Source organism: Neolamprologus multifasciatus, chromosome 20, assembly GCF_963576455.1.
Source record: "Neolamprologus multifasciatus chromosome 20, fNeoMul1.2, whole genome shotgun sequence".
NCBI lineage: Eukaryota > Metazoa > Chordata > Actinopteri > Cichliformes > Cichlidae > Neolamprologus > Neolamprologus multifasciatus.
The window spans coordinates 13,495,763-13,768,262 of record NC_140458.1 but is presented as its reverse complement, the minus strand read 5'-3'; the positions used below and the strand labels follow the sequence as shown (position 1 = coordinate 13,768,262).

General features: G+C 40.7%; 12 protein-coding genes and 2 long non-coding RNA genes across 33 annotated transcripts in view; 7 read left to right on the top strand and 7 right to left on the bottom strand.

The window, feature by feature from the left end:
• Positions 1-78,703, top strand: part of LOC146494604 (membrane-associated guanylate kinase, WW and PDZ domain-containing protein 1-like) — a 100,570-nt gene extending 21,867 nt beyond the window's left edge. Inside the window, exons 2-25 of one of the 16 annotated variants that reach the window (XM_085144730.1) lie at positions 16,366-16,482; positions 41,613-41,732; positions 43,531-43,719; positions 44,833-45,100; positions 45,379-45,426; positions 45,692-45,774; positions 46,351-46,398; positions 48,861-48,918; positions 49,075-49,187; positions 50,486-50,608; positions 51,721-51,906; positions 52,123-52,734; positions 61,164-61,198; positions 63,519-63,774; positions 66,148-66,239; positions 66,964-67,159; positions 67,294-67,596; positions 70,208-70,411; positions 71,579-71,663; positions 72,834-72,894; positions 73,678-73,821; positions 73,957-74,095; positions 74,645-74,736; positions 75,573-75,774. In XM_085144730.1, coding sequence (XP_085000856.1) covers positions 16,366-16,482; positions 41,613-41,732; positions 43,531-43,719; positions 44,833-45,100; positions 45,379-45,426; positions 45,692-45,774; positions 46,351-46,398; positions 48,861-48,918; positions 49,075-49,187; positions 50,486-50,608; positions 51,721-51,906; positions 52,123-52,734; positions 61,164-61,198; positions 63,519-63,774; positions 66,148-66,239; positions 66,964-67,159; positions 67,294-67,596; positions 70,208-70,411; positions 71,579-71,663; positions 72,834-72,894; positions 73,678-73,821; positions 73,957-74,095; positions 74,645-74,736; positions 75,573-75,629 — 3,629 coding nt within the window. In that variant the 3' untranslated portion in view covers positions 75,630-75,774. Of the gene's footprint in view, positions 1-16,365; positions 16,483-21,260; positions 22,200-24,520; positions 25,593-41,612; positions 41,733-43,530; positions 43,720-44,832; positions 45,101-45,378; positions 45,427-45,691; positions 45,775-46,350; positions 46,399-48,860; positions 48,919-49,074; positions 49,188-50,485; positions 50,609-51,720; positions 51,907-52,122; positions 52,735-61,163; positions 61,199-63,518; positions 63,775-66,147; positions 66,240-66,963; positions 67,160-67,293; positions 67,597-70,207; positions 70,412-71,578; positions 71,664-72,833; positions 72,895-73,677; positions 73,822-73,956; positions 74,096-74,644; positions 74,737-75,572 lie in introns of those variants that run through there. The other 15 variants (XM_085144719.1, XM_085144717.1, XM_085144715.1 and 12 more) reach the window with 15 other exon arrangements.
• Positions 25,599-35,716, top strand: LOC146494605 (uncharacterized). Its single transcript, XR_014871399.1, has 2 exons — positions 25,599-33,461; positions 33,772-35,716. It is a non-coding gene; the product is annotated as an uncharacterized LOC146494605 (long non-coding RNA).
• Positions 78,704-81,311: 2,608 nt separating the features above from the next.
• LOC146494603 (rhodopsin) lies at positions 81,312-82,815 on the bottom strand. The gene has a single exon (XM_085144731.1). The coding sequence runs from the start codon at positions 82,718-82,720 to the stop codon at positions 81,656-81,658; it is 1,065 nt and encodes a 354-aa protein (XP_085000857.1). The 5' UTR covers positions 82,721-82,815; the 3' UTR covers positions 81,312-81,655.
• A 32,658-nt stretch (positions 82,816-115,473) lies between these two features.
• Positions 115,474-154,822, top strand: LOC146494602 (prickle-like protein 2). Of its 2 annotated transcripts, XM_085145499.1 has the most exons (10): positions 116,015-120,713; positions 120,807-127,303; positions 142,356-142,540; positions 147,611-147,724; positions 147,836-147,973; positions 148,260-148,463; positions 149,081-149,267; positions 149,861-150,015; positions 150,146-150,947; positions 151,044-154,822. In XM_085145499.1, exons 3-10 carry the CDS (start codon positions 142,409-142,411, stop codon positions 152,000-152,002), a joined length of 2,691 nt encoding a protein of 896 aa, XP_085001625.1. In that variant the 5' UTR covers positions 116,015-120,713; positions 120,807-127,303; positions 142,356-142,408; the 3' UTR covers positions 152,003-154,822. The 2 variants fall into 2 exon arrangements, with proteins under 2 accessions (XP_085001624.1, XP_085001625.1); XM_085145498.1 differs by lacking the exons at positions 116,015-120,713; positions 120,807-127,303 and adding an exon at positions 115,474-116,008.
• Positions 154,823-155,763: 941 nt separating this feature from the next.
• Positions 155,764-162,941, bottom strand: LOC146494601 (uncharacterized). 2 transcript variants are annotated; one of them, XM_085145504.1, is made up of 7 exons: positions 162,553-162,941; positions 161,706-161,789; positions 161,507-161,610; positions 161,191-161,408; positions 159,054-159,124; positions 157,267-157,410; positions 155,764-156,501 (listed from the first exon to the last, which is right to left on the bottom strand). In XM_085145504.1, the coding sequence occupies exons 1-7, from the start codon at positions 162,589-162,591 to the stop codon at positions 156,319-156,321; spliced, it is 843 nt and encodes a 280-aa protein (XP_085001630.1). In that variant the 5' UTR covers positions 162,592-162,941; the 3' UTR covers positions 155,764-156,318. The 2 variants fall into 2 exon arrangements, with proteins under 2 accessions (XP_085001630.1, XP_085001631.1); XM_085145505.1 differs by having other exon boundaries at positions 159,066-159,124; positions 162,553-162,938.
• A 1,135-nt stretch (positions 162,942-164,076) lies between these two features.
• On the top strand, positions 164,077-168,281 carry LOC146494600 (receptor-type tyrosine-protein phosphatase V-like). Of its 2 annotated transcripts, none has more exons than XM_085145502.1 (11): positions 164,077-164,369; positions 164,777-164,855; positions 165,192-165,291; positions 165,376-165,466; positions 165,557-165,633; positions 165,722-165,856; positions 166,445-166,567; positions 166,692-166,852; positions 166,971-167,106; positions 167,529-167,590; positions 167,665-168,281. In XM_085145502.1, the coding sequence occupies exons 2-11, from the start codon at positions 164,851-164,853 to the stop codon at positions 167,897-167,899; spliced, it is 1,125 nt and encodes a 374-aa protein (XP_085001628.1). In that variant the 5' UTR covers positions 164,077-164,369; positions 164,777-164,850; the 3' UTR covers positions 167,900-168,281. The 2 variants fall into 2 exon arrangements, with proteins under 2 accessions (XP_085001628.1, XP_085001629.1); XM_085145503.1 differs by having other exon boundaries at positions 164,077-164,691.
• A 590-nt stretch (positions 168,282-168,871) lies between these two features.
• LOC146494599 (transcriptional regulator QRICH1-like) lies at positions 168,872-177,536 on the bottom strand. The gene is given in 13 exon segments (XM_085145501.1): positions 168,872-169,612; positions 170,837-170,927; positions 171,024-171,172; positions 171,402-171,510; positions 173,406-173,520; positions 173,637-173,791; positions 173,912-174,089; positions 174,194-174,326; positions 174,328-174,959; positions 175,045-175,185; positions 175,273-175,368; positions 175,445-175,720; positions 177,285-177,536. Coding segments are annotated over 12 exon segments (2,241 nt in total). The 5' UTR covers positions 175,700-175,720; positions 177,285-177,536; the 3' UTR covers positions 168,872-169,425.
• Positions 177,537-183,870: 6,334 nt separating this feature from the next.
• qars1 (glutaminyl-tRNA synthetase 1) lies at positions 183,871-195,663 on the bottom strand. The gene is given in 25 exon segments (XM_085146431.1): positions 183,871-184,437; positions 184,607-184,732; positions 184,823-184,889; positions 184,986-185,113; positions 185,416-185,508; positions 185,615-185,716; positions 185,811-185,957; positions 186,047-186,134; positions 188,474-188,611; positions 188,719-188,811; positions 188,887-189,126; positions 189,197-189,275; positions 189,368-189,467; positions 189,562-189,648; positions 189,755-189,803; positions 189,805-189,838; positions 190,171-190,245; positions 190,323-190,386; positions 190,694-190,747; positions 190,860-190,924; positions 191,019-191,094; positions 191,174-191,283; positions 194,112-194,262; positions 194,610-194,814; positions 195,540-195,663. Coding segments are annotated over 24 exon segments (2,328 nt in total). The 5' UTR covers positions 194,721-194,814; positions 195,540-195,663; the 3' UTR covers positions 183,871-184,386.
• On the top strand, positions 194,943-201,690 carry ogg1 (8-oxoguanine DNA glycosylase). The gene is made up of 7 exons (XM_085146432.1): positions 194,943-195,460; positions 195,555-195,919; positions 196,048-196,227; positions 197,072-197,250; positions 197,343-197,490; positions 197,581-197,630; positions 197,708-201,690. Exons 1-7 carry the CDS (start codon positions 195,351-195,353, stop codon positions 197,921-197,923), a joined length of 1,248 nt encoding a protein of 415 aa, XP_085002558.1. The 5' UTR covers positions 194,943-195,350; the 3' UTR covers positions 197,924-201,690.
• A 5,348-nt stretch (positions 201,691-207,038) lies between these two features.
• On the top strand, positions 207,039-224,222 carry LOC146494596 (uncharacterized). 2 transcript variants are annotated; one of them, XM_085146936.1, is made up of 4 exons: positions 207,039-208,001; positions 215,183-216,104; positions 216,307-216,609; positions 219,962-224,222. In XM_085146936.1, exons 2-4 carry the CDS (start codon positions 215,261-215,263, stop codon positions 221,980-221,982), a joined length of 3,168 nt encoding a protein of 1,055 aa, XP_085003062.1. In that variant the 5' UTR covers positions 207,039-208,001; positions 215,183-215,260; the 3' UTR covers positions 221,983-224,222. The 2 variants fall into 2 exon arrangements, with proteins under 2 accessions (XP_085003062.1, XP_085003060.1); XM_085146934.1 differs by having other exon boundaries at positions 207,040-208,001; positions 215,186-216,104.
• Positions 224,217-248,760, bottom strand: LOC146494594 (cytosolic sulfotransferase 2-like). Its single transcript, XM_085146952.1, has 8 exons — positions 248,478-248,760; positions 231,500-231,638; positions 231,269-231,397; positions 225,172-225,272; positions 224,961-225,087; positions 224,772-224,869; positions 224,507-224,681; positions 224,217-224,423 (listed from the first exon to the last, which is right to left on the bottom strand). Exons 2-8 carry the CDS (start codon positions 231,588-231,590, stop codon positions 224,311-224,313), a joined length of 834 nt encoding a protein of 277 aa, XP_085003078.1. The 5' UTR covers positions 231,591-231,638; positions 248,478-248,760; the 3' UTR covers positions 224,217-224,310.
• Positions 231,380-241,278, top strand: LOC146494595 (uncharacterized). The gene is made up of 2 exons (XR_014871671.1): positions 231,380-233,808; positions 241,012-241,278. It is a non-coding gene; the product is annotated as an uncharacterized LOC146494595 (long non-coding RNA).
• A 12,947-nt stretch (positions 248,761-261,707) lies between the features above and the next one.
• On the bottom strand, positions 261,708-266,012 carry LOC146494593 (uncharacterized). The gene is made up of 2 exons (XM_085146009.1): positions 265,833-266,012; positions 261,708-262,729 (listed from the first exon to the last, which is right to left on the bottom strand). The coding sequence occupies exons 1-2, from the start codon at positions 266,010-266,012 to the stop codon at positions 261,773-261,775; spliced, it is 1,137 nt and encodes a 378-aa protein (XP_085002135.1). The 3' UTR covers positions 261,708-261,772.
• Positions 266,013-267,599: 1,587 nt separating this feature from the next.
• LOC146494591 (cytosolic sulfotransferase 2-like) overlaps positions 267,600-272,500 on the bottom strand; it is a 10,059-nt gene continuing 5,158 nt past the window's right edge. The window contains exons 2-8 of the mRNA XM_085146950.1: positions 270,966-271,104; positions 270,708-270,836; positions 270,225-270,325; positions 269,487-269,613; positions 269,288-269,385; positions 268,131-268,305; positions 267,600-268,035 (exon numbers count right to left, since the gene is read on the bottom strand). Coding sequence (XP_085003076.1) covers positions 267,923-268,035; positions 268,131-268,305; positions 269,288-269,385; positions 269,487-269,613; positions 270,225-270,325; positions 270,708-270,836; positions 270,966-271,104 — 882 coding nt within the window. The 3' untranslated portion in view covers positions 267,600-267,922. The remainder of the gene's footprint in view (positions 268,036-268,130; positions 268,306-269,287; positions 269,386-269,486; positions 269,614-270,224; positions 270,326-270,707; positions 270,837-270,965; positions 271,105-272,500) is intronic.

The window sequence follows — 272,500 nt, the reverse complement described above, 5'->3', positions numbered from 1 at the left end:
AGTGACAGAGAAATAATGAAAGAAAAAAATATGGCTGACTGCATTAGTTAGGCAAGTGCTTGCTTGGTGTTTTCTTGACATAGACATGCTTCAGAGTTGCTAATGGTCAGTCAATCCCAGGTATTACTGTTTGGTTTCGTTTTAACAAAATATTAACCAGACATTCTGCTTTGTGACACGTTTTATGTGCAATCATCGTGGTCAAAGTCAGCCTGCTTCTTATCTATCTTTATTTGTTTCTGTTTGCACAGTGTTTCATTGGTCCATGTTTTAGGTCATGATCACTACAATATTCTCCCTCAGTCCTCTGGCCTGAGAGGACTGAGGGAGAATATTGTACAAATTTACTACACTCTGACGCATGCGTCCACATATCAGACCACGTGCTGTTTTTCTTACAGCTGTTCTGAAGCACTGTATTGTAAATTTAGACTCCTTGTCAAAGTGAGTTAATTGATGGAAGCACTTTTACCGAGCTGTCATTGTCAGCTAAACTTACTTTGAACATCAGCTTGTGTAACTCACTCTGTGTCTCTTCTTTTGTTACACTGCCTTTATAAACCTGACCTGAAGCTGGCTCGAATCTTATTAAGTTTGCAGAAGAAAAATAATGTTGTACTCTTTTATGTTTACTTCTGTTCTCAATATAGAGCTTCTGTGTGAGGTTATATATGGTATCTTAGTCCGTTTAATCAGTTGAACATCACTGCAAATGCCACAGTCTGACCAAAATATCCTCAGATAACTGTTTTAAAAATGAGGAGCAGACACGGAGGGGGGATATTTTTAAAACTCTCGGCAGAAGACATTATACGATGATAAAAGCTAAATATCTGTTCCTGCTGTTCTTTTAAGATAAAACAGATCCATGACACCTTCTGGGACTGTTTGCATGCTTCTGCCTGTACAAGGGAGGGACTGACCTTGGGCTGCAGCTGTTCATCACAATTTGGCAGCATCTGGCTGTGCTCAGGGGTGAGGTGTGCCCATGGGGGAGCTGGGCATACAGAGAGTAGAAATACTTTGTTCTGAGCTGGTTACATAGAGGATAGGACTAATTAAAGCATAATCCATATAGCTTTCTAGATTAGAAAGATCTATTTCTGTCCTACAATTGTACATTTGATACACTGAACATTTAGTTCTTCAGTCCTGAAGTTAGCAATTCTAGTTTTCAGTGGGTGAAACATTTCGTCACTCATCCAAGTGACTTCTTCAGTCTCAGCTGACTGCAGGTTTCCCCAATCTTATAAACAGTACATTTGCACAATAAATGAAACTAGCACCACTGAATGAACAATGGGCTGGGAGGTCAGTTCCTTGATCATTAACATCGAAATTCTCATGACCATTGATCAAAGACCACTGATCAGTGGACACGAGTACCATTCACAGAGACTTGGGGAATGGCTGCAATTGTAGCATTGTAAGATGGCGAAAGATGTACTCTTAAGCCCCCTCCACGATTCAGACATGGTCTTTGCCTTTTCACGTAAATGGCCTCCCTGACTCGCTGCTCACACTGGTTGCTCTCTGTCCAGGATGTGTACATCCTCATTATCACTGGCCTGTAGATGTATGGTTTAATAAGTGTATAATACTGTGGCTCTCAGAAGTGTAAGGTGTAAGCAAAGGATTTTCTGTGCTGATTATTAAATCATAAAGTTTGCATGCATGACTAAATGAATGCAGGGTTTCAACCTTTCTATTTCTGCTATTACATATGTTTTTTTGCAACCCTTTTTAAAAAAAATTATCAAGTGTTTGTCGTACAGGTGGATTTAAAATGGATTTTTAAGTTACTTTTGTTTAAATCGAGCTATAACCCTACCTTTAACAATTGTTTTAATGCCATGTAACAGTTTTAGTGGAGAATAGCAAAGCTGGACTGAAGAGTTTATTTAATTCCTACGATAAAAATAGAAGCACTTGGCTGTGTCACAGTTATGATTTCGGTGATTAAAGCTCCTTCTCTGTCTGCAGTTATGACAAAAATGAAACCTGGACTTTGTCAGATAAAGCTGTCGCCTGACATTCAAACAGAAAATAACTTTGCTATCAAACTGAACACAAACAGACTTTCTTAGGTAAGTTGAAGATGTCTGACACGTTAATATATACATTTCTTATTTTAATTTGACAAACTCAAAGACTATGTCTCTAGCGTGACTTTGCGGCAGATGAAGTTTGCACAGCTGTCATGGTGAAATAAGAATACATATATAAAATGTAACAATTTACATAGAGGATTTCCACCAGATAAGTTGTTCAACTCTGAGGGATCTTTCTTTAATTCCCTTTTAAGGCTTTTTCATCTTTTGATTTAATTGGGAACATAGTTTCATAAGATACATTAGCAAAGTTAATAGTTGTAACTTTTGTCTATAAAAAGAAACCTCAAAGTCTTTGGAGAAGTATGGAAAAGAGGAAAGAGTTGCACAGTCAAAGATGCAACTGGAAACATTGCAAACGATGAAAGCAGCACTCAAAATGAAACGCTGAACAAACTGGTCAGCAATAACCGCACAGTGCAATCACACGCAAGACAAAATGACAGCTTCATTATCCATATGTAGCTTGTCGTGCATGTTTTCAACAGGAAAAGCTGTTAAAAAGCCACAAGGTCTTAACTATGTTTGGCAACAATTAAAACACATCCTTCCTTGTATTATATCTTGAACACACCACTGACTTGAATATGCCTGAGTAAGCACTGGAAATGGTCCAGTCTTATTGTCATGGCCCTTCTTGTCATATTAACGTAAAGTATGTGGGAAGGAAGGGATTACAAATTAGGTTTAAACATTCATGTGACAATAGCCTTGACTACAATACACCCACAATGGAAGGAATGACAAAAGACATCCAAGAATGTTCTTCACTATAATCTGAAAACATCTGAAAACCTATTTAAAAAAAAAAACAGATTCCTTCATGAATACTGCTCCTACTTTTGGTTGATATTATAAGTGTTGATATGCAGTCGCCCATTACCAGCAGCCTCATTAAAATAGAGCTCAATAGCACAAGTACTTGACACATTAAATCACATCAAACACTGTGTCGTATTAAAGCACTTAAAGCATTCGCAGTTAAACTTAACAGAAGCAGAAGTGATTGGGAAGCAGTGCTTAATCTCATTGTAGTAATCTCAACAAACTGATGTAATATGTGGTTAAATTTCTAAATGAAAAACTTTGTGATTTTATTGTGTTTTTTAATAGACATTTTGACCCCCCTTTCTTACTTTTAAGTCAACTTTAATCGCTTTCACATTTTGTTGTGACTATATGACTGAAAAAAGCAACAAATAGCTTCAAAAATAGCTGAAATATTAAGTTATAAAAAGAATTTCCATTGCAGAAGACTTCCCATCTTTAGGCTCACGGGTCCACATCGCCACTCGCTTGGTACAGCAGCATAATGAACCCTGCAAACGCTGCCTCTCCATTTCTTTAAAGGGCCTCTGATCTAGCCTTTTTTGTGCTGTCCAGCTGTGAATGAGAATCTGTGATTTCTTATAGTGTGAAGGTCGGGGAATTGATGGTTTGATGGTCAGTGATGTATGAAGGACTGCAGTCTACCATTATACACAGACATATATTAACTTTTAGTCTGAAGCAGTTCAGCACCAATGGTTTATGTGCTGAGCAGAAGGAGAAAACCTTACTTGACGTAGGTTCTTGTGTTGCTTAAAATGTCTTTTTTGATGGCACAGTGTGCATCGTGTGATAAATCTTCCAATCTTTTTGTCTTCATTATTTTGTCTCTTGTTTGTAAGAGTCTTTTTTATCTTTTTGGGTTGAAGTCTGTCCATTTTTGCATGTTTTCTACACTGCGCTTACAAAACGGGACAAGCTCTTCTGTTCTCTGGACCATCTGTTAAATTGTCACCCATGGGGATGCTTAGATTTAACCAACCAATAAATCACGTTGCATCACCAAAAGCCAGAAGCGGTGCATGAGTTTGGGAAGCAGCATCCTACAACAGATCATCTGATTTTTTTGTTTTTTTCTGTTTACGCTCTGCTGCACCGTTTGATTGACTGATTGTCTCTTCGAGTTCTTTTCTCTAAACATAATGTTTTCATGCTATCCCGTCTGTCTTCCCGTTGTTTTCTTGTGTCATCTTTTTAAGGAAAGAGAGCTTGTGTTGTGTGTTGAGGATGATTCTCTTTGAATAGCCAGGACTGAAATGCACCTGTGAAGGTTTTCAGCATCATAATAACCACACTGGCTGCTCAGATCTAAGGACTTTAGATCTGTCTAAGGCTTTAATCTTATCTCAGCTGCTGATCCCCAGGTATCAGTCTGATGTGTGTTATCTGTGCTTGTGTGTTCATCTGTAAGTGAAACATTCTTGCTTTTTTTTTTTGTCCCTCATCGGTCTGCAAGAAGGTTTATTGAACCCACTTTATATCCTGTAATTCCTGCTCACTTTCTGGTTGGGAGTACTGTTTTTGCAGTATATTAGCTAAATCCTCTGACAAACTTGCACAGCTGGCATTTCTGAGATACTGCCACCTCTCAGCACAAAATCCTGGTAGCCATTGCATTACAAAGTGAGGAAATTCACATGACGGTTATAATTTAATGCATCTCCCTGTGGGTCCTCATGTTTTTCAGCTATACAGAGCCCTGTATATTTGATGGATAACCCCTAAGTTAGGAAGGCTATCTTTGTAAAAGTAGGGCTTCATATATGGTAAATTCATTATTACTTAGTTTAACATAGCAGAGAGTTTTTTGGATGTCCCGTCTCCTCTTCTCCCCTTCGAGCGAACTTCACTGGTTTGTTTGTGTGCTGGATCAACAGCACAAGCAGTCCCTTCAATTACAGCCCTCAAGGTACAAATTAGTGGTTATTACACTGGGCGGAGAAGCTTCCCATTTTCCACTCCTTCATCTAAATACATATAAACCATAATTCAAGCCTAATGTGGTAATTTCTTGTCTTGTGTTTTATTGTGTTTCATCATATTAGCTGGCTGGTGATGAAATGTTCATCTCTCTGGTGTGATGTGCTCCAGACTGCTGCAGCAGTCGACAGGCGGGGGAATTAAAAGAGGAGGTGGGACACGTATCTCTTCTCTGTCTCATTGCCCGTGGTCATTGGCTCCTGTGAAAGAGGGGACATTAATGACGGAGGGGCCCTTTGTGTGTGTCATGACCAGGCAGGCAATGACATTTAATAGAAGCAGCCAGTTAGAACTGATGGCACGCTTGCATACCGACAACTGTAGCCTGATGCTCTCTATCAGCATCAGGGAGGATTCAACTGGCCCAAAGCATCTTTTTTTTAACATATGTTGCCCATGGGAGGAAAACAGATACAATGGTGTATTAAAATAGTTGCTTTGTGTGCATTTTTTTTTTTTTTTTAGAAACGTGGCACAAAGAAATGTTTTTCCTTCACATTACAAATGAACTCAAGGGATAAGAATAGAGATCCTGCCATCTGGAGTGTGTTGAGTTTGGTGTTCCAGTATTTGACAGGAAAATCTGTCCGTGTTTAGTCTGTGTTAAAATATTTTTGGCTGTTTATCTTGGATCGTGCCCACATCATTTAAGATTGACCCTTGTCTCAAACCTCAGGTTTCTAGTCTTGCTTTTAGTTTTCATAGTTGAATAAACCTTTGATTTGCCTTCTTGTGCATTTTTTTTTTCATTCTTTCTTAATCCTTTGTCCTGCTCAGCTAGTAACACAGAGCAAAGGGAAGAGTAGGCCTGGGTTCCTCTGGTTATATTTAGCAATGAACAGATGCAGCGCACTGGAGTGGAACATACCGCCTCTGCTCGCTTTGCTGTGTGCGCTTGTGTGTTTTTGCGTGTCTTTGACTGTGACTCTTCCTTCAAACCCATTCTCCTATCATGCTCTGCTGACTCTGACTCAGCAGCACAACGCAGGACAACTGGGTCAGGACTGGGTTCTGCATATTAAACTACCTTGACAAAAAACAAAGCTTATTATAAACTATGTGCTGCTAACTTTTAAAAAATGATTTTTTCATATAATACAAATACAAAATAATACTGCATAGAGGAGAAGTGTCAAACATTTAGCCCAGATGGGTCTGACTGGCTTCCTGAAATGCTACAATCTAGCATTTAGAAACTACAGAGAAGGACAGCATACAGTAGGCATCAAGTTGTGAAAATGAATCATGTAAAGAGTGGCTGACTAAACTGTGACGACCTACCATACCACACCAAAGTAAGGTGACCAAGTTATGCGAAAGTGTTTCTTTGGTTAAGGAGAGTTGAGTTTGCTTGCGATGACCGTCCTGATTGATTGTTCTTTGAATAAGAAGGGTTTTTTTTGTTGTTGTTTTTTTAAATTTTGCAGAGAAAGGAAAAGAAGTCATAAATACTTTTGGCTGCTTCTTTATTCACGAGGAGCTGCCACATGTTATGGCATATTTTCATGCTGGGTGCCCTCCTTGATGCAATCCTTGCGTGTCTCCTCCCAGAACTGAACAATGTGTAAACGCTACACTGTGGAGGCACCAAGTCCCCTCTGAGACGCTTGACATTTTTTAATGTTTGTCATTTTTCATGTTTGACAAAATAAATGTCAGATTAATCAATACAATGATTTCATTGCCATTCTGTTAATGTAAGCCGCTCTGTCCCCCCCCCCCCCTTTTTTTTTTTTTGCATTTACGATATGTGTTATTCAAAAAATATGCAGCAAAACACAAACACAGTTTTTGCTTATTGTTGTTAGCAAAGTCAGTGTAACTTTTAACTTTTGTGCAGTCGTTACTCTTGCTTTTTAATTTGCCAACAAAAAAATATATAGGAAAACAGATATAGGGAAGACAGACTGAGTTTTCTCACTTTAACATTGTGTCACTGCCCAGATGCTGTTATTTCCACAGAAAATAACATTTGCTGAATATGATGCTCACACTTGGGTTCTCCATGGTCCCATTGAAAGCGGGATGTTACAGTGGGAGTAACATAAAAGGAGTTCTGGGTGTGGCTGGTTATGGAGGTAATTATAGGAGGAGATGGCAGAGGACCAGTCCATAGCTGTATGGCAGACCTATCTGTGATTGTTGTTTTTTCCTCTCCATCCCTGGCACTCTGATTGCAGGGCTGCTAGTGGTGAACATGTGCAGATGACCCTAAAAGCACTTCCTTTCTGTCTCTGTATGGCTATAAGGGAGCGACAGAAATCGTGTGTATGCATTCAGTTCCCATGAGAACAAAAATGTGAGATCCATGTTTAATATCACTACTATCAAGTCTTCTGTATCAGCTGTCATTAACTGGGCAGGGTAATGGATGTGTAATAGCTGGAGATTGCAGCTACTTTATCACACCGAGAGAGTCAAGTGAAGCACATCACTGAGAGCAGGAGTATTTGATTAGTTTTGTCTCTTGCATCCCACCCGATGTTAACCTCTCTCAGACAGCCCCTCCTTGTATTACTGGATAATGTAGAGTTAAATGCTCTCATCTGTAACTGGAGAGTCTAATGTTGACTGACGGGATGTGCTGAGACCCACAGGAAGCTGCTGAAACAATGGAATTTACTATTTAAGAACCAACATTTCCAGTTCCTTCTCTGTGGCTATTATTTGGTATCAGCAGAGGAAATACAATATTATTTGTCACCTGGAGGAAATACCATTTCTTTGTTTAAGCTCAGGGTTATCAACCTAAGATGGCTTGAAATATTCACAGAAAGCATTTCGGTCCATGTGTGACTTTGTGCCACAGATAGAAGGACGCAGCCAGAGTTGAGCCTTCTCAGTTAAGCTGTGATCGAAAAAGCTATTGAGGCCTTCGCAGTTTTGCAGGACGTTTCTCTTTGTTCATCTTATCCTGATGTAGACGGTGTTATGATGGGGAACAGCTCTAGATGAACTGTCTGCTAGCTTCTGTAAGGTACTGTTTAAACAGTTGGTTAGTACTATAGCTGAGATGAGAAGGTTAGTACTACTCTGTGCTGTCACTGCTAACCTGCAGCAGCAGGCCATTAGCGCACCATTAGGACTAGAAACAGTTAGGCTGGCTTTGACTGAACACAACAGAAGTTTGCACTAGCAGTTCTGCAGCTCTCTGCGTTTCATACCAGCCTCCCTCTGTTTCCAATCACTATGCTCAGCAGCTCAGCCAGCCAGGGCCGTGCAGAGACGTTTAAAGGGGCGGGTGCTCAAAGTTAAAAAGGGGCACATTGAATCAGGCTGAATAACAACACACATTCATCAAGAATCTAATATGGGCAACAAGGCAAAGCAAACGTAGCCGATGTTTTACCTGATGGGTACAATGTTGCTGTAGAGGGGTTGCTGTGGATAGTGCTGGAGGGCAGGGCTGTGTTGATCTGAGGCTGTAGACATTAAAAAGTCCATAGGAGAGATGGTAGCTGATTAAACAAGTGTCATGAGATAATAACAAAATGCAAAGATTGGTGACAGCACTTGGAACCATAAGGCAACAAAAAACTGTGAGAAATAAACTCGGCTCTGCCTGTGAATCACTCTTTGCTTCTCTTCTTCCTTCCATCCCATCATTTCATATATCACTCTCCACTTGCTGTCTATGTGAGAACAAGGCACAACTTGCTATTGCAATAAACTATAATCTAATTATCCACACCTAACAACTCTTGCACTTAATCTCTAATAAAATGATGACAGAAAAATGTTATAGCACTGCCTTTAGTAGCCTCACACAGCTCCTACTGTTTCCTCATCATGTCCTTACCAGGCATGTCTGGACATTGTTATATCATGAGTAATATTTTTTTTTTAATCCATCTAAATTAAACACACACATGCACGCACACACAGTGACATTTTAGACCTTCTTCAGAATACTGTATATTCTATGGGCATCATGGTGCTGATCCAGAATCCTTACATTATTATTTATTACTAGAGCTACAATAATAAAGCAATGAGGAGGGAGAAGTAATAAATATGAAATAATGTATTTATGATGATTCCATTTGTTTCACAATCCACTCTGTGTAGGGGCAAAGCTTATTACATTTTTAAACTGTACAGATACAATAATTTTACTGCCGTAAAATACAAATTTTGTCTTATTTAAAATATAAATCTAATATAATCTGCTTCTTAATGTATGTTCTTTAAAATACAGCGTGTGTTTTTTAAAATATTATAATAATGCATAATTATGTGGACATGCATATTAGATCGTTTTTAGTGAAATATAATCCCTCCAGAAAGGCAGGAAAAGCTCTGTAACTTACTTTAAAACTAAATGTGTTCTAAATACTTTAAAACTAAATATGTTCTAAATACTTTAAAACTAAATATGTTCCCTAAAACGGTGACAGAGCTACAGACCCATGACAGCCTTACACAGGTAGCCAGCAGCTATGACCAGCACTACATGTGCAGTTAATAAAAGAACAGGTCATGTTTGTCGCGCTGTTGGACACACAGCACGCTCGTTTGTTTCAGTTCGTCAGTTGCAACAAGACAGCTGACCAACGTGTACGTAATAAGCTAACACTCCTGTGTGCTATATACTACAGTGTACGCTGTACACCTACTTACTGGTTTTGTCGCATCAGTATGTGTCTCTGAGTTAACTTGTGTTTCTCCTACAGCTCCGACCGCAAAAAATGCGCGTGCTCTTTGTGAGCTCGTTCCCGGCTCGTAACCAGCGCGTTCTGCCGTCAAGGGCGATCATTGGTTAAATGTGATCATGTGACTGATGCAAGCCAGATCCTTTTATTTAGCAAAACTGTGATTAATAGTTAAATATTATTGTTGAGGGGCACTGACAGGACTACGCACGCACACACACATTAAAAAAATAATAATATATATTTTTTTTAAAGTTGCCTCAACAAAAGGGCACTTTGGGCACCCATCAGGAAAGGGGCGGGTGCTCAAGCCCCTCTAGCCCCCCCCCCCCCCCCCCCCCCCCCCCTGCACGTGCCTGCAGCCAGCCAACAAAGCCATTCAACTATCAGCAAGAAAATTAACAGGAATTAAAACTTTCTTTAAAAGACAACATATTAGGTAATTTGAAAGAATGACTGGTGGCACCTGGAATTTTTATACCCAAATATCTTGACACGGTCACCTTTGCCTAACACCCTCTGGTTGGAAGTAAACCTTTTCTTAAGCAATACTCCTTCTGTCATCACCACAGGTGCCGTTTTATAATAGGCAGACGTGTGTGTGTGTGTGTGTGTGTGTGTGTGTGTGTGTGTGTGTGTGTGTGTGTGTGTGTGTGTGTCCGTCTGCATGATTGACTTTCCTGCTTTACACATAAGGGCAACTTTCCTACCGTTTAACATCTAATCGGTGCCAGCTGCAACTTCCTCTGAAGAAGGGAGGTTTCTCCAGAGGCTTGCTTGCTGGTGTTACAGAGTTATCTTTGGGGATGTTTATGTTTGTTTTGAGTCTACTTTCATGTAAATAAAGTGGAAAACAAGTGTTTAAAGTTTCCATTATTATCATACAATACACACTTTTCTTATCGTAATTACCACTTGCAGAGTATAAACTGTGCAGCATTCTCCCAGAGAGCAGCTGTAATTTAGGGATTCTTTCTGCTATGGCCAGCATGAAACTACGCCTGCTTGTGTGGTCTTTATCTTGGGATTAAACAGTTGTGTTGATTTTTTATTTTTTTTTCGTTACACATGATTTATCAGACCTTGGTTGCAGACAGTTTTTATGTGCTGTCCAACTCTTTTTGACTACTACAAACACCTTGGTTGCAGAGGTGCAAGCAAAACTAAGGTCACTAAGTAAAAGCAGCAGTAGCAGTATAGTATTTTTAAAGGATTTTTTTAAATTACATTTTCCTATGAAATGTGGTAAAGCAAAATTACAAAGTTACAAATGAAGTTAAAGTACTCTGGTCTAAAATCTCCACATCTTTTTGTTTCTGTTTGTTTATGTTTTCTTATTAGAACTCACATAATTGAGATCCACCACTGGAGGGCAGCATCCTCTAATGACCACACATGGCTCATGTCATTTGCCGGTTGGCTCTGTGTTGCCATGGTAACGGATCTGCTGGAATCAGGCTTGCAGGCTATGAGGATTGGAGACACAGAGGGCAGTGTTGAGCTTTAGGATGGGAGATGAATCCCAATCAGCAGCTGAGCAGAGCTTCACAGGCGCACAGCAAACGCACTGATATGGTGGATATTTCCTAAAAACTGATGGCAAAAGCTGCTGACTACTTTTACATTAAAAACAATCACAAACACCTCCACAACACCGCTGGTGTTTGGATGCCTAAGCCTGTGGTTTGAATGGCATGTTTATTTCCACAGGCTTGATTGACAGGCAGTAGCAGTGACTCGTAGTGACGACAGCTGCTCTGTGGTACTATAGACTGCAGCTGCTTTGCACAGTCTTCTGCTGATGTTTTAGCCAGTCACGGCCATATGTTTGTGTGCTCTTGTCATCTGGCCAGCATGTTTTAATGCATGAGATTTTCTTTTCATCCTCTTCAAATGTCTCTTCTAAAGACAAGCTCTTATGATAGCCTCTCCAATTAACATCACATGATCACAACGTGGATGCATTTTGCGTGTATTTATCTCTGCTTTCACAGTCACGTCAATAAATGTGAGAATGTGTAAATCTCTATCTCTTTAGATGTTTAAGTGCACATGCTGCGCCCCCCAACCCCCAGCCTCCACCTCCATTTCCAAAATGAGACGGGGATGCATAACTAGATTTAAGGTTATGTAATGCTGACTGGAGGCATGGAGGATGTGTATAATCCACTCTTATTTGGGTTAAATCCATCTCTCTCCGGCGCTCTCTGTCAATCTGTAAAAGGACAGGGGCCCTTACATATTCACACATCTCTTTTCTGCCTCATCAGACTTGAAAAGCACCAATCTCTGTCACACACAGTCTTTTACCAGCCAGCTTCACAAACATCCTAACTCCCAAGAACCATCTCTCAAAGCGCTAATGTCTCTGGTGTCTCAGATTTTTCCCTGATGGAGTGATTTGAATATTATGAAAATCAAGAATATCTTCTTCAACTTCTTAAAGGATCTATCTTATCATTTAGACACAGACTCTCTGTCATTTTCACTGACAAAATGGTATGCCATTTTTTGGGCTGCATGTGTTCGTGAAAGACATTTATACTTACTATATTGCCCGTGTTTACCAAAACTAAGGTCTGATATTCATTATTAAAGTAAGACAGGCATCATAATATGTAATTAATTTGATAATATGCCATAATAACTTTATATTACAGAAGATAAGATCAGTAAAAATTCATATTTTACATAATAAAACTGTGACTATTGTAAATATGATCTTTGAGGAAAAGAATTTAACCATTGTCTTTTAACTAATTCATTTTCTCGCCTCAAATTCTTAACTATCCAAGAGGTTTTGCTGTAAGGATAGCTTACAGGATAATGTTAGTCAGTCAGTCATTAACTACTACAAAGTAAATATGTCCTTTGGTACAAACATTTATTTTTCCCAGAGGATGAAGGCACTATTTCTTGTGATCCTCTATTTCTTTTTCCTGTAGCAACTGCAACAGATTCATGGATGGAGCCTGTGTCACTGCTCTGTGTGTGGCTTATTTATAGATTTAAAAAATGCATACCAGGCCTAGTAAAGAGTACAAGCATCACAGTTTTGCTACTGTTTATTAGCACTGCTGCCATCCTGGATCTGTGGACAAATCAGGGTTGGAAGGGTTTCTCCAACTTTCTGAGTGGGAAATTCCATTTGAAAATTCCAATTGCAACTCGAGATTTCTGACTTTCCACTTCCATAAGCCCTTGGTTCTTGTTTTTAGACTTCTTCTTTTACCAGAGCAGTTTTTACTTGCTTACATATCTTCTTTTCTTAACCTGATTAAGAGACACCCATTCCTTATGGCCCATTCATACCCACCACATTGGACGCATTATGCACAAACACCAACACAACCAGCTCTGTACCAGTTACATCAGTACTGACAGTGTGGGTACTTGCTGCAGTATTCTCCTGAACAATAGGTGTCACCACTCAGACAAAACCTCAATAACAGCACTATTACAGGAGGAGAAGAAACCAAACACAGATTCAAGAAAGCTGCACATTTTTTTTAATCACATAATTTTCTTCCAGAAAGTTCAATCTGCTGCAGGATCTCTCTCTGTATTATCTATGAATCATTGAGAGGTACACAACCAGCCAAAACAACACCAAAGTGTAACTTGTGCAAGTGGATATGACAGATTACTGTGCAGAATTCAATGACTCTGTAGACTTTACACTATAAATGTATTTTTCACATTAAATACATTTAATGAAATAAATACATTTACATATTAACATTTTCCCATGTTATAAGGTATCAAATCAAAAATGTTTATGTTCAGTGCAGTAGTATGTGCCTTTTTAAAAAGCAAAACAAAAAAAGAACAACAGCATTATAAAGACTGTGTTTAGGAGAGATTAGTTGTGGATTAGCAGTATAGCTGTATGAGAATGTCCAGTACATTCCCAGTAACAATACATCGCTCTTAGCGTACACAATACAGGGATCTCCATTCAGCTCATGGTGAATTGAACAATTCACCATGTCCATTGTTCAAAAAATCTGTGGAACACTGCAGCGCCGTCGTCGCTGAGATATTATCTCCACTTTTTACACCACATCTGGTTGTTTTTGTTGCATTTTAAAGCTTTGCCTTTGTTTGTGTCACATGCTGCTGGAAAACCACTTTAAATAGGTCAAGAAAAAAATGTGTTTTAGTTAAAGTCCTTGAACATGGTAAGAAATTGGAAAAAAAAATCCAAGGACCCTTTTTCTTGCTGTAATAAAAATATATCAGAAATTGTGACACAGCTAATATGTATCAAATCAAACCATGAATTTTCCATGAGAGGAGTGCTTATTTGTTCAACATCTTTAAATATTCTTTAATTTTACAGTTTAAGTTGCAGAAGGCTGCATCTTCACCACCAAACCATTTGCTCATTTGCTTTGCACAACAGCATTTGTAATTAAAAATCCAGGTAGAATATAAATAAACGGCATATAAAGTACATGCACACACACACACACACACACACACACATGCCACAGTGGTGCAGTGGTAATCTGTGATCCACATGCCTATAATCCTCATAAATATTGAATATTTGATGACTTTCTCATTGATGGAGCATGACACCTAGGCGGCCCACCCTCTGCTAACTGTAACACCCATGGGAGCGGGGGGTTGTTCCCGACAGCGGTCTTATCTCAGGGAAAGCATCTGAGCCAGCAAAACTGACAAGACAGTAAAGGCGCCCGCTAATGTATGTGTAACATATCTTATTTTAGATGAAGCATTGTTTGTTTAAATCAAATCGCTACAGACATGAAAACAGCAAAGGATGCAGTGATTCAAAAAGATGTGTGCATGTGTGTGTGTGTGTTTGCATGTCTGAGAGAGTATGCTGTTCTATCTGTTTTTCCTCTTACAATCTGACTTCTGCTTGCCTAGCAGGGACCGTAATGATGGTCGTCAGCACTGGCTGGTTGCTAGGTAACAATTACCTGACTGTGCTTTGCTTGCACTGAATTACACGGTGGGCTATGTGTGTGTGTGTGTGTGTATGTGTGTGTGTATGTGTGTGTACAGAAACTGAAATATACAACAACATAGAATCTTAGCCACTGTCTCCAGTTTTAGGGCAGAAAACACCCAGGAGCAGAATCACTGTGGTATTATTAGCCCAGGACTGTTTCTGAATCTTAGCTGTAAACTTATTCTCAACTTCTATTTTAATATTGTTTTCACAGAGCTTCAAATTTGTGTGTAAACAAACTGTTTTGCAACTGTAATCTCATTCTTTCTTCATGTTTGATTTAGATGTTTTTTGTTACTCTAGTGTAAGAAGCTTAATTCTCTGCACCTTGCATTATTGGTTTTACTTCAGTGTTCAAGTGTTTATGGTCGTGTCCAAGTAGAGGGTGGTGGGATGGATGTGACGAGGGGCAGATGATGATGTCACGTTACACGAAACCTCGGGATAGATGACCAGTAGTTTTGTTTTTTTTTTTTCCTTCTGATGATTCTGCTTTGTCTCTTTTTTTGTAATGTTTTTCCTACTTCTGAATATAATTTTTTCCAAAACTGGAAAACCTTCCTGCCTCCTTCCTGGCTTAGACTTCTCCACCCTGAAAAGCCTTTACTGAAACTAAAGGGTTTTAGTAAAAGTACTTTACTGAAACCCTACAGCTATGGCATTTCCAGATCTAACTGTTCTCTACCTTTATGAAAACCATGTTCTTATTGGAACTCAAACCATTAACCATTCTATTAACTTGAACAAACTTTTAAATTTTTCTCAATCGTTGTCAAACGAAGGTTAAAAATATGTGCTGTATGACCTGCTCCTTGGAGGTGTACTAATTCAGGAAACAATCATACTGATCTTATTCATAGATTAGAGATACCTTACTGACACTGATCGCTTAGGTCAGCAGTAGTTAGTCACTTCATGGATCAGCTGGATCCCAGTTGACAGAACCTTTATTTCACATTTCAAGAGAATGTAGCTGTGGTCTACCATATTCATTGCTCTTTTCTCTCACATTACAAGAGCCAAATAATTGTCCCTTTTTATGTTACTGTAATGTTAAATTCCCTCCAAGTCCCATCAGTTGTAAAGTAAACAATACATCCTCAGTAAGGACTGACCCTGGCATCAGGAAGCACAGATCAAGGAGAGACTCCTCTACTATGAACTGATCCCAACAGGAGGCCATGGCACCTCCCCCAAGAACTGCGTGCCAGCTCTCCCAGACATGGATGATATATTTGGAGATCATTAAATGGTCCTAAATGAGACCCTGGCGTGAGAGCGAGCTCTGACCATCTGGCCCCATTGTGAGCGCTGGAGCTCTGTTCAAACTCAGCCAGCAGCATCCTCACGCCTGATTGGATGGTTGTTGAGTGTGCATGAAAATTCCAGCCAATCAGACAGCCTTATAAACGATTACCCAAACCTCCCTCAGTCTCTACCTTTCCCATATAAACGGACCATCCTAGTACATAATGTGTGTGTTTCCCTGCTGTAGTCAAACTGTTCATAAGGCCCCAACTCTTTTTTTACATTAGCCCCATAGTAAGCACCACTAATTCTCTTGTGATAATATGTCACATTATCACATGTTTACTGTATTCTTCACTATGAATCAGATGTATGTGTAACAAGTTATTGTTTATTTACTGTCTGAGAAAGGTCTGGTCCTCTGTCACTATTTGAACAATGGAAATGTCGTGGCCTTTCATGACATTACTTGAGGGTGAATGAAAGCATGTTAGCAGTGAAAAGATGTCCTTTTTTTTAGGTTTATTTACTTGAGCTCTTTTTGTCTGGCCATGTTTTCCAGGTCACAAGCTCAACAAGGATCTGAAGCACTACCTGAGCTTGAGGTTTCAGAAGTCTTCCCCTGACCACGAACTGCAGAAGACAATCCGAGCCAACTTGTATCGTCATGCTGTGCCTTGTGAGTATTACTTTTTATTGTTTGGGTTTTGTTTTGTTTTTTTACATAATTTCTTCATCACTGGCTTATTTTATGGCTTGTTTACCATTCGGTCTGTTTTAATTTAATCCTTTCCTTTTTTAAATAAATTATTCTGTTAGTCTTTATGTTCCTGTCATCACTTAAAATTCGCACAAGCTTTGCTTCTAATCAGCGAAAGGGGAAACATGTATTTTTCAAACACACTCGCTGTCATTTTTCTTATTAGTGCCCATTAAAGCCACTTGTGTTGACCACGCCAGAGTACCATTTTTGCAGCTGTCTCACATCACTGTGAAAGATACAAAAAGCGTGGCTCAAGCCAAACACTCCGCGTTGTGCCAGACTCCACAGCTGGGCTCACTTACGTCACAAACAGTCGGATGTGCGGCTGGGTGACACAGCCCAGCTTTACTCAGTTCATTTTCCTACTGTACTCATGTCACGTTTGTGTTTCCAAAGCATTTTGCTTGAATTGTGTTGGCCACGAGGCTTGAGGCCTTAAGTGTTTCAGCAAAGCAGCACAGTAGATGTTTTCAGCTTGCAAGTGTATGTTAATGTTTCCCCCTGAGAACTTTATCTGATTATGATATGTACAGACATTAATTAAACAGGCACAACAGAGATCAGCATCACCATGACCACTCACTCCTGTTTCTCTGAAATGGGACTTGGTGTTAGTTTGCATGTGTTTGCATTGCAGTGCTTCCTAATAAAATGTGGCTTCTAGTCTAATGGATTTTTTTCTCTCCCTGGGTCACTCTCTTGTTCTTTGCCTTTTCGCTCTTTGCTCCCCATCTCTGGGTGTCTTTCGCTTACGCTCAGCCATGTGACTAGTAAATCTAACTCTCTGAGCCTCACCCGGTGCCCTGCCTGGGATTATGATGTTCTGATATATTGAAAATAGATTCCTGTCCGATTATGTGATGAGCATGTTGGACTCTTACGAAGTTCATTGTATGATGGAGGCCCTTGTGTGCTAGGACAGTGCTGACATGAACATCAAAACGAAAACTAAACAACAAGAGATTTTCAAAAGAATGCTACTGTAAGGTGATGTAAGAGAGACCCAAATGATTGCAAGGTTTTGTTTCTATTTTTTTTTTTTACTTTTTTCCCTAAGAAATTGTGGATACAATTAGAGATTCAAAAATCACTTCCTTTTTAGAGATAACTGTAAGCAGATTTAGTAAAACTGCAAGAAATTAATCTTTGGGTCATTGCACACTGGTTTTTAGTTTTACAAGAGTGCTTTTATTAAGAGGTTGCACTTTTATCATAGCTGACTGATAAAATCCACAAGAGAGAAAATGTACCATTATGAAGGTTGGTTTAAGTCTCTAAGGTCAGTGAGGAGTGAGATGTAGGCAGGACTGTGCCTTGTATGCTCTCTCTCAAAGACCCTCAATGTTTTTAGAGCTCTTATACTGTGCTGTTTGTGCATGACTTGTGATACAGTGTTTAACTGATCCGTCATTGACCTTAAAGACTCTCCTAACAAATGTGTACAGAACAAACCTCTACATAGCTAAACCTAGCTGTTAACAGGACTAAATATCAGTGCCAGGGACCAAACAGTAAGGCACATGGGGCAAATATGTAAGAAGTATTTTTTTAATCATTTTTAATTAAATTAAAAATTGTAACACTGTGCACAAAATCCCAAATGGTGTAAAGACATCCAAAAACTCAAAATAAATTCAACAAAAGAAAACCCAAACTGAGATTAGGTTAATAACTTCACCTAACAATTCAGGCACACGGATTTAATATAGACACAGGTTAGACAGAAAAGGGTGGGGCACTTAGACAAACAATAACAACGAACAAAATTAGAAAACTAGAAAAAAAATAACATCAGTCAACTAATATTTTTTACAAATCAAGATTAACTTATATCAGATATAGTCATATTTCTAATATATATCTATATAGATTTTTTTTCAAGTCTCCCTCCCAATTTCATATCCTCTGTTTTCAGTCCACTGTTGGACTCTTCCATTTCCTGCTCATATTGTATAAAAATCTCTCTAACCCAGCTGGTCAGTTTTTCGGAGCAGGGTGGAAACACTTAGGGTAGGTGTTACTAGCAAATAAATAAAAAAGCCTAAGACAGAACTGGTCACTATGTACTCAGATTAGAAAACAACTGCTTTAAATAAAAGTATTATCAAAGCAAGATTATGTACCAAATTTTTTATTTAATTATGTTTGTGTGAAAGATAAAAAAAAAAAAAAAAAAAGAACACTGAAGGGTGCCTGGTGGAGCCACTACAGCCAGTAACATGTTCACATTGGTAATGCTGATATGTAGCTGGTGCAATCTACCAGATTTGCAACAATAATTTAGCATGTGATTAGCACTAAACACACAGACTGATCAAGAGTATTGGTTTTGCTGGTTTGGCGTCAAGGTTGTTGAAACGACTGATAAAAATACGAGAAACGGTCATAATAGCAATCGAATATAATATATACTGACGTGGCACTTTGCTGAATATAATGTAATCAGCCAATTACATGGCAGCAAGCGAATGCATTTTGATGTGGTCAAGATGACCTGTTGTAGTTCAAAGCAAAGATCTGAATGAGGAAGGAAGGTGATTTTAAGTTCTGAAAGATTGTTGGTGCCAGATGTGCTTGACTGAATATTTCGCTCCACTGGAATTTTCCCACAGGACCATCCATAGAGCTTGCAGAGAAACACTGGAAAAACAGAAAAATATCCAGAAGGCGACAGTATTTTGTATTGTCCTCAGAAGAGAATGGCCAGACTGCTTTAAGCTGATGGAAAACAAACAGTAGCACAATCACTTGTTGCACTTGCTGTATGCAGAAGAAAATGTAAAATTGGAAAATGTTGCCTGGTATGAGTCTACTTCTAATTCTACTTCTGCATCTAGCTGGTAGGGTCAGAATTTAACCATGAAAGTATGGATCCAACCTGCCTTGTATTAAAAATTCAGGCTGATGATAGTGGTGTAATGGTTTTGGGATATTTTCTTGGCACATTTTGGGCCCCATAGTACCAGCTGAGCATTGTTTAAACACCACAGCCTGGATGACGATTGTCACTGACCCCGTCCAACCCTTTATGGCTACAGTGTGCCAATTTTCTAATGGTTGCTTCCAGCAGAAAATGTCACAAAGCTCAAGACAGATCAAACTGGTTTCTTCAACATGAAAATGATTTCACTGTACTCAAATGACCTCCACTGTCACCAGATATCTTGCACAGGAAATTTGCATCATGGGTGAGCAGCCAACATGTTTGCAGCAACTACTTGATGCTGTCATGTCAATATGGACTAAAATCTCTAAGGAATGTTTCTAGCAAATTGTTGAATATACATATATTCAACAAGTTATATACCACAAAGAAGGCACTTTGGAAAGCAAAGGGGGTTAAACCCAGAACTGGTAAAGTATATCTCATGAATTGTCTGGGTACATTGTTGAGGGGACATAAACATCTGTCATTTATCTGAATTTTTTGAGTATTAACGTACATGTTACAGACTAACTTTTTGACACATGACGTCAATATATTCACACATTTACTATAGATTAAAATCCCCTACTGCTCGTTCACTGGGCATATCATTAATTTGTCATTTTAAAACAATACTTTAATGTGACACACTCAAAAATATTTTCCACTACTAATCAGTCGCTGCTTATATTGAGTGTTCTTTCAATTCATTTATTTGGTTTGAAGAAAATATTGAAACTGTGTCCAGACCTGTTAGCCTTTGGCTGGTAGCTTTTGGCTGGTATCCTTAGATATGTATATAGTTTTGTATATATTATCCATCCAGGACCTTTTTCTCGTGACGTCTGCTCCTTTGTTAACCAGCTATTTTTTAATTTTATTTCCAACCACCTTCTCCACAGATGGGGATGGTGGCTTTCTCTACATGCATTGATTTTATACCCCAGTGTTTGTAGGACTACTGTGATAGTACTGTGTATGAGCTCATTGGTTTCAGTGATTCTAATAGTAGGGCTGGAGGTGGTTTCACATCTGAACGCATTCTTGTCTGTTGGGACTTTGTCAGTGAGCTCAGGGAGTCGTGTCCTTGGTTTTGTGGCTACCTTGGCCACATCGTTCATTCTCAGCTCAGCAGATGCTACTGCTACAGCAGTTGAGTGGGCATTATGTAGCTCAGCTAGACTACTCCAGTCTATCAGGGTCAGCTCATTATGTCCACACTGCTCACTACTGTTCATATTGTTCTGTACTTTGGATCTTCAGCTTCAATAGTAGTTTTCTTATACTGATGTTATAGCATTGAGCTACTAGGTCAATGTGGATGTTTGCCTTCCACTTATCCATAGTACATGCATTGCAACATGATATGGCTTGGCTCGGCTTGGATAGTAGCATTACATTAACTCCTTGTCCGTGACTTGTTCCACTAGCCCACCTCTTATCAGTATTTGATGGTTCTCCAACACCTTGCTAAGCTGGGTAACAACTGAACCAGTATGACTTTAGTTGCATCTCTTGATCCTCTTCCAAGGTAGGGTTGGGGTTCTAGCCTCGAGGTCCTTACTGGATGCGTGGTTTGACCAGGATTCGAACCCCAACCTATTGTTCCAAAGACTATCCCGCTGCTATATATTAAGCAGCTGGAAAGACACACAAAGACACACAGACATATTGTCTTGTGGCCCTTTTTGGGTCACAACACTGTGTGTGTGTGTGTGTGTGTGTGTGTGTGTGTGTGTGTGTGTGTGTGTGTGTGTGTGTGTGTGTGTGTAAACGTTTTTCTCCCTTTTCCTGTTCCGTCTGCTCACCCTTTAGTGACTTACTATCCATGCCACCTCCTTTATAGTGTCTCTACCACAAACAGACACACACATGCAAATATAGTCTTAGCATGACAAGGCAGAACAACAAAAGCAGTCAAATAAAGGACACACTTCTCAGCCCTGTGCTTCCTTTGTCTGTGTCTCTCGTGTCTCCTCCCCCTTTCCTGGGTACATGTGTTGCTCCCACTCCACTTGGTTGACTCGAACAGGTGCCTTTAGCGCTGACACTATCTGAGGTATTTCTTTTTGCTTTCGGGCTTGTGTGTGTGTGTGTGTGTGTGTGTGTGTGTTTATAGTAAGAGCACCTCTGCCTCAACCCACCCTCTTCTCCCGCATATCCCCGCTGATACAGATAGCCATTGTTATCATGTGCAGCAAATGTCACAATTGATAGACAAGTTGCTCTCTCGTGGGATTCATTTCTCTCTCACATCTACAGCTGCTGCTTGCAGATGAGGGTTATCTCAGCGTTTTGAGCAACAGAGTGAACCAATCTTCCCTCCCCCACCTGATCTCTCCCTCCCTCCGTCGCTCTCTCTCTGCTCCCTCACTCTGTCGTTCTCCTCTCTTCACATCAAATCCTCCTGTGAGTGTCAGCGTTCCTGTGGCTCGCGGTGGCTGCTGCCTTCCTCAGTCTCTCTCTGTCACACTCTAGCTGCTCCCACCGTGTCCCTGCCTCTACTGCTCTCACCCACCATCTCCTGCTCGCTCTCTCTCTTTCTCACTCCCCTCCTTGCTATCTTTCACTCCCTCGCTTTCTTGTTTTCCACTCCACTGCCGATCTTGGGGAAGTCATTGTGGGAGACAAATTTCTCTGTTTGCCGTTCACACAAAGAAAGGGATTACGGGTTGATTTGTTGGCTCCGGGCTCTCTCTGCATCCAGGCAAGTGGCAGCTCCTTATTCTATCCTTATTCGCTCCTTTTTTTTTTTTTCGCTCTCACCATCATCCACAATCCAAAGCCTGTGATGTATGCATGGTAGTGTGTGTGTGGTTGATGCTGTGTATATAGGCTAAGGGAATCAGGGAAGGTGGGGGTAGGGGTGGGAATTATGTGCGGGAAAGAGGGGGACAGGCACACTTGGAGCAGGCACGTCCAACCCAGAGGGACAGATGGCCAGTAGCCCTGGTGCTTTTTCCTCTTTGGTTTTCTAATTCACCCTGCAGGCTTTGTATAAGGCCCACTAATACACAGACCTTCTCTTCAAGAAGCAAGAGATGGCTGCTCTCTTTAGCTAGAAGAAGGAGGGGGGGCATCTGTATGTGATGAACGGACAAGGTATACGAGAGGAAGGAGGAGGGGGCTGCTCTAGAGGCAGAGCAGGTTTTTAAGAAGGGAATACTACAGGAGAGAAGAGAAGATATGAGGAGCTGAGGGGGAATGGAGAGGGGGGTCATCAGCCTTGAATACATGGAGGTCAGGTCCAGATGCTGCTCAAACAAAAGGGCTTCTCTGGGGGAACGGCAGGGGGAAGCGTGGCACTCGCCATTGTGTGTGTCGCTGCATTGCAGGGTGCTGCTGGGGAGCCTCATGCTAATGATGGCCATTCATTCTTGTAACGGATGAGTGGGCCCCAGCTTCTGTTTGCCTTCTTTTCGCATACACACGGTTCATATTTCTTTCGTGACCAAATATCAGCTGCATTAATACACAATCCTCTCTAGAAAAGGCAGAGGAAGGAAAAATGATGGCTTCTAAGCTCACCGAGGAAGCTGGGCAAATATGTGTTTTTGCATAGTAATGATGCATGAGGACAGGTGCAGCCTCTGTGTTCAAGGACTTTGTGAGGTTTATGTTTAATGCATGTGGTGTTTGTTTTTAGTACATTTTGCAGATACAGTCACAAATGACTATTATTTTCTACTATTAGAGTAAATAACAGAACCAATTTTCAAATCTACAAAAGAACTGCAGATCTTCTTCCTTGTTTGTCACTGTGATTGGCAAGTGGGTGAAAGTCAGCCCTGGAGGCTATGGTCCTATGTTGTTTTGTTATTGACAATTTCCTTCAGGCCCTTTTCTTATGGCACACTATTCAGAATTACCATTGTCAAAGCACAACCTCTGTTTCTCTTTCTATTTCTGCACTTGGAGGTAAGAACAAACTGTACTGTGAGCCTGGTCTTACATCAACTTAATCAATACTGCTGAAGAACCACTGTGATCATGAATATAAAGTGAGGCTCACAGTAATGTTATTGTTATTTAAAATCCTCATTCTGCTTTCCTCATCAAGCTCATCCATGTAAGACAGCCATGCTTTGATCTTGTGAATACTCAAGTAAGGATGTGAAAACCGTTGAGAGGCTAGTCTCAGTCACTCGGGTCAAGTTAAGGTGATCAGGCCCTGATTAATGAACCACTAGCTTGTTCTTTAACTGTAGAAGTATTTATGTACTGTAGTTCTCTCAGTTTAGCTCGGGGTGATTGCACTCCCTGCATGCTCAGACTAGACTCATACTTCAGCAAAAGTAGAGCCTTTTGCCTCGCATGAAGGAAAAAAAAAAAGCTTGTGTGTTTAGAGAATATTTTTGACTAGCTTGCAGTCAAGCTAGCTGGTTAGCTGTTAGTGTTGTGTGTGACAATGACACCTCTTTTTAACTCTTTGAGTTCAATGAACTATTGTGTAAATAAACTGGCTAAACAAGGATTCTTTGTTGTGATCATGAAGACTAGTCTGTGTGTCTGTCTGTCTGTCTCGTGATGATTTGGATCTGCTGTGGTGGCCAGCTAGTCTACATTCTAGCTAGCCAGTTCCTGCAAGCAGTGACCATGACTGTGGCTCAAAATCTGTACAATCAGATAAAGTCAATCTTCATATAGCTGCGGTATCAGAGTTTGGATCAACACTCCCTTACTCATGATAAAGCCATAGTTGTTGTCAAATTGCACCCAGATTATTGCCCGACTGGTGCATTAACTACATGACATATTAAGGATGGACTGAACCTCATAATGTCCTTGAGGGCTTTTCTTTTTTATATCGTAACTGGTTAATTGAGTAGTGCATTTGTCCATTTTGCAAAGTGTAAGTGATGAGCACATTTTTACATGGCAAATTGGTTGTGTTTTTAGAACTATTTTTAGAAACATTACATTTCAAGGTTGGCTTGAAATCCTTTAAATCACTGATTTTTGTACACATTAAACAAGTTATTTATATTATTTATGTGAACATATACATCATATATATATATTTTTATTATTCTAAGTATATGGTACTGTTAGACATAATCTCTGTTTAGGATGATCCTTCCTGCTCCTAGTCATTAAGCTAAGCTAGGCTAATCTGCTTGCTATAGTTTCATTTCAGTGTGCATATATCAGAGTGCTTTTGATCTTCTCTAACTCTCACTAATTTTTCACTGCAGTAGTGCCATTATAAGTTACTTTTTTACTTCTAGTTGTGGTACAATGAGGGCTTATGTTGAAGTTGGACCACGTGAATCCGAACAAAAAGCTGCAGTCCTCTTCCCTCAGGGATGCTCCGGGGTTTTGTGGTCAGGATGCCTGGGCAGCAGTCCATGTCTGCACAGGTACAGACCTGTGCTTACAAAGGTTTCCTTTGGTCAGCCATTAGGAGCTTAATCCCTGAAAGTTACTAATTAAGTCAAGCCTCTCCGGACTAGTCTGGTCAAAGGATAGTAAACGGATCCAACCAGCAAACGCCGTGCATAAGTATTTAGTAGACTATATGTGGCAATATATGTGGTATTGTTCTTCTACTGTATTCCCCTCTCATCTTTCTGTGCTGTATTCCCTTCTTTAACCCAGTGTTCAACCTTAGGGAGGTTTTCTCAGTCAAGGCACCTGCACAAAGCTGGCTGTATATCACGAGGGACCATGTGTTAGGTAATGCCAAGAGTCTATATTTATGACTAAGATAGCTGGAGAAGGGTAGAACAGAAAGGCAGATGAGAGAGAGAGAGAGAGAGAGGCAGTGGGCGGGAGTATGCAAGGGGCTGTGGGGCTGCAGCCATTGGCCTCAGACAGGAACTGGAGTGTGAATAGCTCACATTGGCTTAGCCTCTAAGCTGGGCTGGACCTCTAATTTGCTCTGCTTGTGGAGCTTTGAAGAAAAACGGCAGCTGCCTACTAGCTGCCTGCCTGAATGAGTTTGCAAGCTGGGAGCTAGCACTTGCTCACAGACAGCTGGATGATCCATGGATGGTTTGGATGGAGCAAGAAAAGCAGAATTCATCCTGCTTGGATTTATCTTTTTGAATATTTCTGTGGAATAACCAGAGAGAACGGGCACAGAAGCAGCGGCGTAGAGGTAATCTGTGACATTTACTACTTCTCCTGGGAATGATGCCGTGTCTTCCGGGATTACGTTGAAAGAGATGTGGGTGGGGAGAATAGATGGATACACAGAGGCAGAAATGCAGGCAGGTGGATTTTTAACAGACTGTGGGAACCGGTGCTTATGCAGATTTGTGGTGTGATATATTGATAAGCTGTGATGTGTTGTGCTGTGCGTCTTTGATGACGGCGGCTCTCTTAATCGCACACACATGCATTATTGTCAGTCTGAGCTGATGTTTGATTAGCGGCTCACTTTAAACACTGATCTGTTGACACACTACCGTAGGAGGACATTTTGCCCTGCCCCTGGCTCCTGCAGCTACATCTTTTTCTTTCTGTCATCCACCTTTCCATTTCTCCCCTTCTTTGAGTCACCCTTTCTTGTGCACTAGCTAATCTGTTCTCCTCTCAGCTTTGCCTTTTAAATGAAAGCTCCTTTCTTCCTTTCCCATTTTGGGTTTTATTTCTGCACCGGTTTCTAGTAGAAGGCGAAAAAACCAAACTGAAATCTTAATGTTATTTCATTAGATTTATAGCTAATAACGCTTCGGATTTTATGTGCTTGCCCACTATTCATTTTCAGTTACCCTCCCTTATTCTTCGTCCCCATATTGAAAAGGAGGGAGCTGTGGAAGCAGCAGGAGAGCAGTGGCTGGACTCGGCAGTGAGGACTGTTGTGGCGCGAGCTGAAAGAATGCCCTGTTGTGCTGGGCAGCAGCAGTATTGTGTGTCTGGCCTCCTTCTCTTTAATGGGCAACTCCGTCATTCCTTTATTGAAACAATCACAGCGAGAAACCTTTTCTATGTTTAATAATAATTAAATAAATAGGCTCTTTGATACACAACCTGGCCTCTTCATAAGTAAAGGGCCGGTATTGTTTGAAAACTTTCTATTGTAGCCCCAATAAAATAAAAGTGCTACACACAGTGCTGGCAAAATACTTTCTTGTGAGAGCATGATTTTTCTATATTTCATGAAAGCAGCATTAAGGTCTTTGACGTCTTAAATGTTCAACCTCATCCAAACATTAATAGTTGTAAAGAAAAACACATAGGTTGTGAAGATGGTTTCATATTTTATTTAAAATGTTACCATCTGATCAAAAATCAAATAAGCAAAGGTATAAATCGGAAACTGTTCAGGTTGAATAGCAGGGCTATCAAAGTTATTTTCATAATACCATTTTCATAATAAATATTAGCTTATAAAATATTAAAAACTACAGATGACAAATGTCATTTCCAAGTCCTCCAGGCCCTGTAGTAAGCATTCTGTCTGACAAACAGTCCAGAACACAAACATATTTAGTCGTGTAAAACAGAGAAAAGAGTGAAATATTCAGATTTGAGAAGCTGAGACTGAAGAATCTTTTGCATTATTACTGAGTTTTTTTTGGGTTGTGTTTTGAGGGAGGTTTTTTTGGCATTTCATAGACCCATTAGCTGACAGCCATCCATACACTCACACAGTTTTACTACTAAAATAGTACTGACATACATGGTGACACAGATACTCTACGCATTTGTTTTGATAGTTTTTCAAATCTGCCTTTTTTGCCTCTATTTTCTTGTGTAAGACAGGAGGAGGCATTGCAGCACCTTGCTGAACCATCCCCAGCACACTGGTAGTTAACCGAACCTGCTACAGCATGGCATGCTCCTAGCAGCTCCTCAGCCCCTGATAGGATCTGGAGTGGGATTGCTATTTGCTTAATCATTAATCTGAGGGCCTCCACTACATTGATTCTCTCCCTGTTCCCCTTCATCAATCATTATGGGCCAGCATTTCCTTTAATGGGGGATAGAAGTGCTGATTGAACGCAGCCATGGTACTGGGGACATAAAAATCATCTTGGTCCTGATCAGGGCTACAAAAGACAGGTCCAGAACCTGTCCAACTCGGCAACAGCAGCAGACTTCTAGCCTTCAAGCATCAGAATGAGGCTGGATCCTTTAATTAATTTTATGTTCAAATTATGTTCCTAAAACCTAAAATAGAATAGCTAAAGACTTGTCCAGCTCACACCATAATGGATGCAAATGGCCACCTAACTATAGTTTGCGGTTGAGAAGCTTCCATCATCTGACCAGTGTATTAAGGGACTACTTGTGTGGATGAGGCCTTAAAGTGCTCCCTCAATCAATGCAGCTCCAGTAATTGGCTTAGAGGCCCAAGACAGTTCCATGCTAACTCCCTGTGCGACTGTTTGCTTTCTCTGCCCCGCCTTTGCTCGGTCTGCTCTATGTTCATGTAATTTCTTCTAACGTCACCTCTCAGCCTCTGTTTTCATAACACACACCCTCCCCATCAACACAAAGATGTGTGTTTATTCTGGAAACAATGCCCCAAAATATGCTCTCGCTGTGGTTTAGATGCTGTACACAGGACTGTTACAAGCACGTGTGATAAGATTGGGTTTCTTAAGAATATAAAGTTTGTTCTTTTATTTTATTATGACTCTAATTAAATAAATAATCTGGCTGCTGTTTTCATTACTGAAACACTCAGAGCCTTGTCTGACATTAATTTGCTAAAATCCAGCCATCAGGTTAATCTCGCTCTCAGGTCAGTGCTTGTTCTTTTGTGTTCTCCCTCCTGCTATGCTCACGCTCACAACCAGCAGGGGTTAAAAACAGCAGATGTTTGGCTGAAACGGTGTGCGTGTCCCCCCGTGTGTGTCTACAAGTTTGCCTATGTCTGCTAGACAATGAGTGGAAGCACCTCAGACCATCAACAGCAGGAAGGCGATTGAGGGTATCAGATGTCACCAAAGTGCCGTTGGCCCACTGCCTATTGTTAATACTCAGGACGGTTTTCACCTGGATTTGTGTGTTTGTGTGCATTCGGATGCGATTGTTGTTGTGGTGGCAGTGGCGTGCGCACACAAGGAATGTTTTTTTGCGTCATTTTACAAACTCATTAAGATTTCGCTGTCACTGGCCATTTGTCTTTGATATCTGATATATACATTTTATATATGGGAGAAAAGATCTCAGCAAGTCAACAGAGTTTGAGGTCATGTAATTGCAGTCAGAGAGGTCATCTTGGCCCCAGGTAACTGAACCATACTGACCCAAAGGTCAGAAGAGGACAACGTGAGCACGGGACGTAGTCAGCTTCTCGCACTTTACTTGACATCCTCATTTCACCTTTCAATGTAAATAACAACATCAAAAGAGGAACGATTTTGCAGTGAGAAGCAGAATCTTATCAGATTGCTTCACATGAGCAGAAAACAGACTCTTCAAACTTCACTTTTTTGCTTGGCAGCCTCAGCCCATCCTAAACTGTTATAATAATAATAAACATGTTGTTGTTTTTCGGCTTTTGAAAAATTCTTCAAATGGCCCACAGGAGCCCTTTCAGTAATGTACCACGAACCAAGTCTCAGGTGAAACAGCTAAAATATTCTACAAATTCAGGGTTTGGGTGGGTCTTCTACTGATAGATTACTAGACTCAGTGCAGATTTACAGTAATCTATAAACTGTGCTGGTGTTTTCTTTTGTTTTTCTACGCATTTATGTTCATATATAAAATACAGGTGAAGTAAACCTCAAATATTATTTGCTATACCTACAAATTGCTGAAGCAACTAGATTATTCTCTTTATTGGGATCCCACATATACCTGACGAGGTTAGTTAGGCTCCACTTGTGAGCTACGACCATCCAGAACCATCTCGAGCTGATGTTGGCTGCTGTGATTATCTCCCCAGTGGCTTTCTTCAGTTGTTTGTTTGGGCTCCAGCTGGATGTTCTGAAAAAATAGCACAGTGATGATGCGATCCTTCGGCCTCATTGAGCAGATCTTAGTAACTGTCTTTCTTCAGTCCATGAGATGGATAGCCTTTCACAAACTTGCCCCTCCCAAGGCATATATATTCACCATGAGCAAGAGTTCATGCAAGTGGTTGTGTTTCTGTTTTTTGAGCTAAATGCTAATGTGCTAATCTGATAGCAAGATCGTGTTTACAGTGTTCATCATCATCAAGTCGTTTTTGTCACCTCTGAAAAAAAGATTTTGGTCCTAGGTTTAAATCTAATGGTTAGCATGTTCTCCCTGTGAGCACATGGATACTCTTGCTTCTTTCCAAAGACATGCTTGCTAGGTTAACTACTGATTTAAAACACTAGCCTTCCATGCTAATATTTGCTAATTAGTGAGTTGCCATAGAAATCCATTCAACAATTACTGAGGTGGGTTAATTAAAAACCTGAACATACTTTATTTCTTTATGCAGCAGACAGTGATGCTAATGGAAAAATCACAGATCATCACTTGGGAGTTTTTATCGTCAGAAATCCAATATTTGTAATATTTCAGGTTGGACAAAGGAAGATGATCAGGTCACAAGAACGTTACCATGCTGCTGACATAGTGTACCCATAAAACACTATAATTATAAAGTGTAATTTAAATCAAATATTTGAAAAATGTCCATTTTAGATATTCTCTACTTTCGTTCCCCCTCATTTTTAGCTTGTAAGTGCAACATTAGAACCAGATCTCACCTTTATTCCTTTTACTCATGTATAGTGCATTATGTTAAATGTGGATATCCCTGGTAGGCCTGAACCACTTTTATACAATACAAACATTCACTCAGCTACATGAATGAAATATTTAGTCAGCCTCCACAGACAACAGCTTCTCCCGCAGCACAAACTCTCATAGCTTTCATCAGGCCAGCAGAAAAGGCTGCTGTGCAACTTAACTGCATGCAAAAAAAATGTTTCTTCTTCTTTTTTTCCCCTTTTTTTTAACAGTGTAATGTAAAAAGACTGTTTACACTAGTCAAACCATTTTTATGTTTATCTGTGACCTTTGTGCAAACACTCACTGGTTTGGTGGTAGCTCAGTATTTGTGTTGATGATGTAGAGCAATATAAGATGAAAAATATGGATTTTTCACTGCCAAAACAGTGAAAGTTAAGCCTTGTGCATTGTAAAAGATTCAGAAGCCAGATGGCCTTAGAATCTGCTTTTCTCTGAAGCTAGATAAAATGGCCTCTAAATGTTTTGCCGCTCATCACTCGGGTGGGAGCTCATTTACAGCGTGCAGAAGCGTTCAAATAAATCTGGAGAATGTAAACTCTGAATTATATCCAAGTCAAACTTAAGATAAATCGAAGTGGAAGTTGTTGTGAAATGTAGAAATAAAGTTCTCTAAAGCAATTCTCTGTATGACTTCATGAGAAAGCTTAAATATAATAATCTTGGCCAATGTAATCCTTGAAGTCATGGAATATAAATAAATCAGTCATCATATTTGTGGCTAAGACATGTCAAGGAAGAGGCCTGGAGATGGTAAGACCAGCACAGTTACTCCAATAGTTGCTGATAATACGATTTCCTTCTATTTGTGGCACCTAGCTGAGAGAAGAGGTTTCTCTTTTGAACAATTTTGAGTCTTTCTGAGCTGTGAGCCTTCATCGCATACATCCTCTTAACCCCCATACGCTCCGAGACAAAGACAGTTGCTATACGTGTGAATGAATCACCACGAGGATGTCCATTTAACATAATTATTCCAGTACTCAAAGCATCTACTCTAAGGTGAGGACATTCCTCTAAGGTGTGCAACTTCAAGGTCTGTAATTAATTTCATAGCACAGCTCAGATGCTCCTGCAGTTTATGGTGCATGTTCAGTAGCAGTGAGTGAGTGGCCCAGTATTACGAGTGAGGATGTGGGTCACAGCATGCACTCAAACAGGCCACTTCAGGGACACATGTCCCTTGCTCCAGAGCTTTTTATGAACTGCCAGTGAGGACAGAAGCTGGCTTTGCTAGCTTGATATTTATAGTCCATACTCTGAATACACTATATATATATATGTATTTACATGCTACTTCTGCCCTCTATCTTTGTCTTATGTAGCTGAAAAAGGTTGGGACACTGGCCACATACAGCTCACAGCTGCTTATAGCAAGTGATAACTTGTTCAGCCAGGTTGTCACTACTGGATTCAGCATGCAGAAAATGGGCACCGGATGACAACTCTAGCTGTTATACATTGGAGTATTACCTGCTTTATTCTCACATCAGCACAGATCAGCACACTCAGACGTCACAAAGACTTTGTAGTAGGGAGCTAAAGACTGTTTAATGTCCTTACTGATTGCATTTCATACTGATTTGAGTTCTCCCAAGCTCCCCTCTTGGGTAATGTCAAGAAAAGTTCATAGCTGCAGCGCATGTGTGAAAACAGCTTCTTCTGTGCATATGTCAGTGTGCGTGCTCAAAACTGCATGTGCGTTCTTGTTCTTAATTTGGTGTCCTATACAGATCGGAGCTAAATTTAGATCAAAGTGCAGCAGTGATAAACGTAGGCAGACACGCAACACTCTTATGGTTGTATTTCACTTCCTATTCAGGAAGGTCATTAAAACACAAATGCATAACAATACCATCCAGTCTATTGCACAATAATTTAATCACTCTGCAAACTGGAAAAATCTGCTTTACAAATCCAGCATTACTGCATTAGATTGCTTCGAGTTAAGTGAGCAGTGGGTCTCTTTCCTAAATGCTCAAGTGCTGCAACTGACCACTTTTGTGTGACTGAACAGTTTGTTGTGCTTTATCTACAGAAGAAAAAAAAATAAAACTGAAGTCTACGATAATTTATTTAAATTACTTTTGAAATTATTTTTTAATGAAATACAAGAATGTTATTTAATCAAGTGAAAATGTCAAAACAATCTACTGGCTTAAGTCTCTCAAATGTGGGTTTGCAACTTTTCGTTTTGTATATTTGTAAATTAAATCTCTCAGTCGATTTATGAATGTTAATTAATTGTTTGGGATTTTACCAAATCACCTTTGGCTCTGGAAAACTGACAGCTGTGTTAATAAAAATACATCATATAACAGCATATTAAATATTATTTAGCAACATATAAATAAAGCATTTTTTTTCCTTCAAAAAGGCAGAAACGACTGAGCATTAAGTGATTTTGCTTGTTAAAGGACCTGTAACTGATTGACCGATTCATTTTTGCCAGTCATCTAATCAGTTCATTGATATTGCACAGAAAGGTTTTGCAGCACTACAGTGGCAGAGTCGCAGAGACGATGTTAATGATGTGGGAGAGGCGAGGACAGGCTTGCCTGCACTCTTTTATCCTTTTGGCAATGCTCTGTGTGTCACACACTCAAACATGCACATATCCAGAGTGAGATGCAATTCACTCAATATCACAACACCAAAACAACATGACGGTGGAGATGTGAGGAAAACCAGAGGCGTGGTTGTATGTTTGAGTGAGAAAGTGTGAGTTGTTTGTTCTGCAAGAAATGTCACGTGGCCATTAGGTGATTAGTGTGTGTGTGTGTGTGTGTGTGCGTGTGTGTGTTGCCTTCATCCTCCTTCACTCTCTCATTCTCTTCTGTGCTGTTCCACCATTTGGCAGATGCTCTCTGTCATAACAGCCTTGTACGTCCTCCCCTCTGGGAACAGACCGGAGCGGCTGATTGACATTAAGAGAGAGCTAGGTACTGATTGGATGTTATGTGTTTGGTTTGTAAACTCTGCAAAGAGCTAGCAAAGATACACTTTTTGTGGTGGACACCTCAGCTAGAAGTGATTTGCCGGGGCCTGCCCACTAAAACCCAGAAACGTTTTCAAAAGTATCAAGCGAAATAGACAAATTAACCTTACGTAAAGTGAAAAACCAAGATTACAGAGTGGAGGAATTGATCTTTAGGCACAGACCATTCACAGCAACAAAAAATGTTTAACAAATAAGGAATTAGAAAAATGTGTGAGATACTTAGATTCTTAAAAACAGTTCCAAATGGAGAGTGACATTTACAATTATTCATTTCAAACTAATGTAAAGTGCACTGAAGTGGATAGGTGAGTGACATGGGTGCAAATTTTTCTTGATTCTATTCCACATCACTAATGGATACGACGTAAAAAAGATGTAAAAAGATCCAAACCTCACTTTAAACAGTACAGGCAAACCTAATGCTTTAAATGTTCTGCTCTATACCTTATTTCAGTGTATACTAAAGTAAAATAACTAACACTGACTAACGGTGGAAAATAACAGATAGAAAAGTTCACAGTATCCTCAACAAGCCTCAGTATCACTATCATCAGACAGAAATTACCTTTACTGACTCATCCGCTTATATTAGAATCTTTTCAAAGTTTTACAGCCTCCTCCAGAGTAAATACATCAGGTAAATAGCAGACTGAAAGCCTACAGTTGCTGCAGATTAACAGCGGCCGCTTGCTTGTCCTACAGTGGCCACCATAGCTAAGATTATGCACTTGAACTGGGAGGGTTGGCGAAGCAGACTTCAGTTGACTGCAATCTGTAATCCACCCACATCTAGTGGTGGATTTTTTTATTTAATTGTATTTTTTTTAAAGATTTTGTTCTAGCAAGTCAGACAGTGATTTGTTAACCACAACACATTGCATCACATGACTCTTGGTGAACTGGCTGATCTTTCGTATTTTGTGCAGAATCTTCTTTAGAAAGCAGCAGTCAGGCCTGCATGTTTAGCATGGCATGGTCTACTACTTTGACAGTGATATGATAATGAAATGTCTGTTTTTAGTGAAATATTTCAACAACTGTTGCATTCATTTTTATGACAAATACAAGTCTCCATCAGCGTGAACTGGAATCTTGGTAATCTTGTCACTTCTTATCCAGCTTCAGCGTCAAATCAAATCTCCAGTTGGTTTAATTGTTTTGGTTTTTGACCAGATAGCGGCAACATTGATTTCTAATTCCCATTGGCTGTCTTTTGTGTGTTTATCTACTATAATGGTTAACATAAAAACCATCAGCTGCTTGCTTGGCAGTAGTCTCTTAGTGCTCTGTCCAAAATCACTTCCTACTGAATGTATAGTCTGCTTCATTTAATGTGCACTATTATATTTAGCAGCCTGAATTCTGAATGTGTAGATTTATCCACGAGTGCACAATAGAACCAAAAAAGGGTGCCCATAGCAAGTAAGTACGACTATTTTTGCTAGAGCCCCACAGTGCAATGGTGTTAAAATGACAATGACTCAACCGCAGACAATGATGATGCTGATGCAAAATTACAATGGTTTGAGTACATTGACCACCTCAATTTCCTGCTCACTGCAGAGCAAACATGCCAGCAAAGCAAATACTTATCTGGAAAGCATCCTTGAAAGCTTTTTAAAAATTTTTATCCACGATGAATTTCTACTTCTTTGTATCCCGCTCTTGGTTTATTTTCAAACACCTCAATATTCTCGCATCTACTACCATGCTGAGATTTGCATATTTAAACCCATATATGTGTTGATAGAAAAACTCTCCTCAAAGAAGTCATTAACAGTGGCTAGGAGGCTGCAGAAGTTGTGAACTAAAACTCAGATGAAATTACACAAAGCTGATCTGTGACGGAATACAATTGATGGATTTCCTGTTTGTTGTACATGGCATACCCAGCTTATTTGCACAGGATACGCCTCCAATAATTGTTATTTCAGCCCTCACTGTGCAGCTTTAGATAAAGGTTTGTTATTCCCGCTAAAATCTTGGGTTTGTCCCGTGAGCTGAACTGAAACTGAAGTACTTCAGTTCACTATTTTGTACCTTTGGGATTGCCAAAGACACCTTCAGCTAATATGTGACCAAGGTAGACATTTAAACCTTTTGGGAGGAGGGGGTAAAATTTTGTGAAGTAGTATTCACGATGAATAAAGAATCATAGAATGGTTAAGATTAACAACTGTTGCATTTCACCCATGTTAAATTCTTTTGTTTTTGAAAATGTCTCTGTTTTCATACATAAATGAATATTAAGTAACCCAGCAATAATTGGGGATAATAGAAAAGACATTTTGATACGTTTTAACCAATTATATCTCATTTATACATATGCGTTGCATATAAGCCCTATGAGGTGTATCATTTACTGTTACAGACACTGCAGCCTGCACCATGCTACTCAACTCGTCCCACGAGCATGTACTATAATTTAACGTTGTGCCTGCAGTAATATCATATGCATGGGATATACAGAAGTTATGAATAATTAAGTATGGTAAAGTAATATTTGTATTTGCTGTTGCATCACTCAAGATATGCACTGTTACAGACATTACAGTTCTGAAGTCGACAACGCCACACATAACATTGGAGATTTTCATACATGTATGCTCTAAATAACATATCAAAAATATTCTCATTAATTATAAGCTTTTTGTTTTATTTAAAAAAAATTCTAACATTGAATTGCTCTTAAAAAAAATCAAGGAATTGTGAAAAATTTCAAAGTGGGTAAAAATCCCTTGCTTATCACACTCCAGCCTGCAAAAGTAGAAATATCAAGGGTTTTTTTTTCTTTGTTAAATGTCGTAATTAAAAACTGACATTAGAGGAAATGCAAATATGTTATATATCATAATTCCAAAGGTATTTACAGTCTCATAACCCATAAAACCCTCAACATTAGCTCAAAATAATATTATATACAGGGAAATAATGTGTTTCAGCAGAAAACTCCCGTGTGTGTGTGTGTGTGTCTGACCTGAGCAAGGAAAAAAAATATTGTTGCATATCCTTACTTTGTTAGTCAGTTAATATTCGCTACTGAATAGCAGCCTGTGTTACACTAAGAGTGAGAACTGATTGATGGGGTTTCTTTCTATTATTGTAAGATCTTTACAATAGAAACCACCTTGACTTAAATGTTATTGTGAATTGGCTATGTAAAGAAAACTGAATTAACAATATTAGCAATTTACTAAACCAACCCTATGTCATCATATTTTTTTTTTTAACATTGAGTGGATTTAAGACAAATGTTCAAACAGTAGTGAACACACAGTCAGCTGCAAGTCCCTGTGGTAGCTTCAGTCTGGGTGAGATTAGTATGTTTGAGTTACTGTTGAAGGAGCTCCTGTGTACACTTGAAGCCTGACATGAAGCCTCTCTATCGGGAACAAGCTGTCTAAAAAGCAGTCTCAGCCCGTCACTGTTATATAATGCTACGACTGTGTTGTTTATGAGTTGCACAAAACGCATTGTGCTAGATTTAGGTTTTACATAAGCCATTTTTAATGCTTATTGCTGCAAATTACAATAATTATGTAGCACAAAAAGCAAAGCTTAGAAAATGTATATAAGCACTGCCAGTATGGTTTCACTATTAACAAATAATGATGTTTTAAAAATCAGGATGGGTGTATATCCAGCAAAGGTACACAAATTCAGAAACATTTCCTTAATCGTACAATGAAATGCTGAATTACTAATTTTTTGAATGTGCATGTAGGTTCTGGTCCGTAATATTCGAGTAAAACAGATTTTTAATCACGAGAATATCAACTGGATATACAGGGAAAGGAACGGGAAAAAGTAGTGAAGTCAAAAATTAAATCCGCTGTATAGCCTTGCAATAGTGCAATGAGTTTGTGAAGCTTATAATGTTTGTCAAGAGAGCTCATCCATCCATTTGTTTAGTTTTAAGCTTTGGATTGTGCTGCTGTACTGCCTTGATTTATTTATTTTTTATAAGGGGTTAGTGTTTATGTCCACTCACTGTACCAGACTTGGTGAAGACTGAGTATTTACATGCACTTTTTCATGTGTTCTCTGAGCGAATAGTGGCTCAACTTGTATATGTTAGTGTTAAAAGTGAAGGCGTTTCCAAATGTGCTTGTTTCTTATTTGCCATCCGTGCTTGTACAGGCTGTTTTCTCACAGTAAAACAATAAAGTCCATTGATGGCCGACAGAGTTAGTTAATCGGAGTTGGGGTCAGGACTCACCATGGCACTGTCATTGTTTAACTGGACAGAGAAAATAGACACTGACCACACTGATAATTCAGAGTTGAGTCTGACATCACTGCTACTGTCCTACTACAGTAAACGCATTGAAGCTGTCTGTGCTGCTGTTTATTCAACAGGGATTATTTCCTACACTTGATAAAATGCCTTTAGTTTTGTTTATGAATCTGGCCGAATAGACTTTTCTAGAAAGACATCAGTGATTCTTAAGAGCACAAATCTCCTCATCAAGTAGACTGTCAGACGCTGAGTTTTTAAATCTTAGCTTCGGAAAGTAATTTGTTCTGTGGAATAGCAAAGGGGAAACATGGCGATGTAAATGAACACACAATATTAATATGTCAACTGTCATGGATTTCACTATCATATTTAGATATCTCTGAATGTATCAAGGTATTAGGCACTGAAATTAATAAGTAAAGCTCCTTTATAGTGAAACAGGATTTACAGGAACAGAACATGTTTGGCATTTTTCCTTTAGGAATTAATAAAATGTTTCCTTTGTAATATGACTTTTACAGTAGACTACAGTACTGTAAGGTTTTTCATTGCTGGATTTTGACAAAACAAACATCACTGTATTCGTTAACAATGCGACCTTTGTTTATTTTATTAAAACATGCAAAGCACTGACTGCTTCTTGTTGATTATTTTTCACTGAGAGGGACACAGACTTTCACATGGCTGTGGAAATAATAAAAAATACTACATCATAAATTTCAGAGCAGAGGATTAAAGGACAATGGCACTGTAGCACTGAAGTGACTGTTTTTTTGGTAACTTAAGCCGGTGTAAGTTTGTAAGGCATAACCGTGGAGCTGTGTCATTAGATAATTGTTAACTTGACTCCCATTCCCTGGATTAATAATCCATCCATCCATTCGCTTCCGCTTATCCTTTCCAGGGTCGCAGGGCGTGCTGGAGCCTATCCCAGCTGTCATAGGGCGAGAGGCGGGGTACACCCTGGACAGGTCGCTAGTCTGTCGCAGGGCTAACACATAGAGACACAGACAACCATTCACTCACAGATTCAGATTCAATTTAGATTAATCAATTAACCTATCCCCCTTAACTTCATGTCTTTGGACGGTGGGAGGAAGCTTGAGTACCCGGGGAGAACCCACGCAAACACGGGGAAAACATGCGAACTCCACTCAGAAAGACCCCGGCCTGATGGTGGAATTGAACTCGGGACCTTCTTGCTGTGCGGCAACAGTGCTAACCACTGTGCTGCCCTCTGTAGTGCACTGTCCAGTATACAGTAGTGTAGAGAAATCAACTACAGCCACCAGAAGAGTATCAAGTTGGGCTCACTCTTGGGAACAAGAAGATACAGTAGTGTGAGACGTTTACTGCAAAAGAAAAAGATCGTGGCTTGGATTAAAATGGACCATCTTCACAATGTTAACCACGTGTTAAATCTGATTTAAAAAAGCTTTTTTTAACCATTTAAAGACAACCTTCTTCTCTGCAAAAAATTGGTTTATCTGCATACACATATTCCTTTACAGTGCACCTACTACATGATATAAATGATTGTGTTCTACATGACGCTTTTACATTATTTTTAAGGTAATAAGTACTTTATTTATCCCAAAATTTGGGATAGTACTCAACTACTTTAAGGATGAGGCTTTTCATCCGTACTGTAGTTTTTGACTAGTCTTTTTATCCTGAGCCATTATAAACAAGACATCACATCATTCCGATTCCTCAGTTGCAGTGATGGTCCTGGAGCAACATTGGTTGTGACACGGCTGTCTCAGATCGTTCCACCTGTTAATTCTGCTCATTTATAATGCTGATAACACTGACCAGTGATTCAGCTACTAAAAGATCCAAGCATGATGATGCTGGTCACAAAAGATCCTTTAAATGTTAGATGTTGTTTATTTCATTGATTTATTTCATTCCAGAATTAGTTTAGGTGTGAAAAATGTAAACTATAAATTTCCAGTAAAATTCTTCTTATAGTTTCTGCTTTAATTGACTACAGCGTAAGTAAGCAGTGAGCCCTCGGTGACTTTGTTTGGATTGAGATCCGGTGCATGGGGATTTCTGTTTGCGACTTTATTAAATGCACCCAAATATGATGGCATTTTGGGAATGGATTGCTCGCAAGCAATAAGAGTGGTCCTTACTTTAGTGATGCAGTTCCACTCATGGGGTTTAAAAGACAAAAATATTTTAAGAGAATGTTGTTTTATATATGATGGTGTGCTGATGTAACAAAAGCTTTAATATTTTATACTGCGGGCACATCAGAATTAGTCAGCCTATCAGAGCTCTCTACTGTGGGGAATAGCCCTGAATAACAGCTCCATTCCCAGCTCAGCAGACAGTGTCATTAGAGCACACCGAGCCTCAGAAACATCATCTTCCACCATGGGACCACCCAGTGGTATGACTCAAACTCCCAGAGATGGTTACTTTCATCTTATCGTGATCCACTAAGAGGAATAAAAAGCATCACTTTGCTCGTGTATTGCTGCTGTATACAGACAGTTTGATGATTTATCATGTTTTCTTCATGCGAGTATTTTTACTCATGGTTTAAATCTTAGACGGCCTTGTGTAATAAAATTTCCTCCTCCCTTATCTATTTATCGAGTATCATTTTCAAAATGGCAGAAAGGAAAGCAAAAAAGAATCGGCGTTTCCTTTGCGGGGCAGGTGTGGGACTGAACAGTGCTTGGTAAAGACTTGTTTATTACAGGGTATTTGTGGGCTGGATGTACCTTGAGGGATAGGCTGTGTGCTTGCATACTGCATGGGCTGAGGAAAATAAACATGAAAGAGTCTTTTTGTACTCCGCGCTCGACTAGAACAGTGACTTTAAACTATGTGAGAAGCACAATTACTGCACCCGTCAACTCAAAAGCAATTCAGTCATCCCCTGACGACAGAAATTAACATTTGTATTTTTGCCCATACACCTATATTATATGTCCAGTCTTGATTAAATGTAAGTAGTAATGTTAGTAGAGAGTGCATTATCAGATTGAATATTCAGTTTGTTTTTAGTGTTAATTAATCTGAAACTATTCAACCATCCAACAAGCAGTTCTGAAGGATTATACTGATAGCTTTAGTTGTGTTATAAGATAGCGATTTCTTTTCAGGTTTGAACTCCTGCTTAATTCAGTGAGGTTCAACTGAATGTGGCCTGCAGTGTTTCACACTGGTGCAAGGGTTGTGTGTTACATTCAAGTCTCTTGTGTAAGACGGGTTTTGCAGTACCTCCCGTGTGTATGTAAATGCTCCTGTACTGATCACAGATGGGTTGCAACTTCCATCAACCATCTGGCACGTCATCTCATCTCCCTTCAATAAAGTCAAAGACACAAAGACACACCAGGCATGCCTCCATTGTCTGGTGTCAGCTTCCTCCTATAAAGTGTTCTCAATACAAAGTAAAACACAGCAAACCGCTAATCATTAACTCCAACAGGAGATCAGGCTCAGGGCAGTTGGGCCAGCAAGAAAGACAATGATCAGACTTCTAATGAGCATTTCTTTCAGAATTATGTCAAATATACTGACTTTCAGGTATAAGCTCCAGCTTTATTTTGTCTCAAATTAAAAGGCATTTGTTGTATTACGGTTAAACCGAACGGCACCTCAAAATGCAGTGTAGCTTCCAAGCAGTGAGCATGCATGCTTTAACAATCGATAATAATTTAGTTAGGATCCCTTCGGCAAAACGACTCTAATAGTATTATGTCAGTCCATTTTACAATTTCAAACTCACCATGAAGAAATTGAGAGATTGATAACACTATCAGGACTGGTGTATTGCTAAAGGTGACCTTTTTTCATCTTAGCGAGCAGCACTTTCCCATGAGACGGAGCGATGGCTCAAGATGCAAAGCCTTGATTTAATTTCCTGACGTAATATTCACAGCCACTCAACAGACACTGCGCTGCCAGTGATGGCTCTGAATTACAATCACACCCTCTTCATTTCAGAAGACTTTGCTGTGGCTGGTCATCATCTCAAAAAGCTGAATGAATCTTGCAGCGCTGGCTGCATTTCTAACATTAATGACAGATTTTTCAGTTGAGAGAGAGAAGTATATTGAACATGTTGCGCAAGGAGGAAAAGTCTTATTGTACTGTCATTCTATCCTAAAGATAAGGGTTGACTTCAGCAGCTTATTATTAAACTATTTCGTTTTTTTTCCTACCCCTAGGTACAACCCGCCCCCCTAGAGACGGAGAGGTCCCAGGGGTGGATTACAATTTCCTGTCTGTGGAGGAGTTCCTAGAACTTGAGGAGAGTGGCACGCTACTGGAAATAGGAACATATGAAGGTGAGGAGGAGGAGGGTGATGATGATGATAATGATCATAACCGGCACTTCATGTGACTCATGATTGCGCAGGTGTCCTCATTCTCCACAGATACAATGAGCGTAGCAGCCATCACAGTGTTTCCTACATGTAGGCAGGCTACAAAAGCATGCATTCACTTGATTCTGATTATACAGTGCATGATGGGAGGAGATGCATCAGGAGACAGCAGGTCACTCCACATCTGGCCCTCTCACTCTGATTAGGACGGTGCTGTGCAGCGCTAAGTCTCATACTAACACAAACCTGTGTGTTTGTGTGCGTTGTTGCGGGCGCGTGCGTGCTTGTTCACAAGGCAGTGTGTTATGCACACAGATTTGTGTGTGTGTGTATGTGCATGGGCTTGGTTGGGAGGCAATGTTACGACATTAATCTGCTTGGCCCCGACTCTGCTGTGTGTTGGCACATTTCTTCCTTTCACGCAGACAATGTCAAATACCTATCCACAGGAGGCTGTGGCCAGCCACGCTAGTAGATGAAGATTGGATGATTGATTCTCAGCAAAATCTGTTTGAGATGTTCAAATATCTCTAAATATAACTATAGAAATAACTTTAGAAAATGCCACTTTTTTTTAAATTTGATTTTAGTGGAAGAGTTGAAATGAAGGAAGAGGATATAACCAAATTTAAATGATGGCTTGACCATCTGCCAGATGTTCTTATCTTCCTTTTAAGTTTAAAGATAGAAGAGTCATACGGGTCACATGCATGAAAATGTAAAGCTATAGAATCCACATGGGTAGCTTAGCATAAGGGGGGGGGGGGGGGGGGATTCAGAATTGCAGTTTGTTTCTGGATCGGGCAGGTTACCCTTTTCTCCCTGCTTCCAGACTTAAGTCAAAGCTCATCAAACTGGCTGTGGGGTGTAACATACTGTATTGATTTATTGAGTTTTGCAAGAAAGACAATGAGTATATTTTTATCAGGCAGGCAAGCAATAATTCACTGCTTCTGGTAATAGGTGGAAGTGGTTCTTGTTTATGGTCAGTTGCTTTTTTTTTCTTCTTTTACATCTCAGATGGGCTTGTAGGTGGGGGATTTTAAAAAAAAAAAAAAATTGTAACCCATGGACGGAGCTAGTTTAGTTGTTTTTCTTTTCTAATGCCAAGCTGCGCTAACTGGTTCCCCAGGCCAGTTTCAACTGCAGAGTAGTTAACTGATTGAATGTATGGCTATTGAGTTCACACTGGCATTATGTGGTGTACATAACACTATACAGCATATACATTATATACTAACTTAAAGAGTACTTTGAGGACTCAGTTTCCCACAAAACCCAGACCTTGTGATCAGACCAGCGTTATATTGAACAAGCTGTTTCTTTGTTTGTGTTAGATTTTGCTTAATCTTTGACAATTAAACACTAAGTAGCTTGTCACACAATACTAAAAACATACTCAAGGATGTAATATTGATTCCCGCTTCCCCAAAACAAGTTTTTGGAGCTAAAAAGTGACTAAAACAAGCTGTGTGCTGAGCTGGTCCACAGTTTTGATCGCTATGCTTTAAAGCCTCAAATCCAAACTAAAATCTTTTAGCTTTCCAACCAGATTCTTATTTCTGCAATTTCTAGTCACATTGTGGTCCAGGTTTATGTCTTTTCCTCCTAGCGTAAGATTAGGTTTCATAGATGCTCTTCCTGCTTATCTTCCTGTCCCCAACTCTTTCATTTTTATCCCCGTCTTCCTTTCTCTGTTTCTCGCTCTCCCTCCTTCTGCGTCTCTCTCAAGCATACTAATGTCCTCCTTGTTGCCTAGGTAACTATTATGGGACCCCCAAGCCGCCAAGGCAGCCCATCATTGGGACAGTGATTCTCAGTGATGCAGGCTCCCATCAGTCCACCCCAACACGCACCAAGTCCTACAATGACATGCAAAACGCCCGCGTAGTGCCTGCTGACGACGACGATGACGACCAGGCCACGGAAATGAACAACAGTTTTACAGGTGAGGGCAACGCTGCTGATCCCAAAGTTTGGAAATCCAGCTTTCTTGGTTTCCGTATGTGTAGCATTCCCCGCGTGTGCTTTGCTTCTTCTCCACTGGATGTTTGTTTAAGTGTGTCTCGGTAAACATGTATGTGCCCAAGATTAGGAACACAGAAGGAAAGAGATAATGTGTGTATGTTTATTATCCTCTCCTCTGCTGTACGGTGATGGGTGTCTGGCGGTTACATCATGTCTTTGTGATGCTGATTCCTTTTCTGTGAGCCTCCAAACACTGCCATCTGCCTGTGAGGAGGGGTGTAGTGGGGGAAGGTTTAGATTACAAACGGCACTCAGTGTTCAGAATTTTCTCCTTGGCACCACCTTGCTCTGGTTTCAATAACTACATTATTTTTTAAAGCTTTCTCACTAAATTGCCCCTAACATTTACTCACATACCAATTCTGAATATTTGTCCCTTGGCTGATTGAAATCATGTTTATGCCTGCTGATTCTCAGCATATGTCAAGAGATTAGCTGCCGTTATAAACTAATTCCTAAACAAAAAAAACTAAAGAATGAGCCAAAGTTTTTCACGATTTTCTTTCTTCTGAGGGGGTTTATCCTGTTTTGAGTGCAAGACATGGTGTCTTTTTTTTTTTTTTACTTGATCCTGTGAAACTATGCCCTCTCTGTGTCCCCCTGCTAGGCTGCCAAAGTGTTGAATTTGCATTTGATCAACCCTGAAAAGCCCACGGAAGTGGTGGAGGATATTTGGCCAAAATTGGGGAAGGAATGGGAATGGGGGTTGGGATTGACTAGCTTTAGGAGAAAAAGGCCTGTGGGCAGAGAGGTAAAACGGGTGGGGGTCAAAGTGAGTTTGAGAGACAGTTGCTGAGGAAATTAGCATATTCCTGTGACCCTTTTCAATACACTAGAAATGGGCGGGAACCAAGCAGAAGAAGGGAGAAGTGCTAGCACTTTAGTGTGGCTAGAGTTGCCTGATGTGGTCTAAAGAGAATAAAGACTGAGCATGTTGGCTTTTTTTAATCTCTTCCTTTCCTGCATGCATTAAATGTGATTATTATTTTGTTTGTTTTCTGTTGTTGTGCTGTGTTGTTGTTACGTCACCCAGGATCCTTAGTACGTAGTCTCTTTCCCTCTCCTTTGCTGTGCGCAGGTAACCCTAACGACCAGGATGAGAGCCGCAGCGGCATTCTCCGGCCGTACCCTGCACGTGACAATGCTCTATCCTGTGGTCTGAACAATGCGGCCACCTCTACCGCAGAAAGCGGGCAGCAAACCCTTGCAGAACCACAGGTCTCTCCAGAAGACCCGCTGGGACCACTGCCTGAAAACTGGGAGATGGCCTATACTGAGAACGGGGAACTTTACTTCATAGAGTATGTATCAACAGACTCTCGACGCCGCCTGTTTATACATTTTTTTTGGCCATGGCTCACGCTGTAGTCGGTGTTTTCTGCATTTTACCTGCACTATTATCCCTTTTGTTCGTCCAGTTGCTTGTCTTCCCACTTGATTTGGTTTTTAGGCCTTCCCAGCCAACCTGCCCAGCCCCCTGGGTGCTACTGCTTTCCTGTTAATCCCTGCATGTCCCGATCTCAAAAGGAGATCACATCCTGATCACCTGACTACCTCCACCTCTCTGTCCTCTCTGCAGCACGGCAAAGGCACAACACCAGGACATGGCTGTGTATTTTCAGAGCTTGTATGTTCATTTCTGCTATCACTGAATTACAGAATGTTCTTGTTTAACAATTGAGGGAAAAGTCAGGTCGCTTACTGTTTATTTCCTTGCTGTGCCTCTCTGTTCTTTTCATTTGTGTTTGCAGCACACCTTCTGTCCGCTGTAAACTTGCTGACGTGTTTTTCCTAATTCTCACTGATGCATTCGTGTCCCCCTGCTGTGCTTTTATATGTCAGTCTGACGGCCTGTGTTGAATTATTCGGTTCTCTTGTTTGCTTCCTCTCAGCCACAATACAAAGACCACATCATGGCTGGATCCTCGGTGTAGAGACAGAGCCTCCAGACCGCTGGAAGAGTGTGACGATGATGGTAAGCTTCTATTCCTCATTTATCAAATCAAAGCGTTCATCCACACTCCTGTGTAGTGGTTCAGGAACAGCAGGGGATGCTCGGAGTCTCAGAAGTGAGGCTCCTCTTGTTTATTTGGTGATGCTGTTGTTAATTTCTGGTGCTGTTTTTAGTACGTTCATTTGGTTTTGATTGAAAGATTTGTTAGAAATTGGAATGTGCTACGTTTGTCTTGTTGTTAGCTCTACTGTCATCAAAACCTGACATATAATTTTCAAATAAACAGAAAAAAACATTTTATTAATTCCAAATGACACTTTGTTTACAGCTCACTCCCAACACAAATTGCATAATTGCCCCATCAAGTGGTGAAATCTAGAATGGCACCCCAAGTCTCACTAGATTTCTCAGGGTATTTTGAGATGTTGTTATATCCCAAGACTGTCTTTTTCTAAGGGCTTTTCCTTTGTCTTTCTCTGACTGGTCACGTCATTCCTTATTTGCTTTGGATTCCTGCATCCTTGATCCACCTTCCATCTGCTATCATCCCCTTTTTTTTCTCTCTTCATTTTCTCTTCTTTGTTTCATCCTGCTTTGTCCTTGGAGAAGAAGGGATACATACAGAAGACCTGGAGAGTGATCTAGGTAAGGTTTTTGGAGGATTTATGGAGGATATTTTGCTATATTAAAATTATATTATTTCAAAGATGCCATTCAAAACTGATCATCTCAAAGAGGAAATTTAATTGGGCATCGGTTTGAAATCCAAGGCCCTGAATTCTGTAAGGAAGATATATTAATTTAGTTTAGAGCAAAGGTAGCTGCAAGGGTTTAAATGAGTTGTTTTTAAAAAACAAACAAACATGCATGACGCTCTAGTGCAGGGGTGTGCAACTCCAGTCCTCGAGAGCTACTGTCCTGCAGCTTTTAGATGCATCCCTGCTCCAACACAGCTAAATCACATGGTTGGATTACCTCTTCAGCATGCCATCAAGTTTGGCAACGGCCTGATAACAAGCTATTCATTTGATACAGGTGTGTCGGAACAAGGATGCATCTGGTGCAGGACAGTAGCTCTCGAGGACTGGAGTTGGACACCCCTGCTCTAATGCAAAGTTATATTTTCATCTCATGGGTGCCGAGGGATGATGACCATATTCTACTGGATTCTGTGGGGTTTTTTTTCTCGAATATCTCACAACATTATCAAGCAGAGCTATTAGTAAGAATACAAATGCCAGACTCATCAGAATGGATGTTCAATCTTTAATCTTCCCGCTCCAAACTACAAAGCCTGTGTAATGTCTGACTTCACCCACGTGAGAATAGTGCAGTGAAGATGGTGTCAGTTCAAGGATAGCAAATAAATCCGTCCAGTGAACCATCATAACTTGCATCTTAGTACATGTCGATTTTTGGCTGTTGGTTTTATATTTCTTGCTCTTCTATCTAGATATATCTCTCTAGGCTTTCGGCTTGTAATGAAACCACAGTATTTATCCATCACATGCATTACAGTGAAATATACTGTATGCTATTGTTGATCCTGAATTTTTTCCTAAGATTGTCGTTTGTTTTAGGAGATCTGAATCATGTAATCTGCATCGGATGCAATAAAACATGATATTTTACTGCATGAACAAGAAGAGTTATTAGCCCTAAGTGCACTAGTACCATTTGTAATACGTCATACTGAGGTTTCACTGGGGACACAGGTACATATATGCACTCAGAGTTTTCTCGCAAGCAGGCAAATTGCTCAGCTGCTGATTCTCATCCCATTTGCAAGTAACACAAACAGCCATGCAATGGAACGCAAGCTCAGTTTTAAACACGACTCTGAGTGTCTGGCTTCGAGCCTTTATTATTCCAGGCTGCTCAGATGCAGACGGTCTGTGATTATTGATTGTGAAATCTAGACTCTTATAAAAGTGTTTACTGGACTTCAGAGAAGCCCACAGGAACACAAGGAGGTAATGTCTTTGTCTGAAATCAAATACAGCGAGATAGGAGATCTGAGATGCCAACATCTTAATGGGAACATGTCAGTTTAATAGGCGCGTGGTCATGAAATGTGGTTAGGTCTGTGTACAATGTGTAGGGGTGTGTTCACAGAGGTAGTGATGTAATGTATGGTAATACTTAGCAAAATAACTGCATCATGCTTTTCAGTTATTTATTAAATGGTCAGACTGCATTTGTAGCCACATGCCTTTGCGGTCTTGTTTGAAGCTGTTTGGTGTTATTTTCTCAGTTATTGTGTTTTGGCCATATTGAGGATAGTAAAATTGGTTACAGGCAGCTGGAGAGATATCCAGCTTGTTATTTAATAATACTTTATTACTGGTACCCATGTATTGAAATCCTTACGATGTAAAGGGAAAAGAGAAGAGTTTGTGCTCCAAGCACAGTTTTACAAAAAGTAATAAACAGGGGCGCACATAAGTGGTCCGCAGGTGCGCATTCGCTGTCAAAATAAAAGACGCGCACCAGATAAGAAGTTGCAATGCGCGTTTGCGGATTTTCACAGCATATTCTGCACCACGTCTCTGTGCGTTCATCATTTGTTTGAAGCCAGCTCACCTCCTGCAACCACTTTTCCAAGAATACGCGCTTCTTTTGCAGTTCGGACTCCTTCTGACATTTCTTTGGAGGTGGAGGAACACCAAAGTAACTGCTTAAAGGAGCTTGCTTCTTCGACATCTTTAAGAGTTCGAAAACAAATGTCTGTCCTCCTCCAGAAAATCTTATGTACGCAAATGCGCGTTACAACTTCTTATCTGGTGCGCGTCTTTTATTTTGACAGCGAATTTGCACCTGCGACCACTTATGAGCACCCCTGGTAATAAAGCTGAAGTTTTAACATGGACGATGAAAAGTGTTTTTCAGTGCTCAGCAGGACAAAACCAAAACTACAATTTCATCCCCTTTTGGCATGTATGTTAAAATCCATCGTTGGGATAAAGGTAGCGTGTCCTTTCTAGGGAAATAGTTTTACTCCTATAACTGTGGGACTGAAAGACTGTGTTACTCAAACCAAACTATCCCACTGAGCTCTGCTAAAATGTAATTTTTGTCTTCAGTGCTGTGTACCTTCTCTATTTCAGAGCTGCCTCCAGGATGGGAGAGGATAGATGACCCGGTGTATGGGGTGTACTATGTAGAGTAAGTGAATCTCCTTATTGGCAGCTTGCAAAGACAAACGGGGTTTCTCCAGATGAAACACCCTTTTACAAATCTCTTCTCTGCCTAAGTGAATCTGAGACTAATCAGTCTCCAAGTTATTATCTTGTTCTCTCTCCCTCTCGCCCTCTGTCTCAGTCATATAAACAGGAAGACTCAATATGAGAACCCGGTGGTGGAGGCGCGGCGTCGAAAAATCCTTGAGCAGCAGCAACAGCCGCAGCCTCCAGAAGGTGAGCGGTATATTCGAGGTTCGTTTCCTGCCCTGGCACGGCACCATTTCTTTCTTTCTTCATGTCTGTCAGTGTCATGTCCTTATAGTTTGTCCACTACTATCCAGGGCTTTGGCCAGACTTCTTGTCTCTGAATTAATTTGACTTACTTAATGAAAATGGGGGGGGGGGGGGGGGGGGGGGCAATATAAATATATATTATTGTAACTGAAATCCAAAGGATTAAAAATGGATTCTCATAAGGACGTTTCACAAAAGTAGAACTGGCCCAAGCCAGGGGTTGTCTTTGATGTTTAGGTTTTAATTTATGTGATTTATAGTCATAAGTGCCATTTTGTATTTGATCATTTATCCTGCATTACCATGAAAAGGCAAGAATGATGTTTACTTTAGAGATTCAAAAACTTTGAGTTGGCAGTCGAGGGTGAAAAGACTGAAAGAGGTGAGGCAAAGATACATGCATGAGGATAAGGGCTCACGATGATGCACTAACAGTAATAAAATGCATTGAAACACAGTATATTAGCAGCAAATGAACTGGCCTGCTTGCTATACTAATGCAACAGTATTCTGCCTTTATAGCCATATGCTCTATTCTTATTTCTTAGCTGTGCCAATCCACAAGCAAATTCGATTGGTTCCAGTATCTCTTCTTTTTTTTTTCATCTCAGACGTTTCATTCAAACTCAGATATGATCAACTCAGTTTAAGTCACTGTTGTTCAAGGTACGCAAAAAATTCAATACAGTGGCAGACAGTCTAATGGCAACGCAACACAGACACAACTGCCGTGATTTAAAGTTGGCGTCACTGAAAGCTGCCTGTACGTCCATAAGAACATCGGAGAACAGAAGTGACTCACTCATAAGTAACTCAGCATATTTTTAAAAGTGCCGCTGACTGCATGAAAACATTACTCTTCACACGCTCCACAACCCACAAAATGTGTTAACTGCATTTCACAGTTTGCATGATGTAAGTCAAAGAATAATAGAGTAAAAACATCCATTTCTATTAATTGTTTTCATTTGTTTTAACAGTACTAACACTCAGACTGTGTAAAGTGTTTGTAATATGACGCTTTTGCAACAACGGATATAATTTTGCTGCATAACATTTGCTGAGATCAACAGTATGATATACACGACAAAAAAACACTAGTAGAAGTACAGATAAGTATGAATAGTACTTCCTTTCAGCTCCGTGTTTGTGTGTATTTTGCTGTTAAGTGTTTCTGTGTGCATGTGTGGCATGTAAATACACCTCTGTGTCGCGCGTGTGTGGATTAACGTTTGGATACAAATGTGTCTGTGCAGAGTGGATAGAGGAGCACTCCTCTGCAGCAGCTCCACTGGCAAACTACGCACCAAACCATCTGGAGACCTACAGGGACCCACAGGTCCCACCAGCTCTACCTCCTGTCCCTACAGGAGTCAAACGTAAATCATTATGTTTATAGACTTTATATATTATTACTATTTGTTTTTTCAAAGGAGTTGTTTCAGCTTGCTTTTTCTTTGTCTGTTTGTGGGTGGCGTTACTCAGGAGGTCATTTTTGGAGTCCATTTGGATCTTGATGTGAATCCACGAATCTTTGGAAGGATTCTATACAGTTTATAATAGAGCAAAATTGGACTTTTCACACAATCTTCAGAAAAACAAACTGAAAAAATATGATCATAAACCAATCCAGAAAGCCTTCTGGAACTGATTTCGTGTCTTTGTCGAGGGAATTTTTAGCTTTGGCTGAGAAATAGCCTTTTACTACTTTTTTTTTCATTATGCACTCTTAAGAGTCCCAAAACTACATTCTGTACAAAATACTGTGCAGTCCACCTAATAGCCTTAAATGGTACATTTCATAGAACAGTCAGTTTCTGAGAAAACAGCTCCTTTGTCGGGGATTAAGAAATCTTGCCAATTTCCCAACTTCTGTTATTATACAAAGCATTGAAGAAAAATGTGTACCTCGACCGTCAATGCATTATTGTGAGATGGGAAGTAGTACTACAAAAAGGCATACTGTATATTGCAAACAAATACAAACCAAAGAAAATAATAAAAAAGTAGGATTCAAAGGATGCCAGACGAACACAGTGTCCAGTTTTAAAACCCATCAAGTTGGTTTGGGATTAACTGAACAGAGCTGTGAGAGCAAAGCAACCTAATAAATGCAACACTTTTAGGAAAATTCTGCAGTAACATTAGGGGCATATTCATTCAGAATACATGTTTTAAAATGATTTTACACCGAGACATGATGAAAGATGCATCGTGTAAATTTCAATACCAACTGGAGAAGTGGGTGTGATTTGACCAGTAGTGTTGTTTGAGTGAAAACAGGAAAGTAATTTCAAAAACATTAATTTTTGTTTTAATTTCCACTAAAAATTACAACTGTGCCTTTTCATCACATATTTAACTGCAGTAAATTCATGTGACTTCTGAATCTGAAGGACAAAATTCCCAACATGCCACCTAAAAGTTATTCGTATTCTGTGATGTATGTTATGCGGATGGATACAAGAGTTGTTTCTGCCCCACTCTGCAGGGGGGAAACCTTTCTTTACAAGAAACCCAGCAGAGCTGAAAGGAACCTTTATCAACACAAAGCTGAAGAAAAGCTGCCGCGGCTTCGGTTTTACTGTGGTTGGAGGAGACGAGCCAGATGAGTTTCTACAGATCAAAAGTCTAGTGCTGGATGGGCCTGCAGCTTTGGATGGCAAGATGGAGACAGGTGCAGTACATGACCACCATCCACAGAGGGCACTGTTTTCTTTTTAAAGACGTTGTGTTGTCGTTTCCTGAATCCATCTCTTTATTCTTTGAGTCTAACCGCCACACAGCTGTGATTAATGCCAGATATCACTAACAGTGTAATGTGAATCTGGCCTGGTAGGGGTTTTAACTGTAAACAGCAACATTACCAATATTGTGATCTTTCTTTGTGCAGGTGATGTCATAGTCAGTGTGAATGACACCATTGTGCTGGGCTACACCCATGCTCAGGTTGTGAAGATCTTCCAATCCATCCCAATCGGCTCCATGGTCGATCTGTCTTTATGTCGTGGGTACCCGCTGCCCTTTGACCCTGATGACCCCAACACTAGCCTGGTGACCTCGGTCGCAATTTTGGACAAAGAGCCTATCATTGTCAATGGACAGGAAACGTTTGACCCACCTTCCAACCAGGCAGGACCCATTAACGGCTTGCGTGAGCCACGGCCGCACAGCCCGTCAGCCGAGGTGGCGTCTAACGGCTCACACGGCTACACCAGCGATGTGGTCACCTTGGCCTCGTCCATAGCCACCCAGCCCGAGCTCATCACTATCCACATGGAGAAGGGAGACAAAGGTTTTGGCTTCACCATTGCTGACAGCCTGACAGGGGGGGGTCAGCGGGTCAAGCAAATAGTGGACTATCCGCGGTGCCGTGGCCTAAAGGAGGGAGATATTCTGATGGAGGTCAACAAAAGAAATGTCCAAAATATGAGTCACAACCAGGTGGTGGACCTGCTGAGCAAATGTCCCAGAGGCAGCGAGGTCACTATGCTGGTGCAGAGAGGTATGTATTACATGTCTTATAAATGTATATCAACAGGGGCGGAGAAACAGATGCAGGTAGTTAAGTTTTGACATGAAAGGCTATGAGATCAAATACACAAAAGAATATAGTGCTGAACAGACAACAGCTTGAGCAGTTGGCACACTAAGAGTAATAAGGGGGGGGGGGGGGGGGGGGGGAAGGCAGCAGAGACAAGTGAGGAGGAGAGTGGGTGGCAGAATGAAAATTGGACAGACCAGAGCGGATGAAATGAGAAGAGGTAAAGAGACGATGGGATGAATTAGAATGACTGTGGACGAGCAGATGAGTGTGGGAAGGAGTGGGAGGACGGGTAAGAGCTGAGATGAATGAATGAGAGGGGAGGAGAGGAGGAGCACGTTAGGTCAGTGACTCGTATATCAGAGTTGGCCTTCACTTTTACTACCTGATGTTAGTTATTGGACATGTTGAGCGAATGGTGTGACTTCTCATCTTCCGTTTTGATGTGTTTTATTTCCAAATTACCCTGGAAATTACTTTGGTCCTGAAAGCATCCTGAAAAGTCATTGTTGAACAATTTCGCTTCTGGCTTCAGCTATAATGGTTGTTTTTTTTTTGAGGGGGGGGAGGTGTTGTGTTGACGTGATTGTGGCCATTTCATTTCTCAATCTGCTCCCTAGCCAATCTTGTTCTGAGATTTTGCACTTTTGACCTGAAACGACCCGGAGTTAAACGTTTCTCTCGCTGAAATGTCAACAAATCATTTTGCGTGACAGAGTTTAGAGTATTCACGTGGCTACTGAATGACATTCAAGGTCCCTCGTTTGTGTTGAGTCCTTATTGTTGTTAAATTGTCATTCATGTTGGCTGACCCAGATCTGTATTAGTGGCAGGTTGCACCCCACATCAATTATGTCCTCTAATGAGCTGACCTTGTGCACTGCAGCTGGAATAACACCACTGTATTGTGTTAAATGTCAGCATCATTATGGACCAGTGTGGGAGAGAGAATAATATGGATGCAGAGCAGTATTTCCCCCTGACAGAGCAGAGAGGGAGAGGTGCAAAAGTAAGGAGGAGGCCATAGGCAGTCACTGGCGACTGACAGCAACGTAGATCATCTCCATTATGTTTGATATCAACCTGCCATTACTGTTGGATCAGGTGAGTGACCAGGTGATGAAGGACAAAGTACACAACCACAGGCTGCTGCATAATACCTTTTATTAACAGCTGACAGCCAGTTCAAGGTCACGGGGTACCTGGAACCTATCCCAGCTGTCATAGGGTGAAAGGTTGAGTACACCCTGAATAGGCTGCCAGTCTAGCGCAGGGCTGCTGTCTGACAATAACACTGATAACTGTGAGATAAACCTCGTAAAAGCCTCTAAACAAAGACTGCCAGTTCAGAGCTTTGATGACAAAAGGTGACCTCGAGCAAAATTCAGAGAGAAGGACAAAACTGTTACAATGTGACTTACATCTGCAAGCATGCAGTGTGCGCTGACCAATGCAACATCTTTGAAGTATGTTTAATGCAAATTTCACTAAAGACCATCTTATGATGCTATCAGAGTAGCTGTTCAAGTGACTATTGAGCACACATTATATAAATCTGCCTTTGCATTTTTCTTTCAAGTAGTCTTCAGGAATAGTTCTCTAGGCTTCTTGAAGGACACTCAAAACTCTTCTTAGGAAGTTAGTTGGCTGCCTTTTGTTCCGTTCTCTATCAAGATGATCCCACAATCTTTAAATAATGAGGTCTGGGTTCTGAGGAGGCCAATCCATGACTGATAGTGTTCCATTATCAGTTTTTTCTTCTACCCAGATATGCTTTTCCTGCATTAGCAGTGTGTTTGGGATCATTATCGTGTTTGAAACTTAAGCTGTTGCCACTTAGATAGATAGCACTGATCTGATGATACTTGGCTGCATCCATCGATTCTGACACCACTGGCTGAAATCCAGTCCCTAACCATGGTTCGATCTGCCTTATGTTTTACAGATGGCTATAAAGGCTACACATGGTCACACATGGCTTCTGACCTTCCATTCCTTTTATTGTCAGACCTTCCACTGACAATGATTTGAACCAAAGTGGAAAAAAAAACTGCCATTAATACCTGTTGCCACTGATTTTTCAGTCCAGATATTTGTAGTTTGGCACTTCTCAGCCATTTTTTTCTGTTTCCCTTCCTAAAGAAGTCAAGCTTCTTGACAGCCCGAGACCATTTTTGATGAGTAAACAGTAGATGGATCAAGTGAGGGGCCATAAATCCAGCAAAGATGATGAGTCACATCTTTGCTGAAATTTTTTCCTGTTTTTAGAGACATACTTGATTGTGTTCATCTGCTGTAGATAGATGTTTGTTTGTTTTTTCAAATTGTATTTCATTCTTTTTTAAAGACGTGTGCCAAGCTTTGCATTAATATCTCTTTGGGAATAGCTCAATTTCTTGTGCAAAAAATCAGACCTGTTAACTTTTGGATTGTTTGTTGATTTTAGATTTAAAAAAAAATGGTAACAAATGATGTGTTTTTGCAAAAAGGTTTATGGTAATAACGCGCCTAAAGACACAATTTAACATTGGTTCTTTGCTAAGTTGTTTGACACAAATACTGGTTTATCCCAGTATCCTCAGTTAGGTGCCTTTTTATACTTTAATAGTTCATAGGTCAGTATTAAGTGGCTTACCCAAAAAAAAAAGGAAATTCCTCAGAAAATGGTCAGGTACAAGGATGGGAAATCCTGGAGAGCTATTGCTCAAGACCACTTTAAAAATTAGAAAGTCTAATACCTTTGGAAGCAAAATGCACGTGTTTAAGAGTGTAAAAAGCCACCTTTAGTTGATCAAAAGAAAATTAACTTTGAAGGCATTTATCAAAAAGCTGTCCGTTCGATAACTAGATCACGTTAGCTGTCGATTAGGTGATTTTAAAATGCCATTATGGTAAATTATGAGTAGGTGTACGTGACAGATTAACCAATAAATATGAAAAATAGTTTATGGTTGTAACTGTTGTTCTGATCGAGATTTGTGCTCTGTTTTCTAAGACTTATGCTGTGACCTTTCAAGGATCGCTCGTAGCCAGCGCATAATTGTTCCGAAACAACAGTTATAGGAGGTAAAAAGAGTGAGATAAGAGGAAAAGCAGAGGATGAGAAATATGAGAACTGGGGATCATGTTTTGAGAAACTGGAGGTGGCGGATTAGAGGAGAGAGTGTGAGATTTGCTGAACAGCACTGAAAGTTCAGCAAGGGGAGCATATATGAGGGGATTGGTTTTTGAGATGGAGAGGAGGAGGAGGAGGAACAAGGTGGACTTCAGCTAGAAGAGAAGTTTAATCGGTTCATCTGTGACTCATCAATCTGCGTCGTCTGACTCAGAGTCAGCAGAGTCCGGTCTTAGGAGAAGGCGCAAATCACAAGGTCAGAACATCACAGTGATTTATCACCAGGATTGTTTTCCATTCAAGTATGACAGCTATTTTTCTGTTTCCCACGCCGGCTGCAATTTTTAGCCTGCTTTTCTTTTAATACAAAATATTCTGTGGCAAAACTAGAAATAGATCTTCATAGGTTGAGAAAATGTGCAAAACAAAACCGAACATAGTTTAAGTTTTTTTCTTTTTGTTTGTTGTTTTCTAAGAGTCGGATTGAGTTGTCTCTATTATTGCATATGCACAACAAAGTGAGAAAACATCTTCTGGAGTCGTACACTCATTTGTCCCTGTCGCTCTGAGGCAGCATTGCTCTGAACTGTGTCAGGGCAGTTTGGTGGTGGTTAATGTGAGATAATGTGCACAGTGAGTTCAGAAGCTCTGTGACAGAACACATTGGATGTGCATTTGCAATAACTGTAATGCTCCCTGCAGTGACATAACAGTGAAATGAGCAGAGCCGCATTGGCAATCGCTGCTCCTCCAAATGTGTAGTTATTGAACATCTCGAGCAGAGGATTTCAAAGTTCTGGTGACTGATTTTTAGAGAGCCTTCATATTCTGAATGGCTTCACAGAATAAAAAGGCTTCATGTAAAACAAAAAAACTTTAGGTGGATGGTGGTTTATTTTGGACATTGTAGGTTTTAAGGTTGTTTTTTTTAACATTAGGGATGTGGTTGTTGCAGTGTTTTAACGTCTGCTGTATTTCTGAGATGGGAAGGTTCACTTTGCTGTGATGACTAAAGCAGATGTGAAGTAAAAACCCTCCTTTAGTCACCACCTGTGCTGCTAGATAGTAACATGACATGAACTATGGATGATTAAAATGTTCTTTCCTCACTACACTCTTGCTGCACTATTGGCCTTACGGGCTACACTTTGAGGAGTCTAGATCTAGAGGAAGGCAGAATGTGTGCGCAATAAAAATTAGACGTGCAAAAGTACCCTGTACAGGTGAAGGAAGTACATGTTAAACTCCTGCATAGCAGAAGATATTAAAAATCCAAAACATAGTTGTGGATAGTGTTCCCAAGCCAGGCGGGTATTTTCCTAAAATCGAGTCTAATTTCTACTTTTTTATCACTTTACCTGCCCTGATCTAAAACCACTGTACAAATAAATCCACTCTCATGTGACTAATGTGCAATGAGGAAGTGTGGATTGCAAGATATACCTTATAGCATTTTAATAGATTTAAAAAAAAAATTCTTAGAAAACTTTAAAGATAACATCTGGTGTTCTCAACTGCATGATTCTTCTATGTAAAGGAGGCCAGGCCAACTATGACTCCTCCATCTTGTCTTCCCATCGTTGTTGCCATGACAATCGTGCACAGAGCTCCTGTCCCCTGAGAGACAGAGAGAAAGACGAGAGAAAATGAAAACCCGGAAGAAAGGAGAAATAAAAATGGAGAGGAAATAAAGGCATTAGAAGGAAAATGCAATAAGAGATGAAGAGGAAGTGAAGGCAATATCATTTAGGGTAGATGAATGGAGAGAACCCCATTGGATAATGGGACAATTCTTATATGTAGTGAAGGGACAAATATTTACAGATTTGTCTCAGCTAAAGAGCATTACTCATGCTGTACACCCTCTGACCATGTTTATAGAAAACCTGGAGGAAGGACCATTCGCACTCTTCACTCTGTGTGGGCTCTGCATAGACCCACCAAGGCCACAGCATCAGTTGCACATTGAAATAGTGGGCCATTCACAGTGCTGCAGATTCAGTTTAAAAAAAGCCCTCAAGCTTTTTCACTGCTTGTCACTCCAAGATAAAAGAACGCTCCCCCTGCATGCATACTTACTACCTACATGACAATGGGGGGAGGGGGCGGGGGTAAACCTTATCTCAGGTCAAACCTACTCCATCATACAGAGGATTTTCTTTTACGTGCATACTTTCAGTAGCACGGTGGCACGGTGGTTAGCACTGTTGCTGCACAGCAAGAAGGTCCTGAGTTCAATTCCACCATCAGGCCGGGGTCTTTCTGTGTGGAGTTTGCATGTTCCCCCCGTGTTTGCGTGGGTTCCCTCCGGGTACTCCGGCTTCCTCCCACCGTCCAAAGACATGCAGCTTGTGGGGATAAGTTAATTGGATAATCCAAATTGCCACTAGGTGTAAATGTGCGAGTGAATGTGTGTGCGAATGGTTGTCTGTCCCTGTGTGTTGGCCCTGCGACAGACTGGCGACCTGTCCAGGGTGTACCCCGCCTCTCGCCCTATGATAGCTGGGATAGGCTCCAGCGCCCCCCGTGACCCTGAAAAGGATAAGCGGAAGTGGATGGATGGATGGACTTTCAGTCTACTGAACACAAATGTCAACTGGTTTGTTGTAATATTGCAGCTTTCTAATGTGAAAATAGACATAGACAATATAAAATTGAAAAATACAAAAGTACTATTGGACACTAAACAGTCTTTAACCTGCCGGCTTCCCAGTTCGACGTGCATGTGATGCCCAGATACGCCAGTGTGAGAATAGAGTAGGTAACTGTCTGGGAATCCAAAGCAAGTGAGTAAAAAAACACTTGTGTGCAGCTTGAGAGTCGTTCAGTAATTATGCCATTAATGTCTTTATCTCTAATGCTGTGCGATGTCACAAACATACTTCTCTACTGTAAAAGGAGAGGAATCTGCCTTCTAGACACTGATACTCAAAGCCACTTCTAAATTGTTTACATCCTTTCCCATATGAATGCTAATGGATGCTATTTTAGTCTTTCCGTCTAAAGGTCGTCTCAGTATTAATAAATGCTTACCTTTTAAGTTGGCCTTTTGTTCTTAATCATCATTTCAGAGTCTTTTAAAGAGAACTACGTTTATTTATGGAATATTGAGCATGGCTTTACCGGAATACAACAGGATTATGGAACAGGTGCCTAATGTAAATGTTGTGTGTGTGTTCTCTGCATAAATAACCGCTCACCTTCTTGAATGCGTGCCGTCATCACATATAGCGTGTATCGCTCTACGTATTTATTAATGCTTCTTGTGAGCTGCGTGTGTGCACAAACATGCAATTCGCATACTTATTTCGCTGAGCCTCGACTGCTCATAAATGTTACATTCGAACAGATCCAATCGACTTTGACTTCCATGTATACAACACATCAACATCACAATGCTAGATTAAGTTAAGCAGATTTAAAGACTGCATCACGCAGGAAGATGCAAAGCTACCGTTCTAGCTGGCACACGCTTCGGTGGATGAATTTAGAGCAGGGGTCAATATGAGTTTGTTCCTCTAATTTCTATTCCCCTTTAGTTGCGTGCTCAAATTTATCAACCGTATGGCCATAGTTGAGTTCAATTTCTATACCCTTAATGCTGATTATGGTGACGTTGTTGCCCGCTTGGAGATTTTCAGAGGTTGTTTAAAAGTTAAGGATCTTCACTAACCTTCCACACTGGCTCCACAGTGCTGTAAAAAGAAACCATTATTATTGACATCTGACCTTGTTGTGCATGTCCATCCTGGGCTAGACACACCCACACATTCACTCTGACGCTCTCTCTCGCGCAAGAAAAAACAAAAAAAAACAAGCATCCCTCTGCACGTCAGCAGTTGTGAGATGTTCTACTTGCTCCAGTAGCTGCCCCCCTATAATATGCGAGAGAGGGAGAGAGAAAATAGGGATAAATTATGAATCACGTAGAGAGAGGGGCTTTGCAGCAACAGAGTTTTAACATTTAATGATTTTTTTGCCAATGCAGCAGAAAGAGCCTAAGATGGATGCTTGCATGTTGTTGCGTGTTTTAATGTCACTGGAAGTTTCCATTAATAATCCCTGCATGTGCCGGTCCGTTAGCTGCTTTATATTTGTATTGGTCTTGACAGCATAGATGGAGGAGTTGTCTGCAACAGATCAAAGGTCTGCAATTAATATAGATATGTTGCACTGCTGCTCAATTCTTATGCTTAACAAAACGGACTGCCATCGTTGTATACAGAACTACTTGATTGCCGTGGCAACGGCAACTCCTTGTCCCGATCCTGCCTCACGTCGTTCATGCATTCATTTGTCTATTTTTGTCTCAGCGCGCTGTGCCGTAGTAAGAGACGGGCAAAGGTGATTTAAGACAGGAAAATAGCGTTCTTGGAAAGCGATTCACAAGCTGTGTGTAGGTCAAAGCAGTCCGGTGGAGTCTGAGCCGATAGGTTGGTCTTAGAGGTAAAGGAACATACCCACTGAATAACTGTTTGATTGTGATGGATGCGGGGAAAGGCTATTATGTGGGGAATGTATATTAGTCTGCTGTGAAACATCTCTCCTGACAGCTGGCTCCATGTATTAATATTTCATTCGCACAAATGAGATTGATCGTCTTGGTGATTCTTAACACAGTATTAACTAGCACATATATGAGAGAGAGAGAGGGAGAGAGAGGGATAGAGGCACAACAAGTCATGGTGCACATATGAAGAGACGGGGGAGGGAACAAGAAGAAGGGCAGAGAGGGAAACCTTCTCATTGTAAGCACTGAGTTAAACAGTGGAGTTGAGAAGAGAGAAAACAGCTCTGTAGTTACAAAGAGGATGTGCATAGTAAGGCAGAAACTCGGGCTTTCCTTTGACATGATTCGTAAACTGCTGAGCCCTTACTCTCGTGCCGGAGACGGCTGCTGTGGAGGCAGGACTGTGGCTGCTTATGAGGACCTGTAGCTTGTACCAGCAGTACAAGGCTGCGGCAGGCGGTCAGCCCATCTAATGCGGATAGATGAGTAGCTCTTCTTCTAGCAGCACGGGTGAGAGCGCGGAGTGGAGCGTAGGGGGGCGGAGATCACTTAGATTAGCGAGCAGCCTAGCGCAGTGTGTTGCTCAGAGAGAAAGCAACAGAGAGGAGGAGGAAGAGGAGACAGAACCGGGCCAGTTGCGCTCTGCTCTGCAGCAGGAATCAAGGGTTCATCCGTTTGTCCTGGGGAGTTTTTAATAAGAGGGGACAAGGCGAGAGCACCGCAGGTCATTAATGCTCTCTCTGTCTCTCTGCCGATGTTTTGCAGGAGTGGTGCCAGCCAAGAGGAGTCCAAAGCTGGTGGTGAGTACTATGAACTCTTTCGTGTTTGTACATTTCCTTGCGCTTTCCACTGAGTGAAAAGAGTGCTATTTAAAGAACAAAAGACAGACATATGATAGCTAACTCCCGCTTTTACAGTTTCAGAAATTCTTCCCATTGTTCCCACTACCATCATATCTCTTTACTTCGTTCCCAGTCTGACACTTTGGCTCTCCCTACATCCTTCTCTCAGGGTTTTTTTCTGCTTTTTTTTTTTTTTTTTTTTTGCCTCTTTTTTTGTCATCTGTTTTTTTGTCTCGCTTTCTCCTTACATCCCTCCGCTCCTGCCATGCTGCCATCCTGTGACTGATTAAGCATAGCCTAGGCAGAGCAGTGTAACATTGACCAGCTGTTGGGGAGGGCACACAGCCTCAGACGAGGGAGAATGGGAGAAAGAAGCATGAAGAAAAGATAGGGAAAAAGGAGGAGAACGAGAAAAAGGAGGAGAACAAGAAAAATGGATTGGCCCACAGCAGTGAATGCCTGTGATGGCCCACAGATAAAAAAAAAAAAAAAAAGGGAGCACTGAGGCTAACTTGGAGGGAAAACGGGGCAATGTCTCCAAAGTGCACTGGAATCAAACAATTAGGGAGCTGGAGAAGCTGGATGGGGGACTTTGATAGATTGTAATGTGTCTTGTAGATGTTATTGATAAGAGAAAAGAGACTAGAAAAACTGGATGGGCAATGTGAGGGGTCTTTTGTGGGCCAGTGCAGGTATTCAAGAGTCCAAAAAGCAAATGTTTCTTTGTTTTTACAACTCATCAGCCTGATAACAAATCAGTACATCTCAAATTACTGTCACCCTGTTTTACCCCCTGAGAGCCACCAAGATGAGTTGCAGGTTCAATTCCTCCCACTTGAGAAGCAGAAATCCTTGCAACCTTGCACCAGTTTCTCTTCATCAACATTAAAAGCCTCACCTCAGCTTGCTGGATATTGGGATTAGGATTAGTTTCAAAATGGCATTCGTCAGAGCTGTGGGTGTCACCTACTCAGATCACATGGTCTGGTGGATGGAGGAGGGGGTGGGCACTGTAAGCGGGTTGAGTGGGACCAATAGTGGCCTAGCCTGACTGTCACTTTGGATTAGCTTTCCACTGAGGAAAAGCCAGTTTTCCCTCCCTCTGTGTTATGTCAGTGAAATGTCACGCTGCATGCGACTTCATGTCAGCCCAGAACAACCACTTTGCCTCCAGTTCAGCATCTAAATAGATGCTCACAGTAAACTTCCATATGCAAGAGAGACCGTGCTGTCTCAACTCATTAAGCAAGTCTGCAGAGATCAAACAAGAAGTCAATTTCACATGGCTGTAATGCAGTGCATTACTGGAATTTGACCCTTCATCTCATATAGTGTGATAAGTGAGAGACTGGGAGACTTCTATATCTTTTCTTTTTTTGTTATTCATATCAGAAAAAGTGATTAAGTAGTCACATTTGTGCTTTTTCAGTAATAGAATTATTATTAGTAATTTTATCCGTAGGAACATTTTTAAAGTTATAACCTGTTAAAAAAGAACATCAGCAAATAATAACATGATAACATCTATGCACGTTTTCTGTTTACAGGAACAGAACAAAAGGTTGAGGTATAGAACTGCATTATTAGACCATAAAAACTTAGTTCTCTTTATCTCAAACCAAGCATTCAGTACTATGGGTGTTATTTTCATTGATGCTTAAACAGAGAATTAACTATGACTGTGTTTCATTTTATTTTGTCATGCGATTTTGACCGTGAAGTAAACAAAAAAAAAAAATTCAGTTAAAACGACCGACTCTGTACACCAATTTCAGTGGGTTATTTTCTCTACAGCTGAGACTTTAGTTTGCTTTCAAACCAGATGGCACACATTCCTGTTTCAAGTCAGACCAACGTTGATTCTGTTTTCATGCAGAGAACCTTCTGCAATGAACAAAGAATCACAGGGTTTATAAAAGGCAATATCTTTGTTCATTAAAATTCCCTCATATTTCTGTCTGTCTTTGTCTCGCAACCATGGAAACCAAGGCGAGATTTTTTTCTTTTTTTTGTCAAAGTGGGAGATGTTCTGCTGCATCTAAAAAAGATGACCTTGGATACTTTTCTCTCTTTTTGTCCTCCATCAACTCTTTTTCTAAGTAGTCTTGTTTGTCCTCTATGTCACCCTTAACATTGACTCACTTTCTACTCTTTCTTTCTTCTCGTCTCTCTGCCCTCTATCTCCATCTTCTGCATGTATGTTTATATCCGCCCCCATCGCTTATATACACACACCTCAATCTCTCTCTCTCTCCCTCTCTCTGTTCTGTCCACCCAGCACCAGCTAGAAAGAAAAGATAGCCAGAGCAGCTCCCAGCACAGTGTGTGCAGTCATCGCAGCACCCACACTGATTCTCCCAGCCACCCACCCTCTGTCATGCCCAGTGAGGCGGTGGTTCCCACTCCTGCTGCCCCCACCCAGCCCCTGCCAGGTCTGCCCCCTCAGGATCCCGCAGATGGCACCCTCACCCTCCAGAAGAAGCCAGACCCCTTTAAGATCTGGGCACAGTCCAGGAGCATGTATGAGAGTCGATGTGAGTATTTTTTTAAATCTTTTGAAGAATATGAAAATTTTGCAGACTTTAGAGTTTAAAAATTCAGGAGGACTTATTCTTTATTCTTTTTTTACCGTCTGTAAGAATGAGTACAGCCTGTCAGTATAGATGCGATGGCTTAGATTCAAGATGAAAACGAAAGGAAAAAATAATCTCCTTAAAGATCTGAGGCTTTTCGCCACATATTTTTTTTTAATGTTTTCCTTCCTTTGTGTGTGGGCTTCTATTCTATAAATTCTGTGCTATGATATTTAACATTATTTAATTGAAGGTAAGTAAGCAATGTCAGTTTAGTGGTATGTAAAAAGCCCTACTTTGTGATTAGTGGATTAGACATGTAGGTAGGAGAAAAGATTCCCACTACGCTGACCCATATGAAGCAAAAAATGCCCTGGAAAAGGTTCTGATTGTTTAAAGTAGATCAGCAAATGCATTTACCTGCGCATTTGTGTCCATTAATGCCTTTAGTTTGTTTGCTCAACAATTGTGTGCTTACCAGTCACAGCTGATCCTGTGACAAAAGGTGCCTCCAAGAGAGAAGCGTCCTTGAAAACGCACAAAAGCAGCTGACGAGTGCTGCTGTGGCGCTTGTGCATGTCAGTCGCACACACACGATATTATCCCCAGACTCTGGGATGTGAAATGCGAGTGCACTCGGTTTGGTTTTCCAAAGGATGATGTGCAACTACCATCGTTTTTCCCTAAAGTTTATAAAAGAAAGTATTTATGTATTTGGTAGGCAAACAGTTATGTGTTGTGCCATGTTTACTGAAGGGAAAACAGAAAATTCAAAACTGGAACACTAGAAAGTGGGCAGTCTCCACATAAAATTCCACAATATCATTTGCAGTCACGGCCCACTCTTGCATAATTCATTGGGTAACACTGTAAGGGTGTCAAACCACTTATGTGTTTCTAATGGAAGAGTCTGCAAGAAATAGAGGAGTGTGTGATATCCTCAAAAAGAAGCACTCCACTCGCCCGTTCTGGCTGAATTACATCGTTCACGCCTCCTGTACTTGGACCACTGGTGATACTTAAGAGGAAGATGGATTTGTATGGGCTGTGAAATAAACCTCAGTATTGCCAGCGATTGCATTGTAATAGAGAGAGTGATGTCTCTGGCAAGTCTGTTGCATTAGCTTGTCACACATTTGTGACTGTTCCCAGCCAGATGTGCAAGCTGCCCACATCCTGTGTATTGCAGTGCATTAACAATCATGGCTGCCTGTAGAATCTAGGACTGCTGCTGATTAAATATTAACTGGGCCTGGAGAGGTCTGCTTTAAGCTGTAGCTGATTGGTATATCTGTTTGATAACCCCTGAAGGAGCTCTAGCCTTTTTTCCATTGAGTGGGGGAGGAGAGGCGACACAATGAAACAGGAGAGGGAGACGCCGAATGAAAAAGAGGCCCAGATTCTGTCTCTTTCCATGTTTATTCATGTGCATGCTGCCACATAAGAGTGAACCCAACTTGAATTTTTGAGTAGGTGCATTCATGCATTCACCAGAAGAGCACAGTTTCAGTGGCAGAGCAATGTGGCTGAAAGGTGAGCTTCTGGGAATTCAGGTTACCTGTTGCATGATGAAGCGTCAGAAAGCAGCACTGTTAGTTACATCGAGCTTTGATCACTACTCTATAGTTGCGGGTCAGCAGAGGGTTAATTACAAGTCCAACAGCTGCAGTTTAATTCACACCAGGCAATTTATCGAGGGACCTAGAAAGCTGAAACTAATGGGTTCACTACTGGCCTTGGGTGGCAGCCGTGTAGGCAGCAGGCAGAGCAGGAAGAAATGGCCTGTGCCTTCTGTACATACTGGCCCTGTGGGTTGAACAGACTGACACCAAATTGCCTGTGTCCTCCTCCACAGTCTGCCATGTCCGTGCATGCAAATGTGAGGGGGAGGTGTGTGTGTGTGTACAGAAATAGTGCATGGGAGGCAGATGCTATAAATTAATGCATGCAAGAAAGACTTGACTGTAAATGAGAGCTAATAATAGGGCTCTGCATTGAGTTCTAGATTTCAGGTCTGCAAGTGTGATGAGGTGACAGCCCGAGACCTGGCAGCCTAGTTTGAGCTCTGAACATGAGCACGAGGCAGGAGCAAGCAGCTGTTGATCCAGCCTGCTCTCATTCTGACACTGTTAGAAATGCAAATGCATTATTGATCAGCAGATTTGCCATAATCAAGCGAACACAGGAGCCAGAACTATTTGATCAGAGAAAAAAGGATCCAGTGATCAGTCTAAATAGATTCTAGAAGAAAAAATTGAGCAGAACCTGCAAATCTTTGGTTTGGGTTTGGTTGTTGATGTCCATGGAGTCCTCACTGTTTCTCTTGCGTTTCAGTGCCAGATTGCCAGGAGCAGGACATTTTCCTTTGGCGGAAGGATACAGGCTTTGGCTTTCGCATATTGGGAGGAAATGAGCCTGGGGAGCCTGTAAGTCTTCCTTCACTTTAAGTCTCATCAGTTTATTATAATTGCTTGTGAATGAGAATACTATGTTTACATATACATCCATCCACAACAACCATTACTAAATGCTCTGTTCCCTAACAGTTTCTTTGCTTCATTAGTTTCCGCTGTGTTTTACATTTCCTGTGCCTCTTTCAGTCTGCCTTTAAACCAAATAGCAGAAAGATCTAATGCATCACTCTCTCTCTTTAACTGGAGCTGTTGCTCTCTGGAGATTTGTATAGATAGCTTGTTAAGAACAGCAAAGGCCTTATCCACCATTCCTTCTGGTTGTGTGCCATATATTTGTCTTAAAGAAGGTTTCGAGAAGACGAATGGATGGCAGATAGTGAAATAAAATCGCAGCAGGTTTCAGGTCTGCCCCACAGGAGTTAGTACTTGTTGTTTGTGCCAAACATGCTGCATGGTATTTGTGCACTTGTTTCTGGCAGACCTGTGTACTCTCCCACACAATGCCTAGAGCACACTTTCTCCACCGCCCCAATAGGCTGCACCGGCCTTTTTGGTTTTTCCTGTGTCAGCCACAAATACTTTGAAGTACTGAAACGGGAAACTTTGAAAAGCTGCTGTATAAATCACACAGATTCAGTGCGGTGTGTCTTGAATGATCTTTTGTTTTTTAAGCTAATGCAATTAATCTGTAGCAATACATTTACATCATGCATTTGATGTGCTTTCCCTTTGGCAGATCTACATAGGGCATATAGTAAAGTACGGGGCAGCAGATGAGGATGGTCGCCTGCGGTCGGGCGATGAGCTCATCTGTGTGGACGGCACAGCAGTAGTGGGCAAGTCTCACCAGCTGGTGGTGCAGCTGATGCAGCAGGCCGCCAAACAGGGTCATGTCAACCTCACTGTCAGACGCAAGAGCCCTGGATATGGAGGTGAGGAAAGTTTTAGATAAAACTTAAGCGTGTGCATTCATGCACGACTCGCGCACAGTCACATGTATTTTATGCAAATATATCACACGCTTCTTGCTTGAAATGTAGTCTGTTCTCACTCCCCTCATCCCAAGTTTCAAAAGGAGAAGGTGATGTCCCTCCATCACCAGCATCCTCCCACCACAGCAGCACCCAGGCACCGAGTCTAACAGAGGGCAAGCGAACCCCCCAGGGGAGCCAGAACTCACTCAACACTGTCAGTTCTGGAAGTGGATCTACCAGCGGCATCGGCAGTGGTGGCGGAGGAGGCAGCGGTAGCGCAGTAGTGCCGGCCTCCCTGCAACCGTACGATGTGGAGATCCAACGAGGAGAGAACGAAGGATTCGGTTTTGTCATCGTGTCATCAGTTTCCAGGCCCGATGCTGGAACCACCTTTGGTAAGCGAGGCAGACTGAGCTGCAGCTAGTTGAGATTGACAGCGACTTCAATTCAGTCTGACAAGAGAAATTATTTTGTTTACTATAGCCCGGCTCTGTCTTCAAAGCTACAGACAGTTCAATTTAGACATTAATCAGATTTAACAGTTTGATTGTTCGGGCATTTGTAATTTGAATTGGTGCAAGTGATGTTTTCATCTTCTTCTATCCTTATGTCTCTGTCATTAATTCACTTTCTGGCTGTGAGCAGGATGGGCAAAAAATTCAAAAATAAGCAAAATTCCAGTCATGATCATATACAAACGCACACGTGTGTATGCCAGTGACTATTAAGAATGTACTGAAATTATTATAATGAGTAAATGACGGAATAAATGGAAACTTCTGTAATTAAAAAAAGCACCGAACAGCATCTTGTGCTCAATTTAGTTTATAGATTATCCTCCGATCACCAGCTTCAGAGACAAAAACAGTGTATACCCAGAATTACTGCATTTTGAGGGCAAGAAAAAAATACATCAACCTTAGTACGTTCTAGTGTGTGTGTGTGTGTGTGTGTGTGTGTGTGTGTGTGTGTGTGTGTGTGTGTGTGTGTGTGTGTGTGTGTGTGTGTGTGTGTGTGTGTGTGTGTGTGTGTGTGTGTGTGTGTGTGTGTGTTTTCTTTATTACAACTAAAGCCAAAACAGTTCATGCCAAAGAAACTGACAGGTGGTACATGAAACTGCTTCCAGCAAAACACCTCCATACAAAGTATGAAAGCACTACAAAGTTAAATGATTGACGCTATCTCCTGGCAGAATTAACATATTTTTTTTATATTTACCACTGAGTTTTCCCTGCTTATACACAGCAGGGGGGAGGTGTTTAACAGGAGGGTGCTTAATGCCACAGACTGAGGTCACAGACTCTCATAAGCTTAAGGATAAAGGAACCCTTCGTGTGCGAGTGCACTCTCTCAGGATCGAACCGGCTGCAGCTTTATCACAAACGCCATATTGATGCCTCGGAGGTGCCCTCACCACTTCATTCAGCATGTAATTGAAATATACTCGGCACAGTCCATAGCTGTCCGTACCATTTATGTATCGCAGCAAAAAAGCAGAATCACACGTATTAACGTGAGGCAGGCACTGATGAGGAATTGTAGACGTCCTTGAACAAATTTGGTATTAACCTCTGAGTGATGAATTTCAAACATGAATGTCATAGCAAGGTCCCCTGTGTAGCAGCCATTATGATGATGTACTATGGTCTGTCATAGGCATAACACAAGAATGGATGACGCGTTACCCATGCTGAGTGCCTGGGGAATATTTCATTGATCCCACAGGCTGAGGGCGTCGCTCTGCAAAATGCGATGCAAGAATTAATGAGTTATTCATAATGACACCTGTGACGGTGCTAGTCAACAACCACGTCTAGACTACTTCTACTTTTGAGGTGCCTGTTTTTGCTGCTTCCTCGCTGTGCTCCCCCCTTCTCTGCTCTGTCACTATTCCTCTCGGGAAAATGAGATGAATTGACTTTGTGCTTTCACTCACTGATCTAGGATCACGCTGTAGCATCCTGCACTCACTGCTCTAATGGATTCTAACCATGTGGGACACGAGCTGAAATCTGAAAGAGGAATGTGTATTACTAAAAAAAAAAAGCCCAAACAAAAATAAAAACATGGCATGACATTGCTGCAAGGATTCTTCCAGGAGGCTAGATGGGTTTTTTTTTTAAAGCCCTAGTGGAGAAAATAGAGCAATTTCAGTTGATTCTGTCTCCCATACCTCAGTGATGCATAAATCACTTTGCACGAGTCCATTTGCGCCCCCCCCCCCCCCCCCCCCCCATTTCCTACCCCCATGATCTGGGGGTTAGTGTTGTGCTTAACAGATTGGGTATTAAATCCTTGACACACCCTGTCCAATATTTCATTTTTTAGATAGACTGACAGAATACAACTGCATTTTTTTTTTTAATCGAGACACAAGAAGGGTAAACTAAGGTGATGTAATAAATATGGATGCCGCAAAAAATACTGGAGGGAAAAGTGTCGTGAGCAGCGGAGATAAAGGGAAAAACATGGAGGGAGGGTGAGAAGAGCTGGAGATCCCCTGAGTCTGTTCAAAGCTTCTGTGTAAACGAGACGTGCAGTGTTGAAAACTGTCAATCTGCTGCTTCAAGTATTTCTTGCAGCATTTGCACCGACTAAACTCCAACTGCAGTATACTCTGAACATCTACATATCCAAATTCATCTGATTTCGGAGCTGGTCAAGCTCACTTAGTTGAATATCTAACAGGAGTGGTGCTCCACCTGCTTCACTGCTCATTGATTACCACATCGCCTGCATTGTCCCAAAGAGCCTGTAGATTATATTGTTCTCCTCATACTTTACAGTGCATATGTATTTTTTAACAGGTCTTCAGCTTTATTGGTTTTCTGTGGGTGAACTGCAATGATTTGCATAATTAACCTTTCTTCGTTCTTTCTCCCTGTTTTCTTTCCCTCTTCTTTTTTTTCCAAACTATAAATCGATACAACCAATCAACACAATCGAACAAATCATCATGACGTGCAAAATGTACACACAAAACAAACATGTTTATTAACACAAAAGCTGGAAATGCTTGTGTGGCCATGCCCCACAAAATAGGACGCATCATTGAGGGCAGCCCGGCGGACCGCTGCGGGAAGCTGAAAGTCGGGGACCGAATACTGGCCGTTAACGGCTGCTCCATCACCAACAAGTCGCACTCTGACATCGTCAACCTGATCAAGGAAGCCGGGAACACAGTCTCGCTCAGGATCATCCCCGGTGATGGTAAGGCGTGCGATGGCTTCCAGCCTCACGATGGCTGTTTCATAATGCAGTGACTTATTCATGGTTGTGGTGGGAAGCAAAGGGCACTGACTCTGTTCACAGGCGAGAGCACTTTTCACGAGGGTGTGAACCCTCGTCTCCTGAAAGTGAGTCACTGAGTAGGAGTAAGGTGAAGTTGCCCCCAGAAACTGAGTTTCGTTCCACCCCCCGAGTTTCTGGTTTATTTTATTTTCTGGATTTGATGTCACTTTTAACGGATTAAAAACACTGCTCACATTTAATCAAGTGCTTCCTGATGGTGTTAAGCTCTTCAGCTTAGCCTAGAAAAAGAAACGGAACTGCACAATATTGCAGCACAAGCAGTTTGTGACTCAAAGCTCTACGTTTTGGCAAAAATATGTCAAGCGCTGACACAAAGTGCATGTTAAAGACTGAGCCATTGGTCAGCTCATGCAGACATCGCAAAGAGCCACGCAGCTACATACTCCGTAGAGACATAAAATGAAGCTTAATGAAGATGGGAGGTGACAGAGGTGGGAACAAACTCCCACGCGCACATGTTCAGCAACTCACAGGCTTGTGCATGAAAAATCACAAGGCAAAGTTTGGTAGTGTGGCTTTAGAAAGCCCTGTGCCTCAGAGAAAGTGAGAGGTGGCTGCAAGGAAGTCGTATTTCTTTAAGTAATGAGGTAAGTAGGCATGAGTGAGTAAGGAGTCTAAGACAAATGAGTCAGGCTGATGTTCTTGCAGACAGAGCTGTACTCCTATTAGTGGCGCGGGTAACTTATACATGTGCTGCTTGTTTGTGATACAACAGAAAAGCAAGGAAAGACAGTCATTCTTGCTCTTATTATTTTTTTTTGCCCTCCTGGAACAACGGCTAAATCAAAATGATACATGTCATTTTTTTTTCTTTTCCTTTAATGCTATTTTTCTTTCGTGCAGTGGGGCCAGTGTTGCACATGAGTAAATGGCAAATGACAGCATCACAGGCAGTTAGCATCAGGTTGAATAGAACTGCCTGTGGGTGGTTCAGGGGACTCTTGTAGACTAACATTTTGTTTTCCAGAGTATCTTTTTAAAACGCAGCTACAGGCAAATGCATTTAACAAAAGTAGTCACTTTGTTTTATATTGTTTATCTCTTTATTGTATTTTCTCTTTTCAGAATCTTCCAATGCTTCTCTGCTGACAAACGCTGAGAAGATCGCCACTATCACCACCACACACACACCTCAGTCTGCAGACTCCCGGTAGGTGACGATGTGTGTTTTTTTGTTGTTGTTGTTGTTGTTGTTGTTGTTTTTTTAAATTTCCACGAATAAAAATCATCTTTAAAGAGTGCACACCAATCAGACTTGTCTTATGTCACCAAAACAGCATTATAATGTTACTGTTAAACTAAAGAAAAGCGGATGGAGATTGTGGCATGTCCAAAGTTTATGTAAACATGCGCAAAATGTGATCTTGCTTTGTTTGAAATGGTTGATTGAAAGACTGGGCCTGCAACTACTTGCTGTCTTCAGACTTGGGAGCATAAAGACAGCAATAATAAGACAAGTCAGTGTCTCACTCTGCTACTGGTTTGCAGTTAAAAGGAGTTAAGTTGGCAATTACAAGTAATCCTTTTGTGATAATACAGCAGTTAGCTGTGATAAATCATTGAAGATTTAAAATCTGTTGCCATCTGTTGCAGCTCTGATTACAGAGAAATTCACATTAACTACTTATATTCACAGTCAAGCCAGAGCCTTGTAGATTTGGGGCTAAAAAATAGAAGTTCTTCCACAAAGATTGACGTAGTTTCTGCACAGTGGCAATTAAACTGCAAAAATGACATCGTCACTAAGCGGACTTTTGCAAACAACTCATTACTGATTCAATTTTAATTTATTTATATAGCACCAAATCACAACAACAGTCGCCTTAAGGCAAAGACCCTAAAATATTAGAGAGAAACCCCAACAATCAAACAGCAAGCACTTGGTGACAGTGGGAAGGAAAAAACAAAACAACCTTTTAACCGGAAGAAACCTCTGACAGATTCAGACTCGGGCCCGGGTTGCCAGAGACATGGGACAAAAGGCAGACTGTGAACAAGAGCCAATCTCAGGGCAAATAGTTGTCCCAACTATTTGCACAGCCAAACAGCCAAATCATGAAATTCAAAGCAAACAAAGAAAAAAAAGAAGCAAAAATTAGACTTAAGAGGGCCTAGACGCTGAGTAAAGAGAAAGTTATCTACTGGGTCACGCGTGCAGTAACAGTATGTAGGTGGCAGAATATTGCACTGTAATGAGATAATGTTTCACTTCACCTGACAGTGGTTTCACTGTTGTGGCAAATGATGTAGCCATAAATACAGCATAATATCTATGCATTACATGTATTAACAGGTTGTTGTTGTTTTTTTATAACCCAAGGAATAACCCAAAGTCAAAAGGAGCTCCACCTCCTCCTCCCACACAATCTCTGACCACACAGGTAAGAATGGATTTTTCATCCATAGTTAATGGTCATCACCATTTTACTTCAATCTATCAGTAACATGCAGTAAGATATGCTACAGTTATTATCAAAGGGAAATAAAAGGATCGTTATGGCCACAATAGAATCTTCCACTCCTCTGTGGAATGTCACCTTAATGTATTTCCACTACTTGTCAGCTGAAAAGTAGGTCATACTGTAAAATTAGTGGATAGTGGTTTTAAGGAAAATGAGGAAGAAAATGAGAAGAGCCCCTACACATGTGTGATGCATTACAAAAAGCAGGCAGTGGCACCACGCTATTTTCTGATCAATAGATGGCAGTAACATGCCAGCATGTGCTGTAATATTCCATTTCAGGCCAGAAGAGGGAGGAAGACAAGCGCAAGTAAACATGGGGGGGGGATGATATGTACCACATGTGGATGGTATAAATATTTTTGTGTCAAATATTCAAATAATCCTTATTACATACAGATACCCCTCCCCATACACACACTACCATATTCTTCCATGTGCTGGAAGATTCCATAAAAGGTTTTGGGTCCAGCCCTTGCGGTGCCCTTCCCTCAGTGATCTGTACCCAGCTCACAGGCTCATGCATCATTAATTATTCATGCATTTGAAGGTATTGCACTGCCATTGACACTTTGAGTTTTTTCTGGGACAGGGCTTGATTAGCTCTTAAGTTTGAAATCACCTTTCGACTCTTTGAACTATGGATTAGTCACTCTGGTGTCTCTGTGACTTTCTCTTTGTCAACCCTTTTCTATCTTTTAGGATGCAGAGTTCTACTCTGTGGACCTCGAGCGAGACAGTAAAGGTTTTGGCTTTAGCTTGAGAGGCGGCCGGGAGTACAACATGGACCTATATGTGTTAAGACTAGCAGAGGACGGGGCTGCTGTAAGAAATGGCAAGATGAGGGTAAGAATCTGGGTTCTTTTATTTTGATTCTCTGTCAAAATACATTTTCATGTACTAAATTTCTTTTTTTGCACAGTGTCGATGAAGCCCTACCTTTAGCCAGTTGCCACAGTAACATGGCCTCTCTGTTTTCAGGTGGGAGATGAGATTTTGGAGATTAATGGTGAGAGCACAAAGAACATGAAGCACTCACGTGCCATCGAACTGATCAAGAATGGTGGTCGGAGGGCACGGCTCGTCCTCAAACGGGGAGATGGATCTGTACCTGAATATGGTAGGTAAATGCATTATGGTGTGGCGCTGAAACTCATCAATGTCACTGCTGAACCGCAGGCTAAAGTTTCTTATCTTTGTAGTGCACCAGAAAAACTTTATATTCCTTTAAAATGATCTTCAGCTGCATTGCTAACCTAACTGATAAATGTTTAACAGGAAGACATGGTCAAAGTGTGATTAATATGTAACAACCTGTCATTTATTGTTTATCCACAAAACTGATCTTTCAAATATATATTTGATCTTATATTGCACAGATTTCCTGTGTAGGATTATTTTTCTTATTGTCAATCTACTGTTATTTGCTGGGTCAACTGGGATTTTAATTTTCTGACACTTTCTTTTACCCTCAGATTGTTTTCTTTTGATGCTTTATAAAGAGTTTGTGTCAATATTCTTTTGTCTTTGACAAAAAATAACTTCCTCTCTCTTATAAGATGTACTGTAAAACAGCCTCTTGTCTGTTTTATTTGTTTTCTCCTCTCTGCTCCTCCTCCTTTCTCTCTCTGATTGTCTCTCGTTGCTGGGCTCTTCCTCCTCTCTCCAGCGATGATGGCTCCTCATCTCGCTGTTGGTACAATGAGAAATGACAAGATGGGAGAGCCCTGTTTCTACCTAATGGGCCAAAATCAGACAACGGTTTGTAGCCAAAAGTCTGTCCCACCCCACTTTCCCTGTCACCGTTTTCCTTTCAGTTATATTCACCCCTTCTTTCAGCCCATACCACCCTGCATCCCACTGTGTGTGCGTGTTGGCGTGAAGACCTGTTGACGTTGTATACAAGCTTTGTCAGCCTCATTTAACCCATGTTATTCAACTTCTGTATGCATATGATATCCCTCCCCATGTGCCAGCTTCAGACCAGACATTTATTAATGGGACTAATTTAATTCAACTCGTCATCACACGCTGCTGCCACCTGCAACCTGTCTGTTTTGGGGGGGTTGGCAGACTTTCAGCCAAACAGTTTTTTTTGTTTGTTTTTTTTGCTTTGTTCTTCCAATTAATGTACATTAAACTCATTGTTTTATTTTGAATGATTTCCTAGGTGCCTGCTGTGTTATCGATAACCCCCTGCCCTACACTTGCTGATGTGTTGCACCTGCTGTTGTTGCCGAAGTCACCTTGTGTTTTAACCTGCAGCCCTTATAGTGAAACCATATTGAAATCATGTATAACTTCAATGCATTTTTTGTGTGCAGATGTGTTAAAGTGTTACACATCAGCTTACATTAGCCGGATTTATTCTAAGAATAAATGCAGCAAATGGAAGTATACCAGTATGCATGATTTCCATCAGTATCTGCATTGATTTTTTTTGTTTGTTTGTATCATGTCAATGCAAGAGCTCAAATCAGCCAACAAGGAAAATCATGTCTGCTGATCGCAATTAATTTCACGTTTTTGATTTTTCTTTTTTTTTCTTTCCGATACTTGTTGAAAAGATATTTCCCGTTCTTTCTCCCCTCCTGCAGACGGCAGCAATGACGGGCACCCTTCCGCACCCGGGGCACAAAACACTCCGGAAGTGAGAACGCTGCCACCCAAAAGCCGATATCACACCTCATTGGAGTCCAGTTATCCACCAGACCTTCACAAACCATCACGCCAGGAGGAGGCTGTGCGTGGCCGAGACATGGACAGGAACAGGGACAGGGATGGGTCAAATCAGATGGACTACCAAGGCTGGCAATTTAAACCCCATCATCATCACACCTGGAATAACAATCACAGTCAAAGTTTCCCCAGACAGCAGTCTCCTGACAACAGCAACAGCAGTAGCAATGGCAACAAGAAGGGCCGGGGCCGCAAAGTCAAGAAGTCTGAGTCGGAGAGCGGCATCTCTAAACTCCTAAAGACTCTGAGGAAGGACAACTCGGGGAAAAAAGCTGCAGCTGCCGAGAAACTGAGGGAGCGAGAGCTCTCAAATAGCAGTTCTACTCTGGACGGGAGATTTCGTCCGCAGCGCCGTGGCTCCCTCGACCGCTCACCAACCCGAAAGCGCGCCTCGTCCCCTGATCACCGGCGGGCCAAATCGATGGACCGCAGGGCAGAGCGAGCACATCGCGACCGTACACCTGAGAGGTATTACGATGATGGAGGGTTCCTCGCAGTCACCCCCGATCGGAAGTACAATGAGCGGAGGCTCCTCAAGGACTCACAGATGACTGGGCAAGTCAGGGAGTTTACCACCCCCGAGCGCACCAACAACAAAGGGGATTCCTTTTCTCAAGCTAGGGGCCGCACATACGACAGAGCCACAAAGAACGGCAACCTTCTGCGAGACTCTTCATCGGAGAGGAGAGAGGAGAGACATCGGACAAACGGGAAAATTGAGAGACTGTACAGAGTTGAGCGGGACTCTTCCCCTGATAGCACCTACAGCCGGGATGAGTTGAACTATGCAGCCGCACCAGGACTAAAAGACTACTACAGCATGATGAAGAACAACGCTGCACACAATAACGCTGCCTTCAACAACACCGGCCACAACAATAACGCAGTAGGCCGCAGCCCGAACCAGCTCCCTGAGCCCAAGAGAAGGCTGTACAAAGAAAGCCCGAAAGACCTCAGCATCTAGAGCAGAGCAGAGATCCCCCTCACCACTCTCTCTATCTGTGCAAACTATGTACCATACACTGGAATTGGACTTCTAAGGATACTAACTCTCGTGCTTTATTTGGTCGAATGGTTTGATTTGATTAACTTTACTACTTGTGATCCCATCCAGAGATTCATAAAACAGCAGGAGTACAATCCTATCAGTTCACACTGTTTTTGTCATTGTTTTGGTTATTTTGAGCATAACAAAGGTTGTTGTACTATAGTAAAGGTATTGTATGTGCCTGCATATGAAATCAGTGATATTGCTTTTTTTGTAGGCATTGCTGACTCTAAATATTTGTTCCCTCAGAGGTATGAAACATGCTTCCAATTGTGGTAACTACTAAGCTTGTTTTCAACTTGTTTTTAGATGTCTTTATCCATTCCTGAATTGCTTAAAAAAAAAAAAAAAACTATAGCACAAGACACTGGTGGTTCACGAGAACTGTGAAAATGGACTTTGCAAAAATCTAAATGTTAAGATTTGATGGTGAAACTAGAATGATAATTAGATAATTAATATATGACATTTTTGCATTTGCTCACTATTTATTTTTGATTCGGCACATATCTCCAGTAAGAGTCATTCGATCTTTTATTAAGGACCAAGGTAAAAGTATACGATGGACTTGGAAATGCATGCTGAGGCAGTGTAACCTCTTTTGCCTAAATACACGCTTCCAAAACTCTAACGAATTATGTGAAAATTGGCAGTGCTATTATTAGATTCCCCCTGGAGAAGGATTGAGGAAAAAACTGTGTACTGATGCGATGGGAAAGGAGCTCGACTCGCTTTCAGCTACAGGCAACAATGTTCTCTGTTGTGGAAAAATGTAATTTCACCTTACACAAGTCTGCATTATGCCATAATACCAGCCGAAGCTGCCATGAAATATGATTTTTTAGATATGCCAAAAAAAGTAAATAAATATGTAAATTATCCCTGTGCAAGATGCATGTGTAAATTAAAATGTAGTGTGATCACTTTATTTGATGGGTCTCAGTGAGAATAATTGATAAAGGAACATGCACTGTAATCCCACAGTAACTTTAAGCCCTGTCCTCATGTTTATTACAAGCACGTTTGTGCACCGACCACCTCCTGGGTACAGAGGCGCAGAGCCGATGTGGTTACGTGTGTCGGTAACATGGAGATTCCCGGTACAGGGGACAACTGATCTGCCATGCTGAGCCATGCTGTCATGCCACTGGAATCTGACTGCTGCTTTTTACTGTTGTTTTGTGTGTATTCTCTGTTTTATGTTTCATTTACAAACTAAAAATATATTGGGAGGAGGGGGGAGAACCACAACAAATGCATTGTTTAATCACCATTGTCACCATGGTACTGTATTTAACAAAAAAGAAGCGCATCTGAGAAGTGTTGGCCATCACCTGTAAAGATTTTTTTTTTTCTCCAATGTAACTACAAGGAACCTGTGGAGGAATAAAATGTTGCCTTTTTCTTGTACAAAAGAGAAATTTATGAAAACCCTCAGCAGTGAGGAATGTGACATTGTGTTTATATCTCTGAAGTGGACCTGATGATTTGTGGGGAAATATGTTGATTTACTCTGGATCAGGTATGTAAAGACATTTTAAAATGAAAGACTGTATGTGGTCAATCAGAAACTGTTTAATGGTTTGAATCTCTCTCAATGGTTAGCCTGCCTTTGTATTATAAAGCACTTGTATGCAGTCTGTGTTCTTCAAGCATTATTTCTCGCAACGTGCTCCAGACATAATGCTGTCTCTGTGTTGATAAAAGCAGTACATGTATATGGGCCAATCTTTTTTATATAACTATGCATATATAAATACTACATTGTTCATAGCTTTATTTGACCCATGAAGCTATACATAACATTAGTCAAAGTACAAGTAGATGTGGACTTATCCAGCTTCTTTCCTTGAGATGGATTACAATGTATATGTAGCTATCAAAAGAAGTCTGTGAATGCTATTTTTATTATCAAATAAAGTTTTCCATACAAATTCAAAAGGATTTCTTTTTTATATGCCTGACTGCACATCTCAGGATAAGCTTTTGCGTTTGTTCAGGTTTTTTGATCACGTCGCTGGTCGTGGTTTTGATGTGCAAGTTTAGAGACTGGCAACTGGAAGAAAGAACAATGGTGATTGTACAGTCACTGGCCACTTCTTTAATAATAATAATGGATTGGATTTATATAGCGCTTTTCAAGGCACCCAAAACGCTTTACAATGCCACTATTCATTCACTCTCACATTCACACACTGGTGGAGGCAAGCTACAGTTGTAGCCACAGCTGCCCTGGGGCAGACTGACAGAAGCGAGGCTGCCATATCGCGCCATCGGCCCCTTGGGCCAACACCAGTAGGCGGTAGGGTAAAGTGTCTTGCCCCAAGGACACAACAACCAGGACGGAGAGGCCGGGAATCGAACTGGCAACCTTCCGGTTACAGATGCGCAGATGCTTTAGGTGCAGCTGCACAACTGCTCGCTTATGTGAACACACGAGAGCAACTCAATGGGTTTAGGAATGCACACATGGTCAAAACAACCTGCTGAAGTTCAAACTGCACGTCAGAATGGGAAATAAAGGTGACGTGGCATGGTTGTTTGTGCCAAATGGGTTGGTCGGAGTGTTTTAAAAACTGCTTATCTGTTGATCACACACATCTCTAAAAAAAATAAAAATACCTTCTTCAGAGGAGGAGAATGTGTCTACTGACTCCCACACAAAAAAAAACAAACATGTAAGATAGTAGTCATCGATGTGGGCCGTTAGTTATATTGCCTCATAGAGTTGCCTCATTCTTCTTTATCAACTACACTAGTAATTTCTGATCAGTTTTATCTGTGTAAAAAATACTGGGGGTACCCAGTGGTACCCATCAGCCTCCTAGTACAAACACCTATAGTATAAATTTGAAAAGTATAGGTGATTTCCTTCTCAACTTATCCCATTCACAAGACTTTCAGAAAACCTAACCTCTGGCGTTAAGATCAAGATCACTGTGATTCAAACGTAGAAGCGGAACAGATGGTATCAATCTGAATCTCAAACGTCACTTCGTTCTCAAGTTATTGCATTAACAAACTTGGGTGTCCACATTGTCTGCCTGTCTGCCTGGGAGGGTGACAACAACACCACATGAGCCTTTTATGGCTGAGGGGTAAAAAACTGAAGTTTACACAGATTGTCAGTGTCTGAAGGTTGTCTACTTATGTAAATGCTGAACACTGTGCAGAAAAGCAGGAAAAAGGCAAGTAGTTGTCCAACAGATCCACAGTCATAGGTTTCATGTCTTCGTTTTAATTTGTAACTCAAATGGGTAACTTGGAAAAAACAAAACAAAAACATAACATGCCAGCATGGATGCAAGGAGCTAACATGCTGTTATGGATGCTGTTTTAATACATTTGGACAATTTGGAACTGTGAAACAGATAAATACTCATTGTCATATAGGAATGAGTGTACCAGTTTAACAAATGTATTACACCACAAGGTAGTGTACGGTTTAGTTACCCTAAATTAACAGTACCAGTAAATAACCAAAATAACATTTTAAGTGTTTCTGTAAAAAACGAAATTTTATTTTTAATACTAAAATATCATTATTGCTGTTATCAATGAATTTACAATGTTTTTTTGTTTTTTTTTTAGTTATTTACTTGCAGTCCTGAACAGAAAAAATATTTTTAGTGATTGAATGTTGGTAATTGAATGCTTGAGTAATTTCTGATTTCTTAGAGAAGTCCAGTGTGCCAGCTCAAATTTGGCTTTAAATGTGTAAATTCAGTTTTATTATTATTATTAATAATAATAATAATGACTAATATTACTTTATTTTATGTTTCATTCTCCCCAAAGAGGAAGGAAATTTGCTCTGGACTCCAACTACAAGTTACCAAGAGCACAAGCATCACAATTAATTTTGTTCAGTAACGTATCTGTGATGCAAAAAGACCTGTGCTCATATTGTGCTCATGCAGTTCCACTGCACAAGCACCACGCTGTGTGTGTGTGTGTGTATAATACTATTGTTTATGTAATATACTATTATGCTATTAAAACATTAGAGTTTTATAAACCATTAAATATCAATACTCCTTATTAATACTAATTAGGTTTACGTGTAATAGAGTCTTGATTGATTCTTCCTTTCACACTACCTGTAATGTTTCCATTGAATTTGCATGAAGGTGTCACTTGGTTAGACTCATTTGGTCATCTAATAAATCTTTGTCAACCTTTACATAATGTGATTAATATCTATTATCAGATAAAGTTGTGTCTGGTGTCATGCATACTCACCGATAATAAGATCTTATAATGTTGTAATCTCTTTATTAGGCCAAGTTCTAAGCCTAAGGTGACCTGTGACTGAAATGAGATTATAGAGGCCACTTGTAAACACTAAGTACTAAGTTTTTGTGTACTGTTTCATCAAGTTTAACAGTAGATGAGCAGTAGTAACTGCAATAACAGCTCTAAAGTATAAACCGACTCAAGACATAAATGCATTCTGAATAGGTCATTCACATTTATTTATTTGATTAAATATACTACAATCATATGAACTTTGCCACCCAAACTGTAAGTAAAACATAAACAGGATGCGTCATTTGCAAAGTGCGTTTTATTTTACGTTGCCTTGATTACATGCCTCTACATTCAAAAATAAGCCAGTATCATATAGGATCCAACTGTGAAAGATTAGCATTTTTCCTTTTCCTCTCAGGAAAAAAAATCTTACCGATTGTTAAGTTGGATATTCTGTACATACAGGAACAACTCTGTAATGGGCTGACCTTTACTGCAACTGTCTTTAGGTTGAATCAATTCGTTTGTAAAAATACAAAAAGGAAATTATTTCTGTAGACATTAGCCTTCAGTAGTTTCCCTGGGGGAGCAGAAGTCTTCGTCTTGGATGGCGGATCACGGAGCCGTTGCTTGACACCCCTTTTATGCAGGAGACACAGAGCTGGAGGACACAGAGGAAGCCTCGGTCTTGGAGGCAGTAGTAGATGCTCCCTCCTCTTCTTCAAAGGGATTTTTCCCGCAGCACAAGGTGGTGATCATGCAGTGGCGGAACTGCTTGTTCATGCAGATGTAAATAATAGGGTTGTAGATGGCAGCGGCCTTGGCAAAGAAGGCTGGGAGGGTCATGAAGACTGGTCCAAATTCAGATCCCTGATGTGTGAAGATATACCAGGCCACTCCGGCATAGGGCAGCCAACATATCAGGAAGGAAATAACCATCATAATAACCATGCGGGTGACTTCCCTTTCAGCCCTCTGGGTGGTTTCAGACTCCTGCTGGGCAGCAGCAGCCTCCTTGACAGCACAGAGCAGGCGGCCGTAGCAGAAAAACACAATAGTGAGTGGAGTCATGAAGTGGCAGATGAACATGTAGATAACAAACGACTCGTTGTTGAAGCCTTCTGCACGTGTGTAGTAGTCGACTCCACATGAGCACTGCATGCCCTCAGGGATGTAACGAGACCAGCCGACAAGAGGGGGTACAGCGCAAGAACAGGCCGCTACCCAGGTGAAGGCCAAGCCCATAATAGCGTGGTTCTCCCCAAAGCGGAAGTTGCTAATGGGCTTGCAGACGACTAACCACCTTTCAATAGCAAGGACAACCAGTGACCAGAGACCAATCTCACCACCGAGGGTAGCAAAGAATCCTTCCAGATTGCAGCCAAGGCGACCTAGGACGAAGTAGCCATGCATAGAGGTGTAAATCGTTGTGGTGAATCCTCCAAACACCATGAAGAGGTCAGCCACCGCAAGGTTCAGAAGGATGTAGTTTAGTGGGGTTCGCAGCTTCTTGTGTTCAATGGTGACATAGAGAGTAAGGAAGTTGATGGGAAATCCAACAAGGATGAGAAAGAACATGTAGGCAGCCAGAGCAGCATAAGCTGCTGGGCTGACAAGGTAGTGCTGAGGGTATTCATAAGGATTCCGGACAATACCGGTGGTGTTTACCATAGGGACATAGAAAAAGGGTCCCTCTGTGCCATTCATGGTTGCGGCTTGTGGTCGCGATCAGCCCTTCAGAGGTGTTTCTTCTGGCTGTTTGGGAGAGTGATGGTACAAATGCTACAAATGGAACCAGGTGGCTACAGTCTGGCTTTTAAAGGCACACCTTGGATTATCACTTTCCCAATCTGTCAGCACAAACTGATTTAGGCCACAGTTAATAACTAATCCAGCCACCACTGCAAACATTAATGACCACTCATCAAGATATTAAGGTTACACCTGCTCACGTCTAACACAGCGCTATCCAGTGACTATATGTTTTGAAGCATGTTAACAACATTGTGTCTAGCAAGAAAATAAGCTTTTAGTGCACAGTCAGCTTTAAACCTACAACTGAGGGAAACTGATCAGTTCAGATGTCTCTTAATATCTCTGCAAGTCTCCTCCACATGGCTCAAAGTTATAAAGCTCTAAATTGGACTTTTTAGGGGATTTTCACTAATATGGACATCTTTTCCTGTGAGTTTTTAGCAGAAATCTATTTTAACTGTGTTAATTTAAGGTGCTTATGTTTAGCCAAAATATTAAACTTTCATTCAATATTAATTTGCATAGGGCTGCTAATGGATAGCATCTCTCTATATTAATCACATCCATTTACAAATTCAATTCCATCATCTAGTAAATTCCTGAATAATATTGACAAATATAGGCATTGCAGAATGCTTAATTTTAGACTCTTGATTAAATACTGGATGTTGATTTCATTTTATTCCATAGTTTTTTCTTTCTCCAACATAGTTTCCTGCAACAACTGCTAAACACTGGAGAGAGAAAATAATAAAGCATTACTATGATGCCAAAACTTACACTAAAGTAGTAATAGTAACTTCAAAGTTCATACAGTTTCATTACTCTCATGTGCTACCCAAAATCAAAGCAAACAAAAAAAAAAGACCAGGAAAGAAAAATAAAGTATCACATCTGAGTCCCACAGTATCCTACTGAGTGAGAGTGACCCTCGCAACATTAAATCCATTACAGGCTTGTGAGAGGAACACATCCATAAGCCCCAAATCTCTTTAATACAACACCCATTAGGAAAGTGCTGAGCTCTTTACCAACAGCTAAGATGGTCCACCACTCAGCAACATTACTGCCTCTGCTCTACATTCAGTATAGTACAGAAAAGCACAACTTAGAAAACAGTAATATATGAGATAAGAATACGTTATGAGAAAATTAAAAAGCCTTTTTCTTCATCTGCTGTCTTGGTCAGAAGATATAATCATTAATGCACATGAGGCAAAGACAAAGAGTGCTTTGTGTAAAAAAAATCCACTTGGTTACAACTAGAGTTAACATGTATGAACCCATAGATAATCCATAGATAATTAATCACTGGGCAAAAGTGTTGAGCAGTTCTTCAGGGCAATAGTTCTCAAGGCTTTCTGCAGCTCTTTCAAAGTTTTTCTTTGGACATTGGCTGCTTTCATACTCATTTTCTGTTTAATCTTGTATTCGACCATTTTCAGAGGAATCTTTTCTTTTTTAATTTTGTTTGCTTATTTCTAAAACACCGAGGATTCATTCAAACAATAAATAAGTAGGCTCAAACAAGAATATGTCCCATTTCCAATGTCTCAATCTCTAACAAGAGAGGCATAAAATAGTATTTTTGCACTGTGATGTGATTCCCAAAGAACTATTAGTTACTCTTAATCCAAAACTTGATGTCTTGACATGGTATGCAGCGCATCCTAAAAAAACACAACAGGAAACTGGGCAAGAGGAGGAAAAAACATGTTACAGGCTTAAAAAACTAGCTACAGCAGCATGCCCTTAAAAAAAAGGAAGAACTCCAGCAAAGACTTGACGCAGGACCTGGGAGATACAACTACACTCAAAAAATTAACTACTTGAATGGAAATTTAAAAAAAAGAAAGAAAAGGATTTCCATGTGATTAAATTGCTTTATTTTAGCTTTATGCAATTCTGGTACTGTATTCCAATTGGAGCCTATCCCAGCTGTCATAGTGAGAGAAGCAGCATACACCCTGGACAGGTTGCCAGTCTATGGCAGGGCTAACACAGAGAGACAGTCGACCATTTGCACTCACATTCACACTTCTAGGTAATTTAGAATCACCAATGAATCTAAGCTGCGTTGAATTTCATGCAGATCGTACATGATTTCATTACGTTTACCACAGAAACACGAAATTATTTTGTTCAACAAAAAAAATTCAAGAACAGAAAATACGTGTTATATAATATAAATTTGTGAGCTTGCCTATTAAGATTGCAGATCTTCTCATACTGAGCTGGTCTTTGGAATAAAATACTTATTTCTAGACTCTACTATCCTGTTCAGGGTTGCAGGACTGTGGATAATAGTCAGTTAAATGTGTAATCTTTCCAAAACACACACACACACACACACACACACACACACACACACACACACACACAAATAACAAGGGCATCTATCCAATTAAGGCAAGGCAAGGCAAGGCAAGTTTATTTGTATAGCACAATTCAACAACAAGGTGATTCAAAGTGCTTTACAGAGACATTAGAAACAAAAACAAATAAAAAGCATGATTTAAAATTGATTAAAACAAGCAAACAAACTAACTAACTAATTAACAAACAAACAAACAAACAAACAAACAAACAAAACAGTATATAAAATCAAAACAGATCAAATCAGAACAGTAGATAAAATCAGTAGTTAAAATGTAAGTTTTGAAATTTAAGCTTAAGTGCGGATTTGGTGCTTTTCAAATGCAGCTGAGAACAAGTGAGTCTTCAACCTGGATTTAAATAAACTGAGTGTTTCAGCTGATCTGAGGCTTTCTGGGAGTTTGTTCCAGATATAAGGAGCATAAAAGCTGAATGCAGCTTCTCCGTGTCTGGTTCTGACTCTGGGAACTGATAAAAGACCGGATCCAGATGACCTGAGGGATCTGGAAGGTTCATACTGGGTCAGGAGGTCACTGATGTATTTTGGTCCTAAACCATTCAGAGCTTTATAGACCAGCATCAGAACTTTAAAGTCTATCCTCTGACGGACAGGCAGCCAGTGTAAAGACCTCAGAACTGGACTGGCAAAGATTAATTAAGACTAATTAAGATTAGAATTAAGCAAAGATTCAAAACAAGTCTAGTATATTTATTCTGGTATGGTTTGAGGGAAAAAATGGTTTAAAAAAATGGCAACTGAATCTTCAAATCTTGAAGGATGGTCAGCAGAATTTTTGCTTCCTTAGCAAACTATGCTCTCTGGTGGATGATAACTGAAATTATTATGTGGATACAGAAGTGGATTCTGCATTCGATGATGACAAAAAGACACAGTGGAAACTGTATTTAGTGACTCAAGTACAATATCTGTTTAAGCAAAAATATTTTTGCAGTTTTGAGGTTCACAAACATGAGCTGAAATTCATCATCGTACAAGGCAAGCCAGATTAAATGAAAACTGATAGTATTTCTACTGAATGATGCATGTGTCTTAAAACAAATCCATCTTACACCACAAACACGGTGTTGTTCTGTCCCATATAAAATACATCATCCAAACATCCATAGTGTGAGTTAGTCATGGGAAATTACCTCCTAAGCTCAACAATTCAGATTTAAAGGATGGAAGCATGGTGTTCATGACCCAGTAACAGTACAAGAGCTGTGCAGTGGCTTAAACAAAGCAGGTTTATGAGGAATATTATTAAATAGAATCTCCAAAATTATGAGAAGGTTTAATATGAAGCCATTTTTAAGGCAATGATGCCAAATGAGTTTGACCAGCTGATCAACCCAATGGATCCACTCTCTTTTCCCCAGTACCGTGAATCCTTGTTCCATAACGGTGGTAATGATTGATTGTAAATGATTGCGCTTCATTAGCATTGGGGCGCATTATGTTATCAGCACTTGTGACTTAGATAAAAATCAGAGCACGTTTTCTAGAAATCTGGACCCAAAACTAAACGGTACCAATCAAAGAATAAACTGATAAAATAAACTGCAAAACCATAATAAACTCAAAACTGGGTCAAAGACCAGGGACCATTACACACTGTGTACAACAAACAATACATCTTCTGGTTTTGAATTGTTTGTTCAATAACAAGCCACACAAGCCATTGCCATGCACTGTAGCCCCTAATTTTTCACACTGTGCTGTGTGAATGAAATGCATGACACATTTGTACCGGACTAATCTTTAACCTGCCACCTCTTCGATGGCACAATTAGTGCCAATGTGATAATACCACAGGAAATGACTCAATGAAACAAACTTGAAACATGAATACTCGTGATCTAAAGATGATTGCGTAAAAAAGTGTAGTTGCAACACTAAAAAATAAATAAATAAAAATCACATATTGTTGTATAAACAGCTAAACTGAGCTAGTGAGTATCCTATGTCTACACACTCTACAGGGACAGCTCCATCACCTAAATCACATGGAGTATTTCCAGTAGTAACTTAAAGTAGTTATTGTAAAATGTTATATAGTGGCCTATTAGTGCCTAATAATCAAAAGACCCCTGATTTGATCTCTGGAGGAGGTGCGAATCACTTCGGACTTCGGCATCAGGAAGTGGAACTACCTACTGTGGTGATCCCTTGTGAACAAGGGAGCAACCAAAAGTAGCAATTCAAAAGCAATGTATACATTTACATTTTTCACTAGTCAAATCAGATTTCAAAGAAAAAGCTTCGAAATCTCCCAACTTTCTGTTAAATAAAAGTATTCAAATCTCTCCCCCCCCCCTCCCCGAGGAAGTAATGCTTCTATTTTCTCTTAACTCATGGTAACACTTTGTACTGTGTGCCATACATGAGAAATGTCATGACCTTTTCCCCAACATTTCACAGAATTCGTGTTTGAAGAGCTAAGAAGCTAGAGTTTATCGACAAGGCTCACAGATCCTGCAGGAGATCAAGACAGATCTGCAGAGCTGGTCTCTTGTTATAAACTATGCAGGTGTTTTGCTGCCCTCCTCAGGAAGTCAAAGAAAATGCAATTGCACACAAATGTATGGTCACCAAAATCAGGCTTCCTGTTTGACATGCCTTATGGTGTATTTATACATATATCCATGCAGACATTTTATGTAATAATGTAATGACTAACTCTCTGGACAACAGAAAGAACGGCTGCTAACTTCTTAGTGGCCGGTGGGGAACCAAATAAACAACCCAAACCCTCTCGTTCAACCTTCCAACTACACTTCTTTTCCCCAAGTTGCCTTTAACCATTCAGTTAATGTACTTATAATATTACTTTTACTCAGTATGAAACTTTTCACTTTTTAGTACATGTATATCTTTCTTTGTTTGCCTGGTGTATCTGGAAGCTAAAGACCTTAGTTACTATTCACACTCAAATTATACATGAAAAATATATTATTATTTTTCTATAACTTATATTTATTTTTATTATTCACATCAGAAATATTTTTTTCAAAAGAACCATTCACTTTAGGTATTTTAAACATTTAGCTAATAATATGTCTACAACACTGCTTGAGTGATACTTGAGTATGAGTATAATGAGTATTTACTTACTGCCTTAAACCTGTATTTATTTTGAATGACAAGCAGGGGATGACATTTTTGATAAAGCTTATAGTTAGGGCTGGATCACCTTGAGCCCTCCCGTAGTTGGGCTTTACTTGAGTAGTTTTTTATCTGACTTCTTTTTACTTACTCCCCATATTTTTAAACAAATATCTGTACTTTCTACTCCTTACATTTTAAAAACAGTCTTTTACTTTCTGTTTAACCCATTTAGGAACAGTTATTATTTCGTCATTGCGGGCCTCTAAATATCAAACCAATTTAAACCTAAACAGTAACACATGAAAGGAAAGTTTATTAATCACCAGAGAACTTGATGTGCCAAAATGTAGGGGTTAAAAGTGTGACAGTGTTGTTTTGTTTTGGGGGTTTTTCCTGCAGGTGTCCATAAGTTGCGGTTGTGGTGGTTGCTTTTTAAGTGTCAAGTAATTTCAAATGCAATGTTTCAATCAGCTCAGCAAACATAAGCAAACACACAAACTGTTTGTGTCTACAGTTTGTTGCTAGCTAAAGGTCCAGCTGCTGTATTTCACAGGGAGGAAAAGAAAGGGAGCTAGCTTCCTTCAGAGATGGAGAAAAATAAGAAAGACAGGAGAGGAGAGGGAGAAGAGAGGTTAGATTTAAAGGTTATGATGCTCAGTGGGATTTCATAAACTGGATATTTAAAGTTTACATGCAAGTCCTCATGTTTTTAAATTAGATAGTAGGCCTGTACATGTAACACTACGTTTTTTCATATTGTGAAATATGCTGTAAAACAAACTGCAGTAGACTAACTGCTATTTGAAGGTTACATGAAAATACTCTGTAGTTTAGCGGAGGTGTGTGGTTTAATGCTCAGAGTTAGGTTACATCAAGTGTAGCACAGATTCATATGCTTAGATTCACTGACTGAATTCCACCTTCATACCAACTTTATACCATTTAAAAAAAAAAAGACAGCATAAACAGTGCACTGTCAGTGTAGAGGAGGAAAATCAGACAGGACAACTCATGAAACATCTGCTTAGAGGAAAAGTCACCCTCCACAATGTAGGCAACAGAAAATAGAGCTTTTTTCAGAACCTTTAGATTCAAGCTGCGTATAATTAGTATAAAAAACAGTTAAACTAAAGTTTGTATTTCCATCTACTAATCTTATTTTATGATTGTGTTAAAATTGCATAAGGTTCAGTTAGCTTTGCACAAAAATAGAAACGTCCTCCAAAGAGCTACTTTAACTTTCTTACTTTGAATGCATTTCAGAGCTGGTACTAAGCTGAACTTTTACTGGAGTAGTTTTTAACAGTAGTACCTACTGTTAAAAAGTAGGTACTACTTTCTGTACTTCTACTTAAGTACAGAATGTCTGTACTTTTGCCAACTCTGGTTATTAATCTCTGGCTCGTATCCAGCCTGTCAAGAAGCCATATTTTATAGTCCAAAGTTTTCAGCTAGCTTCTTACAGAAAGGAAACAGGGAAAATGCCGAAGGTAAGTAAGAAGAACTGGCTTGAAAATCAAAATCATTAGCAAAAGGCCCAAATTTAAAATGTTTGGTTATTTTTGGCATTATTTGTTGTATTATTGTAGGGAGATTGGTACAAAAAAAGGGGAAAAGGACAATTTGTTCACTGAACTGCTAAACTGACAGGGGACAACTAGACAGCATTGGGTAATTCAAAAGCATCCAACTTGAATTTATGCAGCAGATGTCTTAGACAAGGGCCTCTCTAATGAATAATACACCAGATCAGCCTCCTTATAAATAGTGTATGACTTCCAGAAACAGAAGCATGCACTGTTACTGCCTTGTTGGGTTGGGTTGTGCTTATTTGTAAAGTGGAAATGGCTTGGATGAAGTCAAGGTCAGCATTGAAAAATAAAATCATCACAATTACTTAGTAAGCAAGTATTTACTAAATAATTTCTTACAACGCCAGTTCGTTCTCTTGCACATGTCCATTTATGAATTTCTCATGTATTTTTTTCTTTGAGAAAAAGATTGGCTAAAACTCAAGAAAGGAAGCATTTAGACGTGTTGAGCACCCTCAAGTGTCATTTATAGTCTCATTTGATAGTAGCATTTATCTGACATACTTTTTACAAATCTTTGACTATATGCCCCAAAGCATCACAGCCTTATTTGTTTCGCTTGTTTTTTGCCTATGAAGATGACTGTGGTTTTTGGAGGACAAATGTGTGGGCTGAGTGTGATGCTCTCTCACTCTGCCCACAGGAACTCTCTTGCTGAGTGACCGGTAGAGAGGAGGGAACACTGTGACCAGGACATGGTACATTCCACACCTCCAGCTCCCACAAACATTCACACTACAGGGTTACACATCATCAGGCCCGTAACAGCAAAAATAACATCAGCTGGTGTCAAGCATGTCAAGATTCATTTTGAGTTAGTGACTTAGTCATGATGAAATATCTTAAATACTAATTAATCTCTTGCAGAGCTGCAAGAATCAGTTAAAAAGTATTATTAAGTATTTTCTTTAAATAAAAATGGGAAAAGTCCTGTCACAAAAATGCATCATTTATTCCCATTTCTTCAGCTGAATTCAACAATTTAACCAACAATTTTATTCCCAAATATCCATTAGAATATTTAAAGCATTGTGTGCAGTGCATCCCTAAAAGATTTGAGTAAGCTATGGAGGACAAAAGACGTAAAACTACTTACAGCAGATGAACTGTGTCTGAAAATCATGCCCTTAAAATATTTTAGAAACATCCAGCAGAGACCTGACGCAGCACCCGAGAGACGCAGCCGGCCCTTCACGAAGGTCTCATGAGAAATGGTCTCAGTGGGTTTGAGGTATGCCAAATTACACGAGAACTGGACACAAAATCACAGACTTTCAAGCTTGTTGGAATTGTACTGTCTTTCCATATAAGTCTTTTTTTCCTAGCAAATGATACAAAATGAGGAGTGACTTTTGTTTTCTTGTATGCAATTCTGCTTTAGATCTATAAATCACCAGAAAACAAACAAAACATGCATAAAACATAATATTTCTCCTTTATTCGAGTAACAGTTTTGACAATAAACACATTTTATAAAACAGAGAAAAGCAGTAAATGCTGCCAAGACTGCTGCCTGATCAGTGTTTAATTTTTACATTTTCTTTTGGCATGGAGATCTATGTGGTAAACGATACACAAAACAGTGAAATAAACAAAGGGTTGTTGCATGAGATCATTTTTTTCAAGGTTGCTCCACAAATTGGTTATAAGACCATTTGCAACCAGTGATGTATGAGCGCTCTGCCGGGATAAAATAATGTTATTTATCTTCTGCAGGAGAAAAGAGAGCAGATAAACAACCTAAAGAGGTAATTATTTGTCAAAATCATGGCTGATTACTTTGTGTACCAGAAGTCTGAGCATCTTTTGCTTCTAGGCAATGAGCGGTTTAGTGACGGCATCTTGGTCAGTAAACCACTCATCGTGGCACATTTCCAACCCCACTGGAAAACAGACTCTGAAGCTCAAAGCGTTCCAAAAAGCAACCGAGTCTCTGTTGCAGCACAAGCCTCCAGCATCTTTACCAGCAGTGGGAGCTGTTAGCCTTCAGTATACTGCACGACATAAATTGTTCATGCACTGCATTATTATTGATTCTACAGGAATCAACTGAAGCCACATTTGCATCTTGTTGCTGAATTAGTAGCAGCATACCAGGCTGGCAGTATCTGAGGGCTGCCTCTTTTTAATATGCTATTCCCAGAATCCTAGTGTATTGCAGCTGACACATGTCTGTGTTCAATCGGTGTCTTTTATACCATCACTGCTATTATTGTGTGGCACTAATGTTTCTCAGATGAACCTCTCAGACCCTCCCTCTTGACAACAAAGACTGTTATTTGTCAGGAAGAGCATCCAGGCTCAATAAAACATCGAGAGGATGAGGTCAGAGGTGTTGTTGCAGCTTCATTCACTGGAGCCATGGAGGAAATCAAATCATACAGCATCAACACCATCTGCTCTCACCTGCAATTGTCAGGGGCTTGTATCTATATTTACATTCGTGTATAGCTATCAATCCTGCACGTGCCTATTGGTTAGTGAAAAGTATAAACAGTGAGCACCACCACAACTCATACTTCTATCACCATCCTCCGATTAGCCTCATTTTTTGCCACTCTTCCTTTCTGTTTCTTTCGATTGTTCTTCAAGTTTACACACACACACACACACACACACACACAACATTCTGTCTGCCGTGACGTTTCTGTGACTCTTTCTTACCACCCATTGTTCATGTTTGACAACTGCAAAGAAATTAGCAGTCTTTGGCATGATTCATCATCTTTCAATCGACCGGTTGCTAAGGTGATGAATCCACAGAGTATGTGCAGAGTGCTGAAATCCTGTGTGGAGTGTGCGGAGAGCAGCATCTTCACTTTGACACACATACATGTGGAGGATAAAGGACTAAACTACCAGGCTGAGCTTGGTTCTTACCTCTCCTGACTTGACGTTTTAGGGTTCAGAGTCCCAGATGCTTGTGGTTAAACCTCTCACTGTGAGCCCAAATGTCACCCTCATCAGCAAACACTTCCAGACACACACACACACATCCACACACACGACACCTCCCACGCGCTCATCTGCACACGATCACACAAGAACCGCTTCAAAACCACACATATTCATCAGCCCTCTCTAAACTCCTTTTATCATATCTCATCATTCATATGCTAAACAGCCGCACAAAATTTAGAGCTGTGAACTAAACCGTGGCAGCTATAGGTAAACGCCCTGGTCAGGATTGATTCCTGCTTGTGCTGTTTTTTGGGTTTTTTTGTTATTATTTTTTTCCCCTCCTTTGCCTTTGGTGCACCGTTAAAGGGCCACTTTGTTGATGGGTGAATCTTTCTAGTGTTCTAACTTCGCATGACGCCAGGTAGTCAAACAGGGACCTTAATCAAACACGCCTGATTGCTGGACTTATTCCAGACTACTCATGAACAATGCGCCAGAATCAGCCAGTATTGGCAATCACAGAACCAAACACAAATTAAAAACGTTCCTCTGTCCAAATTTTCCAAAGTACACGCCCCTAATGCGTAAGCCAAGCTGGCAACTGAATACAAATATCAAAATTGATATCCAGAATTGTGACACTTCCAACTCAATTGTGCCAGCATTTAAATGCAATTTCCCCTACCTTGTCTGGCAACAGTAGCCACATCAGAACTGGATTTTGAGGCCAATACAAATATCATTACCAGCAGCAACACAAACACTACTAATAAATGGAACTGAAAGAGTTATTAGATTAATTAATCAAGAGATCAGTGTTTCAGTGATAAAGTGATTATATAATTCATTTTTTAAACAAAATTGAACACAATTCAGTGTTATTATAATCACTTTTTGATCAAAAGCGAGTATTTTAGACACCCAGTCCAGTCCAGGTCAGACATGAAAGGAAGGCTTTACCTGAAAAGCATTCATACATATTTATTTTACCATTGTAATGCCGCAAAGGATGTCAGCAGAACCAGCTCTCATGAAACCTTTTGAAACCCAAATTATGAAAGCAAAATGTTAATTGTTGCTTTTTGTAGTGCTAGTAAGAGAGTAGTGAAATTACATGAATAAATAATACATACACTGTATAATACAAAAACATATGAGGATACTTGGCAACCATCCTAACATTTCACTCAGTTTTAAAAAAATGGTCTGCCACCACCGAGTCAGTGATTTTAAATGTTTAATAAAAGAGTTTACATAAAGTATCTGGGATATTCTGTTGAGTCATGTAATTCTTCTGTTCCTGTTAGCAAGAGCATCCAGTAATAGGTAGCAGAAATTCAGTAGTACTGACTGCTAAAAATCTGGTATTATACCAGCCATACATTCCACAGACACATAAGTCTCTGAAAAGACAGCAAGATCAATTAATGATGACAATAACAACTTGTAACAGAGCTTTACAACGGCTTTTTGAAAAAAAAAAAAAAATTTCTCAATGGTCTCTGTTGTTTCAGGATTGCTCTTGTTTGTTACACGCATACACCGTTATGCTCTCAATAACCTCTTGATGAACGTAAAAAGACAATATTACGTCCCCACTGTTTCAACACAGAATAACATTTCAGCAACATTTCACAATGTGGTCCCGTCTCCTTTGCTCACTGCATTATAAAAACATGTTTTTCATCAGTCTGTAGTTTCACCTGAGCATGTTTTTAAAAGAATATTGCTTCAAGTGATCACATTCGAGACTGATGAAACATCCCCAATCCTGACAGCAATACTAACCTTTAACTAGCCCCTTTGCGAGCCACATCTTTCTAAGTATATTTATTATTTCTGAGTGTTTCCTACATGAGGAAAGCAATGAGCCCCTATGCTGTACTAGTCATCAACATGATTATTCTTTGTTCAAAACAAAATTCTTTTTATGCGCCGCCGATTAATTTTGGTGAACCAGTATGCTTGTGAGTTTTGAAGGCATTAATCATTGAGCTCATAATGTGACGTGAACAGGGGAAAGTGGGCGAAGCTGAAAACATTTAAACCAGGATATGCATCAGTGGAGCTGCCTCCCCAAATTTGTCAAGTGTGTCTCCAATTTAGAGAAAGAGAAGGGGAGATCCAGTTTCAAACATGTCAGAGAATTAACACAATTTCCAATTAAGCCTTTTATTTCCCTAATGAGAGGGAGGGACTAATAGAGACTCAGAGGCAGATCAGCAGATGATGGATTGGACCCCTGTGGGGAAAGGCTAGAAAAGCACTTCATCTCTTTGGCAACTGAAGTTGACTCCTCTACAAAAAATGACTTGTAGCTAGTACCTTGATTTATGGATCTAATGTTTTGGGGATGTATTTTCCTTTAGGTAACTGTGAAATTTTTAAAGTATTTCACTGTTCTAAATACCAGAGGAAACACTATAAATGATCAAACTTGCATTTCTTGTCAAGAGGAGTTTGCGTTTTAACTCGCTGTTACTAAAGACTCCAGCAGATCTCTAAAGGCTGGAAATTCTGACAGCTATATTTGAGGAGCTCCGGCTACAGCCTGAGAGTTGATTGAAGTGCGCTAGTTAGACAGACTTCCCCGTAGAAGCAGCAGCACCAGAAGGCCTCAGGTCTGTTTATTGAATTACATGGGGGGGTCTGATAATTGGCATAGCATTTGGCCTGCAGGGAAAATGACTGTGAGAAAGCAAAAAAACCAAAAACAAAACATCAGGTGGCTTCGCCCACATGGTGATCTAATGGAGGTGAGGAAAAGCAACAGTGCTCCAAAACTCAAACACATGATCAAACTAATTCCTGCTCAGCCTTAAAAAACAGCCTCAGTATAGATATTTAAACTATGTTTTTAGGTTCCTCAATAACATATTATCCCCAGTGTTCAACTTAAGATAAATGCAGTTTTAGTTATAAAACAGACTCATTACTGAGATCATTTATCAAACTAAAGCTTCTTCAGTATTTCAGATAATTAATACTGAATGTCGTTGAGTCCTCAGCTGTGAGTCCTCACAAAATAAGGAATTAAGAAAGAACACTTTCAGCTCCGGGACTTTATGATTAATGAACTAACGCAAACATGATGATAATCATTATTGGTTGTCCAGTCATATAAATTGGGGGCTTACGTATGTTATCAGGAAGATTATCACACTGTGCTAGCTTTTTTTCTGTTGGCCGGGGTCTGGTTATGCAGTTTGCTTCTACCTGCTACACACAGCTGCTGCTGTTTACGCCTCCTCCTGCCCAACCTCCTGCCCCGTATTCTGGTTTCTTATTAATCATACATTCTCTGGTATTCTGTGCCTTCTGCATTATGTATATGCCATATCTCAGTGAATGTGTCTGCTGTTTTGTTACCCTGTGCATTTTCTACTGTCTGAATGCAGAGTGAAACATCCTTTTTGTTCAAATATATCAAATATAAAGCCATTTGTAACTACAAATGGCCCACTCTTCTTCGATGCAAGTGTTTCTAAATTATTGAATCCTTCTGCTTGTTGACAAAGGACATAGTGAAATGTAAAATCAAGGATAATGAAATGGAAGGAGAACAAATAATAGACATTTACATTTAGTTAACCAATCAGTATGTAGTTTGCATTGAATACTATAAGCGGAAAAGGGGCGTGTATTTCCTGGATTAGCCACATAATAATCATTTTCAAACATAAAAAGGAAGCAGCTGCATGGACACATACACACATGTGCTCAAAAATATCCTCCCTGCCTTTGAAGATCATTTCTAACAAGAATGGATGAAGTTTTCATTTCAAACTACGCTCTGACTGCCTTCTAAAGACAAATGTGCTTGCAGAATGCTTCACGTATTTACGTGTGCTGACTGACTACAAAGTGGGATCAGATTCATATTTAATGTTTTTCTGGACTTTATACAGTCATGTGAAAAACTAAGTACATCCTTACTGCTTCCACAGGAATCACGAAAATGTTTGTAACAAACTTATAAGGCACTAAAATCACCTCACTTAACTGAACACAGACATTTTAAAGAAGCTAACGACGGCAAAAAAAAGATAAAGATAAAGCTACCCAGAGCTCAGAGCCATCCAGTAGCCAGCAGCCTCGGTATGAGCAACCAAAGGAGTTACAAAGAAACATTATGGAGGTGAATAAAGAAAAAAGAAAAGGATTGATGTCTTTTCCTGGTTAAGTTATAAAAATGCTGGGAAATGATGTAAGTACCAGACATTTATTTTATTATATAAATCTATATTTGTATGCTAAGATAAAATGTGTTAGGTAAAGGTGGGTTTACAGCAGCTCATTTTCAGTATTTGTACCTCTTTCCAGTAGCAGATCACTTTTTTTTTTCCAAGAGAGAAAATCCTGTAACTTGCTTTAGTTTGGGGAAAATTGTAACATTTTTAAATCATCTTTTTTTTGTAAAAATACAATTCTGTATTTGTTTGTTTGTATTTGCTATATGTTATAGTTCTTAAACTGTAGGAAACTAAACAGAAGACAGAAGAAGAGAAATAACAAGTTAACATAAACCAGTGACACACACCAGGGCCTGATCAACCCTGGCAGGGCCTCCTTGGATGAGGGTGTCCAGTGATAATGGCCGACACACCCGATGAATCCAAGGTCCGCTACTGACGATGTGTCCCAAACTGGTAAAGTGTCTGGGCTACCTTTCCTCATAACAGCCATCCCTCAAGATTTTATCCATTTAAAGCAATGCACTATCAGGGACTGTAACATCTAGTCCTTTTTACTGAATTAGAAAGAAAATCAGAACCTGCCAAAAAAAAAGGGCAGTCAGTGCTATTTCAATCTGCAAGTGTGACCACCAGAGGTGGCAAAAGTACAAACTTTTTTTTCTTAAGTAGAAGTACAGATACCTGTGTTAACAAAATACTCAAGTAAAAGTTGAAGTACTGAAGCCATGTTTTTACTCGACTAAAATTTAAACAGTACAGTGAATTGGACTCTAAAAAAGAAAGTAAAAAGTATCTCCCTGAAGGACAATCCTACAAAGGTAACTAACTATATTGTACAAAGGTAACTATATTAATATAACAGTAAAATAATATTAGTACACGAGAATACAAATATTATTCAAATCTAAATTGTAATTTTAATGAATGTACTCAGCTTGAATCCATTATGTAGGTCACAAGCAGTGAAAAGAACTGTTTTCTGTTGCTTACATTGTAGATGCTGACGTTGCCTCCACACCTAAATGGTAAAATGAGTACAGTCAGGGGTGCAGCAGGTGGGGAACCCTAAGATCTGTGTAGTGGCTCCGCATTGGGAAAAGAATCACAGCTCACAATAATTTCTATTATGAGCTTCAGCAAGTTTTCTTTGTATAAGGGCAGTGATCAGATGACCTGATCAAGTGACAGAATTACACAAACGAATTCAACAAAATGTCAGCAGCAGTTTCACAGACATCTTGGCTTATTTCCATTTCCTACATCGACACTATATAGTTTATACTATCTTTATACAATTGATATAAAGTTGGGATCCAGTGAATTAATCTAAGCATCATCAGCTTAAATGCAAATTGATCTCTGCTACACTTAATGTGATCTAAATCTGACCATGAGCACCACATCCACTGTGCACCAGTCCAACACAGTGCTTTACTGTCAATTCACCACAACACTGAAAATTAAAATGTTATCTTGCACTAAACCACCCAGTATTTTCATTTGAATAACACAAAGTTATTATAGTTTAGTTTGTTTTTCAGGACATTCCTGAAAACATGAAAATACACAATTTATCAAAACACTTTACATACAGATCTAATATGTGATTAAAATTTCAGTTTGTCAAGCACCACTGAGTAGTTCTTGCCTTTAAATATATCCTCTCTTCCTCCTCTCCTGTACTTTCTGTCTTGCTATATCTTTCTCAGTCTCAGTGTGAAGTTATCTCTTTTCTCTCTCTGTGAAATACGACAGTTAGACCTTTAGCTAACAACACACAGTGTGACAAACTCCACACAAACAGTTTGTGTGTTTTGCTGATAATTATTTAAGCTGATAGAAATGTTACATTTGAGATTATCTGACACTTAAAAAAAAATCATTCCCTTCTTTCTTCTTCCTCTTTTTTAGCAATAGCTAGATGCTGAAGTACCGCAAACATAACTTAAGGGCACCTGAACTACTTTAACCGCCCTATAAAACATACCATTAAACATAAAGTAGAGCCAGTTTTGAACATGTAAGGAGTAGAAAGTACAGATATTTGTTTACAAATGTAAGGAGTAAAAGAAAATTCTACTTATGTACAGTAACAAAGTATTACTTTGTAACCTTACTTTGTTCCCACCTCTGGTGACCAACTTCACAGCAGATGTTCTTGCAGTTTGCAGGTCTGCAGCATTCAGTTGTGTGTTGATACAATCCCAAGGAGGAAAGACATTAAGAAGTATTGTAGAGAGAATTATTGTAGAGAAGCAATCCTATCAATCTGGGAAGGGTTTAAAGGCCGTTTCCAAACAGTTTGAAGTCCATCATTCTACAGTGAGAAAGATTATTCACAGGTGAAAAACGATAATATAGATAAGTGCCAGTCTTCCCCAGAGTGGACTAACCAGCAAATTCACCTCAAGGTCAGACAGTGCAAGGCTCAGAGAAGTCGCAAAAAACCCAATTTCACATCTCAGACTCCTCAGACCTCAGTTAGCTTTTTAAATATTAAAGTTCATGACAGTACAATTTAAAAAAAAAAAGGTTCCACAAGCTTCCACAAAAGGTTGCCAGGAGCAAAAAAAAAAAAAAGAAAGAAAAAAAAAAAGAGGAAGGGGCAACAATTTAGCTCACAAGCAGGTTACCATATGTCGTAAGGCTGAATGCAGTGGCTCAGGTTCAATTCTGATCTGATCTTTTGCTGCGCGTCTTCCCCCACACTCTCGCTCCGTGCTTTCCTTTCTCTCTTTACTCTGCCATCTAATGAGCTCCAGAAATGCATTAAAAAACATAGCAGTATAGCTTAGGTTTGCTAAGTTGATTAAAGCACAAGAACAAGTTCCTTTGGATACAAGATCAAAGTAGAAACATCTGGTAATAATTCACAGTGCCATATTTGACACAAACACCTCATGCCAAGTGTGAAGCACGGTGGTGGAGGGGTGACGTTTTGGGCTTGTGGATCCACACGTCTTTGTTGCACCTTGCAGATACTGAGTCCACCATGAACTAGGGTTGCACCAATCCAATATACATACGTACGATCCAGACCTTTTTGCAATATGTCTTTTGCATGATGGTGCCAGTGTTTTTTGTTGGGGTTTTTTTACATGTCCAGGCCTCCATGCTATGAAGAAAAGTGTACCATACCAACACATGCTTTCATAAAAAAAATCAGAAGCGTGAGAATCTCCCACTAGAAAGCAATAAAACAAAGCCAATTACGCAGAAAATTGTTGAATTTGTTGTGCTTGATTACCAACCCCTTTCTATTGTGGAAAATGTTGGTTTTCAACACTTAATGGAGCAGTTGGAACTTTGCTATGTGCTGCCAAACGGGCAATTCATCTCCAAGCAAGCTATCCCAGAGAAGTACAAGCATGTTCATTTCTGAATGCTTGTAAAGCATCACCACGTTAAGCTTAACATGCACGATGGGTAGACTCAAGTTTTTCTTTGCAAAAAGCCGTACTGCTGTCATGAGAAGCCATGTTTGCACTGCTTTCCACTATCCAGTCTACATTTTTTTAAGTTGTTGAATATAAACACCACTTCATGCTAATATTGCTCTTCCTTTGTTTTTCAGAACCAAAAATTTAAATAAAAAGACCAGTATTGCTGAACTGAGTTGGGAAAAAAAAACAGTTTTAGTGATCAAAAAATAGACAATATATCGGATTCATGTCGGTATCGTCAAATATCCAAATTTACAATATTGGTATCGGACATAAAAAAACTGGTATCGAGCCATATGAACTCTGTTTACCAAAGTATTTTGAAGTCGTAAATATTATCTTATAAAGAATGCTTCAGTGAAAGAAAGAAAGAAAAATATCTTTTTCACAACTCTATTGAGGTCTCCTGTGTGATGCAATGCACACATTGCCAAAGAGTTTTCTCCCAGTATTGGACGTGATAAAACCACCGGTTGCTAGGAAATATTGTGACTTTCCTGACAGGCTGGCAGTGGTTCCTGGAGGATGCTGACTGTAATGAAACTGGATGAAATCACTTCCAAAGAAGGTCCTGCACCAAAAACATCCTAGTGATTGATTTGTTTGCTAACAGAGTGGCCTGGTTGCCTGCAGTTTTTCATGTTTGTCTTCAAACACTTGCTAACTACTAGCCGAGCGGTAGTACAAGTTGAAAAAGTGCTGCACAAACCAAAATTGAAGAAGGTTCATCTTCAAAGTAAAAGAAGTATCTCAGCACTGCAGCCAACATATTTGCAAAGGTGCAACTCTCACTTTGTAGGAAAAAGGTCTCCATTTGTTTGTGTCAGACTTTTCACAGTTTTATTACAGCTCATAGATAAGCTGGACAGTGTTTGTAGGCAAGTCTGTCACTTCCGTTCAAACCACAGCAATATGTTAACGACCAAAGCAATCACAAGGAGGTTTCTGCCAATCAGCTGAGGGACAAACATTTGTCCCTAGTTCTCAGGGGTCACTGCACGTTCTGTAGGCCTACATGACGAGGGCTTAGCAATCATTTTCCCAGCAACCTCTATCAACAATTTTTATCCGGTCAGGGAGTATATATTTTTATCTTCACAGTGGTTTCCAACCTACACTGTAACCATGATTATCACACAAATGTCCAGGATGTCTAAAATCTTCCAAAATTGTTGACAGTTAACAAGATGCATGTAGGTAATGGCCACGTGCCTGCAGAGTCTCGATGTGGGTGTGTTTGTGAGTAAGATTAAAGAGGTCATGTATAAAACCTGCATAGCATCTTGTAGTGTCCGTCATGATTATGTTTAACTACTAGTGAAACCTTTAAGCCTGCTAATTTTTAGACAAGACATAAAGTAATATGCTGTGCACATCCACTCATCCTCATAGCTTCACATATAAACACATAATTGGGCTCCTTCTGTCTCTTCCTACTCGCACACTTAATGACAAAGCCCATATTAGATAATTCCTCTTAAATGATGTTGCCAAAAATATGATCACTAATCCGTGTGAGGCTTGGAACAGAACTAAATAACCAAAATGCTAACGTGATCATACAGTACACAGTTGCGTAAGTGCTGGAACTCTCTCACAAAGAGTGGTTAAGTAAAGCTGTCATTCACCCTCTGCTGCTATGCAGTTTAATCTCCGTACTTTCAGCTTTGTTTGTTGCTCGTCTTTGAACCGACTGGCACAACACCGCTCCAAAGCTCTATGTTCATCTAGGAGACAGAGCTCCTCACTGTCTGCTGAAGTCTCTAACAAATCATGGCCAAACAGTGTGCTCATGTCTGCTGAGCTCATGGTCTTACAGAGTACCAGGCAGCCCAGTTTAATATTCCAGACACCCACAGCAGGAGCTCTTGCCAGTAACACAGCCTGATTTTGTGGTTCATGGTTCATGTTCAATGAGTCCCTTTCAAAATACAAAATAAAGAGCAACTGATTATGTCTGGACCACGTGGGTTAAAAGTGTTTGGCAGAACATAGCAGAGGCACTGTGATAAATCAAACAATCCTCGTGTTCCTTCATCTGTTTATCTTTTCATTTAGATTATACAGCCCTCAATGTTTAACATATTGAATGGAATCGTACTCAACAGCAATTTTGGCAACTGTACAAGTAATGTAACCCCAAATGACAAATCCTCCTGTGTTAAATGTTTATGCTTCTTTATACTGTACACTTGAGGAAGTCTCTGGAGCAGGCATGTTTTACAAATTTATCTGAAAGCATTTATCTCCACTTAAACCATTCCCTGTGGTGGCAGCCTCCTGGGTGCCAGTAGTAGCATAGTCTTTTGATGTCAACCAGCACGAAATAAAACATTTACTCAGCTCCATTAAAAATTGTTTTTCAAGTTCTCTAAACTGATATTAAGAGAGTCTGATATGCATGAAAAGAAATGTTCAGTGAAAGCCACAATCATAGGAAAAAATATAGCTCTAGTTTTGAAATGAAATATACCTTAATTAATATGATATTCTACAAAGACTATCTATCAATTATTTTTCATCTTGATGACTGTGACAGGCATATTGGCAAATGAGACAATAATTTAATGTTGTGTCCAATAAATTCATTTGTACGATTATTACATCTAGTACTGGAAACAACAGTTACCAGTTTTTAAATGTTTTTTTTTTTTAAGGTATTTCAATAGAGATGAATTCATCAACTGACCAGGCTGATTTCTCTGTGCTTGGCCAGTCAGCCTGACGCATCTCAGGTTACAAGCTGATATGTTTCATGCACCCACAACGTGGGTACAGGGGTGCAGGAAAATAATTGCATGCACACTTACAGTAACATGTACAATTGACGTGTAACATTTTTAGCATGGATGCACCTCAGTGTGAGTGACTTAAAGTTCACTAGAGTCAACCAAGGGGGGGAGAAGCGCAAAAAACATTCAGCAACAAAATCACCTTAATCCAGCTGAACCTCTATATTTTTGTTTGTATATGTTGTCAGTTATCGTCCATAGAAAGAAAATCAAAGTTGGCATAAATCAGTATCAGCATGTCACACCCATGCAGGAAAAGAGAAAATGTGTAAGATCCACTCAGAAAGGTCCCAGATATGTATTCAGATTTATGCCATGAAGATTGACAGAGTACATACAAATGTATTCTGCCAACCCTGCTGCACTTTTCAATGTTGACCACATTGGTCTAATACAAGCATAATGGAGAAATCTTCTTCTGGAGATCAAGAATCCTAAGACGTTATGATCTACATATGACAAAACAAAAAACAAAAAAAACAAACACACTGCGCAGAAATGGATGCATTACGACAAGTTTTGCTCAGAATTCTGAGAAAAATGTTTGCTCATGTTTGTTGAGCTGACAGAAATGTTGTTGCAAAAAGTTTACTCCCTTTATGCTCATTCCTCTTCTGTAGCGCTAGCTAGATTTTGTTTGAGCTTTTACTTGAGAAAGAATCAAGCCAAAAACTATTTTAGATTTGAGAAAAGAATTCTTGATGCTCACAAAGCAGGAGAAGGATATAAAAAGTTATCAGAGCATTTCCAAGTGTCAAGAACTGGAGAAAAGAGCATCATCAGGATATTCAAAGAGGACCAAACAATGCAGAACAACCCTGGCAGAGGTACAATTCCAAAAGAATTCAAAGACTCGTGAAAGAAAACTAGTGGGCGAACTAGTCGAAAAGACCCCAGAACAACCGCCAAGACACTAGTGAATGACTTAGTCAAGTCGTTAATTGGAGTATGCTAAGGACAACCTGGAGAAAGATTATGCATGCTGGGAGCACATCCTTTGGTCAGCTGAGAAAAAAAAACATAGAGCTCTTTGGCCACAGAGATGATGCTTATGTTTGGAGAAAGGGAGGGCCATGCAACGTAAACTACAGCGTCTCCACTGTGAAGCACAGTGGAGGGAGAATTATCTTGTGGGGATGCTTAAGTGGGAAGTGGGAATCTTGACAAGGTCGAAGGAGTCAAGAAAGAAAACCTCAAGAGTTGTGGTCGTCCCTTTGTCTTTCAGCTTGACAAAGACCAAAAAAATATATTGCTCCCTGATGACCAAAGTCCATCCCATAAGATTATCAAATCTGGAGAAGCATGAGAAATTTACTAAAGAAGAATTACTCAGGAAACTTGTGTGCGACTTTTTGCAAACTACAACAAATGACTACAAGCAAAAATGATAAACACTTCACTGTTGGCAACTGGAGGGCCACCCTAACTCTTGGTTGAGAATTTTGACCCCATTTCCATGTGATACCGAGGCACTGACCAGGTTTGTGCCAAAGGAGATGCGCTTTTATTTTTCTCAAAAGAGTAGGCAGTAATCAAAGAGATATGATCAGAATACCTGGATTTGGCAGGGAGTAGCACTGGGCTTACCCCTGCCGTATGACTACTCTCAACCCTGGATCTAACAATGTTAAGATGACCTGGCCCACCTGCTTGTTAAAGTAACATCCTTCAGAAACTGAAAATCTATAACAGTCATGGAGACAAGCCCGAGAGCATACAGAAATAGAAATGCAGATGGTGACAGTTTCATAACTTCTCATATAGAAATCATTACCCTGATCTCTTTACTTTTATGTGCCGCAGCCTTTTGGCAGAGCAGTGTAGAGAATATATCCAAATAACTTTGTTTTCAACAATTGTGATAGGCACATTATTCATGGAGTACAAAATGTATAAAGATTTGTGGTTGCTATCCATCCATTTTCTTAACTGCTTATTCAATTTAGTGTTGTGGGGGGACCCAGAGCTAATCCCAGCTGTCACAGTGCAAGAGGCAGATTACACCCTGGACAGGTCATCAGTCTATCAGGTTGCCGATGCAGTTAGAGTGTCTTTAGTCTGGTGGAGGAAATACATGACCCAGAGGAGACTGGCACAAGGACAGCATGCAAACTCCTCACTGAAATCCAGAACCCTGTTGTTGCGAGGTGATAACCACAGCACAGTTAGCACTTCACAAGCTGCATATGAGACCAATCAGAGATGTTTTATTGCACTCACAGAACAGCAAATGGTACCAGAGTGAAAACTGAATACAGGTTTATAGTTATGCTTAGACAAATTTTTACAATTATTAGTTTAACGTTGAGCCTTTGCAGATGGGTCTTTGTTCAGTTTAAGACAACATTTATGGACACAGTTGAGAGAGGGAGGCTGATGAGCCTTTTTAATAGTCTCTTGTGCATTTTTTGTTATGGTGGCATCCTGTGAAAATGGTAACAGATACGTGGAATTACAGAACAGACTGCACACAGTGCCCATGTGGCTTCCATCTCATCCTTTCAACATGCTGTCATTAAGTGTTTTATGTAGTTACTTACTTACTCGAATGTGGCAAAATCAAACAACTGAGGTCATGCTGTTGTGTTAAATGGAAAGAGATTCATGGACACAAACCATATAATGTTTGGTTGTAAAAGTTATTACGTGCAAAGTAATTGTTTCTGATTTCTAAAACAAACATATAAACCAGTGCAACAGCAATGCACTTTAGTGTGTTTGTTTTGGTTTGCTTTTGTTGAATTTCATTGTACTTTATGGGAAAAATCAAATTACTGCAGTTAAACTGCCTCATTTGAAATAGGACAGAGGGAGAGTATAGTTCAGGATCAAACAAGGATAGCTTTTGAAAGAAAATCAGCATCAGCCTATCATTCCTCCATTTACTTCACTTCCAACATCCTTGAATAAGAGCCCTCTTCATAAGCTTTTTTTTTGCACCAGAGGATAAAGTCTCATAGAACTTACATTTTCAACTATGGATAATGAACTCACAGCAAGGTAGAGTATAGACTGCATGCTTGACGTATTATATGTTTTACTTCACGTCTGTACCTCATTCTGTTGTGTAGCGGTATTTGAATCCAGTTTGTGTGCCTGCAGAGCACTGTATCCATTTGTATGTTGAATAGCATGGGTGTGTCTGTGTTTCAGTAGAGTCTTTGTGCACAAGAACCCAGGGTGTTGTGATAAAGAACATTATCCCAGAAATATGTCTGCAGCTTGACATCTTCCACTCTATGATACTACAACACATAGTACCTCTGGGGGAGGGCTGTTTATCAGTCAGTGGCTTTAAAAGTAACAGGTGGACATGGGAATATGTGAAGGAGACAGATGTGAATAGAATAAAAAGATCAGGAATGGGAAGGTAGGGAGTTTTGATGTCAGGCTATGAGAAGGAAGCTTATTTCAGCAAGTTATTCCTTGTAGTGATGCAGTGTGAATGCTAGGTTACAGCACAAACAGCCATTCAATTCTACCTTAATCTTCTGTCTGAATTGTATCCTGTGATCCATAGGCTTTTTCTGGCCCATGAAAGTGGATTATCTTTGCTGTGTAACCCTCCTACTCCAGTATTGTGACAGTAAGTTGTGCATTGAGTCAGCAGAGAATCAATGGCTCTGCTGAAAACTCTCCTTGGTCATAAGCATGAGTAGTTATGACTGAATGTAAGTCCCTTATTGACTCAAATTCATGTTCTCAGTAGCCAGAAGTGAAACGTCAGATAGCTTTGATTCAATAGTTTTTACTTAATCTTGAAATGCACAGTATGATTTATAGAATGTCTCATTCCATGTATGCCACAGACCGAAATGCATGGTAAGATAATATGGACAATATTTACTAGACTGGATAAATAATCCCTTTTAGCCATGTTTTTAAAATAGAAAATAGTTATTGTTGTATGTTTTCAAATTCCATTGAAATAGTTTGATATTTCCGGAAAAATAAACAGTCCTTTGACGGCTAAAAAGAGGCTCGGTAATTGGAAAAGGGACACTGGGACACATTCACTCTTATCACAGTCCTCGTATGGCTCGTAGATATTCACACTTTTGAGGCATAAAACAGCGCTACCTGGAAATGGTGATGTTTTGTTTAGATAGACAAGGTCATCTGGAGTATAAAAAGCAGAGCCTAACACAAATGAAAACATCATGTGCTTTCACTCTACAGCTAAATGTGTCTTCACCCAGAGGACATGCATGTTTTTCATGCTAGTCTTTGTGTATCTTGTTTTTTTCCTGCCTTTTCCGGAAGGGGATGGCACGTTGTTCACCCTTTGAGCAGCAGTGTGAATTGTATCGGGTCTCAGCTGAGTAATGTCAGCTGAATAGTGTCAGCTTGTGTATTTGGACCCAATCTGATTATAAAAGTTACAGCTGGCTGTCATTCTTGACTTCCTATTTTTTGGCCCAGGTGCGAAATCTAGGTTGCTGATGGATTAGATGTCATCTAACTTTATTAATAACACACTGGTTAAATGAATTGGCATATATTTGAGAGAATATGGCATCTAAATTTGATACAAAATCTGAAGGGTAGGGTTGCACAGTGTCTGTCTACTTCTGTCTACATTGAAATGGTGGGGAGTATGGGGCTTGGTTGAACTTGGGTCTGTCGTGAGAGCGGGGAGTAGAGGAAGACAGAGCCAAATGAGAGCCAAAGATGGACATTTTTATTTAAATGTATTTTGTGGGAAAGTGATTGACAAATGGTTTGATAATTGGCCAAACTCTAATTTTAACTATAACTATAAATAAAAGAGCAAACACACCAAATGTATATGAAATAATGCAAAGGCTACACCGTGAACAATAAAGCCACCTACGTACAGTTAGGTCTACATGCCTCCACTGTATGTAATCAATTATCATTTGAAAAACTGGGTTGATGAAAGCGAACGGACTCACCCAAAAATATATCATTTTCCCAGCTGGGAAGAAATAATTTAGTTTTGTTGTAATTCAAGTAGAGCAACATGATTATTTTCTATTTAGCCGCCGTTTATTCTGTTTAGGCTTCCATGTTGGGGAGAGTTGGTGTGTTAGGACTTCTTTTGACAGTGACAGTGAGGGATGAGGGTCTAGCTTATCAGGCTCTGGAACTTTTTGTGTGATCAAATCAAAGGGCAAGCAGGATGACACGGGCTCTAATGGAGGCAACACATCACTGTCATTCTCATTATCTCCCTTCTCCATTGACCTCATTGCCTCAGTAACACTGCTCACCCAGCACAATGGGCCATTAGTCTATTAAAGTGTAAATAATTTTCTCACTGTGGAGCTGAATCACACCTACATCTAGCTGTACTGAGTACTGCGTATGTGCCACACATTTTGTGCTGGAAATAGGCACAGATATGGACACACAAGCTGTATGCGCTTTATCCTTCTGAACGCACATCTTAACACACACTCTCTTTCAAAAGAAAGGCTTAAGGGTTAGAGGCTGACAGCTTTGTCATCCCATGACACATGTTTCTTACTCACAGTCCCCCAGAGCTACTCAGACATTCCTCAGTATCTGACATGGAGTATGGCAGGATGGAGGTTCCCCCGACTTAGAGCTTTTAACATCAGTATGCTGGTATCAGATGTAGTGGTCCTCAAGGGAGCTGAGGGAGTCTCCTGTGGGTTAATGCATGAGAGAGACAGAAACATCTCACATGTAGTGTGAAGATCTTGACCAGCGAGTGCGGGTCAGAATATTCTCTTATCAATCTGATTTTATTGTTTTTTTGTGTGTGTTTCTTTGTTTACTTTGATTCACACCTTGCAGACAGAAGCATGATGAAAAATAACTGTGTTAGGGTCATAATACTGGTTTTAAAGGGCAACAGTAATTTGAAAAAATATCATGCCAGTGATTTTACTATTGTAGTTGCTTAATTGATACAAGAAACATGTAACTGTAAATAATGTTGTTAATGGAAAGATGCCAAGGCTCCCTTGTTTAAACTAGAATGGCACCATGATCTGCAAAAAAAAAAAAAATTGCATCTTTCTTGCATAATATTTTTTTGCTCATGAAGAAATTGAAATATCTGGTGTTACATGATGTCTTTCTAGCGCTTTTACTTAAAAAAAATTTCCGTGTCAAAGATCTGGGAAACATTACTCCATTAATAACAGGCAATCCAGCTAGATGAGTAATGTCTTCGCATCTCGGCTGATATTTTCAAGTCTCCAATGTAAATGTCAAGCACACTTTTATGTGGTTGTCATGCCATCTATCATTCTCAGTTGGATACAGCTGCTTTTACAAGGTCCTGTATTGTGTAAAGATAAGCACAGACCCCTTTCCTGCTTTGTATAAAGCCACGATGTGAACATTTTCTTTCTAATTCTTATGCACTCTCTGCAACTCTCTGATACATCGCTGGAATGAAAGGTAACAGACTTGTCCTCTCAGAGTTAAACTAGAAATGCCAAAGCCAAGGTACATTTAAATAAGTCTTATCTGAGAAAAACATTTTGTCCTTTCTTGTTTTATCAGATGTAAGATGCATTTTTACAGCTGCTGTCCTTTATACAACCCCTGTTACAGCAGTATGGGTGCGCAAGTGAGAATGTGGATATCCAGTGCAGTCAACTCTAGTGCAGCATGATGTCCCAGTGCAACACTTTGCACTGTATTCTGACAACCTGTATTCTGTCCAAACTCTGTAGCAGAAGAATGTTAACCAAAACCAAGTGAAGTATTTCTGGTAGCGAGAATGGGATTGATGTTCACTGTGTCCTGCTGTGTGATACACACGAGAAAGTAAAAACGTGCTCATGTGGCCGACTGTGACAACAATGTCCAGATTCATGTGTGAAAAGGTATTAAGACTGGTCAAGTGATCAGCTTGTATTTTGTCACACCAAAGACACATCAAGAACTTATTACTCTATAATCATCTAAATCTGACACACGGACAAAAATAACACGTAAAGGAACTGTTGCTAGTTAGTGGTATTTTCGTGATTAGCTCAATGACAGGCCAAAATTAAACCTCTTTCTCCTAACTGCAGAGGTCTTTTGTAAGTGTCAAAAGTCCTGCTGCTTTACAACTGCAAATGCTTTTATAACTCCTATAATACCAGAACACTGATGCCTGTTCTCATTTTTGTCATTTTAAAAGTCAAGTCTCAATTTCTGAATTAATTTTTTATTTTTACTGGTAATTTAGGTTATCGGCCTTATTGTTATGAACCAAGTATTTGGATCAAGTAACTCATAAAAGAAGACATCCATTTGACACACACTAAGTAGGATATTCTCTGCCACTGGTTAGACATCCATAGACACCAATGGGACAACTCAAATTGTACAAATCATCTGTTCCAATGTGATGAAAGAGAAAGCTGGTGTTGTAGAGCGAGTCACCTACCAGTCGGAACGTGGGGGAATTGTCAGTGGATTTACTGTCCATGTGTCTTGCCCCAATGCACTCATAGGAGTATGTACGTAAATGGTAGATAAAAATGATTAAGTGTAGTTAAAAGCAATGCATGAATGTGTGTGTGTGTGATTGAGTGAATGGAACTTAATGGAAACTGCTTTGAGTTCTCAAACTAAATAAGAAAGGTGCAATATATGTATCAGTCTATTTAAACCCATTATGGGCTTTGTTCAAACAAAAAGTAGCTGAGGCCACCAAGTTTGCACACATTTCAGGAGGGATTTTGTCCCACTCCTCTTTAAGAAACTATGTAATCATTAGGGTTTCTGGGCTGCCACTTGTCAACATAAGTCACTCCCTGGCCATAATGTGCTTCTTCGTTAGCCACTCCTTTGTTGCCTTCTTGGTATGTTTTGGGTCATTGTCATTTTAAGGTATGTGGCTCCGTCAACTGTCGCCTCAGTGTGATGAGGTCGTTCTGTAACCTTATCAGAAAAACTCTCCCAAAACATAATGTTTCAACCTTCATGCTTGACTGTGGGGATGGTCTTCTCTGTGCTCCAAACGTGGTGGGTTGATTGTGGTTGATGGGTTACTGCCAAAGAGCTTGATTTTGGTTTCAATTGACTACAGTTCATTCTACCAGCCCTTGTCTGAATTTCGATGATTACTGGCAAACTTAAGTTCTGTACGGTGGCTATCCAAGGGATTGATGGTCATGTTATATTTCTCCCATTTTCAAATAATTGCAGCAATAGTGGTCACCTACTCACCAAACTACCTGATGGTCTTGTAGCCCATTTCAGCCCTGTGCAAATATACAGTCTTGTCCTTTGTCAGCCTCTTTTTCTTGCCCATGGTGGTGGAGAGATTGGAAAGTGGAAGAAACTGGAAATTAAACCACCATAAAAATGAGAGACTGTTCATTTCTTTGTAAGTGACCAAAATTACAAGTTCAGCAGGGGATCAAGTAATCCCCCCCCCCCCCCCCCCCGACTAATGTCACTAATAAGGATAAATCATTTTAAAATCAAAGAATTATAATTATTGATTATTGATTCAGAGTTTTTGTGTTAAAGTCCAGTGAACCAACATATAAGAAAATGCGTCTCAATGCAGGTAGTGGATTTGGAGTTAGCATATGCAGACTTTTGATGTCACATTTTCTGAACAGATAAAATGGAGATGGGGAGTAGAAACAGGAATCCAAAAGGTAGAAAAACGTCACTGCACTGAATGGTCAACAGTGGGGAATGGATCAATTTCGCTGTGCATCAGTGGTTTTAGTGTAGATAATGGTAATTTGAGCAGAACAAAGCCAAAGGGTTTAGTTTCAGACAGAAATTTTGTGGAGCGGAAATGACTTGAACAGCTCCACCACGGTTTCCCTTTGAGTCATATGGAATAACCTCCATTTGATCTCCTCACATGCTTCTCATTTTCCTGTTGTTCTGCTCTTAGATGATCGGTTTTATGTCACTAACATTATCCTTTATTTATCCAGGTAAAGGTCTCATTGAGATTAAAATCTCTTTTCCAAGAGAGACCTGGCCAAGAGGATACCAGATGTTACAACAAATACATGGCTTAAATTATTTCTTCTTTCTAGACTGGAGATTACAGAAAGTGTTTTGGATGTGTGACCATGGCAATAGACCATTATAGTTGTGAATCTACAGTCTTATAAACAGATTTTGGTGACGGTTATTGAGTTACCTTCATTTGAACACATGCTCCAGGCCAATATGAGATTTTCTGCAAATTGAATCTTGTGTTCGCCATAAGTGCTGCTGTCATATGAGTTTCAGTGTAAACCTTAAAAAATGCATTCAGCAAGTAAGATGCTGATTGAAATTAATAATATATAGGGGGCCGATGAAAAGTTTATAGCTCACAAAACTGAATGTCAATGGCTTTTTAGTTAATAATTATATTCCTAGACACAACTGTGCAAAGGAGCAATAACAACAGGAAAAATATAATCAAACTTAGCCTAGCTTTTTATTTATTTATTTATTTAATTTTTATTTAACCTTTATTTATACATGTAGTCCCATTGAGACCTAATGTCTAATTTGCAAGAGAGACCTAAACATTGAATACTGACCTAAAAGCACAATAAAATATGCCTTACTCAAGGGATGGACCAGTGTTGTGTCACATAATAAACAAATTAGCAGAGAATCAATTTTAAATTGTGTTTTTATGCATTTTTACTAGAAGCCTGTTCCAAAGACACATTATTTGCTCCAATTTCTTTAGTTGAATCTATTTTTTTAAAAATGCCAAAGATACCAGTTTTATAAACAGACATAAAATATTATTTTTCCACCAACAAAGTGATTCCAAAAAGTGGTATTAATCAGAAACTTTAGCATATCTCAGCATGGTGTGCCTAAAGACTTGGAGTAAACTGGACAAGTGGAGAACAAAAGAGTGTCAGTCCATAACAAACTCTCTACAGTGGATGAACAATATCATAAATTCATGTCCTTAACAAATAGGAACACAAGACCTGACATATTACTTGAGAAATTAATTTAGCCCTTTATTTGATCCAGCTACTGCTGCAGCTCCAGCTACTTAAATTGTTAATCACTTTGTGCAGCATGGAGAGTTTGGAAATGTGCTATATAAATAAACTTGACCTTGAGCTTAACCTGCTGTTCACTGAGGCAAATAATGGTCTTACTAGAAGGATGGCTGTCAAGAAAAAAGTACGAGGTATAAAAATTTTGGTTCAAACTTTTACACATTAATATTCTGCACAATTTAAACAACATATATTGTTGTAGCATTGTATTATTAGGCTAACAGATTATTAAGCCAATAAAACTGGGGGTTGGGTTGGTGGGTGGGGTTTTCTAACCTTTAAAGTCAGATTTCTAAAAGAGTCTTTGAAATAAACCTTTCAATGTGAAATCGCTTCAGCTCCAGCAGCTCGGTGTTCGAGCTCTTTAAACTTCCTCTAAGGGTGACCCTTAGACAAAACTAATTTCACCCAATTTTTTTGTCACTTCCCAAAGTGGAGCCATAGGTTGGAACATGTCTGACAGGTAAATAAAAGCTTTTGCTCTGGCTCAGGTTTGCTTTATTGCTGATGACAGTCAACCTTTAATTCTCACGCTTTCTTTTTCTTTCACTTAGGAACAAAACTCCAACAACTTTCCCCCAATCCAAAGAGATCAAGCCACTATTTTTCAGCAGGAAGCCATTTTACAAACACTTTGAGGTACCGACCGAAGCAGGAACTGCTTGGGTTGTCATGGAGCGGCTAAAACTGCATTTCCTCCAGTGGTTTCTCACTTCCCTCATATTATTACATCAGCTGGTAGGTGTTTCCTTGGCCTCATCTGCATTAATTCCAGTCAGGGAACTTCATCTCTCCATCTTGATTGTGCTGCTGTGGAATTTATTTTAGTAGGATTGTATCACAAATAACATAGCTTGCTATGTGGTCCAGTTATTTGCACTTCAGTTTGTGTGAGTAAAGTTCTAGTAGGTGAATTTGAACTGTTACTGCACAGTAACTAACATGTGCCCTTATCTGTGCATGGCCTGCACAGTTTATGTAGGCTAGCAGTAATTACTAACTTAATACTCCACACTCCAAAGTGTTATCTTACTCTGAAGTCAGAATTTTGAGATAATAACTGTAAATTTCAACTTAGCTCTGCCCGGCAATTTATTTATTTTGACCGGTTTTGACCAATTAACCAATTAACCTAACCCCACTAACTGCGTGTCTTTAGGAAGCAAGAGAACCCGGAGAGAACCCACACAAACACGGGGAGAACATGCAAACTCCACGCAGAAAGGCATTTTCTGTGTGGATGGTGGCCAGATGGTGGAGTCAAACTCAGGACCTTCTTGGTGTGAGGCCACAGTGCTAATCGCCGCGCTGCACGATTTTAACAAATTAAAATTAAAATCCCCCTGATGCACCTTTAATCTTGAGTAGCAGCTCTAAAATAAAAAGGTTCAAAGGTGCATATTTTGTTGATGCCTGCTTTACTTCCGTGCTGCTTGCTTCTGTCACAATAGTGTCATAACTCACACAGGAAATAACTTCCATGTGAAAGTTTGGGTTTTTTAAAGGGCATAGTTGACATCTATCCTTGAGTTTGGTTTTTGTATGTGGCCTTCTAAACTGGTCTTTCATCTTCTCAGCTCTTTGTTGGGAATGATAATTCAACCGGAATAACTTCATATCAATCCAGGCCATTCTCCCACTGATAGTCACAAAACTTTGGCTATGCAGGAGCAGTAATTTAACTTCTGGAACCTTGAAAGCCCAAAATATCTCCTCCCACTGCTTACAAGGCTGCTGGATCAGTGCGCAGTTAGGAGGCTGTTCAAAGCAGTAGTAGAACGGCAATTTTGTGCTTGGTTTTAGTCATTTACCCTCACTTTACAAGGAAAGTTACCAGGGTCAGACCTTCTTTTACTCAGATGTGTCTGCAGCCTTGATTGAATGAATCATATTCCACAGTGACTCACAATCTCACAAGTGATGCAGTTATGATCATTGTACCCTTTTATTATATTTCAGATCATATATTATATTCATGCCGTATTTCTTTGTAAGCTACAAAAGGAGGTGATGGACTGCACATGTTTAGCGCATATATAACATGACAAGGACAAAATTCCCTATATTATTACAAAAATCAATAAATAAACTTGTAGCGATTTTCTGTCATCATCCCCACTGAGAGCAAAGTATGTCAGACAATTCTCCATGTCATTTCCATCTTCTTAAAGCAGGAGTGCATAAATACTCCTGTTATTCTTATCGGAGGCTGTGTGCCACTGTGTGATTGGCTGATAGCTGATGACTCATTTCAACAGGCTGGTGTGGGGCTGGCAAAGGAGCGGAGGGTAGGTGGTGGTGAAAAGGGGGAGCAGGAGGTGGGAGTAAAGCTTTCTCCCACTGCGTGTACGCTTATGTGCAGTGCTGTTGTACAGCGCGCCGTTTCGCACAAAAGCACACAACATAAATACTTGCAAACGGAGTCAACTTCATCTATGCACTTACTCGTTGTGTTTTCTGCTCATCTCTTCAGCCGTGGTTGCCTGTAGCCATACTTGAGGAGAGACATAGAGCCGGAAGGAGAGAGAGAGAGAGAGAGGAGGGAGAAAGAGAGAGTGAGAGAGAGAGGAGGGAGACTTGTGTTGATCAGAGAGTCTGCAGCCCCCCAGCCTTCCCTCTGTTGCTGCTACAGTACGTGTGAAAGGAAGAGGGAGAGGCAGCAGAAGCAGATCTGCTGTTTGTCTCTGAGACTCGGAGGGAAGAGCAGAGCGCTTTGAGCTGTGCAGTGCAGAGCAGAGCCAGTCAGTCTTCTGGTATGTGTCCAGTGTGAGCAACTCAGCCGAGTCCCTGCGCACTTCTGTCTGAGCTGCCTCGCACCCCAGGACTCTGAAACCAGCTACACAAACAGGTGAGTGTCAACAGCCTCATGACGAAATAATCGACTCACTAAATACTGCACTGGATGTATCCATGTGATTATCATTATTATTATTATGATTTCCACCAGTCTGCGTTTATTTTACTGTTGTGATTAAAATAATGTATGCATGTTACTATTTGAATATTGTAGTATATACAGGAATGATTTCACAAATGCCAAAAGTTCTTCTTAAGAATTGAGGTGTATCCACCTATGGTTTTGTGCGCGTCGATGTGACAGGTGGGGGTATTTTCACATATATGTTCGCGCAAACGTTAGTTTGTATGAAGGCTTATTTACCTTCTCACTGACAGGTGAGAAAGACCGCTGGGACTTGGGGAAAGCGTTGCCTCTGGAAGGAGTAAATGCATTTGATTTCATCCCTGTTTCCCCATGTGTATATCCATGTGTCCCTTCTAGAGAGAGTGGGTGGAGTGGAAACTGTTTCTGCCACTGCTCTCTCAGTGTAGTTTAGAAACAGGAGAGAAAAAACAAGATACCCCCCCACCCCCCCAAATAAAAAAAAACAACACAAGATGAAGACAGTTTCATCTCAGAAGCTGTGCTTTAGGCGGACTACAGTATTTGATGGAATGCAGATTGCGCCTCCGTTCCAGCCCGCAATTTGTCCGTGTGGACACAGTAGTTTATCAACAACTGTCGGGAATATCTGCAGGAGTTTACACTTCAGATTTATGCAGTTTTTCTTGAGCTTAGCGTGAGCCTTTCGTCTCAACTGCGCAAGAGAACGACTGCATCCATCCCTAATTATTGTAGCATTGGTAGAATGCGATCGCTGTAGTCTAAGACTATAGCAATATTCTCGCTTTAACATCTAATCTGTTACATAATAAGGTTCTCAGCATACTGGCTTGGTTTCAAAAATAGAGCTGACATCAAATCAAAGATCTCTCTAATGGGCCAGATCATGCATGCCTCTTTCCTGTGGCGTTATATGCAGCAAACAATCTGCTGTTAATTTGAAATAAGGGTTTTTTTTTTGGCTCACATGTCCACTTTTCTCCTGTGTGGAAAAAAAAGTGATGTCATAGTGTTAGTGTATCATATCAGTGCTGATTTCTTTATTTGTTTTGCCCTGATTGAGCCCAAACTTAATTATTTGTACTGTGTTGCAAAGCTGGATTCCTCTTTAGCACCTTCTCCTCCATATTGGTGTGTAACACTCGTCACTTGTACTGCATCCTGGGATGTAATTACGTGTAATGGCAGCTCATGAAGGTTTACCGCAGGGAATCAGCAGGTTGGTCTAGAATTATTTTCTCTGCTGCAGAACTTGTTGAATGGACTTTAGTTCTTTTGAAGTTTGTCTTTGAACTAAGCCTGAATCTGACCAACTTCAAGCCTGTATGATTTGCTTAAAGAGAGGACAGAGAAATACAATCCTTTGAATAAAAGCATATGGCTGAATGAGATTTCACAGAGACACATTGTCAGTGTTTAGCTGGTTTAAACCCCTGAGCCATGACCGTGATCTGGGCTGCCATTGACAGCGAAAATTCCCCTCGGTGTTTGCTGCTGTTGTTTGCCTCCAACTGTCAATCTGTCACTGCTGTGATGTTGAAAAAACAGCCCCAGTTCCCCATTGACTGTGCCACCTCCTTTTATCACCCAACCCCCAACATATATGTACCCACATCCATCCATCCATCCATGTTTCTCCCACCAGGTTTGATATTGTCTCTTCACTTTTACCGTGCGCCTCCCTCCACCCCTCTCCGCTCTGGTCGCCACAGAAACGGCTGATTCAGGAAGGGTGGGCGGGTGTCTCAGAGCTCTTGCTGCTCTGCCCCATGCGGCGCTTTCACAGTACATTTCTGCTTCTGTGCTGCTTTTATGGCCCTGATATGCTGACAGTTCAGGTGGCTCAGTCAGATGTTATACAATTGTATCAGCTACACAAAGCCTGTTTGTTCACTTCCCTCAAAGGACATGTTCAGAATTTAGACTTGCATTGCCATTCATGTTCAGTTTTTATTCTAACAATGGATCACAGGAAGCCTCTTGATTGCCTGCTGACAAATCACTAGTGGTGGCAGATTTCTTTTTTAATGGTTTGTTTGTTAAATTTGTGCAGACATTATTTGTGGTTATGAAGTGAGCGGCTGTCTTTTTATGGTCTTCTAATTAAGTGATCCATGGAGATTGCAGATCTGTTTTATGTGGCACCTGGGTCAGAATCAGAGTCACACTGTGTGTGTTTAGAGACTATACTGAGGTAATTAATAATGTAATATACCATGACTGAGGCGTTAAATAATAGATATGCTATGACCTTTCTCTTACATAAGGTTGATAAAATAGAATAAGAGTGATGGAGTGAAGGATTGCCATGAGTAGGTAGATCTGCAGACTTTTTATTTTTTGGTATGAATTACTTATTTATTTATTTAATTTACACATGTATTGCAGTTGACCTCCCACTCAAACACCAAATAAAAGATTAGCTCCTGTAATTACAGGCGTATTAAACAGAAGTGGGGTTTTTTTGTTTTGTGTTGTGGTTTTAACCATTTTTGTTGCATTTTTCCAGATAGCTCTGGTTGCCATGGTGATAATTTGTACAGTAGCTTAAAAACGCCACCCTTTGGAAAAGGCTTCCAAACAGGAAATGAAACTAGTGTTTTTACTGCAGTCAATTCCAAGCAGGACCCCATGAGTTCATCCTGCTGTGCCTGATTAAATTAAAATGGGAATTGTATTCACTTAGGAGATAATGGTGGAGAGAAGCTTCGTGAAAATCGAGCTTTTGATGCTTTTATGTTCGCTGTACAAGCATATTATTGATTACCGAGTCACAGCCTTTCTGTGGCATATCGCTGACGATGTAGCTACTGAGGGAAAAAAAAGTTATTTGCCGTTCATCTTATTTTGCTTTTCAAAATGCAAGAAGAGCACAGTGTAGCCATCAAATTTAGTCATTAATTTGTGATTTATAGCACTATTTGGTCGGGTTCTATTTTGTATTTTCTTCATTTAGAGCTACAAAATTCATGCAGGTTAAAGTGTTTTTTCCACCCTGCAGTGTTCAGCTATTACAGTCAGTGGTGACGCAGCCCGAGACTCATACAGCACACTGCAGAGCCGTCACGAGACACAGCCAGAACAAAGAGCGCACACTGTCATCTAAGAGAAGAACTCAACACAGAAGCAGCCTGTTGAGGCACCAAAGTGTGACATACAATACTGCAAGACACCATGTGCTGAGACCTAACTGACTCTTTCGGCTACCTTGTGGCACTAAAGGTCTCAGGTGGGACCTTGTTAGTTCACTGTTGAATATATTGCTCTTCCTTATTCTCATAAACATCAAAATAAATGGGCACACAGAAGTTCACAGATGAAACAGTGGTACCAGGCACTTTAATCATGTGTGTCTCCACCCTGGTTCCCCAAGCGCATAGCTACAGATTTACAAAAGCAAAAGCAAACAATCGTGGAAATATTTATTACCAAATAACTCAAATATCTTGAAAAGAAACACAAGTACAGTAAAATTGATTATTATGGGTTTTTTTGCTGTGTACAGACAAGTTTATGAATACAGTGAATTACCAAAAGAAATGTGGACCAACTTAGTCCAAGGACACCCACTACCACACATAACAGTGATGCTTCAAATGTTCCCTACAACATACAAAACCAGTGAGTGAACATGAGAAGGAAGTGAGTCCTGAATGCCTTCTGAAGGCAAAGTTTAAAAAGTTGGTTTTACTTCAAAGGTCACATGGCTTTTTAAAGTCACCACAGCCAAGACAACTTGCTTGAGTACAAACCAAACATCAGAATGGGGAAGAAAGGTGATTTAAGTGACAGAAGAACATCTGTGAACACATTTGAATGTGGCATGGTTGTAGGTGCCAGACAGGCTGGCTCAGGATTTCAAAAACTGCTGATCTGTTGAGATAATCTCTGAGTTTTAATGAGTTGCAATTCTCTGGGTGAAAATGTTTTGTTGATGCTAGACGTCAGAGGACATTGGCTAGACTGCTTCAATCTAATAGGAGGGCAACGGATTACCGCTATGGTATGCAGAAGTGCATCTATCAATGCATAATACTTCAAACATTGAACAAGATTGAGTCACAGAAGACCACACAGCATGCCACGCCTGTCAGCTAAGAACAAGAAACCCAGGCTACAGTTCACACGGGTTCACCAATGCTGGTGGACAGAAGACTAATAAAAAACACCTGAGTCTCAATTTTTGCAGCAACATTCAATGGTAGGACCAGAATCCATTTTACTTTGTATCAGTGGTTCAGGCTGGTGGTGTTGTAACGGTGTGGGAGATATTTTCTTGGCACATTGTGAGCCCCTTAGTACCAAATAAGGATTACTTAAATAGCACAGCTTACCAAAGTATTGATGCTGACTACATCTATCCTTTATGACTGCAGTGTGCCCATTTTCTGATGGCAGCTTCCAGCAGGATGAAAAAAAAACATGTTAGAAAGCATAGATCACCTCAAACTGTTTTTTCTTGATTTCAAATGACCTGCACAGTCACCAGATCTCGATCCAGGAACGCACTTTTGGGATGTTGTTGAACAGGAGATTCTCATCATGGATGTGCAACTGTATGATGCTATCATGTCATCATCACGTTAAATCTATGATGTGAAAAATTAACTCAGTTCTGAAGCCAAAAGAGGTTTCGACTTGTATGAGGAACGTTGACCAAATTCAATTCAATTCAATTCAATTCAATTCAATTCAATTCAATTTTATTTATATAGCGCCAAATCACAACAAATGTCGCCTCAAGGCGCTTCAAATGAAGTGTCTAGTAAGTCTATATGTCCGTGCAGGAAGATTATACTCCTTTGCATGAGTAGGTTGACTATTATTGGAGATTATGTATCGGAATTTCAGGAGCAGGACCACGCCTCCAAACAGGCTCCTTCCGGCTGTCATCTATATAAGTTCCCCCAGTTCTGCAAGCTGATCATTCTCGTTTACATGCCCCACCCTCCCTCCCTCCTTGTTCTCCATTCTTCAACTTCTTCACTTCTATTTAGTATATGGGGATCTGCCAGGCCCGGGAGCCGTCGCCAGTCCCCTTCGAGACCTTCCCCAAACCGCAGCTCACTTCATGTCAAAGCATTCACTTTTACCTACTAAAACGCTGTCAAACCTAAAATGAGTGTTGCTTTTTTAATTAGCTTTACTTTTACCAAGACTTATTTATTTTTTGATAGGTTTGCCACCACCTTTTTACCTGGTCTGTCTTTTTGAAAGACAGGCTGCCTGATGAGACAGGAGACTCAGTGGATGTTGATGTTCACAGAAAACATTGTGGTCTGCAGTGAGATTAGGGAATGGGTGGAACAGAGCTGGGGAAAGTGGAGGTATGCTCTGGAGAAAGGAGTAAGTCAGTAGAAGCAAGAGAGAATACATAGATGTGAAAGAGAGGCATAACACTGAAGATGCAGGAGTAGAGGAAGTGAAAATAGTTTAAACACTTGGGATCAACCATCCAAAGCATCAGACAGTGTGCAAAAGAGTTAAAGAAGCAAGTTCATGGACCAACTCCACCCTACCTGACCCACCTGATCTGTGACAGAAGGATAGCAGCAAGAGAGGAAGATGCTAAGATAGTCAAAGGAGCTTGCAAAGAAAAGCGTCTGGACTTCTTTAAGTTACTTGAAGACGTTTCACCTCTCATCCGAGAAGCTTCTTCAGTTTTAAGGTCAAATGGTGGAGAGTCCCAGATATAAACCTAGTGGGAGTATCCCCCCACAGAGGGACAAAAGGACCCCCTGATGATCCTCTAATCGCCTGAGCCAAGGTGTGAAACTGGGTGTGGGTCCCAATCAGCCAGAGTTTCGGGTGAGTTCATTGTGAAACCTGGCCCCACCTTATCATGCGAATTCCTGAGGTCAGATGGCCCAGGATGTGAGTGGGCATTAAGGCGTCTGGGAAGGGATCTCAAAACTGGATTATAGATGGCAGAGAGTTGGTGTATGCTGTACAGTGCAGCGAGGAATGCCCAGACCTCTACATTGGAGAGACCAAACAGCCACTTCACAAGCGCATGGCACAACACAGAAGAGCCACCTCCACAGGACAAGACTCAGCTGTCCATCTGCATCTTAAGGATAAAGGACACTCTTTCGAGGATGCCAATGTTCACATTTTGGACAGAGAGGACAGATGGTTTGAAAGAGGAGTGAAAGAAGCCATCTATGTCCACTGTGAGTGACCATCTTTGAACAGAGGCGGTGGTTTACGACACCAACTCTCTGCCATCTATAATCCAGTTTTGAGATCCCTTCCCAGATGCCTTAACGCCCACTCACATCCTGGGCCATCTGACCTCAGGAATTCGCATGATAAGGTGGGGCCAGGTTTCACAATGAACTCACCCGAAACTCTGGCTGATTGGGACCCACACCCAGTTTCACACCTTGGCTCAGGCGATTAGAGGATCATCAGGGGGTCCTTTTGTCCCTCTGTGGGGGATACTCCCACTAGGTTTATATCTGGGACTCTCCACCATTTGACCTTAGAACTGAAGAAGCTTCTCGGATGAGAGGTGAAACGTCTTCAAGTAACTTAAAGAAGTCCAGACGCTTTTCTTTGCAAACTCCTTTGACTACGATGACCTGGATGACTGAGAACCTTCACAGACAAGATGCTAAGATCTTCATTTGAAGTGAACAAAGGGAAACAGGGTTAGAAATTAGTATGTCAGAGGGACAGCTTAGGTTGAGCGGTTTGGAAACAAAGTTAGAGAGGCACGGCTGAGATGGTATGCGCATATGCAGAGGAGGCATAGTGAATATACCGAACAAAAGGGGAAGCTGGGAGACCACAGAGAAAGTGGGTGGGTGGGTGTAGAGAAAGAAGACGTACAGAGGGTTGGTGTGACAGAGGAGGATTCTAGGGATAGGGTGAGATTGAGATAGATGATTTGCTGTGGTGACCCATAAAGGGAGTAGCCAAATAAAGCCAAAGAAGAAGCTTAATAAAAATGTAGCAGAACCTCCAAAAGATGATCTTAGAAAAAGAAAATAGAAGCTTGGTTTCAATACCTGACTGCTAAAAGGAGAATACACAGTAAGGAAATCATGTGAATCATGTTCCTTATAATGTCTGACTTAGAGAAAAAAGTGATTTGATTTCCATGTGGAATGAAAGGTGAATATTTACCCTCAAACTAGTCGTTAATCAAGCTCCTCTTCAAGTGCACCTTCGATGATTCCCTGTGGCTGCCTGCTGTCTGATGACTAATGTTCTCCCAAGCTTCATATTACAGCACTTTAATTGGTTTGAATAAACCAATCATTAACTTGCTCATTAAAGCTTATTGTAGCGCTGAGACCGTTGTGAATTGATCAGACCAAACTTCTGTAATTGTTCCCAAAGCTTCATCGTGGTCCTGTTTGCCCTAGTTACTCAACACCAACATCCTGACTCACTGGTTCTTTAAAGATTCCTTAGCACTTAGTGTCAGTATGCTCCTGCACCAGCTTTGCTCATCTGGCCAAAGCTTCCCATCTGGACCCACTCTTCCTGCCATCTGCTCTTCTGTTTTGCTATTGGCCATTTGTGATGCTTCTAGTTCAAACAGCCCCCGCATACTTTTCCTGGACGAAAAGAAGTAAGTAGATGGAAGAAGTAAGGAACAGACAAGGAGGACAGAGAGGCAGAAAGATTTGTACAGCTTGGGGTTTAAGCTCGATTCACCACTGTGTGTTTCTTCAGTGCGGCGCCACTTTGCATCTCAGCAGTTTCCATCCAGTCAGTGTGTATCCTGCAAAATGCTGACTGGCATACAATAGGGATCACTAAGAGAACAACTCGCAGTTTGTGCTTAGTCAGAGAAAGGCTGTTTCCTTGAAATTAATAGTTACAGAGAGAATCAGGGACAAACAGAGGCTGCAGTTGTAGTGCAGGTGTATGGATTACTGCCCGGGGAGAGTGACAGCATGATGTAAATGCTGCCGCCGGTGTTACTGTTGTAGATGGTGGTGCAAGTTTGACCTGACTAACTGATGGATATGAGAAACGTTAACTCGAGGGGAATCATCTGTGGTTATGCTGTGGCCTGAGGTTTAATACTCACTCTATACTCATACTAATGGCATCATCATTGGTCTTCTGAAATAGCATTTTTATGCTTATGAAAATGCCTTTGAACACACACGGACCCATGGAGCACATTTTAACATCCAAAATATCTCAGATGGTCATAAAATGCCAGTGAAAGCATATTCAATCAGCCTGGGTGAGAAGTCTATGCACTCATGGCTCTATGATGGTAAACGACATGGATATTTAAAGTACTTCATGCTTAGCTTAAAGTTTCTTAAAGTTAATTAATTTTACAATATTTAAAAGTGAATATCGCAAATGCCACAAAATTACATCTTTATTTTAAGCACTATTTGAAGAACTAAACATGACTTATATACACAACAAATGACTTAAGTGTCTTAGAAATGTAATTTGATTGAGTTGAACAGTATAAAAATATATGTTGATATGATGTGATGAGCCAGGCCCCATATAACAGAGATATTTAGTCAAAGTCAAAGTAAACTTTATTGTCATCTCTGCTATATACAGTACAATATATAGAGAGATGAGATGATGAGGCTCCAGTTCCATTCAGTGCAAAAAACAACAATAAATATAAGAAAAGTAAGAAATAAATATATACTTGAAGACTAAGGTAAATATAAAAGGAATAAATATACACTTTAAAATTAAGGTAAAAATATCAATAACAGTCTAAATTTACAATTTACAGTTGAATGATTTACTGTGACCTTGAAGTGGTTTAAAATGATCAACGTTGCAGCTTTACAGTATGACACTGAAGTCATGTTTTAAAATATGCTGACGTTTGAACTGAGCATAAAAATTGGAAATAAAGGTGATTTAAGTGAATTTCAATGTAGACAAAAGAGAAATTATCCAATGAGCAGCAGATTTCTTGGAGAAAATATCTTTTTGATGTAAAAAGTCAGGGGAGAATGGTCAGACAGTAACTCAAATAACCACTTGTTACAACCAAGCTATGCAGAAGAGCATCTCTGAATGCACAACACATCAAACCTTAAAGCTAATTGGCTATTGCAGCAGAAGACCGTAGCCTATTTGCTATGGTCTTCTGCTGTAGTAAATTGGTTACAGCAATTTGCTGTATTTCTGACAGCTAATAACAGGAAAATGAGACTAGAGTTTGCACAGACTCACTAAAATCAGACAACAGAAGGCCACAAAGCCATTTCTTGGTCTGATGACTTTTGATTAATGATGTGAAATTCAGATGGTGGGTTCACAATTTAGCATAAACAACATAAAGGCATGGGCCCATCCTGCATTGTATTAGTGGTTTCAACTGCAACCACTACAGTGGTTCAAGTGGTGTAATAGTGGTAGGGATATTTTCTTGGCACACCTTATGTCAAATGAACGTTGTTTAAATGCCACGGCCTTCATGAGTATTCCTTTAAGATCTTCTACGGCTAATTCCAACAGAACAATGTGCCATGCCACAAAGCTCACATCATCTCAGTCTGGTTTCTTGAACATGAACAGTCACCTGATCACAGTCCAGTACAGCACCTTTCTAGGGATGTTGTGCATCAGGAGATTCATATCATGAATGTGCAGCCAACAAAACCGTGTAATCCTTTCATGTAATTATGGACCAAAATCTTTGAAGAATGTTTCCGGCACCTTGTTAAATTTGTGCCAATAAGAATTAAGGCAGTTCTGTCTAACTTGGTAATAGCAAGATGAAAGACAGATGTAAGTTAACTTTAAATATAATTTCTACATTCACAAATTGAACCTTTAAATAAATGTTAATATATAAACAGTGAATTATCTGAAATAAATAAAATTATATAAAATATTTTCATTAAATTTTTGGATCTTGATATTAATTCAGTCTCAGTTTTTTGGGGGTTTTTTTTTGCTTTTGCTTGACTTCATTTTAAATAATGCATACTAGATTTTTAAAAATGCATAGGATGCAGTTCTTGCTCCAAGGTCTTCTGGAAGGGTCTGTGCTCTTTGTCGGTACCCAAAGGCATTTTTTTTACTGATTGGCAGTTCTCACTTGATACCCAGATCGCAGAGAAAGGAGAAAAATGCATAAAAAGCAGACAGAAATCCCATCACCCAAACGCCCTCGATCTAAATCCAGAGACCTTTGCTATTCTGTGTCACCTCCCCATTCCATGAATTTCAGCTGTCGTCTTAAGAAAATATCTAAATTTAGATTTTTCCTCTTATTTTATCTTTTTCACTTTCCCATTTCTCTCCTCAAATCTCATCTCATGAACTCATATTATACCCCCTTCAACTCCAATACGATTCAGATTGTATAAAAACAGTGTGAACCATATTTCTTCTTATATTTGCATTTTCACTCTATGATTTGGGAAGTTTGGCCAATAAAGTGATCTCTTCTCTCTTCTGTTGGCTGAAGGAGGGTTTCTCAGGACGTTTAGGATACAGTTTCATTCAGACAATTTCAACCAGGAGAAGGTGATTATATTGTAGCTGAGTTTTGATTATAGTTGCCAGTTTAGGGTAGCTAAACTGTCCCAATAGTCACACCACAGCTCTGCAAGGCTGTACTTCTGGGGGTTTTTTTTAAAACAGAGATGCTATGAGATAAATCCTAATGTCAGGTAAAAGCATTTTTAGCATGTTCACAGTCCTATTCAAACACATGCATAATGCCAAGAAATTTTGACTTTCCCATGGTTGCTAGAAGTCAATAAAATTCATCCTGAGAGGAACAGGGCATGTCTGTATCAAATATCGTGGCAATCCATCCAATAGACATGTTTTATGCAGCCCAGGGGTTCATCAGAGGCATTGGGAAAGCCATTTTAGAGACTAAATGGATATCCACAAATCATGTTGTGCAGGTAAATGTAAAACTATACTGAAATCAAACACCTTTCATTTTTGTGAAGCTGCAGGATAATTACTTCACAGATCAAATCTTTGGTTTCCTACTATGAGCTCTGCATCAATGTAGACAGCTTTGACAACATGAGAACATAATGCGGGCAAAGTTGTTAGCTATTATGCCTCCCTTTGTAAAAACCACTCAAACTCAAATACTTCTGACCAACAAATCTGCTCCAAAGCTGCAGCACCTGCCTCGCATCAACCCCCTCATCAAGCAAAATAAGATCACTGTTAATCCACTTGTCTCAGCCCAACAGTGCTTTCTCTGCAGGCTCAACCATTCCCTCTGGGACTCCTGGAAGCCAAGAAGAGTATAGAAAGGTGCTCGCAGCCTACACGCTCACTTTCTTTTTCCATCTTTTTATTAACGCCTTCATTTCGGTTTTTAACTTAATGCAGTTAGTGGACAAGTGGTATTAACTTAAAATACTTAGAAGTACTTAAAAGTACTTAAAATATTACCTTATTTGAGTATTTATATTTTCTACTTGGCTATGATACATTTTTTAAGATTAAATTAAGGTTTTCTTTGCATTTTGCATATTTTTGCTTTTGCTAAAAATAATAATTACATTAAATTAAATGTTTTATTTGTTAGCAGGTGCAATAATGGTATACTAAAAATTTAAATAGAATTTCTGAAACTGTATTTCCATATTGGTAACAACAATGATTGCATCTCTGATTTGGCCATTATAATGAGAAATGAAGGATTTTGAATACTGATGACTTTTACAGAAGTAAATGTCAGAGTACCTGTAAAAAAAAAAAAACAAGCGCTTTCTATTTTTGAATCAAACTTGTGTTATTTGGTCAAAAACTAATCGTACCTCGTCATTTTGGACTTCATTCATATTTATTTACTTGCGGTCCCCCGCTAATGCCCCCAAATGCTTCTCTGACTCCTTCTGCTTGTGTTGATCCCTGATGGCAGCTGCTAATGCTGGCCCTCTCATCTGGCAGGGGAGATCACAAAGGTGGAGGAGTTACGGGAGTTATTTTGGCTGCAAAGTCCTCCAGAGCACCATCAGGGGAGATCCAGTAACGAGGAAGTAATTGAATTTGAGGTTTCGGCTAATGATTTTTCCAACAGCAGGACGCTCCCCCGTTCTCAGGGCTCGCAGCGTCATGCATGGTCTCCGCAGAGCGTTGCTCAGGCAAGCCCTAAATCATCCATTAACGACTTTAGAGAAGCTAAGTACCTCTTACTCTTTTAACAGACATGATTTAATGGCACTTGTTAATCCAACAACATACAGAGCTTTCCATTTTGCGTCGCTTTATAGGCTTCGCTGAACAGATGTTGTAGTAGATTTATTGCCTTTGGACAAGAGCAGTACTGTTAAAAGCCAATTAGACTGTAAAAATCTCAACCAGATCAGGATGTTTTATTATACCTTTGCGTTTCAATTTGTTTGTTTTCTGGCTTGGATCGCTGTGTCTGTAAGGGAGTTTGTTTAACAAGTCTGCTAATTTCTACCTTTTGCTCCACACCTATGGATTTCTAATAATCTTTTAGCAGAACAGTGAGTTTGGATAATACACTTTGTATTACTTTGCAGTTATCATTTTGACACCTCAGATTACAAGGTTACATTAATAGTCAGCTTTCACATCTGTAAGAGTATATCAGTGGCAAGATAAGTGTAGTCTTAATGTAGTCTAAGTACAAACTCTGTTAGACATCATTCTTTCACCAGACAGATTGACAGATTTAAAGCTCTTAAATCTGAAACTTGGCAACTTTGAGGCTGATTGGGCTCCATTTGTAGTTCAGTCAGGAACGGAGACTTCTCCCCTTGGACCCCTTGTCTCCTCACCTCTGTTGGTGTCATTTTTATCCTTTTTATCCTACCCTGCATAATCTCCATCTCACTTTCTGTCTTTTCTTACACCAAACCTTATTCAGTTATCTACCCTCTATTAAGGTGCGTGATATATTTATTTTTCTTTCCGTCTGGGAAGCAGCTCTTATCACAAAATGAGGTATCATAATTGTTCCTCTTTCACCCTTTGTAAGCCCAACGGTTGCTCTCTCTCACACACACGAACACGCACACTCACTATATTTGTCCCCGGTGCTATAACCGATTTAAGTCCAACGTTTTGTCACTGCCCTTCAGCTGCAGAATCCCGGCTAATGGCCACCAGGTTTTTCTCATTAGTTAATTATGTTTTGTGATAATGTCTACAGCTTTGAGCTGTTAGCTGAATGGCTTTTAGGCTAATGGTAACTGATCGCCTCGGTACACGGATCAAGATTGGCCTGCTTTTTTGTTATTCAAGCAATGTCACAGCCATCTTTTATGACAGTATTCTTCATTTAGCCACACAGACTAGCTGGTGTTTGTCTTATTGTGCTGCATCATATCGCTTGTGACTAAAGGTCATAAGTTAATAAAAAAAAAAAAAAAAGGCTCTATCAGAAATAATGGTAGCCACTGCTGGTCTATATGTAGTCATATTTTTTTTTCTCTCAGCAAGTTTTTCATTCATGCGAGGGTTTAACAGATTTGCATTTTCACTGGGAACACCTGTAGCACCGTTAGACCATCTCACCCCAGTTTTGTCTGACTCTACTGAGAGCTAATAGATTTGTCTCATCTTGTTGTGTGCTTCTTTTGTACTGTCACAGTCAACTTGCATTTTTTGTTTGCCGGCGTGAGTCATTACATGACGTCCATTGTTGAGTCGCTCCACAAAGCATGGGTTTTGGGAAAGTGCTGCAGCAATGACAGAGGGTGTCAAATGAATCATGCCTCTATTGGCTACTTTCTCCAATCTTTTGATTTGGGGTAATTTATATATTCAGTTCTGTGTTTCCTTTGTGTAAAACCAGGGTCCAGCGGGGAGCAAATGTTGCTAGTGCACATTGCTATCTGCACAGAGGCCTCTGCTGCTTGCTTGCATCTACTACTACCTCAGTGGCCCACCAACTATTTGCTAGAAAGCTGTGTGAAAAGATGTGATTTTTTCTCCGTTGTACCACTTATACGGCTGCACTGAGATGTTGTAAAGCACTCACACAACTCAGCCCTGGTCTGAACATGAAAAGACGACTCTTCGTATGGACAGCACTTTACACATGCACTGTGAGAAGTAAATCCTTCCCATATGGCAGCATCCACACATTCGTCAGCCCTTCTGCGTCGGTTTAAAAAAAAAAAACCCATTGCGGCTAGTTCGCTGCCAGTAAAAGGGAGATTATGGAAATATATTGAGATTTTTAACATTATTTCTGGAGGGAGCGATGAGATTGTGAAATTCATAGAGTGCCATAGCATCATAACCAACCAGTTTCAGAAAAAGAAAAGGGTTTTCTTTCTTGGCCTTAAACATATTTCATCTTATATAATTCATCCCTTTAGGGGGGCACATATACTGGTGTTTCATTGTGTGCCATTGTCAGCGCCGGTCGTAACCCAATGAGCATAGCTGTAGGTTGTATAATAACACTGGGGTAATTACACAGGAAAGAAGTAACACGATGAAATTGCATTTTTTAAGGGAACTACAATTAAATCAGTATACCCCTATGTCAAGTTCCTCTCTGAGTTGTGTTTAATTTGCAGTGTTGCACCGTTTTATCTGAACTTATTGTTAAAGCCAATAAAGCCGCTGTCCAAATGTGCTCCATTTCATTTAGCTCTGGCACATTTACTGCCCTCCCAACAAAATAAATGACAGCGTCAGTCATTTGAGGGAGAAAAACATTACCAAAAACCAAAACAGAAAAAAAAACTCTAGAAGGAATAGAGACAAGTGCAAAGGAGTGAAAATCTGCAAAGGGTAGGGGTTGAGGAGAGGAGATTGGCAGAGAAAAAATAAAAGTTTAACAAAGCTGACCAGCCCTAAATGCATTATCTTAATTGTAACCAAACCGATTTTCTGAACTCTAATTAAAAAAAAACAAAAAAAGGCAAGAAAACTTGCACATGCTTATTTGAGAAGCAACAACATTTGTTTTCTTCATGGAAACTTTGCACATTGCTTTGTTTACAGTCAGTGGGAGAAAGGACAATTGTTTCAGTCATACATGCACCTAGTTTGTAAATCGTTATGTAAATCAGAACTTACATAATAGCCAATATAACATTACTCACCACCTTAGGTTTAACCGCAAAATTACATACTGCCTTGACTCAACAATAAAACACAGCAGTGACTTCATCATTGCTCTAACCCTGGAATCTTTTGTAGTAATGGAGCAATCCGGCAAAACAACAAGCAATTTAAAGGGGTTCAAGCCCTATTCCCTCACAGCATCAAGACGGCTCTGGGATCTGGCCGACCTCTGACGCTCCGCTGAAGCTCTCCGTGCTTTTATGGCTAAAATGTTGTTGCATCACAGGAAAATGGCCCAGCTATGTGTGTTCATCTTCTCTCTGCCATGATTTTTCATGTGAAGAGACCAGTGGGAGGATGTGTAAAAGTGCATAGCAACAGACTCTTTCTCTCGTGTTCTCTCGCTCTCTCTCGTTCTCACATACTCGCACAGGCACATTAACACACACACACACACACATGCACAGACAAACAAATACAAGGCAGCACAGATATAGCGCACATGTACCCTCTACCCCACCAGCAACACAAGGCACTGTGGAACAATAACGGTCCCATATTAAAGAGTACACCCTCAGGCAAATGATGTAAATGGCATCACACACAGGAATTAGCCTCAGTTTATGAATCACCAGCAGCCTTTGAGGGAAAACATGTGCCGCTGCCCGCCCAGCTGCCCGCCCAGCTGCCCCGCTTGCACAGGTCACAGGCTCAGTCTGGAGACTGATTCACTTTGTGTGTTTATATATATATATATATATATCGCAACTTCAGATAGAGTCACTGCGCCTGTGGCAGCCCATCGCTCCTCAGAGCTCTGCTTGTCATCGTACCCGATCGCACCCGTCTGTCTGATCATTCGTTAAAATTCCAACAAATATGAGGATGCGGGCAGTATCCATTTCCATTCCCCGAGTTGCCGGTTGGTGCCTGTGCAGCGGTGTAGAGTGTGATTCGCCTGTTGAAACCCTGCAATTCTATTTCAGGCCATCCCACACACAGTGGGAGAGGAGCAGAAATGTGTCACCCTTTAATTACAGCTTTTCAGGTTCTTGTGAAATTTTGTGCATCTGTAGGTAAAAGAGTCCTACTTTGGATTTCAGAAACACACCTCCAGCAATTAGCACATCAAGGAAATGAACAGTGTGTGTGTGTGTGTGTGTGTGTGTGTGTGTGTGTGTGTGTGTGTGTGTGTGTGAGAGAGAGAGAGAGAGAGAGAGAGAGAGAGCGATAGAGTGCTTTATTTGCTTTAATTTTAAGCATTTTGGTCTAGTCGCCTGTACTTTTTAGGATCCAAAGCTTCGGCACATGAAAATCCTGTCCCTCCAGCTATTGATGACAACACTGCGTGAAAAATGCAAACAGCCAGTCTGAGTGTGTGTTATGTTCCCAATTATATCACCAGTATTGTCACTTACTCAGAGCTTTTCTCAGTCTGTTCTGCCAGCTGAACTGCAGAACGTTATTCCTATAGGGTCAGCCCCTTTCAATTAATTTCTTGTTAGTCCTCATCCAAATAAGCTGCAGTAAGAATTTAATCCTCATAACTGGATTATGAGCTGATTGGCACTACAAGAGCCGTTTGTTATTGAAATGAAGGGTTACATAATTGTGGATGGATGACAAATTGACAGCCACCAATCGTTCATGTGTAAAATCATAAACTTCTCTTCAAGATTCCTAGCTTCTATCCAAAGATGAGAATTAGCAGTGTGTTGGCTATTTTTTATGAGCGTCCTTGATAATGATTCTTCACGCAGGCCTCAGAGAGCCGTTGAACACACAAACACGCACACACACACACACACACACACACACCTCCCTGTCTGTGCATGTGTGGTTTAAGAAACAAGATGGAGGAATGAAGGATGCTGAAATAATTTGAAAGATTGCATTTTCAAGATTTTTTTTCAAACGGTTTATTCCCAGTAAAAGCTAATCTGAATTTTTTTTTATCTGCCTTCTTGTCATCCTATTCATCTGTGTATCTACGTTTAGAAAAACAAAAAACACATTTCCTGTGAAGCCTTTTGCCCAGTTGCCATGCTGTTGCAGAGGCTTTCCTTTTCATTGAGTGTATGCATCTAAGAGTTTCTGTATTTGCACAGCCACGCTTACCTCGTGACAACCTGTTGCCGTGCCATTATCCCCTATGGAAGGCTACTGTGCTCTGGCACACTTGCTTCCTGCTGCTTCAGATAATTCCCTCCGTCGTTAGGTGACAGGTTGGAAAGGCTGTGCGTTCAAGAATCTCGAATGTGTGCGAGCAGACTGTGCACGTGTCTATAACCCTTTATTATTAATCAGGGATAACAGTGAGGTCAGCAGGGGAGGGGAAAGAGGCCAAGGGTTGACATTTTGGGCTGTTGTTAGTCCAGCAGGGAGGCTCACACACACCAGCGTCAGTGGAGCAGTAGGTTACTATTTCAGTCCTGCCAAAAGTGCTTTGTTGTGTCACCATGAATCTGTCTGAGTGCAGTAAAGTGTTTGTGAAAGGACATCACGTCGTGGCTGATTTCAACACAAGTAAGAGTTCTTCTTGCGTCTTTGAGTGTAACCGAACATGCTCAGTCAGTGCCAAACCAAACTATACCTGCCGAGCCGCTGAAAAGCCATTTGCATGAGGAAGCCAGTCGAGGTGAGGAGGACGATACCAGATTTCATCCATCTGTGGTCCCGTGAAATTGATTATATCAGCTGATTACGCAAGCGAGGAGTGAGATGAGCAACCAAATTAGTTTCACAGTGCAGCACCGGGTGCAAGTTCGTAGGATCCGGATGTCAATGGATGAAACCAACAAACTGACAGCATAGTTTATTTAACTACTTTTTTACTTTTTAAATTTATAACTACATTCTACTGTCCAGTTCCTACACCTCCATGTTTTAAACCTAGACATGTAAGGGCCTTGGGCAGATAATTACCAAAGAACTCTGAGAATGAGGGGAACTCGAAAATTATTAGTGACACAAAGAGACGCCATCTTTGGATGTCCTCCTCATCGCGTATGTTGAAAGAGCTAAGACGAGATGTCTGAAATAGGAAAATAACAGCGAAGCTGTTTAAGAAAATTTGCACAACTACTTAACAAATATGGGCAAAGTAAGCCAGTGGTTCTTTATCAGTTTTGCATTTTGCATTTTGATCACTTGGTATCTGCATAGTTGTGCCACCCTAGCAGTATCCGTCTAATGAATGGGTAAATGAATGAGGCCTGGCTGAGATGTTTAATTGCTGGTCATCAAAACCAGCTACTTTGTATTTTTCCTTACAGCTCCACTGAAGCCAAAAAGCAAATGTGTTTCAGATTTTCCATAACTGGCCTCTACTGCGTATAGCATGCCAATTTGTGTATTTGTGTACCAAGACCCTCCCTGGGTATTGTCTTATGCATGTTGGCAGAAAGAGGCTAACTAAACCACTACCCATTCTTTAACATATGTATAGCTAGTATACACAGCAGAAAATGTGTGAGCAGCAAGCTTCAAACCTCCCACTGTACTCTGCCCTTTAATATTTAATCGGATGTGCTGAGTCTTTGAGAACGTGATGCTGTTGAAAGTGGTAAAGTGCTGCCATTACCAATAGAGAGGAGAGGATATGTTGCATCTGATTTTACTGATTGTTTCAAGCACATATTTAGGGGTTTAACAGTGTTCCTAAACCCTGAACAGTTTGCTGAAACACTGCAGCAGAAGCCACAACAGGCAAAAGTGATTAATTACTTTATGCTGGGATTATAATTCTGCACACTGTTTGTTTACAGTGACATAATTGTCTGCATACAGCACTGATGGTAGCTGACAATCAAGATGCTGTTGAGACAATTACAAGCCTCTTTTGTCCTGATTTTGTGTATTAAGGGAGTGATTGCATTCACTTTAAGACAGTTTTTTCAGATTGTAAGATCTAATATTCAGACTAATGTCTTGAATATGAAGAGCTCCATTAAAAGCTTGTTGTTTTAAAGAGAGGATTGTAAACGCAAAGAGGCAGGGAATTCGTTAGCTAATGTAACATTGTAATTACTCTTGGCATTCTGTACATCGGGAACAGATAAAGAGATTAAAAGTCAGCTTAGCATCTTTCTCGCCGACATGGAAGTAGTCCATTTTAATTGGCATTTCTCTGACCGCGAAGGGTTAACAGCACTTCGGTCAGGCTCTGTGCTTCAGCCGAGCACCTTCTCTCATGTCAGCTTTTACATAAATAAGAGCTTTTTCTCTCCATCACTCCCTCTCCTTCTCTTTCTCTCATGCACACCCACACAGAGCCTGTCAGAGGCACATGAGGATGGGAGGAGGAAGGAGGGAGGTGGGTGAAGCATGACACGTGAAAAAGGAAAAGCATTGCTCTTAACGCTGCATCTACAGCCCTTTATCTATTGTTTCTTTGTATCTTGCCTCTTTCCTTCGGTTTCCCGATAACGTATGCTTTCAAGAGTCGCTTCTCTCAATAATATTGGAGCTATTGTGCGTCGAGCCTCTTCTCTTTGTTCTCAAAATTACCCAATTTGTTGTGAAGATCTTCTGTCCTCTGGCAAAGAGATGTGGATTAATCTCGGTTAATTTATGTGTAAATGAAGGCTCCGCTAATTGGATTCGAGTGAAGAAGAGGCAAATTATAGAAAAACTAAATTCAGGTTCAGAGATGATTTAAGAGTGAAACACAGTGTGCCTTGTCCATTATTTAATAATGTCAACATAGTTAAGAGAAAATATAGTGAAGGGGGAGATTCTCCATCTTTGTACGTTATAATTAAATCAGTAAAATCATGGGCCTACATTTCTACAAGCCTACATCCATCCATTGGATGGATGTTGTTGAAGACTTTGCACACCAATTGGTTGCTATGGCAACTTGCAGAGTTTTTCCAAATGACCTACAGTTGGCTGACTGCAGCCTCTCTGTGGTACACTTCAGCTGAGTTGTCTCCTCTTCTGTATACTTGCCGCTGCACCTGGTTAAAATAACATTAGTCAGTATCTGATATTTATATTTCTATGTATCATTGCCAGTATACCCCCCCCCCCCCCACACACACACACACTTTTTTAAGTTTAACAACATTTAATAAATGTGGAATGAAGTTCCCTTTTTTTGATCACTGTGATAATATCTCTGCTTCATTATCCCAATTAATTACCAATAAGAAACACTTGTTTGCATTAGTGTTCCCGTATTTATTATGAAGCTCCAAATGATCACAGATGCGGCCACCAGATTTTAGATGCCATATAATTAGTTGTGGGTGCCAAGGTGTGTCAGTCTGATACAGTCCACATTAAATCTGACAAGCTCAAGTGAGGTCATGGATACAAGAACATTTCCAGCTCAGTGAACCTCCCTAAATAAATTATTTAGAAATGAAAGGACTACGCGCAGCTGTAGTTCTGCACAAGGCAGGCTGTCCTCACAAACTCAGTGACCTTTTAAGAAGAAGACCAGCGACGGAGGTCACCAAGAGACCTGAAATGACTCTGAACGGCTCTGTTTAGCCTGGGGCTACACCAATCACAGACTGAAATCATCAGAGAGTGAAGAGAAAGCTATTCTCACACTCACAACGACACTGAAGGGGTTTTAATCCACATCAAACCTTCTTCAGTAAAGCTCGAACTTTTTGTAGGACCATTATTTTTTTAAAGTATACTACAAATGTGAATCATTGTGGGATTGTGGAAGCATGACAATATAAGATATTTATATTCTAATTTAAGGAAAATGAGGTATTTGTTTTAGTCTCTGTTTTTTTCATATGTTTTACTCTAATCAGCTCCATATTGCATTATTTATGTTTATGTAGTGTTATAGTGAAAGTCAAGAAAGTCACATTGTAGGAATAATGTAATGATTATTCCTGCAACGTGACTAATTTCTAATTACCTTATTCTATTTCACTGAAAGTGTATTGATTAGATATGGAATCTCTTGATCTTGTATGGCTCGTCATTTCTGCCTCAGATCTTCACACACTGTTAATTACAAAAGCCCTTTAACACCTATATACTTAAAAACCCTCAAAGCTAAATAACACTAAACGTACATTAAGTAGGCTTTGTGGTATATTTGTAGACCTATTATGCTCATTTCCAGGTTGTTATTTTATGCCTTAGGCTCTATTAGAGCAACCACAACATTCTTTATTTATCCCAGAGGGGCTCCTTTCCCTTTAAGGCTGCCTGTCTTCTGATTGGCTCCCTCTCAAAACAGAAGGTTTGAACAGGAGAGGGGTGGGGCTTCTTCTGCTTTTACAGCCAGAGCTGTGTGACTGAGATGACAACATTAGGGTAACCTTCTCCTATTGTGATCTGAAACAGAGCTTTAGGAACTAAAAACTAAGAAAAGCAATTATAGGGGCAACTTAAATGGTTAATACACATCTATGAAAATGGTTTAGAAACATTTAAACTTTGTACTTTCTCTTGAAATAAACTGCAAATATATTTTTAGTGAAAAAAAGATTACCATCATGTTTTGAACTGGAAAAAATGATTGCAGTACATGATAATTTTCTACAATTTTCCATAAAATAGAGCAATCAATAAAATCAGCCTCTCTTAAGAAGCAGGAACATTTACAAAGGCATGTGAAATAAATGTTCAAAGCCTAGAAGGCAATTACATGTAAGTTAAAAAACCATAATAGAAAACTGTGTTAAAATGTTTGTTTCGTCTCTAAATACATTACCCATTTTTTCTGAAAATGCATTATGCCGAAGTTGCCTCCTTCAGGAAACAGAACTTCACAACTTGTCTCTCCCCTCTCTCTCTCTTTGTGTTGCTGGGGAAGAACAGAGGAGAGTGCTGTGACTAACCAGTCGGCCTGGCGAGTGTGTATTACGTCAAAAAGTCACACACTCATCAGCAGCCTTCTGTACCAGCTGAATGTGCATTCAGTCAAAAGTTAGAGTGTAAAGACGACACCCTGTGTTGTCAAACAGTTGGACACTGTGTCTTTGTTTAATAATGCACAGTAGAGACTTACAGTACATCTTAATAAGTGGGGTGTGAAGGGACCATTAATCGAAGCACTGGTGCGAACAGTGACGCTGTCGTCCTCTCAATCTAACAATTTGTGCTGCAAAATGAATCCCAAATGCTCCTCAGTAGCACAAATACTGGGCACAGGGAACAGGATCACTATTGCATGTTTGTTTGTTTTTAAATGCCTTATGTATGTTTTGTATTAAATTTTTAAAACATAAGCTGCTTTCTTTTACACACTGGAGTCATTATTTGTGTAATGACAGCATAACAAAGGAACAGAATGGACTTTTTCGTTTGCAAAATCTGAGTAAAACCCAGTTTATTCTTGTGTAATTATGGCTGCCTTGTTAGCTTAGAAGACACAACATGTAATTAAGGTAATATTGGAGCTGTGGGAAGTCATATTATTCCTCATTAGATTAAGACTAGCTATGTTTCCCCCTGCCTTCAGTCTTTATGACATACTTGGCTGCACCAAGCCAATCTCTCTTTAGATAACTCGGAGATCGGGGTCTCGGAGGTGTTCATTACGTGTCCAAACAAATCACTGACACCAGGCCCATGAGATCAACTGAAAGCGCTATCAGCAGCCATGTGTGCTGCTTTGGGATAAGAGGTTCACCTAAAAATGTCAAAACCAGAAATAATCAGCGCGTCATCACAGTGGCTTAGTGTTACTGACGTATATTTTATGCATAGAACATTAGAATGAGCTCTATAGTTGTTTTTAATTAACAAAAAATGTTGTCGCTAATCCCTAGCCAGGCACTGTGACTACTTGGAGTGCTTGCTACCTTTTTTTTTACAGTTATAACAGAGGTGTTGTTGCTTCTTTCCATGTAATAAACTTTCATTTGATATAAAAAAGACAGATCTGGCTTTTGTGACCTCAGTCATTGGTTAGTGAAGTCACCGTGTGAAACCTCCATTGGCATCATGCTGTTTAGAAGCTAGACAAGCAAGAAGGTAGATCTGGCATAGAAGTCTAATGGCACCATCTGTTCATAGGGAAACTTGTCAATGACAAAGCAGACCTGCCTTGTACTTTTTGACTCTAGTGAGGACTGTGATTTATCAATTTAAGATCATATTGTATTCAGTAAAGCTTAAAACTAGCAGATGAAATACTAAAATTATCAGGAAAGATTAAGAGAGCAATTAGTGCTGGCTGTTTGTAAGGTTACAAGTCCAGGACACCTCTGTGTTGCTTTTGCTTTTTATCTTTTATATACAGTCAATTATGTTTTTAGTTTTCTTGAACCTCTTTCTAACTTTGAACTATACCTCTTCCCCCCAGCTGCTGGCTATATGTACAAATCAGTCTACTTGCCTTTTGATAAAACTGCAGTCACACAAAGGAAGCAATTTTGCAGTGACGTGGTGACCAGAGACCACAGAAAGTCAGTGGGTAAAAAAACGCTGGCAGTGCAAAATGTGGGGGTCCTGAGATAGACTTTTGAACACACAGGATACCGATGATTGACATATGACAGGGTACTAAATACCAGAGCCCTTGAATGAGTCATTCCATTCAAAAGCTCTGTTAAACACATTAGAAGGTTACCTAGGCAACCAGAGCCTGGGCTATCCACCAATGACCAGCTGATCCTTAAAAGTAATGTGCAACAAGTGACGCCATATGTGACTGTGGGCGCCACTTAAATAAGAAAATAACCATAATAAAAAACAATGAAACAACACATGGCAGTCAATGTGATATATATCGACTGCCATATCAGACTGATCATAATCTCATACGACTCAGAGTACAAATGACGCTTTAATATTGACAATAGAAACAATGGTATCAAGAGAATTTGTCACCATATAAATAATAATGACAGAATCTTGTTAAAATTCAGCACTGAATCACTGATCTGATTTCACATTGCCAGTGGACATCACATTTGAAGTGATGCCTGTCTGGAGCAACAGGCTGCAGGTTACCCAGCAGGCCCACTCTCACTCAGCCTCTGTGCACTAATGACGAACAGCCTCGGGCCAGGCTAGAGGCTCAAGGTTACATACCTGCGATCTCTCTTCACAAAGAAATCAGCAGCGCCCATCTTAGAGAGATAAATAGTACTCAGCTCTGCTTGGATGGAAGCTGACTCACTGGCTCAGTCGGTAGAAATGTCTGCTGTTCCTTGGCCACTGCTTAAGCTGTGTTTTTATATGATTTCTAATCTGCAGGAAATGGTGTTGCTCTCTGAAATTGCCAGAGAAGACCTGTATCATAGTTTGGGAAAAATCATTTTGAATCACAAATGTCAGGGCTTATTCACGCTTTCGTGCAACCATCATCTAGTGTTGTCTTCCTCACTCAAGTGCTATGACCTTGACGCACGACCTACAGACACAGAACAAATGTGTCATTTGCTGTCTCATCTTTATGTACATGTCCACATTGGTCAGACAGCACTATTTAAATTGCAACACAATGGGTTTCTCATTTTTATATGAGACAGAGACAGCATTATAAAGAACAATTGTTTCTCCCAATTTGCATTAATTAATTGTAATATCTCTCCACTCATCAGCTTTTGAAATAACAATCCATGAGATGTAAACACACCTCCATCGGTGCTCATTGCCGGCTCACTAAATATCCTGTGAAATGAGTTGCATTTCATTTTCATACTTTGCTGGTGGAGGCGATTTTTACTGCTGTTAATTATTCATGTGCCAGTAATGTGTGCAGCTGTTCTCCTCTCAAACAGAGAGAAGGAGGAGAAGATTGAACCGATCTGTTGTCCATACCTCTGAGTAACACAGTAAATGCAGATGAAACACTGTCTGCTGATAATAAAGTGCTGAGACTGGCGAGAAACTTTGATATTTGTAAATTTCTTTTTGGAATAAATGATTCTGAATGTGTTTCACAGACTTGATTAAAATTTTAAGCTGTTGGTCAGTACACCACTTACAGACTGAAATATTTATATATTGGATGGATTGCCAGATTTGAAGACTCCCGCAGAGCCAGCCATGACCCCCAGCAGATCAATCCCACTGACTTTGGGGCTCTCCAAACTTTATCTCTAAAAGATCTGTACAAAGATCCCACTGATTTGCTATTAATTCTACTGACTTTGTGGGTTTTCTACCTTTATCCACTGTGAAGTTTACATTTATGTTTTTATTTTTGTAAAAAAGGGTAACTTGTTGGCTGGGGACCCGAGGAGCTTATGTAATAGCGAGGTGTCTGTCATCTGTCCACAGTTTGCAAGAATCGTTGCTCATCCAAGAACACTGGTCAGGATTTAGTCAAACTTTCACACAGTGGTCATCTGATGACTGTGCTCAAGGTCAAAGTCATATTGTTTTGTCTTGTTTTGTGGGCACTTTTCTATTTTCACAGCAGTTGCTGGACTAGTAGTAGTCTTTAAAATCAATCAGACAGTACTATAGGTCGTGGTGCACTGGTCAGATTTTGGTGAAGTGACATTCTTTTGGCCTGGATGTGACTGTCAGCCTCCTTGACTTCTTAGTGGATTTTAATTCGTTTGTGCAGTACAATCACCCAGTGACAATAAAACTTTAATCTGTGAAACCCATCAGGAGCTAGTAGTAGCTGCAGACTGATGTATTGATTTGTAAAAGAGATAGACAGACAGCAAATCATTTTTCACACAAACTGCACAAAATACTTATGGCTGCTTCTTTATTCAAAAAGTGTCACCATGCCGGGTAGCTCCACATGTTTGATTGGGCAGATTTTGTTACCCTTCAAGAAGGATGCCCCAAAGAGATTTGTGTCTTCTACCAGGAATAAAACTGGGAATTCTTAGGCAAACGTGCAAACCACTACATATTACCACTACCAGTTCCTTCAATGCTAAAGTTTCTATCCCTTGATTGATCTGTCTAGATCAGCGGTCCCCAACCCCCGGGCCTCGTACCGGTACCAGTCCGTGAGTCGTTTGGTACCGGGCCACGAGAGTTGAGGCTCAGGTGTGAAATGTATGGTTTTCAGGGTTTTTTCAGCGTTATCTTGTTATCGTTTTTATCGTTAACTCGGTTTTCCTGTGTCTTTTCATGTGTGTTATAAATAAATCTTCTTTTTTTTGGTACCGGTACTAGTTTTATTTTGTTGTATTTATCACCTTAAAACCTTTATTTATCACCTTAAACACCTTAAAGGCCGGTCCGTGAAAATATTGTCGGGCATAAACCGGTCTGTGGCGCAAAACAGGTTGGGGACCGCTGGTCTAGATCATCTGTCTTTTCCTTTCTTTTTTTTCTTTTTTTTTTTTTTTTTTTGTTATTGCAATCTCTTTTTGCCTCGCCCTCATTCTCCTGCCTGTTTCCTCCACAGGAATACCTGTGTCCACTCAAGCGGTTTGGGTAGTGGAGCATGTTGTGACAGCCATGTCTCTGGAGATGGAGAAGACCATCACCAAGCTGATGTACGATTTCCAGAGGAATTCCACCTCTGATGATGACTCTGGATGTGCACTGGAGGAATATGCTTGGGTTCCCCCTGGCCTCAGTCCTGAGCAGGTATATAGTTACAGATACAAACAAACTATGAATAAGTACTTCATTAGATATTCTCCGTTGTTGTTCAACAGCGCCAGACCGTATCAAATTGAACCAAGTCGGTCAAGAGAATTAAATTATTTGGATAATAAATTATCTATCGAAGTAATCCCGAGCTGGAAAATTCACTCATCTGAAAACACAACAACATATCATCATTGTTTGAAATCCCCTTCATGGTGCTGTAGTCTCTTACGGGTTAGAGTGGGGAGAAGGGCAGGGATGACTTACAGTAGACTAGGGCTATGCTGTCAAGCATTTCAGGGAGCAATAATTGTAAGGACATTTTACAGCTGTCAGTGTTAATCTGACTTTGTGTAGAAACCAAATTGAGAGTCAGACAGACTGACAACCATGACTGAAATCATGAAAAGCAACCACACACTGATTAGTTGATTGCATTGTCTGAAGAACAGATGCGAAGCAGCAAAAGATTTGATTAAATGTTGAAAAGTACAAGAATTTCAAATATATAGGAGGATTCCCTTTGAAAAGGCTGTTTCACTGATCAGTATCGAGTAAACATGATGACTATTGAGTGGTCTTCTAGGCACACTAAGCCTCAGTCTGCTCTGTTTTTTACTGTAACTTAGCAAATTTAAACCCAGAGGACTGGAAGTAATTTGAGTCAGTGAATGTTTGGATGAATCTAATTGGAAATGTGTGGCAGCATGTTTATGCGTACCAGTTTCGCAATTCTCTGTCTGGACTCATTTGCAGTTTAAATGCCTTTTAATTGCATGCATGACCAAGCTAATGCAATTGGATCTGTAAATCCAGAGGAGGATATTTCCTCCTCATTTTTTATTTTTGCCTGTTGTTTTTGTCAGCTCTGACATAAGATAAGCACGGTCGTGTTCAACTATATTCGGTATAAACACTTCTGTCTTTATTTAGTATGAGAAGGACTCCAATGCAACAGGCCTCCTAGTATTCTGTTAACAGATGACAGGATGGGCTGATAACAGTCATTTTCTCCAGTCAGCCATCTTGACAGGATGCTGAAAGAGGCTGCAGCCTCTGTCATCCAACAGGAGGTGCAGGCAATTTGAAGCTGCCCGTTTCTTTTTTTAATACACTTGAACGTAATGAATTTTAAGCCCATCACATCTGATTTCTCTCTGTACAATTAAAGAGACTTGCATTTTAAAAGATAATCACAATTTTGCAGCATAGTTCATCAAGCTGTCAGAACTCAAATTCCCCAGCTGAAAACATTTACTGTTTCAAAAATGTTTTGTTGTATCAGGATTGGATGGGAGGAATGAACTTTGTTAACAATAGATCTTTTCAATATTTGTTGTAACATGTTTTTGCTTTTTTTTTGTCTAAACAACTTACTTTAAGAGCTTCAAGGTAAAAAAAAAAGAAAGAAAAAAAGGATTTGGTGGGCTAGAGATTCCAGTAAATTCAGAGCTGAATAATTGCTAGTTTAATTAGTTAGTTTATCAATTTTGCATTTATTGTCAAGGTCACTTGTTCCTGTTTACCTGTGGATTTTGGACTAGACAAGATGAGCAATATGGAGACAATGCAATTTTTGGTCCAACATGGTAACCAGTAATGAAAATAAGCTGGAGTCCTATACAAATTTGCATGAAATGGATCACATGTAAAACCTAAGGCCCGAGGACCAAAATCAGCCCGCCAACGACTTCAATTTGGCCCACTGGGCGGCTTTGGAAAGACATAACTGAAGGCATAAATTTCAGCATTTCCTACTAAAAACAGCATCCTACTGGCTATTTATACACCAAAGTAAACAAGTAATAAACAATTAAAAACACCAAAAAATCAATTACATTTTATAATTACAGGACAGTCTGTAGCTTCATCTGTCATTTTTACACATTTATTTCTTACAACTTGAGCCAAAAGAGTCGTCATTCATTTCCTCCAGAAGCATTCCTACGTTTATCATGTAGAAAATGTCTTTACACTGAATGAATGTGAAGTTTTATCCCTGATTTAAAGTATTTTTGCTTCCCGATTAACAAAGACATTTCGAAGAAAGTGAAGAAAGTTCTTATTTGTCGATGTGCTTAATATTTGATAATATAATATAATATCCATCCACCTGTTGCACAGTTGAGAGACAGTTCTCAGAGAAAAGTAGTTCAAGGCAAATGATTTTGGCTCTCATAAGAGTCGGCGTCACCCTCCTCAGCACAGAGTAAAGCGTGACGGGCAACACAGAGAAGAACCGCCTTTCTCTCTCACTCTCCACCCTACTGATTAAGTAAATTGAATCAGCAGAAACTTCAGTAAAATAGATCTTTACACTGCACTGAACATTGAACCACTTTGCGTTGAAAGCCTGTTCTGTTGAAAATCCGAGACAAGTAACCAGATTGCTTTCTAACCTTTCAGTGTTTACTTCTCCAACACCGTTCAAGGCTTTTTCTCTGTTTCATCGGCTAGCATTTAATTACAAAAGAGGGTTCAGGGCATGGATGGCAAGTGCTACTGCATCGTGAATTATAATTGCAGTGCAAGTTTAAGATTTCCTTTAAGCAATGCGAATATTAGCTGCTGAAAATTTAAAGAACCTGGTGCTGTTCAAGGTTGTGCCTGCAGCAGCAGCACACATCTCAATGTGCTGAACACTTTCAATTCCAGACACCAACTTCCAAGGGCGAGACATAAATTTTTTTCCATGAATCAGTGAAATAATGTAGATTATTTAAAACATCCAACTTTTATCTTTGTATAAAGAACAAATTGTGGATATTTGGATGCTATTGTATAGGCCAGCTTTAAAATATACTTTAAATTTGACATAACTAAAGAAATTATAGTTATTTCTTCTGTCTATCATAATTTTATAATTGGAATTCACAGATCAATCACGGTTTAAAATTCATTGTTGTAATCTATAAAAGCCACAACCCCAGGCTTCAGACTAAACGATCAGTTTCTACTCTCACCTCTGTATGATGTGAAAAAGAGTAGATAATTTCGACATGGTCATCTCAGACACACAGTTCCAGCTGTGAGCACAGCAGCCCAAACTCATCGGCTGTTTAAACCATCTATTTGTGAGTGCCAGCCGAGCAGAAGAAAGTTGTCTTTGAGGAACTAGAAACAGAACTAAAAATGTTTGTTAGATGAAGAGTGAACTGAGAAGTTCCATCAAGGAAAAGTCCAAATTAAATAAAGATTATTTTTGAACTGACTCATGCAAAGTACTCTATGAAAGTTCAAGATCAGAAACAGGAGTTTAAAAATGAGTACAGTACTTTCCATTTAATATTTTTATATTTACAGTAGATCACATAAGTGTTTTATTCTTGCTCTTTTTCTGCCCACCTTTACTATTGTGGTTTACTCTTATTAGAGCTGCACTGAATATGAATTCCTGCTCTCTTCAGATTGTTCAGTGTCATGTGTTCATGTGGTTTAAAGCTAAAATACGGAAACAAAATAGCTTATAATTTATTCATCTTATCATAGTTACTTCTTTTAAATAACTGTTCAACCTCATCTGCTGTATTGTACAAAAGTCTTAAGGGACCTCATTTCTCTACTGTATTGTTTCTTTCGATAACAATGCGGTAAATTTTACAGTATATAATTTTACAGTACATAAATACAGTATCAACACCTTTTATTCTTCAACACAGTCTGAACGCACTTAGACAACCTTTCTTTAATCTGCAGGGGATGTTTAGCAGGCTTTTTGAAGGACATTCAAAGCTTGTTTTGAATATTGGCTGCCTTTTTGCTCCGTTCTCTGTCAAGATCATCCCGCACTGCTTGAATAATATTGAGGTGTGTGAGGCCAATCCATGACTGATAGGCTTTTCATTCTGTGTTGTTTTATTTATTTATTTTTTTTAATCCAGGTGTGCTTTTACTTGGCAGTGTGTTTGGGGTCATTGTCATGCTGAAAAATGAAGCTGCTGCCAACCAGATGCTTTCCAGATTTTTTTGCATGCTGGTTCAAAATTGGATGGTACTTTTCTGCATTCATCCATTAGTTTTGCCAAGATCCCCAACACCACTGGCTAAAATGCAGTCCCAAAGCAAGACAGAACCTCCACTGTGTTTTTAAAGATGGCTGTAGATGCCCACTGTGGTGCCTATCTTTTGGCTTTCTATGTAGATATTGATGACATTTTGAAGCAAAATTTTGAATTTAAATTCATCACTCCATAAGACCTGTTGCCACTGATTTTCAGTCCAGTTCTTGTTTAATCAGCTTCTTGGATAGTGTATTTTTTTTGTCCAGTTACCTCAAATTTTGTAAGGACACACTGCACACCATGCTGATCAAGTTTTTGGCTAATAACTGGTATTCATGTTGTTGGTGTAAAAATACAATTAATATGTGTCGAACAATGTTATCTTTGGCATGTTTTGTAGGCTTAACTAAAGATGTTTTTCGCAACAGGCTGCAAATGCCCGATGATACAATTTACTAACTTGCTTTTATGTGTAGACACAACACTGGTTCATACCTTGAATTGGGTGCCCTTTTTTAAGCTTGAATGATTTATAGGTCAGTGTTAAGTTGTTCTACAAACAAAAAAGACTTCTCCTAAAATGGTGAGGTACAAGACCTGGACTGGAAATGAGTGGAAAAAAAAAAAAGCAGTCAATGTCCAAAGACAAACTCTGAAACAACTCCTTATCCAACAAAACCTTATATTGTAGTACAAATTAAAATAAAAAAGAATTGTGTGCAATATGCAAATTTGTGTCATAAATCAAAACTTTCAACCTCCAAACAGATGTTTTTACTTCATCCATCATGCTTTTGTGTGTGATGTAAAGAACTTGGCAAATTATGTAGAAACATTTTCTCCGACTTTCCACCAAACAGCAGACAGATGAGGTTAGCAACTAACATAATCAAGGATTTTGTAACAAAACGCATAGAATATTTATATCGGGTTGAGTTGAGACTAAGCACACTGAAAAAGGGGTAGAAAATATTTACTTTACCTTTTGTCAAATGTGCTGAAACACATTTTGAAATTGAGAGGTCACTCAAGAGCAAAACCACATGTTTGATTTTCTTTGTTTCAGGTGCATCAGTATTATAACTGCTTACCAGAGGAGAAGGTCCCTTATATCAACAGTCCTGGAGAGAAATACCGCATCAAGCAATTGCTTCACCAGTTGCCACCACATGACAATGAGGTAAAACTACACAACAAAATTCTGAGTAATACATGAAGGCTTTTCTTTACTCTTATGATTTCCAGAAGTTAGGTGGCGTTTCAGCTCTAATGATGAGTCGTGTTGTTTCAGGTACGATATTGTAATGCACTGGATGAGGAGGAGAAACGAGAGCTTAAGCTGTTCAGCAACCAACGGAAGAAAGATAACCTGGGCCGAGGCAATGTCCGTCCTTTCCCCCTAACTATCAATGGGGCCGCCTGTGACAAGGTAAACCACGCAACCAACATCTTTTCATTCCTTACATAATGACCTACTTTTTCCAGACTTGGGGCATTGTCTGTGTAGCAAATATCTTTAATTCTCCTTCATAAAAGCATGTTAGTCTTGAAAATATTTCATACTGTCTCTTTTCACATCTTACAGCTTTCATTCTTTCTTTGTCTGCCTTTTCTTCCAACACTACCTGACTCTCTCACTTTCTTTCGTACCTTTCATTTGATTTTGTTTCTTTTCATTGAATTTTATTTATTTTCTTTTCCTTTCCTCTCTACAGTGTGGGGGTCAGATAAATGGAGGGGACATTGTAGTTTTTGCACCAAGGGCGGGTCATGGAAAATGCTGGCACCCTCAGTGCTTTGTCTGCGGCACATGCGAGGAAGTATTGGTGGACCTCATATACTTCCACCAGGATGGCAAGATCTACTGTGGCCGGCACCATGCCGAGAGGCTGAAACCCCGCTGCTGTGCCTGTGATGAGGTGCGCCTGTCTGGGCTTGGAGCCCTTTGGGGTTGGAAATGGCTGAATGGTTCATGCTCACAGACTTGGATGGGGTTGGAATCAGTCTGGAGGGAAAAGATGTCTCAGTGTCTTTGCCACGTCTCAGAAAGTCCGCTGTAATTTATAGTGAGCGGGCTTGAATAATAAGTCAGGCCACAGTGCTCTGCAAGTATTGGAAAGAGAATTTCTATTTGATTAAACTGTTTAATTATCTTTAACTGGAAGATATCAATCTGATGTCACGTACATATCTTTTAAGTTAGTTTCCTTATAAGGTAATTTTGTGAAATAATTACATGAATATTATAAAATGCAAGCACAAAGGATGCCTAGATCATCGCTTTTATTCAGCTGAAATATGCCTGACTTTTACACTTAAGAACACTCACGCTTTGGTGGAATTTCTAACAGCTTACTAACCTACCTGTCAGTTTATGTGGAGGTAGATGATCCTATTAAGGGGTAGTATGTCAAAAAGGATCCTATTCTAGGTCGCAACACAAATAAAATACAGAACCCTGAGATACAGGATAGCAACATAGGTAGATATTGTGTGTTATCTGCTTGCTGATAAATGTAATGTGTTAATCATATAGATCATCTTTGCTGATGAGTGCACTGAGGCGGAGGGCCGGCACTGGCACATGAAGCATTTCTGTTGCTATGAGTGTGAGACCACCCTTGGCGGGCAGCGCTACATCATGAAGGATGGACGACCACACTGCTGCAACTGCTTCGAGTCCCTTTATGCAGAGTACTGTGACGCATGTGGAGAACACATAGGTACTAAACATGCTTTCATTGTTGTTTCAAGTCCTCTGATATCTAAATGAATTGCTATCAAGAGTGACAGACATGCTATTCCTGTACTTGCTTTGTGGAAAAAAAAAACTCCAACAGCCCTTTATTGTAAGCGTGACTCTTATCAGCTCTGGAAGCCTTGTGTGCCGCAGCTGTGGAGAGGCGGGTTCAGTGCAGTGAAATGCGGATAGTTATTATCATCCCAAGCTTCAGTAACAGTGAAAGAGTGTGTTTCAGAGGGTGCTCCCATGTTGTATCCAGATGGAAGCTGTGAAAGATGATTACTTCCTCTTGCTGGGGAGTAGTGCTGGTGAAATTTATTCATGCTATCTTACAAACTGAGTGATCATCTGTGGGCATGAAATCATAAATATTTTACTTTAAGAGACAAAGGGCTCTGTTTGCTCATAATTTAAATAGTGCCTTGCAGCATATCGGATAAAAATTAGGTATCATGTCAACATATCTGACAAAAATTTGCTTAATAGCTAAAGGTTAACATCAGTTTGTGATGTTTTTTCGTCATGTGTCGATACTAAAAAGGGTCAAATGTTTTTGTTCCCATCTTTTTAAAGGCATTGACCAAGGTCAGATGACTTATGATGGACAGCACTGGCATGCAACTGAGGAATGTTTTTGCTGTGCCCGTTGCAAGCGCTCCCTTCTTGGACGCCCCTTCCTGCCAAAGCAGGGGCAGATTTTCTGTTCACGGTCCTGCAGTGCGGGACAGGTGAGGAAACTGAAAATACATCTGAAGCATCTCCTCATTTAGTTATGTATATACCTGCTGTTAATTAGTTTACATTTTAAAGAGTTTTCTAGTTATGCACATATATATATTTTTTATTTTAACAATTAAGGATCCCGAGGAATCTGACTCCTCAGACTCTGCCTTCCAAAGTGCTCGCTCACGTGAGTCCCGCCACAGCACCAAGATCGGAAAGAAGGAGCGCAGGAATGCTGAGCAGGATAGGCGAAGCACCGAACCCCGCCAGTCAGCTCCTCCATCGATGCCCGACCGTCTCTCTGCTGATATGGATCCCCTCTCTGGTCAGATGGATCGCTTAAGCCTCACTTCTAGTCAGACTCCAAGCAGGACACCTAACCGCACCCCTAGCCGCACTCCTAGTCGAGCCCCAAGCCTTAACCAGGTGTGGATGAGCCGAGATGACCCCTACATCCCTCCTTCCTATGAAGGCCCTCAGCGGGATCCCTCCCCTAGCCCTACACCCATTCATCTGCTGGGTCAGTGTAATGCTAGGCAAGGTTACAATCCTAATGCGAATGCTCATCCACCAGCCCAGAGTCCTGCCAACCCAGGAAAGAGGCCTGATTCCTGGGGAAAGGAGCAAGGGAATGCCAAGAGGACCCCTATGGCTGCCCTGAGAGGCTACTCCTTTAATGAAAACTGGATGCAGCACAGCCAGGATGAGTTCAGACCCAACAAGCTGCGCACCCAGATGAGCTTCAATGAGATGTCTAGCCAGAATCAGGGTTTCTCTGACAAGAGAAGTATCAGTCTGCATGGATTCCAGAGAAATGGAAGACCGCCACTGACCAGGAGGAACCCTATCAATGCCATGAGCTTTAACGAGCCCCTCACTCCTCTAGAACAGACCCCTCATGGATCCATGGACTCCCTAACTATGTCTAATGCTACAGGTATGGGGTTAAAAAGCCTAAAGTTAAGGTCATTTATATGAGATTATATTTTTAAAAAATGACATTTGATTTTTTTATTTTTTCTTGTTGTAACAGGTAACTCTCTAGATGGAGTCAGCAAGCGTCAGGAGCATCTGTCAAGGTTTTCCATGCCTGACCTGAGTAAGGATTCAGGTGTAAATGTGTCTGAAAAGAGCAACATGGGTACCCTCAGCTCCTCAGTCCAGTTCCACAGCACAGAATCGCTGTCCTCCTCCCGCCCATACAACAACAACAACAACATGTACACCCCTCTGAGAGTCGGCTACCCACTGCAGTACTGGGATGGCCCACAGCCGCTCGGCTTTGATGGTAAAGGTCGTGTCGGGGTGATGGGCAGCAGTGGGAATCTGCGGATGGCTCCCATGAGTGACAGAATGCCCCGCCGAAGCTTAAGTGGGCAGGAATCTGTGTCCCAGAACCAGCAGCCACAACCCAGACGCCGCAAACACCATCGTGGGAACAACGGCAATGGCCAGCACCGCAGTGGCCGCCACCACAAACGCTCTCGCCGCTCTCGCTCTGACAACGCCTTGCACCTGGTGGCAGACCGGCCTGCTCAAATGATGGAGCCGCCGTACCGTCGCGTTCAGGAGGATTATGATCGTTTCCCCTCTGGTCATGCTGCACGGGAGTTGTTCGGGCTGGACCCGGGCGGGTACAGGCAGCAGCTTCACCGGCCCTGTCCCCGCACCACTTCTGATCTTACCCTGCAGAATGCTGGCTGGCAACCCGTCGGCCTGGGCGGGCCGTGCTGGGGCGATGGGTACATGGAGGCTGCTGACCCCTGGTGCTCTAGCTGCTCCTCTTCCTCCGAGTCTGAGGAAGAAGAGGCTTATTTTATGGGAGAACCAATCCCTCGGCCCGTGCAGCTGTGCTACATCAATAACGAGGAGCGACGCCATCGCTACAGTCCCTCTGGGATAGGTGGCCATCACGGACCTCTTCACGGACCGATTCATGGCCAGCTGCACACCCGCCAGAGGAGGAAGAGCAAAAACTGCATCATTTCGTAGATATAGAGCAAGGAGTTGGGGAGGGATGAGCAGGAGAGTGAAAGATATAAGAGAGAAAGGTAAGGAGACGGTGTAAAGCAGCAGAGATGGTGGAACAGAGGGAGTGGGAAGGTGAGAGTGAGACAGCTGAAAGTGAGAGTGAATAGAGAGTTTCTGTGTGTGTGTGTGTGTGTGTGTGTGTGTGTGTGTGTGTGTGTGTGTGTGTGTGTGTGCGTGTGCTTTTGTGTGTGAGTGGTGGGGTTGAAGAGGGAAAAAAAGGCCTATTTTTTGTGCTTGTGAGCTTACACAACTCTACACCATGTAGTGTTTGTGTACACCTACACAGAATGATCTAATCCTAAGAGGAAGCTCAGCTGGCTTACACAACGGGAGTGTTTACGCTGATGGAGATCAAATGATGGTACCAGGAAGCACTGAAGAATTTGACAACTACATAGACTGTGGTCAAGGTAAAATAACATGGCATGTGTGCGTGTCTGTGCGTGAACCCCATGTTACAGAGAGATTGAACTATTCCAGCTGGAAAAGGCCAGTGGTCAAACTACAGTGACATGACTGTTCACGTCGCCGCTCAGTGATCCAAGCCCTGGGCAGTAAACTTATTCTGTGTGGACAAACGAGAAATTGTATTGGGATAGTGCAAGCTACGTGCTAGATTCCAAGCTGTGTCATTGTTTACCTCAGTGGAATCCAAATGCTGCTGGAATATAGTGTTGGCTCGCTAGCCCCGTTATCACCTTGTACAAATAGTCTTTTAAACCTTGTGCTCTGCATAGCCGGCTATCCATTGCTTCACCAAGGACAGAGCGCCAGACAGCCTCTGCTCCTTGACCATTCAGGCACAGTAACGTCAGGTATGGTCCCGTTTTCTCTTCTGCAACATGCTTTGTTTTGGTTTTTTTGAGAGTTACCTATAGTTGATTAATACTACCACTAATAACACTAACAATAATAATGATAACACAAATAATAACTATAAGAATATTAAAGAATAATATCTACTAGATGTATATATAGTAATAAACTTTAATAATGGATGTAGTAATGTAAATGTCCTGTACATATGGTCTTAAATATTTATATATTTTGTAACTAAAGAACCATTATTTGTATAACATGATGTAGAGATAGGGAGGCTTGCATGTTAATTTGTTGTTGTTGTCTCATACTGAAAATAAAGTGTATGTCAATGAACAACCAGGAATATTATTTTTTTTGGTTAAAGTGGTTTTGAGTTCGGAGGATGTTTCACTAAGCCATTCTACCATTCCTAAAGAAGTAACTTTCCTTGCAAGGAAAGCTCCGCTGAATAAACGTTCCATCAAGTGTCTTCCACAGCAGTGTTACTGTCAGTCAGATAATAACCACCACCAACCAGGACCTTCCCACAAGCCTTTCCACAGCAGGTCAAGTGTCCTGACCCGACAGTCCAGGAGGAGTCTGAGAAATGAGAAGTTCCCTGTCTTATTTCTCGCACATCCAACAGGTTAACTACGAGAACCGAGCATTCATTTACCTTCTAATTTATTCCAGACCTTCAAATGTGCCGTTATAACCAGTTAATGACTTGAGCTGAGTGGTCATAATGTTTTGGTTCAGTCTACAGTACTGTGCAGTTTGGGTCCTCCTTTCATTTCTCTATATTTTGCTTTCAAGGAGCCAGAATTTCTTTTCATTTTTAAAATGGTATTGAGCAAGAGTTCTCCAAGCTTTCTTAAGGTCTTTCATATTTTTTTTTAAATATTGGCTACTTTATTTTCAGTCCAGTTCTTGTACTTGACCATTTTTAAAGGAATTTCTTTCATTTATTTGTTTGTTAAGCCACTGATCCATGACTCATTCATGACTCGAGCACAAAAGTTTGACTTTCAGGCATCTTTGAACTTTACAAAATCTAAAAAAAATAAATTAAAAAAAAAAAAAAAAACGGGGAGAAGACTTTATATAGAGCTGGACATTTTACAGTTAATCCTGTTACACTAGCGCCTGAGCTGCTCCCAAAAAAAGTTCAAATGTATCTCTTGCATTATTGTGCTGCAGTTTCTTGTCACTGGTCACATTTAAATGAATATCAATACTTCAGTGATAATCCAGCCTGAGCCGTGTCAGTGTTCGAGTCACAGAGTAAATCAGAAATACTTTGACACTGGCCACTTCAACAATATAACAAGGACCAGTTAATAAACAAAAAAATTACATTTCTAACATAAAAAGATCTGAAATTTGGCCTATTAACTACATTAGTTTTTTACAATAGACCTATAAGATTCAGTATATGAATTTTAGTAGCTACAACTATAATTGAGTTGGAAATGGTTTGAATACTTTGATTACATCAAATATACAGTCACGATAAAAAGAAAATACATCTTCCTTCAACTCTTAATGTTTTACATAGGTAAATACAACCATATTGTGCTGAAACATTGTTTAAAACCAAAGTAGTGAAGAAGTAGTCTGTAAAATATAAATTATACCCTCACTGCTTCCAGTTTAAGCAAGAGCCAGTGCTGCTCATCAAATGCAGCTGATTAGCTGATCATCAGCCAGTGTGATAATCAGTGTGATCGCTTCTATAAAAGAAGATATTTTGGCAGCTTGCAAGTCTAGAGCATTCAGGTGTGTACACATGGAGAAGGAGTTTTAAAAGTGGAAACATTCAAGTGAGTTGCCAGTCTTCCCGCAAGTGAATCTCCCAACAAATTCACCCAAAGATCAGAAAGATGACAAGAAACCCAAGACCTACATCTCAGACCTCAGGTAGCTTGTTAAATATTAAAGTTCATAACAGTACAATTAAAAAAAAAAAAAAAAAAAAAAGACTGAACAAGCTTGGCTCATTCAGAAAGGTTACCAGTAGAAATAGACTTCTTTAAAAATAAAAAAGGAGAGGCAACAGTTTAGGTCAGAAGCAGGTGACCATATGAGTGCAGCAATGACTGAATGCAGTCCCTTGCTACATGTCTTCCCCCCACACTCTCTCTCGTCACTGTGCTATTTAATAAAGGTTAAAAAGTAATTTAAAGAAATCTAAGCTCTAGATTTGTAAAGTTGCATATGAACAAACCACAAGACCTGTGGAACAAATGGCCAAGACCAAAGTGAAGATGGTTAGCCAAAATGCACAGCACCATACTTGGTGAAAATCAAATGCAGCGTATCACCTTCGAGGCACAGAGATGGAGGGGTGATGATTTGAGCTTGTTTTGCAGCCACGTGATGTGGGAACCTGAGTCCACCATGAACTCATCCAATACCAAAGTACTCTAGTCAAATGTGAGACCATCTGTCTGACAGCAAAAGATTGCTCCAACTTTGGTGATGCAACAAGACAATGATCTAACCTGATTGAAATACTCTGGTGGGACATTAAGAGAGCTGCACAGAAACAACAGCCCTCGAACCTCAATCAACTGAAGCAACCCTATAACGAAGAGTGGGACAAAAAATGTTCATGACAACATAAGAGACTGAATAAACTCACAGAGAAAAGGATTCAGATTATTGTTAATAAAGTTGGTTGTACACAATACTGAATTACATGGTACACACAGGTTTTCACTCACCGCTTCTGGATTCTGGGTTAATTTTTGTTAAATAAATAATAACATGGTTTATTATGTCATGTGTTATTTTTCTGAGGTTAAATTTAAATAATTTTAGAAACTGGTAAAAACTAGGTGGTGCTTTTTTTTTTATTATGTCCTGATATGTAAAACCTTAGTGAATGAGGGTCTATTTTCTTTTTCACACATCCATAGCTCGAACCTCTTCACACAATTTAGTACACTAAACAATGATCGGCAGAGGGGGCGTGATTCAGGCTGTAAGACGAGCAACACTGGTCTATATCAAATATCACAGAATCTACAGGTGTTGAAACCATAAACAATAGTGTGTGTCCAAGTCACCTACTGACCTATTAATGTATTTCCTGCTGTGACCTGAATTGATCTATATAGCCATGAACACATCACTGAGCATATTTTTGGACCACATAATGTTTAAAACGCTGTAAACAAAGTTTATTGCAAGCAAAAATAAATTATGCCAAAATATATTTCAGTCTATATGAGACCTTTTAAAGCAATACAACCAGTGCATCGTCATCATCACCAGCACATTTTCAAAATAACAAGCATAATCAAAACGTTTTTACCAGTGTTCAGAATTACACTGTAGACAGAGGGGATTATCCAAGAAGCAGACAGCAATGCACAAGATTATTACAAATAAGAAAACAAAAGCAGCAATAAATCAAATCAAGTTCTCAGCACTTTAAAAGACTAAGAACACAGGCAGCATGGCATGTCTGATCAGTGTGACGGCTCCCTGGAGTCGTAGTCCTCGATAAATTTCTCCATTGCTTCTACGCAGCGTTTGCCGATGTCCCGGAGGTTCTGCTGTAAAGAGGACTGGATGGGACGCTCCAGAGATGGATCCTTTTTAATCAGCATCTTTACTACAAAGCCAAACATTTCACACTCCTGATAGTACACCTGAAAGACAAATGCAATCATGGTTTTAGGACAAAGAGGGGGACAAAGTGGGATTGTTGGAGGAAAGGAAGAGTGCATTTTCAATTACACTGAATGGATTATTCCACCAAAATGCTCGCACGCTGACTGCTCACAATTTATATGTGCGCACACGTGTGCGTACGGAGTTCTGTAGACATTTTTGCATCAGCTACCTGTTGCCAGACTGTTTTTTTTCTTGCAGTGCATCTATAATCCTGCAACCATGGAGATATGAAAAGCAAGAGGCCATCTTTTCCGTCAAGTGGGTGGAAGCACACGTACACTCTCTCACACAAACACAGATAAGCAGAACCTCAAGTGACGTCTGTCACATTGAAGGCGGCATTAAAGCACGTTGCCTGTGATACAGGTGAGCCGGCCTCACTTTACATTGAGGATCAATTAGAGAAATAAAAATAAGAATAACAAGAAAGAATAACACCATCTATCATGTAAAATAGTGAATAAAACCTTCTTTGTCAGGCCTGGCAAAGAGAAGCCAGTAATGAGACTTGTGTTGCCTCTGGCTCTGCATTTCAAATCTAATGTTTATACTACAACAAACAAATCTTTTTTCTTGTCTCACGTCTCCTGGCGCTTTCCTCAGATCTTCCCTCCGTCACTCTCGCTCTAATCCCGGCTTTTCTTATCTTTACTTTTCTGTTTATAGCTACCCCTTCTCCCAACACGTGTATGTGCGTGTGAATGTGCATGTGTGTGTGAGTGTAATGACACCCCATCCACCTCATCTATCTCTTTCCTCTTCTGTTGGATGGCTCTGTCTCGTGCCGCCGTCTGGCTCACAGTTGAAGGGAGTTCCCTCTCTCCGCTTCGTTCTTTGCTTTTTGTCCCCTTGTGATCTCTCTCCCTGCTTTGATTTCTGTCGCTCTGGCGAATCAGAAATTTAAAAAAAAAAAAAAAGGGAGAAAGAAAGAAAGCAAAGGGAAGAAAAACAAGAAAATTAGAGGCAGCAGTTGGGCTGTAGTATTCAGATAGTTAGCCAATGACATGGAAGCAAACACTGATGATGAATGAGCTGCTTATGACCGGCAGACAACTAAAGAGTAGCGCCACATGTTAACTTTTAACACAGAGGCAAGCAAATTCTTCATTTGTCAACTCTTCTGACTAAGTTCAGGGGCAGAAATACACAACAAAGAAGTGCAGTTCAGTAATGGCCACACTTGTACTCACAATTAAACAACCCGCAGAAAAAGACGCAGTGAAGAGCAAAACTTCAAGTGACTGTTGAGTAACTTTTTAAATGTCGCTTTCAAAGGTCTCTCCGGTGATGCCCAGCTCTTCTTCCCCACCCAACCCAAAAAAATAAATAAAAGACAATATAATGATAGAAACTCAATCATAACAAGTGTATATGGCTTTTCACTTAATTAGCTGTTAACATGAATTTAAAAAAGAATCTACAAAGAAACTTGCACTAGAGAGAGAACAGCAGTCTCTAACCGGAAGTCTTACAAAGTGGTGACCCCAAACTACAGGTCTATAAACACCACCTCTTCCCTTTTCACTTCAACTTCACTGCAGCAGCAACCAGCTGTGATTCATCATGTGCTGCTCTGCTCCATGCTGTGCTTAGGTCAGCCAAGAGATTTATGCGACTATTTGATTTCAGGCCTTTCTGCAGCACCTGGGCTTTCTGCATTTGAGTCTACGCCCTGAGCTCACGTTGGATGAGCAAACAAACACACCATCTACCTGGACAGCCACATGTTACTACTTTAACTGATCGATAAACAGGGGCAGGGGGGAATCTTGCTCTTTACTTCGAAAATGTGCATTTTTCAGCTCTTTCTGGCATTGTAGAGCGGAGATTAATGAGGAAAATGGTGTGCAGATGATATGACGATGAAAAGAGCTGCAAGTGGAAGCCCTTATTTACAACAAACACATGACAGAAAACCAAAGATTCACACTATGGCTTAATCTATTGATTCTTTTTTTAGATCATTATTATCAACTAAGCTGCCAGTTTTGACTGTAATAACTCAATCGACATACAAAACTTTAAAAAACTGAATAGCAAGCTCTTCACAATGTAAAACAACACAAGTAAACGCTTTTAAATACTAATTTTTGTCTCAAAAAAATACTCCCAAACTTATAACAAAGTTAAATGTATAAGTAATATTCTCACATTTGAGACCGTGGTAGCAACAGTTATTTCACATTATTGGTCCAGTTGCTAATTAATTGTCTTTAAAAAGACAAATTAAGTAAGTGCGGCAATATTTATTAATAAAACATTCATTTTCATGCCAGTCTCTGTGGTCATATATATATATATATATATATATATATATATATATATATATATATATATATGAATAAAAGAATAAAAGAAAAGCCCTCATAAACCACATTTCAATAACTCTGACTGTGCCACCCAACACTGCACTTTTTGCCAGTTATAATAGAAGAAAATTATGTGATTTTCAAGGAATGGATGAAACGATATTAGCGTATTTTTTGACACTTCATAATAAAATTGGGAAGCAGAGCACCATTCTTACAGGTGAACTTACGGTGAACTGCATGTCCTTGTCTCTGCTGGAGGAGGACCTTGAAGAGAAAGGTCTAGTAGCTGGAAAAACAGAGAAAACACGAGGTCAACACAGAACAGAAGGGGGAAAAAATGTTATGTCCACTATCTTATACCAAATCGGGCCCCCTTTTTTTCCTATTCCCAGAGTACCCTATCTTTTAGTCGTCATTTACGCTATTCTTATGCCTCCTTCTGCTTTGTTTTGGGTTTTTTGTTCTAAGTATCAGGATCTGGAATCAGAGAAAGTTTTGGCAGAATCTGCTGTCATTTATGTGATTTTGGACTGCATTGTTTGGCTGCAGCGTCCCTATGTGAGGCAATAGCTTTGTCATGGCTCATTATATACCGCTGGCTAGTTGCTCCCTCTCTTTTTCCTCTCTCTCGCACTCATATATACACACAAATCAACGATGAGTCACCATCATCGCACCATCACTCAGGCGCGCACACACACTAACAAAACAAAAAAAAAACCTGTTCAGCACTCACACATACACAAACACACACCTCCACAGTGCTGCAGTGTGCGCGCAGATACAGTGCCTGCGTGCAAAATAAAAACATACAGTAGCTCACCCGTTAAACAGAAACAAAGCATACCGCTTTATACTAACAACAAAACAGGAAACGTGGACTTCACAGTTAGTGTTAAAACTGAGCGGAACATGACCACAAGATATTTTAAACCTCTGCCATTTACTTCCTATGTTACAAAACGATGAAGTAAGTAATTAATCTGTTCTATCTGACTAACTAAATCACACAGTTACACTGTCAGCAGGCCATATGACATAATCCATCTATTGAGTCCAATAAAAGTTCCTTAGTTATCAGCATTATGTAACGTTGGTTTGTTGCTACCAGAGTGTGACTACCTACCAACCAGCAGATACACAATGAGCAAATGCCCTCCAAATATTTGTAATGCAAAGTGCTTCTGAATATGTGCGTCTGCCTCTGCTTGCCTATACTGCCACCCAGTGGTTATTTTATAGTGCAAAGAGGGACGTGTACAGCTTGTGCAGTACACTGTGGATTATGTGTGAACATGATAAGAAATCCAGGAGGTGAAGGCAATGACAGTGACATCTTTTTCATGTTTACAGCGCTTGATTTTTCGTTGTGTCAGAGGGTTATTTGTTTCATCGAGTGGTTTGTGGTGTTTTTCTAGCTCTGCCACGTGCCTGACCACTATTTACAAGTACAAATGAGCCTGTTCTCCCACCGACGGTGCTGAAAATAAATGGCGTGGCCATAAAGAATGCTGACATCTAAAGATATCTGATTGCTGAACGTCATATTCCTCGACTGCGATTTTCCACTTGACTACAAGAATTTTGTCCCAAATAGCCACAGTATCTCCAAATAAATCCATACAGCTTAACACCATGTGGTTTACAATTTGGGTGGCTGTAGCTCAGGTGGTAGAGCAGGTCATCTACTGATCGGAAGGTTGGTGGTTCGATTCCTGGCTTCCCCAGTCTGCATGCCAAATATCCTTGGGCAAGATACTAACCCCAAATTGCTCTCCGATGCATCCATCGGAGTATGAATGTGTGTGTGAATGTTACTTAGAAAGCACTTAGAAAAATGTGCTTGTGTGAATGGGTGAATGTACAAGTTGTGTACAGCGCTTTGAGTGCTCAGAAAGAGTAGAAAAGCGCTATATAAGAACCAGTCCATTTACCAATATTTCAAACATGACTGTTTGGACATTAAATAGTAATGACTTCAGACTTTCATAGCTTGCACTGTATTTTAACATCAGTGTTATTTAATGCGCACCTTCTGATAGTCACAAACTAAAGTTTAAAGTTTAAAGATGTAAAAAAAAATGCTTTTGTTTAAGATTTCCATCATATGGAAATCAAGCAAGAAGAATATTGGAAGCTGAATTATTAATAACAGTCGAATTTGTTCCACACCAAAGTCTTTAAGATATGTCTTTATGGGCCTCACGTATATTTTTTATGAACTTCACATGTAATAAACACCTTGCACAAGTCCTGACTTTATGTCTGTGTAAATGTTTAAATAAAGCAAAGGGAGTGTGTTTGTGTGCTATAACCGTCTGTATTATCGCAGACCTCTTCTGTAGAACTTACTGTTGTCTTGCTTTGGAGAGGAGCCTTCTTCAGTGCTCTCTCTCTGCTTGTACTTCTCCTTCTCCCACTCCTTCAGCCTGACCCTTTCCTTCAGTGGAATGTGGTGAAGTTTAGAATGGAAGTGATCTCTCCGGTGGACGTAAGCCCAGTGGCTCATGTGGTGGTGCCGCTGGGTGCCAAAGCCGGCTTTGTGGAATGCATGGTCATCCCTTGTAAAACTGCATCATTTAGGGAGTTAAAAAAAAGATGTCAGAGCAGACAAAATGATTCTCAGGCTAGGTATCAGTACTCCCAGTTCCCACCTAGGCATTCTTACCGAGGCTTGTGGAACCGTCCTGCAAACTTTGGTTTGTAAGAAGCGGACAACCATGCCCTCGGTCTGGATGGACTTCGCACTCTTCTGATCGCCCTCTTCTCATCCTGAATTGACAGGGGTTACCCAAGTCATCACAATCTGGTGTTTTACAAGAATAATCTATAAAGCTTTTTGGTTTTTGTTATTAAACACGATGTACCTTAGCCGGAGACACAGTGTTGTCGGTAGCCCTCTTGTCAGTGGAGTCATCACTGTGTTCCTTGTACCGCTGTGACACTGACCCCTGAAGACAGCATCACAGTTAATCACAGTTATAAGGGTGTTACATAAAAGTAGGACATGATTTTATAAGAGATGAATCAGTCTGGGAAATAATAAATTCCTAAATATTTGACATTTAAGCTTCTTATATTTGCAGCATTTTAACTAAAATTAAATCTATATACTAAAATGAGATTGACGTGACTAAATTTTCTAAGTGGACAAACAAGTTGATTATAATAATGATAATTATTATTATTAGTAACAAACTTACTTACGCCAAGCCCTAAGAAGAAGTAATAGTAATGGATTAAGTATCTCTACGCGGAGCTTTAAACACAGTGTCATCTATCCGGAACACTTTCGATTTCGTTTTTGGAGTTCTGGGATCAGGACATACCATATTCAATCAAAAGCATAACATTTCACACATTTAAGTTGGGAAAAGACTCCTGTAGGTGAAATAAAATATTGACGCTTATTTGTATCACTGACTTTCCGGAAAATAAACAAGATTTTAAATAGATAAAGCATTCTGCCCAGTAGTGCTCCCTGTGCTTACAAACGAGTCTTCCTTCCTGTTATATTTGGAGTTTTTCAGATATCGCAGCAACTGCTTGTGTCATTTCCTGACATTTTGATTCCTTTATTCTTATTGTAAATGATTGGAAATTTAAAAAAAAAAGGAAAGGTCAGTCGAAGCATGCGCACAAGAAGTGCATTTTGACAGCTTACAGTTTGTAACTCATAATTCCGAGGGGATTTTGCACGTTTGTTTCTTTTACCTTGCTTTCCTGTGTGGTTTGGGGTCGTGCTTGATCCATTTCTGCCCCTCTGCAGAGTCTGGCTTATCTTTATGAATGACACGCGGACTTTTATTTCTCTTTGCGTCCAACAAACCAGGAAGCGGCGTCTGAGCTCTCAAATGAATCTCGAGTGTCCATCTGTAAAGTCAACCTTTTGCATTTCCAGCTCTCGCACGCTGTAAGAGCTGCCTGCAGCTGGTAAAAAGGGTTTAGCGTGCAGTTACTTATTTCATATTGTCCACAAATATCCTGCGTGCCTATAGTTCATCGTGCTCGAAAAAGCGCAACATGTTTTCACTTCCTTTTTGTAAAATGACCCAATCAGGTTGAGCCTACGGTCGCACAGGCTTATCAAAAAAAGAAGAAAAAAAGAGAAAGAAAATCGGGCGTTTCTCTTGAAACCACGCAGGCGCAGTCCATGTATTATCTGCATGTGAACGACTCTGAACCCTTTAGATTATCCGGATTTACAAACTGATAAATGATAAGGTGTGGTGTGACACACACACAAATAGTTGTAATGGAAAAAAAAGTCAGTAACAGTAACCATTTCCTGCCTCACTGTTTTTAGGGGCTGTTAACATCTGTACTGACAACTTTTTCAAAGTAATGAAAATTACATTTGATGTGTGGAATGAAGAAGTATAAGTAAAAGCTGCAGCTTTTTTCCAACTTTGTGCAGTTCTACATGCACAAAGCTAAAAAAAAAAAAAAAAAAGGCTGCAAAAGATAAACTGGCTACAAATGAAGGAACTTCGGGAATGTTGCTGCTCTACCTTTGTGTGGATATTCTGCAAAGATCACACTAAGAAAAAAATAATCCTTGCAGTGCAGGTAGAGCCTATGCTGGAGGCAGTATACACCCTCAACAAGTCACGAGCCCATCTGAGCAAACTGCTGAACTCTTTGTTTAGTGGTCACCATAAAAAACACAAATAAAGGAACGCACCCAATTTAGCAAAAGACCATCTGGATGATCTGCAACCCTTCTGGGAAAGTGTGGACAGAACGATGAGACAAAAGTTTTTGGGTATATGCACAGCACTGTGTTTGGAGTAAAACAGAGACATGTTCACAGATCAGCACCTAACCCTTCTCCCAGCAGTGAAGCATGACTGAGTGAATATCATAGTTTGAGGCTGTTTTGCTACCTCAGAGCCCTTTGCATTCAGAGAGTGAACAAAGTACTCAAAATCAGCATAGCAGTTCATGACCTTAAGCTTAGCACAGACTGGGTAATGGGACAAGCATTTGAACTACCAAACACAAGTAGAATGTTTGAAATAAGCCACCCAAGATATCCCAGAAATAGTGATAAACTGAAATGTTCGTGTCAGGTAAAATCTGATTGAGATTATTGCTGACATTCTAAAAGTTAGCCAACTAAATTTTACACGTCATATGTCAAGATTGCACTGGAAACTCCCTATCTACCTACCTACCTCACTACCTACCTATCTATCTGCCTGTAGATTTGTACTAAGAAGATTACATTTAGAGGTTTACTAGAAGTGAGAACATTTTGTCTCTCAGGTACAAGGAATTTTATGATGTATTCAAAGAATCGCTGTGGTACTGACATCCTTCCTCCGAAATTTAGTGTTCCTCTCTCCACCCACTGTCCCCACCCATCCCACTTCTTCCTGTCTGAAGAGAAAGAGGGACAGAGACGGACAGAGGGAACATAATTAAAAGCAGACACCTTTAAGATGCCTTGGAGAATTGTAGTATTTTACTCTTTTTCTTCAGCGGACCGTGGCAGACTTAAAATATTTATCTGAGGCCCATTTACAAAGGTAAGCCTGAAAAAAAAAGCAAGACACTAAAGCTTCTGGGACTGTGTTTTGTGCTTCTGCTGTTGGGCGTTTGGGCTTGACAACTTGTTGGAGCAGGTTTTTCTTCTTGTCAGGTGAGTAATACTAATTGTTCAGGGAGAATGCTGGGCTGTGCTCGACACGCCAGCACGGCCTTTTGTCTTGTGGCAATAGGAAGAGAGGCTTTTTGTACAAAATTAATCATTTCTGAAAAACCAGAACTGTTTCCTGGTGTCAGCTGTCTATCTTGCAAAGGTACAATTAGTTTTAGTGGATGAGGTGGGAGGAGAGGGGAAAACAAAAGGTAAACACAGTGTTGACCGCTTTCAGTTTTTAGTTTTTAACATTCTGTTCTTAATTTATCTTGTTTGTTTTTCTTTCTTTTACAGGATCAAAACTAGAGTCGTCTTAGTGATATTGACGCTCAACTTTTTTTTAAAAGTGCGGGATTTCCTGAAAAGACATGAGGTAAGGATATAAAGAGTGCTTATAGGATCTTAGTAGTGCTTGACTATACTTGATGATGTTGTACATTTTTCTAATCCAATACAAGACAAAAAAGAAAAACACTACATTCCACTCCTGTCTGTGACATTTTAAAGAATGTGTAAGTTGTGAATTTAAGTAAAGTAAAGTATGTTTACTGGGAGCATTTTCCTCACATGTTAATATTTACAACAGCTGGCCAGCTGTTCTATCGTGAATACAGGGCAATGACAAAAAAAAGAAAGGTTAACTGTTAGTTACACAGTGATAACTTATTTTTAGTTTTTCCTTTTTTAAAAATTCTGTTGTTTTTTACAGGGTGCAAACTTTCCCAAGAGCGCAAATTTTGCAGGAGTTTAATTTGCAGTGCCAGGCATTGGCTGCTAATAGCTACAGAGGCTTTAAACAGGAGTTTGAGGTAACTCTTAAGTCTAAAGCTTGAAATGCAAACAGATTTATGATTGTGCTTTCATGCAATGTTAATGTCTGTGGGTCCATGCAGGAGCTCAATGAAGTTGGAAAAGATCTCCCCACCAGGGCTGGGGACTCTGAGGCCAACAGGGAAAAGAACAGATACCCATTCATTTTACCATGTAAGTGCAATGACTCTTATAATACAAAGAATAACAAGTATGCGTAGCAACATTTCAAACTTTTGTCTGTTTTTCCACATCTGGTTGTAGATGATCACTGTCGGGTCAGGCTCTCTGTTCAAAACTCCTATCCACACACTGACTACATCAATGCAAACTTTGTGCCTGTAAGATCTCATTTACTCCCTCAACTTCAATCACTTCTTCCTACCTACATCTGTCTGCACCTGTTGTTAAATGTGTGCCTGCATTCAGGGTGGAGGATCAGAAAGAGACTTCATTTGCACCCAGGGTCCTTTGCCCAACACCATAGCTGACTTCTGGAGGATGGTGTGGGAGCAAAACGTCAGGATTGTTGTCATGGTGACAGCTCTGAAACACAAGGACATAGTGAGAGATGCTTACTCATTTTGTGTGTTTGTGTGTGTGTGTGTGAAGCTTCTTTTATTGTTACATTAGAACTTCAAAAACAAAAACAAACAAACAAACCATTTATTTATTTATTTCTTGAATAAATAAATAAATGGTATATAAAGACTAAAAAGATAAATTAATATGTAGGCAATTTATTTATTTATGACATTCAGTGTTGTATGCAAAATTATTTAATTAAAACAAAGTGAAAATAAACCATGTATAACTTAAAAATTAAATCGATTGTTTATCTATATAATTTTTTAAATGTGCTCAGACTTTTACCCATGTTGCAAAGAAGAATGATCCAAACTTACATATAAATCTGTGCACAGTTTTAGCTAAAAGTACATTAAATATTCAGTAAATGGAAAAGTATGTGGACCACAGGATTAATGGCATTAGTGGCAGATAATATGACGTCTAGTCTATAATATAATTAGACTGATGGTTGGAGTTGATCAATTAATGCAGGTAACCTGGTTATTCTAGAGGATTCACATTCACTTACATAGATAAAGAGGACATTTGCTCTAAACTTATCAATTCATTCTTTGTGTGCAGGTTTTCTGTGACAAGTACTGGCCACTGGACCCAGGGACAGTTTACCATGGACTCATCCAAGTCACAACAGTGACTCGCAAACAAGGGCCAGATTATTTTATCACCACCATTAACCTCCGGCATGTAAGTGAAAGACGCATGCATTATGCTCTGTGCCCTCTTTAACCTGCTGCAGCGTACTCCTGTGTGCATTGACCATACCTGTAATCCATCAAAGAGATAAATGCTTATGGTGTTTGTGTTTCAGAGAGACTGTCCAACAGACAGGATAATCACACACTATTACTACCCCTCCTGGCCTGACAGGGGAGTCCCTAAGAGCCCATCCACTCTCTGCGTCTTCACTGAGCATGTGCGGCAGCATTTGGAAACCATTCCTCGTCTGGGACCGGCTGTGGTGCACTGCAGGTGTGACCTCTAACTTTAATCCCATCGCCTTGTCAGAAAAACAATGTCTTTGTCAGTATTGTTCCTGTCGTTTATAATGAATTATCAGTCGAATGGTGAATTGTTTTTGTGGTTTCAGTGCAGGTATTGGCCGGACAGGAACATTTGTAACACTGCTCTGGCTGCAACAACTGTGTGCAAGGGGTATCCGGCCTGATATCAAGGCTGCTGTGCAGGACCTTCGTCTGCATCGAATGGGGATGGTCCAGACTCTGGTCAGTCCTTCTTTTCATATTTTATAAACTGATCAGATATTCTGTCTTTTAGATCTTGATCTGAAAATGAAAGCTACGCCAGATTAAATTGATTAATGTCTGGCTTTGTATTACAATGTGGTTAAAATATAAAGTACAAGTAAAATGGAAATACCTAAGTACAAGTACAGCCAAACTGCAGCTAAACGAAGTACTTTCTGTATGCCCCACGTCTGCTCACCCGTACAAGGTCATCAAACGTAAGAAATCTAATGTCATAGATTATTAATATTAAATTAATCTTGATATGTAATGAGGCTTTGCAAGTATTAAAATACATACTTGTATTTATTACTAATCTGCACATTTTGCACACTTTTGAGTCATACCAAACATAAGGATGAGCATCCACATCATTTTCCCATTGTCCTGTGTCTATTCAGGAGCAGTACGTGTTTGTTCATCAGTGTCTGTTACACTGGCTCAGTGGAGGAACCTCAGCATGGTGAGCATGGTGGAAGCGTATCATTTGTCTCTGTATTATATTGCGACTTCTAACTGGGAACTTGCTGTTTATAGGAGCTCACAGATCCAGACAACCAGTTTAAATGCCAACAACGGCATCCCTGATCGGCCTAAGAGCTCATCAGCACGGAGAGCGCGATCGGGGAGGAGCCACCGTCACCAACCCCGACAGAAACCTGCAGCTGACCCACCACAGAACACAATGCAGCAGATTTTAAACCCGGGCAACCTACTGAGGCGATTACTTCCTTCCTCTTCACTGCTGAATCCAGCCACACACTTCAACTGAACAGACATGCTGGAAGATGTATATATGTAAAGAAAGACTACATAAAATTTTTTGCCATCATACATTAGCTCAGACAGAAGGACCTGTATACTGCTTGCGGTCGGGCCCTGCAGGCAGAAAACTGGCCTGACAACATGCAGATAAAAGAAAGAGCAGCTTGTATCGTCATTAGAAGAGAATGAATTCAAGGAAGAAGAAATCAGGTCAAACCTGTTACCCTACCTATCCTGGCAAAAAAATATTGAGGCTGGTACCTGTATATACTGGCACATACTTCATGTTACTGACAAAATATTTAATGTTAGCACAGCATGTCTTTCTATCTCATTTTTAAAGTTTTTATTTTTATTGTGACTACTGATAAAGTGCCACTGTAAGATGACTTTTATTCAGATCTTTGTTTTTCCTGAAAAATCATTGTGCATCATCTTATAATCACACAATGCCGGCTATCGGTACTTAAAGACGCATGTGCAGACTTCATACTGGACTGGCTAGAAAGGCAGACACATGGTATAGTGGCTGTACAAAAAAGGTCATGTTTCAAAAAACACACAGGCACTGCCATTCTCCTTAGATGAACCTATTACAGTACATGAAGGAGGCATGAGTTTTGTACATTATAGAACATTAAGGGCTAACCCACTTTTTTAGAGTCTTTCACCTCTCCTGTAATAGACATGTATAATACACCTGATGCCTCATCAGGTGAATTTTGGGGAGAAAAGAAGGTCCAGCAGCAGTCAGCATCCAAAGCCGCACCTCCAACGTGTAGCAAATGCGAGCCGAGCAGTGACGCATTGTTGCAATCAAAACCGGAGCAGATTAAAGTCCTCCTATTTGATGCTGCTGAGCGAGTCCGACAGGTGGTGCGGTTTAAGCAAACAATGTAAGTCACCTCCCAATTCAGAGTGTGTGCATTAAAACTCAGTTCCAGACAGGCAAGAGTAAAACACAAAGAACTCCCACAGCTTGAAAATGAGCTCTTAGCCTACATTTGGCTACTTAATGCAGTTTTAATACCACTGAGGTATTCACTGTGACACTTAACAGTGACCAAGGCAAAAGAGGAAAACTAAAGCAACAAAAAAGAGATGTCTAAGAAAAGCAGCATAGCGCAGGCCAACCCCAGTGAAAATATATATGAAATATATTACAGGTTAAAACAAAACAGGAAAGAAAATTATTATTAAGCTGTTCCAGACTGTTGGTAAAGAGAACCAACAGTTAAAAATAACACTTAAATTAGAGTTCAGGTCCAATAAAAAGATTAGATACTAAATCCTTTGGCCAAAACAAAAAAAGTGATTGCCTCAGTAAGACAAACAATCTATTGGTTGTACGTGTATTTACAGTCCGTATGTGTGAGATATGCTGACACATAATGAAAATAAACATATACAATACATGCCACCCTTAAAGACCACAGGAGGGTGTGAGAGTATAGAAAACTACTCATAATGAGCAATCAAAGGCTTGGTGAAGAAAGAAGAGCTGAGTTCGTTTTTCATTCTCCTTCCGTCCAACTAGTGCACGTTCTCGGACATGTTAATGGCTTCCTGGATTTCACGAACAACAAGGATGCGGGCGAGCATCTGCTCCAGCTGTTCTTTTGGGATTGGCTGAGTTGAGTACCAGATGGGGCTATTTGGAGCCACCACGGGCTCAGGTGTCAGGTAGAAGGTGTCATTGCGACCTTTAGCACTCTGTGGACTGAAAGAGATAAAGAGGACATTTTCAGGAAACGCTTCATATAACAAATCAAAGTTTAGTTTTATTCCCCCCATTACAAAAAAAACTGCATACGATTCTTTTCTGTGTGGGAACAGAGGCAAAAGGATTTTTACCTTTTAAAAGGACAGCAGGTAAGATTCGACTTGTCCAAAGTACCTTATATGCTCAAAACAGTACACAACAATGTCCACAATCTTAAATTTAGTAATATGTCAAATACTTCTTGGTCAAAAGATCTAAATTAACCAAGTGTAACACACTGTGTCACAATCAGATCAGTGGAGACTCTCGCTTCTCTGGTAAACCTTAAGAGGAACCAGAACGTCAGTAGCTCATCTGGCTCATGATCTGATCACAAATCTCATGAATATGTGAAGTACAGAAAGAAAAATGAGTTTTGTTGTCATTAGTCGGCTGTACTGCATAGACTAATAACGATTAAAAGCCCACAGTAGTTAAGGAGTCTAGCACAACAGTCATACCCAGTCACCTCTGGCAAATGTACATTAAAGACAAAAAAAATCCCTGGCGTTTATGCTCGGTGTGGGGTCAGTTTGAAATCCAGGCATTAATCTTGTGAATTACGGTACACATACTGATTACAGAGCACAGTCTGGGATCACACAACTGCAAATTTTGAAAGTCCATAAATACAAAAAAGACAATATCAATACAGCCCCTTGAATCCAAGGATTTTCACAATTTTCTCAAAGAAAAAGGCACCAAAGTCACATATTAATGTGATATTAATAACATAACATTTGTTAACAATGTAGTGCCACTACAATGTAATGCCAACGAAAGCCAAACATTTGTAGCTTTTATCACTGGTAATGCTCAAAAGTAGGAAACAAAAAATTGGTCACCTTTTGGAGAGAAGAGCAAGGGAAAAGTTATATATATATATATATATATATATATATATATATTTGTCAGTTGCCTAGCAACAGTGTTCTCACACCTTTAAGCACCTCAGCAGAAACTGCTCTATATACTCCGCTTCCCATATGATTAACAGAAATGCAGTTTTATTAAAGGAGCCAATCACGGCCAGAGTGAAAAAGCATGAAAAGCACCACATTGTTTAAAATGTATTTACTTTTTACTGGTTGCATAGATTATCTCTTTGAGATAACATTTTACACTTCTTAATATCTCATTCACCGATTCCCCTTAGTGTCCTTCATAGTGTTTTGTATTTACCATTTGAAGAGGTAGAAATCATAGAGTTTGATGGGGCACCGCAGTGGGTTCTCAGGGTCCTCAAGCTGCTCTGAGTACATATCATCTGTCACTGAAAAGAAAAAAAGTGTTCATACAGTCTCCATTAGTTTGTCCTTAGAATGAGAATGTGAAATGCAGCACAAATGCAATCCCAGCATGCTCTTACCTTTCTGCCCTATGAACCTTTCTGTCGACTTTAGGTATCTAATGCTGGTGCTCTTATCTTTAGGATTGTTGGGACTCTTCCGGGTGTGCCTGAGCACCTTTGAAAAGGCGACTTTTAGATGCTGATCCACTGTTTTCAGGTGGAAATACCTGTAGAAACAGGAAAAAAAGAAAGAATTGCAAGCAACCATGAAGCCAGTACAGGGGGTGCAGAATCTCGTTTAGTATTTTGTAGCTCTGTAGGTTAAGAGTTATTTGTGCTGTAGATGAAGAGTATCTCTTATTTAGAGGGGTTTATCATGCCCACTTAAGCATGAGACAACCACATAAAGTTACTCCAGTAAACATTACACTTGAGAGCACCTAACTTGGTACTCACTTGGTATTGAAGAACATTAAAGTTGTTAGCAGTGTCGAGGGAGAATGAGCTCCTAGTTGTTTACATTCCCACAACATCTCCTCTGTCACATGACTGGGAATAACATAACCTGTCAGGAGAGGGCAAAGAACACATTAGAGGACCTGTGTGGTCTCTTTACAAGAAAAAAAAAAGCTTAGAGTTAGAAAGGTTAGAAAGAAACCTAAACGTAGTATTTATTAACGCTAACCGCTCCAAAGTTGGAGGTCTGGAACTTAAAAAATAAACTGAATTGCCACCTTGCATTTACATGCTTTGCCAATCAGTGAAGTTACAAATTACACTGACATCTGATCAGAATTTAAATCTACCTTCAATTAAAAGTTCAAAAGGAACTGAATCGAGATCTTTCAGCAGACAAACATTTGATCAATAAAACTGATTCTGACAAAACACGAAGTTGAAGCCATGACACACGACAAAGCTTCAAATATGAATTTTCCAGAAAAGAAGTTATAAATACTTGAAATTGATGTAGCAAAAAAATCCACATACCTATCATCTTACTATGTGACCTAAGGTCACCATGTCACCTTTCTCTTATACATTTAAAAATTGTAATGTATAACATCATAATGGTTAACAATATGATGTTCCAGTGAAGCTGACTTGGATTTAAAATAGCATCACTTCATTTTATTCTATAAATAGTTTTCAATTGAATGACCAATTCACTACTCTGGTGGGCAAGCATGACTCCATTGTAACGGCCAATAGTGAACAGTTAGCAGTACTGCGGGGCAAAAGGTTTATTGGCTCTCTTGAATCTCAAGCCAAGACTACTTATGTAAATTTTATGGAATAAATATTCTGTTCTGGCAGCTTTATTCAAGTCCATAAAAGTGGCGACATCTCTCACACAGATCCAGTTTGTTGACATCTACGTTTAAGAATCTATCACCGGGATAAAAGCTTTCAAAGTGTGTACATCTACATGTATTTTCAATCTGGATGGGTAAATAATTCTGTCATGTGAGAGGTGAAGAACAAGAAATTTTTCAGAATTAACACAAAGGTAAGCGCTACATAGCTAGCTTCAGGTCAGAGCCTGTATGATATATCTGTTGATTTTTGCTAGGTTTTAATATATCACTATCAGCATTTATAACAACCAATAAATAAAAATGAAAAATGTAAAGAAGAGATATGAAGAAAATGCTGTGTTTATGTTGCATAGTTTATCCACCAGAGGGCACTCTGCCATTTGCCCTGTTAGAAAAATAGACTTGGAACACTGCAAACAACCAGCTGATCTTAATGTATTGATCAGAGCCTAAACGACTAGTCCCGTGACGAAGTTAAGCAAGTTTATTTTTAAACTGCACTGTGATCTTATCTTAGTAAAGACTCATAAGTAACTGCACATAACAAATATTTCGGAAATATGTTTATGTTTTGTGTATCTTAATGAGAAAAAAAATTGGCTGATAGATTATTAAATCACAAAATAGGGGTATCGGTTTTAAAAGATCCTGTATTAGTCAAGCTCTAGTTCAGGGTTTCTGCCAGTGTGCTGCAAGCCTGGCAGGTCCCTGAGCCTAAGTAAATACAGACACACTAGAACCATTTGCACTACACCGAGCTTTTCTAGACATTACCAAACAGAAAAAATGCAAATGTCAGATGAGACATTAAGCTGTCTTTACACCACCACCTCATTAGTGCAAAGTCTGTGTAACGTCCAATTGCACCCATGTGAGAAAAGCACAAGTAATTGTCTGGAAAATTTACACCAAGCCAAGGAGGCACTGTGCACTGACTCATGCACGTTCTATCCAGAAGGCTCTTTCACCTAATCCAAACAAAGGATTCCAATAGTGAGAATGTATCTGAAGCAGATTATCTTCTGCTGTGCTACCCGTGAGATATAGCAACTTTGTATATTATCCCAGGCTGATTCTCTGACACCATCCTGAGTTCATGTGTGAAAACAGCTGAGCTTTGGTAAACACGTGCTGCTCTCACCTAGTGGATGAACAGATGGCCTCCAAGGCTCCAGGATCTGGTGTAGACTCTGAGCAAAGCGGGTGTAGTACTGATCTGAGAAAATGTCATCCACACGACCATTATCAAACATATACTGTAAGAAGAAAAAAGAAAAAAGAAGGAGTCAATTGTATTAACACACCAGAGATCAACAAATATTTAACGGGTGAAGATATGAAGATAAGGGGCAAGCCTGCACAGTGAACTTACTTTTTGTATGCACAGAAAAACATAGTAAAGAACATCAGCCTCATAAGTCTCCCCTTCCAGTCCCCGGGCCTCAGTTGTCATCAAAGAGAGACCCATACAGAGCTCAGCAACTGCACATGACACCAAATCCTCCTGAAAACGCAGGGCCTGCCGTCCTAAAATACACAAAACAAAAAAGTGACTGGGAATAAAAAAAAAAAGAAAGAAAAGGAAATGGCAACACGTCTTATCTAAACATTTTAACTCATGTATAATCATTGGGTATGCACACTTACTGCCAATTGGTGCAAGTTTATTTTTGTCTGATTTGTCCAATTCTGCATTTTTACGCTGAGCCCAAAGCCGCCACACCTCCAGCCCCTCCTCTGGCTTCAAAGTAGCAGGCAGCAGCAGTTCCTGCACCTGCACCTGCTGCTGGCCTTGACCATCTACCTCTGCTACGACTGTCTGACCCTGCATAGGCATAAGCACATAAACAATGTTATCTCAATCACTGAGGACTACCATATCTACATTTCAAAGTGAAAATAAACATAGCTGAATACCTGTGTTATTACCTGTAGCTGCTGTGCGTCCTGTCCTGTCAGCCCCTGTGTATGCAGCACCTGCTGCTGTGGGTCCCAAATAAGGGACTGTGTAGCATTTGAGTAGCCCTGTACTGCCACGGGGATGTGGATGTTTCATTCATCACTGAGCAGGGAACAGTGTGTTTGCGGCCAGCGTGTGCACCACTTCTTCCTGGCTTCCCATTGCTCCAGAGCTTGTTATGCTGGAAACAGCCTGTGCTGTCTGGCTTTGGCTGGCAGGGATTTTCAGCTTGTCATTTTCAATAGTAACTTGTGTTGGCATTGTTGTAGTGTTTGTTCCCGCAACTTGCACTGTTCCATAAGCCTCCTGGGGGATGGCAATATGCGTTACCTGCTCACGGCCTCCAGATGCAGTAGGTGCAGAATACACAGGGATGGTCCAGGTCTCCCCTGTGGGACTGGTAATAGTACCTGTGGCACTGTAAAGGTGGGAGCTGTCCACAGTTAGGAGGTCTGGCCGCAGAGATACATAACTTTGCTGCTGACCTTGTGCCTGAGGGATAGCCAGGACTGTGGCTACCTGCTGGGCAGGTAGGGCATAGGAAACAGTGATGGGCATGTCCACTTTACGCTTCTTAGCTGGCTGGAGGACACCTGCCCCCTGAGATGTGGCAACTGTAGTTCCCATTACTCTCCTCTCTGCACTGTCTTGATGCTGGGTGGGAGAGAGGGCCCCTACTGTCTGAATTTGGATCTGCTGTCCCCCTGCAACAGCTGCCACCAACTGCGCTTGCAGCTAATACCAGTGTAAAGATGAAAAATATTAAATTCAAAGTGACTGACTAAATATTTGCAATCCTGAGAATTCGTTTTGTACTTACTTGTTGGTGCTGCTCTTCTGTAAGCTCCCCAGACTGAATCAGCTGTGCAGTAGTCACACCTTGTAGCTGTTGATGGGAGCCAGAGGGCACTTGAAGAACCTGGCCCAGCATCTGACCTTGCTGCTGACCCTGGATCTGCACCTGAAAATAAAAGCCAGCAGTTCGGGAAATTAATTATTAACAAGTTTAATGATATACACAGCACAAAGACCTAATAGAAGTACAGACCTGTACTATCTGTTGCTCTGTATTCTGTTGCACAGGCTGCTGCTGAGACGTGTTCTCCTGTATCTGTTGCTGCTGTGGCTGGACCTGCACCTGCACCTGCAGAAAGCAGTCCAAGCTTCATTTTTTAATCTTTTTAAAGACTGGGTTTTAATCATTTAGAGTAGTTATTTACCGGACATGCCAGCTCAAGCAATGACCCTGCCACCTCTGTGCTGTCTGTGTAGATGCAGTTAGTCTCTTGCTGGTACACCATAGTAGTGGTAGTGGTTGTAGTGTCTCCGCTTTGTTGGCTGAACTCTTGCAGGGCGTCTGGACCTTTGCTGGCCAGGGACTCCAGGAACTCCTTCATGCGATGCTGAGGAATGCTACGAGCTTTCTGCCTAACTAGCTCCTCATAGGAGCCTGTACCGTCCAGTGAGTTATTCATCGCTGCTGACAGTTTTCTCTCCTGTGAAGGAAAGTTAATTTAATTTAGCACAGTTTTAAATCAAAGCCCATTAACAGTAACATGAACAGAAATTTCAGTAACGCTTGACAACACAGATGTACTAAAGATCATCCTTTTTTTCAGCTGCTCCCTCTTGGGGTTGCCAAAGCAGAGTATCTTCCTCCATCTAACCATAGTCCTTGCATCCCCCTCCACCACACCAATGCCCTGCATGTTCTCCCTCACTTTAGCCATGAATCTTGTCTATGGTCCTCCCCTTTTCCTCCCATCTGGCAGCTCCATACTGAATATCCTTTATCCTGTCTACCAACTATTCCTCTGCACATGTCCAAATCACCTCTCCAACTTTGCCTCTTGAATCACTCATTTCTGATCCCGCCCTTCAGTGCCAGTGTCTCCAAACCATCCATCATAGCAGATGTCACTGCCATCTTGTAATTCTTGTCTTTCACTCTTCCTTCTATCATAAATCCTGTGCTCTCTTCTTCATTTCTCTTGTGCATTGTCCCTTGCTTTGGATGGTACACCACAGGTATATAAACCTATCCACCTTTACTGCATCTCCTCCTTGCAGCTTCATCTTTTCATCTGTCTCCCTCTTATTCACACATATGTAGTCCTTCTTCCTTGAACTGCCTTTCATTCCTCTTCTCTCCAGATCATATCTCCACCTGTTTCCTGCTCTCACTACAGATCAAAATGTCGTCTGCCATCACAGTGCACGGAGACTCTTGCCTGACCTCATCTGTCAGCCTGTCCATCACCATCTCTATTACGTCGTCATCAACACCTTCAAGGTAAACACCCTATAGTGCTCTTTCGTGGGATGAAGTCATAGAGCTGCTCGCCGATGGTCCCTCTCTTTAACAGAGCTTCAACAACTCTTTCACGTATCTTCAAAGTACGGCCTATCATGTTTATCCCTTTTATATTTCTACAGCTTTGCACATCACCCTTATTCTTAAAATCGGTACAATACACTTCTCCATTCATTTCTCAAATGCATTAAATACAGAAGATAATAATCGCTGCGCTGGCATCGGTTTCACTAGTGTTTACAAATTGACCTACGGCTCACTGTCCAGCTGCAGCACACAACGATAGTAATAGGAAAGGGTTAATTCTGACTGAGTGAAAACGAGCTGGGACAAAAGCGCGCTCACTTTCCAAATGTGATGCAGTATTCAAGCCACCGATGGAAAGCGCTGCATAAGGAAAAGATGCAAGCTGTAAACAGTAACTGTGTTATTATTAAACGTATGGGTCGATATTTTGAAAGCAGCCAATCTAACAGCTGATTACACAAGGCGCTAGGTTAGCCAGGTGCATTGCTAACTAGCCGCGTGTTGTTTGCAAGTCAGATGCAGTCACAGCTGTGTTTGGAAACGCGCATAAACGCCACCGTGCACACAAACAGGCACACGTCGGCATCCACGCAGGCGACATCTAAACAGGAAACAGCGGCAGCTCGGCTAGCTCTCTTGTATCGGTAACGTTACACCGACTACATTTTTTCTGTTTTCTCTGAAGCTAGCAGGCTAACGTTAGCGGGCGCGTTAGCTACCTCTCTTCCTCAACCGGGCCGAGGTCTGAGCCGCTTCTCTGCCCTCGAAACGCCACTCCTCTTACAACAAGCAGGAAATCGAAGTGATTTCGGTGTTTTCTGTGGCTGGGTTATTCTTTATTTCCCCTCGATTTTCGTTAGATGGTTAGCTGCAGTTTTTCTTTCTGTAGACCACTCATATTTCGTTGGGCGCCATCTTACAACAGTACCCTCAGACCAATAAGCAAACGAGTTGCAACTCGGTCGTGCTATCGCGGTATCTCCTCTTCAAGATATCGCGGTAACTGACACTTTTGGGGTTGTCTGTTAAAGGCGACACACACAGTGGAGGTAGCTGGTAAGATAAAGTAGATGTCAGTCCACCTTAAAACACAGTTATACCAGACAGACGCTCCTAGTGGTTCACTGGCTTCTCAATCTTTTAAGGTGGTCCCACGGAGATGTGCTGAATACCTGGGTGGTGTTCAGAGGGCTCTGGGCAACGGAGGGTTAATTCCCACGCACTGCTCTTCAGCTCCCACACTGATATTTGTTATGGACCACATCTTATTAATTGTATGCTTCAGTTTTCTCTTACTAGAAAAGTGGAGGAGAATGAAGGTTTGAGTCTGTACCAATACATAACATCCTTTTACTTTTTATACTACTTTGCTTGGTTAGTGTGTCTTATAATGAGACAGTGGTCAAAGGCTAGATGGGTTCAAGGTGGTGATGGGATTACATCAGGAGTTGGCTCTCTTTATTTGCAGTGATGATGGACAAGTTGACAAATTAGGTCAGGAGTCTCCGTGGACTATGTTTTCAGATGGAAGAAGAATATCCAGGAAGGCGAGAGCTGCAGGTGGCAGGATTGAAGATGCTAAGATTGGGAGTGACCAGGATGGACAAGATTAGAAATGAGCACATAAGAGGGACAACTCGGGTTAAGCAGTTTGGTGATAAAGAGGCAAGGCTGAGATGGTTTGGACATGTGAAGAGGAAGGACAATGGCAATACTGGACAATGGATGCTGAATATGAAGCTGCCCAGCAAGAGGAAAACCTCAGAAGTGGTTCATGGATGTAGTTGTGGTGAACATGCAGAGGGCTGATGTGAAAAGGACAGCTTGGGATAGTGGGAAATGGAGGCTGATGATTTGTTGTGCTGACCCCTTAAGCCTTAAGGGGTGTCAAACTCAAATACACAGTGGGCCAAAATTCAAAACTGGAACAAAGTCGCGGGCTAACATTAATATTTATTGAAAAATAAATCTTCCTCCAGATATAAGAATGAATCTTTTCTTATGGACTCAAATAAGTTTTGCTGGAAAACTGAATATGGAACAAGCAAAGCTTAATACTAAACAATATATATATTAGCTGTATAATATCAGTAGGCCAGCTCTAATAGTAATTTGGTATGGCTTCGCGGGCCAAATGTAATTAGGCTGCGGGCCAAATTTGGCCCGCGGGCCAGAGTTTGACACCTATGACTTATGGCAAAGTTACAGTCTCAATGTTATTCTTTATTTTTTCTCAGTGTCTTCTTGAGGGACAGTATGTGTATATGTGTACGTGATATTAAATGAATGTTTAAGTGCAGGTTATTGTGCAGACTCAGCACAGAGCATCAAAGAGTTGATTTGTAGTGTGTCACATCAGTGTGGTGGCAGCTGTCCTGGCAGCCATTTTTGGAATTCCATAAGATACTATGATTCATATCAGTATGTCACACATATACACATTGTATTGAATGACACAAAAACATAATTCTATGAGAATTATAAGATTCTGCTAACATTCTGTCCACATTTGATAACCTGCTTAGTGATGTGAAATCATCATCAATGTGTGTGGGCAAAACAGAAGCAACTTTGGATTTCTAACTACAAATCCATTCTGTCTTGTTTCTTTTTGTCTTTATCCCATTCTAAAAGTTGGATGTAACAGTGAGACCAAATTCACAACCCAATAGAAACAGATCTAGGTACATTTACTGCAATATTCAAACTGAATACAGGCTGCTGGCCATTGACATGTAGTATCCTTTTGACTTGAAGTCACCTGGAACTGTAGCTGTGCTGTAAACAAATAATGAAGCACAGTTTGACCAGAATAAGAACTAGAATCTTTAACACACTAAGATAATAAAATACACAAGCTATTTGGCTGGTAACTGGCAATAAGCCAGAGGACTAATGGCCCAGAAGGCCCAAATGAAACTAGTAATGTCCAGACATCTAGCCTAATATTACTTAATACTTCATTACTTATTTAAAAAGCCACTTTTGCTCTGTTTCAGGTAAAGTGTAAATCTGCACCTCTGATTTGTGTGATTACATTTTCTCTTTGTCTTTTTCTGCTGCAGCAGCCAAGTCTGATTTATTAATGACAAACCAGTGGTAGAAGCATCATAACATCAAGAAACTGGACAGTTAAAGGATTTTTTTCTTTTTACATAAAAAGAAAAAAAATTGTTTGATGATCTGGAAATGTTTAAGTGTGACAAACATACAAATAAATAGGAAAACGCTTTTTTCACACCACTGTCATATAAAAGACTTACTTCCTTCATTCTGTTCATTGACCCCATTGTGGACCACTAAAATTTTGTATACTATGTAGTATATACCTTATTTACTTTATTTATTAAATTTTGGGTTTGTTTTGTTTTTTTTGCACTACATTAGACAACATCAAAATAACGTTGTCAAAAATGACAATAGCGTTGGCATTTTTGTTATTTGTGTTTTGTAATCTTTATAAAAACCTAGAAAAAAACACCTCTTAATCTTTGGTATATGGCGAGGCGCTGTGGACATCCAAGTTTGTGATTGTGTAGAGTTTTCAAATCAATACCATGGTTGCATCTACTGAAAATCTCTGTGAAGCTTAAATCTCAGTGACCTTGACTTCAAGGTCAGAGGTCAACTTTTCTGAAAATCAGAGGAGTTTCACATTTATAACACAGGTATGTCTACTAGGAGGCTGAAGGGTAGCACTATATATTTATAAACAATCAAAAACAACAATTTATTTCCAATTTGTATGGAATTTATTTCTGTAAACATGGTGTTTTAGGTCGGATTAAAGGACTGATGTGATGGTAAGGTGTCCGCTGCTCTGCTTTGAATATTGGTAGGCTTTTTTTTTTTTTTAATTTTCACAGAATTGCTAGTTCCCCTAGAGTTTTGGCCACCCCAGCAATCAGAAGATTCCCTATGAGTAAGCATTTAGCGACAGTGGGAAGGAAAAACTCCCTTTAAAAAGGAAGAAACCTTCGACAGAACCAGACTCAGGAAGGGACAGTCATCTGCCACGACTGGTTGGGGTGGGGGGAGTGAAAATTTAAAAAAAAAAAAAGCCAAAGTGATAATTATTGGAGCAGCTTAATTAATATTTCCAGTGTAATTTGCTGTTAATATCCTTTTCCAACCCCCAGTTTGTGTTTTTATCACTTTTGTCCAGGGTGGAAGATGCCATGCTGGAGATTGACTCTGTATGGTTTTTCAATGTTGATACTTGGGAACCTGTTGGAGAGGCCAGGGTTGAAAAAGGGGATGCCGTAGAACCTGAGAGGGTGTTATCCGCTGGTGTGCATCCAAGGCCAACATCTCTTTAATTAGGCTGACAAATAAGCGTTGGCCATCTTCTGGTCCTCGTCTAAACATCATTATTTGTTCGAGGTCATCCAGACGTTTAAGTTTTATGTATCTTGTCTCCAAAGATTCATGTCCTGTCTCGTATTTAAATTGTTGGGCGGTCTTAAATGTCCAGCGTTGTTGGTTGTAGTTGTCTTTTGTGAAATAGTCTTCAGTGTACACGCCAGGATCGAGAACATGATCTGGTGGCTGACCCTGAGTCTCTATGATGAATTTCAAAACATCATAATATTTTTTTCCAGGGTAGAGTGGCACCCCTGTAACAAGCTCAACAGCCACCAGCCCCAGAGACCACATATCACATGCTTCGTTATAAGGAAGGCCAAGCATAACCTCAAGTGCACTATAACCAACTGTCCCCACACGGTCCACCCAGGCATCACTGCAGACGCAGGGACATGCGAGGCCAAAGTCTATAAGTCTGACTTTGACTGGAGACTCATAGCGATTTACAACCATGATGTTTCCAGGTTTGAGGTCAGTGTGCACTATTCCCAAAGAACGCAGGTGGGGACAGAGCATCTTGTGAGTTGACCTAAAATTGGCCCTGACTTCGCTTCATGGGGAGACGCCGGTTATTCGGGTCCCGTATGTAGTCCAACAGGCATTGGTCTAGGAGTTCAAATTTCAGGCAAACCCGCTCTCCTGTCAAGGAAAAAGCCGTTCCATTGAACAATGTTGGCGGCATCTGGATCCAACCTTCGCAAGCTGCTCCAGGATGAAAATTTCCTTTTTTGCCTGTTGCAGAATATCAGGGCGGCTCTTGTTCACCTTAATAGCCACAGCTTGCTTGGTTTTGGTATCACGGCATTTGGCTACAATACCAAAGCCCCCTTCTCCGAGGAAAGCCTCTACCTTGTAGTGGTTTCCCAAAATGCTCCCTTCAACTATTTCAAGCTCATCTGAGCTGAAGGATGGGCTGGCTGACGTTGTGGGCGAATACATGCTGAGAAAATTCAACCGAGTTTTGAAAACTGCAGTTGATTTTCTCTGATCTCTTGCATTTCAAGTTTGAAGGGTGCTGAAAGACCACAGGGTTTTGTGGTCTTTCAGCACTCATGTCAATGCAAGGGGAACTCTTAGGGTTGAAAAAAGGGATGCCGGAGAACCTCCGACGGTTTGTTATGCGCTGGTTTGCATCCAAGGCCAACATCTCTTTAATTAAGCTTACAAACAAACGTTGGCCATTTTCAGGTCCTCTTCTAAACATCATTACTTGTTCGAGGTCATCGAGACACGTCAGTTTTATGTATCTTGTCTCCAGGGACTCATATCCTGTCTCGTATTTAAATTGTTGGTCAGTCTTAATGTCCAGCGCTGTTGGTTGTCGTTGTTCTTCAATGGAAATAGTCTTCAGTGTACACGCCAGAGTCTAGAACTTGATCTGGTGGCTGACCCTGAGTCTCTATGATGAATTTTAAAACATCATAGTCTTCATTTCCAGGGTAGAGTGGCACCCCTGTACCAAGCTCCACAGCTACCAGCCCCAGAGACCACATGTCACTTGCTTCATTGTAAGGAAGGCCAAGCATAACTTCAGGTGCACTATAACCAACCGTCCCCACACGGTCACCAGGCATTACTGCAGATGCAGGACATGCGAGGCCAAAGTCTATAAGTTTGACTTTGATGGGAGACTCATGGCGGTTTACAACCATGATGTTTCCAGGTTTGAGGTCAGCGTGCACTATTCCCACAGAACCCAGGTGGGACAGAGCATTTGTGAGCTGACCTAAAATTGGCCTAACTTCGCTTATGGGGAGACCCTGGTTTTTCCGGTCCCCTATATAGTCCCACAGGCATTGATCAAGGAGTTCGAACTTTAAGCAAACCCGCTCCCCGTCGTGGAAAAAGCCGTTCCATTTAAACAATGTTGGCGGCATCTGGATCCAACCTTCTCAGCTGCTCCAGGATGAAATTTCCAGTTTTGCCTGTTGCAGAATATCAGGGTCGCTCTTGTTGACCTTAATAGCCACAGCTTGCTTGGTTTTGGTATCACGGCATTTGGCTACAATACCAAAGCCCCCTTCTCCAAGGAAAGCCTCTACCTTGTAGTGGTTTCCCAAAATGCTCCCTTTAACTATTTCAAGCTCATTTGAGCAGAAGGATGGGTTAGCTGACATGGTGAAATGTGTCGGCTTGGTCAGTGAATTGCTAAGTAACGCGAAATTCTCTCAAAAACTCTTCAAAAGGTTTGATTACTGTCAGGTCAAGGTCCGTTGAGCAGCAAAGTTTAACAGAGCAAAGCTCCTACTTAAGGGTTTCTTCTCTCAGCAAGATGATGACATCACAAGGGATCAAAGGCATTCTATTTTTTCAGTTGAAACACTGAAAAAAAATAGTGTTTCAACAGGGCAAGCTGGCGCCCTGTGGGAGGCAGAGGTGATAGGGTAAGGATGCAGAGGATAAGAAAAGATCTTATCTGTCAGCTCATCAGCGAGCAGCCGCAGAATCACAGGTGCAGCTTGGCAGGGGATGGAGAGTGAAGACAAAATCAACAATGACTTAAGGGAACAGCCAAAAGAAGTTTCTTAGCCATTATTGAGGTTATTGTGTTTACATTAAACTGTCTGCTATAACAGCTAGTGTAGAAAAACTGAAGACAACTGTTGTCTTAGTCTTGAGTTTTTGCTGCCATGTTACAAGATGACATCAACTGTAGAGCAGTTCATTCTTGCTCTGTTGCTCACAAGCAATATAAAAATGTTTCAAAGGTCCACCATGGGCTCACAGGTTGCACTGTAAGAACTACTAACATGCTTATTAGGTATCAATAGTGGTCCAGTATTAGATTTTTTCTCAATGGTTATTGTTATGTTCCTTCCTTCTTAATAAGCATTCCAGCTAAGAAAAATACTCAATATTAATACTGATAGAACCCCCGACGCGCACACACACACAAAACTAAGTATCCCGAACCAGCATGAATACACATGGATGCTGCAGTTTGTAGAATTATTTATTCTTTGCTCCAGTCAAAAGGACACATGTTCAATCTGCCTAGTCTTAAAAAACATGATGCTTTGGCAGCCTCTGAATCTATATATATATATAAAAAAAGTCACGTGTGGCATTTGAGAGCATCACATTTGTGTAACACCAGCTTAACATAATATACACAAACAGCCCTTGTTGAACAATGATGAAAGCTTCATCCATTCAACAAACAAGAGAAAACACTGTAAGTGAATATTATTGTGGCAAGTATAGAAAAAAAAGACTTAATGATTACTGAGCAAATGAGCTAGGTCAAAGGTCATGCTGCAGCGCTTTGTGATGAATAAGATCATAGCTGAGGAATATAATTTTGTTTCGTTTCTGAGTGATAAATCCCTGAAAAAAAATATTCCAGTATCTCATCTGACTCAGTCTGTGCCTTTGCTGATATTACACATTGATGTAATGCAAGCAAATCTGAACATGCATCTATGAAGCAGGAAGAGTGGCTTAATATCAAATCAATCAGATCTTCCCAGGGTCTTCTTTCAGGGTAACTGTTCTGTTGAAGATGAGCTGCAGTGAAAGAAGAAAAAAAGGTTTCAGCTCATATTGCATAAATGTTTTTAATCCACACCAAGACTAACAAAGAATTTCTAAAGTTTAATTGAAATAGAAGCTTCCATAAATTTGTACAAACCTGGTTTTAAATTTAAAATAAAAATAAAAATAAATCTTTCTGTACCTTATCTGCAGTGCTGTCTGAGTCCACAGAGAAGTAGCCGACTCTTTCAAACTGGAATTTATCAAAAACCTTTGCTCCCTTGACTGAGGTGTCCACTAAGGCACTACTGATCACTTGCAGGGAATTCTAAATTTAAAAAAATGAAGAAACAAATTAAGAAATCGATGTGACTGCTGACACTTCAAAAGCCTTCTGTTGTAGTTCAGAGATACTCACAGGGTTGATGTCACTCAGGAAGCCATTAGGCACTTCAGATGGATCTTCTGGATGTTTGTGCAAGAAGCTACGGATACAAAGAGATACTTGGTTAGGTGAATTCTCTAGTTGTTATATTATTTGTGAAATGTTTGTGAATGATGGGTAATTGTTTGTGACTTACAGTCTATCATAGAGGCGCACTTCACACACCAGTGGCTCACTGACCCAGTGGATGAAGGCCTTTGGTTTCTCTGCGGTCTCAGAACTGCAGCAGGTCACCTCCAGTTCCACCACTTTGCTCTGAGTGTCCTGAGAAATGGTTCAGAGCAACATGTGTGTCATAAACCAGATAATGAAGTAATAATGACATTTTACTGCCTCAATTGAATATTCTAGAATACAACCTCTAGTTTAATATAACTAGATCATATTTTTATAAAACTATAATGTCGTTTGACTGGACAGATATATGTAAAACCTTCACAAATATATTGTGATGTTTTGCATGAAGAAAAGTTTGAAGGGCCTGTTTATGTTTTTACAGGATTAGAGCATGGAAAACACATTTTAATTTTATTTTATATTGTCTACTTGGTGAAACCGAGTCTTACCTTGATGATTTTCTGGACAGAGATGACATACCCAGCATGCCTCAGGCCTACAGGTTGTTCTGGAGTCAGGCGCTTGTAGCCCTTTTCCATGACCTGCCAAAGAACAGAATAACCTCATAATTGTTGTCCACCTCAAAAACCAATAAGAGCACAAAGAATGGCTGCTTTTTAAAATCATTTATTTGGACCTCTCTCTGACCTCTCTGAAGTCACTTTGTTCAATGAAGACTGTGCGCGTGAAAGGAACCGTGTGGCTGCCCTTAGCTTCTTCGGCAGGGAAGTCCGGGACTCGTACATCTGTCTGAAAGAGAAGACAGAAGGATTATTTTCTCCTAAAATATAATGTGAAAGAATATACTAGGTCAAGCGATTTGTTTTATGAGCGATGTACAAACCTTGAAGTTGTCAGGAAGGTTCGTTATGGTGACTTTGAGTGGTTCTAGCACAGCCATGGTTCGAGGTGCTGTTTCATTCAGCACATCCCTCACAGACGCCTCCAGTAAGTGGGGCTCGGTCGTCGTTTGGGAAACAGTGACTCCCACCTGTGAGATGTGTACAGTGTTAGCACAGCACTTATGGATGGGACTTGCTGTGGCATCCAAAAGTTCATCATTGCATTCATTTTGCCTACTCGTGCACAGAAGTTGTTGATCGCTTCTGGGGGAAACCCTCTTCTCCTCAGTGCAGTCAGAGTGAAAAGTCTGGGATCATCCCAGTCTCTGTAATTAGAAACAAATATTTAAGAGTTACTTAACACAGGCTATGCACAATGAAGACATCACAACAATAACTGTGGTCAAAAGGCTGCATCAATTCCCTACAATGAAGTAATTAAGTAGTTTGTTTTAATAGCTTTTAACATGCTTGGGGAAAACTAAAGTCCTACTCAGATATGGAGTTTAAAACATTGGTGAATCCAGAGAGCTGCTGAAGTCAGCTTTTGTTGGATGTGCTGCTTTTGGATAAATGTCATGTACAGGTTTGTCCCAATATTTTGTCCTGTTATATCAGGGAAAAACTATGTCTGGAATTTTTTTTTTTGCATTGCAAGCCTTAGAAATGTTTCTATTTAGAGTGCTACACAATTAAATGATTTTAGAATTATACTAACTGAATACAGTGGGGCTGAATTCTTAATTTGAGTGGTCTATATCTGGTGGAAGCTCTGACGTAAGGGTTTTTACTCTTAAGCCTAAATTATGGTCCTGCAAACGTGTTTGTCTCCGTACATGTTTCTGTTCAGACAGCAAGCAGAAAGGGGTTTTAAACCAACACCAGACCTGCTCCTGTGCAGTCTTCCAAAATTCCCACTGCACATTACTGGACGCAAATGATGTGTCTGCCGAATGCTGATTAGTTTACAAAGCTAGATCAAAAATCAGTACAAAAAGCAGAGACAGCTGCTGCTCAGTTTCACTTCAGCTCTTTGTATGTTATAACTTCTCCATGGACCAACAACAGCACAAGTAGCCCACAGACTGGTTATACCACATACTTTGTACATCGCCTCCATAGAAAACAGAGCTCTGTACAGATGGACAGGCCATCCCCAGGCTACGAAACTGCTACCACTGCTGAACCACAAAGTCTGCTTTAGTTTGTCTAAACATTTTGTGCAATACAGCATCTCATGTGACATGTGAGGGGAAAAAACAAAACAAAAGCATACAGCTAACTTTTCTCTAAAAGTTTTGATTTCTACATCTTTTTCAGTTAATCTCAAAGTATCTAATTAAAAAGAAATAGTGCATAAAGCCTTTTATGTTATTCTTACAATGAAATCTGAAGTGACTTTAGAGTTTATCTCTATGACAATTAGGTAAAAGGGCTTTAGTTGAATGGTAACAAAAAACTGGAAATATAAAACACTTTACCAGGTAGGGATACACAGGTCCAACATTTAATATGTAGTTATATGCCAGTGTTGACTTTCAACACAAAGTTGCTATTATTCTCAAATCTAAAAGACAGACTTTCAGCTACATTTTATGTTAATGACATAAGGCCACTGATTTAAATAACTAAATTAACCTCCTAAGACCTGACGTCCACATGTGTGGACATCACATTTTGGGTTATTTAGACCAAAATACTCAATTTTGCTCTACAAGGGCCTGATATCCACTTACGAGGACATTATACTGCTACTGTTCTATCAAAATTTTAAACGAATATCCTCATACGTGGCTTTTATTTCTCTTAAAAACAAAAAATAAGGTAAAAAAATAAATAAATCTGGTAATTCTTTGTTTTTACATTCATTGGGCCCCAATATGCCCAAATATCAAAGAGAAATTAAAAATGCATGCCGTGGAAGAGTTCGGGTCTTAGGAGGTTAAATAAATAAAATTGGCTATATCTATGGATCTCCTTATCCAATTCAGGACTGTGGGGCTGAAGCCTCTCCCAGCTATTACCTGGCTAAGAGTTTGGGCAAATCCTGGGCAGGTAACGAGTCCTTCATAGTGATTAATAACCAGTATGTTAAGTTTTTTTTGCCATGGTTAACATAGCTAACCTTGTGTTTAGGATTCAGCTCTGTGCTTCTGATATAAGGTTATTTTAAATTAAATTATGAATAGAAAATGAAAACTGTTGAATCCTAAGCATAGTATGTGAATATATGTTACAGTCTAATGGTTTCCTAGTCTTTTTATTATGATCTATTACAAATTCACATTTATTTTTTATTTTTCCACACTGCTTTGTAAAATATGTTTTATATAATTTCTTTGACATGTGAGGGTCTCTGTTCTTTGATTACAATCCCCTCTAGGGGTCAAATACCTTGCTGCAGATTTTTTGTTACCCACGGCCTTTAATCCTGAATGAACTGTATGTTTATCAGACTCTGATTAACACTTAAGAGTTGATACACATTGGTCTATCTTTTCCTGCCTACACCTAAAATAAACTTGTTACATTATTTTACAAAGAGATGGAGTGCCTCAGCAGCCCCTTAAAAGCAGCATATTTCCTTGCCACTCCTATTAATTTGCATTACAAAGTAAAATAATTAAGTTTGAAAAAAATATGTCAAAAAGAAATCCTACTTTACCTGACAACGCCTGTCTCGACCAGTTTGATGATTTTCCTCTTGGACACAACAGTGTAGGTGAGGTTCAGCCGCCCATATTCCCACTGCACAGGGCAGTATAGATCCAGAGCGTTACACAGCCAGTAATATGATGAACGCCTGACAGAATCACAAAAGGTCAACAACAAAAACAGTAATGTCATTCTGTAAGAATCCAGTAAAAGCTAAAATGAACCTAATGAAGATGGGAATAAAGTCATGTATACCTGGCTTGAAACTCTTTGGTACACAGTGAGTGGGAAATATTTTCAATGGAGTCACACAGACAGTGAGTGTAGTCATAGGTAGGGTAGATGCACCTGCAAAGAAAGATAAAGCAAGTTCACTAGGTATACATTGTTGCGAGAAAAGATGTGGGTTTTTTTTATTTATACCATTCATCTCCTGTCCGATGATGCGGTGTGTATTTTATTCGGTATGCCACAGGATCCATCTTTCCATCCTCCATGACCATCTTCATCCTGAGGGTGGCCTCTCCCTCAGCAAACAGGCCCTTCTTCATCCTCTCAAACAGCACCAGCGACTCTTCGATGGGTCGATCTCTCCACGGTGATTGAGGAACGTTATGGCCTTTCAGCTCCTCGCCTTTCTGATGGCACACATACGCGTGACCCCTGAAGGCGGAGAAAAGAAATGAGTCAAACACCATCCGTGCACCAACATCTCCACATATCCTGCACTCACCTGCGAATAAGATCCACAGCAAGGTCATAGAGTTGCTGAAAATTGTCAGAAGCGTGTGTGACGGCATAAGGTTTGTAGCCTGTGTGAGCAAAACAGTGATATGACAATGGCTCCATGAATGTAGAGAATGTGCCCCAAGAACATCAAAACATTTATGCACAAAAAACTTACCCAGCCACTCCACCATATCCTTGATGGCAGTGAAGTATTTCTCCTCTTCCTTCTCAGGATTTGTGTCATCATACCTCAGGAAGCAAATTCCATTATTTGCCTATGGGGGAACACAATGTTTAGAGTAAACACATGCATAAGAGAGCATTCAAAAGCTTATATGGTGTTGAAGAAAAAAGAAGAAAATAACTTACCTTTGCATAGCCAAAATTAAAGTTGATAGCTTTGGCATGCCCAATGTGAAGGATACCGTTGGGCTCAGGAGGAAAACGGGTACGTATCTAAAGACATGCAGAGACAGGTAAATGGGATCAATGTTTGTTTTTTTGTTTTTTTTAAACTATGTAAGATTTGTAACAGTTCATACAAGTCGCGAAAATATTATACCTGTCCACCTGTGAACTCCAGGTGCTTTTTAGCAAGTTCATTGTATTCGTGTGACCACGTAGCCCTCAGTTGTATAATTTTCTCCTGCACGGTCAAGAACAAAGAAATAAACATAGTTCAAAGTCACAATAACCAAGTAGACACATTGACAAAAGTCCCCCTTTTCACATGAATGCTAAAAAAGCTGGTGGTGAGGAGTGCTCCATTCTTACATGGGCTCAATCTGACTTTTTAAACCAGGAAACCAGCAAGAGAAAGTCTGTCTAATGTTCGAGCACATCGATACACGACTAAGCATTCTCATACACATAGCTTTGTTGGTTAATTTTTTAAGAAACATTGAGGGCTGCAGTGTGAACAGATTAAGGAAACCTTTTTCAGTGCAACAAGATCATTTCATTTCTAATTGTCCTCACCTGGTTTATGGAACTTCAGTGCCTCTCCTCTGAGCTGCTCCATTAGTGACTTGCCCTCCCCAGAGACTGCATCACCTAAACAATCAATAAACAGTTTTAAAAAGCACTTCAAGACAAAAGCACCCCTGTCTGTTTTTGACTTTGCTGCTTACCGTTCATTGCCACCTCCTCTTTCTTCACCTTCACGTCATTCTCTGTGACTTTAGCTTTCTGTGCCTGAAAGATGATTATATATTAATTACAGACCAAATAAATACATGCTATGCATTTCTACCTCAGCCCTAAACAGAACTTACAAAATTAACTCATTCTGAAGCTTAAACACACTACATATCATTTAGTTGATTAGCTTTTTGTGTGTGTGTGTGTGTGTGTGTGTGTGTGTGTGTGTGTGTGTGTGTGTGTGTGTGTGTGTGTGTGAATTAACTATCTGCTGGACAATGTTTTACCCCAAGACAGCAAAGAATTTGTATAAAATGGCTCCAGAAATGTTTAACTTTTTAATAAGATACACCACTTTTACCTTGGGCTTCTTTTCTAGGTCAGCCTCTGTTTTGGGTCCTAAGAGGTGCAGAACCTTTAAGATGAAAGCCAGAGCTTTATTATTTGAAAGAATCCCAGCGACCTTAACTGCAAATACTTAACCACAATGACACTGCAATAACAGAAGGATCTTTTCCCAGACATACCTGCATGTCCACCTCATTCTTGATCACCTTGCCATCAGCCCATTTTAGAGCAGTGCGTGCTTCACCTGCACCAGACACAGAGGCTCAGTGAAAAATTATTTTTGGCTGTTTTGCTTCAGCAGCTGCAATAATATTTAACCAAAGGGTGTGAGCTCATACCCATTAGCAGTCCCATGTTGAAGTGGTACCTCTCCTTTAGCAGTTGATCCTTGTGCTTTTTAATCACAGCTTCTACCTACAGTACAACACACGGTTACAGTGCATACCACACCCAGTACAGCATGTAAAAAGACACTTTTGGCTAAAACACTCACTGCTTCCTCAATCTGCTCAGGTGTTATGACTACACCCACTCCACATGCTTCGTCAAACTCCTTCTGGTTGATGGGGTCTTGTGGATGACCCTTCACAAAGTCCAAAGCAGCTACAAAAAAATATTCAGAAAGTGGTTTATGTAATCTCAGTTTCATATACACGCGTGCACACACACACACACACAAGTAGTATCTGACAAGTCGAGGAACCCTAGGACTGAGTGTATCGGTGCAGCACGGAGAAAGAATGCCTTTGAAATCAAACACATAACTTGTTTTGTGACACTATGATCAGCTGACCTGTGCTGTTAATCTGGCATTCACTACTTCTGGTAAATTTGTTCCCAAGTTTCATAGGGTATATTGCTGATTTACCAACACCTAGATACTATAAAACTAGTACAAAACATAAAATTTGGGGAGTGAACCTAATCTATTCATCACCTTAAAATAATAATTTAAATAGGCGAAATCACAATGTTTGTGTGTTTGCTGATATTTGAGCAGCTTGAAGAGTTACATTTCAAATGACATGCCACTTAAAAAACAGACAAACAAATAAAAATGTTATGATGTTTATGCTTGCTCCTCCTCAGTTGCTTTCTAGATATTAAAATACTGCAACAGCAACTTTACATGTGCACCATGAACGCATCACAAAGACGAGAAGCAATAAGGATATAATGATGATGTAACTGAGCTGTGGGATGTCATTATTTTCTAATTAAGGATCTCCATGCTGTCACTGGAAGCAACACTAGGCTGCCCCACAAGAAAAATGAATTCATTCCACAGTTGTGTGTAGGAACCTACTTATCAGAATTACTGGTCCATCTAGACACACACACATAAACCTACAGGAGCTGTTTGGCCATGAAAAAGCATGGAAGGAAGGGTCCTGGTGCACAGTTTTTTTTGCACTGATGTTAATGATGTTTGAAGCTTTATGCACCTTAGTACCTGCTACCTCACTCTGTATCTCTGCGTGGCCTGCCACCCCATGGCTGTGTTGCTGTGGTTCCTAAACACTTTCACTTTACAATAATACCTCCTTCAGATGATCAGGGAACATCTAGGAAGGACGAAATGTGAAAACCTAAGTTGTTGTGAGATAAAATGCCGACAGTGACATCTCTTTACAGTACCATGCTTGAATTCAGTGAACTCTTTAAAACGACCCATTCTTTTACAAATGTTTGTAGAGTCAGACTGAATAGCTAGGTGCTTGATTTTGTACACCAGTGGTAATGGGACTCAAAATACCTGAATTCAAAGATTAAGAGGCATGGCCTACTTTTGTCCATATAGTCTATAAGGGTGCGCTTCTTTAGACACTTCATTGAGCCTTCTTCATAACAGACATTTTGACATGTTACAGTAAGGAAAGCTCACTTATTACATTATTACATTATACATTTATCTCCGGTCCTAACTCAAACCAAACAACAAATTTACAATCAGAATATACCACTCCACATAGTGGAGAAAAGATAAGTAAATAAGGAGAAAAGATAAGTAAATAAAATAAATGAGGCAAAAAAATAATGGATCCTTTTTCAATTAACTCCAATTTCATTCACATTCTTCATATTGAGTTATAGTTTTAGACATGTAACACTTTTTAAAACAATGTAAATTTATACAATTCTTTAAATTATAATGAAGAGAGTTCCACAGTTGTATACCCCTAACCGTTGGACTCATTAATCTTTATGTAGTCCTAGCTAGCTTTTATAAACCTTATATTTCATTTCCGCATTCTTAGTTCTCTGTTTTATATAATCCCTATATAAATTATTTTTCTTTTTACACGCATTTGCAAGACCCTTAGTTATCCAAGGTTTCAAATTCTTATTCTTTTTCTTATACTTAAATGATACCAATGGACAATGTTTATCATACAAGGCCAAGTAAGTATTTAAAAATGCTCCATATGCAACGTTGACCTCATTAACATAAACCTCCTTCCAATCCACTTCCATGAGATCTTGTCTAAACTTGTTAATTGCCTTGTTATTTCTTAACCTTCTATGACTCACAAAACCAACTTCTTCCTTTCTTTTCATATTTAAATCAAAAGTAAGAAAGACTGGTAAATGATCACTTATATCATTTATGATGAGGCCACTCATAATATTACTTTCCAAGCTATTAATGAAAATATGATCAATTAGTGTTTCTGATTTATCTGTTATTCTACTCGGCTTTATAATTAAAGGATAAAATCCTTTTCCAAATAATAATTCAAAAAAATCTTACGCAGCCTTATCATTTGCCTCTTTACAAAGATCAATATTGTAATCACTACACAAACATAAAGTCTTATTTCCCTTAGCCTTACTCAATAAGTCTTCTACTACCTCTGTAAATAACTCAATCTGTGACCCCGGTTTCCTATATATATATTACAATTATATTACTTCTTCTTTCTATGTCCAATTCCACTGTCACAGACTCCATTAAATCGTCTATAGCCACAGACATATATTCAACTTTTTTACATTTCAAATCACAATTAACAAAAAGTGCCACCCCTCCTGCCTTCTTCTTAGTTCTATTTACAAAGTATAAATCGTACCCTTCGATACAAAAATGACAACCCCTCTTCTCATCTAACCATGTTTCAGACAGAGCAATTATTTGGAACTTGCCTCTCAAACTATACAGAAAATCTTTAATTGAAGCAAAACTTCTATAAAGACTTCTGCAATTAATATGAATTAAGGAAAATGTATTAGCTATTTCAACCTTATCCCTGAATTGCTCCTCTGTATAATCTTCACATGTGACATTAATTGTATTAAGCACATTCCTTTCAGGGTCAATACCGGCTTCAAAATCATATGGTTTATGATCTGAGTCGTTGAGCAGGTCTCACTAGTATCTTGTAGACATTCCCTTTCACTTTTGCTTGACTTCCAAAACTTTGATAATTTACCTGCAAGCTGTAGTTCTGTGCAGATCTTACGCTGAGCTATACTTTCTGAAAGAAATGCCAGGCGTTTGGTGTCTTTAAGGCGAGATGCCATACTGTACAGCAATGTACCCATGGCTTTGTCCACTCCTGAGGCCCCATGGACACGTTGGGCCTATTGAAAACAGAGAGGAAATTTAAGAATTATTAAGAATTTGTTAAAGACAAATAAGGAAATTGCTAATAATCACTACTTTCCTTATCTTGACCCTGGGAGCCTAATAAAGATAAAATAATGGATGGTTTACTACCAACTAAAGAAATATGAAAGTAAAACTGTAACTATGGCGTAATGTACACAAAAGTTACAAGAAGGTCAGGGTAGGTCTATCTAAAACTATAACTAGCGTAGCATAAATAAATGAGAAGTTTGTATACAGCTGAGCTATACAGTCAAGTGTCAGTCGTTCTCACAGCTGTGCATTCAGGTAGTTGAGTTACCCCATAAGCGTTAGGACCAACCTGAGTAATTGCCTCCTTCAGGGAAGAACTCAGCGAGTCATTCTTCAGCGTTTCTTTCGCTTTCTGCTCGCTGAGTCCAATGGACGTAAAAAGTGTCAGCGAATCTGCCATTATCCCACCGAATTCACCGGTTAAAATCGGAACAGCACCACACCACCGCCACACACGACTTCGCTTCCTAAGAGAGGACCAGAGACCACTTCCTCTGGAAAGAAAAAGAACGTGAAGTACAAAGAATATTAGCCAATAGAACGCTGCGGGTTTGGATCTCACTGACCAATCGTGAAGGAGATTTACTAAGATTACCGCCTACTACGATCGTAAGAACCAATCAGGATTTGTGTTGACACCAGTGAGGGACGGGTTACCGGAATCTGGGTGATGTTGCATCAGATTTTAGTAATTCCTGACAATATGAATTTTTGAGGATCATTACTTGTTATCTATACTAGATAATATTTTAAACAATTATTACGGAAAATGTATACTTTTCACAACTTTTCATATAAAATAATTGCGCCTTTCCGACTCAGTGTAAGGTTTTTGTCGTCCATCATAATCTATGCCAAAACGTCTCCGCGAAAGTTATTTACTGGAATGCCGCGTAGCTTCCTGGAAAATACTTCTGTATTTATTATTGTAACCTACCATACACGCCGGATTACACTACTATGCGTTTAAAAAGACTTTACTGTAAAGTTTGTTATTAATCACTAAACAGAAACTGTAAACAGCAGAATTATGGCGAAACATGCGGTGCTGTCATCTGGATCAAAAATGTGGAGGTCTATGTCTTGTTCAAAGTCCGAATTGCGTCTCGATCTCACTCTTGCGTGTGGACAATCCTTCCGGTAAGATGGTCAAAATCATGTCCAGCCTTTAAACATCAAATGCCAGTTGAAGCGGTTTAGAGTCTTTGAATTAACTCACATCTCATTCCCACAGATGGAGGGAAACAACAGAAGGACACTGGACCGGTGTGATGGGAGGGCGTGTTTGGACTCTGACCCAAACAGATGAAACTCTTTGGTACCACGTGTACAACAACCAGGACAAGCAGAAGGAGGGAAGTGACAGAAAGAGAAGAGCTGGTGTTTCTGTCTTGGACAAAAATACAGCAGAGAAGAGATTCAAATGTGCTCCAGAGAATGAAGAAGATGAGCCTTTGGCTGTTTCTTCAGTACAGAATAGAGAGCTGGACGAAGAGATGCTGAGAGATTACTTCCAGCTGGATGTGAGGATGGGGGACCTGCACAAGGAGTGGGGAGCAGCAGATTGTCACTTCAAACACATTGCAGAGGTCTTCAAAGGTCAGTGTGTGAGTTTGTGTTTGCACAGCCTTGCTACTACATATCACTTATTACACAGTAAGGTGTTACTCAAATACTATGTTTTATCAAATTTCATAAATACTTTTTTGTGGGGGGTTTTCCTGCAGGTGTGCGAATGCTGCGCCAGGACCCCACAGAATGCCTGTTTTCCTTTATTTGCACTTCCAACAATCACATCTCTCGGATTCAGGGCATGGTGGACAGACTGTGTCAGGCTCTGGGTTCACCCCTGTGCCAGCTTGATCAGACATCATACCACGACTTTCCTTCCCTGTCTGCGCTTGCAGGTGCTTGAAAATTTTGCCACAGAACTTAAATCTATGTTTGTAATCTTATCAAAACCTTTACTGTCAGATGAAGACAATGCTGAGAGTCTGAAGATATTCATCCCACTATTTTTTTTTATTAACATTAACTGATTGTTGGCATTTGCCTTTAATGATAGTAGAAACAGATAGGAAAGTGGAGAGAGAAAGGAAGACATAAAGCAAAGGGCCTCAGGTCGGGCTGCTGACTTCTGGCCATATGACTTCTGGTCGCCTGCTCACTAAACCAGCACCCAGTGTACATCTTTAATGACTTTAAAAACAAGAATCAGTTGGACAAGTTTGAATTTAACTGTGTTCAAGTTTCGGGTGTTGATTTGAGATGAAGTTGAAGAATTTGGAGTTAGTCCTCCTCCATATTAGTCCATCCACTTTGTGCAATGTACCAGTATCATTTGCTGCAAAACAGACCCAGAGCATCATGCTGCCACCACCACGCCTGACAGCTGGTACAGTGTTTTTAGGTATGAAAATCTCACCTTTACTCATTCAAACATAGCTACTGTCATTGTGGCCAAAAAGCTCAATCCTTGTCTCAACTGACTATAAAACCTTTCCTGCAGATAGCAGTTGGTTTGTCCATGTGAGCTGCTGCAAATTTCTGAATGTCCTAGCCAATTTCTTCTCATCCGAGGGTGACAGTTTGGGTATTCTTCCAGACCTTGACAAAGTGTTTCCACATCTGTAAAAAGAACAGTTAAAAAAAAATCTTTAAAAGCCCCAAATTACCACGATATTCATGCCCATGATGAAAACTTCTGACCACAACTATGTTGTATGTTGTTTCATTTATTGTTCTTATCAGACAGCAGCATAGAGGCACGTCTTAGGGATCTTGGTTTTGGATACAGGGCTCGGTTTATCCAGCAGAGTGCAAAGCAGATTCTGGACAACCATGGGCCCCAGTGGCTTGAAGGTTTACGCAGCATCCCATATCTAGAGGCCCGTGATGCTCTTCGTACTCTTCCTGGCGTCGGTACAAAGGTACAGCAGATATTTTTGGGGGGTGAAAAAGCAAAAAAAAAAAAGTGATGTTAACTGCTAACATACAATCAAGGCTTTGTGTCATATTTTAGGTGGCAGACTGTGTATGTCTGATGTCCCTGGATAAGCCAGAGGCTGTACCTGTTGACACACATGTGTGGCAGATTGCTAAACGTGACTATAAATACGCTGCCAACAATGGACAGAAGAGTATCACAGAGAAACTAAACAGAGATATTGGTCAGTATTCACATGCCTGTTTAATGGTATGGTTCAAGCCCTGGTTTTAAACACTGGTAATAAAATGTTAAATCTAATATTTCTACACAGGAGATTTTTTTCGAAAGCTTTGGGGACCCTACGCTGGCTGGGCGCAGTCTGTGAGTGTCAATTTCTGCAAACTGTCTGTCTCTTATAGCAGGTCCACTGTAACCACAGAGTGTCTCTCTTGCTTCAGGTTTTGTTTTGTTCAGACCTCAAGAAGTTCCAAAGCCTCAAAGAGACGGCACATCTAAAGCAACCAGGGAAAGATGAAGATGGTGAAGAGGAAAAAATGCCATGCAAAAAGAGTAAAGTAAAAACTGAATGTACAGGAACTGTGGGGAACTTGAAAGCCAAGCCAGCATGTCACAAGAAAGCAAAGATTTCTGTTAAGAAAGAGCCGGTAATGTGAGGTAAACACATTACCAGCTTTGTAGCCTGAGATTCAAATCAGGCTACAAAACCACACATTTGCACACACTGTGCTTGTTCAGCATCATGTGACGTGAAATGAAATGTGGAGACAGAAATGGATCATTTTCTCTTTCTCAGGGTTTTTATATAATTGTGTTGTAGCATCACATCACTGTAAGAAACAGAGCATACTAATGATTTTTTTTACAATAAAAAATAAGTACCTCACACTCTTTTTGTTCTCTGTAAAATGTTGATACCAGCAGAATCACAACCATCATACATACAAGTGTGAATAAATTTCACAATACCATTTTATGCAATAATTTACCAAAAAACATTCTGGATATAGAAATATGATACAAATTAAAACTAATATATGCAAATTAATACTTAATTTATATATTTTTCAAAATTTCATCAGAAGTTTGAATTTGGCTTTTGCTTCATGGCTCAATTCTGAAAATACTAAAGTCATCATGAGCATATTGGCATTTAGTTTTGCTAAAACGTTGTCAGAAGAGGGCCCCTAGATGGCAGTACACAATGGAAGATAGTGCTCTCCAAGACATCATATGGTGGGGAATTCAGTTTTAGACAGTGTTTTAAAATCTGAGAACAAATTGCACTTTCTTCCTGGGTGAATACTTTCTCTCAGGCCGCCTAGCTCTTGTTACAATAAGTACTAATGCGTCACGGCAATTGCGTGCACGCTGGAAAAGGTCACAGCATGGCAAAGTGGTGCTGTGTTTCTTTAAAATGCATTCCTTACACCAAAATAATATTTCTGTCTGTTAGGTCATGAAATGCCATTAGACCGGGCTGCTGTGAAGTGCTGTAGGGTCTGTATGTTATGTATAGGCGCTGGCTGACTGTGTCAGCTGGTCTTTTTATAGCAGGGATTGCAGTTATCTGCTGTCAGTGCTTGGGGTGACTGTGACTGTGTCTAGTGACGGCATGTTAATGTCTCTTGGGCTGCCTGACTTCACTGTCCCTTTACAGCAATGACTAAGCATTATTCTTGTTTCTTGAGATTATACGCAGCTGCGTACTTTAGTGTGAAGCTCCAGGAATAATTTCTCATATGTACGCTTAAGCGTGTAGGTGCATCATATACAAGCATGTCCAGTTTTGGCATATGTGCACGCACGTGCATGTGTGCGCGTACATCCACAGAAGTGTTTTATTTGTGGACGAGAGTGCAGCCATGTGAGTTAATGAATATGTGAGTCAGCTTTCGTTCCCATTCCGGTTGAGCTGGGCAGAAGCTGGGCCCCAGCTTTAGGGCAGAGTCACACTGAAGAAGAAAGACAGAATAAAAATAGAGCCAAGAGAAGCAAAAATTAATAAAAGAGCACAAAGGGGAGATGGGTGAAAGTACGCTGGAGGTAGGGGCAGGATATTCAGTTGACACACAAAGGCTAGAACAACACAACAGTGGCCTGTGTATTATGTAAGAGATGGGTCTCAGCTTGTGTTCTGTCCTTGGGGTATTGTTCAGTTAAAAGGACATCTCCCTGTGCCTACTTTCTGTAATAAGAAGGTCATTACTTTTCAGAAGCACCAGAGGGCCCCACATTTAGAGCTCAAGTAAATGAGGAAGGCCTAACTCAATTTCCTGAAACAGATCATAAGCTGCATATAGTAGCTTGTTTTTATCGCACCTGGTCTACAGAGAAGTTTGGGAAACCCGTTGTCATATCAGATTCCCAGATTAATGCATGATACTGATAAATTATAATTATACTACTGAATTTTGTTTCATATAGGTACATTCATAGATTTTAATCCGATCCAGTACAGAAGCTTTGGCACACTTCCATAGTTAGTAGTTTATACCATAATTGTATACATAGACCTAATTCACCTGTTTTTATTTAATTTTGCAGGTTTTGTCCAGATGGTTATAAACCAAAACTAATCTTACAGCAGGAAATGATTAACCACAGTATAAAAAAATATGTCCTTTGAATATAGACATTTCAAGTACACATATACTATTAAGAATATTTTAAAAAATGTGCGTAGCAGTGCTGTGAAAAGTCTCAAGCCACCCCTCATTCCCTTATATTTTGTTAAGAAAATGAGTGGAGTGATTTACAGAAATGAGCAAATGTGGAAATTTAGTATATAAGACAAAAACAGGGTTAGTATAATTCTAACTGAACTCTCTGTCATTCCTTTAAGTAGTCTTCAGGACTAGTTCTGCAACATTTTGTGTACCATGCAGGTTTTTCCACTTTGGAAAAACAACTGCCTGGAGGGACAATATATCTTTTGTCCAGTGTAATGACCATTTTCCCGAAGCCTTTGTTACTCACTATGTTTAATGGACACACATTTTTGGCCAAAGGAACGTGACTGTGTTGAAGATTTCAGTGCATCTTTGTGAGGTGGATGGAAACATCGTCGTGCCGTACTGGCACACTTTCATGTTTGTCTGAGTTGATGCTGGACGATTCACGTTAGCAAACACTGCACTGTTTTACTTAGAGACAAGCTCTTCAGCTTCTGCTTTGCAGGACATTTGAGCTTTGGTGTATATTTGTGTTTTTTCCTAATTCTTAAGGAAATTTTCAGATATCATCAGCTATAAATGTGTTTGGAAATCTTTGGAAATTTTATGCCAGTGGCATTTTTTGCAGATTTGGTGAGAGAAAAAATTGTAACAAATTATGTGTTTTTGTAGCAGATTGTTAGTAACAAAGTGAAGAAACGTTTTCCCCTGTTTGCTAGGTTTTCTGTTATTTGTAGACACAACACTGGTTCATTCCAGTTGAGTTTTCTGTGCTTTAATGATTCACAGGTCACTGTTAAGTGGTTTAACAACTACAAAACAAGCGAAAACTGAAAAAAGGGAAAAATCAGCTAATGTCCAAAGAAAAACTTTGAAATACTCTGTCTGAAGAACTATTTTTATTTGAGCTCTGATTCTGTTTCTCCTCGGTGTGAGCTCAAAAGTGGTCTCTGTGTGCTTTACCTCCACATTTTCTGTCTCCCACTAAAAGTGATGGATGTTATTATTTCTGATTAGTAACAGGCAGTATTATATAACAGTATCTGACAGACTAGCTAAACTGGATCAAATTTAAAGAGAACTGTGTTGATTTACTAGATGTGGTGTAATCTAATGCTGCTGGATGCAGCTGTGATGGACAGGATAGCAGTCCCCACATGGAAGTCTGTTTTGGGGGCCCAGAGATGGGGAGATTATTCTTTAGAGTCTAGACAATCTTATGGGTGAAGGGAAGCCACAGAGAGACAGACTTTGAGCAGCAGTGTTTTAGATCTTAAGCTTTTCTAACTCATGAGTGTGTGGATGGACGTTAGCATATGAAGGTGTTGGCTGTTCTTAAAGAAAGAGGCTTATTTTGTGGAGAAAATTAATACTTTCTACCATCTGATGGGATCTCTGCTTGGCTTGCTGCGATTAAGGTCTAATCCCTTATAAATTGGGAGGAAGAAACAGGTTGTCTGCTTCAGGGTTATATTTCAGCACCCCTACCAGTATCAATTCAAATGACCAAGTGGAATGTATTCACCACATTCCTGTACAAAGGTGGTATAGAAATATGACCCACAGTATTTATGGGTGTGGGGTAGCAGGAGCTTTATGTGTGGTTTACTGTTTGCCATTAAAGGCAAGTTAATTTAGTGAGGTTTAAATACAACTCTCCTCTGATTGTATTTAATGCCCACTCAAAATCTCTCATATGATTTAATGGCTTCCAGCTCCATATACATGTAATCTACATGGTTTGCTTGTTTTAACCCTCTGGTCTCTAACCTGGCCAACGGTGGCCACTTCACTTTTCGGTTTTCAACCATTTTTGTTCTGTTAATGCAAATGGAATGAAACTTTCCAAAGGTGTGCATTTTATTAAAATTTTTTATTTTTCAACATCAGCTCCTTAATAATGTCAATAATATTCACTATACACCACATTGTTCCCGTTTTACTGATCGTGGCCATTTTTGGCCAATTGAAACCCATTATAACCACCTTTTTTGATTCCTTGTTACTGGCAGTACTATAGCATGCAATTTAGGTAAAATTGCTTTCATTCTAAACTCAACACATGAAAATTGTAGTTTTTCATTTTTTCTACCACATGAGATCCTTGGCCCATTTTCTGCCAAGCAAGCAATTTCATGTAATATTCTTGGTTTCCACTAGGTGGGGTTGATGGGTTACCACACTCCAATGGACCAATATAATGAAACAATTTTGACATAGGTTTGGTCTTAAGGATCTGATAGTTTGTGTTTGTGCATGACATTGCAGCACAAACATGTATTTGCAAGATAGACTGGAATAAATAATGACGCATCAAACATTACATAGGCTGCAGTGAATTCCTGTGGATGCAGGATATTGAGCTTTGAGGTTCCCAGTCAAACTTAGCTTTGAAGCACATGTGAAAAGCACTTTTACTCTTGTATTTTTCATAAAAAGAGACCATACCCAAAATATTAACTCTAGAAACAAAAACAAAAACAAAAAAACCCCAATCACAGGACATTTTGCACAGTTCAAACCTGCAGCTGCAGCGCAAACAACAACAAACACTGTTTGTAAACGTGTCCTGGAGTTTATGCAGGTGCAGACGTTGCTACTGCTGTAAGTCAACCTAACAGCTTCCAGACCATTTATTCTGGCAATATGGCAAGAAGGTGGGAGTGTCCCCCCCCCCCCCCCCCCCCCCAGAGGGGACAAAGGGACCCCCTGATGATCCTCTAATCGCCTGAGCCAAGGTGTGAAACTGGGTGTGAACTCTGGCTGATTGGGAATCACACCCAGTTCAAAGCGTATAATATCTAAATTTGAATTATATTTTGGTTTTCATGACTAGGACTGGTGCTAATTTAAAAAATCAAGTCAATGAAAGTAGAAAAATGTTTTAATATATATGAATTTTATAGTATTTTGAAAACGTAAACATGGGTGGCCATTTTTGGCCACGAACAAAATGAGAGGGTTTTTTTGTTTTTCTGTCACAGCACAAAAAACCAAAGATACATAAAACTCATTGATACTTTTAATTATTGCTATGCATCTAACCTCCATCATGGTTAGAAAATAAATCAGTTTGCATGTATTATTTAGAAAAAAAATGGGGATTTTATGCTTTTATCCCTTTATCTCTTTATCCCTTTGTAAATCATTAAAATTATGTAATTTAACTGGTATTTAAAGGGTTAAAAGTCTGGATTTGAATTAAATTTTGGTCTTGATGAACAGCGCTGATACTAATCTAAAACATCAAGTCAATGAAAGTAGAAAAATGTTTTAATATATATGAATTTTATAGTATTTTGAAAACGTAAACATGGGTGGCCATTTTTGGCCACGAACAAAATGAGAGGGTTTTTTTGTTTTTCTGTCACAGCACAAAAAACCAAAGATACATAAAACTCATTGATACTTTTAATTATTGCTATGCATCTAACCTCCATCATGGTTAGAAAATAAATCAGTTTGCATGTATTATTTAGAAAAAAAATGGGGATTTTATGCTTTTATCCCTTTATCCCTTTATCCCTTTGTAAATCATTAAAATTATGTAATTTAACTGGTATTTAAAGGGTTAAAAGTCTGGATTTGAATTAAATTTTGGTCTTGATGAACAGCGCTGATACTAATCTAAAACATCAAGTCAATGAAAGTAGAAAAATGTTTTAATATATATGAATTTTATAGTATTTTGAAAACGTAAACATGGGTGGCCATTTTTGGCCACGAACAAAATGAGAGGGTTTTTTTGTTTTTCTGTCACAGCACAAAAAACCAAAGATACATAAAACTCATTGATACTTTTAATTATTGCTATGCATCTAACCTCCATCATGGTTAGAAAATAAATCAGTTTGCATGTATTATTTAGAAAAAAAATGGGGATTTTATGCTTTTATCCCTTTGTAAATCATTTAAATTATGTAATTTAACTGTGATTTAAAGGGTTAAAAGTCTGGATTTGAATTAAATTTTGGTCTTGATGAACAGCGCTGATACTAATCTAAAAAAATCATGTCAAAAAAAGTGGAAATTTTTCTTAATATATATGAATTTTATAGCATTTTGTAAATGTAAACAGGGGGTGGCCATTTTTGGAAGTTTTTATGTTTTTCTGTCACTGCACAAAAAAACAAAGATGCATAAAACTCATTGATACTTTTAATTATTGTTATACATCTAACCTCCACCATGGTTAGAAAGTAAATCAGATGGCATGTTTTATTTGGAAAAAAATTGGGGTTTTGTGATTTTTTTCCATTTATGAGTTCCTAGGATTATTTGATTTAACTGGTATTTAAAGGGTTAAAATTATGAATTTGAATGAAATTTTGGTCTTGATGAACAGCACTGGTACTAATCTAAAGAATCATGTCAAAAAAAGTGGAAATTTTTCTTAATATATATGAATTTTATAGCATTTTGTAAATGTAAACAGGGGGTGGCCATTTTTGGCCACGAACAAGCTGAGAGGAAGTTTTTATGTTTTTCTGTCACTGCACAAAAAAACAAAGATGTATAAAAGTCATTGATACTGTTAATTATTGCTATGCATCTAACCTCCATCATGGTTAGAAAGTAAATCAGATGGCATGTTTTATTTGGAAAAAAATTGGGGTTTTGTGATTTTTTTCCATTTATGAGTTCCTAGGATTATGTGATCTAACTGGTATTTAAAGGGTTAAAATTATGAATTTGAATGAAATTTTGATTTTCATGAACAGCACTGGTGCTAATCTAAAAAATCATGTCAAAAAAAGTGGGAATTTTTCTTAATATATATGAATTTTATAGCATTTTGTAAACGTAAACAAGGGGTGGCCATTTTTGGCCACGAACAAGCTGAGAGGAAGTTTTTATGTTTTTGTTCTCCCTGCACAAAAATAACAATGCATTATAATCAATGTTGATGTGGATCAATTACATGCCCCAGACTCTACTATTAATAATACAAGAAATTTCAGTAGCAATGCAATTATATAAAATTGCGAGATTTGAGGTTGTCTTCCAGCTAGTGCAGTGGACAAACAAACTGGTGTTTAAAGGGTTAAAAATGTAAAAAGTAATAATAATTTTATATTTATGAAAAGAACTGAAGTTACTTAAAAGCTTTATGCAAAAAAAATGGCAAAAAAACATAAAAATAATAAAAATTACAGACCTAATCTGTAGGTGGCCACTTTTGGCCACGAACAAGCTGAAAGGGTAGTGATTTTGAACAGGGTCAGAGGGTTAATGGAACAGATGTTGTGGATGTAAGCATAGTCATGCAATTTGGGTCATTTCTTTCTCCGTCAAGGGAAATTATAATTATTTAACTGAAAATGAGAACATGTTTTTTCAGAGTGGTTCTCGTCTTTGTGAGGAAAATCAGTAATGTGATACTTGTATAAAAGCAAACGTAGAGGTATGTCTTAAGCTAATAAAATCTTCATGTTTAGACAGTTCAGCTGAAGATGACAACCAAGACCACACCTGGCAAGTCTTCTGTGTCAGCTGCTATTAATTGCTTGTGAATGCTGGGGGAAATGTCTAATGGGGAGAACCGTTGAAAAGACACTTCTTGTTGGGGCATGCCTTTAAAAAAGAAGAAGAAGAAACTTTCAGTTTAAACTCAACATAATTATGTGAGAAACCGACCTCCTATGAACACCCCTGAGGTCCCGCCCGTTCAAAGTTCAGACGAGAGAAAGCGAAAGCATCTAGGTATTTTATTTTTATTTGTTGACATACACAACATCACAATGATAGAAATACATCTTTGCTAACAGGAATACCACAGCCTCCATATGAGCCAGAAAAATACTGCATGAAAGTAGCAAGAAACATGAAAAACTGATATGTCATGTTGAAAGGAAAATATGAATACAAATGTATCTGAATTTCAATTTCAATTTCTTTTTAATTAATCAACAATGAGTAAACTCCTTATAATACCTGTAATGACACAAAATTGGTACGATAATATTTTTGAGAAAACTTTTTAAAAAAAAAATGTATCTTTTATGTGCCACCCCAGAATTTGATTGCACCCCTGCTGTGTAACCAAGGGTGGAAATTATAGCATGGCCAAAGAGGTTCATTATGTAAATATGTGATTATGTAATGATGAATAATTATTACATGCAGTTAAAGTGACAAACTGGCAAATTTTGCGGGGTGTACCCTGCCTGCCTTCCATGACAGCTGGAATAAGCTCCAGAGGTGGACTCCCACTCATATACTTTGCAGTGGTTTGGTCCACTATAATTCCCTAATTCCTTACTTTGAAAGCTGTAAACAAAGAATGTGTAAGACACTGTTATTTACTTTTACTTCTAGTAGTAAAATGACACACATTTACTCTTGTAACCACACTATATTTTATTAGCTCTATTACAGGGTAGCTGTGTCTCCTAATGCGTTTTTATGGAGGCAGGTGGTCTGTGCACATTAAAATCGTTATCCCTCATCAAATTTCCAGCCAGTTTCCAACTGCTTTTGTTTGCTTTATATGTGTGTGTATATATATATATATATATATATATATATATATATTTTTTTTTTTTTTTTTTTTTTTTTTTAAGTTTTATTTGTTATTTTTAATTTCCAACCTTTTTGTTTGGACTCCCTTGTGCCACCTGATTTCAAAAATTCTGGAAACACCCCTGGGTCCCCGTGTCTGGTAGGAAGGGAAGTAAATAATAGAGAATAAAAATATATTATATTGGCTACAAGTTATAATAAACGTGTGAATTGAATCCCTTACTTACATCGACAACACTCAATTCAGGCTATATAGTACTCGTGAGACGCAAAAAATACCTGCTGTACTTATATTCTAATCAGACTGACACCCATTGCCTAATCTTCTATATTTGGTTGGTGCTTTAAAGTATGCAGGGTTAGGTTACTCATTCCCTACCTGGATTAGATATAATCCAGGTAGTGTACAATAATGTGATAACAATGCAGAAATGTCTGTGCGCCACCTGTTCAAACCCTTACGTGTCTCCTGCTTGCTCAGTAATAATGTAATGGCATTAGGAACAATCCCCTGAGCTGCACAGGATATTTTAGGACTCAGATGTACTGTCCAGACAATATAGCGAAAGTGACAAATACACAGGTGATTGGGAATGAGACCTGCTCCTAAGGAGGATTAATATCTGCAGTAAACTTGTCAACTTATGTCTGTGTTTGGTCTCAGTCACCGCAAAGCTGCAGCCTCAACAGCATGTCCAAACTAGAAAATGTTTTGTTTGTGCAAGAGAGAGAGACAATCAGGCGAGGGGTGGGTGAAGGAAAGGCACTGAGCCAGGGTGCAGCACGAGGAAACTGTATCAGCTTGGCTCAGGCTGGCTTCCTCCCCTCTACAAAAGCCCGGTTGGAGGGCAGTGAAGAGGAGCTGGAGGCTAGAGTTTCAAGCACCGAACTGACAGTCCGTACTGCACAGAGAAATGTCAGGTGTATCCTCACCTGTCCACGCAAATATGAATTTGTTCCCACTCCTCTTCCCGGCCACTTTATCGGCTAGGTTTAACGCATAACAGGCAATTTTCAGCTATAATCCAAGGAAAAACCCCAGAACCTGGATACTACAGCAAGCTGTGTGATGATGTCAGTGGCAGTGTCGTCATATTTCCACTGGGCATCGCCTAAACACGCTGCTTTGTAAAGGTAGACGGGGTGACACGGAGCTCAGGTTCAGCTGCGCGTCCTATTGCTATTGCGTAACAGGCGTGCCAAGCGGAAGGTTGGCAGGTAGGCAGTCGCGTTTATCCGCTTTTGAGAGAGGAAAAAATGAGAGGGAGGGAGCGATCTGGAGAGAGATGGTTCAGTCGGAGGGGGCGTACATCTCCTCAGTCGCTCGTGGCTAGAAAGCTGGCAACGATACAACGCTGCTGAAAGGCAACCTCTCTTTGTGCCCATAGACGAGCGGTTTGAACCTCCACCTCCGGCGGTTGTTATCCTGCGTGCGAGGTAAACCCGGACGACACCTTTGCTTTCACTTCAGGATGTCCTAGTCCTGATAGCCCTGCCGCAGCGGACGCCATCGACTCGGAGCCTCGCAGACCCGCAGGTATGTTTGTTTGTTGCTTGTAACGGACAAACCCTCACGGTAACAGTTATTGGTTGACTGCTATGCGGCTAGACGTCTTTGCGCAGTGATATGCGTGACGCTGTCTCTACCTGTGCCGCGATGTCAGCCGTTGGCTCGGGTTTACAGGCGAGCATACGCTGCACGTTAATCTTTGCCCTTTACCTGTACCTGGTTTCCTCTGCGGTACTGAACTTTATGTGCGAAGTTAGAGGGAGTACTGCCTTATCACCCCCATCTCACATCGTGTAAGAAAAAGCGGCAGTTTGGGTGAATTTTGCCAATTAAAGCCATTCGCGACCGCGTGTCCCCGCAGTCAGAACGGTAACGTGACGTCGTTACTACTGCTCATCATAACTAACAGCATGAAATATATACAGCTGGTCTTAAATCACCCCTATAATAATACAAATAATAATAATAATAATAAGAATAATTGGGACATAATTCATTTAAAATCACTCAAACGTAAAAGGAAATTGTTTAGGCTCAATAGGCAGTAAGCATACAAAAAGGCTGTTTTCTTTGGTGACACAGCAACAAGTGGAGTGGGCCCTGTTATCTCTTTATTTATCCCTTGCTGCCAGGTGCTCGACATGTGTTTTTAAGTGTGTTTACACAGGATAGCAGGCTCGTCCAACAAAGCCATATGCGCAAAAGCGCTGCGGCCCTGGTTTAGATGGTCTGGATTCACACCCATGCCTCATCGGGATTTAAGTGGAAGGTGAGGAGGAAGAAGTGGAGTGCGTCTCTCAATGAGCTGCTCCAGAGTGCTGGTGAATGTAGTCAAGCAGAAAGAAATGCAACAGAACTAATTTTCAAAAAGGAACCAACACACTCTCGTCTGTTGACAAGGGGGGGAGGCCTATCCTTTTCCAAAGCAGCTCCATAAATACTTTTGCGTGGGACAATAAAGTCCATAAAAGGTGCGCTATAACTACAAGTAGTCACTCATATTCGACCAGAGAACTTTAAACAAGCAGGACAGTTAAAACATCCCATAATTATACAGCCCTGAACTGTCAGCCTTTTAGAAAATAAGGCATAGCTTAAGATATTAGTGAAGCATTCATCCCAGAAGATGATCTGCCCACATCTCTTATTTGGGTGCAGATCTTTATTATCTGTGGGAAGATAAAAGATGCAATAAATGTTTTGTAACTATAAATCAAAGATATCCATGCAGATGATAGCTGCTTACATTATTTTGCACACAACCTGCTTGCAAAACTCAGTAATTTGCCACACAACACAGTTTTATTGCATGCATGTAAGTAAAGCCGCGGTTCAGTAAAAGGCCAACAGTTTATGACTTGCGATGCCTGCAGTTAATTTTCCTAAAAGTGTTTTGCGGCTTGACATGGTTTGGCAGTGATCTTAGTCCGTCATCAGACTCGCTATCTTTCAGGCCGTGTTTAGTGTTTAACGTGTGAGTGCTAATTTGAAATTAAGGTTCCTCCCAAGTTGTGAATATTTGTCCAATCTGGTTGACTTTTTCTCCATTGTCATCTCTCAAATGTTAACATTGCCAATCTGTGTTTTATTTTTGTCTATCTAGATGTGTCTCTTTGTATGTGTGGAGTGCGGTTTGGGGCCTTAGCCTTTATGCCTGACCTTCTGTGGCTCGTGTGAAGGCGGAACATGACTCAAAGATGTTGTGGGGCTCAGCAATTTTAAGCGGGACATCCACTTCAACTGGGGATCAAAGGCATAGGCGATTGGTTCAGGACCCTCTCCTCCTCATATAGCATGTCTATGGAGTGTGGTTGGTTACTCTGCTGTAGTTTAGACCCCCCCCCTCTCCCCGAGAGAGGCATCTTTAACAGGCTGTGGTTTGCATCAAGAGATAAATGGATGGTGTTAGTCTATAATGTATGTAAAGAGTTTGGTCATGGCTTTAAATGTATCAAAATAGTTTAAAAAGATCAGTTTAGGGACTTTTTATTAAATAAATTTTATGTGGTGGCAAGTTGAGAGTTGTTTGTAATCCATATGTTGTTTCAAGGTGAGGAATTTTTTAACGGTCAAACCAGCGACCTCCCCCACTTGTTGCATACCAACGTAACCACACTTACTCCCTCTTTCATTTCCCCCCTCTCACTTTTTCTCTCTCTGTCTCACATACACACTAATTCACACACACTGCTTCACAGTCCTACTTCTCCACCCACCAATATGCAGTACAAACAAGTTATACATCTGTAGAGTATGCTGAAGTGTGAGCTGTTACACAGTGACACACCAGTCTTTGGTGGTTCATTCAGCCTCTTTCTTTCTTTCTTTCTTTCTACAAGTTACATTTTTTTAAAGTTTTCTTTCCATGAGATTTTCATTGGGAGTGGCCAGTTACCAAGCAAATCTGAGATGGTTTGGGTATATGCAAAGGAGGGATAGTGGATATATTGGATAATGGATGTTTAATACTTTGCTACCGGACAGGGGGAAAAGAGGAAGACCTCAGTGGAGATTCATGGAGGTAGTGAAGGAAGACATGCAGAGGACTGATGTGACAGCAGAGGATGCTGAGGATAGGGTAAGATGGAGGGAGATGATTCGACCCCTGAAGGGAGCAGCTGAAAGAAGAAGAGGGTTTTTCCAGAACGAACCATAACAAAAACGTTCATTCTTGGCTGAGTTCTTCTCTGAGGATGAATGCTTCACTGATAAGTAAGCCTTCTTCACAAGACGCTCACATCAACACTGAATGTTACAGGTCAACTAAGATATCAGAGATCTTTGTCTATAGTTGAGAGGCCTACCTATACCGACATAGATGTAGCACAAGTGATCGTATCTTCACATATAAACAGATTGAGACTATGTTTGATTTTAAGCCATACGAATGGCAGTGGCAGTAAGCTCATTACATTTTTTTTTCCACTAGCGCCACAGGGAGGTTGTATCTGAAATATCTTGCCAACTAATGGATGGCTTGTCATTAAATTTGACTTATTTTCCCTTTCAGACTTATTTGCGACAACTCTTGTAGACACCCCTAAGTTTCTCTGACACCAATAGGCAACCCTGTAGTTATTCCAATAGGCTGTTTTTTTTTTATTCAACCATTTATATACAAAACATCAGCTTTATAATTACACCAGCTTCAGCTTTTCAGCTTTACAAATACTAGCATTGTAGCTAGAACATTGTGAGCGTGTTTGTATGCTAACAATTGAATTCAGTAGGAAAAATTAAGCGACTGTTTAAGTTTAATTTTAAGGTACATTCTGTCTGAAGGTCATGCTGTGTTTCAAAATTAAGGATGATCTGTGGAATAAAACCAGGTACTCATTGGTTAAAAAGTTGTCAAGGAAAAGTGTTAGCCAGTAAGCGTATGTTTTTAGAGTCAGACTTGGCCGTCTCTGTCACATCCAAAATGATCATCTCGAGCCTTCTTTATAGTATCAATGAAAAAATATTTGAAAAAACAACAACTTTGTACAGAAAAAATACCTATTATAGTTTTTGTCCTTTAAGTTCTGTTTGCAAACCACATTAGAGCATTTTTAGATTTAGACAGTTCTGGTATGATAAGCACAAATAGAGCTTTTACTTTATGGGTTCAGAGATGACCCAACAAACAGCCTGGTTGCTTGAAGGTATCAGTTACTGAGAACAAAACATTTTTTTTTCTATGCAAATCTTTTCAGAAGAAGTACGAGCCAGCATGAAAGACTATCACCTAAAACAACCTACTCTAAATAAATTAAAAAATGTGATTTGATTTGGAAAAATTCAAGTAAACACAAGTGCAAATCAGACCTTGGTGTTTGAGTGCTCACTTTCAGCACTGGACAGTTATCTATACTCTGTCCCGATGAACACGTTACATTAAGAAGTATTGAAGTGTGATACCTGACAAGTGCACATTAGACTGAAAGACACAAATCCTTCTGTTCACAGTCTTACACTGAAATGTCCACTCAAATCAGTGGGAATGTTGCCCTGCCAGACTGTCTTCAATCTGGCAGCAAGTGAGAGAGAACATAAGCAAGAAAGAGGGGGATTCTCCAAAGACTTTAATGCTCAAAGCCCCCGCCCGGTTCCCTACACAAACTTTAAGCAGTAGCTTGCATTGTAATACATTACTGTAGACATGACATCACAATTGCAATGGTTAGCAACTGATTAGTAACAGCTGTACTGAATCATATGATTGTATAACCAGCAGGTCTATAGTGTGGGCAAGGAGTTTACAGTAATCTTCAGATTGTTGCATGCTGCTGTACTATTGGATATATAATCCATGGGCATTTCCTGCACTGGACAAAGCACACATTGTGCAGGAAGGCGTGACGACATCTACACACCATGCTCAACACAGTGCAGATGAAATACAGAGTGATGTGTTCTGTCTGTGGCCCCCGGGGGCTGAACACGATAAAAATACTCAGACCATGCACACGTCTGCCTTCCCTCCATGGACAGTCACAGAGAGATGCACTGTCTTATTTGTGTATGTGTGTGGACTGTGTGTTAAAGATGGGCTAAGAGGATGCAGATTTCACACTGATCTAGGCTTTGTGGAGTATGTGCTCGTTCGTAGGCTTCGAGGAGGTGTCTTTCTGCTTAAATTTACTCCACTCGTATTAGTTCAGTGGAAATTCCTAGTCACGCTGCTCAAATCCAGTGAAGGAGAACATTTTTGGAGAGCCGCTTCTGTGTGTGTTACTGTGTTCTTTTGGATGATGTGTGGAGATGAGATTAATGCTGACAGCGTTTCAAATACAGCAGCAGAATGTTACTCCCTCGCCACTAAAGCCAAATGCCATTTGAGACTCATTATTCTGTTCTGCTTCCCCTCATACACACAGACTGACACATTTTGGTTTGCTTTTAGATCCAGATAATGGTATGTTTACTAAACGATATGTGGTAATAGTCAGGTTGTTCATGTTCTTGTGCCAGAGATTGCACACCTGCCAGTTAACCTCAGAAGAAAGGTGAAGTAGGATCAGTTTCTCCACGTGGCTTCCTGGATAAATGGCCGTGTCAGCTCTCCATAACAAACCCGTTAATCCTGAAACATAGTTTCTGTGTGACTCTCTTTTTTCTCAGATATTTATATCCTTACTATCGGCATTCACTCAATCTTAGTCTAAATTTTACAGCTCTCACTGCTTTTCTCAGTCTTAATCTTGTCCCGGACCCCTTTAACTGAGGCATGTCCAAAGTCCGGTCCGGGGGCCAATCGCGGCCCCAGGTCAGATCTTTTATGGCCCCTCGATCCTGCCTTAAAATCTATTATTTATGGCCCACCACCACAAACAGAATTAACAAAGTGTAATTTCTCTTTTCAGACCATGTGTTTTGTCTAAGTCTCGTTTAAAATTGACCTGAAATACTGATATTCAGCGGCTTCACTGAAGTTACAGGTATTCCCGACAGCTTGATCTTTATGTTATTTTCTCTCCATATGTGAATGAAAAGTACATTTTTTTTGTTAAGGCTTAAACTCACCTGATCACCGTAATGACAGCTCTTGTGTTATTGAAAATAAATTGTAAAAGGCAAGAAGAATTGTTGGCCCCTGGGTGATTTTCCATTAATAAATATGGCACCCTTGGAAAAAATTTTTGGACACCCCTGCTTTAACTTATCACGCCAGGCTTCCATCTCCATCTCTCCTCCTGGCCAAACTCTTTTTGAACCACTTTCCTATCTCCACATTCTTACATCTATCATCTTTTTTCCCCTACTCATCGCTCTATTGTTAGGACTCTCTCAGTAACCCCTTTGCTAAACCAGCTCTAGTTAAATAAGGGATAAAAAGAGAGAAAAGAAAAAAAGGGGGGGGGGGGGATTAGAGTTGGCCAAAATCTGACAAGACAGCAGAAGAGGTGGGTGAGACTGGAAAGAAAATAAACAGAGACTACTGTGAGTGGGTGGAGATTGAGATCTATAAGCACTTATGTTACCATACTCATTGACAGTTTTTCCCTTCAGAAGCTCCTGTATGAGAAATTGTGTTTTGCAAAAGACCAGTATACATTTCCTCACATAACAACAGTGTGTTCTCTCACCCGTGGTGTGGACTCACACATACTTATACACATTTTCCATACACTCACACAGATTACTCACACACTGCATATGTTCATGAACACAAAATGAACGTCAGCCGTGGTATGGAGCTGCAGTAATTCCTCTGAGACCTAAACATTGTGCCTGTGAATGGACCCTAGGTGATTCATCAGCAGCAGAATGAATTCCCCCATAGGCACCGATGTCTATTTTCTGTACTTTCCCTCCTAACGTTCCAGCAGTAGTGTCCTGACTCTCATCCCTGAGGTTGTCTCCTGCTGTGAGTCATAGGTAGAAACTGGTGTAAAGGGAGATTTATATAAATAAGAGAGAAAGAAAAGGGGTGGTTTTTTTTTGGATAACAGCAGCTTGTTTAGGGGACGTGCCTGCCAGCTGTTTGGCAAGATGACTCGTAGGATTGTGTAATCCTCAAGGGCCTGGGGGTTTCTACGTGTCACTGGGCTCCCTGAGCTTCACCACACTCGGTGTTACAGCTGTCAGCTTCTGGCATCCACAGCTTAAACATAACAGCAAATAAAGAAAGCAGAGTCCTGAAGATTTTTAAGGAGAAAGGAACTGATACTCTCCCCAAAGAAGTATCAGTTTTATGGAACAGCTAGTGAGGACAAAAGTTAACAAGTCCATCTGCCACGCAGTAAAACCATCTGTGACTTGATTTTCTTTTCTGGCTCGATCGTTTTAATGGTGTGACTTGTTATATAACTTACAAGCTGAACTTATGCTTTTATGTGTCCCATGTCCTCTGTAACCATACACCTTACCACACCCTGTGTGTCTGCTGTTGTCATGCTCCTAAAACTCAGTGGGAGTTTCACTGACCTACCTTCTGAATCAGTACAACAAAGGCTACAGCACATAATCTTTAAATCAGATATGACCAAAAATTCTTGCTTCACAATTCCTGTTATGGCACGCTTCAGACCACTGTTGGTAAATCAGTAAGAATACTGGAATCGCCACTCAGAAGTTAAACCTTTTAGATTGATCTGATGCAATATAAGTAGGTTTTGAAACACCTTTCCCGCACCTGTGTGGTGTGTCTACATATTCGCAGTGCTTCGTATATCTGTGCTTGCGTAATGTGTTCACGAAATTAACACAATTCCTGTTTTTCTCAGCAGAAACCCAGTGAAAGGATGGTGTGACAAACAGACTTCCAGAGGAACCAGTCACTGCTCAGCGCTCAGAGGGAGACCATGGCTCCCATGTCCCTCATGCTCCTGGTCTTGCTCACCTCCATCATCGATTTTGCCGATGCTCAGACCGTCATCGGCTACTCCTCCTCCTTCTCTTCTCTGGACCTGCCTAGCGATTTTTCACCTCCACCAACCAAGCAGACTCCTCGTTTCTGGCCATCTTTGCCTCCCAGGGGACGCAGTGATGTGCCCATCAGAGTTACAGGACAGGACAGGTTAACAACTACAAATACAGTGGAGCAGAGGGAAAGACTTCATCCATCGGTGACACAGTTCAACCGCCCTCTTCAGTCTGCCCTTCCCACACAGAACCTTAGCAGTGGACTAATTGTAACCCAACCAACTGCCTCTAGGCCCAGAACTGACACAGCCAGTTTAGCATTCAGCAGGGCTTTCAGAAAGGGAGATGCCACTACAAAAAGCTCAACTCCACCTCCACTTGCGTTGGACTCTGCCGAAGTGGCTGAGCCTGCAGGTGATAAGACAGTGACAGGAGCGAATCCAAAGGAGGAAGCAATTAAAGAGAAGCAGGGTGTTGATTCACAAGGGTTGGGATCAGGTATTGCTCCAACAGTAATGTTTGTGAAGGAGGAATCACCTAATCCTCTGTCAACAATTGATGATGAAATGGCACAGTATCGACCGCAGGCACAGACCGCGGTCTCTAAAGTTTCTGATGTAAAAACTCCACCACTGGACAGTCAGACCGTGAAGCCTCACCTGTTTGTGTTGACAACCACCAGCACAACCAGCACCACTTCTACAACAGTAGCGAGTGAGAAAGTGATGACCCCACTGTCCTCTGTGGTAACACAGCAGACACTTAAGACTGTGCAATTAAAAGGTGAGAAATCAAAAATGCTAGATTGTTACATGAGAATCATAATCATGATAATGTAGTTAGTATTAAGATTGGGATCATTTACTGAATCAGTTTATCTCAGTTATCTTGTTTTTAACAATTGTTTGAAGCCTTAAATGTAACTGAATTTAAGTTCAGGTAAGGGGTTAATGCTCGATGTGTTTCCTTTCCTGAAAAATTCTAGGTGAACTGGGACCAAACACTCCTTCCACTGACAGAGTTACTCCAAAGCAGGACTCTGATGCTGCGATGTTACCCCAACCAACATCTACCGTGACTGGCTCTATTGCTAAACAGCTCCAGCCTGGAGCACAGCCAGTTACTACCCAAAGCAAGAAGAGTTCGCATTCAAACACCACAAAACTACAAGTGACAAATACTTCTACACCCAGTGTGCTTCTTTCTGCCAAATCAACAACTCAGCTCAGCAAAACAGTACAGCAAGGAAGACATGCTGCAAGCACAACAGTGCAGTCACTGAAGATAGGTAAGAAACAAGAGCCTTGTGTTCTCTGTTTCCTGTGTCCTCTGGTAATTCAAAATGGAATTATTTGTGCAGCTGGGACTTTTTTACTGGAAGAATTAAAAAAAAAGTCTTCAAAGGAGGGGAAAAGTAGACACACGTTTCCATGGAAAGTGGGGTTGTAATGTGTGGGTAGACACAGCAAGGGAGGTGAGAGAGCAAGCTTAAGAGGGGGTGGGCAGAATTGCAGCCAGGCAAAGAGATAAGAGAAAAAAAGGTGGTGGTGGTGGTGGTGGGGGGGGGGGGGGGGGCAAGGGCCTAAAAAAGAGACTATTGGGAATACCGAAGAGAGAGTAGACGGTGTGGGTGAAAGCAGAAGAAAGGTACTGGCATAGGAAATGCAGGGAGTGGAGATGGCAATGAAAACCAGATGCAGAGAGGAAAGGGGATGAAGGGAGAGGAGATGAGGGAAAGTACATGGAAAAGGAAAAGCTTGACACGTGGGACACATGACCCAGTCTCTTAGATACCGTAAGAATAACATCGTTATGACTTTTAAACAGCAGGACTCTCCTTCAGAGCACCTTTAAAGGAAGTGCACTCAGGTTTTTGTTCTGTAAGCATGAGCCAACTCTTTTTCTTTTCAACATTAGCTTACGTTGGTTCAGCCAAAGCCATTTGGCCGCTCCTTAACCGTGACATAATGGGCAAGGGTCCGAGGTCTGTTTTGCTCTTTCATACTCAGTCATGACAGCGGTAGCTGCTTCTGCGCTCATAATAAAAAGCAGAACACTGGCTAGTTCTATCATATGAACCTCAGTTCGTGCACGTACATTAGACCTGCAGAGATAACCTGATGAGCACAAACAACGATGCACTCAAACTCAAAACCCATCCGTATATCAAACAGTAACGTTAACTACCATGATGAACATGCTTACAGTTATGTACACACACACACTGGGAAGCTCCTCGAAGGAAAGTAGCTAGTTAGGCTACAGCACAAGTGTGTAAATGAAAACTTCACCATAACTGTGTTTCTAGTGATTATTGAAACTCCATCAAACTCCGTCTCTCAGGTGGAGAAAGGGAAGACTGAAGTGAGAATCCTTCTCCCATTTACTTGCAAAAAGGATTAAAAGTAAAATAGATTTTAAGACTTTTTTAGTTTACTGGAGAAAACTGATCTGAAATTATGATAAAAATGTTGTGTTCACTGTTTGCAGCCACTCCTTTTCCCATAGTTGTGTTTGGAAATATGCCTTTTTTTCACATGTGAGTCATGTGATGATAAATTTAGGCAGATTTGTCATACCAAAGCATTAATTTTAAGTACGCTGTATATATTATCAAGTAGTTCCTGAAGTGCTTACTGAAACAGGAACTACCACAAAGATGATTTGTGTTCTTTGTGTCTGCATACCTGACTGGGGACTGATTTTGTCGGCACAGTAGATTTTCAGTAGTGCAAGATTCAATCAAAAAAACTTCATAAGTGTGTGCTTGAAATTTAAAAAACAAAACAAAACTCCTCGCCATAGATTCTTTTTAATTTCTAACATATCTGTATCTTCCTTATACGAGGTATCTTTATCCGGTTTTCAAACATAAAATATTCCCAAAGGTGGGTGTGGTCCGAGAACTCACAGACTTCTTGGCCTGCGTTATCCAATCACATGGTGGTCTCCAGTTATTTTTCACCTAATTTCAACATGTGGACATATGAAGCCGTGTTGGCAGTGCATATGTGAAAGAGGAAAAAAAAACTCAAGGGCAGGGGTAGGTTTAAATGTATCCAGCTGTGTAATGTGATCACAACATCTGGAATGTGTCTGGATCTCGCTCCTGTTAGAAAGAAAAACTAGAGGCTAGAGGAAAGTAAAACATAGCTTTTGTATAAATAAAGAAGTGTGCCTGTGATCTGTATGCAATGCTCAAGTATGCGAAGCATTTTTGTGTGTGTGGTGTCTGCGTGCGTGATAAAATGAGGCAGCGAGGGAGAGGAGTGAGTCATTATTTAGTGTGGCAGTTTTATGGTTGTCTTCTACAGGGTGAGGGCGAGCTTAAAGTCTTCCAAGCAGTTGATGGTTTGAGTGTTTTACCGCTGATTGTATCGTTCCACCATCCATCAGATTTAAATGTGTGTGAAACAACTCCACATATTGTGTATGTTTGCTGTCTTTCTTAAATTATTTCTAAATTGTTACACATGGTAGTATTGTTACTGTGATATATGTACTCAAGTGGCTTCCAAAGACCTCGGCGATGAATGAACCTTTGGTTATAATGTTGTTGTGTGTTTCAGAGTCATTCCAGTAGGAAAAGGTGGAGTGCCTTGAACAAACAGAGTGTGTGTGAACATGACAATATTAAAGAGAGAAAGAGAAACACAGACAGAGATGTTATATTGCCAAGATGTCTTGTCTCATTAGGTCATTTTGCATTGTATAATACTTTAAATGTGAACAGCAGTTTCCCTGGATCATACATGTATTGTGACACGTCACTGAGTTGCATAACACAGATGTCCTTGTTAATTACATAATCTACTCCAATTAAGTCAGACAATTGCTTCCCGGTTATTCAGAGGAGCTCTTTTGTTAGTCAGATACATTTATAATATAAACAAGAGGATCGGCTTGCAGTGCTGTTCGCATAGAATATTAGGGTTTTTGGGTGATTGACATTTCATCTTTAAAACTGGTTTTAGAAGAGGTGCCTTGTCTTTGGATTCCATATTTATGTGAATTTTTAGGAAGCGATATGCAGTCTCTAGACTTCTGTTTTTATACATGAACACTTTGTTATTTCCATACTTAGAAACAGTTATACATCTGATGGTAGTGAAAAGAGAGATGAGAGTGACACGAAAACTGATGCTAATGCAATGGTGCACAGGCGATGTTGCTCCTCACCTTCTGGTGACCCTGAATTGGATAAGCGGCTGAGGAAGTGATTTCAGAGATTTTGAAGAGAGAAACGTGGCGCTCAAAAGATCCTGATTTTAGGAGATCTCCACAACAGCCAATATTTGAATAGAGGTAGAACATCCAGGACTTTTTTATTATATTGGATGGTGATTCTAAACAAGCAGTTTTTATGATCTGGAGCCTGGAAAATAAAGTTGATTTGATTTCACAGTTTGGCTTATTTGAGTAGATAGACCTTGGACAATGCACCTCTGCAGAGCTGATTAGGTTACTCTGCACATATGAAAGGTCTCAGCTGTCTAGCTCATGACTGTGATGGCAAACTAAACCCCTCTAGTGGTTGTCAAAGGTTCTGCATCTGTATTAATATCACTTCAGAACAATATAGCATATTTTGTGCATTTCAGCATTTGAAAATCAAAACTCTGTTCTTCTTTTTTTTCTAGGGGTCTCTTCCATTCTTACAGCGAGTGTTGTACCAGTCATCCAAACACGGTTTCGTCCCACATATCAGAATGGTATTATTCAGAAGAACCACTCTCATCAGCTATGGAGGAACCCTCACTCAGCTCCTTATTCCACTTCTGATCCAGCCCCCTCTCCCAGTGCCAATTCCTCACCTAATGCCACACTTATTTACTGGGGTGATCTAAGCCGGACACTTGCTTTCGCCTGGGAACTTCACGTCTACGGATCTGCAAGCCTCTTCCTCTTGCTGTTTGCTGGAGCTGCTCTTGGCCTCACACTGTCCCCTGGTGCAAACTGTCCTCATCGTGGTGCTCTTGCACTGGCCAATGCTCTGCTGTTTCTGGCTGGAGGCCTCAGAGCAGCTCTATTTCTCATTGATCCCTATGGCACACGAAAATTCCTCCCTCGCCCTGCAGTTACAGCCATCTACAACCTGCCTCTGCACCTCCTGGTATGGACACATGCTGCCCTGGCGCTACTGGCACTGAGGGTGGCAGGAATAAGTGTGTTACCGCCAACCATGGAGCGGCCTCCTCTGGTGGCTGTGCTGACTGTGTTGCAGTGTACCCTGCTGCTGGCAGCTGATCTGCTCTCCCCAGCCCTCTCTCCTGTGGTGCCTGTCACCCTACAAGTCCTGTCTCTGTGTTGGGGTCTGGGTCTCTGCCTGGGCTTTCTTTGCTATGTCTTCCCACGTATACGCTGCCCTGCTGTTCCTCAACCCGGAGTTTCCGAAGAGGTACGGAGAAAGGCCTGGACAGGGAGCAGGAGAATAGGAGTGATTCTGGGAAGAGTGCTGGCAGTGTGTGCAGTTCTTGGGGCTTTGTGTTTTGGGTTGCATGTCCATGCTATCTTGTGGCTTTATGGACTGTTAGGTGACTGGACACGCTTCAACTGGGGATGGTGGCTAGTGCATTTCTGGGCCCGACTCCTGGAACTAGCCTGGGGGTTCTCCCTGCTCCTCCTGAGCTCGTGGGTGTTCTGGAGGCCTCAGAGTTGCCGTGGAAGGGAAGAAGGTGGCCAGGATGGAAGAGCAGCAGGAGACCTGGCATCCCCTAGTGATTCTGCAGGCTCCCCTCAAACACACACCTGCTGGTCCAAGATAGTCCAGAGCCTGAAGGGTAAGCCCTGCAGGAAGTCTGACAGTAATGGCGTAGGAGGAGGAGGAGGTGGAGGAGTAGGAGAAGTGCCTAACAACTGGGCTGGCCAGGAGCGTCCTGGGGCTGATATCAGCAAGAGTCTGATTAGAAATCAGAACCACGAGCAGGCCGTTTCACAGCCACTTGTCAAAGACAGCAACCGGGGACGGAACCATAGGGGCCACTCTGCAGAGCGAGGCACATCTGACGGCTCTACTGGCTCCCTCCTAAGACTGCAGACGTTTGGCCAGCCTCCACAGCGCTCGGTGAGCGGCAGCCTGGATCAGGATAGGGATACTTCCCTGTCTTTCTATGAGTTTGACCTGCGGCCGCCCTCCCCCATCGACCTGACCCGCAGCATCGATGAGGCTCTGCACAGAGAACACCTGCTTGAAGGAGGGAGCCTGTTTCATCCTTTGAACCAGACCTTACAGTCCCCTTCGCCAGGTTCAGGGGTCAGTCAGGGGCCCTGGCTCCGCAGGAACAGTGATCCTCAGTTGCTCTCAGAGAGTAGCGAGGCTCCAACAGAGTCTTCCATGCCACTGGGGGGAAGCATTCTCAGTAGTGTACCCAGTAGGCAGGTGACTGCTCCCCCAACGCCATCCCACCAGGGTCACAGATGGGCTGGAAATGGGACAACAAGTGTCCCTTCATCAGTGTCCTGTCCTGTGTCACTCCGTCCCTCCAGAACCTCAATGGGGCATTTGGGAGACGATGGAGTGGACGACACGCGACCGTTTATCACCCCAGACTCTGAAAGTGTGCGAGGGAGAGCTGCGAGGCCAGTGGGGTCACGCAGTTACCTGGAAGTCAGTCGACATGACGATTCTGCCAGTGTCAGCAGCGAGATTATTGACCTATGAGCCTAACCTTGGACATGAGGACCAAATGACTGCACATCTAACGCATTCATTTAACTAATCCTAACCAGGGATGCTGCAAATATTGGGATAATAGTATTATTAAACTGTGTAATAATACTTTTTGTCAAAAGAGTTAAAATATGAAAACAAGGATCTGGGTGACAAACTTAAAAGGTGTCACCTAGCTGCCTTTTGTCTTTGTTGATCAGATTAGCTGTTGATTAGCATAATTTATAGACAAACAGCACGCTCACTTTCCCATCTGTCTATCTTTTTCTCGTCTGTTTAACACTGGTATGACTTCAAGTACACTGAGAGCAAACTTACATACAATTCCTGAGAATGGCTCTTTAGCAGGTCCGTGCTTGTGACTGGCTTCAGATTTGTGAAGCTGATAAATTTAATCTTCCAAGAAAGTAAGTAGATTTAGATATTCAAGTTCTTGCTTGGAAACATTACTTTAACACCGTTAAGTTTAAAGGGTAAAAGACAAATGATGCTCCAAGTGTCTTTGTGTCCTGTTCAAATGGTTTCTGCAAAAAGAAAAATACATGACTGCATATGATTGCTCATCAGTTTAATTCCTTTACTAGAGTTTATTTGCTGTCTTTCATATTTCAGTTTGCTTCGTGATGTAAAGTTGTGCCATACGTAATCAAAGTTGGTTTCTGTGCTATTATTAATGGTTTTATAAACCCATTATTTGGGTTAATGGTCTCTAGCATCTTAGCATTGTGACTCAGCTGCAGATTACTACATCTAAGCTCTTAACTTGCTGCTGCCATCATTGTACTTGTCCAGTTTGCCTTGTATTTTAAAACCGGTTACATAAAGAGGCAGGCGATAAACAACAGCCAGAGACACAGCTGCGGAGCAGACACCTGCTAACATGTGTTCCTGAGGTTTTTAGCTGTTGATGAAATTGACAGACTTTAAATACGGAACTCAACTATGATGCATTTTGTTGAAGGACAGAGCTTTGCAATCAATAACCATGCTTAACGTAAGCCTCTGAATAAAAAGCTGCATTCAGTTCAATATGTTTGGTATCTAATTACAAGCTTCATAGCTTTGCAGGGCTGCAGCACACAAGACCGGCTTAGCATGAACCTCAGAACTCCTATATTTAGGCCTGACTCAATAACGGAGCACTTAACCCCAAGCCTGAGCACTAGACTGAAGTATTTTATTACTAAAAAGGAAAATATCTTTGAAATCTATGATGTATAAGCAACAATGTAAATAGTTATTTTTGATGTTTCATGAATAAAGGTGTATTTGAAACAGTTATAGTTGTTACTGTGAAAGACAATCTAAGTGATATTGCTTATGCGTCTGAGCTGTGCAGACAGTTTTGCTATTTCGACGTCAGATTGTGGCCTGTTTAGTACACGCAGAGCTGTGACAGCTGATGCTTGACTGCAGATGTTATGTTAAGGACTTTTTGGGCTATGCTCAGAATTTAAAAAAGATGGAGGTTTAGCGAAGTGTACAGTTGACGGTCAGGATCGGTTTGATTTTTTTTATTTCAGCTTTTCCTGTCGTTAGCGGTGACAAAATTATTGGGGGAAAAACAAACAAACAAAACAAAAACAACATTTTGGTGAAACCATATTTCGTCCATTAATTCATTTGAACTGTTTCTGATCCCAAAAGATAGCCCAGTGGTCCACTCTGAAACTTGAACGGTTTTGCTCCAACTTGAGATATACTTTATTATAAATGAAACTTACAGATTTATCATTGTGATTCAGTCTTTGAATGTTGTTTTGAATATGTGAGGATAAAGTGACATTTTGTTTTGCATTATTTGGAAAGAAACATAGTTACTCATGCCTCTGTTCCTGATTAGAGCCAGTCCCTTACTTGTTTTCCGGTTACCTCAGGGTGACTTGCAGCACCTCCCAGTGATGTGAGACGCTTGACTTATATAGTATTTACAGTACAATGGCCTTTTGTTGCTGTCTACATTCCAGTGAACCTGTATAATTTTACCGTATCAGCTCTCGCCATTACCACCATTACCTATTTTACTTCATGGCAGCCGTGGTTCCTCCAGCAACTGTAGTGTTGTCCTACAGAGCAGTAAGTCCTGTAGAAAATGTGCCCCTTTTGGTCTTTAGCCATTTTGCAGAAGTGCAGTGTTAGCGTCATCTGTTTACTTTGCTCACTGAACTTTTGTTCTTGTATTTCTTGCTGCATTTTTTGTTTGAATTTAAATAAAAATGATAAAACTCAAACCCACCTTTGTTATCATGTTTTTCTTTATTTTTACTTGCATATCTAACACAATGGCAGATATACTGTTATACTGTTGTGTATAATCACCTACAGAACAGTACGAAATTGAAGATCAGTGTTTTTCATATTCTTCTTGTAGTCCTCATTAAACTGTTCATCCTGCTGTACAGTGAAATGATTCTTCCAGTCGCCAACCCTTCCTGAAAATAGAGAAATTAGGAGTAAAGTTAACATCTCCTCCTTCACCTTTCAGTAAACAAACTTACAGGCGAATGTACCCGACCTTTGCGCATGAAGGGGGAGATTTTTAAATCGAAGACTTCATCAGCGGAGCCATTCACCATCTTGCTGTTCTTCATGTTGTCAAATTGAACTTTTTCTGTGACTTGTTTCTTCAGCTCTGTGGTAGGAGACAGTCCCAGGAATGAGCAGATGCGGACGAGTTCTTGTTCAGTATCCTGCAAATAATAAAACAAAAAAAACAAACCCATAACCCCTTATTATGTGGTTATGTCCACAGCCTCACAGACAGTAACTTCAACACTCACCTCAATCAGGTCCTCATAGAACAAATACAGGATATTAGAACAGGTCTGTTTCTTCTCCCACCATCCTCTTACATGTTCGTACCAGGAGCCAAACACCACTGACAGATGCCAGAAGACAAATCATAAGTGATAAAATAACCTTTCGCATTTAACGTATTTAGTCATTCACGCTTATGGTTTGTCACTCACTTTTTCCCTCCATGAATCTCTGGAGGAAACTCTCCCAGCTGCCAGGCTCTGGCTGGACCTTGTTCATGCGATCAAAGTGGAAATGGGATACGGCACTGTCCTTGGCATTACGAGCCACGTAGATTATCTAAAACCGGAAAGAAATGAGGAACAAACACTGAGAAGATTGTCTCCGTGACTCGTACCAATAGCTTACTTGTGAGTCATTTACCTTGGAGTTCTGCTCCCAGAATGATTTGGGAAGGAACTGAACTGGTAGGTGTGTCTTGATAATGCGTGGAAAGGTGGTTAATTCATTCAGCACATCCACTCCTAGTAAAAGAGGGCATTATGTTAGCGGAACGCCACAATGACATTGATCTATATCACCAATATTACTGTGGCGGAGGGGTGGTCCCGGGCGCGGCTGCAGGGGAGGAGTGGTGCAGTGAGCTCAACGGGGCGGTGCTGGAGACCCAGGTGAGAACAGCTGATGGCGTTTGGACTGATGATGGTTTCCTTCCCTTTTATAGTGAGACGGGAGAGGAGCCGAGAGAAGGCTGGAAATCAGCTGAGACCGGAGCTGTCAGACTGTGGTCGGTCATAACAAATGTAAACTATAAATAAACGTGGCATCTGGCGACAAACAACTGTGCGTGTGTGTACGTGTGTGAAGTGCATTTCACAAGTGGTGCCGAAACCCAGCCAACATGGGGATGTCTGACCCACAGGCTGCGCCGCCCGCCCAGCCTTTGCAGAGATGGCGAAGAGGAGCCAAGACCAGGCGGCGGCCCAGTGAGCTCACCTGGCTAAGCTGCAGGAGCAGGCGGACTGACAGACCCAGGTTCTGGAGCGGCTGGTTGGAGCCGCTGCTCCGCCGAAGCCCCCTCCCCCCCGCTGTCGCTGGCGGTTCCGGGCCTGTCGGCTGGCCGCGGAGGATCGGCCGTTTGCTTGGAACCGGAAGCTGCATGACGCGGCGGTGCGCTGGCTGCAGCCGGGATCATCAGAGGGAGAGACGCTGCTGGTGGACAAGGTGGTGCTGGAGCAGTTCGTGGAGGGGCTGCCTGCGGCGACGGCGAGATGGGTCCGGTGCCACCGTCCCGCGAGTCTGGAGGTCGCGGTAACGTTGGCGGAGGACCACCTTGCCGCTAGAGCGGGGGAGCCCGGGGACGGCGGCCGGAGACCGAGTAAACAAGCCCCAGTGCCGGCACCGAGGCGCCGGGTACCTGCGCCAGGGCAGGCAGAGCAGGCGCCGGCGCTGAGCCCCACTAATCCTTTTGCTTCGTTTGTGCCTTCCCAGGGATCAGAAATGAGCAGTGCCGCCCCTGAGCCATGGAGAGCAGCACAGACGCCGGGGCAGGAGTGCTGGAAGTGCGGGCAACCGGGACACCTGAGGAGGGTGTTACGACCCGGCTTGAAATGACCGTAACAAGAGTGGGGTGTCCCGAAACAGACACAGCCACAGCATCGGACTTTTAACAACAGTTTATTGACAACAATGGCACTCACGGTAGTGGGAGTGTATAATTTCGGGGTGAGCTAAGGCCAACACAACAAACAAAACTCAACCTAGGCTTCGGTTCCCCTCTGACCTGTTTAAGGAAAAGAAAAGAAAGAAATAACACAGTCTGACCTCCCTGGTCTAAAAAACACAGGAGAAAAGAAGGCTTCCCAAAATAATCGGCAGCTCACCCCTACTTGCTCCGCACTTCACACACGCCCGACCTTTTAACCAAATAGCTATTGCTACGGCTGCTCCGTCTGGACCTGAGGCAAGTGCATGGGAAGTCTGCCACACCCCCCGCACTGCAGCTCTTCGGTCGCCCTTTTATAGTTCACGTCCACAGCAGGAACCAGTTACATCAGGCCGTTCCTTAGGTCCACCAATCACAGCCGGGCCCCTGCACAGGTGAATTTGCATACACACATTAAGAAACAGATAACCCACCAACACAGGCACGTAACAAGGGACTGTCCTCTGATGGAAGTGGGGCAGGTGTTCCGCGTCGCCGGTGCCCCAGCACCCTCTTCCGGTCCAGGAGGGACATACAGCATTCCGGTAAGGACTCGAGGGGGTATACGCCATGCTTTGGTGGACACGGGCTGTACGCAGACCCTCGTGCACCAAAGCTTGGTTCGCCCCGGGGCATTGCTGGAGGCAGAATGGGTGGAGGTGAAGTGTGTTCATGGTGATGTTCACAGGTATCCCATAGTGCGGCTGTTATTAAAGTATAAGGGCAAAACGCATAGAGTAACGGCTGCGGTTAGCCCGCGCCTGTCGCATCCCCTAATTCTGGGCACGAATTGGCTGGGGTTTCATCATCTGTTAGGGTAGTATGCGGGGATGCGACCACGACCATTAGTAGCATGTAGTGTCTGCGTGGCGCTCAGCGGTGATGCGGGGTCGTCCAACACTGACTCCGGGGAGGGGGAGACGGCGGGTCCTTCATGGGAGGCCCCGCCGGCTCCGGAAATTTCCCCCATGGGTGATTTCCCACTGGAGCAGTCTCGTGATGACACCCTACGCTCAGCCTTTGACCAAGTGATTGAGATTGATGGTCACGTGGTGCGCCCTGAAGCCGTGCGGACCTACCCGCGCTTCATTTTATTAAAAGATAGGTTATATCGAGTGAGTCGTGACACTCGCACGGAGGAGACACACACCCAGTTGTTGGTGCCGCAGGGCCACCGGGAAATGATTTTCCAGGTGGCTCATTATAACCCCATGGCAGGGCATATGGGATACGAAAAAACTCTGGAGCGAATAACGGCCCGATTTTATTGGCTGGGCATCCGAGTGGATGTGCGCCGCTGGTGCGCGTCCTGCCCGGACTGCCAACTTGTTAATCAGCCGGCCATACCAAAAGCGCCTTTGTGCCCGCTCCCACTCATAGAGGTCCCGTTTGAGCGCATTGGCATGGACCTCATCGGGCCGTTTCATCGGAGTGCATGCGGCTACCGCTTTGTATTAGTTCTGGTGGATTATGCAACGCGGTACCCGGAAGCAGTCCCGCTGCGCAACATCTCTGCAAAGAGTGTGGCGCAGGCACTGTTTCAGGTCATCTCCCGAGTCGGAATCCCGAAAGAGATACTGACTGACTAGGGCACGTCGTTCATGTCTCGCACACTGCGGGAACTGTACGAATTACTGGGCATTAAATCTATTCGGACCAGCGTCTACCACCCTCAGACGGATGGGCTGGTGGAGCGGCTGAATAAGACTTTAAAGTCCATGATTCGTAAGTTCATTACCGAACTGCGGGAGGTGCCCCAGGCCTCCACGGGATTTTGTCCCTTTGAACTGCTGTTCGGCAGGAAGCCGCGTGGGGTGCTCGACTTGATTAAAGAAAGCTGGGAGGAAGGTCCGAGCCCCGCCAAGAATGAGATTCAGTACGTGTTGGACCAGAGAGCGAAACTCCACACTTTGGGTTGTCACGGGAGAATTTGCTCCAGGCTCAGCAGCGTCAGCAACGCCTGTATGACAGAGGGGCTAGACTCAGGCAATTTTTACCAGGAGAAAAAGTGCTTGTATTACTCCCTTCTTCCAGCTCAAAGTTGCTCGCCAAGTGGCAAGGACCCTTTGTGGTCACACGGCGAGTTGGGGACGTTGACTATGAGGTCGCTCGGTCGGACAGGGGAGGGGCCACGCAGATTTATCTAGGGCTGGGTATCGTCACTGATTTCTAGAATCGATTCAATTCCGATTCACAAGGTCCCGAATCGATTCGATCCACGATTCGATTTAATTCGATTCGATTCGATTCACTTCGATTTGAATCTGGGAAATTTTGACAGTCAGAAATATTATAATTCAGATCAGTACATTTACATATTTTTGTATCTATAAAAAGGAAGCTGACACACGCAAGACTTTATCAAAGGTGTGAGCATCACAGCAGATGCCTTTGTGTCAAAGTAGCTGAGGATAAAACACAGAAAAACATGAAGGCGATTTTCCTGGCCTGGGATTTTATAAAAAATATTCTGCAGTACATCAAAAACGAAAGAAAACCATTAATCAACATATGAACATCACCTCTGAAGTTACAGCGGTAAGCGTTTTGCATTTTGCATAATTTTAAAAAAGTTTACATTTGTTCAGTATTGAACGGCAGAAATTAGGTTTTCTTTTCGGAAGTATATAAAACGGGAAAAAAAACGTCGGCCGACAGCGCTGTAAACAACGGTAGTCTTGTGCGTAACAAGCAACCAATAATGCAGAAAACAGTACAGAGAGAGAGAGAGAGAGAGAGAGCTGTGGTCGAAGCAAAACAGTAAAAGTAAGAGTGAATACGTGACGATGTTTATGTGAAGCGTAGTTTGGATCTTCTTTTGCTGCTGGTTCGGTCAATATTGTTTGGAGAGACATCAAACTAACAGCTTCAGAATCAGCGCATAAAGGGCGTGAACACAAAGCGCTGAACCGCCGACAGATCAGAATCAGCGCGCTGTCGGCTTTCAGCCCGACTGTGAGAAAGGCGACATCTAACTGATTCTGATCCGCGGGTCGCGCTGTGTGTTTAAGTCTTTGTGCAGAATCCGTGTTCCTGCTCTCATTTACTGTTTTAGCTGTTTGGTGGTTGTTGAAATTTTGTGAGATTTCACCAGAGATTCTGGCATTTCGGGCAAAATAAATTTATATTAAAAAATCGATTCAGGATTTTAATGAATCGATTTTACGTTATCCAAGCCAGAATCGATTTTAATCGATAAATCGATTATAAAAACCCACCCCTAGATTTATCACCTCAATCTCCTTAAAGAGTGGAGAGAGGCTGAGACCCCTTCTCTGGTCAGCCTGGTTAAGGAGAGAGATGAATTGGGGCCGGAGGTACCAAATTATACGGAGCACAATTACAATCACCAGTTACTTTGCCAGATACAGTTTACTATTATTAGGTTAGAGCCTAGTTTGCTGTCAACTGTCTAATTATTCATGATACAGATTCAACGAGGTACTAGAAAGATTCCTCAGAGATTTTGGTCCATATTAATACATCCCAAAGGTGCTCTATTAGACTGAGTACTGGTGACTGTGGAGGCCTAGTCCTAGGCCTTCATGGTCAAGAAACTAGTTTTATATGATCTGAGCTTCATGACAGTAGCCATCAGAAGATGGGTAAACTTTGGACATAGACAACAAAACAACAAAAAATACTCAGGTAAGCTTTGGTGTTAAATATGATTGGTAACCGTTCCAAAGTGTTTCAAGAAAATATCCCTCACACCATTGCAGAAGAAATCAAGCGTTATGAGACCAGGTAACATTTCTGCAGTCTTCTATTCTATCACCATTTTTGGTGAGCTGTTTGAACTGTAGCCTTAGTTTCCTAAATGGAGGGATACTGTTAGGATGCCTGGGTCGTTGACCCAGGGTTTTTGAGTTTATTATATTATTTATCATTTCTAGTCTTTGGTTTCTTTGTTAGAGTTCTGTCTTATGGTTTATGTCTCTGTGTTCTCTAGTTGCTCTGTCTCCCCTGTCAGCTGTATCCCCTTGTCAAGTTTGCGTCTCTGTGTTATGTTTCCTGTTTTACTTTGAAAGTCTGTCTCATGTAAATGTGTCTGGTTTTGCTTCCTTTGTCTCGTTAGGCCTGATTTGCCCCAGCTGTGTTTCCCTCCTGTTACCCATTCCCTGATTGCTCCTTCTGTGTATTTAAGCCCCGTGTTTCTCTGTTTTGTTACCCTTTTGAGTTCAGCATTAAAGCTGTGTTTTGAGTTACTTTCTGTCTCTGGAGTCTGCACTTTGGGTCCTTCTCCTGCCTGAACACAGCCCTCACATAACAGATACTTGGTGTGTTCTTGTGCTCCTGTAGCATATCTGCTCCAGGGTTGGATGTGTTGTGTTCAGATACTCTCATACTCTCAGCTTGCCTCTAATGAATGGTTGTTTGAGTTACTCTTTACCTTCCTATCTGCTCAAAGCAGAATAGTTACTCTCCCCTGACTTCTGGCAGCAACAAGGTATTTTCACCTAGAGAATTGCAGCTCACTGGATATTTTCTCTTTGTTGGCTCATTCCCTGTAAACCACAGAGACAGTTTTGTGGGGAAATCCCAGTAGATCAGTATTTTCTGAAATACTCAGACCAGTCCATCTGGCACCAACAACAAAATCACCCCCCCCCCCCCCCCTTCTGATGCTTGACCACGTCTACAAGCCTAAATGCATTGAGTAGCTGCGATTCAACTGACTAATTAAATATTTGAGTTAATAAACAGCTGAACAGCAGCAGCTGTACCTAATAAAGTGTCTTTATTAGAGTGTCTAGAGTTTATTAGAGTGTCTTTATTATGCCTGTCACACTGTGAGCCTTTGAAACAACTTGCCTGAGGGGTAACCAGACATTTGTATCTCCAGGAATGGCACTCGTTCATGGAGTGGGACTGAGCCTTGACGCTCAGGTGAAGTATGGCCAAAGTACAAAAGGTCCAGGATGTAAGACACCCATGTGTTTCCTCAGGAATAAAAAAAAAAATTGACAGAAAAAACATAAGTACTTCCTCAAAGATGCGAACAAAATGTGTGGGGTTTTTTTGTTTTTGTTTTTTAAAACCTACCTGCTTTAGGGTAAGAAGCTAAGACAATATCATCTGGTCTTGCTCTGAAATTCTGGACGTTTTCCCAGTTGTCAGTGAAGTAATTGGTCATGCAGACTCCATGGAAGTCAAATAGTGCAGGTCATGATAGTGACTCCATCTTTTTTTTAAAAGAAAAAAGAAAAGAAAAACAGCATTTGTTTACCATCTACAGACCAATTCCTGTGTGTGTTTCTCTGTGTTTGGGTCTATTTATTTTATTTTATTCCTTTTTTCCATTTCCATTCCTGTAAAGTATAAATAAATATGGGTTCTGATCAAGGGTGTAGATTTGGTTTTGGCATTGGTGGGGACGGATGATTCAACCACCGAACCCTGCCCTGTTTCTTATTTTTTCCTTTTTGTTTTTGCTTCTTGATAAAAGGAGAAATATACTTGCCCACATATGTTATTCTACATGCTTTTAAACCATTTAAAATTACAATTCATAGTTTTATATGTGAATTATATAATGTTAAATTACTATTAAACAAATGACTGACTAAGTATTTTAGGCTTTAGTTTACTTCAGCCATATTCCATATAAATCAGGTATCATACAAAAGTAAAAATAGCTTCAAATACAGTCATGACAATAAAAGAATATGACTTTAAGGACTTAACAACATTACTTCAGTTACAACAACATCTCTGATACATTAGCACTTAGGGAACACTGAATGACCTGCTGGGTTTTGTCCATAAAACTACTCGTCTAAGATTACCACAAAGTAACAGATCTCTCAGAAACATTATGCAACATTTTAGGCACTACTGCCCTCTATCAGATAGGGGCTGGGATGTTTCATTCTAAACATGAACTACTGTTACAGCAACAGACATGGACTACATGCCCCACACAACAAACACATGCCTGCTCCTCTCGTTAGCTGAAATGAACTGCTGGCATATTTGTTTTACATCTATACTGTTCAGTCTCTCCTGGTGGACATGGCATCACATTATTCATGGTTACATACAATTTTAGACTGATGTGGGCCAAGCCTAGCACCTACTTGCCAACCTTGAGACCTCAGAATTAGGGAGACATTCAAAGGGGGGGGGGGGGGGGGGTATACATGTACATATATACAGTGTTTATTTATTGGATAAAATAAGTTAAATGTCACCATTATTATTGTCCGGCCGGAAACAGGCCGGGGGTGTCCAAATTCAGAGGCTGCGTCCACCTGAGGACCCGGCCTTTGTGGTCTAAGTGGGCCGGGTCCTCCGAAAGCCGGGTAGACCGGAAATGAGCGACTATGAAATTGGACGGTCTAGCCCATTGACTGTAGAAAACATGGACGACGCGACAGCTCCCCAAAAATGAAGCCAAAACGTCTCTATCGCCCCCTGGTGTCTGGCTGCAGTATAGGTCATAAACCCCGCCTCCTCCATGTTAGCAGATGGGACTGGGGTCAGACTAAAATAAATTAATTCTCCTTAGATAATTTTTTTCCAAAGATTCTTTCTTTTGTTTTCAATAGTTCTCATCACGCTGATTGATGTTCAAGGGGTCTCCTTTCCCATAAGTTTGATTCTAATTCCTACCGCGGTGATGTTAAATTGGGGTAAAACGTCATCATAAGAACTTTGACTGACAGCTGTAGTCACGGAGAAACTTGCGTATCTCTGTTCGCGAATAGCAGATAGAGCGTAGGCTCTGAGAGGACGCCCAGCGTTTAAGCTACGAAAACACGACCGAGTGTTTTAACCTGACAGCCTGAGGTGTTCTTCAGTAAACTGGACTACCCGACAGAAGGACCCGAGGCCCCGCTGCACTTTTTCGGTAAGTTAAACGTGTTTGTAAGCTAATCCGTAACTACCGTCCTTAGCTAGCTCCTGAGACCTAGCTAGCTAAAATGAGCACTCGGCTGTCAGGGTTCGTTTAGCTGTGCAGGTGAATGAATTTACTAAAGAAATCAAGAGAAACGCCCCGGGCTGTTCAGTCACTAATTACTGTTACTGTACTTTTATTACAAGTATTATACTGTAAAAGCAACAGGCTGCACCCTGCTTCAGCTCTTGTGCAGAGCTGAATATTAAATATGTGCAAACAACAGCATGTTTTCAGTCTCTTGCCACATCTGTAAAGACAGTAACAATTTTTTTAAAAGCTTGTACTTCAGTAACTCCTCATTAATCAGGAACTATGGATTAAAGTACTGTAGTGTACTGTAATACTGAAAAAATGTAAGAGAAGAACTTCAGATCCTGAGTGTGTGAGAACAGAAGAATCAGCTTTATTTCAATATTGAGGGATAAAATTTATATCTGAGTTTGATGGTTCTGTTCTCTTTGTGATTACAGGAGCTGCCCTCAGATTCAGACCTCAGCCCCATCAAGTGACAGCAGACAGATCATCCAACATGTTCACATGTTAACTGCAAAATGAAAACAGTACAAACAGTACAAAGGTTAAAGTACCACACGTGCTGTAGTGAAAGCTGCAGCTGTTTTATTGATAAAGTTAAAGACAAAAAAACAAAAGGATTAATCACTCATGTAACTGTGTCACTATATATCAGCATTAACAGGACCTCAGTTTGGTGTTTCACAAAGCTTCTGATCTCAGACCTGCACAGCTTCCGTTTTAAACACTTGATGTACTCAGCTGCATGAAGAGCATATGAGATTTTCTCTAACACAATTAAATAAAACCTGATGAAGGTCAAAGGTCGTCACTTGTATGTTGAACCACAAACTTGTCATCTGGAATTTTTTCACAGTTTTTTTTTACACATAGTGTGTTATTTACCATAAAGTAATTCAGAGTTATTCATACCAGAGTAACCAGAGAGGATCACATATTTTTAAATATATAACTTTCTACAGGATTGAATATCATATCTTTATGTAAAAGTCCGGAGCCTCTGGGGAGTATCTGAGTATTTATAACATTGCACAAACCAAAGGTCTCATCACAGTGTTGATGAAATGCTGGGTTTATCCATCTCCTGGGGCGGGCCTACGGAGGAGTGCTGAAGATTTCCCTGTGAGGGAGCTGCTGGTGAAGATCATGAGTCCTGCTTGATCAATGCCATGAGCTTCAGTCTTCCTGGTGTTTCTTAAATTATGCCTCTTACAGCGGTCAACAGAACTTATGGCACAGGACAGCTGTGATGAAAGAAAGGCAAGAAGTTTCTCCAAACCTCTGGACCCAGGAAACCCAGCTTGGTCCTGATGGTCTCCCTCACTAGTTTCTCTCCAGGGTGAATGTAGCTGTTGATATAATATGGACTCTATTATTAAATGAAAAGAACAAATTAGACTACACTACTGAAACGTTCTGCTGATGTTTTTAAAGTCTCCATGTTACCAGGCTGTAGAGGGCTCTGAAGATTTAAACAGTTTTAGATCCATTACACTCACAGTCTTATGTTAAAATCTCAAAGGACAGCATTATATTTTTGATATTAACAGTAACTCTGGGCCTCTGTAGAGTGTGCAGCTGATCTCATCGCTGTCTAAAAATGGATAAAACAAAACCCATAAGTGTTGAAGACTATTAGCAGCAGGTGTGTAGCATTGCTAACTAGCTAGCAACAAGCCTCCAACACAGTGCGTATGCTAGCGGCTAATCTAACTAACAAATTAACAACAGTGATTTTAGAACTATAAGATAATAAGTTGTGTGTCTTTTTTATAACAGTGACATGGTTGTAGTTACCTTAATTAAACGAGTCGTCAGTCGCGGTAAACCAGCAAAAAAAACTCCAGCCGCCGGGCTACGTAAAAAGTGTAGAGGGGGCGTGTTTGCGGTCACGTCCAGCGGGTGTGTGGGCGGGAGTGTTACACAGTTGCTCCACCTCAAGTCACTACTGCCCAGACTCTGGCTCCAAATTTGCAAGATGGCAGCCTCCACAAGCGGGGTATTTTGGCGTAATTTTTTTTTATTTATTTATTTTTTATTAACAAATGGAACAATACAGTCACAAACAACATAACACAATATAGTGCAAATGAACTCTCGTGGAGGATAAATAAAAAAGAACAGTCAATACAACAAAACTAACAGCAAGGATATGGGGGGAGGGGGCTAGACAAAAATTCACAGTATTAACGGGGAAGAATTAAAAAAGAGAGCACAATAGAGGTAATGATCAAAACAGAAGCAAATGGGAAATGTCATCATAGATTGTGGCAAATCTGCTTGACTTCAGTTTTTTAAGTGACATGAAATAATGTTTGAAGTCATTGATGAACCATGTAAAGGATGGTTTTCTATTCCTCCATTTACAACAATGTATATGGTATTTACCTAACAGGATGACAATGTTAATCACAGTAGAGACAGTTGGATGTTGTTTAGCCATATAGAAAATAATATCAGAAATGTTAAACTGGCTCCTCCGTGAATCGCAACCTTATCGTGGTGGAGGGGTTTGTGTGTCCCAGGGATCCCAGGGGCTATGTTGTCTGGGGACTTTTGCCCCCTGGTAGGGCCTCCCATGGCAAATTGGTCCTGGGTGAGGGACCAGACAAAGAGCGATTCAGAAGGCCCTTATGAAAAAAACACCGAGGGAACAGTTTACCCTGCCCGGGATAGGGTTACCGGGGCCCCGCCCTGGAGCCAGGCCCGGGGAGGGTGCCCGAGGGCGAGCGTCTGGTGGCCGGGCCTTAGTCCATGAGGCCCGGCCGGGCACAGCCCGAAGAGGAGACATGGGCCCATCCTCCCGCAGGCCCACCACCCGCAGGAGGCGCCATAGGGGTCGGGTGCATTGTGTGCTGGGTGGCAGCCAGGAGCGGAGGCCCTGGCGGACTGACCCCCGGCTGCCAAGACTGGCAATAGGGACATGGAATGTCACCTCTCTGGTGGGGAAGGAGCCTGAGTTAGTGCGTGAGGTTGAGAGGTACCGGCTAGATATAGTCGGGCTCACCTCTACGCATGGCTTGGGCTCTGGAACCAGTCTCCTGGAGAGGGGCTGGACTCTGTCTCAGTCTGGAGTTGCCCCTGGTGAGAGGCGGCGGGCTGGGGTGGGTATTCTAATATCCCCTCGGCTTGCTGCCAGTACGTTGGGGTTTTTCCCGGTGGACGAGAGGGTTTGTTCCCTGCGCCTTAGGGTCGGGGAACGGGTCCTGACTGTCATCTGCACTTATGCGCCGAGTGGCAGTTCGGAGTACCCAGCCTTCTTAGAGTCCCCACCTGGAGACTCTGTTGTCCTGCTGGGAGACTTCAATGCTCACGTGGGTAACGACAGCGAGACCTGGAGGGGCGTGATTGGGAGGAACGGCCTCCCTGATCTGAACCCGAGCGGTGCTTTGTTATTGGACTTCTGTGCTAATCACAGTTTGGCCATAACGAACACCTTGTTCGAACATAAGAGTGTCCATAAGTGCACGTGGCACCAGGATGCTCTAGGCCGTAGGTCGATGATCGATTTTGTAATCGTATCACCAGACCTGCGACCATATGTTCTGCACACTCGGGTAAAGAGAGGGGCTGAGCTGTCAACTGATCACCACCTGGTGGTGAGTTGGATCAGGTGGCGGGGGAGGACGCTGGACAGATCTGGTGCACCTAAACGCGCAGTGAGGGTGTGCTGGGAACGACTAGCAGAGGCCCCAGTCCGCGAGATCTTCAACGCACACCTCCGGCAGAGCTGCAACAGCATTCCGAGGGAGGCGGGGGACATTGAGTCCGAATGGACCATGTTCAGCGCCTCCATTGCCGAAGCTGCTGCATTGAGCTGCGGCCGCAAGGTGGTTGGTGCCTGCCGTGGTGGTAATCCCCGAACCAAATGGTGGACACCAGAGGTGAAGGGAGCCACCAGGCTGAAGAAGGAGTCCTATCGGGCTTGGTTAGCCTGTGGGACTCCGGAGGCAGCCGACAGGTATCGACAGGCCAAGCGGAATGCGGCTCGGGCAGTGGCTGAAGCAAAAACTCGGGTGTGGGAGGAGTTCGGAGAGGCCATGGAAAAAGACTTTCGGACTGCCTCGAAGAGGTTCTGGCAAACCGTCAGGCGTCTCAGGAGGGTCAGGCGGTGGAAGGAATACTTCGAGGACCTCCTTAATCCCACTGACGCGTCTTCCGAGGAGGAAGCAGAGTCTGGGGATGAGGGGAATGACCCGCCAATTTCCGGGGGCGAGGTCACTGAGGCAGTTAAACAACTCCTTGGTGGGAGAGCCCCTGGTGTTGATGAGGTCCGCCCCGAGTTCCTGAAGGCTCTGGATGTTGTAGGGCTGTCCTGGTTGACACGCCTCTGCAATGTTGCGTGGAGATCAGGGGCAGTACCCGTGGATTGGCAGACCGGGGTGGTGGTCCCCATCTTTAAGAAGGGGGACTGGAGGGTGTGTTCCAACTACAGGGGGATCACACTCCTCAGCCTCCCCGGGAAAGTCTATGCCAGGGTGCTGGAAAGGAGAGTTCGTCCGCTAGTCGAACCTCGGATGCAGGAGGAACAATGCGGTTTTCGTCCTGGTCGCGGAACACTGGACCAGCTCTTTATCCTCTCGAGGATACTTGAGGGTGCATGGGAGTTTGCCCAACCAGTCTACATGTGTTTTGTGGACTTGGAGAAGGCATTCGACCGTGTCCCTCGGGGTGTCCTGTGGGAGGTGTTGCGGGAGTATGGGGTGTCTGGCCCATTGCTACGGGCCATTCGATCCCTGTACAACCGTTGCAAGAGCTTGGTTCGCATTGCCGGCAATAAGTCGGACTCGTTCCCGGTGGGTGATGGGCTCCGCCAGGGCTGCCCTTTGTCACCGGTTCTGTTCATAATTTTTATGGACAGGATTTCTAGGCGCAGCCAAGTGGCTGAGGGCTTTCGCTTTGGTGGCCTCAGAATCTCATCTCTGATCTTTGCGGATGATGTGGTTCTGTTGGCTTCATCGGGTGAGGGCCTCCAGATCGCACTGGAGCGGTTCGCAGCCGAGTGTGAAGCAGCGGGAATGAGGATCAGCACCTCCAAATCTGAGGCCATGGTTCTCAGCCGGAAAAGGGTGGAGTGCCCACTCCGGGTCGGGGATGAGTTCCTGCCCCAAGTGGAGGAGTTCAAGTATCTCGGGGTCTTGTTTGCGAGTGATGGGAGAAGGGAGCCGGAGATCGACAGACGGATTGGGGCTGCAGCTGCAGTAATGCAGACGCTGCACCGGTCCGTCGTGGTGAAGAGGGAGCTGAGTGTAAAAGCGAAGCTCTCAATTTACCGGTCGATCTACGTCCCTACCCTCACCTATGGCCACGAGCTGTGGGTAGTGACCGAAAGGACGAGATCGCGGATACAAGCGCCGGAAATGAGCTTCCTCCGAAGGGTGGCTGGCCTCTCCCTTAGAGATAGGGTGAGAAGTTCGGCCATCCGGGAGGGGCTCAGAGTAGAGCCGCTGCTGCTCCACATCGAAAGGAGCCAGTTGAGGTGGTTTGGGCATCTGACAAGGATGCCCCCTGGGCGCCTCCTGGGTGAGGTGTTCCAGGCATGTCCCACCGGGAGGAGGCCCCGGGGCAGACCCAGGACACGCTGGAGAGATTATATCGCTCGGCTGGCCTGGGAACGCCTTGGTGTTCCCCCGGACGAGCTGGAGGAGGTGGCTGGGGAGAGGGAGGTCTGGGCCTCTTTGCTTAGGCTGCTGCCCCCGCGACCCGGCCCCGGATAAAGCAGATGAAGATGGATGGATGGATATTAAACTGGGGGATAACGTTGATCTTGAGGGATAACCAGCTGTGTAGTTCTAACCAAAAGGCAGCTGATGCAGGACATGAGAAAAACAAATGGTGTAATGTTTCACAGGCTGAATCACAAAATGCACACTGATTAACCTCAAATTTAAACCCCCTCTTTAGAAATTCAGACAGAGGATATATATTATTAATTATCTTGAAATGAGTTTCTTTTACTTTTGGGGAGACAGGTCAGGTTGATGAATTTTGAGAACGCCTTTTCCATGAGTGACTGATCCCCATGAAGGGCCTGCAAATATCTACCTGAGTTAAACCCCTGGAAAAGAATAGATTTGAAATTCACACTGATAAATTTATTGTTACATTTACTATCATTTAGGTTGCAGTTACCGCTGGATTGACCTCAGAATGTAGCATTGTGTTGCGTATCAGCTGCCTTAGGGCCAAAGGGATAGCACAGCAAACTTTTCTGTATTCTTTTAATGGACTATTAAAGTCGTGTCTCTTTGAGAAAGACACATAATCCAATAAAGCACCACTCGTATCCAGCAAGTCAGTTACAAACAAGATACCACTCTCAAACCAGTTCCTGATAAATAATGTCTTTTTGTTAGCAGTTATCGCTCTATTGTTCCATAAGGTCGACATGTGAGGAGAAAAGTTGTGTGTAAACATCATTTTCCAAAAATGAAGAATCTGTTTGTGAAAATTAGAGAGTGTAACAGGTATTTTACTAGTTTCAAAGTCACATCTTAATAGAAAATCAATTCCTCCTAGTTCCTTAAATACAAATCTGGGTATATGAAACCACATGGAATCAGACTGAGATAAACAAGCTCTGAGCCAGTTTATTTTAAAAGTCCCGATCATTGATTCAAAGTCTAAGGCTCTGACACCACCCTTCTCATAGTCTTTAACCAACTGTGATCTCTTAATATAGTGGGTTTTGTTTTTCCACAGGAATTGAAAAATAATTGAGTTGGCTTTCCTAATATTTTGGGGAGAAATATAAAGAGAATGACATGGGTAAATTAGTTTAGAAATACCTTCAGCTTTGGAAAGGATGACTCTGCCAAATATAGTGATATCCCTGGTCAACCAACGACTAAGGGATTTCTTCATGTTGACGATACGATTGCAGATGTTGTTGTCTTCTCTTCGGGACATATTTTTAGAAATCACTATACCTAAATATTTAACTTCCAATTCAACTCTTATAGAAGCTATATTAGAATCAGAACACGTGTGAATAATTCACATTTGTTAATATTCAGACACAGTCCTGATGCCTGGGAGAATAATGAAATAGTGTTAAGCGCTTTAGCTACCATGGATTTATCTCTTAAAAACAGTGCAGTATCGTCAGCAAATTGGCTTATTTTGAATTCCTTGTCAAAAATGTTAATACCATGTAAATCAGGGTCTTTTTGGATGATAAGTGCCAGCAGTTGAGTGGTTAATATGAACAATTTGGGGGAAATAGGGCATCCCTGACGGATACCTCGCTGCACTTCAAACCTAGGTGTCATTCCAGGGTTAAGCGAAACAGAGCTACAAGTGTTACTGTAAAACATTTTGATCACATTACAAAAGTTTACCCCAAAACCCAGGAAATGCAAGGCTTTAAGCAGGAAGGGATGTTCAACCGTGTCAAAAGCCTTATAAAAGTCCAAAAACAACACTAAGCTTTCTGTCTTTATATACTGGCGATAATCAAGCATATCAAAAATCAATCTAATGTGATTGTGTATATGTCTTCCTTTTATAAACGCCGACTGACGTTCATCCACTAAATGTGTTAAACAATCGCATAGACATGAGCCAGTAATTTATAATCATTACACAGAACGGTTATGGGTCTCCAATTATCCAGAAGTAGTTTCCCAGATAGCAAGGAAACATTGAAACAACGTTGAGTCAATATCAGGCGACGTCATTGAACCAACGTTGAAGTGTGACGTTGACCTAACGTCACTCTTGCACCCTTTTTTAATGTTGAAACAACGTCAGGTTTTGATGTTGAATCAATGTTGAAACCTGACATTGAAACAATGTCAGATTCTGATATTGAAACACTGTTGAGCTATGGTGTTGATTTTCCACCTCTTTCGCACAGTTGCTTTTTATTAAAACAACAGTTAAATCATGACTGGAAATCTACCTTTCTTTATAAGTATTTTAACCAATACTAAACTACTGCATGTTTCCATCAATACTTAAACCACCTAAACACATAATTGTACTTATTCCTCAAATTGGACACACCCTTTATAAAAAAAACAACAACAAATGTCTCACAATGTATCATGTCAATATTAATATCCTAAAATAAGAAAGCATTGCATGTGATGTAACAGAGAAAAAAAATAAACAAAAAAAGGTCAATAGGCATGTTTCGTTTGCTAAATACTTTATTAAAAGACAGTTTCCTATTTACATTAATATGTTTCACAGAAGTTTGTAATTTTTTACTCTGGGATGGGGATGCATGATGTGCGTCCTGCACCACCCATACCCATACGATCTGGGGCGTATCGGAGCCATTTCTGCACTGCTTGTGCAAAGACAAACTCGGACATAGAGTTTGCCCCTAACTGCTGCGTCAGGCCATCTAGGAAAAAAAATACACACACACAAACAAAAAAAGTGAATTAGAGCACATGAATAAGCTCTTGTTAACTGTCTTCAGCGGGGACAAAGTATGTAAACTCCTAGGCTGATAAACATGAAAGTCACCAGGCGTAAATCTGCAAACTGCCGCATTTGATTCCCAAAGAGCTATGAGCGGAAAAAGTGATAAGTATTAGCATGGTGTGCCGTGTATCCTTTAAAACAAAATAAACATGGGGTCCTCGGGCTGTACAACTACAACCCGAGGACTAAACAAGCCAAAGACCAAAGACTCCATCTCCAGATTAACCGGACATGAAAGTCTTGTTATTAAGAAAGACAAAGTAATATAGCAAAAAAACTGTAAAACTTACCACCATATATGCATTTGCAGAGCGCTGTATCTTTAAATGCCATTTTTTGCTTTGTCTGGTCCTTGGTTTTTTTCCCTGCCCAGTTGAGTACCGAGGCCAGCTCGTTTGTAATGGCATAAGCCATTACACGGCGGACTCGCACCTCCAGTGTGGTCCCTCCAATCAAGGCAAAGCGTCTCACCTATAGACACATTTTAAGAGATGGAATTAGCGTGTCTCATGTCTTAAATGTGTATGCAAGTGCTTGTGTGTTTAATCAACAGGCCGTTGTTATGTATTTAAATCACATCTGACAGCTATTACACTTTATAGTTACAAAGTGTACATAACCTTTATATACTTACCATTGCCTTATTTGCCTCTTATGATTGAAGAGCTGCCTCTGCATTGTTTAGCTCCTCAATGTTGTGCAAGGGCAAATCCAGAGGCAGTACCCCAGCATCTACCGATTCATTGCAGCAGGGATGGCGGATGGCTCTGACCTCCTCGTTAACAGCTCTCGTCAGGTCTGACAGCATAGTTAATATCTTTTGTGAGGTCGCATCTGTTTAAATAAACAATTCCAGAAAGATTAATGGCTTAAGCAGTGAGAGGCGAAAAACTAATAAATAAATAATAAAACGCAGTTTACGTGTGGACAAAAGGTGCAAACGCAAGGTAGGTGAGCGTGCATCGTAAAGTTAGGTGAGCGTGCAACGTAAAGTTAGGTGAGCGTGCAACGTAAAGTTAGGTGAGCGTGCAACGTAAAGTTAGGTGAGCGTGCAACGTAAAGTTTGAATTGAGTGCGAATCGAAGCGGGTGCTCTCCAATCATTAAAAGTAACAAAGTCATTGAACACATTTATACAGTTAGCTTTACGTTTATCAATCATATATCACAGATTTACAATTTTTTGTAGTACTATGCTAAAAAGCAACTACAGAGCGAAAGTCTGGGTCAAGCGCCGAGGTGACAGCAAGAACAAAGGAACCCTCGAAGCGTTAAAGCTAGCTTTGTAAGGGAATATAACGGAAAAGTATGAAACGAAAATGTTTTCTTTGTTGACTTTGTTCGCAGTGCAATTTATTTGTTGCCGGATTGTAAGATGAAAGTAGACACAATTTCGGGCTCCCACATTTTGTCCGAAACTTTACATTAACAAGTTTGTTTGTTTTTTACTGTTATTCAAATGCAACCGTGGAAATAACGAATAGAAAAAAAGTAATTCATTCTTACCTTATATTAATCGTGGTGCAGGCCAGTGCAGTGCATGAACTGATGCCTTCTCCGGTCAATTCCGCTGAGAGTAAATCTAATGTCCCGCTCTACTGTACAAGACAATGGTTACCTGAAGGGATGTACCACTGTGAGAGGAGGGGCTATGGAATAGTCCAAGTGGTAGCAGCTTAAATTTCCCGCTCAACCATTAATCTATGGCTTTTCAACGTGATTGTTGTCGCCTTGTCAACTATAAATAGATCAACAATCAACGATGACAGAACAACAGTGAATCAATGTTATTTCAATGTCAGTGTCAGGTTTCATCAGTATTTCAGTGTTGTTTCAACATTGGTTTTGTGTTGACATTTCAACCCTGACGATTCTGATGGTTCAGATGGAAAATCAACATCTGTTCAATGTCTCCTTGATATCTGGGTTGTCTTTGTTGGGTTTTGGAATTAAAGCGATTAGACCTTGTTTCATTGTAGGTGAAAGATTAGTTGATGAAATACATTCCAAGTATGCACTGTAAAGCATTAATCTAATGTCATGCCAGAAAAAGGAGTAAAATTCCACTGTTAGCCCATCAATTCCTGGTGATTTGCCCCTGGGCATTTGTTCGATTGCCTTGTCCAGCTCTTCAATTGCAAGTTTACTCTCCATACGAACCTTTACATCCACATCCAATGTCCCATTAAGGCCTCTAAGACTTTCCAGAAACACAGTGCCATTCTCCGTTGAATAGGTTGACTTGTAAAGGTTATTGTAAAAATGAACTATTTCCACGTTTATTTTGTCATGGTCCTCAGTCAAAACCCCCTTGATATTCAGTGATTGAATCTTCGTATTTGCTTGTCTGTGTTTCTCTAAATTAAAAAAATAGGAAGAGTTTTTCTCGCCCTCCTCAATCCATCGGGGTCTTGAACGAACATAGGCACCATTGGCTTTCTCTAAGAACAGTTTGTCTAGTTAAGATTGAAAAGTGTTTAGTTGTATTTGTTCGTCCAGAGATAAATCCTGTTTGCAGCATAGCCTGTTAATTCTCTCAATAATGCTTTGTTGCTCCTGTCTTTTCTGTTTAGCAATGGATTTGCTAATTTGAATTGCTATCTGTTTAACTTGGAATTTAAACCATTCCCATTTGCTCACATGTGACGTATCTAATTTGTCAATTTCCACAATTAAATTTCTCACTTCAAGGCAGAAGTTGTCATTATGCAGAAGGTTGTTGTTAAATTTCCAAATAAGGGATTGATGTTTCACCTTGGTTAATGAGATGAGTAAGGAAATCAAACAGTGATCAGTTAGAGGGGAAGCTGAGATTTCACACTTAGAAATGTTGTTGATCAAATTGTTAGAGACTAACCAGTAATCAATCCCGGAACACTGACCATTATTAGATGAATTAAACCAAGTAAATTGAGACGCAGATGGATTTTTCAGCCTCCAAGCATCACAGAGACTAACTTTGTTGGCCAAATTAAGGATACTTTCATCATAACTGTGGCATGAAGTCCTGGATGGAAAACGATCAACAGAGGGATCAGGAGCTACGTTAAAGTCTCCCCCCACAACAACTTTGTCAACAAGATAGCTCAACTTCCATTGCTCTAGCTGTTCACAAAGGAAGGTTAGAAGTTTCTTATTCTGAGCTCTATTAGTATAACCATACACACACAGCAGAATGTAGTTTGAACCATTAATCTCTGACACTATCATCAGCCAATGACCATCAGAATCACTTTTATAGCCTATGACATTTCCCGGAAACCTATTAAATAAAATCATCACTCCAGCTGAGTGAGACGTACCATGACTAAAGAAAACAGATTCACCCCACTGTGTTTTCCAGAACTTTGTGTCTGCCTCTGCCGAATGGGTCTCTTGTAGAAAGACACAGTTAGCCTGTTGCTCCTTGCAAAAAAGAAAGATAGCCTTACGCTTCACAATGTTTTTTAGCCCCCTCACGTTCAAAGAAATAACAGATAACATATAACACTATTACAAAAGTATTGGGAAAAAAAAACAAACTTAAGACACGCAGGAACGAGCAGCCGTGTCCTGTATAAAAGAACTATTCAGTGCAATAACCCTTAACAACCGGGAAATTTTAAGATAAATGACATGCTAAGCAATAGGCTTATTCAACAACAGCATACCTGAGAGGTGAAAAAGGTCACACAAAAGAAAATCAGTTCGGGTCCACTCTTTGGTTATCAATCAGAGCGTAGCCATCCTTCAAAAACGCTCTCTTTCCCTTACTCCTGGCGTCCTGGACCAGCGGCCACAGCTTAGCTCGAGCCTCCCGATCTTCCTTGGAGAAGTCTTCCTTAAAGCGGATGTTCATCTCCTTGCAGACCCTCGCATGCCTCGATTTCTTCCAGACGTCGTCCCGGACCGTTCTCATGCCAAACTGGATAATTATGGCTCTTGGGGACCCGGAAGATGCAGAGTTCCCCTTCTTTCCCAGCCGATGGACAGTATCAACAGTCTCTCTCAGTTTATCTACAGACAAGGGCACAACTCTGGTGAGAATCCCGATAACCGACTCTCTGGTGTTTTCATCATCTTTCTCAGGAAGACCAGTCAGCCTTAGGTTCCATCTCCTCTTATATCGAGCATGTTCCTCACAGGAGCTGCGCAGGGATTTGTTTTCTTTCTGCAGCTCACCAACTTTCTCCTGGAGTTCTACTATACTTTCTTTATTTTTTCTTATTTCCGCCGTGTTCATGTCAATGCGCTTTTCAAACTTACGCAGCAACGCCGTCTGTTCATCCATCTTTTGCGTTAACACATTGACTGCTTGCAAGATAGCTGCGGCGGTGTCCTCCTCCTCCAGAGGCTGCGCTCGCACCCCTCTTGCTTTCTTCGGATTAGGGCTTTTCGTCAGAGTGTGAGCCCAGTTGATTCTGGAGTCTTTAGAAGTCATGTCAGCGATCTCCAAATCTTGAATATCCTCCTCGTCACACGCCTCTCTCAACACCGAAACATTGTAGTCATGATCCATCGTAGTCACAGGACAATTATCGAAATTAACCCCGGAAAAATTACAAATTAAAGCTGGTTTACAGTTAGTTCTTCAGTAGCTGGTTGAAGTGCACAAAAAGAGCAAAAAACAAGTTATTGCTTTTAATAAATTCACAGTTTCAGGACAAAAGAAAGCCAAAAAAAGTTCGGACGCCTGCAGTAAGGTTGCTGCTCACTCCGCCATCTTGTTCCTCCCCCCTTTTTTGGCTTCATTTTTTCACAATGGTAGGAGGCGGGGTCGCGTCGTCCATGTTTTCTACAGTCAATGGTCTAGCCTTCAGAATTACGTCACCTGCCGTCTGCTCCTGGCTGTCTAAAATATAACCGGACGCTGGCGTAGATGGTCGAATAAACTGCTGTTTTCACACAACAGTTTATTCAGCTGTGTGAGAACCCGGAGGAATCCTCCCGAGGGATTAATAAAGTTTTATTTAATCTAATTTAATCGAATAACTTTAATCTCAGCCAAACCGATTTACTCACCAACAAATAAAACACAACTAAAGCACTGAAAAAGGCCAAACAATAACATGTTTAAGTTATTTTATGTTTACATAGCTACATTCTCGCCTGAAAATGTGTTAAAAGTTTATTATGCGACCCAGAAAGAATAATAAGAGTAATATTAAAACTAAGTAGCTGCAGTAATAGTAGCCATTGTTGGAAACTGGAATTGGCTGGGCCAGTCTGGGATATGGTTTTCAGTTTTGTTGTCCGGGTGGAAAATCGGGAGAAATTGGGGAGAATGGTCGCCCCGGGAGATTTTCGGGAGGGGCACTGAAATTCGGGATTCCCCGGAAAAATCGGGAGTGTTGGCATGTCCTAGCATAGCCTGTAACGTTATTGTGACGGACACGTTATATGAGTGAACTTGACTTTAAGTTAGTGATGTGACGTTCTGTATCGAGGCTTCGAAGCTTGTGTCGAGTAATGGAGGGGGCGTTTCCGCGATGCGCGTATTGAGGCTTGCTTCATTTATGGGAGGAGCTGAAAATGATGACGTCCGAAGCCTCGCTGCCCGGCTGTACCACGTGACTGGTTCATGAAGTGGTTCGAACTTTGCCACGAGCTATGACAGCGATACAAACCCCTCAGACTTCCTTCAAAAATGTAGGTGTTTGGGAGAGTGAGGAGAGAATGTCAGGAGAGAATGGAGCCAGCTAAGAAGAGGAGGATGCCCTCCCCTGTGTGGGAACATTTTGATCTTATTCCTCCCAACAGGGTATGTAAATTTCTACAGAAGATGTATTTTCATAATACTGATGGTGCAATACAATTTATGTTAAGCGGCTTTACTTTTGTACAAGGTGAAGTGTTTGCTATGTGCCAGGGAGCTGGAATATAACAACAACACCTCATCCATGCTTAGGCACTACAGAGCTTTGCATGAGAATAGGGGAACACAGATTGTGGAGCAAGACCAGGTGAACCATCAAATGCCATGATAATATAGCATGCAGTAATGTTACTAAATGATATAACAATATTATACAGCTGTAATAAGTTACGTGTGTGATATTTATATTTGTGCTTTGTCTTTATTGTCTTTCCTCAGGAGAACAATCTCAAATAGATGAAGACCTGGTTAGCATGGTGATTGAGGACTCCCAGCCATTTAGCATTGTGGAGGACAAAGGATTTAAAAGATTTGTTAAATCATTAAATCCTAGCTATGTTCTCCCCACTAAAAGGTCATAAAAGCAGTGAAAATTTAGTTTTTACAGAATAAAATGTGAACAGGCAAGACTGAGGCCTCAGTGTGTAGCTGTCCATAACTCAACGTTACAAAAGCACAACCACTGTCCACACCCCAACCACACCTCACCTCACAGTAAATGATCATTTCCATTTTAAGCATTTCCAAATGATCATTTTCCATACTGCCAGTATAAATATACAAAATATACTGCCATCAATACAATATAGATGTTTTACACACTCCTTTTGTTGTTGACAATTACAGGCTATGTGCAAAAGGCCACACTCTTCAAATTCATGCCAACTAATATTTTTACGTCCAGTAGGTGTCCTACTAGAGCAAATGAAGCTTCAAGAAGCTTTGCGCTGGGGTGAACTAATTGGCTTCAGTGCTTCATGAAGCTTCATCTGCCCATCACTACTTTAAGTGACTTACAGGTTTCTTTGAAAATCAATTTCTTATATCCAGGTTCTTCCTTTGCGCTGCCATCCTCCTCTCCCCCTCGCAGGTTTGCCACAGCTGAAACTAAACAGAGCTCCCTGAAAGGCTCAGCCAATCACATTGGCCATATTTGTCACATGAGGTAGGACTCCAGTAGAGAACTAATTTAACTCTTTCTGCACCGCTCGCTGAATGAGACGCTGACAGATCGTTTTTTTCTTTCTATCGGGTTTGTTTTTCTTTACTCAAAGAGATCAAATTATTGGTGGGGACATGTCCCCTCATTGACTTATTTAATTAATTATTGACACATTTAATTAATTAATTATTTATTTATTTCACATTTTAATTAATTATTGACACATTTAAATAATTATTTAATGGTGTATTTAATTAATTCATTATGTCAGTCCTGGCGTTCCATAGCATTATGCCCATCCAGGCAAAATTTAATGGTGAAAAATGAATTAAATTATCAAATTAATTAACTGAATTATTAAGTATAAGAATGCATGTTTTTCCATTTTGTAGAGAATGAGCATCCTCTACTCTGAAACGCTAGGGGGAGCTGGTCGACAGTATGCACGTCAGCCAGAAGCCTGGCTGCAGACCCCATAACCATTAACGTTAAGCCTTGATTACATACCGCACTATGGAGGCAAACTGTGGAAAATACCACTGGGGCCACTTTCATCGAGGGTTAATGGGAGGATTAGTACTGTAACCCCGGGGGCGTCAATTTGGAACCCTTCATAAAGCCTTTTTTAAATACCTCCCATAGCTATATTGATCCAAATATGAAACGTTTACTGTGGACTAGGACTATTTTACTAAATATACATATGTGTGTAGCAAAGAAGACAACTTAAACTCAGTAACCATACTGCAGCAGACATCGGGGAGGGGGTCCTTGGAGGTAGATCACCAGTAACAGCGGATCCGCGAATCTCACCTTACTCCAATAAAAGTCAGTATTTTTTCTGAGTAAAATGGTCACTGCACAGAAAGCTGCCAACTGATTGTGATCCTCAGTTCTCCATCATTGTGGCTCTTTACCAAAAACAGTCAACCTCTTCTTCCAAATAAGGAGACAGAGCTGTTGTGCAGATTCCACAGTCCAGGAAACACCGGGAGGAAGGTGACCAAGGAGACTAACTTTTTTCCCCTCTTTAGTCAAACTTTATTTAAAACATATAACGGTGGTCATGTCCCTGCAAACTAAATATGGGGCAAAGATATGTTTACGTGGGACAAAGTGGGACATTATTATATGGTGGCAGGTACTGTAGCAGGAAAAAAAGATAAAATCAAACAAAGTCTGCAAGTTAAGTTTGGTATTGATCGACATTGATCATAGACAAAGGCTTTTCACACGTTTTCTTTGATCATTTTCTAACGTGAACAGTTAGTTTAACCCTTGGATGCACAACCTACCAATACCTACACTCTTCCACGAGTGGGGAAGAGTGTCAAAAATGACCCCAAATAAAATCAATGCATTTTGCTATAAACTCGGTTGTTATTCTTCAAAATCTTTAAAACGAAGAGTTGTTATATTTTCATATTTGAGGTATTCCTCATAAAACATGTTTGTGACATGAGGCCCTTTGCATTTTTATTTATTTTTTCATTAATTTTAAGAAATTGCAGTTTTTTTGTATCAGTTGTATCCCTTTTTTATGCTTGCTCGGCATATACTGCAGAAGCTGGGTCTTCCCTCTGAAAGGCACAAGATGTTCATCCACTGTAACACAATCACTGAGGATGAATTTCTGCCTGCAGTTGACCATGAACAGGCCCCATATGTAGCGGAAAGCTGCCATACGGTTTGTTTTCAGTTGGTAGGCTCTGGTCCTCTTGTCATCAAAGTGCAAGAAACGGCGAATAGCTTTAAATCTTTGAATTGACATAGTGGCCTTGTACAATGGGTTATGCAGAGGACTCCTGTATAGGAATTTCTTTCACTTAGGTATTAATCACATTATGTTATTGTATTAACATGTCTGACACTCATACTTAAGACAAATGGTAGGGGGTGTAGCAAGGATGTTGGGGGGAAACAGGAACTCCAGAGGACCAGTCTTTTGTCTCTTCGAGGATTCTGGGAAGTAGCAAGGGAGTGTGAACCTTAAGGTGTGAAACAGCTGTGTACTGCCTTTGTTCCTGGAGAAGGTATTTAACTGAGAGCCATGCTAGGCTCAGTGAGACTCTGCTGACCGTCTGTCCCGCGGCCATGGGGGCTCCACAAGCTTGTTCGTATGTTGTCTTTGTGTGCTTGGATTAAAGAATGTTAGCTACCGCTCACCACTCGTCTGCAGGCTTTATTTAAGTGGAAAACTTCCACAACACTCCCAAAAAGCACACCTACTGGTACATCCCAGTTCTTCTCACTTCCTGCAAGAGTGGTCAATCAAATGAAGGCCAGGAGCTTTTGTTTGATTACATTTTTCCACTCTTTTCCCCTGTCTGTGGCTACTCTTCATGTCCCTCCATGTTTGTGCATGTCAGCACCTCTTCTAGTATATTATCAGACATGAACATCTTCCATGCATCTATTGGGGAGACAGTACTAAACCCAGGTGCAAGCCCTGGCCGTCTAATTCGTCTAATTCATTCTCTTAGACTCAATATCCATTTCCCCTTCAGAGGACTCATCAGAGGACTCCTCTGTGTCTGACTGGCCTTGTTCAGTGGGGGGGACAGTAGTCTGGGTCCTCTATATCTGAGATGTCCGATTCTGAGTCAATGCCTCCGATGGCCTTTTCATCCCATCTGTCCTGGATCATTTGTAGGGCAAGGTCCACAGGGATTCTAGCTGGCCTCATAGCAGCCATGTTACTTTAGATATTTAAAAAAAACATCAGGAAGTACAATGTTTGAAATGCACAGAAAACTGTGCATAAATGGTCCACAGGTGTGCATTTGCTGTCAAAATAAAAAAGACACGCACCAGATAAGAAGTTGGAACGCACGTTTGCGTACATAAGATAATCTGGAGGAGGACAGACATTTGTTCAGAACTCTTTCCCCCAGGGATCAATAAAGTATTCTGATTCTGATTCTGATTAAAGATGTCGAAGAAGTAAGCTCCGTAAGCAATTACTTTGGTGTTCCTCCACCACAAAAGAAGCGCATATTCTCGGAATTTCTTGGAATACTTTTATTTTGACACCGAATGCGCACCTGCAGACCACTTATGTGCAGCCCTGAATATAAATCATGTATGTTACTGTGTAAAAATTAATTCCTGATCCACTCCTCCCCACCCCCAACAACAGCATCCAATACACAATCAACACAAGACTCCAGCCTGTCTCTCTCAACCACCCAGGTTAGGAGGGAACTGAGGAGGATTAATGGCAAGAAGGCAGCGAGCCCAGATGGCATCAGCTCGAGGGTCGTCATGTCCTGCGCGGACCAACTGTGTGGGGTGATGGAGCACCTCTTCAACCTGAGCCTGAGGCTGGGTAGAGTCCCACAGCTCTGGAAAACCTCCTGTGTTGTACCAGTGCCAAAGACTTCACGCCCCAAGGACCTCAACAGCTACAGGCCGGTGGCTCTGACATCCCACCTGATGAAGACACTGGAGCGGTTGGTCCTGGCTCAGCTTCGGCGCCTGGTAAGCTCATCACTGGACCCACTTCAGTTTGCCTACCAGCCTGGCATTGGAGAGGATGATGCCGTCATTCACCTCCTACATCGTTCCCTCGCTCACCTGGAGACCGCTGGAAGCACTGTGAGAATCATGTTCTTTGATTTCTCCAGTGCCTTCAACACTATTCTTCCCTCGGTTCTGAAGGACAAGCTGGAGAACTCTGGAGTGGACCATCACCTCACCACCTGGATTTTGGACTACCTCACCGACTGACCACAGTATGTGAGGACTCAGGGCTGTGTGTCGGACAGGGTCGTCTGCAGTACGGGGGCCCCACAGGGAATGGTTCTGACTCCGTTCCTCTTTACCATCTACACTGCAGACTTCTCCCACAACTCCACCCAGTGCTTCCTGCAGAAGTTCTCTGATGACTCTGCAATAGTCGGCCTCATCACTGATGGGGACGACAAGGAGTACAGAGGACTGACCCAAGACTTTGTGGACTGGTGCCAGCTGAACTACCTCCAGATCAACGCCAGTAAAACCAAGGAGCTGGTGGTAGACTTCCGCAGGCACAAGCATTCGCCACTGCAACCACTGAACATCCAAGGTATGGACATTGAGGCTGTGGACAGCTACAGGTACCTTGGTGTTCATCTGATCAACAGACTGGACTGGACTCATAACTCAGACGCCCTCTACAGGAAAGGGCAGAGCAGGCTGTACCTGCTGCGGAGACTCAGGTCGTTTGGAGTGGAGGGCCCACTCCTGAAGACCTTCTATGACTCTGTGGTGGCCTCTGCTATCTTTTATGGTGTGGTCTGCTGGGGTGGCAGCATCTCTGCTGGGGACAGGAAGAGACTGAACAGGCTGATCCGAAGGGCCAGCTCTGTTCTAGGATGCCCTCTGGACTAGGGCTGGGTATCGTCACTGATTTTTAGAATCGATTCAATTCCGATTCACAAGGTCCAGAATCGATTCGATCCACGATTCGATTTAATTCGATTCGATTCGATTCGATTCACTTCGATTTGAATCTGGGAAATTTTGACAGTCAGAAATATTATAATTCAGATTAGTACATTTACATATTTTTGTATCTATAAAAAGGAAGCTGACACACGCAAGACTTTATCAAAGGTGTGAGCGTCACAGCAGATGCCTTTGTGTCAAAGTAGCTGAAGATAAAACACAGAAACACATGAAGGTGATTTTTCCTGGCCTGGGATTTTATAAAAATATTCTGCAGTACATCAAAAACGAAAGAAAACCATTAATCAACATATGAACATTACCTCTGAAGTTACAGCGGTTTTATTAGAGACACGGCTAAGCATTTTGCATTTTGCATAATTTTAAAAAGTTTAAATTTGTTCAGCATTGAACGGCAGAAATTAGGTTTTCTTTTCGGAAGTATATAAAACAGAAAAAAAAAAGTCGGCCGATAGCGCTGTAAACAACGGTAGTCTTGTGCGTAACAAGCAAGCGAATAATGCAGAAAACCGTACAGAGAGAGAGAGGGGAGAGAGAGAGAGAGAGAGAGAGAGAGAGAGAGAGAGCTGTGCATCGTGGTCGAAGCAAAACAGTAAAAGTAAGAGTGAATACATGACGATGTTTTTGTGAAGCGTAGTTATCCTCTTTTGCTGCTGGTTCGGTCAATATTGTTTGGAGAGACATCAAACTAACAGCTTTAGAATCAGCGCATAAAGGGCGTGAACACAAAGCGCAGACCCGCCGACAGATCAGAATCAGCGGGCTGTCGGCTTTCAGCCCCGACTGTGAGAAAGGCGACATCTAACTGATTCTGATCCGCGGGCTGCGCTGTGTGTTTAAGTCTTTGTGCAGAATCCGTGTTCCTGCTCTCATTTACTGTTTTAGCTGTTTGGTGGTTGTTGAAATTTTGTGAGATTTCACCTGAGATTCTGGCATTTCGGGCAAAATAAATTTATATTAAAAAATCGATTCAGGATTTTAATGAATCGATTTTACGTAATCCAAGCCAGAATCGATTTTAATCGATAAATCGATTATAAAAACCCACCCCTACTCTGGACCCAGTGGAGGTGGTGAGTGACATGAGAATGGCGGCTAAGCTGTCATCCCTGTTGGACAACATCTTCCACCCCATGCAGGAGACTCTGACAGCACTGAGCAGCTCCTTCAGTGGGAGACTGCGGCACCCACGGTGTGGGATGGAGAGATTTCGCAGGTCTTTCCTCCCCACTGCTGTCAGACTCCACAATAAAGACTTTAACTGATCAAACACATCCACAAATGTGCAATAACACTAATGTGCAATAATCTTTTCTGGCATCGTTGTATTTTTACTCAGTTGTATATAGCATTTGTATTCTATTTTTTTCTTATTGTATATTTTATTCTATTTTATTCAACTGTATATAGTATTTTATTTATTCTATTCTGTACAGTTGTGTACTGTATTTATTCTTATTGTATTCTAATTTTGCTTCATAACTTTTGCACTGTCCACTTCCTGCTGTGACAAAACAAATTTCCCACATGTGGGACTACGGTGGCCCCTAGAGACAAAGCACGTACAAACTCCAAAACACTTGCAAACTCCAAAACACATGCAAACTCCAAAACGCTTGCAAACTCCAAAACGCTTGCAAACTCCAAAACACTTGCAAACTCCAAAACACACGCAAACTCCAAAACACATGCAAACTCCAAAACACTTGCAAACTCCAAAACACATGCAAACTCCAAAACACTTGCAAACCCCAAAGCACATGCAAATTCCAAAACACAACGGAAGTGCTCCAGGACGCTAGGGGCAGTGTTGAGCTTTTGTTACCTAGTAACTACACAAGCCAGGAAGTACCAATGACCGGATTTGGGGTCTGCAGCCTTAAAGGCCGCATTTTAAGGCCGATTACGTCACAGCAACACGACGAAGGCTGTCCCAATTCAAAGGCTGCTCAAAATGCGGCCCTCAAATGCGTCCTTAATTTCCCTGAATTTTAAGGATGGGTCGGTGTAGCCTTCATGGCCCAACATATCCCAGATTTCATAGCGCGGCTGTGGTGTGGATAATTTTGCCGAAAAAAAACGGCGGAAGCGGAGCGGCCGAAGAGTAAACTTTCAGAAGTAAGTACTGAATATTATGTCACTTATTTATGCGCAAATGTTTTTATAATGAAGAACATTAAAACATTACTGTTGGCCACATGTCGGGAAAGTTATGTGACATTAGCGATGTTTGTACTAACTTGGTTTTAAAGCCTTTACTTCAAAATATACGCCGTTCAATAGTTGACTTTAATCTTACAGAGAATGTGATGATTTTATGGATAATTAAAGTCAGTCATATATCCACAAACACAACAAGCTGAAAGTCAGTGATGCTGCTCGGTTTGCAGTCCTGAATATCACGGCACAAGCAGGATTCACTGCACTGTTAATGTTAGCTATGTTATATTGCTGCCTCTGTTTGGTGGTGTCGAGCCAAACGGACTTTAACGTGTGTTTGAACGAGCTGACGGTTCACTCGTTAAGCTGAAAGAAAGATGCTTTAATCACAGGAGTCACACATGTGTCCACTGTACCATCTGGGAACTCTTCTTGTTTCGTAATAACACAATCCTCCTTCTTTTGTGCTGTTTTGTAGCAGTGTATACACCTGAGACTGTCACCTGTCTGTCCTGCACTCTCTCTCTTTTTCTTCCTCTCTGATTGTGTAATAAAAGTATGAACATGTATTTATAAGTTACACTTGTGTTTGAATCCTGCAGCTTATCACACATTTGATTTCCATGTGTGACAACTGCAAGTGTCCAGAGTGAGGACACACTGAGGGACCCACTGCTGCACATCATCTGTGAGGCTTTGCACCCCCGATGATCCACCAGGACAAACTCAGCAGTGTGTGAGGAAGAGGAGGAGGAAGAGCCAGCAGCAGCTGACAGATGGAGAGAATAGACAGACTGTTCCCTGTTTGTGAAGGACTGCTAGGAAAGTTTAACATAACTGTCTGTCCTGAATCAGTCTTATTAGGTAATGTTCAAATAATTTTATCATTCCAATGTTTGCAGTGTGGGAGAAAGTACTCAGGGCCTTCAAGTTACACACTATGAAAGGCAGAAACAAGTTTAATATTCAGAAACCTAAAGTATGTATCAGCAGCTGAATGGACCTAAAAATAAATGTTTGTTTCAGTTCTATGAAGCTTTGAGTATTTTGGATTAGTAGCACTGCTGTGTTTGTTGCATCATATTGCTGTAATTTTTATATGCTTTATATATTCTGAGGTAAGTTGATCTATAGTGTTACATCATATTCTATAAGGATGTTATGTGTTTGTATACTTTCTGCCCAGTTTGACCCATTTAGCAGAAGTCAGCCTGTTTAAGGCTCTGATATCTATTCTGTATGACTTAAAGCAGTTATGACATGGTCTGATTTTCTCACCCAATAAAGGAATATTCAATATATCAGTCTATTCTTCATTTTATCAGAAACAGTTATCACAGCTCATACAATTTCTTTTTACACATGTATGTAAGCAATGAGCCAAATTTAGTAATGCCAACATACTGAAGGAACACCATTTCTCTCTTATATATGATACACCTATATATGCACTGTCAAAGATACTTGTCTTTGAGTGAAGATTTAAGGTGATAAGACATATAAATAACTGCAACTTGAATCTGTACTGAGGCTCAGTATTTGACACAGAGTTGATGTTCACTGCTGTAATAGCTAATAATGATCAATATAATAACTATAATATTGGCCATATTATATTTACATTACCAAAGTGATATGATTTTAGTCTCATGAACAACATTAGCTAATTGTTATTTACTAACTAATCTTAAATGACTGTTCAGTACGGAAATGAAGCCCAAAAATCATGTTTTACTGTCCTGTGGTCTCAGCCTCAGATACTTATCAAATCACACAAAGCTCTTGTAGAAACAAACAAACAAATGAACAAAATATGTTGTTGTATGACACGTTTCCAGTTAGTATCATGGTTGCTAGGCAACCTGGGAAGCGCGACGGAGACTAGACCGTCCCATACAGACAAACTTGCCGTTTATTTTGCAAATCGAGCTCAACACTGCCCCTAGCGTCCTGGAGCACTTCCGTTGTGTTTTGGAATTTGCATGTGCTTTGGGGTTTGCATGTGTTTTGGAGTTTGCAAGTGTTTTGGAGTTTGCAAGTGTTTTGGAGTTTGCAAGTGTTTTGGAGTTTGCATGTGTTTTGGAGTTTGCAAGCGTTTTGGAGTTTGCAAGCGTTTTGGAGTTTGCATGTGTTTTGGAGTTTGCAAGCGTTTTGGAGTTTGCAAGTGTTTTGGAGTTTGTACGTGCTTTGTCCCTAGGGGCCACCGTATGGGACTAATAAAGGTTATCTTATCTTATCTTATCTTATCAGAAGTGTAAGTGGGACAGTCAGAGTTGCTAAGAATGAAAGTTTCATAGAAGATTCCATAGGAATTGCTTGGGGTCATTTTTGACCCCACTTGTGGAAGAGTGGGGTAGTGATACAAAAACTGCATTTTTTTTTAATTAATGAAAAAATAAATAAAAATACAAATGGCCTCATGTTACAAACATATTTTATGAGGAATACCTGGAATATGAATATATTACAACTTTTCATTTTAAAGATTTTGAAGAAAAACAACCCGTGGGGTCATTTTTGGTTAAGTTAAGTTGGTTCACCATGTTCAGCTGGATGCAGTCACGTGGGGTACTGTACTTACTTTTATGGCTGCATTTGCAACTGTTAGGGATAAGAGAAATATTTTTTAATGTGTATCTGCTCATTATATTGCTTTATGTACTTTAATAAAGGCTTGTAGAGCAAGGCCACTTTTAACTCACAAACTAAGTGCTCAGCCAGACTGAAAAACAGGAAGTTTTAGTGCACAGCCATATTAATAGATAAGACACTGAAATGAGGAACTTGCCATATAAGCAATGTTTGAGACTGTGTGACGTGTCAAGTACCAATATAACACCTATATGAAGCACAGTTTATGATTCTAATGTTGGAGAGCTCTTGCAACTGGCGTTTGAGCTGTGCAGAGGTCTCTCTCTTCCGGAAGATGATTGAATAAAAGAAATATCAATATTTTAACACACTATGAGTCGGTTTTCTCTGTTCTGTCATGGGGACAAAAGAATCGGGGTTTAATATTTGGTGTTTCCGCCTGGTTCGTCATGCAACAGAGAGAACAAATGTGGTCGAAGGTTGGATCTGATATTAACTATCAAGTTGGCTCAGTAGTGGTAAAACGAAATTTTTGAGAATAAAGTAAAGTTTTGAAGTAATGAAAGTGGAACTTTGAAGTAGGGTTGTGTTGTGTTGTGTTCGTAGAAAACAGTACTGAGCTAAAAGTAACATGAGATGTCATTTTAAGGAAATAAGAGAGAAAAGAGACCAATGTAGTTGAAGAATAAAGAAGAATATACGAGTTTATTGGTCAGTTTATGGTTCAATAAGTGTTTAGTAACGGAATTGAAGAATTCCCTCCCTAGGAAAGACGTTTTCTAGGTGGTCCAGGGGACCTTACTCAGGTGGTGCTGCTGAGAGTTGTGGCCTCAGGAATAGTTATGATCAGAGGATCATTTTGGGAGACACTTATTTGTGAGCAAAAAGAGTAATTTCGGACGAGGAAGTCCGACAGAAAACACTTGGTGCTGTCAGGATGTTTAAGTGACACAGAATTTCAGAAAATCGAGTCAGAAAGGAAAATCAGTGTTCATTGTGCTGAAGTAACAGATCCGGCGCGGTCGGAAGGGAAGAATCAGCTGTACAATTCTGAGTTTGCAGCGTTGTTGATATTAACAGATCCGGCGTGGTCTGAGGAAAAGAAATAAATTGGTGAATGGTTGATATACTTACATGAATTTTGGTGGATCCGCTTAGGTCCAGAAGAATAATCAATGCGGACTGTGTCGGTTTGAATGTTGATAAATGATCCAGGAAGAATTGCCCTGGGTCTGGGTCTGTGTGTGTGTTATTGAGTAACAACATGCGCAGTTAAATTGGGCGCTGTCTACTTCCGATGAGTTTGATGAAAAGGACACCTTGAGCTGAACAAGGTGTTTAACTGACTCAGGATTTCAGAGAATCGAGTCAGCTGTGATCTTGAGTTATAATGGTAAATTGATTTTAAAGGAAAATCAGTGTTTACTATGATGAAGTAATTCTGAAGATATTACTAGATGTGCTGTGATACAAGTGAAGAATAAGTTGTGTACATGGGGATACACAATTGTGTTGATATTGATGGACTGGCTGCGGTCCATCTGATAAGTTAATACTGGGTGCACTGAGACAAGAAACTGTTTTTAAATCCTCACTGGCTGCAGTGATATACATGTGCTGAAGAGTACTGGACCTGGTGAGGTCCATTTGATGAAGTTCTTGGGCAGATAAATGACAGAAACAGTTTTTCAAGTGTGCAGAGAATTAAAAAACAAACAAACTGAACTTTCAGGTTCTCCATAGTCGGCGCACTGTGTGGACTTATATCAGAGTTATAAGTCCAAAGGTTACACACACACAGTTCTTGAGTGTGAGTTACTTCCTCTTTTAATTTTAAACTGCGACACGTGTTCATTGAACTAGAACTTCAGCAGTGAATGAGACAGGATTTAGATTAGGTCTAGTTCTGGTAAAGTAAAAAGTTTTATGCCCTGGAGGCCAAGAGTTGTGTATAGAGAAGAACATGACTTAGAAAAGGACATTTAAGGTCACATTTTGTCTAAGATGGGGAGAATTGTCCCATATGTGTTTATTTCTCTTCTCTTTTAAGAGGACATACGCACTTAACTGGGTGTTGTCTAAGATAAGAGATAAGATAAGATAAAACTTTATTAATCCCTTGGGTGGGTTCCTCTGGGAAATTTGGTTTCCAAAAAAGCACAGCACCGACAGAAGTTACAGAGTTACAGAATATTATATATATATATATATATATATATATATATATATATATACACATATATAAATACAAAGACATATATAGATAAAATATACAAAGGGGATAAATAGAATAAATAGGAATAAAAATAAAAATAAAAATACAAGTGAATTGCACATTTCAAGTATGGAGTCTATTGCACCGCTGATTATTAACAAAAAGTATTGCACAAAAGGTATTGCACAGTGAAGTGAAGTGAAGAGGCACTACAGCTTAGTTGTTCCCCCTCCTTTGTCCTCCTGTTTCCCCTCCCTCTCCCCTCCAGAGAGGAGTTAAACAGTCTGATGGCATGTGGGACAAAGGAGTTTTTAAGTCTGTTGGTTCTTGTCTTTGGGAGAAGCAACCTGTCACTGAACAGACTCTTCTGGTTGTTTATGGCCGTGTGCAGAGGATGCCCAGCATTGTCCATAATGTCCAGCAGTTTCTTTATTGTCCTTTTCTCTGCCACTGTCACCAGAGTGTCCAGCTTCATGCCGACCACAGAGCCAGCCTTCCTGATTAGTTTTTCCAGCCTGGATGAGTCCTTCTTTGCTGTGCTGCTCCCCCAGCACACCACAGCATAGAAAAGTACTCCAGCAACCACCGACTGGTAAAACATCCTCAGGAGCTTCCTGCAGATGTTGAAAGACCTCAGCCTCCTGAGGAAGTACAGTCGGCTTTGGGCTTTTTTGTACAGGTGCTCTGTGTTGCATGACCAGTCCAGTTTGTTGTCCACCCACAGCCCGAGGTACTTGTACTTGTTGACCACCTCCACCTCCTCTCCCTCTATCTGAACCGGCAGTGGACCTGCTCTGGACCTCCCAAAGTCCACAACCAGTTCCTTAGTCTTTGAGGTGTTGAGTTGCAGGTGGTTTGTGTGACTCCATGCGACAAAGTTCCTCACCAGACTTCTGTACTCCTCTTCCTGATTATCCCAGATACACCCCATGATGGCTGTGTCGTCTGCAAACTTCTGAATGTGGCATAATTCAGAGTTGTAGCAGAAGTCAGAGGTGTACAGGGTGAAGAGAAGAGGGGACAGCACAGTTCCCTGTGGTGCTCCTGTGCTGCTGACCACAGTGTCAGACGTGATGTCCTTCAGCCTGACGTACTGTGGCCTGTCGGTGAGGTAGTCGGAGATCCAAGCGACTAGGCAGGGGTCCACCTCCATCCTGTTCAGTTTTTCCTGAAGCAGACAGGGCCGGATGGTATTAAAGGCACTGGAAAAGTCAAGAAACACGATCCTGACCGTGCCTTTTCCCCCATCGAGGTGTGAGTGGGCTCTATGCAGGAGGTACAGGATGGCATCCTCCACTCCGACACCCGACTTGTAGGCGAACTGTAGTGGGTCCTGGGCATGTTGTACCTGTGGTCGGAGGAGGTTGAGGAAGAGCCGCTCTAGAGTCTTCATAAGATGTGACGTCAGTGCCACCGGTCGGAAGTCATTCAGCTCATTGGGCCGGTTCCTTTTGGGGACCGGGACGATGCAGGATGTCTTCCATAGGGCGGGCACTCTCCCCAGTCGCAGACTGAGATTGAAGACTCGTTGTAGCGGCTCCCCAAGTTCAGCAGCACACGCCTTTAGCATCCTAGGACACACCTTGTCCGGGCCTGCTGCCTTTCTGGGGCAAAGCTTCCTCAGTTGTCTCCTGACCTGATCCACTGTGACACTGGGAGATGATTGGAAGGAGGGGGGGGGAAGATGTCCTGCTGCTGAGAGAGGGATTGGAGGAGGGGTGTGTCATCATAGTGTCAGGAAGGGGGGGAAGCGAGGGAGGTAGGAGAGTGGGGAGAGGGCTCTGTAGTAAAGGTGAGGGTGGTGGTGGTGGTGGTGAGGGGGGGGGGGGTTGTGGGCTGGTCAAACCTGTTGAAGAAGTTGTTGAGTTCGTTTGCCTTCTCCACAGTCCCCCCCACTGTGCTGTTCTTGGTGTTGTGGCCTGTGATGGTTTTCACACCATTCCAGACCTCCCTCATATTGTTCCTCTCCAACTTCTGCTCCACCTTCCTCCTGTAGGTGTCCTTTGCTTCCCTCAGGCAGCGTTTCACCTCCCGCTGTGCTGCTTTCATCTCCTCCTTCACTTTGCTCCTGAAAGCCTTCTTCTTCATGTTGAGGACAGCTTTGACTTCCTGTGTTACCCACGGTTTGTTATTAGGGTAACACCGTACCGTCTTAGCAAGGGCGACCGTGTCCACACAAAAGTTGAGGTAGTCTGTAAGACAGTGTGTCGCCCCCTCTATCGCCCCCTCTATGTCCTCACCATGTGGGCTCAGAAGCACGTCCCAGTCTGTGGTGTCATAACAGTCTCTCAGAGCATCCTCCTTTTCTGGGGTCCATCTCCTGATGGAGCGTGTTGTGACAGGCTGTCTTTGGACGAGGGGTGTGTACTGTGGCTGTAGGTAAACCAGGTTGTGGTCTGACTTCCCTAGTGGGGGGAGGTGGGTGGCTCTGTATGCATCTCTCACATTAGCATACAGTAGGTCAATTGTCCTGTTGCTCCTTGTGGGACAATTCACAAACTGGTGAAAAGCAGCCAGAGTAGAATCCAGTGTGGCATGATTAAAGTCTCCAGATATAATAATGAAAGCCTCGGGGTTTTGTGTCTGAAGTCTTGCTGTGACTGTGTGTATTTTCTCACAGGCAGCTGTTGCGTCGGCCCTCGGAGGGATGTAAACATTACTACTTCCTACTTCTACTTCCTCTTTCTGATTCTAAAAAGCATGTTTCATAAAATACTCTTAGGAAAGTGTATTTTGAGTGATTCTAAGTGTGTGAATGTTGTGAGTACTGGATTTGAGTGATTCTGTGTGATTTGTACAAAATAATAAATAAATAATAATAACACTATGTAGGTACATAGCAGAGTGTGGGAGAAAGAGGAAGTCTGAGAGAAAAGTGTGTGCGTAGGCAAACTGCAGTGTGTGTGCGTCAAACAGGAAGTCTGATTATAGCTTGTGAGCTGGTGAGAGACGTTGTAACACGAAAACAGAGGAATTAGAGACTGAATGTCTTAAGAAAAAGTAATAAAATGATATTAAATGTATGCTTTAGTGTGTCAATACAGGTGGACTCTCCTCAACCTGAAAACATGAGAACAGCGGCAAAAGGATAGATTAACAGAAAAACAGGCCAGGTTTTGGCTAAAATTTTACAGCTTGACCTCTCACTTTGTCCCCACCCTGAGAAGAAGCAGGACAGTTAATCTGGTAGGGGCAGATAATATTTAACTGAGGAAGTCTGCCTTCAGGAGATCACCAATTCGCTACTACACTTTATTCAACTGGTCAAAAGCTGGAAGTCAGCTGGAAGATCCCATTTATACAGCTTGTTATCTGACCTACAAAGCCATAGATTTCATTAGAGGATATGTGCAATATGACTGTAGATTATCGGTTAAATGAAAACAGAACTATTAATCAAAAAGTATCTAACACCTTCATTCATATTGTTTGATGTCACTTTGATTGTTTGTGTAGAAAAAGGTTATTAACATAAAATTTCAAGTGCACAACACACACATGAACGTAGTGATGAAAGGCCAACACTATTATGATATGAGGTACCAACAGTTTTATTGTTCAATTACAGAGTTTAAGGGTCACCATAAGATTTGCTTTAAGTCAAATTTAACAGACTGTAAATTATGTATTTAGCCTTATGTAATTTAGAAAAGTAAATAAGCGTTAACTCACCTGGAAGCTCTTTATCTGTGCTCTGCTCTAATAAACAGTCCAAATTCAACTCTGTACCTGACGCACTGCAGCAGATGTTCAGTGTTTCCTTTGCCTTACAGGCAGTGTTGGGGAGTAACGGAATACATGTACCGCTGTTACGTATTTAAAATACAAAATATGAGTAACTGTATTCCGTTACAGTTACCGTTTAAAAAGGTGGTATTTAGAATACAGTTACTTTGTTGAAATAAATGGATTACACGGCGGTACTTCCCTGTTTCATATTGTCGCGGCTCAGGACTGTTTGGGTTTTGCTTGACAGCTACGTTCTGTTGTTCCAGGCGGCAGCGTTACGGTTGCCATGGTTACAGGGTGACGCTCTCTCTGCGTGTTTCCTGGGTGAGAGAGGCCTTTTTGTTGTGCTAAGCTAATAGGCAGAATGCTACCGGTATAGCTCTAAAGAATGTAGCATCATAGGCAGTGTAGTCCGTGCTGCAGGGAGAATGGACTGCCATACCCGTTATGTGTCTGTGAGCACGAGGAGGGAGAAAAAGGAAAAGTATGAGCTGTCATCGAGCAAAAAGCTGGAAGCATGTAAATATAATAATAACCACTGCAGCCAAGAAGAGTGCCTGACGAGCCCAGTTGTAAGTAAGCTATTAAAACTCGACTGTACACCGTGTTCGTGTTTTCCTCTGAAACAATAAGTTCCGTTGGAGCAGCCTTTCAACGCCTCTCTCTGTCTCTCACTAGCAAAGTTGACCCAGACAACAAAGTAAAGCTAGTTTTCGGCTACGAGCCCGATACAGAACCCACCTTATTAGCCAGAGGTCCCTTTACTACGGTTCGGAGCCGCTGACCTTCAGTAACAGTAATAAATCACAGCAATAGTACATTCATGTAGTTGTAAACAGCATGATAAAATATTAAGTAATCCAAAGTATTCAGAATACGTTACTCTCATTGAATAACGTAATGGAATACGTTACAGAATACGTTTTGGGGCATGTATTCTGTATTCTGTAATGGAATACATTTTAAAAGTAACCTTCCCAACACTGCTTACAGGATGTGACAGAGTTCAAAAAGTACTATGTACCATCTGCACCACTCCAGGGAAATATATTACAAATAAGACTATTCAGGATGGGAAGGACCGCAGACTATCTACTGATTCAAAATGAATTTAGCTGTTGCTCTTTTTGCAACAGAGGAGCAATGAACATTAAAACATCTGTGAAAATACTTTTATAGCGTGATAAAATTTGTTTTGATTATAGTGTTTAACTCCTTAACACCTGGTGTGTGATTTTTGATACAAATATTTTTTGGTGAGTTTTTGAGACTTCTAAATTATAAGTGTGATTTTTTTTGTTCTCCCTGAAAAACCTAAATAAATTGCACAATATGTTTGTAACTGACCCCCCCCCTCCCCCCAGATGTAGCAAATATGATATAAATTAAAAGTCATATATAATTTTAAGATGGTTCAATAAACTTTAGATTTTCATTAAAATAGAATTTTCTGGCAATATCTATCTATCTATCTATCTATCTATCTATCTATCTATCTATATAGATATATATATACACACACACACACACACACACACACACACACACACACACGCACACACACACACACACACACGAAAAAGGGAGGAAAAAAAACAAGTCATTTACCTAAGCAAAATATATTTTTATTTTTATCACTTTTACACAATTAATCAAGCCGGTCATTAACATTGGGCCATAAGTTTTCATCAACATCACAGTGGATGTCTTCGTTGTTCAGGCACCGTGGGAAAAATCTCCTGGCATGACGAATCCAGGCTTGACATTGCTCAGCAGTTATATCACCACAAGCTTCACACATGGCTTGAAGAAGGGAGACATGCTCATGGGGATGGCGATCATACACCTTCCACCTCCACGTAGAGAAGAATTCCTCAATTGGGTTGAGGAAAGGGGAATATGGTGTGTTTGAAACCATTCCTGAACCAGCTGTGCATGGTGGAAGCTGACATTGTCCCACACAACATAAACAATGTCTTCTCCCTGACAGGCCTGTTCCAGTTCATTTAAAAAAAACTATCAGGTGTTCAGTGTTGTATGACCCTAGAACTGGTCTACTGCCTACCACACCATCTTCAGATATAGCTGCACACATTGAGATGTTCCCCCCACGTTGTCCAGGGACTTGGATGGTAGCCCTTTGACCAATAAGGTTACGTCCTCTGCGTCTAGTTTTTGCCAGATTGAAACCGGCCTCATCAACAAAAATATACTTGTGATGATTCACAGCAGCGTCCAGCTCCATCACCCTCTGTTACCGCAATTGCATGCCAGTTTAGTGTTGTACCTGAATATATTCTGAACGCAGTTGTTTCACCCGGACATTGTTCCTCTCAAAAGGAACTTACAAATGACCAGACAACAATCAGTCAAGTTGAAAATCCATGGACATAATGAATGATTCATTGATTAAACATTAAGATCAGTTGAATTAAATGACAGAAAAATGTATTAAACTGAATAATAAGAGATGCAAATCAGAAATTTTATAGTGATAACATTATGAAAGGCAGTAACTGTGAACGAAACATTTATTTAGACGAAACACTTATTTTTTGTAGTGAAAAGGATATTTTGTCATTATGTGTATTGTACTAACACAATTGAAAATATGCTGAAATGTTTGAAAAAGGTGCACTTTTGATGATCTGTTGTGATATAAGTACTAAGAGTTTTGAAAATGTACCAATTGCTTGTGAAAACTGCGCCAAACCAATTAAAAAAAAACTGTAATGTACTGTACCACAGGTTATGAAATCCTGAAAACAGAATTGTAAAACTATTCACATGAAGTTTTCACAAAGTGGGGAACTTCTACTGACTTTAATTTTGAAATGTCTGGCCTCACTGTGGCTCCCCTCCAGCAGCCCCTTTCCTGTTGTTCAGCTGAAAGGACATCTCAGCAGAGCTTTCTTTAAAAGGAGGTCATTACTTTCCACAAACACCAGGGGGCATCACTCTTTCACTTTTAGAGCTGAAGTGAAAGAGGAAGGCTTACATCCATTCCCTGAATCTGATGTTATTTATCTGTGTTCATAAATCTCCAACAGCATTGGCTAAAACGCAGTGCCAAATGATGCCAAATGATGACAGAACCGGCACTGTTTCACACACGGCTGTAGACACTCACTGTTGTACCTCTCCCCTGACCTCCTCCATACACATTGGCCACACCTGGCATACCACAGCCTTTTCCTTGTTTCACTTCCTTGGGTTTTTGACAGATGACACACCTTCACATGTCCAGCTTCTTCAGATTTGTTAAAGACACATGGCGCACTCTCCTGTATGAGTGAACACTAGATATAACTAGTGTTCATTTGAAGACTTGGTAGATTCAGCTAAAGAAATTGACTACATAGGTGTTTGCGTGCATAAAAGAAGAGGCTCCTAGTAACAAAATGCCAACAGATACAATTTCTGATCAGTTCTTTAATAAGTTATCTGTAGACAAAAGACTGTTTTATCCCTTGAGTTAGATGGCTTTTTAATACTTGAATAATTCACAGGTCAGCATTAAGCGGTCAAACATCAAAAAACAAAAAAACAAAAACACACAAACACATTCCTCAGTAGCTGATGTCCAATAAAATACTTCCAGAAAGACAACAGAACTACTGCTCAAGATCTCTTCAAAATTACAAGATAGTCTGGCTGCTTGGAAGCGAAACATAAAGAAAATGAGGGGTCACATCACTGGAAACTCATAGAATCAAAGAATCAAATTAAACACGTGGTTTAACGTCGAGAGAAAGGCATTCTGCCTCACCCTGGACAGTGTGGTGAGAAAATTAAAAGTTTACAGTCTGAAACCTGCTGTGTCACGGGACTCTTTTAGATGTATCACATATCAATAAAAATATGAAATATCCAAACCATAGCTACGTCTAAGGACTAAATTTCTGCTTATGAGCAAAGAGGTCACAGTGTGTTTAGAGAGAGAGAGAGAGAGAGAGAGAGAGAGAGAGAGAGAGAGAGAGAGAGAGAGAGAGAATCTTTATTCTTAATAAAGATTTGTTTTAATGATCTTATTTGTACACATCAGCATCACAATATAAGGAAATTGTGTTTTTTTTTTTAACTTATAATTTGATTATTTGTTAAATATTTAATCACATATTACTTCTGAGGACTATATTACACCCAGCCAGGACTCTAAATTTCAAAGCGAAACTTTAAATCAGGATACTTCATCTTCTTCTTGTAGTCTTCATCAAACTGCTCATTCTGGGCCACAGTGAAGTGGTTCTTCCAGTCACCAACTTTCCCTGGAGAAGGCAAAACATTTAGAATATTTGATTAAACTAATGATAAATGGAGCACACACTGATATAGATATAAAGAAAAAAAAATGCAGTTGTACCTTTTCTCATGAAAGGAGAAACCTCTTGGTTCATCACTGGAACTGTGGAATAGTTGGTCATCTTGTTTTGCTTCATGCTGTCAAACGCCACACTGGTTATGACTCTTTCCTTCTCTTCAGCTGAAGCAGAAATACCAAGGAAGGAACACAGTCGGTCTATTTCCTGTCCACAGTCCTGTTCACAAAAATATTGAAAATATTTCTTACTCTTAAAGGAACCCCAACAATTGTTTTTGTCCTTCGGGTCTATAGTTCTATATTCATCACTGTGGATTTGGTGTTTAAGAAAAAAAAGAATAAATCTGTTATTTATAGAGAGTCATTCTGAATTAAAAGAAGTCATTGGTGTCTTTGTGGAAAAGATATTTACTTGCATCCTCTTCAGGGAGTAACATGAGAAGACTGATACAGTGATGGCCCAAATATACACTTCTTTTCTACTGCTTTAATAAGTTTGATTCATGCTACTACTTGTACAGGAAATACTGTTACATCTTTTGTGTGCATTTCCACTTAACAAAAAGCTCTTATTTTCTGTCATTCACACTAATGGAAGAAACACAGCCTCAAACTTCAGACACAACTAAAAAAGTTTCTTTGAAGCAGTGCATGAGTGCAGTGATGGATACATGCTTATTCAAATAGCTTTTTAAACCAAAGAGTACTACAATAACAGCACCTTGAGGCAACTGTAGTTGTGATTTTGTGCTGTATAAATAAAATTGAATTGAAATTAAAGTGGATGCAGCTGATCTTTCAGAGTCTGTTGTAGCTCCTTGTTCTATTTTTTGACTTTTGTCGTCTAAAGATAATTTTTCTCATGTAACATCAACAAATGGATCATGCGGTTTTATTTAAAAGCACTCAGTGACAAATTTGTGACACGCACAAAGTGTGCCAACTAGTTTCCTGCTTCTGTTATCATCTAACTCCTTCCAGGAACAGAGTTCAGCGTGTCTCCGCTTGGCGTCTTTACAGATAGCACCTGTTGTGTTTTGTTTGTTCAAACCACTACATTTATAACTAGAAACATTATTGAAGGCTTTTAAACATAGCCTCTAAGAGATATGAACAATTAAAACATGTAAATGGAAAAAGTCAAGACAATTTTAAACATGAAGAACAAATGTTACACATGTTAGCCCAACTCACCGCACCTCAATCAAATCTTCATAGAACATGTAGTGAAGATTTGAATAACTTTGCTTCTTCTCCCACCAGCTGTTCACATGGTCATACCATGAGCCAAAAACCCCTGAGGCCACAGATCAATATACAAAGTAATATTAGTAAGTATACAGACAGGAAATTAGATCGCATTGTGATTCTTTTACATTAAAACTAAACTGAACTCACTCTTTCCTTTCATGAAATCCTGCAGAAAGGTGCTCCATTCTCCTGCTTCTGGCTGAGCATTGTTCATCCGATTAAAGTGGTAAAAGGACACTGCATTGTCCTTTGGATTGCGGGCCACATATACTATCTACAGAAAGAGACAACACAATAATCTCAGGGTTTCATGAATTGCAAATTTCAATGGCTTACAGGAAAGCAAGCAGCTGTTTGGGGCCCCAAAATCAGTGGGAGCACTCACAGGGGTGACAAACTTTAAACTAAAGCAGTGACAATTCAGCAGAGAGAGTAAGATCGACCTGACCTCCCTAACATTCCCCCACCTCGCTCCATTCATTCCTACTACTGCTTGAATCATTAAATTTGACAAAACCTAATGACAACAATCGAAGCTATTCATATAAAATGAAATATCAATAAAATACAATCCAAAATAACTATATGATGCTAACTTAGCCTCAACTATGGGGGAGAGTCCCGGCAGCATCACATCATTTGTTTATTTTTTTTGCTTTCTCTGACACTAAAAACCAGTTTTCTTCACTGGCAGAGTAACCTGGTGTTTCCAGCTCTTCTGGCTATGATGTGACTGAGCTGAGTGTGCAACTCTTTTATTGGTGTCACATTATTTATAACATAATTTATAAAATAACAGTGATGAATGCTTAGTTGGAAGGGCATCCTGAGACTTTTTGCATAAATCTCCACTGCTGGCTGTGGGTGTTTGTGCATAGCTTTTACCCTGCTGCCCTGCTCCCAGAACGACTTGGGCATAAACTGGACTGGTAGATGACTCTTAATGAGACGAGGAGTGGTGGGAAGTTTGTCCGCCATTTCTGCACCTGAGTGATAAGAAGGATTAGTTTGCAATTGATAACATGCAACATTAGACTTATTTAGATACCACAGAACAATAAAACCGATTGCCTAAAAAATTCTAAGGTGTTTCTGAGATATTCTGATTCACCTAACACATTTACACACTAATAAAACTGCTACCTTTTAGGACCTTTTACATTTTGTAGCTTCCTTTTCAGCATTTGGCAGAGAAAGATGCATGCAAACAAACAGAATGCAACAGGTTAAACCTGTTTTCAGCACAGTTTCTAAAAACTGGTGACTTGCAATAATCCTCTGAATGAACTGAGTATACATACATAAACTTGGTACCTAGCGCTTTTTATTCTGGTGTATTTTAAATTCAGAGTGGCAACATAGTTCAACCTATAAGCATAGGAGGTACGCAGAGCTCCAGGAAGGGCACCCGTTCATGAATAGGGAGGGATGTCTGACGGTCTGGACCCATGTGCCCAAAATACAGAAGATCTAGCATGTAAGAGACCCACGTGGTTCCTGCAATTGAAATGAATACATTTTGTTAAGCTGTAAACCTATCAACTCAGACACCAACAGGAAATTGTTTATGAAACAAAAAGTATTATGATTACATAAGCTCCACATGATTACATAACACATCAGTACCTGCTTTAGGGTAAGTAGCAATGACAATATCATCTGGTCTTGCTTTGAAGTTCTGTATGTTATCCCAGTTGTCAGTGAACATCTTGGTCATGGAGACTCCATGGAAGTCATATAGTTTTGGCCGAGGTGGCATCTCCATCTGTGGAAATTACTTGCCTTTAAAATCCTATATGGGTCACATTTTTTTATACATTTTTCCTGCCTACATGTTGTTGCCCAAGTTCATTTCTCCCATTTTTAATTTACTCCATGACATCATATGTCCTGAAATGTACAAAAGAATCTATTATTACTAATTAAATCTTAGATGGGACTTGAAAACATGTTTAAAACATGTTTAAAACATGTTTATGTGTGTGTGTGTGTGTGTGTGTGTGTGTGTGTGTGTGTGTGTGTGTGTGTGTGTGTGTGTGTGCGTGTGTGTGTAAATAAAAATACAGCATGTTTATTGTTGGCAGCCAGTGATTATGAAGCTTGGATGGTCGCTTACATGTATAAACGGAATCTCAGCAGTGACTCAGGCACTTAGTGAATGAGCTTAACATTTTCTTTGTAAAAGCTGAACTAACTTTAGCAGCATGTTAGAAAAATATATTTGTTTTCATTTACTGATATGTCAAATAAAAAGTTTTGCACATTTTAAAACGTGCACAGCTGACAGCTTGGTGTATTTGTGATGATTAGTATTACACTTGGGCTGGATCCGGATCTCCCAGAAGTCTGCTTGTTGCGTAACACTCGCTGTAGCACACACGCTGCACAGCGTCCTGGAAATCTGCGAAGAATTACGCAGACTGTTGTACCCTTACATTCATACTGAGTCTGACAGTTCAAATATGAACACATGCACCAGTGATATAAAGTCACATGATTGGGGTTAAATAAGTTCATCCAAACTTGCCAGTAAAAATATCAAACAGGAAAAACAAGAAGTTTGATTGTTTTGTTGTGCTATGTATCCTGATACTGGTTTTCTGCCATGTTCTCGGCTCGCTGGTTTTTCTCAATCGCTGATTGGCTATAAATGTTAACCAAATTTTGTATAAGGCTTGAAAAAGCAGAACAAGAGCTCTCTCTTTCCCCCCCCCCTCGCTCTCTCTCATCTCCATCAGCACCAGCGTTAATTTGCAGCTGCTGTTGCAGTGCTGGTTATTGTTACTTGGATCCGGATATCTTGTTTATGGTTTTGGTTCTTTTTGTTTAGTTTTGCTAATAGTAGTTTGGGGATTAATATAGAATCCCGATCGCCAAGTGTCTGGTTGGTTGATGATCTTTCCCTTTTGTTTGTTTATGCCCCAGCTTCCCATCTCGGTCTTTTTATGTAATTATTTTTCTACTATTAAATATTTGTTGAACTATAAAAGCGCGCTGGCATTTCATATGTTAGGTCCCTCTGAGCCATGGCTTCAGGGATCATAACATGTTGCACGAAAGATAAAATACAATAATGACTGGGATAAAATGTAAATATATATATATATATATCACCAATCAACACAGCCACGAGGGGGCCACAAGCCAGAGTACTCCCAGTG

Excerpts from the sequence above, each read along its gene's own strand:
- LOC146494602 (XM_085145498.1), top strand. The coding sequence starts at position 142,409 with ATGTCTCTGGAGATGGAGAAGACCATCACCAAGCTGATGTACGATTTC. Across the intron at positions 142,541-147,610 it reads CTGGCCTCAGTCCTGAGCAG|GTGCATCAGTATTATAACTG; the intron begins GTATATAGTTAC and ends TCTTTGTTTCAG. Across the intron at positions 150,016-150,145 it reads GGTCCTGCAGTGCGGGACAG|GATCCCGAGGAATCTGACTC; the intron begins GTGAGGAAACTG and ends TTAACAATTAAG.
- LOC146494594 (XM_085146952.1), bottom strand. The coding sequence starts at position 231,590 with ATGACCAATTACTTCACTGACAACTGGGAAAACGTCCAGAATTTCAGA. Across the intron at positions 224,870-224,960 it reads GAGATTCATGGAGGGAAAAA|TGGTGTTTGGCTCCTGGTAC; the intron begins GTGAGTGACAAA and ends GGCATCTGTCAG. Across the intron at positions 224,424-224,506 it reads CTCCCCCTTCATGCGCAAAG|GAAGGGTTGGCGACTGGAAG; the intron begins GTCGGGTACATT and ends CTCTATTTTCAG.
- ogg1 (XM_085146432.1), top strand. The coding sequence starts at position 195,351 with ATGGCGAAACATGCGGTGCTGTCATCTGGATCAAAAATGTGGAGGTCT. Across the intron at positions 195,461-195,554 it reads GCGTGTGGACAATCCTTCCG|ATGGAGGGAAACAACAGAAG; the intron begins GTAAGATGGTCA and ends TCATTCCCACAG. Across the intron at positions 197,491-197,580 it reads GAAACTAAACAGAGATATTG|GAGATTTTTTTCGAAAGCTT; the intron begins GTCAGTATTCAC and ends ATTTCTACACAG.
- LOC146494601 (XM_085145504.1), bottom strand. The coding sequence starts at position 162,591 with ATGGATCAAGCACGACCCCAAACCACACAGGAAAGCAAG. Across the intron at positions 161,409-161,506 it reads GGACGGTTCCACAAGCCTCG|TTTTACAAGGGATGACCATG; the intron begins GTAAGAATGCCT and ends TAAATGATGCAG. Across the intron at positions 156,502-157,266 it reads AGAGGAAAGAGATAGATGAG|GTGTACTATCAGGAGTGTGA; the intron begins GTGGATGGGGTG and ends TTTGTCTTTCAG.
- LOC146494593 (XM_085146009.1), bottom strand. The coding sequence starts at position 266,012 with ATGGAGCTGGACGCTGCTGTGAATCATCACAAGTATATTTTTGTTGAT. Across the intron at positions 262,730-265,832 it reads CTATATCTGAAGATGGTGTG|AATCAGAAAGAGGAAGTAGA; the intron begins GTAGGCAGTAGA and ends CATGCTTTTTAG.
- LOC146494600 (XM_085145502.1), top strand. Across the intron at positions 165,467-165,556 it reads ATACCCATTCATTTTACCAT|ATGATCACTGTCGGGTCAGG; the intron begins GTAAGTGCAATG and ends ATCTGGTTGTAG. Across the intron at positions 167,107-167,528 it reads TGGGGATGGTCCAGACTCTG|GAGCAGTACGTGTTTGTTCA; the intron begins GTCAGTCCTTCT and ends GTGTCTATTCAG.
- LOC146494603 (XM_085144731.1), bottom strand. The coding sequence starts at position 82,720 with ATGAATGGCACAGAGGGACCCTTTTTCTATGTCCCTATGGTAAACACC.
- LOC146494596 (XM_085146936.1), top strand. The coding sequence starts at position 215,261 with ATGGCTCCCATGTCCCTCATGCTCCTGGTCTTGCTCACCTCCATCATC. Across the intron at positions 216,105-216,306 it reads TAAGACTGTGCAATTAAAAG|GTGAACTGGGACCAAACACT; the intron begins GTGAGAAATCAA and ends GAAAAATTCTAG. Across the intron at positions 216,610-219,961 it reads AGTGCAGTCACTGAAGATAG|GGGTCTCTTCCATTCTTACA; the intron begins GTAAGAAACAAG and ends TTTTTTTTCTAG.